This window comes from Strix uralensis, chromosome 8 (genome assembly GCF_047716275.1).
Source record: "Strix uralensis isolate ZFMK-TIS-50842 chromosome 8, bStrUra1, whole genome shotgun sequence".
Lineage (NCBI taxonomy): Eukaryota > Metazoa > Chordata > Aves > Strigiformes > Strigidae > Strix > Strix uralensis.
Window position 1 is genome coordinate 29,375,950 of NC_133979.1, and position 286,109 is coordinate 29,662,058.

The window sequence follows — 286,109 nt, forward strand, 5'->3', positions numbered from 1 at the left end:
ACCGGCCACGAGCCCTCCGGGGCAGCAATCCGGCTTTGGGTTTTTTTTTTCCCCCCTCCCAGCACTCATTTTCCTTAAATACTGCGGAGCAGGGGAGCGCATCCTGCCCCGGGGACCGGCTCGCCCCAAAACCTCCCGGCCTGGGCTTCTCCTGGAAGGGGGAAGCTGATTCCAGCCGGTTTCACTACCGGGAGAGCCGCGGTGGCGGGACACCACCCTCCACCCTTTCCCCCCCCCCCCCCGACCTCTCTTTTTTTGGCTCGCTTTCTAAGAAAAAAAGCCGCGGAGCGGAGCGCAGCCGGGGCTGCCCCAGCGCCCCGCGGGGCGGCCCGGCCGTGCCCCCCGGAGCCGGGAAGGGCCGCCGGCCCCTCGAGGCGTGGCGGGGCCGGTGCCTGCAGCCAGGCAGGAGAGCGGGGAGGAAACTTATTTCGAGTGGGGTGGAGAGGGGAGGGCAGGGCAGGGGGTGGGGGTCGGGCAGGGAGGTATCAGCTCCAGGAAATGTGCCTTGGCAGCAGTCGGACGGGCGCTTCCCCGCAGGTTGGTGCGCTCCGCTCCGGAGCCGTCCAGGGCGCCGCGGCTCGTTCCCCAGCCCGGGCAGCTCCGGCGGCGGGGAGGCCGGGGGAGGCCAGCCCGGAGAGGCCGGGGCCGCCGCCGGACCCCCCCGGAGCGGTGGCTGTGGCCGCCTCTCCCGCCGGCTCCCCGCGGGAAGGCACCGCCCGGGCCGCCCCAGGTAAGCGGCCGAGCCCCGCCGACGGCAGCCCCGCATCCTCCCGTCCCGCTACCGCGGGGGGGCCTGGGGAGGGCCGCCCCCCCCCCCCCCCCCGTCGGGGCCGCGGGGCTGGCGGGACGCTGCGAGCCCGCCCGGGGCAGCGGCTGCGAAGCCGGAGCGGGGTTTTGGGGGGTGGGGGGGTTCTCCCGTTCAGCGGCAGGGAGGGGAGGAGGGGAGCGGGGCGCCCCGGGAGCGGGCGGGCAGCCGGGGCGGGGAAGCCCCGGCCGGGGGCGGCGGGGCCGGCGGCTGGGCTGAGCACGGCGTGTCCGGGCTGTGTTGGCAGGCGGGCGGCGGCCCCTCGCCCGGCCCGGCTCCCCACCATGCTGGATGGGCTGAAGATGGAGGAGAGTTTGCAGAACGCCCTGGACCCCGCGGCCCCCTTCTCCTCCCTGCTGGGTAAGTCGGGGCACCCCGCTTGCCCTCCCGGGGACACCATCACACCCCCCCGCCCCCCAGGGTGGGGCACGGCCGGGCGGGCCCCGAGCGATGGGCACAGCGGGGTCGGGGGGGCCGGGGACAGCTCTCTCCCCAGCTCGTTGCTGCCCGGCGCCGCGCCGCTCCCTTCGCCCGGGGAGTGCCGCCGGCGTCCGCCTTCCCCGCTCCCCTTTCGTTCGGCGATTGCGTTAAATTGTGTGTGCCCCCCCTTTCCCCCGCCCCAGTGCAACGAAGGCCTTTCCTTCGTATCGAACAATAAATAATTTATTTTCTTTTTTTCCCCTCCGTTTTAATATCGGTTTCAAACAATCGCCCTCTCTCCGAGCTGCGGCTCCGCCGCCGCCTTTCCAAGAGGAACGAAATTGGGGGCCATGTCCCCCCCCCGGAGCTCCCGTAAGGCACAGGTCTCCCCCGGATCCCGGAGCAGCGCCCCGCACACCCCCCGGCCCCCCCCCGCCCCACCAACCTGCGCGGGGGAAGCGAGAGCAGCGGGATCCTCCGTCCATCCCTCGCCCGGTTCGTCTCTCCGTCCACCTCTCCCTCCACCCACCCCTGCCCCCGGCTCCTTCCCCGCAGGCAGAGCCGCGACCCCCAAGTCGGTGTGCGAAGGGTGCCAGCGAGTTATTTCGGACCGGTTCCTGCTGCGCCTCAACGACAGCCTGTGGCATGAGCAGTGCGTCCAGTGCGCGTCCTGCAAGGAGCCCCTGCAGACCACCTGCTTCTACCGCGATAAGAAGCTCTACTGCAAGCTGGACTACGAGAAGTAAGTGTCCCCCTGCCCCTCGGTGAGCCCCCGTCACTCTGCTCCCACCGCCTGCAAAACCCCAGTGACCCGCTAAAAATCGCGGGGAACCCGGGGCTCGATGTGTCGTGTCCCCCTACCCCAGCTCCCCACTTCCCTGTGTGTCCCGAGAGGCGTCAGCCCTACGGTGCTGCGTGGTGAGTTGTGCTTCTCCCCCGCAGCCTCATCGCACTCTGGTTCTCCCCTTTTTAGAGGGGTTTCGTTGTGCTCGGTTTGTGCCTTGGGAATTTAGGAGCCTTGTGTCGGGAGCCTGTGAGACCCCCAGTAACCCTGGGGCTGCAGAGGGATGGGGCCAAGTGTTTTCCCGTCTGCTCTGGCTTTATTTCCCTACTGTTCCCTGACCTGGTCCTGAACGGGGCTATATTCCTCATGTCCCCACAGGCAGGGCTATTGCTCCCCCTGGTTGGATGGGGAAACTGAGGCACTGGGCAGGGACCAGGAAAGGCCCCGCTGAGTTCTGAGTGTTTGCTATTGCACACCGGAGGCTTTGCCTGCACCTGGGGCTGTGATGGAGCAGGAAATTTGGATGTAGGTGGTTAAAGCTTCCAGCTCCAATGCTCCCCTTTGGCAAGTGTGGGGCTGGGGGGGAAAAGACAATGAGAAAATTGTTTTCCTTTAAAAAAAGAAAAATCTTTCCAGTGGGAATGGGGAGAAGGCTGTTGAGTCTTTCCTCTCCCGCAGCTGCTTTCATTTTTCCTGCTCATCCCACTCTTGCCGTCCCTGCCGGAACCCTACTCTCTGACCGGGTTTTGGAGCCGTTAAATTTGTGTTGCCTCCGGGCTGGTTGTTTCTTGAGGAGGGTGTAGATGGGGAGCCGGATCCCTCACTATGGCGATAGCACGGCTGCTGAAGCCCCACGATTTAATTCCCAGGTCGCCGTTATACGAGAAAACAGTCGTCAGCAATGCTCTTGTCCCTGGCCTTCGGTGGGTTGCCGAGTGTGCCGAGGGCTAGCCCTGCTCCAGGCCTTTTTAAAGTTTTTTTTCCTTTAAGTCCCGTATTGTGGGTCTGAGTTTAATCACTATGGATACAAGGCAAATTGAAAGCAGAATTTGTGCGCGTGACCTTGTTTTCAAATGTTTACGAAAGAGCGGAAGAATTAGCTGCCGCGAGAGTGGAAAGGAGAGAGCTGCGTTACGGGTTTTTATTTTTAGGGAAAAATTTGTTGAGATTGGGTGCGCTGCTTGTTTGTCTGTAGAAATTTGGCTACTGGTTCCCATACATTTCCAACGCAATTTAATTTGCATTTTGTGCTTTATCAGTGCCTCCGTTTGGAGCATAAAGGGGAAATTGGGGTGAATATTACTGCAGAAATGCCTCTCCAGCTTGCAGCATGTGTGGGTTTTACTCTCTGTGCATTTGACTGCAGCTTCAGAGCTCTGGAAGCCGGCTTCAACCTGAAACCCTCCTTCTATGTCTCTTGGCTGTGAAAGAAATCGGTGCCGCAGTTGGCTTCTTGCTGTGCCCATCTCACTGTCGGGATGGACGAGGATAATTGCGGGGAAAAAAACAAATGTCACAAATATTTCCTAGGCTCCAGTGGTGGCACCATTTATCCTGGTTATTTCCCAGTTGCGTTTGGGTTGGTGACTTTTGCCTGAGCCGGGGAGCAGGCTCTGCGGCAGGCGGTTTCACCGAGGTGTGATGGTTTTAGTCCTGAACCGCTGCTGGCCTGTTCCCCTCCTGCACCCTCCTGTGCCTTGCTATCATGTTGCTGTTACCTTGAATTTTATTTTATTTTTTTGGCATGCAGCTGCAGGTCCATGTCCTTGCTCCCTCCATTCCCCTGGTGGGGCTCACCGCTGTGACGGCGCTGTGACTCCTTACCTTGGGACAGCAAGGGGTCCCAAAGAGCTGTTCCCTTTGGGCTCTGCTGAGCTTTACATGTGACTCTGTATTTAACAAAAAACCCTCTTTCTTTGCCCAAACTACCTGTCCTGTCTTTGGGCTGAGCGTTTTCACCAGGTGCCTGCCTCGGCTGCGGTGCCGATGCCGATAACGGTGCGAAACACGCAGGGGAAGAGCCGCTGCTCTTGGACTGAGCTAATTATCTCGAGCCGATAGCTGGTTAATTATCACGGGTGACTGACACTCCTTGCACAGCGCAATGGTGTAAAGCGGCCGATCCTCCCCGCAGCACCGGCGGCCGCGCCAGCGGAGCCGGGCTCTGGGGGCCTCTTCGTCGGCACAGCCGGGTGGGAGGGCTGGAGTGTCTGCCTGTGTAATGCTGGTGCTGGAGGCGTCGGGGAAGAGGTCGGGATCCTACCTGCCAGTGTCGTGGTGTTAGTGGTTTTGGTTTGTTTTGTTAATTGAAATAAGGGATTTCTTTTCCAGATGGTGACTGTTGGGATGTTTTACCAGAGATGAGTAGGTGTAGTATTTTCTGACGTGTGCCTTCGCTCTCTGTTTGAGCTCCGTTTATAACGAGGCTGCAGAGGGTTAATGACAGAGCGTGAGACGGCAGAGTTATGCCTTTAGTTATAAATACACCCATGGAAAGTGTTACGGACGGTTTTAAGCAAGCATCTGACTTGCCGGACTCTAGAAATTGAGGAATCATTTATTAAAACACATGTTTTACATTTCTTTGTCTTTCATAAAGAGGAAGACCTTGGGAGAGGACCTGAAGAGGGATGTATTAAAGACCAGGGATGCTGGGCCAGGTCTCATCATCTCTTTGGGGTGCCCAGGGCCCGTGGGCAGTTCGGACAGCGATGCTGGCTGGGGACTTGGGGGGCCGGGGGTCACTCTTGGACCAGTTTCCCTGGCGTTGGCGGGGAGGGCTCCTGGGGAGGGACTGCTCAAGCTCGTGCCCCTGGGACGGTGTCTATTTGGGGCAGAGGACGTTCGTTACAGAACATCCTGAATCTCGCAGCAGCCCCCGGCGCTTGTCCAAACCTGATAAGTCTCAACTATGACAAGGTTCAGGCTCCGTCCTGGCCGGCTCCCTGACTGCAGAGTGGCCCCGGGGACGTGCCCCAGCTGCGGGGCCCCTGTGTTGGTGACCGAGGGATGGGCTTTTGTGGTGGCAGATTTGGGGGGGGAGCCATAAATGGGGAGGGGTGCTGGAAGTGATGGGAAGAGTAGGGCTGGCCCAGAGGCTTAAAATCCACAAGAGGATGAGAACAACTGAACCCCGCTTGCCCAGAGGCGTTTCACAGTGGGTTTGCATGGGCCAAGCAGAGCCAGAGCTGTAAGGAGGACCTGGAGCTGTGGGGACATCCACATCCCGAAGCCCTGCCACAGGCGATGCCGGTGGTGTGCGAAAACCCCGTCGACCGGTTCTGGGGGCCGGTAGCGCTGACAGCGGTGCGGTCGTGACGGGGGGCGCAGCTGGGGAGCGTGGCAACGGCGGGACAGCTTGGCACATCCCCAGCCACGGCGCAGAGCCCCGGCCCCAGCCCCGGCTGGCAGGAGCAGATGGCCAGCACATCTCTGAGCAGGCCTGGCATGTGGGCGCCGGCAGCGGAGGGGCGGCCGCAGCCCCCGAGCCGCCACCGCCGTGCCGGGCTCCCCGGCCGAGGAAGGCAGTTGTGTGATGCTCGCCCTGTCTTCGCACGGCTTGATGGCTCTGTGCCGTTGCCAGCTTTTACGCCGTCATCGCAAAGCTCCCCCTGTTTGGCTCTGAAATCCCCTGCTCCTGGAGTCATGGGGTTGCGTGGGTACCTCCACCTCCTCCTCCATGAATTAGGATGAGGAGGCACATCCGTCTGCGAAGGAAAAAAAAATAAATTCTTCCAACCTCTGAATGCTCACAAAAGAAAATGTGTGCAAAGAAACCCATCAGTGTTGGGTTTTAAAATCACACCCGTCATCTTCATATGGGGAGCGAGCTTGAATCTCCGGCAGCATGGTCCTGGCAGACCGTAGCTGGCTCTGCCTGGGGGGAAGGTGGGATCTGCCCGGCTCAGGGCAGCGCAGCCTCCTCTTGCCCGCTGGAGGCTCGTCTGGCAGCTGCCAGCATAGAGGAGACACAGGAAAGAGGTTTGAAGCATGGTGGCTGCTTATCTTGCTTAACGTGGGCAATGAACGTCATTGTGAGATTAACTGCGAACCGTGGTGTTGCTTCCCTGGTCCTGAAGGGTTGTGAGGGGGGTGATCCCAAATGGGTTGAATGAATAAGGTGACGCCAATTCTGAACCCTTTAGGGCAGCCTGGGCCCACTGGCTGGAGACTACCTATGGTCTGGGGGTTTTGTGCCAGCAATTCGCAGTCCTTCGCCTTCTTCAGCGTGGTAAAATGGGACTTTTTGCTCCTCTTGTGGCTGATGGGAGAGAACGGTCCCTCCAGAGAGCCACAGGTCAGCGCAGCTAATGTGTGATGTGCCCCCTGGAGGGCATTTTCCCTTTTTATAGGGCATCCTATGGAGAGGACAGTGCTAACTTGGGTTTCGCCAGCTGGCCAGGCACTGGGGGCAGCCAGGCTGGACTGGACGGGGTAACAGAGCATGTGGCAGCTCTGCGGCATGATGTCCCTCTTGCCAGTCTCGCTTTTCCTATCCCCCAACCTTCTCTTCTAGCACTGCCCATCCTTACCTTCTCTCCATCCCCACCCAGTACCTCATCTCCCCTAGAAAACCCCTCTCTGTCCTCACCCCCTTTCCCATGGCTCCCGGAGGAAATGTGCCGACTCTTTTGCAGGCTGGGGTAAGCGTAGCTCTGGGACAGCCGAATTTGGCCTCATCTCCACCAGGGATGCGGTGGTAGGTACTGCCAGGCTGGGACCAGGAGCTGGTCCTTTGTTTTTTGTTATTAAGTCGCCTTGTTATGCTGGTGGGAGGGAAGCAGCGGGATGCGGTGATGAGAGGGGCATTATGGAGGCTGCTTCAGGATCCAAGCTGAAAAAGCGAGGCAAGCAAAATATGCTTTGCCCCCAACTCCACTGCCCCCCATCCTCCTGTGTGCTGCTCATGGGGCTCCCTCTTTCCAAAGGGAGCGGAGAAGAGATTTGGCGTCTTGCCCCTTCCCCCTGCCCTTAATTAGATTTGTGTCTTACAATTAATGTTTCATAGAAAGGCCTGGAAGGGAGCGACGTTTGGCAGCTTGGGAGCGAGGCAGCTGAAAATACTCATCATCTGTCCCTCCGTGGTGGGGACAGGGGTGGCTTTGGGGTCACCCTTTCTCCTGCTCGTTGGCATTGATACCCTGGAGGCTGCGGGTTGGTGCCAGCAGAGCTGAGACCTGAGCATCCTTGGGACCCTCTGTGGTTTCTGCCATCTGATTTCAGACCTGCAATGATTTTTTTTTTTTCCCCTTTTTTTCTTTTTTTTTTCTCCCCCTGTGGCACAGCGCTCCCTGATCAGCCCCTGACGAGGTGCTTGGAGCTGGGGGAACTGCTTTGGATCTTTGCAATCCTGATGAAGGCGCTGAAAAGAAATCGGCTTGAGGGAAGAAAGGGGGGTTTGTTTCGTTTTGATGAGAATTTTGTCTCCACCAGCTGGAGAGACAGCTGGGGTCCTCTCCTGCCCCGGCTCGCCAGCCCTCGCCTCGCCGGTTCCTCACCTGCTCGCAGCCACCAGGCACAGGGAGGGATTTTCCAAGCCGTGGATTTAAGCAAGCCCACAATTTGGTTTCTTTCTCGGTCCTTCCTCAGGGAGCTTTCTGGCAGGGTCTAAACCCCATGCTGTTGTCACCCCCAGCTGTTCTCGGAGAGACCACCCTCTCCGAAGCCCACCACCGGTCTCGGGTGTTAGTTGTGCCGATGGCTGGCCAGCTTGCGAGCAGGGTTTGCTGGTGGCCGCACACACTGCCGGGGAGGCTGAACTCTGTCAGCTGCCCCTGTCCCCACTGGCAGCAGTGGGGTGGCCTCAACATACCCAAACCTGCAGCGGTTTCTGACTCTGATCCTGCACACTTGCCCCAAGGTGCGACCTGGGGGACCCCAAAGCACCCTCAGCCTTGGAGGGGGAGAAGGGGGCATTGGGGGTCAGGGTTGGTCTCCGCTTCTGCTCACAAGGGTGCAAGTCCTGCTTCTGGCTGAGGAGGGGGAAAACCCAGCAGTTTGAATTGGGTTTGGGTCTGGATTCACAGTTCCTCATTTCTGGTGAACCCAGCGGCTTGCAGCCTAGAAGGGGTACTCAATACATCCCATGTCCTGGATATTTTTCCTCTCAAGATACTCTTTGTCCCTTTGTGCTCCATTTTGTCTCTGGCTTGTGCCCTCTGCAGACACAAACGTGGCATGGGGACAGGGGGCCTGGACTGGAGGACTGTGCCTCTCCATGTGATTTAATAAAGCATCTCCTCTATAATAGGAGTAAAGAATAGCTTTACAGCAGGGAGAAAATATTTGGATTTTATTAGGGTGAAATACTGGGGTTGATCCAAAATAATATATTTTTTTTTCCAAAAAGTGTTTTCATGAGAAATTGGAATTTCTGTGTATTTGTAAGAGATTTCAGAAGGGAGAGGTGGGGGGGACTAACAGTGCTCCCTGACATGGCAAACACTGCGCAGACGTGTGTGAAACCCTATAGCCACACTTTCGCTAGCCTGTAACTTCAATTTTGTTCCTCAATACTTTTAACTTGAGAGGAATCCTGCCTGGGCAGAAGGAAGCCAGCGGGTCCCCAGGCATCTTTTCCTGGGGCTGTTGGTCCTCAGGGACAATAGATGCACCTGGGTTGTCTCCTGCATCTCTGTGAAACCTGCAGGCAGCTCATTGCAGCTCTGTTGAGGTTTGGGGGGGGGGGGGGGGTTGTTGTGGGTTGGTTTTTGGGGTGTTTTTGAGAGTATCTAACCTTGGTTGCCTAGGAGAGGGGTTCTGTAATCCCTGGCTTCCCACCCCAAATATTTATGGACAGCCAGATCCCGAAGCTTTAGTGAAAGGCATGGGGCAGGCTGAGCGGTGCCGTGCTGGGGCTATGCTGGCAGCAGGGGCACAGCGTCAGGCTGGTGGCACCGGTCTCTGTTTATTTGGGGGGTTTTCTGTCAGATGGCTCTATCTTCTTGCTTATCTGTTGTGCTGGGATCTTATTAACAAAAGACCAGTTTCTTCAGCTTGTCAGGGATCCATCAGGTGCTCCACATTTTGTAGGCTGGCTATCTGAAAATGGTGTTTTCTCCCTTTGAGTTTTCAGGAGGGGGTGGCATGTGCATTTCTCAAGACATGGGTGAAATAATGTTGTATTCAATGGAAAAAAAAATTTTTTCTCACATTGTACTGTGTGCTTGCATGCACCTACCTGTTTTCAGTAGAGCATTTCCCATGCCCATGAATATGATCCTGTTTTAGGTTCAGGTCTGCTGCATTGGTGCCTAATCCAGGTATGATGGGCCATGACTGCACACAGGAGAAAGAGCTGAGACTTGGCTCCTTCACCCATGAAACAGAGCTGGAAATATGAATCTAGCTAAAAAAGGCTTTATTTGTCATCAGAAGTGTTTTGAGCATCTTGCTGGGCAAGTTTGAACACTGGGCATGAATTCTCAGTCTCTCTCCAGATTTGCCTAATTTTTGTCACGCCTGCCTTTGTGTTTTCCACCTTGGGCTACCTGTGACCAAAGGCGACTGAGAGCTTGTGTTGCAGAGATACCAGCTTCTCCCAGGCACGAATCAGTAGGATAAAGGCATGAATTGATAGGAGAAGGCATGAATTGTTAGGAGAACCACTCTCCTCTGTGTCCCAGCACATCCCGGCAGGCAGCAATGCTTCCCCTCATTGGAGGGTCACTGGGGCTCTGCAGCCGCAGATGAAAGGTTTGTCCTGCACAGAGAAATCCTGCTCTTCCTCGGGGCAAATGCCTCGAAGGGCAGAACACACTGGAGGAGGCTTCCTCGGCCGGTACTTGTGCTTTGTGAGCCCATCAGGGATCGGCATTGATCCTTCCCAGCTTGTCCCCCTGTCACCGTCGTCTCTCACCGCTCCCTACCCCTCTCCTTCCCTCGTGGGCTTCATTTCCTAATGCTGCTCTTAAGGAGAGCTTTCTGTCCTTGACAGCGGAACAAATCCCTTTTCACGCGACCATCCCTCCTCGGCCCATTGTCCTCCACCCCCGCTGCCACCGTGCAAAATCTCCCTCCCCAGTACGTCTGTTCCTCTGGAATGATAACCACCATCGTGGTGGGGCAGCAAGCCCCCAAAATCCCTCTGGGCAAGGTCGCCAGCCCTGCAAGGGAGCAAAGTGGGATCTTAAAGTACAACAAGAGGCAAGGGCGATTCCTGGAGAATTTGCTGTTTGAATGTGATTCATCTCTTTGGGATGTGCATCCTCTCCTCTGGTTTTGTGCTGCAGAGCTCCTTGGATGAACCTGGAGCCCCTGTGTACCGAGGGCTCCTTCTTCCCTGCCTGGGGCCAGTGGGGCTGCATTATAAGCTGATTTTTCACTGCGTAGCACAGCCCAAGGTGGCTAAGCAGGAAGAGGGAGGCGGGAATTTTCTCTTTCCTATTGAAAGCTCAGGGAAGCATTTGGCAGGAAAAATTTGGAAAGGGGAGAGAAATAGGTTAAGGGACCTGAAGACAGTTCTCAGCTGCACCAATTTTTTTTATTCTAAAGAGTCAGTGTTGTAATTTCTTCCCTCCAACCCCCCGCTGTTGTAAAAACATAGGGATGCTTTCGTTGTCAAAATTTCTGCACAGCTTTTGCCAGCTCTATTAAGTCTTCATTCCTGGAAAACAGCATCTTAGCTCTGCAAAATGTTGCTAACCTCTGCAGTAATGTATCTAAACAGGAGGAGGGAAGTGCAACATGGGAAATGGCACATGTTCACGATTGCCTCCACAGGGGTGTTTTTGATGCCATCGGATGATAAATATAAATTCATGGGTGCTGATAGTGGAGGTGGACATTTGTCCTAAAACCACCCCAAAACTCTTGCCCAATGACTGCTGTGTTGAGCCCAGATTGGGACTGCCCTACAACACACTTCCGAGGCACCTTTTCCATTTCTGGTCTTAGAGACAACCATCCAGGCAACAGGAGAGGAGGGAAGGGCAGCTGTGCTGCGTGTGCATTGGGTGTGCAGGACCCCAGCCCTGCGCTGGATGTTGAGGGTGGGGTGACAGTTTCCTCTTTGCTTGCAGGCCACTTTCTGTGGGCTCCTGCAAGGGTTGAAGGGGAGGAAGAGTCTCCTCTGGAGCACACGGTTCAGCCAAGCCAAGGTCTGAGTTGCCCGATGGAGATGCTGAATGCCAGGTCTTGGCTGCAGGGAGAGCTGAGAGCACCTTGTCACCTGAAATGCGTCCGTGACCCAACCATCCTCTTGGCTTGGGCGCCTGCGGTCTCTGGTGTGGTGGGATGGCTCAGGCTCATGTGTCCTGAGTCTTGCTTGTGCCAAATGGGTGGCCCGCTGGGTTGGCGATGGGGAACTGAAACACTGAATTATGTATATTTCAACATCTCTGCTGCCAGGCAGAGCGCTGGAGTGGTATCGAGCAGAATCTTTTAAACAGCGCTGTGGACCTGGGAGCTTGGTTAGGAAAGCCATTAAGTGTTTGAATCTTCTTGATGCCTCCTCAGGTGAATGCTGCTCCTTCCTTCTGCATCCATAATTATGAAAGGCTGAAAGAGCAACCTCAATGGACTGGCTTAAAAGTTTAATGAAGCTTAAAGTCTTGTAGGTTGGGCTCTTGAGTCCAAGCTTGTTTCAGCTCTGGCCCTAGGAAGGAGGGTTAACCAGAAAGGAGGAGAGGCTTCCTGCATGCATTACCTTGAGGACATTAAAACCCACGTTGATGGGAGGTGCTGTTACAGAGATGGATTAGGAGAAAGTAATGGGAGAAGGCATCAGAGATGGGTGAGGGGCCCTGCATGGGGAAAGTAGGTCCAAGTGAGGCATTTATCCCTGGCAGGGGGAAAGCTGCCCATGGCAGGGATGAGATTTTCTGGCCCCTGCTGTGCAAGATGCATGTATGATGGATGCCCTCTGCTCTGCAGCTCCAGACCCGGGCAGCACTGATGGATGGGTGCCAGGGTACAGCAGGGTCTGGATGGCTCACCCGCTCTGTCCGGTGTAACACGCTTCTCGCAGTGCCCGCCAGAGACGCTCCAGGCAGGGGGAGGGTTGCCGGCATGCCCACACTGACAGTCTCCAGCTGGGTCCTAGCAAGAGCCACAGTGTCTGTGCCCTTGGCAAGGTCTTTACAGGAGTTTCCTCCATAGCACTAAACTCACCTTTGCACCTTTTTTTAGCCAGGTGAGATGTGGAACCGAGACCCTGAGCTGTTGCCTGGTGTGGGGCTGGGGGTGAAGTGCGCTCTTTCCAGATGTGCTGTGTTGTGAATCACTGCCAGATCCCATTTTTAGTTTCATGGTAAGAGTTTGCATCGGGAATGACCTCTAGCCGAGCTCGCTGGGCTCCTGCCTGCTGCCAGCGCTTCACCTTTCTCCTCCTCTTGCCTCGTGGTGAAACTGTAGCTCTTCATGGCTGGAGCGAAGATTGAACATGGTCAATGCTTTGATGCTGGAGTATGTATGGGGGCACAACTAGCTTCATGGGACTGCTTCTCTATGGCCAACCAAGTTCAGAGGCTCTGATGCCACTCATCCTTATCCAGGTAGAGTGACATGAAGTGATGAATCCACCCTGCTCTGCTGGGATGGCCCATCCCTGTCCTCCAGATAAAGTGCAGTTTCCCTGCCAATAATGTCTTTATGCTATTTCCAACTGCATAAAATAAATTCCAGGAACTCCCTGAATCCTTGGCTTTTAAAGTTAATATACTCCTGCCTTGAACTGATTTATTTTTGCCTGTTTTGGGCACTTCTGCCTCCAAGCATCAGCCTTGGTCCTTCCCTCCCCGGCCTGATGCCTGCAGAGCACCGTTCTCACACAGAGCAGCTGCTGGCCTCACCTCGGGGCAATGCTTTGCAGGTCTCCTTGGTCGACTGAGGAAGCGCCTTGGGATGTTGTGGGTAAAGGGTGCTAGTGAAATGAAAACCAAATCTGTGTCTTCCCCTTTAGTGCCTTCGTGCTGGAAAAGTGCAGCAAAAGTCAACCAACAATGCATCTTGTCGAAGCTGCCTTTTTTTTTTTCATAAGGATTAGTGGTTCAAGAGCGAGGATTTTCAAACTGACAAGACCTTGGCAGAGAAATAATTATAGGCTTTTTATGCTTTGTGTTTCCTAAGTAGTTCTAAATGACTTTTTCCCTTGAGGCATTTTTTTTAAGTCCACAAAAAGGGGGGGAAAAAAATGCGTATTTCCTCAGTGTCCTTGAAAATATGCAAGATGTTTGTGGAGACCATTCAAGTTTCAGCTATAAGATTTTTTGCGTGTGTGTGTTTGCTTTAATCATGTCCAATCAACCAAAGTTTCTTGGCTGGTGATGCTTCAGAAATGGATCTTAGAAATGGGAGATGGAGGGAGATAGATGTGATCACTTCTCGGACATCTCAGGAATGTGGGTTTTGCCTCTGCAGTGTATTCTCCAGGGTTTTTACCCCACTCTTTGCTGTAAGAGATTTCTGGGGCTAGCAGAGCTGGTTTTCCCTGTCAATATCCATTATTTGCTTGTGCCAAGTTGCTGTGCATCCCTCTGGGAAACCATGGCTGTGCCCCTTCCGTCAGCATCCCACTGCAATTCCTGGGGGCTGCAGAGCCTGGTGAGGCTTGCCCAGCCCTGTCCTCTGCTGGGTCCTCTCCTATTCTGCACCTCCATCCTGACTGCTTTGGCCAGTCTTTTTAATTCTAAAAAAGGCAGCGTGTTGTGAAAATGCCACCCTGGGGGCGGTTGAGGGCAGCTCTAAGGCACATGTGAGCTCAAGCCTTCTATCCCTATCAAAATTCACCCCCTATAAATTTCTATGCAAGCCCTTAAAGTGGTACCCTAATTTTCTGAGCACACTGGACATCTCCGTGTCGCAGCGTGTTTTACCATGGCTCAGTCTCAGCCCGGAACTCTTTCCTCCCTAGTTTTTTGCCTCCCTGGGAAGAGCCCTCCAGAGGATGCTGTCCTAAATCCCAGCTATCCTGTGCCTGACTGGGGTGGGGGTATCCATCCATCCCTGATATTAAACGCTGTTTGTGATGTAAGGGGGGACCTGGGAGAGGACCCTGATGGCATTTACACTCACAGCAATATAGAAGGGCAGTGCTGGGGCCCAGAGGAGCCGCATTATTGCATCCACTGCTGGAGCTCTCCCCCGAGATTACCAGGGCAATATTCCCACCGTCCGTAAGGAGGGGTGGGGGCAGGCTGCTGTTAATAACGGCGTTGCTCTACCTTGACTTTATTAAGTGAGGGAAGTCTCCATTCCTCACGCCACAGGTGTGTTGGTCTGGGCTTCACAGCGAGAGGGAGGCGGGTGGCAGCGGAGAGGGTGAGCGGTGGGGAGATAGTGTTTGAAGTAATTAGAGCTCTCAATGGAGAGGAGGGAATTTCTGAGAGGGGTGGCACTGGTACCTCGAAGGGGTGTCCTATCCCAACCTGCTGCAAAGCTCTCCCACGGGCTCTGCTGAACCCACCCAGCTCCTCTTGGCCCTTTATCTCCCTGGGGACTACAGCATTTAGCGAGCAGGGTGGTGAATGCCTTTCCCTATTCTCCCCTCTTCTGAAGACCCTCTTGGGGTAGCTACAGTCTAGTTGAGTTTGTGGGGAGGCCACAATGTAGCTCCAGGTCTTATAAAGTGCCTTGTGCCCTGCAGATTGGCAGGTGACACTGCAGAGGGACATGGTGTCAGGAGGGAACCTGCCTGTCCTGTCTCTCCTCTGCCCCAACCATCATTTCTCAGGGGAAGGGTTTTTTTTCTCATCTTCCCCTGTCCAGACGCTGTGAATCCCACTAAAACTTTTGACTGGAGCAGGGATTACATGCTCAGGTTTCAACCCTTGTCTGTGAGCGGTGTAAACTTTCTGCTGGAGCTCAAGTGACATTTTGTGGGAGATAGGAGAGTATTAAGTGTTGGTCCTTGCAGATAAAAATAGTCGCTGGCCCGACGATGTTTTCTGTCGTCTTGTCACTGGTCTGACCCAGCTCCATTGCCTCCACACTGGTGCTCCTGACCTGGTCTTTTCTTGGCATGGGGTGTTGGGGGCACCCGCAGCCCAACCCAGCACGGTCCCCTCTGAGCATCCTCACGTGCCTGTCACAGCAACACTCCGTTCCTCCGGTAAGCACTGCGGCTGGGACAGTGCTGGACTCTCGGTGCAGGCTGGAGGGCAAACCGGACTGGGAGCAGCGGGTCCTGGGTTTGTGTTCACAGGGGCTGGAAGGAACCACTGTCTGCTTGCCGTGAGACCGCCCTAACGAAGCGCAGCATCCCCCTTCCCTGAAATCAGAGCCTGCGGATCAAAGCAGGCCAAACTGCCCGTTACTACAAACCTTGTGGCTAATGTGGAGCTCTCCTGATTACAGGAGTCCTCATGTGTGCACACGTGTCCGCCTGTCTGTTTTTCCCGTTGCTGTGTTTCAGAGGCGATGTTTTCATCCTGAGGTTATAGCCAGAGCTGGCTCGGGGCCCCTCAGCAGCATCGGCTGAGCTGACTCTTGCTGCTCCAGAAACGCGGGGCTGGGGCCAGTCGAAAGGAAAGGGAAGGAGAAGAGGAGGAGGGAGCGGCAGGGTCTGGCTTGCTGCTGAGCTGGGGCCGGATCCGCTGCTGGGAGAGGCTTTCCCACCCTGGCTGCCCTGCGCCTTTCCTGGGCTCTGCTTCAGAGTAGCATCCGCCCGCTCCACCTCTGAAAATAGCCAGCGTGGCTCTGGAAGGGCTTGTGTACAGCCAGTAGAATGACAGCAGGGACAATTTCTCCTGGTGTTGAGCCTTTCTCATGGCTGGGCAGGGAAGTCCCCAGGCATTGGCCTCTGTGGACTGGGCATCCTTTGAGAATGACTCCATTCCATCTGCTTGTTCTTGTGATGTCCACCAGAGCATCATTCTCCCCAAGGATCTCTTCATACACCTCCTAGCTGCATAGTCAGGCTGCCTTCAATGCAACTTTTTAATTGAAGCCCTGAAATACCTTTCTCAAAACAAGTGAAGGCTTTTGGGAGCAGCATCTTTTGCAGATTCCCTTTTCTCTGTGCTTCAAGGCCCACCCGCTGCTGGGGGATTCATCATCTTCTGTGGTGTCATCCATCAGCTGAAGCGTCTCTCCCGTCAGTAGTAAGGAACGAGGTCCTCCTGTGTCTGGAGCCGAACCGATGCGATGGCACTTGGCCACTTACAGTAGTGGGCGATTACTGAGCCCCTGCCAGGAATTCTTCCAGTGGGATCGGGAACGCTCTCGGGTGTTAAATTTGTCCTGCGGCGTGTAACCTCTAAGTAGAGCCCATCGTGTTTTGTAACGGATCATATGATGCCGGTGATGGCAGCCACCCGCCCTGTGTTTCAAGGTCAGTGGTGAGCTCAGGGCTGGAGGGGCAGCTTCTGGCTGCAGCCTTGCCTGGCCACTGAGCCATGTTGCAGGGTCCTGCTCACTCCTGGGGTAAAGCCTTGCGTGCCTTGGGAGCTCAGGCTTGGAGATGCAGGCTGTTTTGCTCCTGGCTGGTGAGGCTGCAGCCCTCATCTCAAGATGTCCCCTTGCAGGGTGGTGTGCTCCTGAGATCAGTGTGGCTCTGGGATGCAAACCCTGCCCGTGTCTGTCCTGCAGCCCCGTGAGGGTTTGTTGTGTGCTGCTGACACACTGTCTCCGCATCTGGAAACCACTGTCCCTTAGCCAGAGCCTGTGCATCACGTGCAGCTCCATCTTATGAGAGTTTTACAGCATCATGCTAAGGACAAGAATTTTCAGCATACATATAGACAATATTCTCAGTCTCAGTGCCTGAAAATACCTCTTAGTAAGGACTTCATCTTGTATCCCTGAAGACAGGGGAACTGCTGTGCAGAGAAGGGTTTGCCGGCAGACGCGAGGAACGCGAGGTTCTTGTCTCGATGGACAACCAGCGCAGTGATGCTGCTGCCTGCTCTGTCCCTAGGCTTTGAGCACCTCGAAGGAAAGCATGGCCATTCCCATGGGAAGAGTCTCCCATGGTCTTTATCAATAAATAAATGTTTTAGGTCCATCACTGTATCAAGCAATTAGAAGGGATTTTTTCAAACAAGTTGTTAAATAAGAATTAGCAGAGTTTTAAAATATTAATAGGCAATTGGCCCTGGCCAGTTCTCTTGTTACACGAACATTTAATTTATAATTTGGACCCAAGCTGGGATGTGCTGAGAGATGGTCAGGCTGCAGCCTGCGCACGGGGGTTAACGTGGTGCTCTCTCCTGCCAGAAAATAATAAAAGCCAGGGACTGTCTAGGGATTGTGCGTGAAGGATTAGGAAGAGGATATGCACGGGCCTGTCTGCAGCTGGTTGAAGTCTAGTGCAGAAGGGTAAGCCTGGAAATCATTGCTTTCTGATGGCTGCGAGGGGGCCTATGTGGAAAGGGAGCTTGTCGTCTAAAACCTGGGGAGACAGCTGATGTTTTTAGTGGGAGGCAGTGGATCCTCTCTTCTGTCTGTGCTGGTTGGGAAGGAGGAAGCACCGTGGGGTGGATGATTCTGCCTCTGCTTTCCATGTGCTGCAGTTGTTCAGTGTGAGCAGAAGTTTCTGGGCTCTAGGGACTGGGGTTTTTGGTGTGAACGGAGGATGCTGGGCTCCAGGGACTGGGGTTTTCCACCTCTCTACAGGATGCATCATCAGATCTACAGATTCTGCTGAGAGTCTGGCTTCATCCACAGCATTATCTGTGTTTTTTTGGTTTTTAAAGCTCCACATCCCAGAGTCAGGGGATTCAGTGAAGTCCTCTACCTTTCAGTGGGGAGCACTTCTAGCTCTCTGGCTCTAGGGAAAGCTGGAAGATGCTCAGGTCTTGCGTTTGTTTAACTTCTTGACGTTGGCAGTGTTGTTCCCTGAAACGGTCACCTTGGGAAGTCAGAGTCACAGCTCTCTGGGTTAGTGAGTACATGAAGATTTCCTAGCATCAGTTATTCAGCATTAGGATTTACTTTGCACCCACCACAATCATGGAAGGTGTCTGCTGAGATGGAGGCATCTGAATTCCCCAAGGCGAGTCAGGGGTTTATGGCCCTCACCCAAGAGAAGCACATTGCTTTTGTGGCAACTATTAATTGCTTCCTGAATTTAAAAAGCATAAACAAACTTGCTTGCCAGGGAACGAGTTACCTGGCGCATAAATGCTTTGCCATTAATGCGTGGCTGACCCTGACAATGATGTGAGGACCAGAAGAGCTTTCAAAGACTTTACCAGAAACCATTTCAGGGGAGGTTGTGTGTTGTAAATCCTTAAGTAATGGGATGGAGGGAATTAGATTAGATAATAGTTTGCAGAAACCAGGCACGATTCCCCATTGAGAATCTTGAGATCATTAGAAACATAGTGTGGTGAGATGAGGCCCCTGTGTGTCCTTATCCCAGTGACCGGTGAGTGAGTTTACAACCTGGAAAACATGATTATCAAAGGGTTTGTTTTACACGCCACAATAATGAGTGACGTTAGGGAGTAAAACAGGGTCCTGTTACATCCAAAAGTACATTGTAAAGCTACAGCGGTTCTTGGAGGAACAGCCCGGGACAGGACTGTTTGCGCTGGGTAGAGGACGCCTGTTGCATCTGGTACCCATCTCAGGAGCACCAGGGCACCTTGCAGCCTTTGGCGTGGGTGTCTTGGATGGTTCTGTGCCTCTACTGAGCTCACCCCAGCTCAGGGAGCTGCTTCACAAGGACTTTTAGCTGCTATAGCAAGGGAGGTGGTGTCCTATTTTGCTTCCACAATCTGCCCCGACATATATGTCTGTCTCTCTGCTCCTGCCGTGAGCTGTCCTAAAGCTGTTTGCAGGTTTCTAGGGGGCCCCAGCCCCTCCTTGCCAACTCCCCAGCCCATGGATGGGACCACTGAACTATTTCACAGGGAGATGCTGGCACGTGAGGCTGTTTGATGCCTTCCCCCTTCAGCAATGCCTTTCATTTGCTTGCTACCTCCACTGCTTTGCTCTTCCTCAGGCTCTCCCCACACCAGAGGGATGGGACTGGGTGAGATTTAGGGATGCCTGTGGCTTTTGGTGACAGACCTGCTTTTACCATCGTGTTGAGTTTTCCTCAGATGTATGGAGATGGTGCCTGCCGCAAAGAGCTGAGGAGCTCAGCAAACAGTGTTAAACCACTCTCATTTGAAGGGGCTGGCATGGAAAAAAAATGTTTCGCCTGCAGCAAAAAAGTATTTCCCAAATCCAATATCTATGCAATGAGGGGTACTGCGGTGGGAATTGCGCATCCTTTTGTGGGGCAGTGCTTGTAGGGAAAGCAGTCAGCGGCCAGGCTGCCTCGAGCCCTCATAATAGTCTTGCTGACTGCCTGGGGCAAGGTGCTGGTGCTTAAAAGATCAAATCTAGTGGCTGGTATTTGGCTGCCTGTTAACGTCAGAGTAGCAGATCACGTCCGGCTTGTCCGTCTGTCGCAGGGCCGCCTGGCACATGCACGGGTCAGTGATGTTTTCAGGATGACAGTACTTGATACCTGGATGGTGTAAGTCTAGATTGGTGTTGGGGTGTGTCTTTTTGCATCTCCAGATTTCACTCTCTCCACCAGAAGGACAGAATTTAGAGGGGCTCTGGCCTTCCTGGAATAGGAAACGGCAGGATCCACCCCAGAGCTTTTTCTCCTTTTACCCAGAAGGGTCCCGCCCCAGCCGAGAAGCCCTAAATCTAGCTGGGTGTGGAAATGGGGGCGGAAAGGTCCATGAGAGGACTCTGCTTTATTCCTACCACTCCAGTGCTGGTCATTCCCCTTGAGCATGTGTGAGGTTGTGTTTGATCTGGGTCTGAGCTTGTGGTTTATCTTTATTCTCCTTCAGAAAGGGGGAAAAGAAATTCAGGAGGCCCTGGTCAGATAGGCTTGGAGCAGGGCGTCTCTTGCTCCACGGAGCAGGCACTGGCGTCCAATTTTCTGTCTCACTTTGTTTAATGGACCTGCAAACCCGTTGCAAAGCCAAGATTGCATAGGCGAACGCCCCATGGCCAGATTGCAGGGTCTTGCTTAACCCAGCGCTGCCGGGTTTCTCCCCAGTTTTCGTGTGAGGTCTCTGCTTCACCTTTTCACCAGTGAGAAATTCCCCAGAGCGGCACAGCCGACCCTGGCGGATGGGGTTTTCTTCTGGAGGTGAGTTTTACTCAGCCTAATAGATGCTTTCTGACGATCTGTAGGTAGAGGTGGGAGGTGGCCACAAGGCCACCTTGGGATGGCCACAAGGATGGAGAGGCTGTTTTGCACTGCAGTGAAATGAGTCCCCTGCTTTCTCCCTCTTAGGAGGTGGCTTGGAGGAACCTTTCCATGCTGGTGACACGCAGGTCACTCTTTGCCTTAACCACCCTGGGAGGTATCAGCTCAGAAGGTGTTCAACTGGTTGGCAGTTGACATCATTAGGCTTCAGTGGTAACACGCTGTGGAAGTAAGCAGAGAGAATCTCTCACCAGTTGGTTCCCTAACCAGTGGCTCTGTGTTGCTTTGTTTTGGACTCGGTGCTCAGATGGTTGTCCTCCTGATGCATACCTTCCCCACAGGTTTTCACAGTGGACTTGAGCAGACTCAGGCTCTCGGGCAGACTTTGGCTTTCTGCCTGCAAACGCGTGGCCTGAGGTGACATTACCGCTGTGTTTCAGCTTTGTGTGAGTCCTTTCCCACCTCTGCATCCTGCAGAGGACTTCCAGGGACAGAGGAGGCACCTGAAGGAGGGGAGATGCCGTAGAAATCAAGGCATGGTGGCCTGGTGTGCGATGTCCATCACCGTGTCCACCACCCCTGCCCGGTGGGTCACATACCTATCTGGATTTGAGAGCCACTGGTCCCAGAGGCAGGGAGCACCCAGTGTGGATTTTTTTTCTGGGAAATAGGGGTAGAGAAATACAACATCTGCGTTTGCAAGCCACCAGGGACGTCTCTGGAAGAGGAGGTGTGGAGGTGCTTGGGATGCAGCTTGCGGGGGGGGGGGGTGCGGTGAGTTTTGGAGGCTTGGGGTCCCCCTTGCACCAACGCTGCTGGGAGAGGCTGTTTTTATTTGGTGTTTGCCACCTCTCCGCTCAGCAGCGGAGGATGAAGGGTCCCCCCGCCTGCCCTGGCTGCCGGCAGGGCTGTGCAGGCAGGACGTGGGCAGGGGAGGAAAGGAGGAGAGGATAACGCCCCGGCCACGGGCCCTGGCCATTTCTGGATGAGTAGGTCATCTGGGTGTGGGCGGGGAGCCGGTGTCCAAGCCAGCCTGGAGAAGCTGAGGTTGGGTGTATGTGCGATTTGGGGGAAAGTGAGAAGGGATTTCTTAGGCGAGAGGAATGCAAGTTTCCTCCTTCGCATGTCTCCTGTTCTTCCAGTTTGCAACAAAAGTCATCAAATTGCCCAAGACCTGGCAGCAAGGACAGCCCGAGAACAGCCCACAAATCACGGGAAAGCATCTCCCCTCCTCCCTGCCTGCCTCCAGATACTCGTGCATCAGGAACCATTTTAATCCCCCTTTGGGCGATAAAACTCCTGCCCCTTCCTGATGCTGGGCAGCTGCACAGGCCAGACCCTCCAGAGCTCCTGCATGCTGTAGCGCTGGTCCTGGTGGGTTAGAAATCTGGGTTTCCCTTAAATTGGTTGCACTTTTAAACCCTCCAAAAGGTCCAGGGAAGGACTGGAGCGTTCAGACATCAGGGGTGAGAGCATCTATTTGGAGGAGACATGGTGACATGGCTGGTGTGACTTTCCTTGTCCCCAGGTGGTAGGAACAAGTGACTCAGATCCTGCTTGGTCCACCTGAATTATCAGGCACTGGGAGAGGAGACCGTGACTCCCATGGATGCCCTGCCGGGGAGCACCAGAGTTTGGGGATGTAGGGCTCCAGCTGAGAGGCTGAGGAGTAGTTGTGTCTCAGGATGAAGGGTGCTTTTAATAAGCCCAGCCCTTTCTTTGCAACCCTGCTGGCTGCTATTCTTTATTTGACAGAAAGAGCCGTTGGTGAAGCAGAGCTGCAGAAATCAGGCAAGTCTATCCGAGCTCTCCTGTTCACCCCGTACATCGATGGGGATGGGCACATCCCTCCTGCCATTGTAATTTTGAGGTTAGGATTGCTGCTGAAGGGGTGTTTCATGCTGCTTCATCTGTCTTGCTTGGGGCTCCTGGAGCTCCCCCCATGAGCGCTTGTATCCTGCCTGGTTTTGCAGCCACCTGCTTTGCACCAGGAGGTGCAGGTCCATTAGGATCCCTGTAAGAAAGGTACTAAGGTTACCCCATTTTGGTCACTTGAGTTGTTATAGGATTTTCTTACAAGAAAACAATTCTATCCATCTTATTATTAAGTGTAGACTAGCAGTGATACCAGGACTAAGACCGCCCTCAGGTGTCCCACCCTCAGGGTCTGCCCCTCGTCCCGTGTCCCACAAGACAGTGATGGTGCAGCTTTCACCCAGCAGTCTAGGGGCTCGTATGATGGAGGAGACGTGGGGGAGGATTCAGCATGGCCAGAGGGCGGGGGCATCCAGCACTTTGTGCTGGTCAATACACGGCGTGCAATGAGTGAAGGCGGCAGTTTGAGGCTCTGCAGAGGAGGAGGAATTACTTCTATGTACAACTGGGGAGTGGGGGTCTTCTCTTGTAGCATGAACACAGTCAGCTCTGTGTACTGACTACTGTCCCCCTGTCTTGCCCAGCTGGGGTGAAGGTCGCAGCCCTCTGCCACCTCTCTCCTTCCCGTATGTGGCCAATCTGCCTGGGAACCAGGCGCTCAGCTGCTGCTCAAAGACGAGATGTTCATGCAATAGGTCTTCCCAAGACCAGGCAGGGGGAAACGGCTCCAGATGAAGTTGAGTTGCATTTAACAGTTCTACTTGGGATATTATTTTTTCCTACAAGGCACTACCCGCCCCCCCAAGTAGGATGCCCTGCAGATCGCCAGTGTGCGGTGCTGGTCCTTCTTCAACTCTCCCGGTGAAACCTTGCAGACTGCCCTGCTCACCGAGCTGCTCCTGGGCAAGACCCCTGACTTGGCTTGCAGGGGAGCCAGTGGGCTGGCTTTCTTCACCTGCCCGATGCAGCTCCCGCGCCGAGCCGCTTTCCGCTTCCCTGCTCCTGCCTTCCTCTTCCTGCTGCAGCATCTGCTCTGGTTGTTTTTCCCCTGGACTGCAGAAGCTGTGTTTTTCCAAGCTGAATTTCCTTTGGTTTGTTTTTTGTAACTCTCCAGGGTCCCCTTCAGATAGTTTTGCTCTGTTCCATCCTCTCCAGTTTATCTCCTGCTAATATTATTTAACATGCTAATTAGTCCATAATTACAATTGCCAATGAAGATGTCAGATAGGGCTGATACTAACCCCGATCCTTCACATCACTCTTTTTCTCAGAATTCTGCAGATTAATCTGTACGTCTCCCATTGCCTTGATTATTTTATGTGGTTTGGCTTCACAGAGGGATGGTCACATCTGTGTGAGTGTGATTGTTCCCCTGGTAAAGAGTTGCTGAGATGCAGCATAGGGTGATTTCTGAACCCCCCCGGGCCAGGTTGACTATGGGTGTAGCTCTGAGAGGCATTTTCTGGCTGGTCCTAAGGTTTCATCTCAAAGGCAGGGTGTGTGTCTGACTCTCTGTGGCAGCCCCCTTGAGAGGCAGAAGGAAAAGAACTTTGGAAAGTTAAAAGAGCGGCATTTGACATCCCGCCTATACACTCAACCCTCTGGCTGCTCGGGCGTTGTGCAAAGGTCTCCATGACTATAAATAGGCAGAGAGGTAGGCAAAGAGATGGTGAGATGGGATGAGGACAGGCAGTGAGCCAGCCTTGGCCGGCATCTGGAGCTCTCATCGCCTTCGTGCGCAGAAGAGGTGCGGTTTGTTCCGGCCATGCTGCTCTCGTCAGGCAAAGTTTGCCCCCACAGAGCCTATTTTTGAACACAAAACCCCCCTGGTTACCTTTTGGAGGTGCCGCAAAGAACTGGGACTGGCTTACGGCGAGGTGCCCTGGCGCTGCTGTGGGACGTCGAGCCACGTGCTTCGAATAGCTCTGTGCAGACATGGACTACGGAGATGAAATGTGGCTCTTGACCGATTGCGAATAAATCAGGGTCAGGAGCTTGAATGCTGGCCAAGAAACCCAAAGGGATAAAATATAGCCTCTCTACAGACTGTTAGCAAACAGCACGTGGGCTGAGATCTGCTAGATAAATTTATGCGCTGTGAATTGTTCACCCAGCTGTAGTGGAGGGATGGACGGACCTGGAGAACTAATAACCATATGTGGTGGACATGCCTTCAGTGCTGACCTTTAGAGGGTTCAGTAAGGCTGGGAGGTGGCGTGATGACGTCTTCTTAGGGATGTCACTGGGTGGGAATGGATGCACATGTTGCTTGGTGCAAGGGAGGGGGATTCAGGCTGCCTCTGCCCTGCACGTCCAGGAGACAGGCTGGCAAAATAAATTAATGCTCCTGACCTTGGCTTTCCCATCATGTCATTTGACATGAATTAAGGGTAAATAGTGGGCTCTTTGCCTTTGCCTGCTTGTTTCCAAGTTCGTGGGACTTGCAGGCCCAAGAGGTCCCGTTCCTGATGTAGCCCAGGGAGATCAGTTTAAGATGGGAAGAGGTAATAGGGAAATAGCGAAAAGGTGGGATTCTCACCCAATCTCAGGCTGTGGGCACAGGGCCTCCATCACCTGTTGTCACCCATTTCAGGTGAAACACTGGGGGCTGGCAGAACTGCCCTGGCCATGGGGGCTGCCTCCTCTCACTCACCCCAAATCCCTTCATAGATGCAAAGAGAAACATCGACTTCATGTTGGGATGAAATGTCCTGGCGGCGGAACCAGCTCCAGGCAGACCGACTTAATGAGCCTTTGGGCTCGGTTCAACTGCTTTAAACTGGAGAGGTGGGCCTGAGCCCAAAACATGGAGCCAAACCCCCTCGTACTTGTCCAAGCTGCAGAGGAGCATGAGCGGTTCGTGGCTGGTCCCTGCTTTCTCTAACTAGGCATCTGCTTCCTGCCCTCCGCCCCGGGATGCTGGATGTGTGCATGCTGTCATCAGATGGGATCAGCTTATGTATCGACAGCTTATATGTCAACATCTTTTATGTCGACATCTCTGTCCTGGCTTTAGCTCAGCTTGCAGGGGGGACTGACACCCTCGTGTTACCAGAGCCTGCGCCCTGGGTCTGGCTGTGGGAGGGCGACTGCTCTGTTTTCTTGTCTCATTTTACCCCAGCGCTGCAGGGGGAACCTGAATTCTCCCAGCTGTGATTAAGAGAAATACGAGGAAAAAAACCATCCCACGTTTTGGGTTAAAAAGTATTTCTTCTGGATGCTGGGCCAGTCCTGCACTCCTGGGCTGGGCTGGGCACTCCTCCTTCCCCAGTCTGCACAGGATATCGAGGGGGGCTGTGGACTGTCTCTGCTTTCTGGGACTTGCAGCATCATTTTGAGGTTCAGAGCTGAAGAAAGAGGCTTTTCCCAGGTTGGGCATCCCTGGCAGCCTGGGATTCCTCTCCAGGGTGGACTGGCTGCTTGCTGTGCGCAGCATCTCTCCTGTGCTATTGCAACAGGGTAGTCCACGTCCCAGCCCCGGCAGGCTGCAGACGGGGACTCCGCCTCGGTGGCTAATCCAGCAGCCCCCCGCCTTGCCGCTCCCCCCTGCGCCTTTGCCTTGGGCTGTGACTTTTGACACGGGCAGGACATATTTAACAGTGTGCTCTGAATGCTTCGCCACTGGCAAGCCATGGGTTGCCGGGGACCCCTGTCTCAGCAGCAGCTGGGGGCAGATAAGAGCCACCAAAGGCTGTCACAGCTCTCCGTGTGCAGGGTGAAGAGGATCCCCACTGTGACTCGCACCGCCGTGCAATTCAGTGATCTCATTTGTTCTTTTAAAAGTTATTTAGACTGCATCGGAGCAAAACACAGCAAGTTTTTAATGCTGACTGATTTTTCCACCGAGACGTCTTTCCTTTCTCCCCGTGGCAGTGAGGATTTTGACAAAACCTCCCAAGGAAACCACAAATAAAACCCAGAGCAATGAAATCAGTGTGAAAAAGTGTGACGTGGTGCTTGGGTTGGACGTGCCCGTTGCTTTTGGTGAGGCAGCTCAGAAAAGCCCAGGACTGAACAGGCAAACCCTAAAGACATTTTGGGTGAAGAACTTACCTTTTCTTTTATTTTTTTATTTAAAGGATGTGATTTTGCCAGAAGATGTCATTGTGGTCCTTTGCTCTGTGGCCAAGCACCCCAGTGTGTAGTCCATCATCAGGGTGTAGTCCATCCCTTAAAAAAAGGCATCTGCCAGCTTTTCTGGAGAGCAAATGTTGTTGGGACACTCAGGAGAATTGTGTCTGTGCTGCTGCCCAAAGCCGCTTGCTTATCACACACCAGACAAAAGAGCAGAGCTAGAAGGAACTTCCCAATACCTGAATAACAGGAGGAGGGTGTCTTTCTTGCCCCAACCCTGCCCCAACGAGCTGGTGCATTTAGTGTTTTGGTGAAAAAAATGAGATGTCTGCTGGGGATGGGTGGCTTTGGGGATTACTGCATCTAACCTACCCCTGGATGCATTTGTTATTGCTGTTGGTGGCATTTGTGGTCTCCCTTGGTTGCAATCATTAGGTTCCAGAGTGAACAATAGGCACGGGGTAGTTTACGCTTGTCCCAGGTGTGAGGGGACACCTCAGCTTTAATACCATTCAAAGATGTTGCCTTCTAGCTGGAAGGATTAGCAGCATAATTTTTGCTGTTGTCTTCCAGAGGGTCCTGCTGGGGATTTGCAGAGCCCTGCCCTGACATTGCCGCTCTGCAGGCTCCTGTCCCACCAGTTCCGTCTACTAGCACATGTTTTGGGGCCAGGAGAGCCTTCTCCTGGCTGAAGGCGTTGAGCTGTCTTCCACGAGGGGTTCGCAGCTAATTGGTACAATCAATATTTGTTTTGCAAATGCAATTGGAGGGAAAGAGGGATTGAGAGCGCCAGAAATTCAATTGACCTGTAAAAACAGATACTGTGTAAAGGGAATCCTTTCCCTGCCAAGCAAATATTTAGAAAGGAGAAGCAATAAAATGAATAAGCAACAAAGTAATATCCTGCCTCCACGGCCGCCGGAGGCTGCTGGGAAGGGCTGCTGCCCCCAACGCTGCGATAACCCCGAGCAGACGAGCAGCAGGAACCTGTTTCCTAGAGAAAGCGTGTTTGCTTTTACTGTCTAATCCATCAGAAGCTCATCCTGGTGCCTCAGCAGTGCTGGGACCTGTCTTAGGTAGCCTGGCAAGCTGGGCACTCGCCCCACACCCCTGCAACCATGACCACAGCATGACCCCGGTGGTGGCTTGGGGGACAGGACTGTCCCTGCATCCTGGTCCCCCCTGGTAGGGGTCTCTGCTCTTTTCTCCCACATCCTCACTCAGCATTCTCCAGTGCTCTGGCCATGGGAGCACACTGGGAAGGGCTGTGGGGTGCGAGGGGTGCATGGGGCAAAGCGTTGACGGTTCTCATTTGGAAGGAAATTCCAGTGCATCAGTGCTCAGCTCAGCACGCCTTGGCTTGAAAACCAAAACGGTTAAGGAAAAAAAAAAAAAACCAAGATTTTTTTCAGATCAAAAAGCTCCAGAAAAATATTTTGGGTAGGGAGTGGTGAGATGGGGTCCAGCCAGCGCTTTTGCAAAGTGGAAGCAGAGTGCTGGGGTCCTTCTTTCCCAAGTTGCTCAGCATCCCTGGGCACAGCCCTTCGGTCCCCAAGTGACTTGAACCAGAGAGGTCCCTTTGGGCTCATGTCTGAATTGAAAGAACTCTGTGGAAAACAGACTTCTCAGAAAAAAACATATAACGTATGTACATACATGTGTGTATGTGTGTCTATGTCTGTGTGTATATATATATAATAGAGCAATTAGAAGGAAGGGAAATGATTTTATAGGAAAGCTCTAAACCAGCTTTGGTGCTGAGCACCTTTAGGCCAGTTTGGAGCCTTCTGAGCATCTTCCACCCATGATGAATACCGACCCCTCTAATTGATGTCGGGATCTGGGACTGCTTCTCATTTAGTGGCAACAATTAGAGCCTTTTCTGGGGGTGTTCATGGCTACCGAAGGCACCTTGAAATGCAGTCACTACACAGAAATCAAAAAGAGGTTTGTATGTGCATTGGTGTAATACTGAATTTTCAAGGGAGTGTTGGCTAAAAATGTAGACTTTCCTCCCAAACGTCCCCAGACTGAAGAGGAAAAAGATCCAGAGAAGCAAGTGAATTTTAAACACTTGATAATCAAATTTTCCTGAGATTTTATCCCTGTTTATTATGAGACTGAGCTCCTCTAGGATGCTCAGTACCTCTGGGGAGCTGATGCTCAGACCCACGAAAGGCAGAGGAGCTCTGCTTCTCCACGCACAAGATGTCATTTGGGATCACGGTCGGTGAGCTGCCCATTGCTGGGCTGCCTCTGCCGACGCGTCCCTGGGCCACCGATGGCATGAGAAACCCCCCACGTGCCGTCATCTGTTACTGCAGCCCTGGCTGGGGTGCCGCTGAGGTTGCAAAATGCGCCCCAAGCATGTGTTTCTCCCAAAGCCCCAGCCCAAGAGCGCACGCTAGAAGAGAGCTGCAACATGAGCTCAGCGGAGGAGGGGAAAAAAAAAAAAAGATGGCTTGAATTTAATGTCTTTTTGGATGAATATTTCCATTCATTCCAGAGCATATTCCTCTGGCATTTCCAGCGCGCTTGTTTAGCTGAGTAGTTAACAAACTTCATCGAAACACATGTTATAGTGCTCTCTAGTGCACGGAGCTATGAATGAAGGATGCCTCTTTTGAGATACCTCCATGTGCAGCGCAGCTTTTGCTTCGGAGCAGCCTGTTAACCACAACAGCTGCTTTCCATTGTGGAAATGCTATTGAAAAAAATAAAAACCCCATCCCAACAACTTGACAACACACGCTCATGATATTTATGCAAAACCCTGCGTGAGGGTGAGCTGGGCCACATGGAAATAAAAGATAAAGCAAGAAATAACCCAGCTGGGAGACTGATATCTCCCCGCCAGCAGCACCCGGTGTGCTCCCGCGGATCTCTGTTTGCTGAGCTGGTCTGAAGCAGCTGGTCTCTATGTCCGACTTGGTTTACTCTGTTTAGCTTTTATACAGCTGAGCGATTTTTATAGCTGCCAGAGTGCCGGGAAGCTCGACAGGATATTGGCCACCTCCTGATGAGAGTTTGCCACCTTGGCACGTTGGCATGAACGCCCTATGAATTTTAAACACCTGGGAAATGGCAGCTCCCATGGCCCAGTCCCTGGATGTTTGGAGAGCCCTTGAAGGGAACATGGAAAATGCAAGCCTTGATTGTAGCCTAGGAGACTCGAGAGTGGCCGGGAGCCCCAGTGTCAGAGCCGGATCCGATGCACGTCCACTTGCACTGCCCTCAGTGGTGATGCTCTGGGAAAGCCCCCCAAAAGCCAAGTGAGCCTGTGATGCCCTGGGCAGTTGGGGAATTGGGTTGTCCTGAGTGTGAGGTTGGACCTGTGGGACCAGGCTGGGTGTGAACTCAGTCCCCTGGATTTGCCTGATGCCTTTTTGAACCTGTTGGTACAAGGTGGATGTAAATTTATGGCATCACTGGAGGTCCCCAGCCCTTCCTTTCAAGCTGCTCAGGGCTGGGACCAGTCGAGTTCTGGGTATCCCCAAGAAAGGAGATATCACAACTTCTCCACTTGATCTGAATGCTCCTTCTTTTCCTTTTTTTTTTTTTTTTTTGTAGCCGTCCTTTTGAAATTCAGAATGGAAAATACAAATATTTTAAATTTTGTTTTTTTTTTCTATTTTCATTTTCCATCACAAAAGACTCAGAGGCAAATATAATGACTTGCAAGAGGGGGTACCCTAAGCTGGAACAGAACGAAAATTATTCCTTCCCCCATGGTGGTACAGCACGTTGAAAAACCAGCGAGTGTGTAAAATCCCCAGGGGGGTAGGAAAACCAGCCTGCAGGATTTTTCAGCCAGGATTTCTGTTTCTTCGAAAGTGAAAAAAAAAAAAAGGTTTCAAGAACATCCCATTTTTATCTGCAAAATGAATGACACAAACAGCATTTCCTTCTCTTCTAGTTATTCCTGCTCTGCTTACAAAGCCAGCCAAATCGGGGTGGTGGTGGCGATGGCACATCCTCTTGCTCCTGGTGACTTTGCTTTTCCATCATTTGCCTCCCCATTAATCTCAGTACAAACAAAGGCTCTGAAGAGACAAGCTGAAAAGCTCCTGGGGGTACGTTTAAATCAGTCCTTTCTAATAATGTCTGTCGACCTCTCTGTGGAAGCACTGCTCCCCAAGGAAAGGACACGGAGCCGCGGCAGCGTGCTGAAATATGGTGGGGTGTAATTAATTCTGACCTCTGGCTCCCGCTCACTCACTCTCAATATTAAATTTGACTAGTGATATTGTGGTTTTTCAATTATCCTTGTTTTCTGGGGGGCACGGGGCAGGGAGGGGGTCGCTGCTCGAAATTCAGCTTGGTGGGAGATGCATCGGCTGGGATGCAGAACTGCTGTGCTGGATGGGATCGATCCTTGGGTTGTCTCCATTGGGATGGTGTTTGGACTTGGATGCAGTGCCATCACCTTCCCAGCATGTTCCTCATCACTGGTGTCCTCTGCCATGGTACCAGGCTCCAGGAGGGATCGTGGGACCTGCTTAGATGCTTCTGTCAGAGCAGGAACTCGTTTAGGGATGCTCCTGCAGGACACCCATGAATGAACCCCCAGTTTAACACCTCCAAAGTCTCTGGGGTCCCTGGATGGGGCTGTCCCCCTCCTCCATGCCCTGGCCATCCCTGACAGCGGCTCTCCCTTTGAAAGCAAGCAGTGCTTGGCAGCAGCTGCCACTGTGACAGGCTCTCCGAGGCCGGGAAGTGTGCAGGGCTGGGATGCACAGCAGAGTGGGATGCTGGATGGGGAAGGACCACTGGGTTTGGACCCTGAGAGCTGGATTAGATGAAGAAAGGTGAAAAGCAGGGGTCTCAGGCTTCACCTCCCCTCATCACTTTCCCTGGCCTTTCGGACCACACAGCTACCAGCCAACTGCTCAGGGGTGGATTTGCAAGAGGCCAAGGGTTGGCTTTTTGGAATCACCATCCCCAGTTGCCAGCAGCAGCTTGGCTAGACCCTGGGGAGAGCTTGCACCCCGGGGCCATGGAGGCAAGCTCGCATCAGCCCCTGGGATGAAATAAGCCCATTTTAGCCTGGTTGCCATGTCCTCTCGAAGTGTCAGAAAACGCATTCAGGCAGCAGGAATGAGAAGGGCTCGAGCCAGGGGGGAGGGAGGAGAAGGGAAATTAAAAAAAAAAAAAAAAAGGAAAACGCCACTTGCTGCAAAGCGAGTGAATTCTCCAATAAACCCGAATCTGCTGAGAATACATTTTACAAACATGCAGCGAAGTTGGCCGCTTTTGTTTGGGCGTTTGTTAAGCATTAACTAAAGAATGCCATGGTCCAGCCTGCTCGGTGTGAAACCTAATTCTCCCCCTTTCTGGAGCCATGGCATGGAGTGCTCAATTTTTTTCTCTCTGTAGGACTGCAGTCTTCTGGTACTCCAGCCAAAAAACACTCATATTTTAGCAAGCTTAGCCCCGGCCCCGTTGCCAGGCAGTAAAGCGAACACTTGTCCGCCTCGGGGGGAGGGAGCTGGGAGACGGGGAAGGGTCAGGAGAACAGTGCTGGGGAAAACATCCCTCGTCTGTCCCACTAGAGAGCTTTCCGAGGGCTTGGGGTGTGCAGGGAGGGAAGGCGAGAGTGGCTGTGGGTGCTTTCCTCTGTCAGCCTGGGAGCTCGGAGACCCAGGGAGGGTTTGGAGGTCTCCAGGATCGGTGGTGCTGGGTTGCCCTCTCAATCGCTCTCCCCATCCCCAGGACATGCCAGCCTGCCTTCCGCAGCGCTGAGATGGACTCAGCCCTTTCGTAGTTGCTCCCACGGCCTCGGCACCTCTCCTGTTGGGATTGAGGGTCCAGGTGGTCCCCCCATGGCTGTGGCTGGGGGATGCCCTCACAGGCACCACGCGCAGGGGGTGCATCCATGACCCTTCCTTCCTGGCAGCGGCCCATGCTCCACAGGGGCCAGAGAAGGGGACAAGGTGACATGAGCCCAGCAGCAGCAGGACTCCTTCCCAAGCCATGGGTGCAGGGTTGGCATTTTTCCACTGCCAGCCCGTTGAGGACCCGGTGCTGCCGTCCCCTCTTCCAACGAGTGACAGTGAGTGAGAAGATGACTCAGAGCCAAGACAACTCAATCCGGCGTCCTCGCTCCCCACGGAGCCCTGTGGCTTGCCACCGGCACCCGCTGCCAGCCTCCTCCCACGCCCCTCACACTGTGCGTGGCCATCAGCTCATCCCCATGCCAAGGTCATGGCTCCGTGACAGCTTTGCTTTCCAGAGGTGTCGGTTGTGGATGGCTGTGAGCATGGCCAGGCTGGAGCTTCCTGCACCTCTGATGGGTCAGTCAGGGTCTGCTCAGTCTCCTCCTGGGCCATGGTGAGAGCAGGAGATGAGTTGGTCAGGTCTCTGCACCGGAGTGCTGGAAAACCCAGCATGCCTGTGGATGCATCTGCTATGGGCAGCCCTGGCAGGGAGGTGCCTGGCAGGGCAGCTGCCTGCACCACTTCATGGGGACCAGTGCCAATGGTGCCCACCCCAGCCCTCATCACTCAGGGGCTGCCCCTGCCCCTCTCACCACATCCCGCAGCCAGGCTGGCACGGGCAGGGAGAACATCCCTCTGCCCAGCAGAGCTGCCTTGCCTTACCTGCTGCCTGAACCAAGCCTCTGCGTGGCGTTTGAGATTTGTCCGTCAGTATTTAATATCGGCGTCCCTGACCCGCCGCCCCCCGGGGAAGCTCTGAAGGGCCGTGTTTGTATGCGGCGCACGCAGACAGACAGCAGCCGGGAAGCGCCCGTCAATCACGGCCCCTTTCAGGCTGTCACCTCAAAATAAAGGAAGAAAGAGGGGGTGGTGGCTCCGATGGGAAACTGGGGCTACCCGTGCCGCTCCCCCTCCATCGGTGCCCTGGGGACGGGGTGTGCTGCCCCAGAGGTGGCTTCGGCCACGTGTTGAAATTTCTAGGTTTCGGTGATGCTGCGCAGTTGGGAAACCCCAAAGCAGAGATCTGGGATGGCCTTCTCGAGGAAGAGGTATTGCGTGGAAAAGTGAGACCGTGTCCCAGGGGAAGGGGCGATGTCTCTAATGCTGCTAGCTCACTTGGGGGTCTTCCAGCAGAAATGTTGCACTTTTGGAAATGGCAAAATATTTTGTTCCAAGTTTTTCTTGAAGCACACCACCACCACCTTTCTGTTTCAAAACTGCAGATTCTCATTTCAAAAGGGACCTGAATTTTTTTTTTTTTAAAAGATTTTAATGCAGATTAATCAATACAGGAGCAGGGATGTTTTTAAGATCAGAAACAAAAAGTTATGTGTTGTGATAAAAATTGCTTGCATCACCATATTTTGGTCCAATTCTTCCTAAGTTGAGTGGGTTTGTTTTTATTTACAAATATTCACTGTCAGTGCTTTGATAAAGGTTTTACTGAGTCGCCCGTGGCAGGCTGGGTTTCCACCGAGCATCACAGGGCTGAGCGAGTGACCCTGTCTGGGTGCCCTGTGCCTGTTATCTTTGTATGTGGTTAAACAAACCCAAAGTCTGCCAGCCAGGCCTGATTTAGCTTTTGAAGCCGAGGCTATGGAGGGAAAAAAAAAATCTACTGAGAAGTAAAGCCCACAGAGTCCCTAGGATGGCAGAAATGAAGGCGCTCCTGTTGCAATTTAGGGGTTGGTAATTTGTTCTTGGTTTAAAACTAGTTGAAGTCCCTGGGCAGAGCCCGTCCTTCTCTTCTGTGCAGCCTCCTGTAGAGAAAAATGTAATTTCAGAGTCCCCTTTGCAACTGCAGGGAGGCCCAAAGAGGTAGAGAGGGGAGAAAAAAAATGGCATTTTCTCTGTAGCCTGCTACCTGCAGCAGGAGGGAGCTAGGTGCAGAGCTGAAGATCCCAGAGGTGGAGGACAACATCTCTGGATCCAGGCTAGTGTGTCTTGCTCAGGCAAAAAACGTTAAACTAATTGCTAGATCTGGTGCTGGAAGAAAATTTTCCTTCTGCCCCATCTTAGGCTGACCAGGGGTGTTTCAGTTGGGTAACCCATGCAGGGGTTAGCCGTGCTGGAGTTATCCTATGTGGGGTTATTCCTGCGTGGGATTATCCATGCAGGGGGTTATCCATGTGTGGGGTTATCTGGGGGGGGGGGGGGGGGGGGGGTTATCTGTGCATGCTCTTCCTCCCCAGGAAGAGGAGCTGGTACCGGTGAGGGCTTGTCCAGGGCTGTAGAGATCTGGGACACCAGTGATGCCCTTTGCTCTCTCCCCATTACTACCTGTGGTAGGCTGCAGTTTTTATGCCCATGACCTTTTAGTGCCTAAGATCTGGGTTTATTGTAGGTTTATAAGAAGCTTTTTACAGTGTCATACCGTGGAAGAGGTTTTATGGGGATTTCTCTGCATCTCACGTTGCCCAGGGAGGGGGGAGTCCTGCACTGGGCAGTGAAAGATGCCTGGTCTGTCTGGCATCCCTCAGTGGGAGCTGTTGGGGACTCAGCAGTTTGGAAATAAAGTCATTTATTCAGCCACCTAAGTACAGCTTTAAGTGTCTAATATTAGGCAGCCATTTACCTAAATCTCACACCTTCCTGTTTTGCAACACACTTCGGGCTTAGAAACATCTATCGCTCAGTTGGTGCTGCTGTGCCTAATTGGCAAAGGTTTATGGCTCTCTGATCAGTGCCCTGGAAATAGAGATTTTGGGCACATTCATTTGTGAAGATTAGATAGCAGTAACGTAATAGTTTATCAATATTTTATTACTGAGAGCAGTTAGTAATCCCCACAGGTAGGGCTTAAACTTAATTTAAACGGGATGAGAATGTGTTACCAGATGAATACAAATTGCCTCCACTTTTACATAAAAGAGACATAATTAAAGACAAAATTACTACAGAAATATTAACACAAGCCTCCGTTTCTCAGAGCTGGAACAAGAAAAAAAAATGAGCTTTCAGAAGGGATGCTTTCAAGGGAACATACATCCCACTTATCCCAGGACAGTCCCAGGGATGTTGGAAATACATACATCTTAGAGACAGACAGTTGTGTATAAACCTGGGAAATTAAAGTTGAATGTACAAAAATAAAAGCCACTAATGGCATTATCTAGAATTATAAACTCCCTAACCTCCACCTTTTGTTTGATGATTTTTCACTTTCTGTAGCAACAATAGTGTTTTATAAAAGCTTCATAACACCTCTTTCCTACTTCTTGTGGGATGCTACCATTTGCTGAGCATGCCCAGGATTTGTCTGGCATGGGGAGAGTGATGCACCCCATCCCTGGGCTTGCCGCCACCATTTTGGGAAAAGCTGGGAGGGAGCGGGCATAACCCACATGCTGGCATGAAGCATCCGTGAGAGGACCCCAAGGTGGGAGGGAGCCGATGCCAATAAAGCGGGGTACGTTTGGTGGCCCTGTTCCCAACCCTTTGAACCCTTGACACCCAGCACCAAAGGCTGGTGGGCACTGCTGGCAGCTGTTGCACACATCTGGTGGGCAGCTGTTTGCTCGGTGCTCACCAGCCGCGGCACGGGGCACTGGGAGGTGATGCTCTGTGGCTGACCCTGCCTGTCAGCGCAGGGAGGCAGGCACTATCTTCTGCTCCTGCAGATATCTGCCCCCCTCGCACCGGTGGGACACACTGCCTGGCCCAGGCTCGCTGGCTCCACGCAGGCAAGCTCTTGTCTCTGATGAGACAGGCACAGATGCGACCAGCTGCTGCCGACTCTCCTGGGCTCGCTGCCTGTGCGGCAGAGCCTGCCTGTGCCCCTCCGGCGGTTCGCACAGCTGACCGTCTTGTTTATCAGCTATTGGGCAGCTAAAGCAGTGAAATGAAAAAGTGAAATGAAGCCTGGCTGGGATTTCACGGGAGCAGAGGCTGCGCGTGGGCTGCAGCAAGATGCATGTCCCTTTGCTGCTGGGGAGCTTTTGTTCGGCAGCATCTCTGGCGTTACGGGTGCCTTCACCTTGGGAGCTACCTCTGAGGCACAAAGACACGTGTGTGCCTTGCTCTGCCCCCTTTCTCCTTGTTTTATGGGCTATCGAACTCATCACAAGAACATTTTTGAGTTATTCCCATTTTCTGATGGTATAGCTGTGAGGGTTTTGCCTGCATCTGATCCTCTCCTTGTTTGAATGGGACTGACTCAGCGCTTATCATTTCCTATGTGTTTTTTTTGTAAGAGCCAGAAAAGGAGAAAGGATTGAAAGGCTGAAGGGCTGCCCTTCCCCTCCCCAGCCAGCCATCACCAGCCCCACAGCCCTCCAGCCCCTCAGATCTCCCCCGGGGATGGCACCTCGGATGGGGACTGTGGAGGTGGGAGCTGTCTGTGGCCAGTGGAAGGCTGGATGCAGCGCTCCCCATGCGGCGGGTCCCTGGGGCATCCCCAGGCCAGGACACGGGCAATGCTCAGAGATAACCTCTGCAGGATGTGTGCTGACTTATGACTTCTCTTTCTGGGACAAAGTCATCAAGACAGGGGAATAATAATGTCCAGTTCCCACAGATATTTAGGACGAGGCTGGGTAAACAGTGGTTTTTTTTCTTTATGGGGCCCAAGCCAAAAAAACAGATATCTGGGGGTGGCGAAAAGGTTCTGTTTTGGTACCTTCAAACATCTCTGCTGTGGAAACATCCCTTTCACTTAAAACATCCAGCCCAGGGTTTAGCTCCAGGTCCCTCCAAGTCCTCTCAAGCCAACACTGATGCTGCCACCTCCACTCTGCTCACCTCAGTTTCCCCAACTGTAAATCGTTGATCATGCTACTGAGCTTCCCAATAAGGACATTTAAAGTCAGAGAAAGAAAATCTCTATTTCAACCCAAAGTGTTATGCTGTCATTATTATTATTGGCTTTTAAGTATAAAGCCAGTGTGTTGAAACCTGGGAACTGTACAATTAGGGATGTCTCAAACACTGTCACATCAATGTCAGGGAACAAGCTGAGCTTTTTCTTTTCCTTTTAACACATCAAGTCTTCAGTCTGTCACCAGCCTTAACTGAAAACTTGCTGCCATGGAGATTTTTATGATATATTAGACATTCCTGATGTGTTTGCAAGCAGGAACAGGGCTGTTCCAGTGACCCAGGCCAGAGAGACAGGGAGGTTTGTGGGTGACCGACAGCATGGATGCTTTCTGCAGGTGCTTGTTGAGAGGCACGGATGAGCTCACTGGCCCCATTGCCGTCTCTAGCATCTCCTTATGTCTAGGCGTAAGCTGGAGGCAGGTGGACATGTAGACTTGGCATGGTAAAACTCATGTAGAGGTGATGCATCCCACATCTTGTAGTGGTAGCTGGACTGTCGGGTTTGACACCTGTTTGCTTTTCCCTCGGAGCGTCTGGACATTGAGGTCTTCATCCTTTGACAGCATTCATGGTGAGCACCTGGTAACACGTCAACCAAAAATGCCAAAGTTGACCCAAAGACAGCATCCCCCATTGGCACATGCAGCACAGTGCTGTGTCACCGTGGGGTGCCAACACCATTGTGCCCAGCCCCTCAATGCAATCAAAGCACCAACGGGGTGACACAGCATTCCTGTACCAATGGCCACCCCCCCACCACTGTCCCTGTCCGTTGTTCCCAGCACTGTGCCACCTGCTGGGTGCAGCCGCTGTGTTGCTGGCCGTCCCAGCAGGATCTCCTCTTGCTCCCCCAGGCTCTTCGCGGTGAAGTGTGCCGGGTGCCTGGAGGCCATCGCGCCCAGCGAGCTGGTGATGCGCGCCCAGAAGAGCGTCTACCACCTGCGCTGCTTCTGCTGCTGCGTCTGCGAGCGGCGCCTGCAGAAGGGCGACGAGTTTGTGCTGAAGGAGGGGCAGCTCCTCTGTAAGGGCGACTACGAGAAGGAGCGGGAGCTGCTGAGCTTGGTGAGCCCGGCTCTGTCGGATTCTGGTAAGGGGCCGCCCGCGCCCGGCGTCTCCCTGGCTGGTTCCGCTCCGAGGCCCCTGTGAGCGCGGTGGGGTCTGGAGGCAAGGTTTGGGCTCGCTGCCCTGAACCTCTGCCCCATGGTCTGAAGGGAGAAGCTCTATAAGCACTGTTGTGTCCTTCAGCCGGACTCTCTCCCACCTCGGTGGCAAAGGTGTGAGCAGGGACCTCGGCAGCGGAGGGGTTGCAGGGCTGGAGGATGCTCTGGGGACTATCACATCTCATGAGGCTTGTTTCTGTAAGGGTTTGTGCTCCTGGCCTGTGCCAGGCACCAGCACCCCATCCCGAGGGGTATACAGCATCCCCAGGTGCGGGAAGGAGAGTCGTGCTGGCCGAAGGTGACATCTCCGACCTCCTCACCTGGAGAAATGGATGAGCTGCGCCTGGTATAAATGCACTGTAAATGAGAGTTTTCTTCCTAAAGAAAAATCACAGTCCCAAGCATCCCACTGATTTCCTTGGGGTAAACCTTCTGTGTCTCTCCCCTGTGCCTCACCATCCCTTCCCAGGAGTCTGGAAAGGCTGAGTGCAAGAAGTGAGCTGCTTCTGCTCTAGCCAGACTTTTTAATACTGAGGGGAAACTGAGGCACAGAGCTAAAACATGAGCTGGCAGCGGGGAGCCTGCAAATCTTGTGTTCCCAGTGGCTTCCCAGTCAGTCGATGGCTGGAGCCAGACTGCAGAGCCAGTGTGGTGACACTGCGGGGACACTGCAGAGCCAAGGGGGTCTGCAGGAGAAGTGGCACCGTGGCTGGAGGCGGGTAGGGCGCTGTCATCCTGCTCCAGCCAGGGTGTCACTGCCGGGTTAGGTTGCCCAGAGCATCAGATCAGCATTAAAGTATGTATCTACAGTCAATGCAAATCAAATCTGAATGTTTCCCAGGAAGACAAATTTAGTGAGAAAGCCCAGCAACAGGGGCCGGGGGGTTGGAAATGATCTGCTAGCAGGGATCCTCATATTAACACTGTCCCTGCAGAGCCCTGCTCCTTGTGAGTCTGCGTGTCCCCACACTGTGTGCCTGGGTTGCTTGGCTCCTCTTAAAAACCATCACTGGGGGAAAATCCTGCTTTGTGGAGGGAAGGATTTATCTTCGAAATGCCATGCTCCGGAAAGCACTGCTAGCAAGCTGGGGGGGAGCCTGTCTTTTCCCTTCTAGGGCAAAGCACTGGATTTAGAAAAATATAGAAATGAGCATTATGAGCCCGTTCAGGAGGGGGTTATTAAGGTGTGAAGCAGGGCAGGTCATGGACACAGCAAAGCCCCGTGCTCACCGCCAGGCATAGGCAACGCTGCAGCTGCGAGAAGGTGCGTGGGGGCACAGGGGTGGTTTTGGTGTGTATGGAGCAAAAATTGCCCAAAGCCTGTGTTTCTCTTTAATATCATGCTCCTCTGCAGCGAGAGCCCAGCTGCTTTGCAGCGTTGCCTGCAGCTGGCTCTGTTCAAGCTCTGCAACCCTGCTCTCTCGAAAGGAAAAAATCCTCCCCCCAAATAACGGTGATGGTGTTTAAAAAATAAAGAGTGAGGCCATGGGAGGAGGTGGCTGAAGGGAGCCGGTGAGTGATGGTCCAGCACTGGAGGAGCTGGAGAGGCAGGAAAGCAGCAGGATCTGGCATGCTGGCTCTGGCTCTTGCCTTAGCCCTGGGAAAGTCCTTAATTGATTGAAGAATTATTATTTTTTCCTTCTGGGATGTGCAAACTCTCAGTTAAAATAGGAACCAATGAGAAGACGTCATGCAGGAAAATAAGTGAATTGGCCACAACACTTTGGGTTTATTCCTAGTGGGGGAAAAGGGCAGTTTGGGAAAGGTTGGGGAGCTTTTCCTCCCCAGCGACTCATCGGCCTGTGGTCCAGCCCTGCTTCCAGGGGCCCCGGCCAAACCAAGAGCTTCAACTAGCAAAAACCTCCAGGGGAAATACTTATTTCAGTGGAAACTCCAGCTGAGATGCGAGAGATGCAAAGGGCCAGTGTGGAAGTCAGAAGAGCATGGCAACCCCTTGGCTGGTCGGAAACTCAAGCCGAAGCCCCCAGCATCCCCTGGCAGCCCCTGGCTGGGGGGTCCCGGCCCTTCCTGTCTCCCTGCAGACCCCATAGCTTAGCCCCATTGCCGTCCCTGCCTGGTTTTGGTGGCCACCATCAGTTTGTCTCAGGATGTGGTGTGGCTCTAGGGACTGTGGCACGGCAGGGGCCAGCCCAGGTGCACATCCCACCTGGATGTTCAGCATGACGTGGCTTTGCCCCCTCCTGCTGCATCCACCCCGGGGACCCCACTGCCACAATGGGGGATGCAGAGGGTTGTCCCTGCTCTGGCACCAGTCCCGGATGCCCTTCACCAGCAGCATGCGATGTGCTTGTCCAGCCTCTCCCCTGTCTCCCCCTTCACTGCTTTGAAGCCCCCTGCCCTCCCTTCCCCCAGCCGCTGTGCACCAAAGGCCACTTTATGAGAAAGCACAGATAAAAAGCGAGCCATATGTTGTCTGTAATCTCCCAAACCCTCGCTTCAATTACTGCCTCCCCCGAGCCTCCGCCGCCCAGCCTAAGTAAACAAGCCCCTCTGAAAGAGGACCCCACTTTCCAATTAAAAGCGTCCTAACATTTCTCCTCTCCCTAAATCCTCACGAGCGAGGAATGTCCTGGCCCCGGCGGCAGGATGCGGGCTCAGCGGGTCGGACCGAGGGCACGTCGCACAATATCTATTGCCTCAGCCCCTTCCCAGGTGACGTCAGGGGCAGCCCCAGACACTCATTAATTTCTCCCCCCTCTTCAGTGGGGAAAGGCTTGAAAGGGAGAGTTAATTAAAAGTAATACCCCGCCAAATCCGGCTTCGCTTTTCCTTCTTTCCCTTTGACACTGGAAGGGATTTGGGGAGCAGGTGTTGTGGGGGGAGGGCTCGGGGGGGCTACTCTGAGTGGGTTTTCCCCCTTGGCATGGGTTTTGAGCATCACTTGCTTGATGGAGTCCATGAGCCTCTGGCTCCCCCCCTGCCAGGTTCTGGACTGGAGGAGATTGGGGCGCTCAACTCGTGTTAGGGTGCAAAGGGGTTCAGGCACTGAAATGTCTCCATTGGTTGACATTCCTCCTCCCAATATTTGTAAGAATCCCTACCCTTCCATCAAAATTAAACTCCTTTAGGTTTCAGGAGAGCAGGCAGCTCGGCAGAGCAGAGACCTTGCTTGTGCTGGCTCTGAGAAGGAGGTAGCAGCCGGCTGCTGCTCAGCCCCATTAGCCATCAGAGACTCCACACCCTGGCAGTCCCCAGCACTGGGGCTCTCAGACCTACTGCATTACTACCTCCCTCACATTGGGACATTCAAGAAAACAGCAGTTTGTCTTTCCCGTTGCTGCTGCTGCCATGGGCATGCCATGGATGTGCCATGAGCAAGCAAGGCGCTTGCAGCAGCAGCAAGGCTCTGACTCCTGGGGGCCAGCACCCAGCTCTGGGCTCTTTGGGGACTGCCAGCATGAAGATCTCTCCCTGTCCCAGTCATTGCCACAGGGAAGGTCTCCATATTGACTGATGAGCCCAGGAGAGAGCCCAGCAGCATGGAAGGATGAGGTAACTGGTACTCAAGAGCATCCTCACTCCCCTGGGATCGTTGCCTCCCCTCTCCCCGGAGATCTGCTTCTCTCTTTCCTCATTCCCAACTGGGCTTCTGTTGGATTTACACTTTTCTGATGTGTGTGATCCATGATTAGCTCTTGCCATGGGATACGACCTGACCTGCTTTAGCCATGAACTCTGGGCCAAGCTCACAACCCCATCTCCTGGAGATGCGGCAGCCCCGGGACAGGACTTGAGCCAAGCACAGCCTTGTAACCTGTGTCTGTATCAGACCAACACCTCAGCTCTGTTATCGATTCCCAAACGGATGGTGGAGGAGCTTTCCGGAAGAGGCTGTAAGTGATTTACGGCTCGTGAGAGGGAAGGACCTGTGCTGTCAAACCTGCATTACAGCCCTCCCACACCGGCTGAGCCAGCGAGGTCATTGACACGGTGGCAATGCAGTAAATGAGGAGGGCTGGTAGGAGGGCTGGTAGGAGGCAGGGAAGCGCTGCCTGCTTTCCTGGAGTAGCTCGTGCCAAAGGCCCTGCGGCCCTGAGCAGTGGAGACCAGCGGAGAGATATACACCAGTGCCTGGGAACGCATCGGAGCAGCACATTGCAGCGAGTACCTGAGGGGTGAAGTTTGAAGCAGCCTGGGCTTCTGTCCAGGGAGATTTAAAACTCCATGGAAGGGGAGAAATATAGGCAAAGAGGTGCCCCTTATATTTGTGATTAAAAGTCTGTGCTCTAAATTGAGTTGACTTCCATGGTGGGGCAAATCAGGAGGGGTTTGTGATGTCTTGGCTAATGTGTTGCCCTCTCTGAGCATCTCTACTCACCCTGCACCTTGATCTCCCCCAGACTGGGCTGTCTAGGGAGAGGGACCAGATGCCTGGTCACCAGCTGGGCTGGGGGACAGTCCCAGGGGCACAGCAGTCCTCAATGGCTGCTGTCCCCTCTCATGGATGCAATCTGTGTGTCTCTGTCCAGATGTGTCCCCAGCTGTGGTCTGACAGAAAATCACTGTGGAGCAAGCAGGGATTTGGGTCTGATGTCCCAGGGTTTCACATTGCAGCTGCTCAGACTGTTGGGGAAGAGAAGAACCAGAAAACACATCTGCTGGCTGAGCAACCCCAAACTAGGAGCCACAGCAGCTCTCCCCCTCTCTGAGGTGCCATGGAGCAGCCAGCCCCAAACCTCAGTTCCTCTTGCACATTCACAAGAAGATCCCCACCAACACCAGCTTGTATTAAGTCCCCCAGATTATTTTGGACATGCTGGAAAATGATGTGCACTGCCCGCTGTCTGTAAAGGACCTGCTTTTTTTTTCCCCTCTTAGGCAAAAGTGATGATGAGGATAGCATCTGCAAAATGGGCCAAGCCTCGGGGAAGGGCGCTGAGGACGGGAAGGATCACAAGCGGCCCAAGAGACCCCGGACGATCCTGACCACACAGCAGCGGAGGGCGTTCAAGGCATCGTTTGAGGTCTCCTCCAAGCCCTGCAGGAAGGTATGGGGAGAAGGGCCCATGCACAGCCACCTCCAGCCCCCGGTAATGTCTTGGATGCTGGGCAAGGACTTGCCCCGGCTGCTCTGTCCCCTCCTAAAGTCCCCCTGAAAAGCTGAGTGGGCTGAGTTTCTGCTGTCATTCTTCTCTCCAAGGTGCGGGAGACGCTGGCGGCTGAGACGGGGCTGAGCGTCCGTGTGGTGCAGGTCTGGTTCCAGAACCAGCGAGCAAAGGTGGGTATGAGGGGTAGCTCCCCAACAGCAGCCAGTGCCGGGGCTGCCCTCCCTCCTCGCTTTGGCTGGAGGATAATTTCACCCCGTTTTTTCCCCTTCTTCTCACCCAGATGAAGAAGCTCGCCAGGAGGCAGCAGCAGCAGCAGCAGGATCAGCAAAACACACAGCGCCTGAGCTCAGGTACCCTGCTCGCACCCAGCTCTCCCTGCACTCAGGGTCCCCCTATTTCCCAGCCCTCTCTGGGCTTCCCAAAGGAGTTGGGCCCCCCAAAAAGCAGCAGCCCCACTGCGCCAATGACTTGCTCCTCTCTTCCAGCCCAGACAAATGGTGGTGGCAGTGCGGGGCTGGAGGGGATGCTGAACCCCTACACCACTCTGCCCCCACCCCAGCAGCTGCTGGGCATGGAGCAAAGCGTCTACGGCTCTGACCCCTTCCGGCAAGGGCTCACCCCACCGCAGATGCCCGGAGACCACATGCACCCCTATGGTAAGGCTCTGGGGTTTGCCTCTTGCCTTCTCTCCTTCGAAGAGATGCTGCGCTGTGGTGGGAGGCTGTGTGGTGGGGGCGTGTGTGGGGGGGTGCAGCTATTTCTGGGAAGGTGGCAGTCCCCTCACCCCTAAATCCTTACACTGCAAAGGCTGGGGGTACTGGGCACTGTCAAGATTTCAGAGGAGAAAGTAGTCTCTGAAACCCTTCTGCTGCTTCCCTGCTTCCAAAGGTGCTGAGCCCCTCTTCCACGACTTGGATAGCGATGATACCTCACTGAGCAACCTGGGTGACTGCTTCCTCGCCACAGCGGACGCGGGGCCGCTCCAGGCACGAGTGGGGAACCCCATCGACCACCTCTACTCCATGCAGAATTCTTACTTCACCTCCTGAGCAAGGCGTGGTCCCCGGCACAGGGCAGCCGATGCCGCCGCGCTGCCCCAGGAGGGGCTGCAGAGCCCCCGGGGTTGGGAGGGAGAGGGAAGCGACACTGCTGGGATGCTGTCAAACAATGTGTTGTAGCTTGGGTTTCCCAAGGAGCGAGTTAAGTTATGGGTTGCATAGTTTCATGTTTCTCTTAGGAGCCTAGGATTAGGTACAGGAGTGGTTTTTGCAGCTGGCTGGTGGATTTTCAAATTTCAAACGGGGAACCAAATTTCTCGTTTTGGCAGGGGGAAAGGCAGGGGGAGGAGGAAACCCTTCCCATGGGAGCATCCTGGTGCCATATCCCCTTAGCGCTGCCTTCGGCTGGGAGCAGCAGAAAGAGCAAATTGCTGATCTTCATAGAGGGAGCCCACAGCATCAGCCAGGCTTTGAAATTTGAAAAGCTGACAATGCTTTGGGGAAACACGGGGAAAATTTCACTGCGGGGTTTTCCCTCTGTTCCCTCAACCAGCTTGAGTGCTTGCTGTTTAAACACAGGGATTTTTAAGATAGATGTTCCCATGCAAATATAGAAAGCTAGAAACCCCTAACATCGTCCCCGAGGACGGGGCTGTGTGTGTGTATGTGTGTGTGTGGGCACGCACGTGTGTGTGTGCAGAGCCGTGTGGCTGTGGGTGATATACTGCACAGCCACACCTGCCAGATTGTATCAACAAAGTTTATTTCTAAGTCTATCAGAAATTTACTGTACAGCAAAAGTAACTTTATTTTCAGCGTGAACCATATTTAAGGAAATACTCAATGCACTTAAGTTATAAGATGAAATAATTTACTTTTTATAAACGTTATGTTTAGGTTGCAAAAGCCCAGTGGCAGGGAAGGAACATCAGTTCATTTCAGGCGATAGGTTTGGGTTTCGGGGTTGGTTATTTTTGGTGCTCTCAGGTTGCCCCACTGATTTTGAGGTGCAGTTGAAACCCAAAGCAGGGCTGGCTCCAGGGACCTGCTCCTCTGCCAGCAGATCGATGTGGGCAGCACGGTAGCCAGGTCCTGTCCCCACTGCTGGACATGTCCAGGAGCTTGGTGCAGGGTGGGCAACGCTGCTGGAGCTGGTGGACATCCCGGCCCATCGGAGCTCAGCCATGCTTCTCTGCATCACCTCTCTCCTTCCCATGGCAGGACCCAGCCTGCCAGCGACCCTGTCCTGTACCCTCAAATATGGGTGCTAGACCAGCGTGAACTGCTGTCCTGGCTCTGGAAAACACTGCAGCCCGTATCGCCACCCCTCGGGCAAAGGAGAAAGGAGGGAGAGCCCTGCATTTCCCACCCCGTGCTCGGGTTCATCCCTGCAGGAGCCGTGGGAACCTGGGGAAAGTTCTCCTTAGGGTCGAGCCTTCAGCTGACCCTCACCTCATCCCCACACTCTTGTTTTCATGCGTTGTGTCCTTTTGTGCTGCTGTTCACAAATGATGTAAACAACAACCTGTAAAGACATGCAAGTGACTGTGAGGCTGAAAACACTGGCTCATCGCCACCGTACGATCTGACACTGAATGTAGCGGGGTCTGGAGATGACTGACCTGGTGGGAGATGCTGACGTGCTGTCAGAAATCGCGTACCAAGATGAAATTAAAAAGACAAAAAAATCTCTGAAAAAAAAAAAAGCCTGGTCTTTTCTTGCATGGGGTGTCCCCTTGACTCGGAGAGGGAAAGGTTTGAATCATCTCCAAAGTCATCAAGGTGTTGGGTATAGTGAGACTGCAGGGGAAGCTTCTGCTCCTTGGGTTTTTGATATCAAATATTCTCTGGTCTGGGACTACAATGGCCCTTGAGGGTCCTCCGTGGCCAACGGACAGAGATTGGTGGATCTCTAAGGTGACACATCTATCTCTGGCTCCCACCTGAGGTGGCAGTGAGGGACTTGCTGGGGATCTGCAGGACTGGCTCAGCAGTGAACATCCAACTTATAGACATCTGTAGGCAGCAGAGATGATTCCCAGCCAAAATGACAAAAGAAAATAAAGAAAAAGGAAGGCCAGACATGAGGCAACCTTCTTTACAACAAGGAGGGATCTTGTAGAAAGGATGGGAAAAAAGAGAAAAAAGTATTTTGTATGTTTGCCAGCTCTCTGCATGGTCTCATGTATGTTTGTAGCACCAGAAAACTGCTTCATGTTTACAGCTGCCCACAGTGTTTCTATGCTCTTAGCATTGAAGGAGAACTGGAGAATCCAGGACAGCCAGGTTAGTAGCAAAACATTTTCCTGAACACACGAGCTCCTGGCTTAAGATGCCCTGCAGACCTCATTGGTACCTTCACATCCCTGGTTTCCACCTTGGCTCACTGAGCATGGCTGGGAGGCATTTGTCCTCCTCCAGGGCAGGAGGGCTGCAGGAGTGGGAAAGCATTTCTGCAGGCCAGGTTACCCCATAAATGCTCTCACCTGGACTGTCACTTCACCATGAACCCCAATCGTCCATTGCAGGGCCATGGGCAACTCCATGTTAGGACTGCCTGAAAGATATGGATGGGTATTTCCCAGTAGGAGTTGCTCTCATCGCAGCTCCCTGACATAGAGAAGTTCCTCAAATATGTGCTGATGCCATCAAATTGTGGATGGGGATCCACAACTCATTGTCTGAGATGTTCAAAACAAGGTGTTCTCTCTCCTTCCTGCCCTTCATCTGTCACTGCTCTTCTGTTCCTGTGCTATAAAATGTTTTCCAAGCCCAACCTGCAGAAAAAAAGATCCTAAAATGGTGTGCCTGTGTGAAGAAAACTTGTGATTTTTATTTTGCAAGTTGTAGAGTCCTAGAAACAGCCTGGATTTCTTGGATTAGTTTGGGGTTTTGCTCTATTTCAGGACAGCAGAGCACAGCACCTGACCCTATGAATGGCAACTGCTGCAAAACCCTCAGCAGCCCCAGCCAGGCAGTGTCCATTTTGTTTTGGTCACCCAGTCATGTCCTGGGACAAGGCGGTGGGCAGCCTGTCTGACCAAAACTGCTCAGGACCGTGTTCTTGGTCATCCTGCAGCTGGCAGTGTTTCCCCTCGCTCCCCAAAACAAAAGCTTATTTTTAACCACTGCACAAGCTCTATTTTCTCTCAACAATAACATTTTGATTGCAAACCATCTCTGAGCCCTTATCTGGCCTCTGTTGCAACAAACATGAGCTGAAAAAGCACAGAAAGAAGGCTAGAGAAATGTCTAACATGCAGGAGAAGGCTTTCCGTGGAGAATTAAATAAGCTGTATTGAGCTTCAAAGTCTTCTCTTCAGTAGAAGCATCTCATCTGTGCCTGCTTGCTCATTTGGGATGTAATAGTGAGTCATTAGGTAAAGGTGTTGCAGGAGGGAGGGTAAAACTCTATAAAAGCAGGATTCACAGGTTGCCTAGGTTTGGGAGGAGGTGGGAAGATGTGCCCTAGGAAGCTGCCTGGCCTGATTTGAGATGATCTTGTGAAGGACAGCAGGGTACGTGCTTGTATGCAAATTTTGCTGTGTTTCTAAAGCATTTGCTCTTTCTAAGGGAAATTATGTGTTGGGGAATTTCTTTGTAGAGACTGTGATATTTGTGTGTACTTTACTCTTGCAAAGCATAAGGGTGATACCTGTTACAAGTATTAGTATTTTTTAATGTTGGCTAAACATAATTTTTTAGCTGGCTGTCTCCAAACCCAACTTCTGAGTGGATGACGTGGAAAGGCAAAATCCTCTCTTGGTTTGGGGTTTTGGCACAGGAAGGCTCCACAGCGGTAGGGAAAAAGGTTGGACCTGTCCTGGTATGGACAGGTTGGCGAAATTATGGCTTGAGATTTCTCTGTCACTGGGCTCAGTGGTCTTGGAGAAATGCTGGCTGGGCCTAGTGGACCAGAGGGGATCTGGGCTGGGGTGAGGCTGATAGTCACTGGGGGATGGAGGTGGAGGTGTGTTTTGCTTGTGGAAAGGGCGCAGAGCTGAGGAAGGTGGAATATATGTGGTGTGGAGGAGCTGCTGTGACTTATGAAGCCAATATGAGTCTGATTTGTAGGATCCAGCTGTAGGTAATGACTGGGTTAACACCACTCAGACTTGCAATAGGAAAATGGATGTTTTCATTAATGGTTATTAAAATTGCCTTAAAGATTTCCCTCAATTGGATGCTTCTTAAAACACTGTGTTTAAAGGTTTGGGTTTTTTTAAATCTTTTAAAGATAAAAGGTTTGTCTTCCCCACCCACAGCTATCTCCCGTTTGAAAAACGTTCACCTACATCAGTCTGGCTTTCCATCAGCCTAACTACCAATTTACACTTACCAAATTACTTCCTCCAAAATAAAACCCCATAAACCCCATATCATACAGACTGGTTGCCTGCTTTTAAAAATCTTGCAGAAATGTGTTGACATGCTATAATAACAGTATCTCAAGGTATGTGTGTGTATATGTATAAAATTATTATATATAGTATATCATTTTGGAGAAGGATCTGTATTGTGGAAGGGCGCAGATCTTTGCCTAGTAAAATCAGCAGAATTCATGGTCTTAAACCTGTCCTCCTCCTGCAAGTTGGCCTGTGTGCCTGACGCAACCCAAACACAAGTCCAGCTTGCAATTGTGCAATGCAGTAGCAGATGCGGGTCCTCCTGTCATCTGGATTTCATATTCTGTTGTGCCTTATTTCAGGGTGTGAACGGATCCTGCCAAAACAAAACTGGCTGGGCTTTATCTTCTGCAGGTGATGGAGTCACTGCATGGCAGATGACTTCTTGTCAGGCCAGGTGGGTTGTTGGATGTTCCTGGGTGGGTGATGGGTTTGGTATGTTCAGGACTGGCCTCCCGGGATGTACATTCATGGTGCTGCTTTGCCATATTGTGCTCCATGTCTGAGCCTGCTCTCAGCCTGGGGAGTGACTCCCTAGGACAAATGATATCTCTTGTCAAAGCCAGGAAGAAAAGAACAAGGTCTGACATGAAAACAGGCCCTACCTTGCTCTCCAAGGCAAGGGCAATGCCAGGAAAAGGTTGGGAGCTGACCTTCGTGTGTCTAGTGACTCAAAACAAAGCCCCCTCTGTTCAGGCACTGCTCGGTGGCCAAGGAAAGATCAAGTCAGAGATTACTTTTCAGTTAAGGACACTGATTAGATGATACTGATAGCCAGGAACGAGCTAGCTCTGAGTGATATTATGTTAATTAACTTGCTCTTTGTGAATGGATGGTACAGGAGCTTGTGGCAAATGCAGACTGGAGTGAAACTCAAAATGGTATTGGCCAATACTGGCTGGGTTTGCAACTGGAGATTTAAATCTCGATGGTATTTTTAGGTGTTTATGGGAGACCTGTAGTGTGCAGACATAGGAACTGGAGCAAGCAACCTCCCTGGAAGCATGTCACCTTGATAGAAGATGCTGTCTAGGAAAACCACCTCCAGTTGAAGGGCTGGTTCCTTGCCTTGCTCAAAATGGCCTGGCTCGGTGTGTAACTGGGGTCAGTGGCTCCTGCCAGCTGAGATGTGGGCACTAAGAGACCCCAAAGTGGGCAGCTTCCTAGCAAAGAAGAGCTTGGTGCAGTGAGGGGGCCCGTGTGTGAATCCCAGTGCACGGCCACCTCCCCAGCCCCTTGCTGAGTAGGGTGTTTGCAGGCTGGCAGGGTGGGGGCTGCTTTCTTGAGTGATGTGGGCATGCACTTGTATACAAAAAGAGCCTGCAGGAGAGTTTATGTACACACATCAGTGGGTTGTTTCTCTGCACATCTGGGGTGGAAGCCACAGGCAGGGTCTTTCCCTGGAACTGGACATGGGAGGTAGTAAATGCTGCTTTTCTGGTGGGAAAAGACCAAAACTTCTGTCACCTTTCCAGAGTGGAAGCATTTGTGAGATGTCTATCTACACTGATGGTGTTCTGGGCACAAAATTACACCCATCATTAGAAAATGCTTGTGTTATGATACATGATAGGGCTCAAAACACTGAGGATGAGTGCCCTGGCCTTATGGTAGGTCTGAGCAAGATCCCAGGTAACACCATCTGTCCAAATCTGTGACTTGCATTTGCTAAGTCTGGTCATCATCTGCATGGAAAGTTCATTTTTAAAAAAAGCTTTATGACATGGTAAAGACTTGCAGCAGAAAGGCAGGAAAAGGATTAGAAGCTCTTCAGGTGTAAAAAGGTGAATAATAGCTTCTTACCTTGTTGGAGATCAGAACAAATTCTTGTCTCCATTCCACTGAGTGGCAATGTGTTGGTCATGAAAAGGTTATCTTGTCAGCTGTAGACCTCCTAGATACTGATGTGGAGGCTGACATGTGCTTGCCTGGTTGACACGTCTAAGTTCACAGGCTGAGGATGAGCGTATCCAACTGCAAACCATGTCAAAACACTCCAAGTGATCAAATACCAGCAGCACTTTTGGTGAGGAACAGCAGATTCCCACCGCCTCAGGCCCTCCAAGCTGCCGCTTCGGAGGGGAGATCAGATTTCTCCTCTGATGACCCCGAGAACAGGGAGCTCATTCAGAGGGATGTTTGGGTTGAATCATGGTCTCGGGCAGAGTAAATCCATGGCAGGAGGCAGGCAGACCCTGTGGCACAGAGATGGGAGCTGGTGGTGAACCCCAGCAAGCAGTGCCCTAGGGTCCTTCTCAATTTGGTGGCTTCAAGTGGGGTGAAGAGCTAATGACCCTTTTCTGACCAGTCTTATTTAGGACTCTTAGAGAGCCCAAACAGGATTAGTGCTCTGGAGAGCTGAGCTTTGGTATCACAGTTCAGCCCTCTGAAACTGGCTAGCCCCCAGCAGCTCTGGCTCTCCTCCTGCCTCTGTTTCTTGCGGTACTGATGCAATAATACCTGCTTTGGAGAGGAGGGGCTGTGAAGGGAGGTATCCATGGAGCCTCAGGCTTCTCTGCACTTTACAAAAGCATCTGTGAGGAAACAAGTCTGTGCTCAACACAAGCTCAAAATAATATGTGAGCACAGAGGGCCCTGAGGCTGCGCACAGAGTGAAGAGGAGATGGGAAACAGTGAGCAACCACCCATTTACTGAATGAGGCAGGGACCGTATGGAAAATATAGCATGAGATCATGGAACTAAGAGATGTAGCATAACGCCTGTGCCTTGGGTGGCTGATTATGTTGTCCTGACAACCCTGAGCTGGTGTCCCAGGGTTGGAGGGTTTGGCTCTGCAGCTGAGTGCATGTAGGTATTTGGGAAGTAACTGGAGAGCCCCTGAGGAGTTTGGGAAGAGGAGACTGGTGAAACTCTTCCAAAAGGATTAGCTGGAGCCTGCCAGAAGCTATAACAGACTGTTGGCTGTTCTGTTTCCTCCTGGAGTAGGCGGAGGAGTGAGGAAGGAGCGGTGACATCCCAGCGCTGCTAGCAGAAGACCTGGGGGCTGGGGCACATGAAGCCTTATCCCATGGGGCAAAGACTGCCTTTGCAGGGAGCTCTTCTAACAAAAGCTGGGATGGGAGAGCTGGAGACAGGGTGAGAAGCTCAGGCAGGACACAGTGGTCAAAGGACAGTAGCAAATGTGACAGAGAAGTTCATCTGAAAGACAGTGTTAGCTGCAGATGGAACCAGGGTGGTTGGGGAAGATTAGGCAGTTACTTCCCTGTTAAGACAAAAGGAGCAGCCCCACCTTGAGTGACCAGGAGGCCTAAGGAGAGGCACCATGAACCATCTGAAAGCCTGTTTTCATCCTCAAGTTTAAGGTATGAGAAATGGGACCAGTTGGCTGAGTGTGACCAGGCTTCTGCAGCCAGTGGGTGGCAGGGAAGGAGAACAGCATGGCCGGTGTTTGACCAGTGTCTTTTCCATGTCAGGCTGGAAATGTGAGATGGGGAAGGGACACTGAATCCAGAGAAAAGTATCAATGAATCTTTGGCAAGGAATTAGACCCATGAAGAAGCCCAAAGACAGATGTTATCCTCAAAGGCATTGCGATGTGTTGGGCAGCAGTGGTGGGACCCATAGCTCATGCTATGCCCCAGAAATAGTTGTACAAACTGAGCTGTTTTGCATCTTTCCCGGGCTTTGCAGTTACCATCAATTAGAGGCTAATCACCTCCTTCAGAAAGCTTTTAAGTGTAAGCAAGCTTATTCAACATGATGAAATTGCCTCCTAATTGATTATTCCTGCAGTTTAACAGCTGTTTCCCTGACTTGCTTATTTTTTCCTTTCCTCAAAATAAAAATCTGCTGTTGATATGCCCAGCTCACCTCCAGCCAGGAGCTCGTGAGGAGCTAACAAATGTTTGTGACAGTGCTGGCTTTTGTGAAAGCATTGACAGAAGTGCCTGGTGAAGAGTGTATTAACAGGGGCTGGAGCTGGCAGGGAAGAGCTTCCCCATGAAATATGAATAAGCAGAGGAGATGCTGCATTTTCAGTCCTCCCCATGATGGCCTCAAAGCTCTGGTGTGCTGGGGGAGGAGGAAGAGTCTTGTTTCATCCCACAGCCTTGGGCCACCCGAGCTTAGGTGCTGCCTGACCGTGTGCACCCGGCCAGCCCCTCCTGATAGCATCGGGGCGAATACAGTAGGCGCTTTGTGGCTGGGGGGGATCCGGTTACTTGGGAGCAACTCTGCTCATGGGGAAGATGATGACAACGTGCTGGGGGGAAGCGGGGCTTGGAAAAAAAATGACAATGCCAGTTTGTGAGTTCCTCTGGGATTGTTTCAAGGTGCTTCCTAAGGAAGAAGTCAGTGGGCTCCCTGCATGCAAGGGCTTTATAGCAGATTACCTGGTCTGTATCTACCCATTCTTGCTGAGATCCTTAATGCTGTGTTGAGTTTGCTGTGCTATATACCACAGCCCCCCTCTGCCCAGGATACATACTCCCTTTTCAGCTGCTATTACAGGTCCCACTCTGCATTCTCAGCAAGGCAGGTGGTGGTGGCTTTTCTTTCCAAGAGAATGTTTCTACCTTGCTTTTCTGCTCAGACAAGGCTTATGCAATTGCCTGGCCTGTCACCTCCTTGCCAAAATAATATTTAGGACTGTTGCCTAATTTCTGCCAATTTTGAAAAGTTATAGGTTTCTGTGTGTCTTGCATAAATGAATGCTGAAGAGATCTGTAAATCTGTCCACTACTTCTCTTTTCCCCATGGGGAAACTTGAGTATGAGTGCAGCCCTGTTGCCCACGTCACACCTGCAGCTGAGGTGTGAGGCAGGGATTGTGGCTGCTCACCAAAGGGATGCCCAAAGCCATGGGAGATCAGGCTTACCAGTAGCTGGGCTGCTACTGAGTCCTTCTGGCCAACAGCTTTATCTGTCTGAGGAATGCTATGAGTCTTGCTCAGCTGAGCTGAGATCCATGAGTACACACAGTGTGCTGGAGTTGTGGAGGAGACATATTGCTGCTACCGGGTCATTCTTTCCTTCTGTTGGGAGACCTGGCCAAAATAAGTCAGGGATATGCTGTTATTATCAGCTCCTGATCCAGGTGGCTGGTATCTTGACAGGGTCATAAGAGAAAGTCCTTTACTCTTCCTAGATAAAAGTCTTGTGCTCTACCCCTCTTCTGGCAGCAAGCTCTAGTGAGTGTGAGGCTGAAAAAGTCCTCTGGGGTCTCTCAGTGAGAGTTTAACTGTGGGTAAGCTTCTTTCTGTGTAGGTGACTTGAGTCACCCTAATGATAACTGTTCCTGGTGGGGCTTTCTGCTGCATGGGGTGCTTCAGTGAGGGAGCAGGACCCTGAGCTAGAAGGCAAGAGGCTTGGGAGGTCCATGGGAAATAGAGCAGTGAAATATAGAGGTGGTGATGAAACTTTGCCATCTGCTCAAGAGCTAGCTGACTGCAGGGAATATTCAGAGCAGTGCCAACAGACAGAAACTTGCTCCTGTGATGTGTTTGCAGTCCTGCTGGTGCAGGAACCCACTGGACATGGCATCTCAGCTGCTGGTCCCTAATAAAACCTACAGTGCACCTGGAAGCCTCACCTTTATGTCAGAGAGCAATGGGAAGCCCTTCAGTGCTGGACAGGTTACAATCCTATTATTCTGAGCAGTGCTGCATACTGGTGGGTAACTGGTGTGCCACTCATACAGCAGCGGGTCGGCTGTCCTGGGAGAGACCCCCTGAGCTGGTTTTCCCAGGATGGTGCACCTGGTTATCCTGTCTGTTAACATCCGTGGATTGGAGGACACAGAATACCACTCTCGACACACCACCTGCATGATGCAGCCCAGACTGAGGGCTCTGTGATAGCCAGTCGATAAAACTGTCCACAAAACCGCAGCGGCGCGCGGGCTTGGGCAAACTTCCCTTGCGGGGTGAATGGATCCAGTTTCAGAGCTAATGGGTTTCCCAGGATTTGCAGATGTGAATTATTTGCATTCTTGACTCCAAGGTGAGCGCAGGTGCATCAGATGGTCCCTGTGAGCACCCCTCCGGCGTGCTGTCCCCCACCTCCCGGGGTGCGGGCGGCTGGGCAAACACACAGAGCCGCTATTGTGCATCACTGCCTGTGCACCAGCTGCCTGCAGGACAGCCCAACGGGTGCTCAGGGTGTTGCTCGGTGCTGTCTGGGTGATGCTGCTTTCTAAAGGTGTCTCTCATTTTTCTCCTCCAGGAGAGAAGCTATTTAAGAGTCAAACCCTGAGCTGGCCCTTAGGCTTTTGGTCAGAGGTTCAAGGCAAACAGCCTTTGCTTTAAACCACCCTCCTTCCATTTGTTCTGCTTAAACACCAGGACTATTTAACACACTTCAGCTTCTTATAAAGTTTCTGTCAAGACGGATTAGCAGCAGGCTGACAGATTGCTATTACAGCCCCAGTGAACTTTTAATACCTGCCAGTAAGTTCTCCGAGTCCCTTAAATCCTCCCGTGGATGCTTGGGTTGTGGAGCAAAGGCTGCTGCTTACACGGCTGGCATCCAGGGTACCTCCAGCTCTCTGAGCTGTCAGCATTAAGAAATGACCTCTAGGAATTTTTGACATTATGTTCCCCAAGGCCTCAAAATGGCTTCCTTGATGCAAATTGCATCCCCTATCCCCATGGGGTGAGGTGTTTCACAGGGCTGGAGGGTACCCCAGCAGGCCTCAGGCAGAGGAGGGGGAGCAGCACATCTTGGTTCCTGCCTGTCCAGGTGAGGGTGTGGGGGTGTGAGCAGAAGCCAGGGTGCTGTTGGGGGACACTTGGGGGCTGCTGCCTGTGCAGTCTGATGGCTAGGATTTGAGCATCACTCAAGTGAGACAGGGTGTTAGCTGCCTTTCAGGCAGGCTTGGTTTGATCTAGAGGAGTCATGTCCTGCAGTCCAGGCACCCTAGTAAGGGTCAGCAGGCTGGTAGGTCTGGATTAGAAGTGATTTTTCTTCCTTATACTGAATTTTGTATCTTTTTATTTAAATTTTGATGCACCTTTTCCTCCTACTGTCACCAAAACTGAAACAACATCAGTGTAGAGGTGAGCTAAAGAATAGCCATCAAATGTCCATGTGGTGAAGTGGCTGCCATGTGTGGGGACGGTGCATGGCAGTGGATGTGCTGATGTGGGCAACTGTATGGTGGTGCAACTCAAACAGCTTCTCTCCAGGATCCATGGGCCCTTGCTGCCTGCCAGCACACCTCCCACAGCTTTTTTTACCTTCCAAATCCCCAGTTTCTGGAAGCATGGTGTGTGCAGGAGATATGTGCTACTCTGGATAGTTTCCAGTTGTGGAAAAAAGCTTGAAACTGCCTTTGCCAAAAACCAGAAGTCACCTACTACTTAATTGAGGGCACATGAGTTTTTGCATGCTTAGGACAAAAACTGGAAATGGCTTTTGGCTAGGATCTTTCTGACTGTATCTGAATACGTTCTGCTCTTTAGGTTTCACTTACTGGGATGCACGTTCTCCCAGTAGGCAACTTGCATCCAGAGTCTTATTAGCCTTTTGAAATGCCATCTTTCTCTTGTGCAGCATTGGACAAGTTTGTGTAGGTTGGCAGAGATACAGTTGTTCAACAAGAGGCTGCAGCTGAGCAAAATGTCTTGTCTTGGCATGATCAACACATGGTATTTTGGCCTCCTGCCTGCAGGACGTGCCTCAAGACACCCAGCAAGTGCTGTGGAGGTGGATGCTGTGTACCCTGCTGCCATGGGTATGCCAAAGTGGTGTTTGATATGGTTCAGGAGGGTTTTTACAGTTGCCCTAGAAGCTCTAGCCAAAACTGGACCTCTTCTTGGGGTTTCATGTGTGGCTGGCAGGAGCTAGGACACAGAGGTCCCCATAGCAAATGTACGATGGATGCAGATACAAGGGGGACCCTGTTGTCAATGGAGGAAGATTTTGAGTGCTGGGGGAGCCAGAATAGGTCCAGATTTGCTGCTGCTTGTGAGGGCTTGAGCATGAGAGAAGGAGAGACCTTGGTTTCCCAGTGGCTGTCCCAACCCTGCCCTGCTTGAACTGGGTTAACTTGGGCAGCTGTTTTTTAAGCATCTTTGATTTTTTTTTTTAGTTGTACAGCAAAATGCTTTTTGGAAAGCTGGGCTATTATCCCTCCAATAGCAAAATCCAAACCCAGAAGAGAGAAAGGGGCAAGGGGAGGGAGGGAGCACGAGAAGGGGGCCTTTGAAGTGAGCTGCCCAAATGAAACGTGTGACATCAGAGAGATGCCAGATAGCTGGCAGAACAAGGCTGCCTTTGAGCCCGCCTTGGGCCCGGCCAGCACGCACTTTACACCCCACCTCCTGAAGTCGGAGATGAAAGATGCCCCAGGCAGCCTGCCTGACCCCATTGCCTCTGCTATCTCCACTTGATTGCACAGTGTTTTGCTCCAAACAATTCTTTACTGTCTGGGCCGCACAGGTGAATCTCCCGGCTTGGCTCGTGAGCGGGGATGCCGTGCATAGCAGGGCTGCTTTTTTGCTGTCGCTCACCTGCTTGTGGTGGGGTGGTTTTCTTAGGACAGGCATTGTTCGGCAGCAGGGCACGGAGGAGGGGTGGAGAGGAAAGGATGGGGCAGGACCAGGCAGCCTGGGGATAGGGAAAGGTCTTGGGGGGATATAGAATCAGGAAGCATCCTTAGGCATGGATGCATGGGGGGATACAGAGTCAAGGATCATCCTCGGTCAGCAGATTAGTGAGTCCAGCAGCTTATGTTGGGTGTTTCAAGAAGGGATCCAGGCTGGATTTGAAAAAAATCTGCTTCTCCATTTGTTACTGGATTCAACCTGCTTGTGTGTCTAAAGCACTCTGGTTTCCCCACTTGGGGTCCTTGCTTTCAAAAAAGTGTGGTGGAGGGAGGACATCTGTGAGTGTGTCTATACTAAGAAGAAAATGCATATTTGAGAAGCTGTTCTGTCTTGAAGGAGGTATACGATGGATTTGTATAAAAAATGAGATGTGGGAAAATGGCTGCAAATAAGGTGCACACCTAACAGGCTAAGAGGGCAATGAGGCTCTGAGAAACTACACAGGGATTTGGGAAAGGAGACTGTGGTGGGTCATATGCTTGGGCTTGGGGATCTCCTAATAAGTCTCCATGCTGGGCTCATGAAAAGGAGGGTTTGAGAAATACAAGTCACAAGGACTCTGTGTGTGGGGAGAGTGCATCAGACATCAGAGTTGCCCTCAGAGGGGCTGTGTGGACCTTAGTTGTTTCTCTGTCCTCAGTTTCTCTGAAGCTGGGATGCACTTACTCGATGTGAACCATGAAACCAGAATTCATAGGCTGCTTTAACAGCATTTTACAGTGCCACCCTCTCACTGGACTTCGCTGGACTAAGTTTCTGCCTGGAGAAAAATCAGGCCAGATCCCAAACTGGAGGCATCAAACCATAAGCCAGGACACAACCAGTGTTGCCATAAGCAGGGCTCGAATAGACTGCTGACTAGTTCATTTCTGAGAATCTTCCAGCAGTGTAAAGGTCAGGTGAGCCCATGCATCCACTAACTGATTGTTCATGACTGGTCTCATGGGACCTGTGTCCTTCCAGTTGGGTTGGGATGGCAAGGGTAGATGGACATCTGGTAGTGAGAGCTGGTGGTGCAGTGTAAGGGCTACTACAGCAGGAACAAATCAGAGGGCTGGCCACCATCAGCCCCTTGTTAGGTCAAGATGGGAAAGGATTGAGCACTAGAGGCAGTCTTTAGAAGATCAACAGCCAGTGGAACTCAACCTCTACATGTGCTCCATAGATGGACAGGCTCAGGAAAGTTTTGAGCATTCAAATAGTACCACAGATGTGTCCATGTGACCACCTCAGTGGGTCCTTCCTCAGCAAATGCAATCAGAGGTAATTCCTAGATTCATGACAGTGGAGCAGACTTCAAAACCCTGAAGGGCATTTGAACAGTTGAGGTCCCATATGAAGATCTGAGCACCCTTTTGACCTTTACTGAAAAGATCAGAGCCAAGTTTTCCCTTGCATTCAGTGACTTGTAAAGACTGAATGCCCTAAAATCAATGTTACTAGTGGGAACATGGAAATTAATTGTGTCAATCTATCACTCAACTTGCCCTATTACATTCAGTGATTAGAACTTGGCCTCAAATACATGAACAAAGTGTCTTCTGTGACAGGTGACTGCTGCACAGGAGATGGCAGTGCATGGCTTAAAGTGGTCAAAAGCAGAGAACAAAAGAAAAGGTTGGGTCCAGCACTGTTTTTTCTAGTCCATTGCAATACTTTCCTTGCTTGGGTCTAGTCAGGTCAATATGACACCTTGGGAACAAAAGATTAAGTACAGAAGATTTAAGTTTGTAGAAGTCTGAGTTGCAAAGGAAGCAAAGTCTTCAGGACACATTCCCTTACTGTCTCTGCTGATGGACAATGAGTAACTTGCAGAAATTTGCTTAGTAAGGACTTGTGAAATGGTAAAGTCAGAAAAAAGTAAAATAGCAGAAAACTAGCAGTAGAGGGGGAAGTACACAGAGAAGGTATGCATTCTGTTGGGAACTGTCTGGGGCAGTGTTAAGGAGTAACACACCAGTTGACTGGTCATCTGTAAGTAGACCCTGGGGCCAAGGGAGATGACTGTGTATAGGCATTATGCAGTGACCTCCCAAAAACTGTTTAGGGCCAGCCTGTTTGAAGGTGTGAATGACACTAGTGCTGTGGGCATTTTTGCATCTCCAGCTACAATATCACCCTACCCAACACTGACCTTCAGGCCTTGGGGAGCAAATGGTGTTGATAGTGACGTCTCTGCCTCATCTTCATACACAGACAGCTTGGAGGCTGGGTGTAACGATCAGGTTGCAGTCATGGCTGTGAAACACAGCTGAGGTTCCTCATAGCTGGAAGGTGGATATAATTGAGCTAACTTCAAGAGAGCCTAGCTGGGTAGCAGCTAATAATAAACAGGTATGGCAGCACAGAACTCAGATTTGGGCTGAAATGACTCCACCTGGCTATAGTTTTAAGTTCAAGTCAAGCTTAGCTTTAAACTAGCTACTATGAAGAAATTACATCTTTTGCTGTGCAAGCAACATGCCTGAACAGCTTTCATTTTGCCACAGAGCCATGCCATTTTGTCAAAGTAAAAAGATGCTCCTCACACAAGATTACTGCTGAACTCTAGGCACCCCCAAGTCTTTTGGGCCTGGCGTGGTGAGATGCTGTTGGCCTGAAGAGCTGTCTGGAGGTGGCAGAGGGATGACAGCCCCCCTTCACCCTGTGCCACCGTTCCATGGGAAGGAAGTCATGCAGACCCACTGCATGTGGTTGGCCTTGTTCAGCAGCAGTTCATCTGTCCTCACCCATGGCAGTTGGAGGGTTACAGCTTGAGGCAGCAGGTTTAGCCTGGAAACTTGCTGATACCCCTAACACAGGGCTCTTTTCTCTAGTGTTTCTCAGACTAGTGCTGGTAGAAGAAAAGCCTTACTGTCCTATGGTAGCATCCCTGTGTGCTTCCTGTTGCCCTCCAGCACAGCCTGAATCCACAAAATAAAGCCAAATCGGAGGTGGGGGTGGGACAGGGAAACCAGCTATTCCAGACAGAAGCAGACCTGTGGGATCCATGTTGGTTAGGCTAAACAGGCTGATCACCTCATGCAAACACCTGGGCTTGCTGTACAACAAATACAGTCATGCTGTACCTCGGTTTTCTACCCATCAGTTTTCCAAGGGACACCTTGTCAAATCAACTAGGACAAGATCTCAAAGTCCATAAATCATGTAGGCTTTGAGGGTACTGGACACCTATACAGCTTTGTGGCTCCACATCTGAGCTTCATTCCTCGGCAAAAGGGGGAGAAGAGTGTTCCTCCTTCTCTGGGGTAGGGCTGTCCATCAGAGGGCACAAACATTGTTTGTTGCAGCTGAGCCTTTTGAAGGTTGTGGTGCTAATACCAAACACCCCTGTGCTTTTCTGCTTCTCCAACATCTGTGTTCACCAAAAGCTTTGCCAGGGACTGTGCCCAGGCACAGAGCTCAGCACTCCTCTGTAGCTGGTGGGAAGGGGACAGAGGATCCAGATTAGGAGCTCTTCCAGTGTCAGTGAAGAGTTATTAATTTGTGGTGTAGAAATTTGGAAGAGGTCCTCAATGGGGAAGAAGGGAAGAAATGACAGCTAGAACAGTCACCAGGGTCCTCCTACCCCATGCCATGATGCAAGGCAGGGTGGGGTCTCTGCTTGCCCCGCCTGCACTAAGCACCCTCCAGTAGTCAAGACTGTGATGCTCTCCTGGAGCTGTCATTTGGGAGCTTCCCCAAGCCTTTTTCTGTGCTCCCTTTCTCATTGTAGCAAGAAAAAGGAGGCAGGGAACAAAACCAAGGAGGAGAATCTGCTCCCTGCCAAGGAGGATGAACTGCAGAGGTGGGGGGTCCTGCCCTGTGCTCATCCCTTCTGGCTGTGGGGGTCCAGGAAGACATTTTCACCTCTTCACTGGGGCCCAGCTCTGGGGATGACCACGGGTTTACAGCACTGGTGAAGAACCCAGTGCTGAGCCATACCGTGGCCCTGGGCTGCTCCAGCCTTTCAATGCCCTTTCACCATGAGGACAGGACCGCAGCTGTTCCTCCCCGTGGGACCTCTGCCTCAGAGGTGGCTGTGGCAGCTCGGTACCCGTGTGTCCCCTTCCTCCCTCTCCTTCATTAAGGCGCCAATCTCTTCCCAATAACAAGGGGGCTTCTGTTCGACAAAACCTGCCAATTAGTCATTCTGCCTGGGTATAAACGTGGCACTTGAACAGCTGAGGGGACGGCGGGCAGTCCTGCCCCTTCTCGCGGCGTTGCCAAGCTTGCCATTAACACAATGTGACAACTAATCTCTCTATAGCATCTGACTGAGCAATTTTAATTAATAGCTCTGTACGCTTGCACACACACCCCTACCCCCTCCGCTTCGCACAGGTACCGCATGCCTTTAAAGCTCCTTTCCTTGCATCGCAGCCTGTGTGAACAAAAGGAGGAAAAAAAACCTCATTCTGCCCCAATTAGTGTGGAATTGCTGCTCGTTTGGGGCTCTGGCCCTTGGACTGAGCCAGGGCTTGCTGCCCCCTGTTCACCCTCCCCTCTGTGGGGTTGAGGACCTCAATAAACATGGTGGCTCTGGGGCGGAGGTGTTTTCTCAGCTCTGCTGGTGGTTGGGGCATCCCTGTTGTGGCCTGTGGGAGGTGAGGGGCTGGCAGGGCTGTGCCGGCTTTGCTGCCTGGATGTGGGAGAATTGGAGGGCACCAAGGGGGCATTTGTGATGTTCCTCCAAAAAAGGCTCCCTGGCTTTATCCAAGTGCACGATAACATCAGAAAAAAATCCCATTTCCATGGCCAGGTTCTCCCCTGATGTGAAGGGCCATGGGTCAGCAGAGGGCTGCTGTTGGGGCTGCTGCAGTTTTGGTGTGGAGGTGTCCCAGTTTGCTTTAGGACAACTGGGAGGGCTCATCTGTGGTGAGCTTGGATGCTGCTTTAGGGGAAGGTTTGCTTGAGGATGCCTGATCTGAAACACTGCTCTCAGCACTGCGTCCACCATCGTGATTGGAACAAGAGCAGGGCCAGGCCCTGGTGTGGCCGGGAGGGATGCAGGAGCCTGGAGAACCTGTGCTGGGCTGTGTGGGTCACTGCAGCAGGAGCTGCACACAAATTCCCCACAGAGAGGGAGAAATTGTCGTGGTTAGAAAGAGAGCTGGACCTTCCTGGTAAGGACTGGCAGAAAAACCTGGACACAGGAGAAGGTGGGAAGGCTGGCAGAGTGCAAGGGTATGGAGGGACCCCCCCCTATCCTCCCTTCAACACCTTAATTCAATATTTTGGTGCTTCTCATCCAGGTAGTGTTGGGTAGCCAAGACCAGTGATGGTATCTGGGTGCCTATATATCCTAGGCATGATAAAACTGCTCAGGCTTTGGGCCCTTGGATAAGAGGAATACATGGGATCATCTCTTCCCATGGTGACATGGCTCCACCATCACCCCCCTGCAGCTCCCTCCTGCCCAGGGGCTGCTCAGTGCTCTTACTTCAGATCACCAGAGCAGGTGAATCACCAGGTGGCAGTGAAGCACCATGGGATGCTTAGGCTTGGGCAGAACATCCATGCTCTCTGCAGGTTCTCATTTCCATGGCACATGGGTTTGGGGTCTTGCACTGTCACCTTGCCAGAACCACTGCAGTGGGTCACGACGTGGTGTTGGGAGTCCATAGCCTTGAACAGTGACCCTGTAGGAAGTGGGGAGCAGAAACCACCACAACTGGCCATGCTCCTGCCAGATCTGGCCTGCTGGAGATGCTTAAGCAATTTGATACTTAGGTAATAAATGGGGGGATGTCAAGAGAGGGGTTTACTGTTGTGATACTGTTGGATAACAGGTCTCTGTCTGGGAATATCCACCCAGCCTGGACGCGTTGCTCATTATGGACAAATGCAAGGGCTTGTACTTTGCTTTGTTCTTGTGGAAAGAAGAGGCTTGTGTCCCTAGGAGATGTGTGTGTCTTGCCCTGGAAAGATAGAAGGTGTGTGGAACACTGGGGTGGTGTGTAGGAGCCCCTTTCCTGGAAATGGCATCTGGGAGGAAATGACTAAATGGCCTCATATCCCTTTCCCTCTGCTTGTGCTCGTCCTTTCTTGCTTGGTCCTTGCTGGTGACTCCTGGGCTTGGGCTCATGTTTCTCTTGGTCCATCTCTTGCCTTTGGGACTGCCCAGGCTGTATCCCAGAGCTCTGGCTGCTGTTGCTGGAGGATGTCTCTGCCTTGCACTGGCAGGGAACTGCATGTGGTAGGGGTCAGGACAGCCCAATAGCACCCTCAGTCCCTAAGGTGACTTGTTGCTCTCAACGCCCTGGGCACCCGAAGCACAACACCAGGCTGTCTTGCAGGGGGATGTCCCCTTGTCCTAGGGCATGGGCCTGGCTGCCTTATGCTGGGTGAAGCTGCCCAGGCGCTTTGAGCATCTTGACCCTGCAAGGACCATCAAGGCCGTTGCATCGCACAGAGCCACGAGAGCTTCCTGCTTCCAGCTCGCCCTCCTGTCAGAGAGATGTCACGTCGGGATGCAGTGGAGTTGCCTTGGCCAGGCAGCTGGCGAACGCAGCCACCCATCTGCAACCTGGGAAGCATGATGTGGACCAGCCGTGCCCCTACCCAGCCCCGGGGAGAGCATCTCTGCCCTGCAGCGGAGACCAAGGGGCCGTGGCGGGGAGCGGTGCAGAAGCTGGTGCTCCCCGGCACGGCGGCGTCAGGCGGACGCGGGACCTGCCCCATCTGCCCGTGCGGCAGCGCGGCGGGGAGCTAATGAGAAGCAAGGTGAGAGGCAGGAGACGGGCTGACAACTTACTGGCTCCGCAAGCTGCCAGTGGCGTGCGGGCGGCAGAAGGACGGCATCTGCCCCCCCCCCCTCCCCAGCATCTCCAGCCTCATAATGAGGTTATTACTGGCCCGCTGCTTGATGGCCGGCACCAGCATCTCTCGCCTCTTGGTCGTCCCAATTCCCACTTGTGGCTACAGGAGCGGTGAGTCAGGGAGGAAGAGATCACCCTGCCCTTGCGCTTGGGTTTGGCCCAGGACTTTGGTGGGAGGGAGCTACAGTTTTGACCTTGCTTGCAGAGGAGACGGTGCTCCTGTGCTCATCGCCTGTCCATGCTCTTTATTATCTCTTGAAGGTTTCTGGCCCGTTGCAGTCTGGTTTGACAGGGGGAGAAGTCTCAGAGATAATTAAGTTCCTACAAGTTTTGCGAAAATAGGCAGGCAAAGGAGAGGCATGTGATGAGGGCTTCTGCGGTGGGGAGGGCTCCTGACGGGGGGGATGAGCCAGGGAATGGCAGCTGCCTTACTTGCGGAGCTTGTGGAAAGCCCGTCCTGAGACATAACTTGGGAAATTGGGGAGTGATGCTTAACCAGGGGTTTTCCCTCTTTGGATCTGCTGGAGGAAGGATGGGACTTCATGAGGTATGCCCAGGTGTGGTGAGATCCCAGAGCATCCCACAGAGGATCTCACATGGGGATAATGAAGGCAGGACTTGTCTCATCAGCTCCTTAAAAATTTCTTAAGGATAAAAAGACCTGTCTGTGTGTGTGCTAGTTGCTAGTACAGCCCGATGTGTGTCAGCCATCCCTCTCCCTCTGCCTGCAGAGCACTGGCTAAAGGGCTACAAACACTTTTCATCATCCCACCCCATCTAACAACAGCTGCAAACGGCTTCGCTGAGCCAATCACCCCCAGCACGCTATTAATGTTTGTATTAATCACTAATGCAGCGTGAGAAAATAGTGTGTTACCAAACTCCTCCGACATCCAAAGGTTTGCAAACTGGGTTGTGGAATCGCTGCTGCTCACCTGACTCTGCTCCCCTCCTGCCATGGCGTAAGCGACCTGCTGGGAGGGACACGTAAGTGTCACCGCTTGCTGCCCCTGACCCCACAGCTGACCATGGGAACCCAATTCTAGGCACCCACATAGCGCCACGGCAGGAGCTGCCCACGGTCGGGGTGCCGGGTAGGGACCGGCCGGCATTTTTGCGTCTCAGAGCAGCTGGTGTGGATGTCTCAGCCGATTACATCGGGGAAGGAGGTGAGCGGGAAAGCGGTGACACCTCGCTTATGGCGCCCTGCTGTCGAGGGGCAGATGTGGAGGCCGACACATGTTCACTGCCGCCGTGCCGCTAATTAATCACCTACACTCGCCATGGGGCCGTGACAGCACCCTGCCCCACGCAAAGGGTGCGGTGGCCCCGCCTGGGTGGCAATGGGTGTTTGTCCTCGCGCTGTCCCTTTGAGCCACACTGTCCCATCCGTGGAATGGTGGGATGATGGGTCACTCCACCAGCAAGCATTAATGCTGTTAGGTTTTGACTACTGCAAGAAAAAGGTTGGAAAGGCAGGGCGTTTCATTCTCCCCCCTCACACAGACATCACTATCCTATAAATCAATGGGATCCCTCCCCAGAACCAACCCAGCTTAAGCGCCCCTGGGAAATTGGGCACACCAAGACCGAGGCACCTTGCCTGCACCCCGGGGGATAAGGAGACTCAGTGTTTGCACTTGCAGCTGCAGGGGGTTCAGGCAGACAGGAAAGGGGATTCCCTTCCCCTTGGGAAGACCTGCAACTTCTAAATAATACAGAGAGCAGGTCCTTTTTTGCAGAAAACTGCTGATAAAAATGGGACTTTGGGGGTGTTCTCCTGTTTGCGCATGTGACAGAAGCTGGGTGCTGCTGCTCCAGTTCAGCTCACCAAAGGACCACAGGAATAGCAAGCACCCACCCAGACCACTCTTTCCCAATTTCCTTGCTAGCCAGCTGAAAAAACCCCGAGTGGAGAGTGTTACAATTTTGCTGAAACCTGATTTTTTTTTTGCTGGGAATATCTCACTGAAATTCCTGACAATTTTCCCCCAGCCAGGAGCATCTCGCAGGGGGTCAGCCACACCAGCCTGCTTTGCCTGCTCAGCCTATCCCCAGGCTCCCGAGGGGGACAGCAGTGCTGGGGAGGGGGGAAGAAGTGCCCTCCTATCTGTTTGCTCCATCTTTCCACCGAGTCAAACAACTAGATTTTGCAGCAAACCCCGGTGTTGGCCTGGCTTTGGGGGTGGAGAACGAGGATGCAGCGGTTTCCTTCGGGGATGCTCCGAGGCCAGGTCCCAAATCCATCCCCAAAGCACTGCAGTGCCCAGACAGCCCCGATGTGTCCCCAGGAGACGGGGGACAGTGGCTGGGGACCCCACAACTGCCTGGGGACTTCTCTGGGGCCTCTGCAGGGCTGCCCTTGTTCCTCTCTGCAAGCAGAAGCCTCCATCTCGTGGCCGAGCCCCGAACGACAGACGGGCTGCGGGACAAAAGGGACAGGGCCTGGGGCCATGTCTCTGCCTCGGGGGCTGTGGCAGGAGCCCCACCACCCCACTCCCCTTGTTTCATTGCTGACCACATAACTAGCTTTCTCCTGCTGCAAAGTCACTGAGTCCCCCCCCGCTATTGAACTGTGTATTTTTATTTATGACTCTTGATCTCTTCTGTGCATGCAGTCAGCATTCAAAAGTTTTCTAGCAGGTTTCAAAGTTGTTTTTTTTTTTCCCCTCACAATTTTTATTTCTGAAGCTGGGCTCAAGGCAACGAAGGAGACAGCAGGGTAAAATTAGGCAGTGGTGCATCCCTGCTCCTGGGGTACGTGGTCCGCGCCTGAGGGACAAGAGGGGACCTCCACCGGCCTGAAGCAACTTCTCCCTGTGCGGGGGTCCCCATCCCCTCAGGCTCTGCTGGCCCTTGCTGGGGGCATCAGGAACAGGGATGTGCCTGGGCAGGATCTGCTCGTCATGTTTAACAGCCAGGTCTCCTGCAACGTTTGCGTTCCTGCTCTCTCATCCCTCAGATGTGAATACGAGCAGGGTGTGGGATGCTAACCCTGGTTAGCCCAGGGAGAGGCAGGCCTGCCTGCCTCAGTTTCCCTATTTCACATGACCTTGTTTCACCTTTGCTTCTTTCCCAGCCTGACCCCTATTCCAACCCCATTAATTAATAGAGGGGTTAACTCTGCCTGACAGCATCCAGCAGGTTTTTCACCTGAAATCCTCAGCTTCCTTAACTAACAAGCTCTCTAGACTTTTTTTTTAAAGCAATGGAGCAGCTTTTATAGGGCAGCTCATTCCTGACTTGGTCACCTGTGCTGCGTGGCTCTCTCAGGGGTGATTTGTGCTCGCTGTGGGGTCCTGCAGCCTCAGTGGCTCTCAGGAAGGGTCACACCAATCAAGAGTGAGTGTGACCACACTTGCAGGGGAAGGAGATGGTGATGCTAACCTAACCACTCTCTAGCCTAATTCTCCCCTGTGATGGGTTTTGCATGGGATGCCTCCAGATTTGGCAAACCTGGTTATGTAGAGGACACCCCCATGGCTCAGTGGGCACCCACAGACAGAGGACCCTGTGCTAACCTCAGCTGTTGCCTTCTGCTGTCCCTCTTTTTTTAAGCTCAATACAGAAAACCAGGAAGGTGATCCAGGTTTCGTGGTGCTCTCGTGGAGAAGCACCATCTCCCGGTTCTCGCTTTACTCCATCTGTTATTGGTGGCGCAGGTACGGTGTGTCTGCCCCGGTGCTTCCAGGGCATCATTTCATTTAAACAATTCCCAACCGCAGCTCATCAGTTTACTCACTGTCATCTGGCAATGGCTGCCTGAGACAACGTTTGGCTGAGAAGTCTGTTTTGCACAGATCAAGGACAAGGTTTGACAAAAACCCAAAGAGACAAACGGCAGCGAAAAGCGAAGCCTGCCGACCAGGGCTGGGTGACTCTGCCACCCAGCAATCAAAATTGTGGTGTCCTGGGGGCTTGGGAATTAACCCTCCCATGGCCAGGGAGGACCATGGGGTGACTTGCAAAGGGCCAAGCACCACGCTGCGATGGGAAACCTCTTTCACGTGTCTTCATGGTCCGTACCCTACCCCGGAGTGGAGGTCCCACCAGCTGTCCCCCCCTCACCACTGCAGGGCTCCATCCAGCAGCGCCTGCCCCACACCTGGAGCTCCCCCTCACCGCATCTCCCCAGGCAAGTGTGCAAATGGAAGGCGTTTCCCTCCAACTTCTTAATTTTCTTGCTTTTCAAAAATTAAGACCTTATTTCAGCATCAGGGCAGGATTTTTTTCCCATTTCAGAAATTCCACAGGGAATTTCAAGAAAAATGGAAACATTTGCAACACGCCCCGGGACAGAGAATTGGGTTGTGAGCAGCTTTCATCTGGTGCAGGCTGCGCTTCCTGCCCTGTGGGATAAAAGTCACAGCAGAAGTGACAAAGACTCATAAATTCTGCAGAACAATTAGGTTCTTTCTGGAAAAAAATCTGGTTGTTCCCTGAAGTGGGACTGAGAGCTGGGTGTGATGCAGGGTAAAGAAAGTTTCTGCAAATGTCTGTCTCTTAATTAATATTAATACCTCTCCAGCTTTCTATCTCTGCTTTAAATAAAAGGAATCCAGCCATGGCAGAGTTCCCACCACATTAAGAAACTCATGAAAGCGGAGTGATGGATGCTTTGGAAGATGGCTCTCATTAATGTCTAATCCTTCCCATCAGCCCCACTTGTCCCTGGCACTTGGAGCTTGTTAACCATTTTTTGCAACAGTTTTCAGGGACTTCTGAAACTGGGGGGAGAGATGGAATTTCTTCCTCCCCTTGCATTTTGGGTGACAGTGCAAAGAAGAGCATGAAAAAATAGTTTCTGCCACTCTTTCCATCTGCCTGCCCCAGGTTTATTACAAGAGGTCCCTCCCAGGCAGACCCTGAGGCTGTGAGCTGCTGGAGGTACTGAAAAATGTTTCTGTTTCTTTATAGGCTATAGCCATAATTCTAAAGGCTGTGTGTACTTTACAGCAGTTGTTTCTGGGCGCAGGGCCGTGCGGTGTTAGGGAGTCAAGGAGCAGGGCCCCTGCTCATATTGTAGCTGCTGCCTCCTCTTGCTTTGCTGTTGTTAAGGGCAGTCAATCTGGGGACCTTCTGGAAAGCGCCAGCTCCTGGATTCATGTGAATTAGTAAGTATTTTTTCTTTCTTTTTTGAAAGGAAATTACTTCAGTGCATGTGAAAAATACAATAGGTTTTGAGGCTAGAAAGGAACAGTAATTGATTTTGGTCTCTTTGGGGTTACACCTAGAAAATTCAGTGAAGGGGTTTCTCCCCTGGGCACAGACATGCCACTGAAACACTTTGCTATCAGAGGAAAGCTTGTTGTGATCATCCCTTTTGTTTTTGACAGTTCTTTGCAACCATGCACCTTTGCAGCGACGATGTGCTTACTGCAATGGTGAAAGGGAAGGCTCCTCCACTGAACACCCTATTTCCTGATTTATATCCAGTTTGCAATGCTAATTGAGAACATGTCTCAGTGGCTGGTGATGGCACAGCATGCTTGAGGAGAAAGGTACCCATCCCTCTGCACCCAGCCTTGCTGGGTGTCCTTACAGGGAGGTCACAGAGCCCTGTCAGACCTCAGGAGACCAAGTCACCCTTGCTCCATAGCAGGAAAATGGGCCTCTGATTCTGCTTGTGGTCTTGCAAAACCCCCTGGTCACTCTGCTGAGGGGATGCTCGAGATGCTGGGGCTGTCAGAAGCAGCTCACTGAGGTCTTAAATAATGTGGAGCTTCTGCACGCAGCCCAAACATGCGGGAGATGCAGGTCCTGGCCTTTCTGGAAGAGAAAGGCCACCCAAAATCAAGACAATTGCTGGACTTAGTCACATGTTTGGGCTGAGAGTGACGGGTTGAAGTGTTTGTCGCAGCTAAATTTTGCAATAAGACTTCCAAGTAAATGGATGCAAAGCTCCTTGGAGTCTATCAAGCCCTTGATGTGGAAGTGCTGCAGCCGAGGGCGGCCGCTTCTATCTGCTTTCCACTAGAGGTAGCTGGAGCCACGCATAACCCGCCCAACAGCCCTGGGATTTCCACATCCCCAGCCCTAAATCAGCATTGATATAAGTGATTAGCCTGCCATTAAAGGCACATATTCCAACGCAGGAGGCTGTTCGTCTGCAGCTCTCCCTTCCCTGAGTGGCTGCTCTCCTCTGCCTGCATCCCTGCATCCCCCACTCCACGAGAGCTGCGGTGGCAAAGGCTGCGTCAGCGCTTTCCTGGTGTAAACCCTGTAGTTTGGGGGCTTTTTAAAAGCAGAGGCAAAAATCCCCTCTGCTGCTGGAATTCATCACGCAGCTTCTCAGCCTTGGGGACAGATGTCTGCGACAGTGGAGAAAAGTAAACCGCTTTTAGCTGTTTGTTCTGCAGAGGAGGAATAGAACAGAAGTTTAGTGGTTTAAGGCAATTTTATTTTGTCCTTATTTTTTTCCCCCCTCTTCTGTCCTTCTAGCAGGTTAAAGATGTATATTGCCAGCTGACTCTGTAGCTGCTGTTTACAGAGGGGTGAGGAATAACCACCCAGGCTGGATGGGTGATGGGGTGCTTGGGGGAGAGTTGGCTCTGGCCAACTTGTGGCTGAAGTGCTCCCAGGGTGCAAATGTCTTTTTTTTTTTTTTTTTTTTTTTGGAGGGGAAGGAATATGTCATGTAAAGCAGCTACTCCTGGGGAGTTGCAATAACCTTGCAAAGCAAGGAGGGAAAGAAGGTCGGAAGGAGCAGGGATTATCTGCCTTCCCCACTCCCAAAGGGATTTTAGCCCTGACTTTTAATAACAGCCAGGAAAGAGGCAGACTTCATGCTTACCCAGAGGAAAAGGCCCTAATAGCATAAAGGATCAACTAGAAAAAACCCTTTTTGTCTTGCTTTGCCATCCCCATGGAGACTGCTGTGCTGGGGGCTGCAGCCCCCACCCTGAGCCTGCTGTGGACCCTCTGCAGTGGATTGGGGTCCTGGCTGGCACAGGGGATGCTCATGCCACCAGTCCAGCTGTGATTAGCTGATGGTGACAGCGTGGCTTCCCCAGACAAGGTCACCAGCACAGCTCTGTGCAACATGAGGGGCTTGTGCATGGGATGAAGGGAGAGCCCTTGGGTCCCTCCCTGTGGCCACCACGTTGCCCAGTCCTTGCATGGGCTTAGCAAGTGTGTCTCAAAGCAAGCGAGGTCTCATGGAGCTGAAGGTATTGGGGAAGAATAAATTGGGGTTGCATGGCTGGGGCCATCTGCAGCTCCTCAAAGGTCTCCTAAGCCTGCAGGATGCCACATCAAGAAGGGCTCCTTGTTTTTTCCTGATGACACTTGGGAGATGGCTGCAGGTCCTTAGCTGCATTAGCTTCTTTGGTTGGGTCTTCTGGCCATCAAGTATCAGTCTCATTCATTCTGGCCAAAGCCAGCAGTCACCTTGGTTCTTGGTCAACCAGGCAGGAGGAGGCTAATGAGTAGAGAGAAATGAGCCTTTCTGAACGGGGGGGGCTGGCACCTTCTTGTGTTTCAGTCTAATCTCTAAGCCAGTGCTGGAAGATGATCTCAAAATCATCCTTGGTTTCTTTTCCAGAGGGTTTGCCTAGGGCTGGCAGGTGGCATCTGGGGACGGTGGAGCGCTTGCCCAGTGCTGTGGGACGAGGACAGGCATGCGCCAACGAGCTTTGACAGATGAAGGCTGTTAATATTGAACATATAATTACATTGGCCAAGGCCGAGAGTCCTTCCACAGCGATGTGTATGGAGGGCATCAATATTAAGGCGTGTTACTAAATGTATCTCAAAGGTGAACTGAAAGGCATTTTGGAGGTCCAGCGTTGAGTTTTGGGACTCTGCCGTGCTGCAGTCGGCACTGAGAAGGTTCTTGCTGGCAACGCAGCAGAGAAGAGAGCTGCTTTCCCTGAGCCTCTTGAGATGTCTTCGTGTTTGACAGTTAAAAGAGGAGACAGGCACAGTACCCCGTGCTGCCAAGCTCAGCCTTTCTGAAATCAGGGGATCAGCTTAAAATGGTTATTTTTAAAGACTACATGCTGTAAATGAATCAATCTAATTAAAATAAATCCTTGCAGGGTTGAGGCTTTTAGGGTGCTTGGCTTTCTTCTTCCACCAGAGAGCTGGAAACTTTGTCGTGGTTGATTTCTAATGCAAGTTATTCTCATCTTACCCCTTGATTCCTGGAGCTGGGGCTTTAAAAGGCACTTTGGGTGCCATGGGGTGAAGCTAGGGGACCTGGAAATTGTGCTGGGAGCTCCCAGCTCCCTAGTGAGAACTTTTTTATATTTATGGAGGAAAAGGAATAATTTCTCTCTATCAAAAATGAATGAAAACTTGAAAAATCTCTACCAGGTTTATTTATTGCCTCATCTATTAAAATAGCCACATATCTATTCAAGTGTGGGGGCTGTACTTTATCTTACCTTTTCCATGAGTCATAGAATACATTTTTTTTCAGGGAAAAGATATTGCTGAGTTTCTCACAAGGGGAAAATCTGCTGGAGGACGCCGAGTGCGTGACTTGTCATCACAGCAGCCAGGTAGCCCAGCCTTCCTCCTGCCACTGCCATCCTGTGGCCCCGCAAGTGCTTAGGCGACGCCAGCCTAACAGCCCATTCCCATCCCTGCTGGCCAGCCGAATCCAGGGTTTTCCCCTCCTCTAAACCAGGAGCCATCCACTGCTGGTGAGTGTCAGCTGGGTTAAGGAAGGCAGAGATGCTCCGGGATCTTGGAGACCTTACAGCACTAAACCTCTCAAGGGACTGACGTGCTGTTTCTAGTAGGTTTAGGGATTTGTGCCTGTGTTTCTGTACTGTGGCATGAAGGAGCCACACACACACACACGCACATATGACCTCCTGTACCTTTCTTGCTTTACATTCAGTGAAACTGCTCATATTAAGCATAGGCTCCAAGTTTCTGCTAAGCCAGCCCAGTGCAGGAGCTGATAGATTTGTGCTGGAAAGGACACACTTTGCTATTCGAATACCAGATGCCCCAAAATATGTTAATTCAAACCCCAGAACGGAAACTCCCTCTGTTTTTTTTCTCGCTTCATCTCACACTGAATTGCAAACTCACAGCAGGACAAGAAATTAAACCTGCTTCCCACAACTGTACCCCTGTGCGTGACTCTACCTAGGACTTAGCTGCACGCCTCTGCTGCAGCCTGGGGTTTCCCTCTGTCCCCAGGAGCCATCGCACCGAGCAGATGTTGTAGGCTTGCAGGTACCTGCTGAAAACAACCTGGCATGGGAGCTGCCTTCGAACCAGAAAACTGCTGGTGGCGTTTAACCAGTGGGACAAGGAGGGGCGGCCCCCAGGACCCCCACCGGGATGCTCTGCCCAGGTCTTGCCTTTCCATGCCTCACCGCAAATAGGCAGGGGTGCGGAGACGAGCAGATTTACTGGTGAATAAACTTTATTTAGAAGTTATTCATAACATCACAGATACTATTTGTGGGGCTTGATATTATGCACGGCCTTTTCTGCGTACAGCAAGTGCCAGTTTTGCTAGAGTTGAGGGCCCTGTGACATCACAGGGAGCCAGTCCCTTTTTCCATAACACGGGGCTGGTTTTAACTTTCCACAGTATTTTTTCTTAGCGTGAATCAAGCAGAGGATGGCTTCAGCCACAGGCATGGCTCAGGACCACTGGGGCCAGTGAACGAGTGGGGCTTTGATGGGGGTGGAGGAAAGCCAGGGCCCCACTGATGGAGACTTTATTCCTCGGGGAATGACAGGAGCGCAGGCGTGGAGGCAGAAGTCATCACTTCATTAGTATTTCTTGTAAGCACATCAGCCCGGGGTCAGCGAAGGGACCAGCTCAGCGGGATGGGCAGCACTTTCTCGTGCTGTGGGTATTTTCCCGTGGGAGCCCCACACGAGTCTCATGAGTCCCCACTCCCTCCACACCCTTCCTGCCCATTCCCTGCCATGGCTCAGAAAAAGCTTTATTTATACTCATTTAGCTGCTTGCCTCCTCCCTAATTGAAATCATTAACCTTCTCGCTTAATGAAGAAGAGGACTGGGGGGAGGTGGGGGGTGCTGGGGCCAGCAGACCCCCTCCCAGGCTGCTCTGCCAACTCCTTCGACTGGCTGAAAACATGATTTTGAATTTGGCCACGGGGAGCTAAAAAAAAGCACCCGAACAACTGTGCCTTGGTCAGGGGGCTGGCGGGGTACGGTTCCCTGTGCCCCCAAGGGCCGTGGCGGGGCTGACGCCGGCATTTCATCTCGGTGGAGAAGTCATTGGCTCTGACCACGGGGAGGGCTTTGCCCGCCAGGTCCCACTTTGCTCCCCTATATTTAGCCCATTATGAATATGGAAGAGGGTTGAAAATGATTCGCCCAGACATCCCTCTGTCCAGCTGAATAACGTCAAAGGCGGGAGTGGGGACGGGCGCCGCTCACCCTGACAGGGGCCCCGGCCCCCGCCTGGCCTCGTGGGTTGCAGAGTGGGGTCTCTGCAGCTGCGTGGGGGGAAAAGTCACACTCGTGGCTTCAGGGACCCCCATCACAGGTGTTTGGGGGCTGCTTTGGATGGGTACTGTGGGATGCTGGCTGGGGGAGCGCTCCCCCTGCCGCAGCATGCTGAGCAGTCGCCTGGGGTCTCAGCTGGCTTTGGAAGGGACGGTGGTGGGGACATGGCGTGGTGCCCAGCTGTGCGCCACGCTCTCCAAGGGCACAGCGGCCCCATCCCTCCCTCCTGCTGCCCGACACCGCCCTGGCACAGGGTTGCGCAGCCTGGGGTCCACAGCCTGGGAACCGCTGGCACTTGCTGCTTCCCGCTGAGCTCCCTCCTCGGCTCTCTGGCAGCAGGGAAGAGGGATTGCTGCAGTCCTGGCTGGGTTTGCCGATGCCCTGGTGTCCCCACTGCACTGTGCTCGGGCTCCGGCATCAAATGTGCTGAACGTCCCGGGTGTGTGACCCAACAGCACGTGGCTGCTCCTCCACCGCACTTTGCTGGGCTGCCCTGAGCATTAAAAACCTTTTCCTAAGGCAAGCTGCTCTACCACCCAAACCTGCCCCAAAAGCATTTGGGCATCCTCCTGCCCCACATCAGGGCACAGACATCCCTCCTTGGGCATCTGTCCCTTTTCACCCACTATTTTTGTCCCTTTTCATGGAACATCTTTCTGTGCTGGAAGCCAGGCACTGATGGGGAGAGGACACAGGAGGGAAACCCCCTCCCAGGAGAGCCCCCCCAGCTCTCCTGGGTTGGTTTGGGGTTTGAAGAGCACTTTGCACGAAAGATTACCATTGCTCTTGGCCATCACGGGAAAGAGGGAAAACAGCTTTATTCAAGCCGTTAATGAAATGTCATTTGCAATTCACTTCCACAGCCGTCACGTGGCGGATCTGCAGCACCCCCGGGTTGCACCAGCTCACATGGGAGGGGTGCTACTTCAGAGGGGGTTTTGGCAAGGGGGAAAAATGCACAAAAACATCGAAACACAACCACTCCATCCCCAGAGCTTGGGGGCTGTGTTTGCCATGGGTGCTATAGCTGGGTGAGGTGGCTCAGTCTTCCCTCCTGGCTCAGGGGACAAGGCGGGACTCAGCAGAGACCTGGCAGAGCAACATACCTTTTCTGTGGGGTCTGGCCCTAGAAATATCCCTGGATTTTATTTTTCCCCTCCTCTCATCACGCATCTATATCCCTCATGTTGCACATGGGGAGTCCCACTGCCTTCCCCCCCCCCCCCCCCTCCCCGGCAAGGTTCGGACCCCCCTTTTCCATCCTCCCTCCATTACCTGCCTCCTTCTCCCCTTCTCTGCCCCTTCCCAATTTCTGAGTGATCCTCCTCAGCCATGAGCAGGTTTAACTAATCTTTCTGTCAGTGGGGTACTTTATGGAAATTGAAAACTAATTAACGTTCATCTCAGCAGCTAATCACATAAAAACCCACTGCCTTGGCCTCCCTGGTCTTAAAATAATGACAGCATGTGAGCAGCGAAGATGTACATCAAGCACACCAGGATGGGATACTCCCCAGGACAGAGCTGGGATGTTCCCCAAAACCCTGTACCTGGGGATAAGTCACCTTCTGCTGGTGCCAGACATGGCTCCTGACCCACTGAATCCATTTTGCCCATCCTACAGCCCTTCCTTTTGGCTACTCGACCCAAGAGGTGGGGAAAAGGCATTTTGGGGCAGTTTGGGGAGAGGGGGTGGTGTGGGGCTGGGACTGGGAGGGCAGTGGAGATGTTTGGTCAAAGATGTTCTCGCCCGCAGTGACTCATTCGGTTTTAATTGCTCCCTGAAGTCACTGGCTGCTGACGGCACTGCATCAGAGATGTCACGTTATAGTCATGCGTGAAGAGCTAATGGTCAAGGGTGACACCACCAACAAAACATCCTCGGGGAAGCTGTCAGCAGCGGGGGGGATCAAAGGGCAGGGAGAGGGGCTGTTCTGCTGCCAAGGGTCGGGGCTGCTGCTGGAGATGCAGATGTCCAGCATAGGAGTGGTGGCAGTGCCCATGGGGCTTTGTGGCCAGAAAATTGTCCTGCCACATCAGGGACGGTGCAGGCAGCACCTGACCAGAGAGTGCTGGCCCCTCTCCAGATCCCCTGGAAAAGATTTCCTTTGACTTTGAAGCTTCATGCTGGCACAGGTTGGAAGGGCTCCTGCTGACAGTGTTGTTGGACCGCTATTAGCTGGTCTCTGCTGTCCCCTGTGCCGTATGAAGGTGGCCCAGGTATGATAAACCAGGACGTGAAGGTGGGTCTTAGGTGCACAGGTCCCACGACAGCCGCCGGGACACCAGTTCATCCCTTTGGGCACCTGTACCCTCCTGCGCACTGGCTGGGATGCTTCTGCACCCGGGCTGGTTGGCATCTACCAAAGGTCGAAGGGAAGACCTGGATGAGACCCCATCTCACTGATGCAAGATGTTAAGTGGTACAGCATGGTGGGATTGCTTTTTCAGATGCTGCCAACAGGACAGGCCCCAGCACACACATTTGCAGGCTGTGCTGCACTGAGAGCAGCATGATACAAGGTGCCCTTTCCTGATGCCCTTGTCCCCAGGAGCCACAGCAAGACACAGACTGCTCCTCTGCTTTGCAGCAGCACCACCATGGTCCTGGTTTTCGTTTGTCTCAGCACTCCTGTTTCCAGCTGCTTCCCACTGCTCTGCTGCTGGGTGCAGCAGCTCTCCCTCCACTGCCGCTCCGGTGGATGGGACAGCATCTCCCTGCCCACCATCAGCAGGAATGGCTTGGAGAAAGCCAGGCGAGACGGCCACGCTGCTGGGGCACACGGATCAGCCTGCTGGAGAAGCAGCTCTGGCCGCAGCCATCCCGCTGAGAAGCGCGGTGAGGGAGGAAGAGTTATTGCTGCAGTCACACACCAGCTATTACCTCCTAACAAAAGGCAGCGTCTGCACAGCCGGGAGAGAGCCCGAGGACAGGGACAGCCCTGATGACCTTCAGAGGATGTGCAGCAGACAGGCCGAAGCCCTGATCGCCCCAGACAGGTATGCCTGTGGGCACCCCTCCACCTGGCCTGGCTCAGCAGAGCCCTCCAGGATGCTCCCCACAAGCCTTCAGCCGTGATCAGCTTCAAAACCTTCTCACCAGCCCCTGGCCTGGGTGGTTTTTTTCCCTTCCAGTGCACATCAAGCTTTCAGGTTTCTGAAAGGAGGCAGAGATGATGCTGTTATCAGTGCTTAGCCACTGCGAGGTGCCAGTACCCAGTCCAATGATGGTGTTTGGATACATCCCTGCAAAACATCATTTTCCAGCCCCTGCCTGGCAGCTGGAGCTTAGCAAGGCACCTGCTTATGATAACCAGGGACCAAGGCTAAGGTGACAGCCCCAAACACCTGGGGCAGGGAGCTGGGGCTCTCGCCCTGAGGCCATGAGTCAGGCTCTGCCGGCTGTATCCCTGGAGCCTGACACACTGGCACAGTCAGAGCACAGCTCTGGGGCACCCGGGCCCAAAGCTGATGTCCTTGTGCTGCCTCTCCCCCCAGGAGCAAAGGTACTTGAGGGCACCCTCATGCCATGGTGAGAAACCACCTGTAGACAAGCAGAAATGACCAGAAAATGGGTTTCTGGTCTTTGCCTTTCTACTGGCCAAAATTCACCTTGGGGAGGTGTTGGGGTGTGTGTGCAAGAGCAGGGGAAGCACCATCATCCCCATATTCAGCTCCCCACAGAAAGCCGGAGAGGAGCAAGCAGTCAGGGATAAATGAAGGTGAGGAGAGCGGATTGTCAGTAAATGTCAAGAAACAAAAAACCAAGCTGGATTTCAGAGCCAATTAAGTTTGTATAATGTGAGAGAAGTGATGGTTAAAGGTATGGTAGTGGCTGAACTGTACATACATTTATTTAAATGCAGTTTTCCATGGGCGTGGAGTACATGCATATCATTGACACCAAATATCTCTAATAAGGCTGTCTCCCCTAATATGCCAAAAAGAGCTTAATGAACTTTGCTTTCCAGTGAGCCAGGGATGTTCCTCGACCGCCTTTTCCACTGATCAGGAGCAAAATGGATCTTGAGACATGGGTATAAGCGCGGGTGGGTGGGTAGGGATGGCATGGCCAGATCACCCCATGCATGGAAGTGCCACCGAATGGTGGGTGACCCTGGAGGGATCCACCTGGCCTCAATGTCTGACACCACTTAAACTGGTGGGGTGGAACTTCAAAAGCACATTGTGTGCCCGAGCTCCATCTGAAGCCTCAGAGGAGTGTTGTAATCATCCAGAGCGAGATGGCGGCTGCCTCCCTGGGACTGCCCTGCAGTGAGCACAAAGCCCCAGTGTCCTGCAAACTCCTCAGCCACCTCTTCTGCCTGTAATTAGAGGGATGGGGGGACTAGTCTGAGGTTTAAGCAGCTGAGGATCGTGTCTGTCTATCTGCGTTTCCTCCAGTGTGTGAGCCTTCCCAAGCCCACTGTCCTCCCATCAAATCCCTCATCTGGTGGCTGCAGTAGGGCTCGTGCCTGCTCTCCTCTGCACCGGGTTCATGGACTGCACAGCCAGCAGCGTGGCAGAGCACTGACGTTATTGTGACATGCACTGTGCAGGGGGGAGCCTGGCCCTGAGGGGTGACAGTGCCAGCGGGAAAGGCAGGGGAGCAGGGTGACTCCTGGTATGTCATCGCACCGCAGCACTGATGGCACTGGCCACATTTGGCCACAGCGGCTGTTGAAGCCGCTGCAGGACAGCTCTGTGCCCAGAGGAGCTCTGCGGTGGTGGCACCTCTGAGTTTGATGCAGTTCCCTCCTGTTTCTCCAAGCACGAAACACATGGCTTGGGCTCACCAGGATTACAAATCCCAGGGGGTTTGTAGGTCCTGGGATCTAGCACGCTACCAAGTCACTTCTACCTATATAGACACACACGTATGTATGTAAGCACATTATATTTATGTCTTCTATTCCATACAGAGGTCACAGCTGTGTAGCTGCCAGCCCTTTTGCACAGCAGACTTTTCCACAAGCTCAGCCGTGCTGGAAGCGGAGGCGATTTATTGGAGCCCCCTGCTCAGCACCGGGCAGCTGGCAGTGGCGGCGGCTGCGAGCTCTCCGTCCCAGCGCCAGCCTCGCGCTGGCTGGGCTCCAGGCAGTGCTCCCCGCTTCCCTCGCAAACCTCTTAGTCCCGGGTTAATTAATCGTCAGCAAATAACCTGTGTGGCCGCAGCTGGGATGGCAGCTTCACCTTCACTCCTGATCGTGCCTGCGACGCTGGGCTCTGTCCCCGTGGTGTTGCTGCCTTTCACTGGGCTGCCCGGGTGTGAGGGCTGAAACGCAGCCCCTGGAGAGGGGGGGTCTCACTAGGAGAGGGGGGGTCCCAACAGAAGAGGGGTCTGGATAAGAGCAGGGTCTCACTAGCACAGCCCCTTTGGTTTAGCTGGGAAAAGCACTATGTGCAATGGCCGTCCATGCCCCAAAGGACAAGTTTTGAGGCAGCTCGATGGGATTTACCCACTTAATGCCCCAATCAGGCTCTGGAAATGCTGCAAACCACGGACACAGACTTCAGGAGCTGAAATTCCCTGTATTTTGCAGCATCTTCTCATCGGCCCAGGGGCACTGGTGGGGACCCTCCATGGGGTGTCCCCTATAGCCGTGTGGTTTTGCTGCCGGGGGCTGCCTGGGCGAGGCTGGCGGGCAGGAGAAGGGCCGTACTGCCTGTGCCTGCCCGCACCAGGCCAGCCTCAACAGATGCTTCTGGGCTGTAATAAAAGGTTAAATATTTTAATAAGCATTAGCCACATGTTGAAGGTAAAACGAGCTGCTTGCTTTCACTCTTTATTTTTTTTTTTGTATGCAAATGAACTGGAAGCTTATTAACAAGATGAGAGGCTGAAGCCTAATTAGCAGCAGGACGAGGGAGCCGCGCTGGAGCTGAGTCAGCGAGTGGGAGAATCGCTGGCACGGCCCTCGGCAAACGCTGCAGCGGGCCCTGCCACTGCCTCCCACTGCTTCCAAATCACCCCAAAAACCAGGAGGATTGGGCAAAACCTGAGCGTTTCTGGAAGGAACAGAGGTGCCAGCTTCACGCAGGGTCTTGCTCTGGACATACCCTGCATGGGTCACCCCAAAGCCATCAGCCTTAGTTTCTTCTCCATGATGGATGCACTGCAGCTTGGATTTTACGGGTCAAGCTAGGGCAGTGTTTCCAAGCATATATTGAATATTTAGGGGCAAAACCATCAAGCTTCATAGTGATGGACGGAGCAGAATTGAGGCATTTGTGGTATGGGCTCAAGCGTGCTCAATGCCGCTGGCAGGGGACTAGTCCCTGTGTAATTTGTTTTAGTGAGTATGTGCTTCTGATTATGTTTCTTTTTTCATTTTGAAGAAATGTTTTCCCAGAAAGAGCTGAGAAGAAAACAAAAGAAAAAAATCAGGGATTTTTTTTTAAAAAAAATATTCATCTTATTTTCTCTCATCCTTTCTCCTACCGCCTTTTCCCTGCTCTGGAGGTTGCTTCAAGCAGAGGCAAGACAAAACCTCCTCCAGCTGCCGGGCAGCTGCAGCCATGCAGGCAGGGGCTACCTGTCCTGCGAGGGCAGTAGCCGCGGGGGGACAGGGACTCGCCTCCAAATAAGAAGCTGCCAATAAACCCCTCTTGTAATTTGCACCTTTGGAAGGCGACAGCAGCCGTGCGGCCCCACCGTTCATTTCCATTTTTAATTAGCTGGGCTCTCCCAGCACCTCTCAGCTGCCCGGCCCTGGGGCCAGCAATGGCTGCAAGCAAACGGGGTTGATTTTAGGGGTGAACAAAGCATTTTGGTGGCCTACAGGATGGGAGACCTGGCAATGAGGTGATGGCATTCATCTTTTTTTTTCTGTTTTTTGCTATGTATTTCTTCTGCTTGGAAGCCACAGCCGTGCCGAGCCAGCGCCCATCCATCCACCCCCTCCTCTGGGCTCCTTCCTCGTCATCCTCCTCCTCTCCTGGCACCAAGCACCCCTGTACCACTGTCCCTGGGTTCCCCCTTCCCACGCAGCCCCCGGAGCAGCACTGCTGCATCGGCACCTTGAACAGCCAGAGCGCAGAAGGCCGCTGCAATTCCCTTGAAAAGCTATTAAAACTCTACCTCATTAGCAATAATTAAAAGGTGTAGCACACATTCCCAATAGCTCATGCTCGTGGGCAGGGTAATTTTGATTTATTTTATTTTAGTTTGGTTTGGTTTGTTTAATTTAATTTAATTTTATTTTTTCTTATTTTTATTTTCTAGGCTCCTACACCCACCATGCCCAAAGGATGGGCAGCCTCCCCCTCCATGCCTTCCCCCCAGTGCCAGCAGAGGAGGGACATGGGGATGGCTACCACCCCCCTGCCCACTGAGTGGGGGAGCGGGGGGAGCTGCCTGCATCCAAGGCACAGTAAAATATTTTACTACAAAGCAGAATTACTCCAAAGACTGATGGGCTGACTTGCGAGACCCACTCACATTTATGGAGGTCGTAAGTTATAGACTCCCGGTGAACTGGAGAAAAACATAACCCTCGCCTTTTATAGGCGAAACTTCCTGCCATATATTAAACTCTCCAGCAAACGGACGGGGGCTTTACTGCAAACTATAACTTTAATGCCTCCCAACCCCTCGGTTAGTTTGGAAGGATTATTAATAACCAGGGTGTGCTTGGCCAGCCCTTGCAGGCCGGCAGTTTGCCCTGGTGATGTGGTGGTGGCTGGTGGTGGCTCTTGACTGGAGCTCCTGGCATGGGGACGGGTGGGAGTGGGTGGAGTGGGGGGGAATGACTCCCCAGCCTGGCAGGCAGGGGATGGGGAGATGCTGGCAGCTGCCTGCAGGGAGAAAAAGCTGCAAGCAGCACCTGTAGGACCTGGCACATCCTGGGGCATCGGCACATCATCGATCCACTGGTTTCTGCTCACCAAAAGCCTTTTGAAGCTTCTGCTGTGGGCACCTGTGGGGCCTGGTGCATGCCGTATCTTTTTTTCCACTTCTTGCCCTAAAATATTAAAATATGAAATGGAAAAAGTCAGGAGCCTGCTCTCGGGGTTTGCTCTCGCCCAGGGCTGAACTTTGTTGCCCAAATGTGGCAGGGGAAGAAGAAAAAGGTGTGGATGCAGAGAAGGGGGAGCAGGTGAAAGCAAGGAAAACACAAACAATCCAGTTTGGTTGAGGTGAATTTGGCTTCTCTCTTAGCCACAAGCAGCCAGCAAAGGAGGGGGATGCTGCACCCAGCGCAGCTCCTCCACCTGCCCCCTCACGCTCTGGGAGGCTGCGTGTGCCCTTTACCCACCTTAAAATCATCTTTCTTTTGCAGGGCTGGGGGGGGGTAAGACTTGAGCTGGGAGAGGTGCAACATGCTCAGACCCACCCTGGCACCCAAAGGATGTGTGTCAGGGCCCCCCCAGCCCAGAGAGCATCACGTCACCTCCTCTCAGCATCACCTCCCACCACTTGCCTTTTTGGGGCGATTTTCTCATCAGGGCCCAGTGAGACTTAGCATTTCTCTGTTTGGAGCCAGGATGAACATTTATTAGAATTAAACAGCTGGGAGCAAGATGATATTTAAACTGGTATTAGGAGAGCACCGGTGGAGGGAGATAATTCCTGGGGCGGTCTGGCAGCGCGGCGGCCGGGGGGCTCCTCGGGTCTCCTGCCGGAGAGCGATACAGTTAATTTGCAGCCGGAGCTGGAGGCTGGCCCGCGCTGATATTGCCGTGTTATTTAGAAGAGAAAGGTCAGGCTGGAGATTGAATAATCATTGACAAGAAATCCATGGGGGAGCAGGGCAGCAGCTCCAGGCAAGCTCCAGCATCCCTGCGCTGCCTCCTCAGGGGTTTCTTTCCCTTCGCTTTGGTCCCCGTGGGGTGTCGGAGGGGTTTGTGGCAGGGAGCCTGCCCGCCTTTCTCCAGGGTGGGAGCCGGGGAATCACAGCCACCATCCCCTGCCACCCCCTTTTTCATCTAATACCTCCATCTCCAGGGACGTGGCAGAGCTGTCCTGGATTTTGTCCCACACACAGACTCTTTTTTAAATTGCAAATTATTTTAAAATTTAAAATTACTTTTTGCTCAGAAACCCTTTCAAAATCTTTTTTTAAACTAAAAGCCCCAGGAAAACACAAGAAACCACCAACCCTTCCCTGGCTCCCCAGCCTTCTGACATCCCTGGGTATGATAAAGAAAATCCCCATTCTAGCATTTGGACTAAAAAGTCCAAAAAAGCAGTGAATGAGCAATGAAAATGAAATACTGAAAATGGTTTTTGCATGGACAAATCCATGTGCCCAGGAGCACCTGCGTCCCCCTGCCCAGGGAAACTGAGGCACAGGGAAGGCGCCGGGAACAGCGGGGATGCTGCGCTTTGGGCATCACCCCTGAACCGTATCCCTCCAGCCCCCAAGCTCCCACCACCACGAGCAGGACTGAGCATCAGGCTATTGCCTTTGCTCACCACCCCCCAACTGCACCCCAAACCCTTCCTGCCCCCTGCATCCCCATGGAGGAAACCCCCAGGGCATCTTGCTTTCCTCCTTTTCCTCCCCAAAAATACGCCAGGTTTGGTTTCAGGGTTGTTTTTTTTTTTTTTTTTTGCAACAAAAGAAACTATTTATTTGGAATATGCATTACCAGTACAAATCAGGAAACTGTAAAACCTACACCTTGTTAGTATCGTCATAGAACATAAAAGTCTCAATTGGGATCAGAAAGACAGAGGCCTTTTTTTTTCTTTACAGAAGCAGAAAAGCTTAAAGTTTCAAAACCAGGTCGGAACAGAGAGTCTTTTTTTTTTTTTAAGGGTTTTTCTTTTTTTTTTTAATATTTGGAATCCATTAGGGAGAGAAAAAAAAAAGGATGGGGGGAAAAAAATAGAAAAGAAAAAGCAACTCAGAACAACTGGATCATCTTTACAAGGGATAGAAAGGGCTTTGCAAGAACAAAAAAAGCAAACCGACAAAACCAACCCCCCAGGCAATGTCTGATTTACATCGTCTTAATAATAATAATAATAATAATAATAAAGGTGTATGAAAACAAAGGGACTCCAGGAAACCTTGGTATTAAAAATAACACCCCAAACCCTAAACCGTTCAGTGATGTGAAAAGCTCAGTTTTTTTGGGAGGAGGCGGGGGAGCAGAGAAACTATTTTAAGAGAAAACTAAAGCGATGCCAACCAGCGTCTTCCTCAGCGCTTCTCCTTGAACCCCACCCTGCAGCCACAGAGGTTTTGGGATATATTTGGGGGCTTTTTGGCTGTGTCCCACCATGGCTGGGGGGCTGCCATGTCCCGTCCCTTGTCCCTCATACTTCCTAGTGCCCCTGGCTTGGGGCCAGGCTGCGAGACCCCATCTGCAACAATGTCCACGGTGGAAATGAGGTTGGTACCTTTTGTGCGCCAAACCCCTCATTTTTGGGCCAAGAGCTGCGGTTGGCCTGATGGGTGCCTCCAAGCCAGGACTCTTGCAGTGAACCCTCGGGGCGAGGGTGCTGCTGGGATTCGGGGCAGACCATAAGGGTGTGGAAACCCACTGTCTACACATTTTGGGGAGGATTCATGCCCTTTCATCACTTTCACGCAGCTCAGCATCACCCCTCCAGGCACGAAGACCTGCAGGGGCTCTGCACCTGACTCCCTGTCACCCCTCAGCATCTCCTCCCCAAAACCCCTCGGGATCACGTCCCTCTCCGGAGAAGCAGTACTCTTGCTCAGCCCCAGAGCAGCCACCCAAGGATCTTCTAGGGCTGGGTGTCAAAAGGAGTGGTGACCCCCCCAGAGAAGAGAAACAAACACCACCACCACCACCACCCCCCCCCCAAACACACCATTGCTTTTCACATCACTTGGGTCACAGCTCAAAAGCGCAGGGGAAGCGGCAAGGCCGTCGTCTCAGACAGGTCAAAATAAACTCAGCATCATCAAAGCCCCCCTCCCCTCCCAAATAATGCCAAAAAAATAAAATAAAAGGTAATTTCTGGGTCTCAACGTTAAGAAACATAAAGTGTTAGACTGTACCTATTAATGCTCACTATTCCAACCATTTTTTTTTCTTTTTAAAGTTTTACAAAATGAATTACCGTCACTTTTTAAACATTGTGTAAGAAGAAATGAGTGTGCACAACTCTACACTTTTCTAGCATTCTTGAACTAATTCACAAATGCGAGAAAATGGAAAAAAAAAAAAACAAACCATGGGAAAAACAAACAAACAAAAAAAGAAGAAGATGAATGTAGGTAGTTTGATGTTATAAACTATACAGGAATGAAGCGCTTGTTGCCACAGAAAGAACAGGGACGGGACCTTCCCCCTGTTCAATTTTGCGTGCTAAGAGGGTCATTTTTTATTCTTTTATTATAAACACTATTAAATTCCGACTGCGTTTTTGGTTTTTTTTTTCTCCTTTATCTGAATATACAAGAACATTCATTATCAAATGTTCGTTATCATCAATACTACAAAGAACGAGACACAAATCGCAAGAAACAATGGAAAATGTTAATAAAGCTGAAAGAATCGTCGAGTTTTTTTTGTGGTTTTTTTTGTTTTTATTTTTTTTGAGTTTCTGCAGGTTTTTTTGTTTGTTTTTTGTTTTTTTGTTTTGTTTTGTTTTTTTGGTATCGAAGTCAGGTTTTTCTGGGCAGAAAAAAAGTTTAAAAAAAGAAGAAGAAAAAAACCCACAACACTCGGGGTCGGGGAGGTGGGGGGAAAGGGGAGGAGAAACAAAACCCAAAAATAAAGAAAAGCAAAGAAAAAGGCAAGCGAGCAGCTATGCCAACGCAAACCAGAGGGACCAACCAGGGAACCCAGGAGGTGATTTGCAAAGTACCGTGGAGGTCGAGTGCCCTGCCCAGGCAGGGGGTGCCACAGGCAGCGAGTGCAGGCAGGAGGGGCAGCAGCTGCAGGGCAGGGGAAGGCAGCCCCGGCCCAGGCTGGCTCCAGTCAGCAGGTGGTTTTGGCTTGTTCCCGGTTGGTTTCCAAGAGGTACCGTGGCATTCCCACAGGCACGGCACTGCTGCCGCTCCGGAGAACAGACCTGACCTGGCCCCACCACCCTGAAACGCTTCACCGGAACGTTTTCAGATAAAATAAGCTGGAAATGGTTAAAAGGCTGCACGGGGGGAGGAGGAGGAGAGCGGGAAAGTGCACTGCTCAGGAAGATGGGCAGCACCTCCCAACCATCCTCACAGAAACGACCTTCTCGTTGTTCTTAACATATTCCCAGCCGGGAGGCAGCCCTAGGTCTCGCAGGTCGCATCACGCTCTGCAGCACAGTCCCGTCCCCAGGCGTGGATGCAAAAGGAGGAGCAGAAAGTGTCTTGCCGCTGGAGACCTAAGAACTAAGCAAGGAGCAGCTTATGCTGTTTCTTGACTACCTTTCACATCCTACTCTGATCCCACCAGCTCAGAAAATCTACTGAAACTGGGGGGGAAGGTCACAAATTTCAGAGTGATGTTTTTGGAGCCTTCTGGGCTTGTTCCCCAGGGAAAGGCGGGCTTCACCTCCACTTCAGGCAAGTCACACTGCTGGCCTGGTGCTGGAAGGTGACAGCATGTTGGAGCCATGGGCACGTCCTTTTTCCAGCAAAAGGGTGGAAATTTTTCGGGCAGAGCTTTAAACAGTTCCTGCTTAATGCTGCTCTGTGCTGGCAGTTCCCATCTCAAGACAGCTGGCACCAGCACGGGCAGGGTGGGCATGGATGTGCAAGAGCATGCGATGTGGCCAAGAGGTATTCGGATCCATTAAAAGGCGCCAGCCATGCTGCACCCACACCGGTCCCCATGACACCCAGGGTCTTGCCTTGGGCCTGCTCAGTCTCCTCCCACCCCCTGGAAGAACCTGCGGCCAAAAGTACTGCCCCAGCACACAGATCAGCCTGGGGGCAAACTGGTGCCTCCTCACCCTGCTCTTCAACAAAAGCCAAGTCCTCCCAGCATCAGCTGCCTGAAGGGGTGGTTCAGCAGGATGAAGCCTCACTTACCACCCATCACCAGTTGTCCAAAGAGCAGACTGGAAAAGCTGGGCAGAAAATCCCATGAGTTCTCCCACGGCTTGGGATGCCACTGCCCAGAGTAACTCCCGAGATAAAATGAGCAGCTTCAGTAGAAAGACATTTCCAAGTGGGGCACCCACCCGCCCTACAGAGCTTCTTTCCCAAGCAAACCTGTCGTATTAACCGTTACCAAAAGCACCCGATACGCTCACCCCACCACACCCAGCCTCCAGGATCCTGCTGCCTGTCCCTTGCTGCCTGCCCGGCAGGCCTTCAGGAAATGCAGCGGGTGCCACCGACCTCTGTGGGTCCTGCCTGCACTGGGGAACCCCATCTCCTCCTCTTCCACAGCACAGCACACTCCCCAAAACCACAAGCCAACACCCCGCAACACTTTCCTCGCCAGAAAAGCTCCACTGCTGGCCTCCCTAGGTGCTGCAAGAAAGCTGCTGGGGTCCCATCAATTGTTAACGCCTGATCCCATACAACACCACAGAGGTGCTCAGTGCCTTCGTTATCAGCGATGGGCATTTCTTGCCCGAATCTGCCTCATTTTCTTCCCTCCTCTCCTTCCTTCCAACAGCAGGCAGGGAGGATGGTGGGGTTTCATGACTCATCCAGCTTCAGGATGTGCAATGGGGCAGTGCAGGGACCGGGAAGTGCCGGCGGTTTCCCTGGAGCTGGGAATGGGCCGGTACCTTTTGGAAGCACGTTGGCTCCTTCTCCTATGTGCACGGGGGGCTGCGTCCACCCACCCCGTCACCAGCAGTGCCCGAGGGACAGCTCACCGAGGCAGAGCTGGGCGCAGGGAGGTGATGCTGGCTGCGGCTGGGGCTGGCGGAGACGAGGCGGCAGCGGGGCTGGGGTGGCGGTTCCCTACAGAGAGGTAGCGTGAGAGACGGGGGTGGGCACGGGGGGCTGCCTGCTAGTAAGGGAGCAAGACGTGACTGAGGTACATTTGTGGCTCCTCAGAAAGATGCCCAGTGCGAGGCCATACACTGCTTTGGGGTTGTTTTGTGTGGCGGTGGTTGATTTTTGCTTTTCCTCCTTTAAATCCTTCTACCTGTCGACACATCCTTCGGTGGAAAGGGGTGAGGGGAAGGGAGTGGTGTTGTGGTGGTGGCAGGAGGGGGAGAGCGGCTTCTACCCAGAAAAGAAAGGGAAGAGAGTATAAAGAAGTGTCCAGATTGGCTGAAAAAAGCATCCCGACGAAGAGAAGAGAAGAGAAGGAGTCTTCTTGTGTGTGCTGATTGGGTTCACCTCCAGTCTGACTGCTGCGGTGTTAGGAGAGGCCCCCTCCCCTCCCGCCCCCGCCGGGGCTGGCTCAGCCAGGGATGCAATTTGCTGGGAGATCAGTTGGAGGTATCAGAGTGAACGCTGCCAGGGCCTTCTGTGGGGGAGGTCACCGATGACGGGGTAGTAGCGTCTTGCCAACCTCCATTAGCCTGCGGGAAGGAAGACACAGAGATAGATGTCAGTCACCCAACAGCAACCCAGCCCTACCCAAGCCACCCATCTGCCTCACACCCCGCTGCTTCTCCCTCGACAGCGGCCAATGTAGGAAGCAAAGATATCCCCTCTGGCTCCCCCATCCCACCGCAGACCACAGGGATCACCTATCAGTAGGATGAGGCCAGAAACAATTCTGTCAAAAACAGGAGTTTTGATAAATACCAAGTGCTCATGGAAATTCTAGCCCTTAAAAAAATACGCATTTCTGCAGAAACCCTGAGCTCTGGTTGTTTAGGTTTTTTTACCCCTAAATAGGACCCTTTTCCATATGGAAGGAGGAAAATAGCAAACACCTCACTCCAGAAACCCCATCCTGGGACATCATCTGGACCCAGGTGCTACGAACACATAGAACAAGCAATGGGTCCCAAGGGATGGCTGAGCCGTGCTGTGTCCTCCAGCACTGCTCCCTGTCCCCCCTCGCTGCCTTTCTGGGCACCCCTCCTGCTGCACGGTCCCTGTGCGGGGGAAGCCATCAGCACCAAGCCTTGTTGCAGGGAAGACACGTTGCACAAACACTCCTCCTGCCACTATAAAGGCTGCATTCGGGGATTTGGGCCACCTCTCTACTCCCAGTGCAAGAGCCTTCCTCTTCTCACTTTGCAGTAAACCCACAAATTTCTGCTGCCCTGCGGCTGGTCCTCCACACTCCCTGTCATCTCTCCTTGAAGGACCGCAGGCCACAGCACAACAGAGGTGCAACCTCCATATCCCATCCGAGGGTTTGTACAGCGAAGCATGGTGGACAACTTGTTTCTTCTCCTAAAAACAGACACAGAGCCAAATACTTCAGCCTCTGAAGAGCAGAACTACCAGAGGGCCCGGCTGCTGCAGGCAGGAGCCGGCAGCGCACAGAAGCTGCTCCTCCATGGCTGCCATCCCCTTCGGAGAGGAGCAGATGTTGCACCCAACCTCCTCTGCTCACTCTGACATTGATTCAGTGCTCAGCTAATTAATCCTTCCCAATCACTGCCCAAGCTCAAGTCGGTAGCAGTCGCAGTCCCGCTTTAGACGTGCCCGGGCTGCTTTGCCCTCTCTGGCTGCCTGTCCCGCTGCCTCCATCATTGGCCCCAACAGCCAGGACCCCGCGGACCCCTGAAGTGGGGTAAGGGTAGGAAAAGCCTCATTTTCCTGAGGTGCTCAGCAGCCACCTAGGACTCACCGGCAGGTTGTCCACGCTGCCGACCCGCTTCTGCCTGCCCCAGAGGCAGATGAGATGGGACCAAAGAGCTGACCATGGGTGACTTGTGGGAACCCACATTTTGAGGGATGAAACCACCTCGCAGCGGGACATGCACAAAGCAGAAAGGACAGAGGCGTGCACACACACAACAGGCTTGTGTGTTCTTCTATGCGCTTGTGTGTTTGCACGCTCCCTTGCAAAAGGGTTCAGGCAACAGCAGGGAAGACAGAACTCGCAACCTGAGCTTGCCAGCAGTTTAGCAAACCCTGCTCCACTTCACCTTGGGTGCAAGCATGAAACCAGACTATGGACAAACATTACCAGCCCTGCCATGCCCACCACTCCCACCAGCTTCCATCCACAGCCGGGCCTGACCCACCGTCCCTGCGCTCCCTGAGACGCAATAGCCACGCTTACATGTCTTGGACCGCTGCAAGAGGCAGCAATTACTGTAGATTATCAGCCCGACAATGACAGGCCGTGTAAAGAGAGACACAGAGCCAACTCCACCGCCCTGAGACTGGCATATTCAAGTACACTTAGGACATTAATAGCAATTTACGTGCCATCAGTGAGAGAGAACCACAATAGCTGTGCTGGCAGCCTCTTATTACCAAGCCTGTTATTTGTTGGAGTTACAAGCTATAATCACAACAGAAACTTTCAAAACCCTTATCTTCCGTGACGCACCAAATCTATTTCAGAGCCGTAATTGCTATGTCACTGGAGAGTTTGCTGCTTAATGCACTCAGATGCCATTTAGTGTTTGCAGGGTCATTACGGCGAGCAGGAGGGGGGAGAGTGGAGGGGGCCACGCGGAGCAGGGCTCTATCCCTATTGTGCTTAACTATTTTTAGCGAGGCTTTTGCATGTCAGCCATGGTTGGAAGGAGCGAGAGGGAGAGCATCTTGCAGACAGAAACTGTGGTGCCTCAATGTTTAGCACCCTGTCCCACAATGCTGGGGATCCCCATGGTACTCAAGACTGGGAATCAGCCTTCCTGTGTTGCAGGAGTTTGTGCTGCTGAGGACCACCTTGGTCAAATCCAGTGGGAAGCCAAGAGGCTGTTGGGGAGAGGCCGACCTGGATCAGGTCACCCTCTACAGACCCCAGACCCTTCTGCTTCCCCAGCCTGGGAAGGCCCCAAGTGATGGAAAGGAGGCCCCAAGGTTGGCCATGACTTTATCATCTTGATGCCATCCTTTGGTATGGACAAGCCCTCGGTGAGAAGGCCAGATCCTTCCCCAGGCAGAGGGCATGTGGGCACCATCCACACTCATCCCTCCATTCCTGGAGTTCACTTCATTGCTGCACAGGCCAAGCCATGTGCAGGATGCATCCAGTCCCACCCAGCCAGCCCTGCCTCTTTCCAAAGCAAGGAGATTCCTTGGGATCTGACTAGTAAATCCCTTGGCATCTCCCTCAAAGATAAGGGAGTCTTCTGAGGAGGCTGCTGCTCCTCGCAGACCCTCTGAGGAACCCCTGCACATAGCTGTGACTTCATCAGGAGAGGCGGAAGCCAAAAACAGAGCAATGGTCTCCAGGAAATCTCTTCATACGTCACCTTCTGGTGCCAGTACACAGGCAAGGCCTTGGTGACTGTCCAAGTGGTGAAGCCCTGGTGATGGATTGCTGAAACAACAGGTTTTGGTGCCCATTTCCACAGGTCTCACAGCATTTTTGTCACCTCCAGCAAGTCTGGTTGGCTCTCCGCCCAGGCCTCCTACATGGGGCTGGGAGATGACTCTCTGCCAATTTTTAAAGGCGCCTTCTGCTTCACACGGAGGCTGTCTCGATGTCCCACCTTCCATAACTAAATCCTTGTCCCACCATCGATGGGGCAGGGTGTCAGGTCAGCCTCCAAACACACCAGATACTGCCAAGTCTGGCAGATGGGTAGTACCTTCAAAGAGATTTCAGACCTCTTGAGCTTTTAAGAGCTTGTAGCAGGGTCTCCTTGCGATATGCACTGAAGTTCTTATTAGACACCAGAGAATCCAGCCTTATCTGGCCATCACTTTCCAAGGGTCACGGTGGCAGCCTTCAGGACACACCAAGGCACCCCTGATGGATGGAGCTTGGGCACTGAAGCCCTGCCAGACCAACTTCCATATCCCAGCTTGTGATCATGATTATGAATCGTAGCTTGATTGTGATGGTGAACCAGAGCTTGCTGAGGAACAGAGCAGCAACTTTCTTTTCAAGCCTCAAATTCTTAGAGAAAAGGGTCTCAGCACAAGCAAGCAGGTCTCACCTCCTACAGGTACTAGTGCCCAGTGCCCCTCACCAACAAGAGTGGATGCAAAACTCAACAGCACACCCTGCCACTGACCATTGACATCACAGTCACACACACTGCTCTGTGAATAGACACAGCTCTGGACAACAGCAGTTTTAAATAAAAACCTTGCACTCTCATGAACTTTAAAAATAGCCTCTCATTTTAGACTTTTAAATGATCTATAAATTAAATTAAACAAAGTCCAAAAAAGAAATTTCTGAAATGGTTTTTCTTTAAGATGACTACAGCTCATTCATTCATTAGCAGATGGGGGAACTAAAACACTTTGTGGATTTACGGCCACGGGGCAGCAGCAGAAAGGGTGATTTGGGTTGGGACCCTCCAGAGGATTATGGCAACAAAGATCCAACTTCTATTGGAACCCACCAGAAACTGGACATCTAAATGCTTTGAAACCCCTAGCCTCAGGGACCTCTGGCTAAGTACACATGTGGCTCCCCACAAACAAGCACTGTCCAAAGGAACTAAGACACTGAACACCTCTCACGTAATGGTGCAAAACCCCTCAACCTCAAAGCCTGCAAAAAGGGCTGGATCAGGCCCCAAACATCCCCTCCTTTCAGGTGGGGGGGTTCCTTCTTCCTCTCAGTGCTACCCAAAGACAAGTATCCTCAAGACGGCTCCTGCCTCTACCACCCTTCCATCAGCATGACCATCCCCGTCCCTTACTGGGACCAGTGCTGCCTAATGCTGTCTCCACCTGCGGAGGAGAAGGTGGCTGTTCTCGCTCTGCCTCAGCCATCACTGTGGGTTACAGAGATTGTGATGCCTGGGACATCGCCCATTATCCTGCTAACGATGCAGAACCAACTCCAGCCCTTTTCGCCTCACAGAGAGGACTGTCAGCCGTCGAGCAGCAGAGCCACGGGAGGGAATGGGGCTTTGGGTAGATTCTTGTCCTCAGCTGTCACGACTTAAGACGCATTTAAAAATTCATCCTCCATCAAGGAAAGCAAACCCCGAGCGTTGTCTCTCCTGCCAAGGTTTGCAGCTGTGGAGCTGGGCAACCTGCCGCTGACTTCCCAGCCCTGACGGGCTCTGGGGATGACTTAACCTCAGCCCTGTGCAGACATCGTTGTGACAGGGCTGTTGACTAGGTTTCGGCTCATCTCCTTCCAGCAGCTCATGGGGATGCTTGGGTGACACGGGGACGGCAGCCTTCTGTGCCACTAGCAGCTTTCCTCCACGTCCCACTGCCCTTCCTTGGCATTAAAGGGTTCAGGGGAGAGGCAGGGAAGCCCTGCATGCTATGAGCCAGGCACCCTGCCTGCACCGAGCAGCTCCCCAGGATCTTGCCCAGTGCTTCCCAGAGAGCAGCCACACTCCAGGAGTGGACAAACTGAGGTCCATCAAGGGACCTAGCTGGATGGGAAGACAGTAAGTAAAAGCTACAGGCAGGAGCATGCCCGGAATATGGGGGAAACAAAATATTTGGGGACAGGGAGGCAACCCAGAAGATTCCTAAACTATCCGCTCAGCTCTGGACTCCCTGCCTTGCTCCCCATGCCTACCACAGCTTTATGGGGAAATGAGGCATCACCCCCAAATGTGGGTGGTCCCTTTGCCCACTTGCCACCCTGCCCCTCTCTGAACAACATCCAATTTGGGCTCCTGCCCTCCCTGAACACCAGCCTGAGGAACCATGAGATGCCACCATGCCGGATCCCCGTCTGGGAAGTGCAGTGGGGACCACTGAGCCCCTGCCACTCTCAGCTCACCAATTCCCAGCGCTGCTTGTGTAACAATGGTTCTCCCATTACCACAGCCAGAAACACCAGCCCATTTCTCCTTGTCCTATTCAGTTTTTGAGTTTCCACTACCTCTTTCTTCTCCTCTCCCCCATCATCCCCTCTTTGCTTCGTAATCCCCAGCAGCAACCCTCCCCCCCAAATTTTGGCTTAACCCAGCCCACTGTTATTTTCCAAGGCAACCGCAACCATAATCAGCTCAGCCTCTTTCCTTGGGGGTATTTTAATTTATACAAAAGTATCATCTCTTATCATGATCAGCCTGCGATTCATTTACTCTCCAAGTATTAAAAAGCCAGAAAGGGAATAAATTCAGCGCACAGAGAAATTAATGCGGAACGATAGGCTCTTTCATGTGGCATTTCCAAGCGCCGTTTTTGCAACGGGCTTATGTAATGAGACATAATTATCTGCACATGTTCAATTACATTACTTCACAAATCCTCCCTGCCTCTGCCTCCTGACGTCAAGCCGCCCGCTAAGCCCCGGTGCCCGCAGGAGAGGGGAGCGCAGCCCCCCATCCCACTGCACCCATCTCCCTGCACCCTCTCCCTGTGCCGGCAATGGCTGCTCGCACACTGATGGCCCGAAGATGGTCACACGCAAGGTGACAAATGGCACAAGCCTTGGCTGGGAGGGTGATGGGACTGGACGGTGCACCCTGTTGGGGTCCTTGGTTGCAGGACCACCATCCCACCCAGAGGACCACCACCTTCCTGTCCAGACAGAGACCACCCCACCTCAACCTTCAGCCTCCTTGAGGGGACCGTGGCAGTCAGTCACATCCAGGGCCAGCTGCCCCCTCCTCCATGCCACCCCAGACGCCACCGCCACCACCCATTCAGTGCTCACAGCCTCCTTTTCCAGGCTGCCCTCTTCTCCCAGCTTGCTGTCACCACTGCTGAGATGGTGGACGATTGATCTGAGAAATGAAGTTGGATTGCTGTCCCGAATCTACACTGGGTTCTCCTTGTGTGTGTCTGATCGATTTCCCCCTGTGTGACACAGCTTGTCGCTACGAATTTTCATGCTAGTCAGAACCTGCCAGTGCACCCAAGAACAAGGAGAAGATGCTCTGGAGACCGCCCTCCCCCTCGCATCCTCCCCCAGTCTGGTTGGGTGAGGTTTTCTTGGGTTGATGTTAGTTGGCTTTGGTTTTTTTTTTCTCCTTTTATTTGCAATTGTTATTGCTGCCAACCCCATCACCACCGTGCTTTCAGATGCCGGCCAGGGATGGGTTATTTTTAGATGGTCGCTCCAGGATGGTGCCATTGGCCTTCGCGTGGAGCCATCTCTGGACCGGGGCATTCGCGGTGACATTCCCCACTGCGGTTACGCGAGGTGTCACCTGTTTAGCAGCTCCTCTCGGCCGAGTGCATGTGGCCGCAGGTGCCGGGCAAACGCTGATCGGCTCTGACAGTCCTAGACGCCAGCTGCCTGCACAAAGCCTGCCTGGTCGCCACTTTTTTTGTGGGCAAAGCTCTGCCGTTGGCGTGACCGATACAGAAGCAATAAACTAGGTGACCGTAAAAGCAAAGACAAGTCCTACTAAGTGGCATTCTGAGCCCTATGGCTTTGAAATAATTGGTAGTGAGAGAACAAAAATGAAAAAAAAAACCAAAAACAAGAACCCAAGCCTATTTTTTTTCTTACACTGATGCCCTGCGGACTATACATCTGACTTGCTGCGAGTCCGTCACTGTATCCTCCTGTCTGGCTGATAACATGGCGAAGGGTATCCACCTAAACAGACCAACGACAACAAAGACATAAATTAGAGTGAATAAAAGGTTAGTGGGAAAAGACACTTTGGTTCATCTTTGGCAAGATAAAAACAAACAAACAGTAATAATAATAATAATAATAATAAAGGTATATATTTAAAGAAGGGTAAAAGAGAACCATAGTTGGTCTTGTGGCAAGAGCTGAGCCAGCGGATTCCTCCTGCCTCCCTCACCACCCGCCACCTGCTCCAGCAGCCCCATCATGCTCTCTTTAGCCCCAAGTCTTTTGATAAAAAGAGCAGAGAGGGACAACAGCGTGGGAAGCATAGGGTGGGACCTCCTGGAGCACATCACTGCAGCCAGCTCCATCACTGACGCTCAAGGACCCATATTCCTACCCCTACCCCCTTCCACCCTTCGGCCCCAAGCACTGGGAGGCTCATGGCAGTGGAAAGAGATCCTCAGAGTCCGCCAAGCACCTTCATTTCAGAGGGCCCAGAAGGGAAATATACCTACCATGGCAAAGGCACCAGCAGCTCTCCTCCAGATGCCCCATTCCTCTCCCTCCACTCCCCCAGCCCAGCCCTGGCAGCGGCACGTGTGGCGAGCACATCTTGTTGCCCAAGGATGGCACGCTTGCTCTGCATCCAGCACGGCCAGGGGAGCAACTCAGCTTTAGAGAGCTCTCCTTGCCCGATGCAGAAGTGTCAGAATGGCTGTCGTCTCTCAACATAGTATGGAGCCTTAGATGCCAGAGAGTGGACTCATGGCACATCTGAACATTGGATGGGAGGTGGGAGACCTTAGTGAGTTCCTGGCTATTTTAAATTATTTCTTTTTGCCCCAAGCATGGGTTGACATTTCAGTGATGCTGCTAAAACTTCCTCGCTCTGTCTTGCTGGTGGTGTGAGCGTCTATGCTTTGGGGAGGTGGGGAGATGGTGAAGGGTGGCTTTTAATTTAAAAAAAATAAAATAAATATCTAGCTGTGTATTTGAACATTTCTTGACTTTCAGCAGACACCTGGTTTGGCATCAAAGGAGTAAGTGGAAGCCTTGTAAAACGAGACACCAGTCCAAACATCTGGCCCCTTCCCTTGGAAGAATAAAGCAAGCAGAACCTAAACCTCAGCTGCTTTCGTTTGAGTTGTGCCTGTTCTCCTAAACCTCCTCTCCTCCTAGTACGACTATCAAGCCAGAGCCAAATGCATTCACAAAGTGTGGGCAAGTCTCCTCAAGACCATGGTTGTTGGTTTGGTTGGGTGTTTGGTTTTGGTTTCTTTTGGATTGATTTTTTTTTGGTGGTTGTTGCTGTTGCTTTTTTTGGTTGGTTGGTTGGTTTTTCGGTTTAGTTTGCCTTTTTTTAAGTGTTGGTTGGTTTGTTTGTGCTGGTTGAGATTTGCTCTTTTCAGACGGGAGGGAGAAGTGCCAATACAATCAAAGGCTCCTCCAACACTAATGCATTCACTGGCAGTACATCGGATGGGTCCCTACCTGTGACTGCACGTTGGCTCCAACCTGGGCCCCTTGGTAAGAATCCCCATTGAGAGACTGCACGCTCATGAACAAATCTCCAGAGTTTGACATGTTAAAAGAACTGGAAGAACCTGGAAAGGAAAGAGTGAGGCACCTGAATCACAGAAAGGAAAAAGATCCACCCCATGACTCTCAGCCAAGAGGAAGGAACAACATGCAAAGCAACCACAAAAACAAAACACACAGTCAGGTTAGTAGTATGAAGAACAGAGCAAGCAAAAAAAGGATGCACTCTTGAGGTTATTCAAAGCCACATGTTGTTACAGCTCAATGCCAAGAACATTCTTCAACAGCTCCTCAGCTGGAGGAAGGATTTTTCATGCTTTCAATTGAGACAAACAAAAGCCAGCCTGGAAGACTCGGACAGCCCTCTCCCTTAATTTCAGGGCATCAAAATCCTTCAGGCAGCTTTAAAAATCTTGGTTGTTGGAGGTGTCCATCTGGCAGACTGCACTGGAGAACAGAATTACCCAGACAAGCCTTGCTATCAAGAGTGGAAGCCTTTTCAGCAGGGTTACTGCTGTTTCCAAGAAGCTCAGAGCAGGGTGGGTAAGTCTACACTGTGCTGCTCTCTGCAGGGTGAGCACCTCCAGACACCATCCTGTTCCACGGCCAGGGCTCCCGCTGAGCCACAGGGAGCTCTGCAAGGGAACAGTGCGTGGGGTTTGCCTGCAGGACATCAGGAACCCATCACTGGTGGGAACTGCAGCACACCAGGAGCGAAGGCTCGCAAAAATGTGAAGGCACCAGGGCTAGACTCCCAGTACCCACTATGTTGGCAAGTGTCTTTCATCGTGATGGGCCATGAGAGGATGCAAGGGTGTCACAGCCCTCCTGGGCCAGGTCCCCCAGAAGAACGAGCTCTGAAAGCAAATTCCCCACTGCATGCACCAGTCGCCAACGTTACACTAAAAAATGATAACGGTGAAGACAACTGGGTGGGATCAGGAGAAAAAAAAACACAAATGAAAAGAAAAAAAAATCCCGCCTTTGCAGAAACAAGGTTTTCTGCTTCCAGCTTTGAGATATCTGAGCACCTCCTCAACTACTGAACAGGAGAAATAAACCCATCATGTAACTGGAAGGCGGGGAAGGAGGGAAGGGGGTTAAAAATAAATAAAAAGGTTTTATGGGATTATTTCAGAACTTATCGTGCAGATCAGCGCGTTAAGTGTGAGACAGCTCAACGTGCAAGGTTTGGTTATATACATGACGTTAGCTTTGGAAAGGAGAGACTTCAGGGGCCCAGGTCAGCTACGCTTTCAGTTCCAACCCCAAATACGCTCTCATCATCTCCACTGCCACTTCCAACTTGGAAGACTGGCAACCACAGTCCTGGTGGAATTGCCCAACTATGGCTCATGCGTACGCTCTGAGAAACACCCAGCAATCCCCCCTCCCTTTGCTGGAGAAGGAAGAAACACTCGGGACAGACCCCAGCTCTTGCCCTGGAGGTGGACCAGGAAGGCTCCTCTGAAAGAAGCCACCTCCAAGAAAGGTCAGGGAGCAGGTGGGAGGTCTATGCTAGAGACTTCATGCTATCTAAACCCTCTGCTGTTTTCTTTGCAACTGGCTCTTTTGTCAGGTGCTGGCAATTCTCAGAATTGAAGGAAAGCAGAAACATCACTGCTAGATACAATGCCCAAGACAGTCAAGAGAAAGACTCATCTTGAGCACAGTGAGTCTTGCATCCGGACCCTCCCACTGGTGCCTGAAAAGAGCAGAGCCAGGAATAGCTCATTGTCTGTGCTCACTGTCAACCCTGCCCAACCTGTTCCAGAGAGCAATCCCCCAGCGCTCCGTAAAATAACCAGGACTAGTCAGAAGGCAGCTGTAAGCATCAGCTCCTCTGCTCAGCTGGCAAAGGGCTCCCGTCACTTCCCAACCTCTCAGGTTACTTGCTTTTTTAAAGACAAAAAACCTAGGGAAATGAGCTGACAGACTGAGGATAGCCCACCCTGACTCTGCTCAACTTTAAGCACGAAGATGGGCACTTTTCACATACACAAAGGTGCTTCCTAACCGGTTTTCTGAATGATCACTGTGACCACCAACATAAAAGCACAGGGCAGTAACGTGGCTTCATACTCCTGCAGTGGCTGAGAACCAAAGGACGTTGCAGCTACCACTCACAAGAGGAAGAGAATATTCTCCTGTTCTTTTAAGGTGAGCAGAAACCTTTGAGATCACACAAATAATCAGTGACAGAGCTGGGAAGAGGACTCGGGAATCCCTGAGCACCTGACAGGGCACTGCTATTGCTCTGCCCCCAGCAGAGCAACATTTCATCCTACCTTCCCCTACCAAAAGAAAATTATAAGAATAATAAGAAATAAAAATGCCATAAACTTAACTGATATTTTATTGAAACTTAACAAACCTGACCATAAAACTGAGACTGGGAGGGAGGAAATAAAAATAAACAAACAGCCACAACTGTAGTTCTGGAGTGCCGGTGTCTTGGAAATCATGAGGAGCGCTGGAGATGTCACTTACAAGATATACACTGCTATTGGCACAGGGTATTTTTACAATATATGTGCATATCTAAACGGTAAATATGTCATGCTGCTGATGTGGATGCAAAGATAAATATGCGCATACCAATGGCCCTGCATGTATGGATGCATTTGTATCAGAGCCGTAATTGCAGAGAGCCCTTTGCGCTGCTGCTCTGCTGCTTCAGCACTCCTCTGTCTACGTACTAGCCATGTATGAAAATTACGATGGCCCAAAGTCTCAGAGACACGGCTAAGAGGGGCTGATGCACTGGGGTGGGAGAAGAGGCACGAATGCAAAGAGCCCAGAAAATTAAGACTCTGGTATCCTCCATGGAGACAAGATCCGGGAATGCAAGTCAAATCCTTCCACTAGAGGAGGCTCCATCATAAATCTAATCTGTCCCTCTGAAAGGCTCCATTGTGAACACACCAAAGGTCTTCAGTGGTCATAATTTGATCTGGGGCTCCTCAAGAACTGAGAGGTAACAACCATCTTTGAGCTTGTGAACCCAGGAGGAAAGGGCTCTGACCATGGAAGTCCTGTGATGCTACTGTGTGTAGACCAAAAAAAAAACCACCAAAAAAAATAACACTTTTCATGACTTGCAGCAGTATGGAACAGTGGTTCGTCTTCAGCATCCAGACCTCTTACCAAACCCAAGACCTATCACCACTATTCCTTAGTGGTGAATTTCTATCAGGTCATCACCAGCTTCAGAAAGAGTGCTGGAAACGTTTAAACAAGCTATGGCAGTCAGATCTTGCCACTGGGTGAAAGCCTACATCAAAACAATGCCTGCAAAGAGATCTTTTCCACCCCTAACACTTCTGATGAGCAAAACCCACTTCAAGTTTGCCTCCAATTCAAAAATCTTCACAGCCTTGACTGCTGGTATTTCTTGCACCGCTTCTCCAGCTCTTCAGAGTGCTTCTTCTCCAGCCTCTCTGATGTCTTCTCTAATGTTTTGACAGTCTCAACTTCCACCTCAAATTTTCCAGGACCTCTAACAAGTCCTTTTCTCTCAAGTATGTGAGAATTCAAATGGCATCAAGAATACACAAATATGGTAATGATGTTCATTGGAGCTGAAAACAAGCCATCCTCGTCTGCTGCCTCATACCACCTACCACCTATGAGACAGAGATCCAGCACACTGAACCACTGAAGCCAACTTTGGTCATGTATACAAGACTCCTAGTTGAAGTCAATGGCAATGACATATATGCACCGAGAGCAGAGAATTTACCCCCCTTGTAACTTTTCATTGTGTTTCTACCATGGCCAAAGATGAGGGAAGAACTTAATGTAGCTCCTCAGCTGGACAAAGCCACTGAGTTTGACAGCAGGTCTAAAAGCCTGGGATGACCCAGCAGGACATTTGTTCTTTTTCACTTGTCAACCAATACTCAAGACAGTGAGACCATGACCAGAACAGCCTCTCTGCTGAAGCAGGGTCCTCTCCAGTGCTGCACTCTGGACAAGTGATTGCCACAAATGGAGGAAGGCAGAGAAGGTAACATACAGTAATCAGGTCTGTGCCTGATGAAGTACATTTCCAGACAGCATGATTCCCTCCATCAGCAGCTTTGCCAGAAGATTTTTACAAAACAAAAGGAAAGCAGAAGCAGGAGCAGGAAAACAACAATTCAGGACAATTTTGACTGCTCTGCATGGAAGATTTCACTGGATGTCATCACCTGTGTGTGGCCCTTGAGGACTCTGGTAGGCAAAAGGGTCTGCCCACACAAAATAGCTTTCATTTGCCATGTGGTTTTTGTGCTGAGATTGTCCAGGCAATCAAAGTGAGGATGGGGAGTTGTTAGCCCAAATGAGCCAGACATCTCAGCTTATTTGAACATCTGGCTGATAAAGCCCAACTGTGCGTATTCAGGATGAAAAGGTGTTTGACATTCAGGCCTGGGTGACTGAGGATGGGGGACCCTGCTTTGAACGTGCCAGATGGCTAGACAGATGCAATCCTTGCCCTTGTCAATGTGTGGCCAATCTCTTTGACTGACTGTAGCCATTCACCGATCTCCAGTAACATGGGCATCAATGCAGAGAACAGATGGGCCTGCGTAGCCACAGCAGAAATGAATTTAGTTCCTGTCCCAGGTCCCATTGCATCCAGTTCCACCTCCTCTTCCAACATCATGGCCCTCCAGGGACTATGTTGCTGGTCGCTTCTTTCTCATGACCCATCCTCCACCTACTCTCTTTCTTTCCACGTGCCCTACACTGTATTTAAACCAGAAGGTCCTACAAATTCCCAGCAAACCCCATCTTTGTTCAGGCTCTTTCCTTACCAAAGTCTCAGTGAACGATCTGAAAACAGAAAGAAGTCCATGGTGTAAAAGGAGAGGCATCATCCATCTTAGTCTTTCACCTCTTCATCCACTTCCATGTCCCTCCCAGGGCAATTCAGCACATCTGGAAGGCTCATGGCCCTTGACACCACCCTCCGACTCTTTCACAGACAGGTATTTCAGACCTAGCGTGTACAGCTGTGCTTCTTGCTGCTAGCACCTACAGGACAACCTGAAGCAGGGGAGGTCACACGACTCCAGATGTCCTTGGAATGTGCCTTTTCCCCACAGTGTGACAATGCAGAGATGCTTGACCGAGCTGTTACATCCATGTGGTTCAGCTGGGGAGATCTCAATCTGGGATGCCACTGTTGGAGGTAAAATCCTGAAGCCCCTCCAGCTGTCTTCTCACAAGAGGACTTACAAGGACATCCAAACTTGCAAGCTGGCCCAGACTACTGCAGTGCTGACAACTGCTGCAGTGTATAGGGAGGGTGGTGGGATCTGGGCCAGGTTAGAAACACTTTGCTTCTAGCAGAAGAAGGATCTCCATGGCCCCCTCTCACTGATGGTGCTGCTTTAGCACTGCTGCCACATTAGGCACGTGAAAAGAGGTCGACGTTTCTGGAGCACAGTCAACTGAGCCAGAAAGAGGACCCAGGAGCTCAAGTCTTACCCGTTAATAACAAGACTGTTTGTCCTTCCCTGAAAGTGTAGTGTTATCCAGGGATTATCTTAGCTGTTTACTGCAGGGTACCAGCCAATTTATCTTTGAAACAGCCATGTTACTGCCTGTGGGGAAGGCGAAGAAACAGCCTCGCACTGGAGCACTATTTAACTGGGCAGACACTGGGGAAAAGCCTATTCCACTACATGCAGGCCAGATCTAAACCCATTTAAGCAATTTGAAACTCTTCCCTTACTATTTCAGACCTTTGGATCTGACTCTGGTTGAAGAAAAGAGGAAAAGAAGGAAAGCTGTGTCTCTTTGGTCCAAGCTGATGTGGACTGCAGGACAGCATCACAGGCAGTAGGCATCTCCCTCAACCCACGCAATTCTGCTCTCTACCCTCCAGCTTTTTTTACAGAGGGGTGTTAACATCAAGAGACCCACCTGACCAGGTATTTTGAGTGAGCTGTTTGGAAAGGATGACAATTTTAAAACTGCAGCTAAATCTTCAGCAGTTCAAACAATGGAAGGAAAAGGGAAAAAAACCCACAACCAAACCAAACAGAAAAGAATCAAACAAAATTCCTGCAAACCATCTGTCCCTGCAAAACTCTGCTGCATCCACCTGAGCCCTCTGAGTACCTCAGCTGAGCCAGAGCAGGTGGCACAGCTCGCTCACAGGCAGCCCTGGGTGAGGAGGAGGTGCGAGAGATGTCTCCCAGCAGTATTTCAGACCTGCAACCAAAAGCTGCAACTTCTCTGCTCTAGGTGGCTCTAGGGGGGCTGACCCCTAGCAAGTAACATGTCCCCTGGAAATTAAAGGGTTGGGCTTCTCTCCACTGCTCAATGGAGTAAGTCTTCTACCACTTGTTTCTGTGCAAGCCATCCACATGAGTCTCTGCAAGGTGTGGACAAGCTCCCCAGCACAGAGCGATCAACCACCGCTTGCTACATTAGCTCGTGGGTAACGGACTGCCTTTGCCTTCCCACTGTGGGGCTGGTTTGGGAGATCAGCCAGAGACCCACGCCACTCGATTCTCCCCTTGTTTGATCCCTGGCTCTCCACTTTCCACTCAAATCCTCTAGATCTGGGGGTGCTTCTGGGGTGTGATTACTCTGATACCTGTCACAGGTAGGGTTACGCTCACTATAAAGCATGTCCTGATAGCAACCAGCATTTGCACGGTGTACCGCTGGTAGTCTACTTAACATCCAGCTTCTCCTGCTGTCCACCATCATCTTTGCTCCCCCACCATTTCCTTCCTCTTAGTAGCCTACCTGATAACAGCAAGCATTACGCCCTGGTGAAAGGGTACCATGAGCAGACACCGAGCTCAAAGGCACAGGAGTGCCACATTCCCACTCTCCCTCCCACCCCTAAAAAGAAAACAGGCACACAGATATTTGCATGGATAACAAAAGCAAATGGTACCCATGAAGTTCACTTTTTTCCCTCCTTTTAAACAAATCCCAATTTTCCAGCACTCTCAGGAGCAGAGCACAACCAGCTGACTGCAGCCCGGGATCATTTTTGGGTTGGCTGTCCTCGTGGCAAGCACCACACATGAACTAGGCATTGTTCTCTAGCCGAGGAGTTGAAATCTGGGCAAAGCGCTCTGTGCCTTTGACCCTCAAAACAAACAAATGGAAACCACAGCAAATGGGCAGGAAAGGGCGAAAGGGAAGGGAACGACCCATGGATTTCCCTGGATCGCGGTGACACAAAGGGAAAATAAAATTCACACAGAGCACACTCTTGCAGGTGATCCAGACACTGTCATGTAAGCAATCAAAGGTAACCACAACAGAAAGAAAATCAAAGGATAAAAATCTACCCAAAACAATCCCCAAAATGGCATGAGTTAGGACATCCCAGAAATGCTGGGTTTTATCCATTAGGGCCACTCATGCTTTCTGCCCCAGCGAAACAAAATCATTGTGCAATGACTTTTTAATTACTTTTTTTCTCCCCACAAAGTGCAAGCAATCCCAGCAACTTTTTTCAGATCATTTCTCTGGTTTTGTGTTTACCATCCATGCATATAACCCCCAATGCGGCACCGTCAGTCACAAGGTCTGATCACATTGTTTTTCCAACGAAAACCAGAACAGGGAAGGGGAAGAGAAAAAATAAGAGAAAAGAAAAAAGAGGGGGAAAAAAAGCAAAGAAAATAAAGTACCCCCCACAAAACAACCCCAAAAACCAAACCCATCTCTCTTTTAATTTTTTTTTAAAGAGACCACAAAAGTGAGCCATCCAAAACCAGAAAATAAAAATTGAAATAACCAAAAGGAGAAAACAAGAGAGACATTAGAGGGAGGGGGGAAAACAAACAGAAAAACGAACACTAATGACCCAAAATAAAAAAAAACAAAAACTAACCAGCTGAATTGGGAGTTGAGGGTGAGTTAGCCTGGCTTCCATGGGCTGACACATTGGTAGCCGTGACAGCCGTTTTGGCAGCATAAATATTGGCTTCCTCTTGAAATTTACCTATGTTCTTCTTGTACCGGATTCTCTTATTTCCAAACCAGTTTGATACCTAGAGCAAGTTTAAGAGAAGACAAAGACGTTAACGTTTCGGCTCTGGCGAGTGCGGCTGAGTGAGGAAGGTGGATTAGTTCAGGTTAAGCAGTGCATATTCTTTTCCCCAACCCCATTTTCCTAGCCTTGGAAGGAAGCACCTTCTACTCGCATGCGCCACACCAAGACCAGGAAAGGTTGTGGGACCCCCTTGAGAGCGCTGGGTTTGTATGGATAGATCTGGTTCCTCCATGGAACTGCTAGACCCACCCCACAAATATATTAGATGGCTTTAAAAACACCTGAGAAAGTCAAATAACCCTGAAATTGCACAACCTGAAAAAAGTGTATGTCATTTTGAGATTTTTTATTTGCCTCCTCCTCGCTATCCCTTTGACAGGGGCAGATGCTCTGATTCCCAGATGCCCGTGTGACTTTCAGAGAGAACACCCAATGAATTTACTTGGGCCTGGCTGACACACAAAATTGCTCTGATATCACTGAAGCTCTGCTTTCGATCCATCTGAGTGAAATCAGTGCAAAAGGCCAGAAGTGGATGCTCTTCATCCAGCTCAACTCAGCTTTGTATGGTTCAGCATGAACCACTACATAAACTGGGAGCTTCAGGAGGAGGCTGGAGAGGGAGTACAGGGCTTGCCATAAGACCTAACTTTGGTCCCAGGAAAGAAGTGTGTCCCTTGGAAAGGGGCAGGAAATGTTTCCATCATGTTTGCCCAGAGACCAGATGGGTCTGATGTGTCTAAGTGCCTAGAAGTGTGATGAATGGGGCTAGTGGATTTATTTAAAAAAAAGAAAGAAGCAGGATGAACTTCTTCACAACCCGTAGGTGTGGCTGAAAATAATGGGCCAGATCTGAAGGCAGAATGAGGTGGTGCAGCTCTGCTCATGCCAGTCCTGGCGAAAGCTGTTTCCCTGGGCCTGCAGCAGTGCAATGCACAATCCTCAGAAAGCCCCAAGGAGAGGTCCAAGCAGTGATCCTTGCAGACTGTCAGGGTGACATCCTGGGATCAGTAGTATGAATGCTTGACAGGAAGGTCACTTGGACAACCTGCCAGGTGTCTGGATAAATACCCCAAAGTTTGCATGTCAGAGGTTCAGCACAGTGACAGCATAACTCCGAAGTCTGTGAAACCAGGCTGTGGTGTCTGGCCAGAACTGCTTCCCAGAGAAAATGTCAGGGTACCTCCCTAACCACCATGAACTCAGCATTCCCAAGATCCCACTCAGTACCCTGCTGATAATAATCCTGTCCACCTGTGGGCACTATGTCGCATTGAACAATTTCAGGAATGTGGGAAATATTCAACCTACAGTTTGGGAAGCAGCTCTCAGCTTCCTTGACAGCACTGAACACAGAGAATCAGGGCAATATCTTCCTACATGCAGGTCTCTAAGCAGAAGACAACTTCCAGCTGCTATTGACCTTGTTTGAGAAAGCCCATCAGGATGAAGAGAACAGGCAAATGCCAAAGGATGCTGCAATTCTCCCAGAAGAGCTCCAACACTCCCAGGATTGCCTGGAGCTGCAATTTTGAGCTAGGAGATCAACCTCTTTGGTGGGACTCAAAGGACATTCTCCCTTTGCTTGCTGGTGAGCAAACACATCAGTGCTCCCCCTTCTAAATGGACTGTCCACGCACCAAGACACAGAAGACAATACTGGATGTTCATCCTGGGAAGCTCGTGATTTTTTACTCATCTTAGGGAAATTGTTTTGGCTTGGGTGTTGATAACTGAAACCTATAAGCTTTTATTCCTATGATGCTTTCTATCTGCAGTGCTCCTAGAGCATTCAGCAGCTTCTACACAGAAGTGGATTCATCCACCAATTTACCTGCTACTGAACTGCAGGTATCCAATCCTGTGCTGCTGCAGAGCAGGAAAAAGAAAATATAACCTGCCGAGACTCCTGGGAGGCAAAAGGTAGTAACTCAGATCAGCACCCAACACAGATCTGGGGGCGAACATTTCGATGGCACCAGGAGCAGGTGCTGTTTGCGAGGAGCTCCGTTCCACTTCGTGGTCCAGCTTTCTCATTAATGACAATGTGCTCCTGCGTGATCTTCCCACTTGGCCATCTCTCTCCAACAGCTCTTCTGACTTCAAATGCTGGAGCTGGTGGGTGAACTCTGAGCACCACAGGGAAGGAAGTCGGGATGAACGGCTACCACAGTCGATCTTCATCTTAAAACTTGCCTAGCCCAGTCAGCCTTTGAGTTCAGATCAACTCTGCTCATGACTTGCACAGATTCACGATGTCCCATCTTCCCACTTAGCCTCAGCAAAAACAGAAACCTGGATGTGTCTTTGTTTCTACCTTCTTCAGACAAAGAACGGAGGGAGATCCTGGAGCCAGCACGAAGCAGCCTTGATACAGCATGGTCAAAAAATATCCTAAGTGCAGCATTTCTCCTGGGCATTTTTTCTTTGTGAGGGAAAAGTTGTAAGTGTGAACAGATGAATTAAAAGTGAGAGGGGAAGCATCAGGACAGCTGTAGTTTTACTTAAGCCAATATGTGCTGTCTTTTGTAGATAACTGGGCAGAATCAATGTTTGGGTCTTCTGACCCAGGGGATGCAATCAGAGTCACTCAGCAGGCATTCAACGCGGTGATGACACCTACCCTTGGATGCTGTTGCTCCTGCTGAAGGCAGACATGCTCTCACAAGGACACCAGATGCTACGGCTGTCTTCAGTTTACTTAAGCAACAAACAGGCATGTGCCTGGGGCTGGGAAGCAGCCCAAGATGGGGAACGCAATAGGAGCCTAGAGGGAGTGCTAAGCTCACACGAGGACAAGACTACCAGAGGCCATATAGATCGGCTTTCAATCACACAGCTTGCTCCAAAGAGAGGAAATAAAGAAGGGCAGGCCTGAGCAATGTACAGCTGAACACTTCAAGGACTGACTGCACTCCTCACAAATCCCAGCAGCTCCCAGGTCAAAGCTACAGACTCCAGGAACTATGTGGCTGCCTTGAATGTATGGAAATAATTCAATTTGTCTTTATTGACCACCTTTCTTTGAGGGATAAGCAAGTCAGGGAGATGTCATGTCCTGCAGCACAAGAGTAATGACGGAGAGAAACGACCCTGAGAAAGCCCATCCTCCTTGAGCACAAACTACAACCATTAGCTTGTCTGATCCAACCCTTCCCACCAGGACCTTGTCCACTCCACCTTATCGAGCAAAATCTATGCAACTCTTCCTACTGCCTTCCAATCCCTTGGCTTGAAGAATGGACTCAAATAAGATCTTCTTGCAAGCCAGCTCAGCACTAATTCCTTGAGGAGAAGACTTTGTCTCTGTGGGTCACACCGCATCATTTCTGTGCTGTTAACACCTTGGCTGCACACACAGCCATCATTTCATGAAGCCTTCATCCCTTCTAAATCCTCTTCCCAACTCCCCTTTTCCACCCATGGCTTCAGTCTGCAAGTCTGCTGTCCACTCTCCCATTCACTTACACTAACTTGCACTAAACTCATTTAGTAATTAAATGCTCAACACTGAGACATGACTGACTTGCCTGAGGTCCGGAGTGCCCTTCACCACACTAAGGTTCCTTTGCTGTATTTCTGAGCTCACTCACCTGTGAGACTGTGATGCCACATTTCTTGGCTAGCTCTTCTTTGGCTTCCTCACTGGGGTAAGGGTTGCTGAGATGGGAATAGAAATACTCATTCAGGATTTCTGTAGCCTGCTTGTTGAAGTTTCGTCTCTTCCGCCTTAGTATGAAGAAAGAGGGGGGAAAAGGAAAGGAGATCAGTGCCAGGGATCCAGAAATAGGAATGCAGTTTTAGATACTCTGACTTTCCCTACTTCCCTCCCTCCTTCCCCTGCTCCTGGGAGCATGCAGTGGAATAGATTCATGGTGAGGAAGCTTCCCATCTGCACCTTGCTGGTGACTCCTCTCTCAACACCTTCCAAAGCAAGTAAGTCTCATCTCAAATTATCGCTGTGCCCTCCAGCTCACAGAATAGTCTTACTGGCACCCAGCTCCTACGCCTGGCAAAGTGACTCCTGACACCTGGCTGCCCCAGCCAAAGATATCACTGCTACTCCGCAAAGCTCTGTGCTGAGAAAGCACTGCTGGATATATCCTTGGGGAAGTCTGTTCCATTTACAGCTGGGCATTATCTGTCTGCTACCTCTTCCCTTGTACCCGCAGTATAGCTGCGTCTTCTCCCCATCCCAAGCTGCAGTCCAAGCCACAGCCTGCATGTAACCACCCTGGGGAGTGAAATAATTCTACAGCCAATCGAAAATCTGGGACAATGGAAACAGAAGGAAAAGCATAGGAGTCTAGAAGGGACAGGGTGGGCTGGAGGATTAGCTTTCATCCCTAACTGAAGTGCACATTTTCACCACAGAAGGTTGTTGGAATATATCACACAATTTCCTTCTGCCACAGCAAAACCAGGATGTGCAATTCTCAAGATACAATTGGGAGTCTCCCCAAGACAGATGCTGGATGTCTTGAATTGCTGTACCCTCCCTGCTGAGCCACAGGCAACTAAAGGAAGGTAAATAGCCTCTGCAGCTCAAGACCAAGAGACATGGCCCTTCAGAGAGACCTCAATTCACTCCAGAACCTCAAAACACCTCCCCCCGGCCTGAACAATACTGCACGGTGGGTGGGGAGAAAGGCTTGGTGGGGTGAACTCACCGTGCGTCCAGAAATCGGGAGCGCAAGATCATGACGGCTTCACACGTGCTTTGCTTCAATTGCATCTGGATGGAGCTGAACTTGCGGTGGATGATGCTCACCATCCGCTCTATCTCCTTCGGTGAGATAGGTCGGGTCCGGCTCTGCTCACGCAGCAGGTTCATCACGTGGGTGGTGAATTCATTGCATGCCTGGGATGGCAAGAAAAGCAAAAGAAACCCCAGGATCGGAAGGTCATTCGACGGCGTCAAGGACAGTACAGAGGCAACAATGCTAAGGACGGAGAGGCAAGTGGAGGCCTCAATGGCTGGGGCTTCATAGGGCAGACCCAGAACAAGAGTGTGCTGGCTCTTGGGAGAGAGATAAATTCCTCTCATCTGCCAAGCAGAGGGCATGAGAGACTCCCAACAAACATGCTGAGGGATCATGGATGGAGCTGGGGCAGGTGAAGCCCTAGGACTCATGTTAAGCATAAAGCAGTTCCAGTCACTGTTTTTCTGGATGGGACTGGAGGAGCTATAGATGTATTTGAGGACGACCATGAACCTTTTGACCCAGTGTCCCTCCTCCCGCTGCCCCAGATGGACCCAGCACCACGTGTCCTGCAGAGCCCCTCGTGCTTCAGAGGAGTGGTTCCCAGAGAGACACAGCCCTGTTCTGCACTCTTAGCACATCAGATAAGAAGTAAATAATGATGATAATTAAAGCTTGAGTGAGGCAGGAGCCCTGACAAGTAAGGGCAAGCAGGTAGCAATCCCAATTAGTTTGCTGCTGGCACAGCACTGTCTGGCTGCTCCCGCTGTCCCCATGCTGTGCTGTGAGGACAGGGCAGTGAGAGGAATAGGGGAGACAAGGGAAGGATTTTGAGGCCACTTCATTGCCCTTTACTCCATCCCCACAAGCACCTCACAGGCACAACAGGATCCTCTGATTCCCAGAACTGAGCCCCAAAAACCAGGCTGAGAGCAGCACTTGGACACCAATGGCTCGAGAAGCCTTCGGTGCTCCTGAGACACAGGCAGCTGCTCTGGGGACAGCATCCCCAGTTCCCACCCCGTGATGGGGAAAAAGGGGCTAGCAGGGGAAAGAAATACTGATTTTGTGGACTAGCAACATGGGCTTGACTTACTATCTCCCACCCCACCCTTTCAAGCTGAATCCCCATCCACAGCTCAGACCCAACAAGGAGACATCCCCAAGGCCAGCAGAGCCCCTCCAATTGCCCATCACCAGCTTCAGCTGACAGCTCCAATCTCCCGGTGTGAGTGCTGGCTACGAGAGCTCTCAGCCGGGTGCCTCTTTGCTCCCAGACGCCCGAGCAATTTCAGCTCGTCTCTTCTTGGCATGAAATAAGGAGCATTAAAGGCAAAATTGCCGGCGAGCACAGTGCTGTCACAGCAGCAGCCAGACACCGTGAGAAGCCAGGCACTGAGCTCCCCCAGCCACCAACAATGGGACTGGAGAGAGCGGGGTGCAGGTTGAGAAACCCTGAACCCTGGTTTTGCAGGACTGCGGGCAATGATACTGGAGATGTGGACCGGCACAGCCATTTGCAAAGCAACTCAGTGGCAAAACCAACCCCATCAGTGGGTTGTGAGGGGGAAAGACGTGGCCCATCTCACCCTATGGGACTAGGATAAAGGCTTCTCTCACCTGGGTGTCCCTTTGGGGAGCAAAAGCAATGCAGAAACAAAATCAGAAAAACAAACAAACAAAAATCCCACCTAAGGGGAGGAAGGAGCAAAAGGTCCTTCCCTGAAGCCTGTCCCTGGCTCTGCTCTCTGTGGGCCTGGGTGGCAGAGGACATGGGGTCTCTCTCTCCCTCTTCAGCCTGGGGGCTGAAAGATGAGCCCTGACGTGCTCTCCACTCCTACCCACATGAGATGGCTGAGGCTCCCTCATGCCGCACCACCCCATCTTTGTGCCTTGAAGGAGGGACAGTAAGGGCTGAGGACAGCCACCAAAGGTCATCCTTCCAACCTGCCCCCTGCCTGCTCCCTGGGCCCTGCCACCCCTTCTCCTCTAATGCTCTGCCAAAATATCTTTCATGGGGTGACCACACTCGGATTCTCCAACACCAGAGCCCTGCCTGGTCACCCTGACTCCAGCTCCAACCCAGGGGCACCTGTCTAAGGTAGCTCCACACCACCTCTGGGTGTAGGTCTAAAGATGCCAACCAGCATCCTCAGCTTGGGCAATGTGGCACCCGAAGGGGCGAGACATCCCCCAGCCCCACCAAGCACCCAGTTACCGGGTAAAACGGGGACTGGGTTGACTCGCCCCTACAGACCCCGGCACCAGCGGCCACTCACAGCCCCGCCGCATCAGCAGAGACGGTGTTAAACCAGAGACCTGAAACCCTGCCTGGCCCCTGGCCGCAGAGCCCATCGTGCACCCAAAAAGCAGGGATGCTTTCTTGCTCGCACTCCATAAACCACAACTTTGGGGTAGAAACCACATTCATCACAAGGCCAAGCCGCACAGAGGCAAAGAGAGGTCTGCAAAACATCTGGAAGCGTTTGAAAGAAACTGGTTTTGAGCGTTAGCCTGCGAAGCTTTTCATGCAATTGTCAGTGTTACCAATAGCTGCATTCATGACCCAAATACTTTTTCTTTTTCTTAAGAATCATTTTCCACAAGAAAAAAGACACTTTTTTTTTTTTTTTTTCTAGAAAAAGAACTTTTCAAGCAGCAAAAGTATTCAAGGAAGATTTTGATTCAAGCCTTGCTTGGAAAACTGCCTGCACTGAGGCCAGCACTTCAAAGAGGACTCCCCCTTCATAGGGCCAATTTTTGGCAAGATATTAGGGGAGGACTGAAAAGCAAAAATCAAAGGGGCAACCCATGCTGAGCCTATCCTCATGCCACATCCCAGCACAAAAACCCCAAAAAAGCACGTTTTCAGTCCAATACCAAGCAACAGTTTGCACTTGCCCGTACACTCCTAACAATAGATGTCAGTAGCGATCCAGGCTGTGCACATCCACGCCGCGGTGCCGGCACCTGATGGTGGCTCTCCCGGCTGGTCCCACTCCTGCTCCCACCATCCCATGACCACCACCCCTGGGCAGCCCTGCCCTCCGCCATGAAGGAGCCTGTTACCTGCTCGTACTTCTCCAGCTCTGTGTGGTAGATCTGCCGGATCTGGGAGAGTTTGGCTCTGTAGTCAGAGTGCTCCACCGAGTTGTCTGAGCCGGCTCCTCCTGATGCAGCGGCAGCAGCAGCAGCGGCGGCTGAGCCACCTCCTTTTTCAGGGCCTGCTACCCCCTCGGCCAGGAGCATGTTGTCTAACCGCATCAGCTGCGGGTCTGTGGGCTCCTCTTCCTGCGCTCCCCGGATGCTCAGCACTGCAGGAGACACAAAGGGGAGAGGAAAGCCTGAGTTGCGCTCGGGACTTAACTTGGGGGAGGGGATGCTCATCCCAGGTTGGACCAGCAGAACTCAATCCCCATCAACAAGGCTTTTCTTCCTTTCCCAAGGGTACCCTAACAGGCAGTCTGCATCCTGGTGCTCATCACTGAAGGCAGCTCCTCGGCTCTTCAGCCCAGCAGTAGTGACAGGGACAATCCAGCTCCCTGCTCCCCTCCCTGCCTCCTCCCCTCCTTCCCACAGGGAAGCAGAGAGCCCACCACAGAAATAACCCAGAAAGCCACACTTTGCGTTCAAGTACGCAGCAAAACTGCTAGCAACACCAACCAAAAAACCAATAAACGTACCCATTATTGCTGTCAGAAGTGATAGGGACTAGATCCCAACTCAAGCATGGGATGGGAAGCTGGGAGTCTCTAGCCCAGACCTCAGCTCACCTAGCGGCCCTCTCATGTCACCTAACACATCATTTACAGCCTGATCCTGCACCATTTGTATCGGCCATCAACCCCAGATGGCAGAAGAAGACACACAGAGCCCAGGACTGACCATGCCTCAGTCCCCCCATTTTTAAATACAGACGGAGAGGGCTTGCCAGGCCATGCTTTTAGCCACGGAGTGGAAAAACAAGCAAAAAAATGTATAAAATACATCTTATTTTTTGCAAAATGTCTTTTTTTTAGAATCCAGTTGTTCCAGTGAAGTCTAAACCATGCTAAGAAAAGGGGCAACAACAAATTAATTCTCCTGGAGCGACTTTCCAAGGAGAGAATTTTCCTCCCATTTGTACTTTCCACCTCAATTATTGCTTCGAGTGAAAGTCCTTCTCCTGCAAGGGCTTTCCTGCAAAAACCACATGGGAGCATCCCGACCGCTCAGGATGTCCCAGGTCTGAAGGATGGAGGTGCCCTACGTGCCCACCATGTGTCCCCCCAAGGTCTGTTTGAACACAGAAGCATAACCTGAGATTTTCACATGCATGCACGCACAGGTGTGTGCAGCTGCAAAATAAATAAAATAAAGAAAACAAATCCTTGATGCGTGAACAAAAAAGGCATTTCCTCAGAGAAATTAATTTTATTTCCCCATCTTGTCCTGCACAGGAGCTCAAAGCACTTTGTAAACACACATACCTTCCCCAAGCACACGCTCATGCACATCCAGAGCTGGGTAATGTTGCGTGGATTTTAATAAAGTCGTGCCCATTTATACCCAAAATGAATTTGACCCAGAATCTGCCGCACAAACAAGAGCAAGTGATTTTCCCCGTCATTTAAAAAAAAAAGTCTAAAATCAGTTGGCAATAAGAAGTAAAACCAGAACAGTTAAAATACCTGGGCAAAAACCTAGCATGGTCTTCCTCACTCTGAAGTAAGTTAAAAGATATAGCTATTATCAGTATAAAATGGAAGTAAAAGACTCTGTTGAGAGGCTTGGCTAACATTAAAAAGAACTTTTTTTAAAGCCTCAAACTCTACTAAAATAATTATTTTCAGGACTCTAGCATTTATGGGCATTTTTGTGATTAAAACATTCACTGTCAACAAAGGTGGGAAGGTCAGGGGGAAAGAAAAGATAGAAAAAACCCCAACAACAGTAAATTTGCCAATAAGATGAGCTAATAATAAATAATTTCACGCTAGGGAGAATCAGTTTCTATACAGAGGGATGGGGGCATAGTGCCAAATTTGGAGCTGGGTGCCAGTTGCCGAGCCCCAAGGAAACAGGACTGGCATTTCCCCCCACCGTGGGAGGCTTCCCATGGCACCGCCAGCACCCAGCCACGCGCTGCGCCGATGAATAAATCTGAGGGGAGAGGTCAGATTTCATCAAGAAAATGTTTTGGGGTCTGCTGTCCATAAACTGAAATTAGAGGTAAAGGTAGCTGAAAACCTTAAAAAGACAAGAGTAAAGTGGGGAGGTGACAGGCTATGGGTGAGAGACAAACTTGCTATGAAAAAAAAGAGATCAAATTCCTATTTTTCCAGGACAAAAAAAAAATCACTAAATTAAAGCACATCAAAAGCCCAAATACAAATGGAAAGCAACACAGGTAAAAAAAAAAAAATATAAAAATAACACCCCCCCAATAAACAAATCAAAAGCGGAGTTGCTAAAACAGGTGCATCTGGATTTCAAAAGGGAAATATTTTTAGATTAAAAATCTCAGGAATCATTGACCTGACAGGTAGGCACAAGTGATTAATTAGTTTATGTTTAGAGAGCTGCTTCCTGATGAAAAGCACTGTATAACCCCTGAGCTTCATTACCGTGCAACACGCACAGACCAGCACCCGCTGGGTGTGTGCCTCCCGAGCATCTGACGGACGCACGTACCCGCAGCAGAGAACCGAACCCAGCCGGGGACTGTGCGGAGATGGCCTGGGCTTGGCTTCCCACTTGGAATAAGGCTAGGGAGTAAATAAATGGAAAGGCCAATGTGTCTAAGCAGAACTGATGCTGCCTATTTATCCCTGGAAGGCTGCGCTCAGCCGAGGAGAAGACAAAATGATTATTTAAAAGCTCCTTTTTTATCTTCCCGGCACTGTCCCTGGCTCCAACGCACCTCCTGCCAGGATGCCTGGGGTGCTGGGTTCCTCAGCAGCTCCAACCCTCCAAAATGCCCCCCCCGTGCTGGGATGTGGCCCCTGCTCTGCCAGCTGGGGTGCTCGGGGTGAGCCAGTACAGGCAGCACCAGATCCGCAGTGCCTGGGCGGCCGATCGCAAAAGGCCCCCACTCTCCCCAGGCTGCTGGCTTTCCCACCAAATTAAAATAAAATAAATTAAGCAGAATGACCCTCGGCGGTCCAGCAGCAAGCTGGAGACGAAGGGCTGTGACTGTGCTCCCACCCGTGCCCTAGCATCCCCAGGACCCGCCATTTGCTGCTCTTGATTAAAGAGAAGAGAAAAAAAAAAAAAGGAAGAACAAAAAGAAAGATAGCGACTGGCAGCCGGGGGGAGGAAAATTCATGCAAGACTTTCTGTCCTTGGCCGCTTTCCTGCTGGCTCGGCAGCCCTGGAGCCGCGACAAATGCCACTAGAGGGTGCTCGGCCCTCGCCGAGGTCTCCCGCTGCCTCAAAATGCATTTTTATAGATATATATATATATATATGCACACATGCAAATATATATATATATATGTATATGGGTGCATTTTAATAGCACAGCGAAGTCATGTGCCTTGTCCCCGCTTGCACCGCTGCAAAGCACTGCCTGGCTGACCATGGAGGGCAACTGACGAGCACGGCTGTAGCAGGGTCACTGTCACCGATGCCAGCAGCGGGAGCAGCTGGGGATCGCCAAGCCACCAGCTTGAGGTCCGGTCACGGACGCCACCAGGGTCACAGAGACCCGTTCCAGCAGCTGGGAAATGGCTCCCGGCTCACACACTCGCTCCTTCTCCCTCTTGAGGAAGGTATCACAGCCACAGTGTGCAGGGGACATCATCCAAGTCCCAGTCCTGGGCTGGCTCGGTGGCATGGCTGCGGTGCGGGACACGGGGAGGCGGTGGCAGGTCTGGGCGCAGAGAATCAGGCGAGGAGACAAAGCCGAAAATAGCTCCCCGGCTCCTTGCCCGTCCCGCGATTCAGGGACAGGGGATGGAAACTGCATCGAGTTGCCAAAGCTTTCAGATGCTCCAAGATGTTTCCCGCCAACCTGGGCATCTCCGAGGAGCACCTGCAGAGCAGCCAGCTCCATGCTCACATGAGCCAGCAGCCAGCACCCCACGTGTCTGTGTCCCCACACCGCGGTACTTGTGCCTGGTGTCCCCGTGTGCTGGCGTGTCCCCACAGCCTGACGTACAGCCAGGGTGCGTGGCACAGGGCAGGAGAAACAGCCCTTGCCAGCCATGGTGGTGGTATATGCCTTCAAAACAGACTACAGCCTGGGGATGGCCTGGGGCTGTAAAGACACCCAAGAAATCCACAGAAGTGGGTACCAGGCTCTTCCTGGTTCTCCACGCCACCATCCCTTATTTACTCCATTTTCCCGGGAGCATTCTTCCAAAGGGACCTGAGAAGCCAGCTCAGCGCAGGAGCTGAGCACACAGCCACCTCTTTTCTCCAAGGCCATCCCAAAATGCTTCAGCTTAGCAACTCTTTGCTCTCCACCCCTTCCAAACCCCCCAGATCAGAGGTGTGTGGGCAACACAGGCAGAACAACATGATGAAGGCAATCAAACGTGATGGGGGTGATGGCAGCAGCTTAGCAGGAGACTGTGGCTCAGCAGTGACAACAGAAAAGGATGCTCAAACCTCCAAGCTCTACCTTTCTTGTAGAAAGGGCAATTTATCTTACTGTGGTCAGTGTCCTCAAGCGAGAAGCAGGAGACTGTCCCAGTCAGACTCCCAGCATGGGACATATTCACTCACAAGGGGATGTAGGCTGCAGCAGTACAGCATTCCCCACCATTTCTCATCCTTGTGTCTCCCCTTGGGTGCCGCTGCATGTGTGTACGCTCATCCCCTGTTAGGTGCTGGCCAGGACTTCTGGGATGGAAGCCGAAGACCAAGCAAAAGACACCAAAGGAGGCTAAGGCAAGGTAGAGCTGTGGGAACAGACTCTTCAGGGATGCAACAGGGACATCTTAGAAGAAGAAGACACAGTGAACGACACGAAGCCAACCCAGGTTGTGATGATGAAAGCAGAGGTCCCCCAGAGCCAGCGTGGCCGTTGGTTCCTCAACTGCTGACTTCAGCAGTCAAAACCGTGGTCCCGTGAAATCTGCTGTGACTGCCGCGTTAAGATCCCCTCCAAATACATGAGCTGGCAGCTCCTCTACAGCTCCGTTTGCTGACACCACCAGCCAAGGGCTGGTCCCAGCGGCTGGACGTTTAAACAAACCCACCCTAAAAAGAAACCTGCTGTGTGGTTTTAATGAGTACAGGAGGAATGCTTACCCTTCTGCCCGAGCTGGGCTGCTTCTGGACGGGTTTTCTTGTGGTTGTTTCTGCCCATTCCCAACTTGCTGAATTGCCTTTCCAGGGGGACATTTTAAAGGAGAAGGAGATTTCAAGTAAATGATTGCAACTTATCGAAAATAATGTGCTACTTAGCATTGGAGACAAGCATCCTGGCAGGCAGAAATGGGAAGCAGTGCTGGAGCAGATGGGAGTAATTAGGTTGTGATTTTCAGAAGGGTTTTCTTCCCTGCCTCCACTGTGCCGAAGATATACTGGGGGGGGAACAATCCACCCAAAAACAGAGTTTCAAGAGAGGAGGACAATTCTTCCACCGGGCTGTGAGCTGGCCTTTGGTGTGACCTTCCCGCAGGGAAACCAGAGATGCCAGGTGTGGCAGTGCCACTGGTGGAGCACTGCTGGCTGCTCTCGCTGTCCTCTCGCACAGCCGCAGGTGGGACGAGATGCCTCCTTCCCCACCAAGGCACTCATCTGACACTGAAGCATGAATGTCTTACTTGTGCATCAGATAGACAAGGCCTAGCCCAAATCCTTTCCTGGACCGGTGGGTGCCACTGAGGGGTGGTACGGACAACAAAGGCATGGCAGATCCTCCCCAGGTACCCCAAAACTCCTGCACAGACCCATGCAGCATGTAGCCGGGCTTTGAAACACACATTGAACATCATCTCTCTTCTGACCTTTTGCAATTTAATCACCATCTGCAATATTGACATGGGCTCATGGAGACCCAGCTTCAGGAGTCACAATAGCTCACCGTTTTTCTTTAAACATATGTTGTTACATCTTCAGGTCTAAAACAACAGCCAGCAAACAGAGGCACAGCCATGATGCCACCAGATGCCCCTGCTAACAAAACCAGTAACTAATCACCTTATTTTAAGCCAATCTCAATATTCCCTGGAGCCTGAGTCTACATTTGTGAACACTGAAGATCAATAGCACTGAACTTGGTACAAAAATACTCCCATTTGCCTCATATTTGAGGACAGTTACACATTAAGTGGCTTGCAGCTGGCTGTCTGCATGTAGTCACAACCAAGTCAGCAGAGTTGGGGTTTGCTTCCTCAGCTTATCCATGATGGCATGGGCTTGAGCTGCTCTTCCCAAACTTTTTTGTGCAGAAAAGCCCCCAGACCCCATGCACCTACGTAAACTCCTGTTCTTTTTCCTATGCAACTATATTTGCAGCCTACTTTCTTCTGCATCAGCAAACCCCAGACACAAAGGAAAACCCAGTGTCTTGGATCTTACCTTTAAACACAAAGTCACCTTCAAGACCCTGTGCTCAGAACGAATAAATAAACTCTCAGAGCTCTGTGGAGGATACTAAAGCACCTACAGCTGGGTCTGCACACTGCCAGTTCAAGGGTCCACGTGATAGACAGCAACGTAAATGTCTCCTCGGCAAAGTATATGGTGTCCACCTTAAATGGGTATCAACAGTCTCGGTAACCAAGGTGGAACACTTCAATATTAAGTAATCACAGGGAGTTTTAAACCTCAGTTGGATATTTTCACCATGTTTACATCAAGCCACTGAGAAAATCAACATCAAAACACAAATAGCTATTTCCAACATAAATGGAAGCTGGAATTTGCAAATACACTGACACACACCATTCCAGGAAGCGGGAAATAAGAGAAGTTGGGTTTTTTTCCTTACAATTGACATAAAAGTTCCCCTCCTTGCTCCAACCTTTCCAAAACTTACAAATGGATGAACAGATTTTTGCTCAGATTTTCCAAAACAGGCTGCCGTGAGATGAGGCATGGAAAATTTCAGCTGGCAAAATGGCTTTTTGTGCATCTACTTATTTATTTATTTCCCAGAAAAAGGAGGAACATTGTGAAACCAATGGGCCATTTCTGTCACCAATTTTCACTGTCTAAAGCCATAAAACAAACCAAAAATCCCAGCAACACATCAAGAGAGAAGCTAGTATTCACAAGCACTGCAAAGCCACCCCGGACCCTCACAAAGCCACCACCTCTCCCAACACAGGAGTGTCCACCAGGGCTGTTTGGAAACAAAGCACTTGAACTACTTTGTGAGAGATGCTTTTAAAGGTGGAAAAGTGTTCATTCAGTCCATAAAGCACACAAAATTGCGGTAAGATATGTACTCTCACGGAGATGGGACCAAATCACATCAGTTCAGAGTAATGGCCCACCTAGACCCAGAGGCCAACTCCAGCTGTGGCCAACAAGCCTTGTTGGAGAATCAACCAAGGCCGTGACCAACAGCAGAAGTATCAGATGCTCAAGGCAGCGGCATTCCCCCCCCCCAGCACCCTCCTACCCACCATCAGTTTTGGGAACTTGCATCGCAATCCAAATTCAGATCAATCAAAAATGTTTCCTGAACCAAAAATGAAATCTTCTCCTCCCATTTCATGTTATCCTTTTCCTCTCCCTCTTTCTTTTTTAATAAAAATTTAGGTCAATTTCAAAACAACCCAACTGCTTTAAAAAACAGTAACTTCCCATCTTTTTGGGATGGAAGAATCCAAATTCTTTGCTGAATCCAACCCAAATTTAAAAAAACCCTCTGAATTACCCTCAAACTGTACTTTTGGGGTGTGGGAAAAAGGAGAAGGGAATTTATCACATGCCAAAAAGTTTCTCAGCTCTCAGCAGCAGCTCTCCATCACTTCAGGAGGATGCAGCTTGCATGTGCCACGGAAGCTGCAGAAGAGAGACACGTATTTCAGAGCGCTGGCAAAGAGTCTGCACCAGTTTTTCTCCTAACCCCATCCCAAATGCCAAATGGGTTGCCATAGCGAGCGAGGATCTGGCAGCAAAATGATCAAAAGGTCTGGAAAATTATCACTAACACCCTCGGGTGGAAAAAAATCCCCCCCAAACTGGAAAATGATCTAAAATAGCCACAAAAATAAGGCACAATGTTGCAGAGATTATTGAAAACCAGATTCCCTGAGAAATGTGACTCCCCAGGAAGCTGAATGAACGCAGATGAGCTTGTCTTTCCCTGCATCCTGCTCCTGCCGACCAGTTTATCTCATGGCTAATAACTGAGCAAGGCATGGAAGCTTTTGACCCCATCCCCGCATGCCCAGTTATTGCTACGTTGTTGTCGAACAAAGCATTGCAGATCAAATTTAAGTATTTTCTGTTTTTCTCTTTACAGTCCTAACACCACAAGCTGTGTGTCTACTCAGGGATGCCTCACTGTAGGCTGGTGGTCAACTCCCACCAGCTTCGGCAGCGAAACTCCCAGCTGTAATTTTCACATCTGAAATCTGGGGGCATGTAGCACTCAGAAGCCAGAGCTGATTGAAGCTCTTGCACCATACGCAGATCGTCGAACAGAGGTGGTTTAGTGGCAGAAAGCAGTCTGGAAGTGCTCACAAACATTAAAAACAAGCCAACCAAAGCCAAATGCCCTGTCATGGACAAACCACCTCCTCCCCTCCCAGTTAGAGCAGATTCAAGCCCAACCTTGCCACATCTCACAAAGCAGCAAACCCTCACAACTCCACCTAATTAAGTAAATCAACTTCACCTCCCCCAGTAACCCTCTGCAAACAACCCATCACCTCAGAGCCAAACTCTGGGCACAGAGGGGTCAACCCTGTCCTATCGGCACTCTTCCCTTAGAAGAGCATGGATAAATTTTGCCTGCACACAGGTCTCCCCCACCATCCCATTGAGCACCCCACACATCCCCAGGCCAGGCTCATGATCTGGCCACGAAGCAGGCTGATGTGGGGGAGCGATGCTGAAGCAGGCTGGAGCAATTCTGTGCTCGGCTTATCTCACAAAGCAGTTTTCCCCTTCCTAAGCAGGGCAGGATTAGCAGGCTCCAGTTACAGCTGTGAAGTGTAATCAATCCCTTATCTGCATAGGCAAACCCAGCACGTCTCAAATTCTCCAGCCGTACCACACCGTAAGGGAGAGATTGTCCGCGGCCACCCAGCCTCCTCCATCTCACCCCAGCCCCTGCCACAGGCAGGGGACAGGGACCGGGACCGGGACCAACCTCCAGCTGCTCAGAGCAGCAGGCGCAGGAGATAAAGGAAAGCAGGGTGAGATTCAGCGCTGCTCTGCTGCTGGGCCAGATTTGAGCAGAAGATGTAACGCAGCTAATTGACCACAGGCTGGCCTGGCTCAGGGGAGCAGCATCTACCGCGGAGAAAAGCCAGCGGCTGGGATGGTAAATTGGCATTACAGGCAGCGGAGGGGAGGAGGATTATACAAACATGCACATGCGTCCCCCCTTCTCACACCTCTTGGAGCACTTCTGGGATTTTTTTCAACCCTAGATTGTGATATGGGGCAAAAGGATTTTGCTATTGTGATAAAGAGAACAGGCAGTTAAACACAGGGGTCTGTCCCGGTCCCTCCAAAGGCAGCACCTGCTGTGCCAGGACCTCATCTTCTCCTGGTGGAGTCTGGGTGATGGACCAGACTCCCCTCGGCAGCACCAAGAGAGCAGACTGTCACTGAGGGACAGAGCAACACATCCTCCCCAACCCAGGAGATGGATCCGACCCGGCGTTGCTCATGCAGAATCCAAGTCCCAGCCTGGAACGTGGAGTGGACCTGGGGCTCCCTAAGCCCTGCAGGAACAAATCAGCAAACAAAAGATGGGATTGCTCCCAGGACAGGTCCAGCCATAACCCCCCCTCCTCTGAACGCCAGTTGGGCTGGGATCTGTGAAGTGCTTTGCATATGAATTCTCCTGGCTGAAAAGAAATGGGTCCTTTGAATGAGCTGAATCTGCTAATGAGAAGCCGGGGCCTCCAGAGCCCCTCTGAGGACAAGGGTCCCATTTCGACAGCCCCAGGCCAAGCCCTGAAATCCGAGAACAAACAAAGAGAGGTTTTCCCCCAGAAGGAAGCTGCCTTTCCAGCCTGCTCCCCTCTTGGAAAGGTCATCTCCCCTGGACACCCAGTGCCTGCAAATGGCTGCTGGATGCACAAAGTAGCCAGGGTAAGAAAGTCATAGGTGAAAAGACTGGCGAGAGCCCAAGCTGAAAAGCTGCATTTCAGATTCCCTTCTCCTGCCATCCTTCAAAAAAGATAACATGTAAGACTCCATCCAAGGAAAGCTGGCTTGGAGCTCGTTAGATGGCAATGTCCCATTCAAGTCTTGGGTTTGCTAAAAAATTTGAAGGTACCCACTGCCCATCAGACGGCCAAGACTGCTGCTGCTCTGTTGTCGAGTTGATGGCCTTGTCATGGGCTAGATTTGGGATTTTCTGCAATACAGGAGAGATTTTCTGGGTCTCAGAGCCAAGACATCACAGCAAATACACTGTTTTTTTTTCCTCCCTTTCTCTCTCACAAAGCGGGCAGCACAGAACCACGACAGACATCTGTACCAAAAGCTGGGGACAGACATGTAACAGCCTCCCACTGCAGAGCGCCCTGGAGCCATGTCCTCTCCCTTCACTGCCAAGGGACCTCCCTGCCTCCTGCTTACTTCCCATTTCCAGCAGCAACCTTCTGATGCAACCCAAGAGCTAAGCATGGCCCTTGTCACTCTTCTGCTTATTTGAAGGCAGCCTCATTCCTCAGTGCTTGAAAAAGGTGTCTGCAGGAACAGTATATCCTTTTTTTTTACACGCAGACAAGAAGGAAGCAAAATAGAAGGAAGAAGCAACTATTAAGCGAGGACTCCACCCAGGATGAAACCTCAGGGATGGGTTTTTCAGTAGGAAACCTACTGCCCTGGAGATTGCAGCCACTGCCGAGTACGAGTGGATCAGAAATGCCTACCATCGGTGATTGTCTTCTCTAAGGTCAGTCATGGCCCAGGGTCTCTGCCTCATGGAGGCTGGACACTGCTCTTCCCTAAGAGACAGGGTCTCCTGATCCAGATGCATTAGAAACCATCCTTCCCCATGCCCACCTCTCCCCAGCCACAGTACCAGGCAATTCAAAGCCCTCTCCATGAAAAATTTGAAAGCTATATGCCTATGAGGATAGGTCAAGTCCAAAGCACAAGAAGCAACCATAACCAAAGGTATCGGAAATCCCACCCCAACTCCTGTATTGTAGCCACCATTTAGATGCAACACATCAGCCACTGGCCAACCTCAGGCACCTACTTTCGGTGCTGATCTGTACTAGGACAATATCAAGCCACTTCACAGTGTTATAGATGTCACCCAGATGACAGGACCAGAGCCAGTCTCCCTGGAGCCTGCATGCATATCACCCCTGTGTGTTTCTGAAGTACTACAGCTCTCCAGGACTAAATGTTCCTCTAACTCCTTGCTGACTTCCCTTTTTACACACATGGTCTTTCTCTCTATGCTATACATAGATCACACTAAAGCTTACCTGAATGTTCCTCTTCCATTTGCCTGGTTTCCAAGCTCGTCCCACTCACAGCACCACAGAGAGGTCAAGTCTGCCCAAGCGTAGACAGTCGTCCATTAAGCTCCCATGGCTAAGACACACTATCTTGAACCCAACTTTGCTGGGATTCAATAATTTTGGGCAAATAAATGAGCACATTTTTTGCACGATGCTCAGTCCATCACACCACTGTGCCGACCTGCTGAGCCTGGCGTCAAACCCGGTCCTCGAGCGCGCCAGACAAAGCCCAACTCTTTGAAAGGCAACAGCCGGTCGGCAGCGTTTTAAGGCCAGAAAACAGCTCTGAACGTTCAGTTCCTTCTTTAAATAGAGGCCCCTTCTGTAAACGATCTGTTTGGACAGGAGGGAGAGTGCTGCAAGAGTCCAAGCGCTTGTGAAATAGGATCGGCTGCCTTCGCTCCCGCTCCATTCAAAACATGTGGGGGGAAGAAAGAAACCCAAAACTGGCAAGGCAAGAGGGGAGGAGAGAGACCCCACACCTCCGCGCTGCTGGAAGGGTGCGAGACACCAGAGAAAATGGGGAAAATAATTAAAAAGGATCAATTAGTGGCATTTCTGTTTCGAGGCGCCTGCGTGTGTTTAATTATATTCCATGCAAGAGGTTGTTGACGCAGATTTCTGTGCTGCGGGGCAGTGGTGTAACAGGATCCAACTCTGCCTTCTACCCTGGACAACCCCGCTTGGGGCTTTACCACCAAGCTCACCCGTCCGCATGGTTCAGCAGCACCCTCAGGCAGAGGGGGGCTGACACCCAGCCCCACGGTGCACTGGCCAGACAGACGACGCGCAGCTCCCCCCTGCTCCTGTGAGAGAGGCCCCTGCCATAAACAGAAAGGAGATTAAAAAGGGAGAAAAAAAAAAAAATCTTTGCCCGACTCCGGCTGCGTCCTAGATCAAAGATCATCTCCAGCGAGGCCATCTGGTCCTTGTAAATGTAAAACCAAATTGAAAGCCCTGCCCTCACCTCCTCCGACTCCCTCGGCAATATTGCTTTTACTGGCCGGGGAAGGAGCTCGCAAAAGGCATCTGTATGTAATATAGAGTCTTCGTGCAGCTGGGCTATAGGTTTGCGACCCCCCTCTTTGTTACTCATGAAGCAGAGGTAAATGTTTTCTTTGGATCTCCAGAGGCCCTGTTATTCCCAGGGGCTTTGGGAAGACCCCGCAGCAGCAACCCTAGGATGGAGGAGGGCTGCTCTGCACCCCCGTCGCTTCTCTGCAGCTCAGGACCGGGTTGTCATCCCTGTCCTGTTTTAGAAAGGGACACACCAGGAGGGGAAAATGTTCCCACCATCCCAGCAGTGTCCCTGCCATCATGAAAGCCATGGAACACCCTCCTTCCCCAGCCCAAGCAGGTTTCTCCCACCACTGCTCCCTGCCTGGGATGCAAAAGGGGATGCAGAGGCCAGCAAATAAACAGAGAGAAAGAGGAGGACTGAACTGAGCACTTCCAAAAAGGGGATACAACGCATCTGAGCCAAAAATGACTTGTGAAAAACCCCACCATTGCCAACCCAAATACTCCACGCTCGACTTGAAAGGCAAGTGGGATCCGCTATCGAGAGGAGAAAGCTACACGGGAGACGTCGCAGGCAAAGAGGAGGCAGCTTGAGGAATTCCTACCCATCAAGCTTTATTGTGTTATTCCAACTAAGCAGAGACAAAAAGACAAATCTCAGCTCCCTACTTTCATTTATAATTGAACCCAGTCCAGAAGGATGGAGCAAGTACCATCTGTAATGCAGAGTGCATTAGCAGCCGGCAGAATGAAATATTCAAATTACTGTAGGCTACCTCGCATTTTAATGACAGGGTTACAAAAACCTGACTTGTAAGTGGAGATTGGACTGGAAGAACAGAAAGTTTGTTTTTCCAGTGCATGAATTAACCTAACAAAATGTTACTTTCAGGAAAAAAAAGCATTTGCATGGCTAATTCTGCAACATATCCCAACAGGCTCACGAGGAAAAAAAAAATATTATTCCATTTAGCTATCCTAATTGATATACTGTCCAGGGAGATGAAAAAACTCTGGGAAAAAAGGACAAGGCTTTTTCCTTTTGGCTGAAGATACTCAATAAATAGACATAGGTGTACACAAACTTTACCAACACGTACAGGCCCCGTACGCAAGGATGCGCGGCAGTACATATGTGCATCCATGGGGTGTGTTGGTGCAATGTTTGCACTAGTCGTAGCCTCTCGATGCCGTGTGCAATTTGAATATGTAAATCATCCCTTGATTTTTGTGCTTGTGCCTGCGCTGGGATCCATTCGTTTTGATATCGTTAATCAGGGCTGCCGAAAAGCCTGACACAGTAAGTGGCTGTAGCCCCTAGCAGTAGTCAAGATAGAGTGACAGGCTCCATTTAAGATGTCACAGCATATAATAAAGTGTAAAACTATACTTAAAATAAACGAGATAGAAACAATAAACTTGACTCCAGGTTTGAACTTTCTGGGAGAGTGGCAGAGAGATGCGAGCACACGCGTGTGCAAGCAGGCACGGGGCTGGGGTGGCTGGAGAGGACAGTCCCCACCAGCCTGCCACCCAGGTGAGAGCGAGGAGGGCTGCCTCCCACGCCCTCCGAAGCAGCCGAGCTTCTCAGCAACCCACGATAACAACCAGTTCGCATGTGGGACATCTCTGAAGCTTCTGGAGGTGGATGTTCAGAAGGAGAAGGAAGACAAAGAGCCGTAACTGGGATCTGCTGGGGACTGAGGGGATGGCCAGGCCACCACGGGCATTGCGATTCAGCTGAGGAGCCCACTAAAGGGGCTGAGCTTTGATTCCAGCAGCTCAGCAGACAAGAAACAATCTACCCACTGCAGGTGTCACTGCCAGGCACCTGAATGGAGGTTGGGACAGTCTGGTCCAAACCACACTTCCCAGGGAGCATCACCAGCTTCTGGCCACACTCCCGGGGTGTCCCCTCTCCTCCTCCCTAGACGGTAGTGCCAGGATGGGATGGAGAGGCAGCGATGTCCTCAGCATCTCCAGCCTGGGCTTGGCCACATGCCCCAGGACCAGGAGTCACAGCAGACACTGGAGCCCCTCCCTGGCAGGATGAGGATCACAATCAGAATCAGGCCCATGTGTGTGTGTGTGTGTGGGGGCCCATACTAACAAGTCCAAAAGCCGCATTTCACTCCCCAAATCACCTCTCCACACCCCAAAACCTTCTGCGTGCCCAACGGCAGCTCTCTGTGCTGAGACAAACCAGTCGCTCTCCCTCCTGCTAAGCAGTTAAATTAGAGAGTATTCAATTAATAACAGCTGAATATTCTGTCACATTTAGGAAGATGTATGGTAAGACAAGTGAGTTGTGATGTCTGTGACAGAAATGATAAAAGTTCTCCCGACACAGCCTGGCAGATACTTGGCTGGAGGAACTGCTTGCTCTCATGGACTCCAACGTCAGCGCAGACACCAGGCCCAGCGCTGCCTTCAAAGGAGAGACGCTCCAAATTGCACGGGAGAACCACTGCCAAAATTGTTTGCAGGCAGCTCCCTCCCGCCCTCCTTCTGGGATCCATCTGAGATGCAGGGACGAGACCCTGGAGAAGACCTTGGCCAAGAGAGGTCCAAGACAGCGCCTACCAGCCACCACATGACGAGCAGCACTCAGCAGAAGCTCAAACCCTCCCACGGCACCTAAAGGCTACCCCATGACACTCTTCCTGCCCAGGCTGCCTCAGTTCACCCATCTGCAAAAGGGATGGTGATCATATCCCAAGCAACCCACCCCAGGGGGGAGTGGGGCAGTGCTTGCATGGCACCACAACCATGGACAAGCTCCTGCCATCTGGTAAGACATTCTCCATCTAATTTACGGATGCAGCGTGGCCAGGGGACACACGGGAGCAGTGCTCTTGAGGCCGCCTCCTCTTCTTCTGGGGGGTTGTTTTTCACCGGTGTTGTTTGCGAACACAGTTTTGTTGCTAAGAAACTACCTTCATATTGCTCGGAGAGCAAAGACAAAGCAACCATCAAAATAACACCGTATTTTGACAGTAGCCAGATCGTAACCATAAATGATCCATTTTCCCCACTTTCCTGTATGCTCATTAACATGGGCTAAATACCATACTCCCATATACGACCCGCACCCTGTATGTACACACACACTGCACATGCAGGCACTAGGGACCTGTGCCCCGTGTGCGGGGGGCTCCATCACATCTGTTCATCCCCGAAGCTAAAGCTGAAGGAATCAAACCCATAAAGAGGAGGGGGCTCCCCGGGGAGGCGCCACGGCTCCCTTCTAGGCAGAAAGACGGCACAAGGTCTTTAAGCAAGAAATACATGAGAAATAACAGGGAAAAGGTTAAGACCTCTGCCCAAGTCCACAGCAGCTAGCTCTGCACGTCAGCCCTGGTCTGGGCAGAAATGTAATTATCTGTTGGCTATGGGTTTGTTGGGTGGGTTGGGGTTGCTTGTTGTGGGCGTTAAGTCCCGGGGGAGAAAAAGTGGGGGAAAAAATAAAACCCATTTGCTGCTCAGTTTCTGAAGTGCTCTGTGCCTCTTGCTGGGGAGATCCTGCCACATGGGGAAGATCAGAGCACCCCTTCACCATCACCTTGACACAGATATGTTCCCAAGCCAAGTCCCTAGGATCCTGAAAACCAGTCTGCCAATGCAACCACCCCCTAGGGTAGGAGAACATCGATGGATCCCAGAAAAGATGTGAAAAGCAATGCACCTACCCCCCCCCCCGAAAGGCAGGAAAGGGGCAAAAGCACCTCCAGGGCAGCAGCAGCTGTGGGAAGATGCTTCTTGTGCTGATCCAGGACCATTCAGGATGATGCATGAAGCTAAAAGGCTTGGTGGATACACTGCAGTGAGGTCGGCAGTGCCCTACTCGCACCAAAAGCAAATGGCCTGTTAGCAAATGTCCCATATGCCTAGAGGGCAGGGGGTAAAGGACAGGGGGAGAAAAGATGCCTGGGCTGTGCCCACTAACAACTGAGAATGAAAACTGTGTCACTGGAAAGCCTCGGCATCATGGGAAGCGCCCTGAGCAGAGGCAGCGTGTTGCAGTCAGGTGCCAGTGAGACAAGGGGAGCAGCAGGCAGCCACCACGCAGGCAGGGACACGGACCTCGGCACCTTGTACCCACCCTGCTGCAAAAGTCCCCCACGGGGCCATGGACCTGCTGACACTGATTTACAGGCAGAGAGAAAGGCAGGTGAAAGGCAAGGTTGAAACTGCAACCTGTAGCACCAAGGCAACCCAAAGGGTCTCACGCTTTTGCAAACCCCTGGTACATGAAAGGATGTCCAGAGTCAGAGCACAACCGCGGCGGCTCTCACCACCCCGGCAGGACAGCAAACTGGACCTGCCGACCTCGACCACGAATCACCTAGCTTGAGAGCCAACCAAGAGCACTGACTCACAGCCAGCAAGGGATTGCATCGGTCTGCTTTATAGCCCTCAGCATGCACTTGTGCAGACAGCAATGCCTGCAGGCAGGGACCAACGGGGCTTGGGAGAGCAGTGCCCTGCCTTGGATGCTTTTTAGGGCGAGTAAGAAGAAAATTGAAGCCGTGGGAAGTGGTCCTGCAATATTTGGGTTGTTTGACTCTTCCCCTAGGGCAGCTGGAGCGTGGCTCTGGCTGATGCCTTGCTCAAGCGCAAGGCACTCTTGCACGTACCCGAAACCCCAGCCCAGCACCGAACGGCCAGTCTCCTGTAGAGCAGCAGCTTGCCACGTGTGCTTTCCCTGCCAAAACCCCGGGCTCCGCCCCACAGTAGGAGAAAAAGGGAAGGGCGAGAAGAGCTCTGTCGAAACCCACCAAACCCCAAACAACATTTCTCCGCAGCAGAACAAAGCCCTTGGAAATCTCTTCTCCGCCTGGGTCCCCCGACCCACATGAAAGCAGCATTTTTCTGGGCTAATTACACAGGCTGCTCTGAGCCTCCTGGCAGAATACAAGCTGCAAAGGCAGACATCAAAGGGCTCCCAATTTTAAAATAAATAGAGAGCAAAGACAGCATGGTCCGTGGGAGATCTCTCCCCGCTGCCTGTGCTGGTCGCCTGGGTTGAATGTTGGGAGGTGACTCGGTTCACGAGACCCCCAGCAAGGAAATCCAGGGAAAGAGGGGGGCAGTTAGTTTTTATTTGCATGGCATGTTGCCAGCAGGCACAGGCAAGGAGGGAGGTTTGGTCCTTTCAGGACCAGCCATGGTCGCAGCAAAGCTTTCTGAGGGAGGGACCAACTATGGGGCCTGTCTGTCAGCTGGGGTGGGCAAGCAGTGCAGTGCTGGATGAAGCAGCCAAGTTCGGGTTGTGGGAGAGGATGGGACCCGAGTCACTGCCACACACCAGGCAATGGTGGCTGCCATCACAGCTGGTCTGAGCACCAGCCCCGGGCGCTGCACGCCTCAGTTTCCCCAGAGCTGAATGCACCCATTGCACCTGGAGCTCCTGAGATGGGACTTTCCAAACAGGTCCTTCACCCTAAAGAGCAAACCTTCTAGAGGAGGCCTTGGTCCTGCTCAAGCAGAGTCACAGCCTGCACCTGCAGCTCCTGATGGGCAAGAAACCCAAGCTCTATGCTTCCCATTCATTTCAGAGAGAGAAGATGCCTTTGCTGTGCCTTCCAGGAAAGGGGCACCAGCCCCAAACCACTGGCACCCCACAGCCATCCGTCCCGGCTCCTGGCCCAGAAAGCGGCAGGCCCTCCTGGCTTTCAGCAGGACACCCTGACATGCCGGGCACGATTTGCATTGGAGAATGACTGGGGAAGATGAAGCCATCCTACCAGCTTCTCCAGCCCCCACCTTTCACTCTCTCCTTTGGGCTTCGTAAGGCTTTGCAGCACAGCCAGTACATGCTCTGCAGAGCAACCAGCCCTCACTCCTCGCTGACGAGTGCACAGAGATGCCTCCAAAACAGCAAGGCATGACCAGAAATCCTATGGGCCTTCAGGCTGTGGTCCTTCCATGGGCAGCAATTACCCAGGAGTGCTGCCACGAGACATTTCTGCAGTGCCTTAGAAAAGGACAGGGGCAAGGAAATCCACAGGGGATGCTCCGATGTTCAGGAAGATCAGCGCACACAAAACTGTCACACAAGGGATGCCAGCAGCTCTCCTGAACCCCGACTGGTCCAGTCCTTGGTCTCCCCACTTCTCCCCCAGCCTTGGCTCCAGGGTCGCAGGGGCAAGGAGGAGGGCTGGACTGCACCTCACTTCCTCCTAGGGAGGAGAAGGAAGATGAAAGGAATGATGAGGCTGGGATGGCCGAGCGTGGGACACGAGGGGAAGGTGTCAATTAAAGCAATGAGGCCCTCCGCATCCTTGTGCCTGACAGCCAGGCTGAGCGGAGCTGACAGCCAGAGCGCCGGCTGGCTTCCCTGTCTCGCTCGCCGGAGCATGCTTCCCCCTGCACACCCCCAGCTCCAAACCGGCAAGGCCAGGGCACACGGACACCGGCAGCGGCGTGGTGTCCCTTCCCCTGCCCTCAGAGATGCTCCTAATAATGGGAATTATCATGATCTGGGGCTTAAACAGGCCACAGCCGGCCTGGAGGCGGATGGCAGTGAAGTGGTCAGGGCCGGGTGGGATGGCAGAGAGAGGCACCGGACTGTGCAGAAACTGTGCTGCAAGGTCTCAGCCCCTCTGCAGGATAGCATCAGCAGGGTGCTGGGATGTGGGGAAGGTGGCAATCCAGCAGACATCGGCTGGCAACTTACCCCCGAAGCCCCGCCTTGGGCAGTGAGCCTGCTTCCTCCTTTCCCCTCACCTCCCACCAGGAATCGCATCCAGGGAGCCCCTGCTTCAACCCCCTGCCTGCCCTCCCCGCAGGCTCAATCTGATTACTGCTGATACACATCTCCTCCTGGGCTCCAAAACACGCTCTTCCCAGCTGAAGGATTCGCAGGGACAAGGAAAACTTGTCCTGATTGCGGCGTTAATGGTCGTGTGGCCCATGTCATCACCGAAATGGCCTTAGGGGGAGAGCTGATGGGTCTCTGAAGTCATCAGGACTACCCCACCTCATCTTGCTCCCCTTATTAAAACCATTCATCCTGGGAGCTAAATGAATATGTTTCATCTTCAAATGCTGAGACACAACAGCAAGCAGGCAGAGATCTAATAGAACAATACCCATCTAATCATGCCGATTTTTCTCTCCCCATCCTGCCTTCATATTACACGTGCGGCCACGAGACCGAGCCAGAGCTGCGGGCAATGGGAGAGGACAGGGCATGGCACGCTCCTGGCTTTGCCCCCACCACTGCACCTCGTCCCCCCCATGCCAGGGTCTTTCTCCCTTTGCTGCAGTGGAAAAAGCCCCAGGACTTTTAAAACTAATAAGCCCAATAGATACCAAGCCTAACAAGTCTAAGAGAGCCAGGGAAGCAGGGCAAGCCCTCCGCCCCCGGCAGACCCCCGCTTCCCACGGGAATACTGCACACCGTACTGTCCATGAATCATTTTGGCGCTCCTTCCCGCACCCACCGCAGGTTTTCCGAGCTCCCGTTCCCTTAGATACAGGGTTGATTTTCTCCCTTTTTTGCTAAAGCACCTTTTTGCATGCATGACACCGAGGGAAGCATAACAATTTTGTGTCTCTCGCATATTAAGGGTCTCCAGCAAAGTCCCTGGCTGGGGACAGGGTGGTGGAGGACACAGCAGGTGGGAGCGTTGGGAAGGGCTGTGGATGGGCAAGGTGGTTAATCCATTGCATCTTTCAAGAGCCTGCCGGAGACGCTGCTGGCCTCCCCTTCCTAACCAGGGTTTGCACAGCAAATCCCCGCTCTATCTAATTATTAACGATAATAACGGTGGCTGGCTCGCTGGATGCCATCTGGAGCCCTGCCACGCGTGCCCACCAGCCCCGGGAGGGTCGGGAAAGGGGTGACCTGCAGGGCGAGGGCCAGGACCGGGGGCCGGCCGGGCGGTGGGTACCAGCTCAGGATCGCCCCGAGGACCCGGTGAGCCCACCCAAGCTGCCGTGCTTGTGTTCGCTGCTGTGGCAGGCTTCATAAGGCTCCGCTCTTTGACTGGCGTTGAGTTTATGTGAAAGTAATTAACAGTAATTAATCCTTAATTACAGTAATTAGCCAAGTCGCAGTAAATTAAACCACATCTGGAGCAGATGAGGGCTTCCGAATGGGAGGCTAGTGCAGGCGACAATCGGAGAGATGCTGAATTCATCTGACAGCATCTGATTAAGGCTACCTGTTGCAAGCGGCTCATTTGCATTGTGTTTTTGTTTGCATTTGGCAGTAACCCTTTCAGCCGGGCTCACACCCCTCTACCTCCACTCCCCCTGCCACCTTAGAGCTCCGTGGATCTGCAAGGAGGATGGAGCAGCTCCAATCCAAGAGCCAAGGGTCTCCTCATTGTCCCCCCTGACCAGCCCAGGCCACTCCAGGACAGTGGGGACGAGCCAGCACGGGGCCAGGGAGCTGCCAGGCTCCCTCGCACCCTCCAGAGAGCAGGAGCTGCTCAGGGTGTGGTATATAAACCACTCACCCTGCAGGCAGGCACGGGGCAGGGGATGACCAAGCAGGATGGAGGCAGAGGGATGGAGGCAGCCATCTTTGCTTCTCAGCTTCCCTGCATCCTGCGTCATAACAGCTACAATAATAATAATAATAATAATAATAATAATAATAATAATAATAATAATAATAAAAGGATCTGGACTCCAAAGGGAAGCACATTAGTGAAAAGGGGCAGGTTGTTATTAATACCACTCAGCATTTACCCAGTGCTGTGCAACCTTGGAGACCTTTGCTGATGTTTAGCCACGTTCACAGGGAGGGGGAAACTCTTCCCTTCCCTTTCTTCCTACAATGAAGAAACCACAAGACTGAGAGGTGAAACAGGGTACAAGAGGCTCAGATACGGCCTGTTATGTTTGAACACTGAAAGAAAGAGCTCAGGGAGTAAATTGCACTGTTCTGACTCAGTTTCATGCCTTCATCCCACACGGCCAGACGCATGGTTGGTTCTGAGCTATTAGAAAAATACTGGGGACAATTTGTAAAACTCTCTTACACTCTTCTGGTCCTCAAACTGTGCCACTCACAAGCACTCCAAACCCTGGGATGGGGACTTCCACCAGGGCAGGGAGATAACGGGATTTCAAGAGCAGAACTCCGACCATGATGGTCCAAAAGCAATTGCCTGATTTCAGTAGGTATCGCAAAAGCTTCAGGGCTTAATTGCACGCAATTAAAGAGCTTGAAAGTCCTGTGTATCTTGCCTTTTCATCATGCAGTACAGGGTAGATGGGTGGTGTACCTAGCCTCCCGAAGCCTAGGCAGGGAGTGTTAAAAAACCTTTTGATACTGAAATGTTGTCTCTCCTCTGGAACTTAAACCATTCAGGACTGCCAAAGCCAACAGCTGCAATAGGCCCTGGAAATGATCAGAAGAACCTCGTTTTGTGAAACATGGAAAAGAGCTATGTTTGTCCCTGATTGCAAAATAAAAACAACCTTTTGAAATTCCTGCACACATAAGAGCCCCACAGAAAAAAATGTGGTTTCCCCACCTCTGTTTTGACTCCACATCAGGCAGGATTCCCCTGTACCGCTGCAACACAGCTGAGCGCTGAAACAGCCACCAACCAGTAGATGTCCAACACCCGTCCAGCCCAGAAACACACTTTGTCATCTGTGTCTCGGTTGGAGAAAGGGGAATTCACAGCTTTCCTCCCCTCCCAAGGAGAAATGTGGTGTCCCTCGGCCCCCAGGGCCACCAGCCACCAAATGGAGCTGGAAAAATTAAGTAGACTGAAGTGATGCTCCACCAAATCTCACATTCCCGAGCTAGGCAGGTCTCTGAACACGGATGCTACCTTGAGATGGCTGCGCCTGGTGCAAGAACGTGTGTCCACCCACGGGGAAAGGATTTTGCAGTCAACTTAAAAGGGTGGGGAAGGTTCCTGATTCACACCCCCAAAATGAACTCACACTGTCCTTTCAGTGCAATTTTGCTTTCAATCAGTGGTTTTCTAAATAGATATTCCATCAGCTTTGTACTTGAGATACTTCACAGCCATGGTATTTACAGCAAATCACATTATCTTGCTGCAGCCAGATTTCTGGCTAAAAAAAAATGATTAAATTCATATGAATAAAAGATTCCCTCACAAATGTCTTCAAGAAATACACTCCCCAAATCCACAATGCCAACATTTTGCCATGCACAAAAATAACATAAATTGGGAAGCTGTAACCAAATAGGCAAAGCCTGTTCCAGCCAGGCAAAAGGCATGCAGGACATCACTCTACCACAGAAGCGGCAATGACCTCAGATGGTTTAATGGTAGGAGGCAGGAGAGCCTAGTTGGGCCTGCTGCTTCTCCTCAGGTATCTGCCAACAGCTATCCGTACAGACCATAGACACTAAAGATGTGGCCTTCAAAGCTGCAAAATATTCAACATCTCAACTTGGGTGAATAACCAAGTTTTCAGTGCATAGACAACTCTTGGGAAGACAGTCATTTCGGACCCAAGCAGATGCTTCATTTCAGCTTGTGCATGTCTTTGTGACCAAATCTCCTCCAATCTCACTTGGCTACAAAGCTTCATCTCTGCAAACACAAGGAAGCCCCTTCCCCATGCACTGAGTGGCTTAAGAGAAACAGCTCCCAAGACAACTCCCAGCTGTCCCACCCTGGATCAGGGCGTGATGACGCCCCTCTCCCCAGGAGACAGCGGGTGAAGTGGTGCAACCTCCTCTGCTCGCCTGCCCATTGCTCCTCTCAATGTTGGCAAAGATTTGCAGGACTATGAAGACTGGGTCAGTGCCTCCTACAAGATGGATCAGCAATGTTGCCATCGGGTCCAACTAGAGCCAAAGCTAAAAGCTCCCTAAACCTCTAGTGTTGCTCAGCCCAGTTGCCCTACCTTCTTGCAACCGGTACATCTCAAACTTTCAAGCCTATGTCCTTCATGGTAGCTCCGACCTGTCTAAGTAGCAACATGAGTTCCTTCAGCTTTTGCTTATGTGGTTGGGAACTCATGTCCCTTCTCTTTGCACTACAAATTACTGAGAAACCACCAAGGGAAACATCCCTCCCATGTCGCTGGGGTGACTGACCCTCTCCACCTTTCCAAGCCCAAATACCACCTTGGGACTTTTTGCTGCAGAAGTCCTTCAAAGAACAACGCAGTGGTTGCTCCATTTCCAGGGGTTTTGCACCAGGTCAAATGAGAAAACAAATACACAAATCACAGAAAAACTCGTGATGTCATGAAGGGGGGAGACACGTCATTTCTCCTCTCCAAGGAAAGGGAGACATGGCCATACCCAGTGACGTGGCCAGGCGGGCTTTCCCACCCATCAAATATTACCATTTTTGGACCAAACGCTAGTGTGGAGTTTTAACCTGAAAACAGAATATGTGCGTAGGGAAGTTGCCAAATAAAATCAACTAAAACTAAGTCTCTATGGTTTACGGTCCAGGAAGGACCTGGGACTGGGGGGGTGAGAGGCAGCAGATCTGCCCATCCCTACCTGGAACCTGACGTGGATGTGCCCGTTATTGCAGACGGACACGGGCACGCACGTTTTATGGACATGTGTGTGCTCCTTTCAGGCCGAAGACTCGGGTCCCTCCTCATCTGCACAGTTCGAATTAATTATACACTTTAATTTCATGAATTATTAATTTGATTCTGACTCGGCAGCTTACGATTATCCAGCGCTACAGACTATGCAATTCCAGCTTCATTAAAACATCACCAGCTGCCTGAGAGACAGACATTAAATAGCAGAGAGTAATAATAAAATTAAGCTCCCTGCGCATAGCAACAGAGTCTTCCCCAGCCGCACGCAGCAAGGGCCCAACTGGTAAATAGGTCCCTTCCAGGAGCTTTATTCCCTTCCGGAGGCTGGTCCCACCCTGCTCCTTCACCAGGAGGATGCTGCTCCTGGGATGTGTGGCAGCAGAGGACCGGGGAGGGGTCTGCAAGAGCATCCCTGGGATGGGGGGCATGGCTGGGCGATAAGGGCAAGCGGCATCCCCCTCCCAACACCCTCCTCAGTGCCCGCAGCAAGGACAGGGAAGGCTCCAGGGCTAACATTGCCTCCAAATAAATAAAGCCAGAGCGCTGCCTCCCAGCGTCTCCCTGGCAAAACAATTTATAGAGGGAAAATGTCGGAATTTAGACATTCCATTTAGCTGCTTCAGAAATCTAAGGACCCCAAACCTTGTGGGATTTGAGAAATCGATGGAATTAATTAAGGGAGATGTCCAGCGGTCTCCGCTAAGTAATCAGCAGGTACAGTAGACCTGAAATTCTATAAAGAAAAATGGGAAGGGATGACATTGAAGGAGGCAGTGGGGATTAAAAAATGAGCATCCGAGTGGTAAAGGCGCACACCCATTGATCGCTGCATTACGGATTAAGGCTTCAACGAGCAGCCAGAAGATTCTGTAGCAGAAAATGGTTACAGAGGATGAGCATGAGCAGAGCGGATATATATAACCTCTGACAGCCAGGAACAACTGAGACGGAGGACAGCTCTGTGGCGAACCCCAGAGCAAGAAAGTTTTGGGGAAGGGGAGGAAAGCGAAGCAGGCGAGAGCTCAGAGGGAGCCATTTTGTGCAAGGGAGACCTGCCCAGAAGGAGAGACCAGTGTCCCCTGCTCACCCCGGGGAGGAAGGTGACCGGAGGCTCCCAGAGCTGGTGCCAGAGAGGGGGACATGGGGGTGGGCAGAGAGGCAGGGCAGGGGCACTTGCGTGCTGGCCTGGCAGGCCACTCCATCAGCAAACAGTTAATGCCTGGGAAGGAGACGCAGCCCAAGCAGACACATATGCACAAACTAGACCTGCCTGCCTGCCTGCCTGTTTGTCACAAAGCTCTCCGGACCACGCTTCACCTCTTTGTCCTGCTGCGGGCTCTCAAGGAGACCACTGCCTTTAATCCTACACCACTTAATGGCCCTGTGCGTTGGTTTCCCAACCATCCCACCTCCCGTGGGATGACTGCATCCAAGACTGGAAAGGTACAGTCACTACTCGGACCATGTCCACGTGGCAGCAGCTTCCTGAGGTTGCTCTGTCCACAGCACAGCCCCAGGATGCGCAGCTACCTGCCCCCAAAAGCCAGGCTGGACCCTCCTGGCAAGGGCAGCTACGGGCAGCAGCAGGCAATGCTGCATTCAGGGGCAGGTCGCCAGTGAGCACCATCCACCCGCAGTAAGGAAACAACTAGGGCATGATCATGTCTTCAGGCACTCTGGGTATGTATGGGAGGGGGATAAAGCAAGATCACCCAGGAGGTGCCACCCTGAAACCCGCCAGCACACAGCCACCCACCCACACAGCACTAGCACCACACTTGTGCCACCATTTGGGACCAACCACAGACACGACGTGCTTCTCTAGAGGTCCCAAGCATCGCCCGGACCACAGTACCCGACGATGCTGCATGGCAGCCGGTTCAGACAAGACTTCAGCAATGTGGTGAACTCGATTTTCCATGCCTAAAACGATCCTCGCTGAGAACGTTACAGCTGCATCCAATGCCTTGTGCAAACAGAGCTCCTGCCTGGAGGAAAACCTTGGGAAGCAGCAGCACCCCACCCAGCCATCCTGCCTTCCTGGCCAGAACTGAATTGGGATTGTTGGAACACTTCAATGAGAAATTTCAAAAATAAAACCAAACCCCTTGGAGTCACATGTGGCAGCAGCTCTGTGTCTGCGGAGGTCATGGGGCCAGCCCCTCGCCACCCTCCTGCCCATTCCTCATACATATGCATCGCTGCAAGCCAGCGCGAGCTAAATGTCAGCGGTGCCAGCACGCGCATGCAGCCAGAGGGGACCCTCACTTCACAGGACAAAGGCAGGCACTTTGGGGTACAGGAGGCACGGACCAGCCGGGCACAGCGGGGAGAAGGACTCACCCCACGCAGGGATGTAGCCATGCGCATCCAGCTGCTTTGGGAGGTGGTTGCAAACTAGCGAGGCTGATGAGGCTGAAGCACGCTTCCAGCAAAGGGCTGTCTGCAGCTCCGTGGGTGTCTGGATGGGTCTGGCAGCCCCTGCGCCCCCACCCCAGCACTGCCACTCTCACACACAGAGGAGTATCTCCATCCACCACCCCTTAAATATTTTTCAAAAATCTGGTGGGGATCAAAAAAGCATGCCTGAAGCTCTTGGGCTTTTTAAGCCAAACCCAGTGAGAGCATCCTGCCTGGGGAAAGGTCTGCAAAAACATCTTCCCTCCCCAGTGTGAGCTTGGTCACCTTCCCAGTCCTGCAGGAAACGCACATCTGTGCTTGGATGGGCAACCTCCATGAAGCATCTGGGTCACCCCCCTTGTGTGGCTCTCGGAGACAGAGCAAGACACCAAGTAGACCTTGTTCCCTTCATCATTGAGAAAGACGGCATCACCTTCTTCACCGCTGGCTGAGAGACATGGAAACCCCGGTCTCTGTGCCAGGCAAACGCAGGGACCAGGGGACACAGGATGGGCAGTTGCCTGTTCAAGCTGAAGAGAGATGCTCCTGCATGCAGAAGGCTGAATGCTGTGTCCCCAGACCCAGCACAACAAGACACCAGCATACAGAGGCCGTGACCTCATGAGAAAGATGGGTCTAGCAGACATCGCAGCATAAACACAGCTCATCATTTCTCCCAGAAAGGCTTCCTCTGTGTCCAGACTGGACTTTGAAGGCTCTCTCTGCCCCCAAGTCTCTGCACATCCTTGGATCAAGCCCCTCCAGCTCCAGCCCCAGGTTCCCTCAAGCCAACCCTGACCTGTCCCCAGGCCAGAGCTGCCAATCCCAGAGCCTGAGCCAACAGCAACACCTTGAAATCACACTTGGGAGGCCTTACGGGTGCCCAGCGACAGGCCAGGCGGTGTGTTTTTTACAATCCATGTGTCGAAGAGCCCTGAGCAAAGGCTGTAGCAGATGCAGAGCGTTCAGCGGATTCCTTCCCCTGGCTGCATTACAGCGGGAGGCAGGGAGCAGCCCTGGCCCTCTGCCCCCCTCCTCCCCAGCCCCCAGCAGGCATTTGGCATCCAGCGCCACGAGCTCCCAGGGCAGGCGCGCTCGTCACCACAAACATCCTCCCTCAAAGCAGGACGCCTTCTCCCATGGGGCAAACATTAGTGGGACAACTGGAAACGTTCAACTTGATTATAATGCTTTAAGAAAAGGTCACGGTGAAATTTCAGTGCTTTACCTTGAGCTCTGTTTGTTCTCCGTGGGATGAGATGGGAAGAGTCAGCTTGCCCTGGCTCATGGCATCTGCGTAGCTCTGATTGCATTTCACGGGCCGGCAGCAGGCTGTTGAGCTTCAGCAAACCCCCCAGCCCTGGGGACTGAGATAAGTCACCACGGACACGCTTGTTGGGGCATGTACTGGACCACCACACCATAGGCGGACCATGTTTTCACTCCAAAAGTTGTCCAACCCTTAGCTTATTTTACACTGTGCTTGCACTTCTGCTGTTGAAACAGGTCAAATACACCAAAAAGCATAGAAACGCAGCCAGCAATTCCTAGATAGCATCTCCCTTGGAGTCGGGAAGGTTTTCCAGCATGCCATTCGGCTTCATCTTTTCGGGCCTCAAAGGGAGCCATGGCCAAAACCGCAATGAGGCAGCGGCACTGCAGGACTCTAGCATCACTCAAGCATTGCCCAGACCACAGATGACCCTTGGCCACCGTGCCAATCCTACCAGCACCTTCTCCCTGCTCCTAGAGAGGGAAAGCAAAGCAAGGGCTGCCAGTACTGAAGGGCCAGTTTTGGCCAGCACTATGAGCAGGACCAGGTCTCAGCCTGTGCAGAGCCACAGGAACCTCAGGAGCCTCTTGGCTCCCCGGCCCCCATCTTTGCACTCTGGCATGATTGCTTTGGGACTCATTAACAAGCCACTTTGCTCTCCAAGCTGAGATGCACAAGGCCAACCTGCTGAAAGGTCCACAATGGTACAGAAGGTGGCCAGCGCTCCCCAAAACACATGGGCACAGGAGAGGAGCAGCTGAGCAGCCCTCCTCTTCTGCACATCAGAGTGGGAGCAGCTCTGACCCGCAGCAAAGGGTTTGCTATCAGTTGGGCAAGAGGAAAACCAAGGTCAGTTCTGTTTGTGGCCAACTGAAGAATGCTCTGCCCCCAGCAACGTTCCTGCTGCAATAATTAAATCTGTCGTCCGACAATCTGCTGTCAGGGGAGTTCTCAAAAGGTCTCCAAGCAGAGCCAGGAGATGAGTGCTTAGTGGAGATGGAGCCCTCTGTACCCGCCAGGGTCCAGGCTGCCAGGTCCAGGTCCAGGCGGGTGAAGGAGGGAGGAAAAGCCACCGGGGACCTGCCTTTGCGAAAGGGCAGGCAGCAGAAGGTTTTTGGGGGTGATTTTAAAACAGCAGGTTCCAGCAAACCAGACCGAAAGCCCAAGGTGCTGAGTGCTCTTGCAGCACCTGGGTGGCTGGGAAGGGTTCAGCATCCTTCCCTGGAGGTGGCTGCACGATCCAGCCTGCAAAGCGTTCCGCAAAGGGGAAATGGTTTGAGATGCTACCGCAGCACAATTATTTCCTGATGCCTGCCGATGCAGCCAGAGCACGGGGCCAGTGTGACACTCCTCCATGAGGTAGGATGCAGCTGGTGGGTCCCCTCGGCAGCATCCTTCCACTGAAAGCCAACCTTGGCAAAGGTGACGTCTGCTTCAAAGCTGGAGAGGACAGAATCAATGCCTCGGCTTGTCGGTGGGGCCATGGCAGACCCAGGAGGCAGGCCGACCCTTGTCCCTACAGCACTTGCTCTCGCTTTTCCGGAGCACGCAGACGCACCTGCCCGCGGAGCTGGGATGCTGTATTCCCACCACTCCGGCACTGCCACTCGCAACAACTCCCAGCTGCTGCCAAAAGGTATTTTTAGCTGCATTATTTATTTGAACACCTGCCTGAGACTTCAAGGCAGAGTACGGAGCCTGAGCAGCGGAAGGAGGGAGGGAGGAGTGGCACCGGGAGATCTGGACCATTTCCACTGGAAGATTCGAGAGCGGAGACACAGGCGCGACGGAGCAAGACAGGCTACGCTGAGGAAGAGGATGGTGCAGTCAGGATCATGCACCTGCACCACAAATAGTACCAGGTTAAACCAGCTGCTGGCAAAGGCCGACTACCAGTGCAGACTGGGAAGATGCTCTAGCTACCCTCACTGAGAGGCTGCCTTCAGGGAAATTGGGCTCATTAGGTACCCAACTGCACATGATTTCAAGATGCTCTGGCCCAACGTGGTGTTTGCAGCAGGAACGCCCAGGTCTCACTGCTGTACATAATCTTTTTCTTGTAACCCCATTTTGGGGAGAAAACTCAGCAGAACTGCCCTCTTTCAAAATGCCTTTCCTCCACACAAAATCAATTCTACCCCCAAACCAGCCTGTTCCCCTTTCGGAGAGCCAGCCCCAGAGAAAAGAGGACGAAGCAAGAAGAAAGCGAGAGAAGGAAGGATGCTGCAAGGGAGGACAGACATATTTCACTCTTCTTCCCAAAGACAGTGATGCCCTCAGAGGTCTGGGGGGGCCATGGCATAATTAAGGAGCACACAGAAAGTGATACAACACCCCTGCATTATTCTTGCATGCCTTTCTTGCCACTCCATTTACTGATGTGAACAAAACCTGCCACCTCCCTCCCCTTCTGCTGAAATAATCCCACCTTCTCTCTGAAATCAGCCAGGAAAAGGAGAAAGAAAAGAAAAAAAAGGAAAAAAAAGAAAAGAGCATCTAAAAATAAAGGCCAGGCCAGAGTATGTGCCTCTTGGTTGGGCTCCTGTGCTCACAGATCTGCTTATTTTGGCCTATCTCTCCCCAGCGATAAGGCAGCTAACAGCCCGTTATCAGCCAGTCGGTGAAAATGTGCTCCAGCCTGATTAGGGCTCAGTCTTTGCCAAGGTTATAAACAGCCGTTATCGTTCTCCCAAACAGAATAATCCGGACAGTATCAGCTCAGAAACATATGGGCCACACAGCGAAGATAGCCGCTGACGGACACTTCATTTTAATTGTAACGAGTGGTTAGCAGCAGCCTCCAGACAACAGACACAACTGCCCAATTGGCAGTGGGTTCGCATCTCCTCCTGCATCCCTCCTCCCTCCTGCTCGCCGCCGGTTTTCTCCTCTCCCCGCTGCCCTCCTCCCCTTGACTTTGCAGACCCCTGGGTGAGCATCCCTGCAATGCTGGGAGAGCCCTGCCCAGTCCCCGTGGGGACGGGGGGGGGGGGGAGCAGGCAGGCGGCACCCTCCTTATCTCCACAGGTAGAAAACGGACACTCAGTAGTGGCGGCATGAGTGTGGCCATGTCACACCTGATGTGCTTATGGCCAGGCTGGCGTGAGCAGGGAGCAAGCGGGCGCACGAGGCCGCCGCCATGGTGGGGAGGGACCCGTGCCCACCCCTCCGCAGGGGATGGAGGCAGAGCAATGGGTCCCCGCCGGACAGCGCAGCACCCGTGCGCCTGGGTCCCCCCTCCATGCAGCATCCTGGCGTTCCCTCGCTGCCTGCCCGTGTGCCAGCTCGGCAGCAGGCAGGGCGTGGGAGGAGGGGCAGCACACCCTCATTTCACATTCTCCCGGTGTCCCTTCTGTGTCATACTTCTTTTTTTTTTTCCCCCTTTCCCCCCTCCCTCTTCCCAAAAGGGGTGGTTTAGCTCAGAGAGTCTTAAACACATTTGCATTCCCAAGACAAGCTTAGGCATAAATTCATCTCAGTGCAAGGGTCTTTTTATCTTTTTTTTTTTTTCATCCCCATCCTCCTTCTTTTCCTCCCTTCTCCTTTTCTCTCCAAACCCAAAATGAATTCAGCAAGAACCCTTGCAATTCCAGCACCGTCGCGCTGCGCAACGCGGGATTACAAGGGATCTGAGGGTTCTCCTTTTCTTCCGACTCACGGCGTGCAGTGTTGCTGCTTGGTTTTGTTATTAACAATACCCAGGGATAAGGCTCTTAGCCCCATTAGCTGCACTAACCTTCTTCCCACTTTCTTCTTCAGCCAGCCCTGGCTCCCAGAAATCGCACCTGAGCTCCACCCCCCCTGCAGGGAAAAAGCAGGAGAAAAAGGAAAAAAAAAAAAACAAAACCAACAGCAAAATGTTAATATGGGGACGCAAGCTAAAAACCTTATGAAGACCCAGGACCGAGCTTCAAGTCACGGACGCTTTCTCAGATAATCTGTATTCCTATCTCGGTGCCAGCGGAGCTGTGATCAGAATATCCAAGGTCTCATAAAAGATTCAGGGCTTATTGACTTCCTTGCCTTCACTGCCGGTTCATGGTGCTCCTGCCTGCTCCTGCTCAGCCTCCAAAGCACCTGCTGCCCCTTGCAAGTTGCCATCGCAGATGCCAAAGTTGAAGACATCTCCTTCTGCGGCTGTGCTGGACCAGCAGAGCGGAGCGGTGGAGGAAGGCTCTCCTCCCGAGCTGGGGGATGTATTCCCAGCCCCCAGCACTGGTGAGAGGTGCTTCAGGAGACCCTCTGCCCCAGTGGACATCCCCGCCCCAGAACAAACCCCCCTTAGATGTCCCCACGGCCACTCCGGCAACACTGGCTACTGCAGCGGGCAGGCGATGCTCCACGCGCAGTGGGCAGAAAAGCAAATTTAGGAGTTATTTTAATTGGAATCACACATTTAGGTAAAATCATCCCCAAGCTGGAAGAAGAAAACTTACAGCAGGGACCCCTCAAGAGCAGGTTTCCCCCCGGATCGTACGTGGGATGAGCTGTCTCCGAGGGCTGTCTCCGGCAGCATTGCAGCCCAGTTTTGCTGCATAAGCAGCTCCAAGCAAATGTGCCGACCAGAGAATTCGGTCCCTGCAAATTTATCATCAGTGTTACTCGGCCGCAGCCCTAAGGAGAAGGCAGGGGATGGGGACAGGCACCCAGCCTTTTGGAACACAGCATCCCACCATCACTCACATACTCACTGGTTTTAGGCACAAAATATCAGGCGAATGGCGAACATGGTATAAACTGCACAGTTTACATCCTGGAGGTCTTCATACACCACATACAAGTGATCATGATATAACCATCAAATCCAACCAGGCACCCTTTTAATTGTACTTCCGCATCACCTAAAAGCCTTATGTGCACACCGAGACTCCATTCTAGAAGGCACTGCACAATACAGGAAATAAATGCATATAAAAATAAAATACTGCATAGGAACACACAGATTTATATAGACATATATGCTCAAACACACACGCACGCTTGTTTGTTTACATATCGTATGTGCATACACCCTCATACAGCAGGTGCGTACACACCCCTGCAGGGCATACCCAGACACAAACATACATACGTATCTGCACACAGATATAGACTATTTATACATACACAAACTATACAAACGCTCTACGCACCCTGCTCAGTGACAGCTCAGATTTTCAGTAATATCATAATATTATTTTTTAGATCAGTTAAGGTATAAAATGTGCGCTCTCTCAGTCTTTAATATTAATAAGTCTTGTAACTAGCAGTTTCTCGTAGCTCCGAATTCTTGAGCACAACTAGAAAGGGCACTTATCCTGAAAAATCTAATAAATTTACAGTTTTATATACTTCCTTCAATTGTAAAAGTCTTGTTCAATAAACTTTAAAATGCCACTATAGAGCAATAACACAGACAGTATAAACCCAGCCCTGGGAAAGCTGTGCAACCAGAAATTGTTCCCCTTTCTGCTACAGCAATAAAGTTTTATATGTTTGAACTGACTGTAAAAAGGTTTGAATGTTGGCAACTGGGGAATAATCTGTCTTCTTTATAGTTATTATCATATTTCCCACAAGACCCTTTGGTCTGTGTCAATCCTTCTCGTATATGACACCTTTGTACTGTCAGCGAAAGCAAGAATACTTAACTTTTTGCGTGCGCGCACGGCTGTGACTGGAGGTCTCTTGCTCTGCTTTTCTTCAGATTACAGCACCCGGGAATAAATTACCTGTGACGTGCTGTGATGGAAGCCTTTTACCAAATCAAGCTGATTTGGAGTGCAAAACTCCAAAACAAAAAAAAATAAAAAAAGGTATTTGTGGACTGGTTCTCAAGGTGCCAGGGGTAGGAGTGGCTGCCATTGAAACAGGATGCTGCCATCCCTGTGGCTCTGCAGGACACTGCGGCTGCACCCCCGGGGCAGGCAGTGTCCCCCACTGGTGGCATCTCCCCATTGCTCTTTCATAAGAAAGAGATTTTGGGTTCGAGATTGGCTCCTTCTGCCTCTCCATCACTGTCTGAAGGCGAGGGCAGGTCCAGCATCAGCATCTCCAAGGTCAGCAATTGGAGCCAGAGCACCCAGATGCCTCCTAAAGTATTTTGGGGATTCTCACTGAATCCCAAAGAAATCTGACCCAGACGCCAAAGAAGCAGCAGGCAAATACAAGGAAGTTCCTCAAACTCATCCATTTCACAAACAGATGATGCTTTAATCAGTTGCAATTTTTAACTAGCTGGAGGCTCACAAACCAAGATGAGGATGCATTTTGTCATGAGACCTACAGCAAGCCCGGACCTTGGCATCATCCATGCAGGGCTCATCTCTGGAGGAGTTGCTGTGGCGGCAGCCGTGGGGTGCAAGGATGCAGGGGAACCTGGTGCTCAGCCTTCAGCAACCCAACACCATGCAATCCCCAACAGTGGGCCATCTTTCAGGTGACAAAGATGACGCTCAATCAGAGATTGAGATGTCAGAAGAAGCGATGTTAAAGCACGTTTGGAAAATGAAAAATGAGGAGTCACCAGGACCAGATAATACCTGCCTAAGAGTTCTGCAGGGACTCAGAAATAAAATGATTGCATATTTTCATTAGCAGCTCAATCTCTCATTACACTAGAGGACACAAAGTGTCATACCCTATTTTTAAAAAATGGAGTGAGATGAACCACAGATTCACCGACTTGTGAGTCTCACTTCAGTACCAGCTAAGATGATAAATAGATAGGATAAAGCCTCAAGATGGACACGATACCACCGAGATTAACTAGCAATACCCGTAAGGAAGAAGAAAACATACCTTGCTAATCTATTACAATTGCTGCGCACCCAGCAATAGAAGGCACAAAACACAGTTGGTGTCATTCAGAGTCCCCCAAAGTTTCATCAGCTGACAAAGGTAACTCTTCTCCCAGCAAAAGCAAACAAAAGCAAAACCAAAAAAAAAAAAAGGCTGGTTAAGATGTGGAAGAGAGTAGAAATAAATGGCTTTTTCAACAAGGCCATGGGTGTAGAAGGTTTGCCCTTTGCTGCTTTATAAGTTTATTGTCAGGAGAAAAGCATGAGCAGCAGTAGGTTTGAGGAGAACATGAGCAACAGAGGTTAGCAAGGACACATGAAAGCTGAGATGCTCCTCCAAGGATATGTGAATGAAGCTCCACGAGCTGGAGATAAGATGGTGGGTAAAAGTCAGTGAGGGTAAAACGCACACGGAAGTAATTTAATTACTCACACACACTGACTACGACAAACTTCGCGCAGTCAGGCTGGAGGCCTAGCGAAGCGTGAAGCGAAGGGGCGGTGAGAGCTGCCAGGGCTGCCCCCCGCCCTGAGGCTCCTCACCCCCTGCAAGCCCATCATCCTTGTAAGAAAGATGGCTTTTTACCAGGACCTGTAGGGCTAGGACAAGGGCTAATAGTTTTAAATTAACCAGGGTAGGTTTAGATCAGATATAAAGACAAAATGTTTTATGATGAGGGTGGTGAGACACTGGAAGAGGCTGCCCAGAGAAGTTGCGGATGTCCCATCATTAAAAGTGTTCAGGGTTAGGTTTGACGGGGCTTAGAGCAGCCTGATCTCATGAAAGGTGTCACTGCCCATGGCAGGGGGGTGGACTAGATGATCTTTGAAGGTCCCTTCTCCAATCCAAACCTCCCTGATTCTCAGGTCCTGCAGGCAGGAGATAATGACACCCATGGAGTCTCCTCATGGGGGAGCTACAGAGAGACTCTGTAAGGAGGAGGGATGGAAACGAGCACCAAACATTAGCCTTCAAAATACAATTTTATAGTTAAGCGGATAACTGGAAAAGCCATTGATGTGAACCAGAAGAGGTCAGAGATGCATGCAGCCTGCCCTCCCCAGGTGTAACCACAGAGCTGGAGGGCCACCAACTACCATGGCTTCTCCCCACCCAACCCATCCCTCCAGACATGAGAAATGATGTTTGAAACACAAACTGAGCACCATAACCATGGGGTTTCAGATCTGGACCCCAGCTCAGCACTTTGTGCAACCAGCCATGAATGAAGGTAAAGCTCCTCAGCTTCCCAGCACCTCTGCCACTGACAAAAGAGAAAGGCTGGGTCTAGAGCCACCTCTTCTCCTGCCCCGCTTTGGGCTTGTGCTCCTCACCTCGCTGGCTGAGCCCCCAAAGACCTCCACACCCACCCTCAGCAGGATCCCAAACCCGGAGCCACCCCAAGCGAGCCATCGGGCTGCTGCTTGCCAATGGCTTCATCCCCTTGCACCTCCCAAGCAGCACAAGTCCCTTTTCTAATGAGTGACGAATAAATGTCTTGGTGCTCACCATGAAGATGCTCCATCCCAGGCTTGTGGCAAGCCCAGCAAACACTGTTTTCCTGGGGGAGGGGGTCTGCAGGGACCTGGGCAGCACTCCCCTTGCTCCACGGGGACAACCCGGCTCTTCTCACTGGACCTCAGCATCCCAGCGCCCCAAGCCTGATGGATCTCAGGGCCACAGGCGAGTGGAGCACGTGCCCCCCATCCCACCCCATCCCGCCGGCGGAGTGGCGAGGGTTAAGTCCAGCCAGCAAGGCGCATCTCTGTTGCAAGAGTCCATTACCTCCCGCCACATTACCTCATTCATTTCTTATATGCGGATGGTTTATTCTCCCATGAGCACTCTCGCTGGCAGACATGGCTAGTGTAAAGTCCCCTCCCTCCCCTGTATTTCTCTATCCATCACATTTAACACTCTGACAGTAACAGTCTATAATGTTTCTATTCTACAAAACCGCTCTGTCAACTCCGGGCTTCCAGAGCAGCAACTGAGGAAAATAAATAACATCAACGCCAGGCCCGACAGTATCACAGCTTGCTTTCTGCTGGGGGTTTATTTCTTTTTTTTTTTTTTTTGAGGAAGGGAAAGGAAGGGAAAAAAAGGAGAGCAAGAGAGAAAGAGGGGAAAAAGTGCAGGTGTGTAACACGCAGAGAGAGACAGGCGGGAGTTTCCTTTCCACCCAAACTGGTGGGTGGAACGGCTGGGAGACCCTCGGAGCTGAGCATGGTGCTTCCAATGCAGAGGAAGGGGGAGCCTGATGCTCCTCACCCTGCGCCTGTATTCCCTGAGGACAGGGCGGCTTAGGGCAGGGGGAGGCTGCGGACCGTACCCTGGCTCCTCTTCAACGCCAGCTCTGCCTCCCCCAGCCAAAAGTGAGCATAGGCAGGCAGGCAGCTGCCCGCACCCAAGGGCAGGAATAGGCTGGGCAGTGCTTGCAGAGGCTATTTGGGGGAACAGAGGTCGGGCAGCGAGGGGCAGAGGGGCTGTAGCCCTTGGAGATGGAGAAGTCAACCCGCCATCACCCACCATAACCCCCACAGACCCTGCAGCAACAGCCAGCAAAACCCCACGTGCTTCACACCAGCCCCTGGTCAGAAATCACTAATCCACTTAAATAATCCACTTCGGCTTGTGGCCTCACGGTGTTTTCCATCTCTTTTCATTCCTGTGAAATTCCCTGGAGCTGAAATCAGGCATGCGGCTGCATCTCTGGGGTTTGCCTGCTCCCTTCCGCAGCTGCACGGGCCACCCCAGCACCCAGCAGGAAGGAGAGCAAAGGGGAACCGCATCCAAAAAAGTATTGCCAGCTATTACGTAATAACAGTAATAACAACAACAATAACAAACACCTTAAGAAATTGCGTAGCACTTTAGAAAGTGAAAATCAAGCAGAAAAAAATCCACTTTTTTCAGTATTTTTGCTTTACCTTGATAGGACCGTGCTGGTGTTTATTTTAAGTCACTGTCTGCAAGCTCATCTGCCTTCTGCACAGGCTTGACAGAGACTTGCTCAGGTGGTGTTTTTCATTGGGAAGAAAGAAAAAAAAACACACAAGAACTTTTCCAATCAATCGGAGAGAGACACAGCCCTTGACAGCCCTGCAGACTTGGGGGCTGTGCTCACCAGGCAGCTTACGGAAACCAGCAGGGATGCATCCACCCGCAGCAGAAAGATGAGGAGGAAACACATGCGCGGGCCAGAGGGGATGCTCAGACAAGAGAGAGGTTTGGAGGACTCAGAAAACAGGGGGAGCAGGTAACCATCCTCACAGCCTCCCAGTTGTTCACTTCGCCAGTCCCTTTGTGTCAAGCAGCTCTGAAATCAAGCTGACACTCTCCAGCATGACACCAGACAGAGCCATCATGAGCCCTGGATGGGGATGTGCATTGGGCTACATCACCCCGCATCTCAACGACTCCTCCAAGTAAAGAAAAAAAAGAAGAAAAAAAAGAAAGGAAAAAAAAAAAGAGCAAGCAGAAAACGGTTCCCTCTTTTGTTTACATACCTGCCAAGGGCTGATGCTGGCTGCTGTCAGTCATTTGTATGAGCTGACGGTTTTCTAGCCGAAAGCAACACATGCGATAGCAAGGCAAGCAATAAAGGGATGGATCCTGCTCTGAGAGCCCCATGCCACCCCCCCAGCTCACCCTGAGAACTCTGCTCTGGGAGGAAAATACACCAAGCAACCAGAAAGGCTTCAGGTTTGGAAAACAGGTTTGTGGCGTTCCTCAGGGGTGGGTGTTGGGATCGGTGCTGTTTAACATCTTTGTTGGCAACATGGACAGTGGGATCGAGGCACCCTCAGCAAGTTCACCAACGACACCAAGCTGTGTGGTATGGTCGACACACTGGAGGGAAGGGATGTGCCATCCAGAGGGACCTGGACAGGCTGGAGAGGTGGGTCCGTGCAAATCTCATGAAGTTCAACAAGGCCAAGTGCAAGGTCCTGCACATGGGTCGGGGCAATCTCAAGCACAAACACAGGCTGGGTGAGGAGTGGATTGAGAGCAGCCCTGCAGAGAAGGACTTGGGGGTAGTAGTGGATGGAAAACTGACTATGAGTCAGCAATGGGCACTCGCAGCCCAGAAAGCCAACTGTATTCTGGGCTGCATCAAGAGAAGTGTGGCCAGCAGGTCGAGGGAGGGGATTCTCCCCCTCTACTCTGCTCTCATGAGACCCCACCTGCAGTGCTGTGTCCAGCTCTGGGGCTCCCAACATCAGAAGGACACGGACCTGCTCGAGCGGGTCCAGAGGAGGCCACAAGGATGATCAGGGGCCTGGAGCACCTCCCCTGTGAGGACAGGCTAAGAGAGTTGGGGATGTTCAGCCTGGAGAAGAGAAGGGTCCAGGGAGATCTTAGAGCAGCCTTCCAGTACTTAAAGGGGGCTACAGGAAAGCTGGGGAGGGACTCTTGATCAGGGAGTGTAGGGATAGGACAAAGGGTAACTTTTAAACTGAAAGAGGGTGGATTTAGATTAGGTATAAGGAAGAAATTCTTTACTGTGAGGGTGGTGAGACACCGGCACAGGCTGCCCAGAGAAGCTGTGGCTGCCCCCTCCCTGGCAGTGTTCAAGGCCAGGTTGGACGGGGCTTTGAGCAACCTGGTCTAGTGGAAGGTGTCCCTGCCCATGGCAGGGGGGGTGGAACTAGATGAGCTTTAATGTCCCTTCCAACCCAAACCATCCTGTAATTCTATGATGAAAATGAACTGTGTGTTCTGACTCCTTACAAGCAAGAGCATCACCTCTGCAGGAGGGACCCCGAGCAGCACCAGCACCAAGCTCCGCCAAGCATCCGAAATTTGGAGAAAACTCGGCCAGAGATGGACATTTGCACTCAAGCATCCTCTTTGGGATTCCCCTGGAGAGGGGTGGCTCATGCAGCACACACCTCAGTTCAGGTTTGCTGGTCAGACTGTGCCTGTCTTCTGCATCACAAGCTGGGCTTTGCTGCAAAGCCCCTGGAGCTGCTCAGAAAACCCTGAGCCAGGAAGGACACTAATGGCATTTGGTCTACCGTCTGGAATGGGCTAAAGAATTAGGACTCCAGAAGCAACTATCTTTGCCTCAGACTCCTGGTTCTCTGCTGGGAAAGGCCTTTATTCCACTGCGAAAAGAAACTTCCCACTTGCAAAAGCAAGAATAAAGCTTCCTGCAGAGGTCTGACAGCATAATATGCATTCAGGCCCACGAGTACACACATACAGGCATGCTCGCAATGGGAACGTGCAAGAAAAACACAAAGAATTAAGGAGCAATGAAAGGTGCAAACCAAACTCTGAGCTTTGATGTGAAAAAATGCACAAATGCGTTTTTTTTGTGGAGCTGTATTATTTCCCATTCATAAATATCCCACTCAATAGCTATATACGTACCCAGATAAAATTTGTATTTAGCTAAGCTCTGTCACCAGGAAGTATGTTATTTGCTCTTTGATCACTGTCGCTATTCGATTTCTAAAAAGAACCTCCCTTTGCTCAATGTGAGAGGAGAAACCAGGCACTGGTACCGATCACAGTGGGACTGGAGAGCAGCCCTTGGAGAGAAACATTTGCAAACAGTTCATAGGCTGAGATTTGTTTCTGGAACCCAATCATGTTTATATAATTAATCCATTTCCTACTTACTTTTGCATCAGGATTTGCTGATAAACAGTTCACAAAGCTATAAAGTAAAAGTGGTGGGTTTGGGAGCAGGGGGGAGGGCTCACAACTTGTTTTATTTACTCCGCAGACTCTGAGGGGATGCAATGAATGCCCTGTGGATAGACACAGCAAGTTTGGCTGTTGCGTGGAATAGCAGGAGCAGCAGCATCTTCTGCTCGTGCCTGCAGCAGAGTCCTCCAACAGCCAGAAATGACGGAAGCAGCAGTGCATGGGGACAGGGAAATCCATCCTTTCTAGCTTCAAGAAACATAATACTTGGGCTGGATTTTGCAGGGCGTAAGGGAACTGAGGAAGCAGAAGATCCTCCAGCGATAGCCAAAGCAGCCCTCCCCAGCACTCCGGGCGGAGAGCCCCGGGGAGCAGCCGGTGTGCGCACCAGAGGGCAGCAGTGCCAAAGCCACCCGCCACCGCCCTGCGCCCTGCAGCCCCCAGCCACCCACCTCAGGGAAGAATGCCCAGTTCTCATCCAGATATTTCTCACCAGAAACTCACTTTACACGGGGAAAGAGGAGGCAAGAAACAAAATCACCGGCTATTTAATCCTTTTCCTTTACACAAAGCTTGGTGCTGCTTACCAGAGTCAGGAGCAGTCATCTACCAAACCAAACTTAAGCCCTTTTTGCTGCTGCTTTGAGGACATCCTCAAACACCGCGAGCTTCACCCAGGTGCTGATGGCTGTTTGCAAGGGTCTGCGCTGCCGCAGTGCTACCTGTCAAAGCATGCCTGGCTGGGACTCGGCCGATGGTCCCCTTGCTTGGACATTTCTGGGCTCTGAAAATCCCAGACACTGTGACTGAGGAAAGGTAAAGAGGGGTGTGATGGAAAGCCACAGGGGAGGCCCAGTGTGCAAGCAATGCATCACTGCGAGCATCCTTGCATCACTGCGAGCATCCCTCTTGCAGCCCGCCTGCAAGAGGCCATGGGGCCAGCTCAGCTGCGGGCAGAGCAACGGCACCCACAGGCCACGGCCTCATCCTGCATGCCCTCTTCTTGCCGTGTTCCTGCCTAAAGGAGATGATAACGGCTAATGAAACCCGCGGCCCGTCAATAACGGGAGATCAGGCAAAGCAGCGGTGGTGGCAGCAGCAGCCAGGCTGCCGAGCGGGCTGGGATGCATGTAATCAGAAGGGTTATCTAATGCTAGTTTCATTCTAATTGAGTCACTACCATATGTCACCCTGCAATAACAACGCAAGCAGCATGCAACTGAATACATATTTAATTCACATAATGGGTACAACAGTAGAAGTAATCAAGGCAGTTTGCCATAAGCCATAAAGAAGTGTAGCGTGTTCCTATCGAGGAGCAGCCTGCGCTCAGGGAGAAGGGGATGGCGGGGCATCGCGCCGCTGAGAAAGCTGCAAAGAAGGGGGGGGAACCCCCCCAAAACGCGCCCCAGCATGGATTGGAGGCGAGGCGGCCATTCGATGCGAATGGAAATCAATGGCGGAATATTGTCGACGGATCGTTAGCCCCTTCAATATAATTAACAGTAATGGATTTATTGGCGGAAACTTAATGATTTGAATGTTAAATACCGGCCTGGAATTGTGGTGCGCAGTCCAGTCGAGGGGCGGTCGCTTTGTTTCCAGTTTCTAAAAGGACCAAAAAACTGAAAAAAAATCAACCCGAGCCAGGAAAAGCTGCAACCCCGGAGGCAGGGTCAGGCGGCAGTGGCTGTCCCTGCTCCCGGCTCACCCTCCTCTTCCAGTGGCACCTGACGGCCCTGCTCGCTGCCTTCATTTCCTCCCGCAATGAGAAGATTAATACGATTGAGGACCACTCATCAATATCTTTGGACAGATCAACTGGAGTTTTCATTAAAGCCATATTAATGCTTTTGGATACACAGCTGCGGACGGGTTAGGCTTCAAAAATAAAGCCCAGAGAGGAAAGAAAAGAAGAGAGGAGCAGCGTCCGCTCCCAGATGGGAATTAACGGAGGGCCGGCCTGTTCCCTCGTTAGCAGCCTCTCCCACCAACATGTTTTGATGTATATTTCATGAGGATAAACAAACATTCATTTCACTTTGGGAAGGTGCTTGCTGTAATGTATTGGCAGCCTCACCAGCAATGAGGGGACATTAATTTCAATTCTGGTGTTTAAACACTTTGTTGAGTCCCAATCATTCATCCCTGGCTCAGCACAGCCCCGGCATGGGGAAACGATGGACAAGCAGAGCCTCAACCTCACTCTTCTGCAGAGCCTGCTGGAGTTTATTTACTATTTAAATGACTGAAGAAGGACCAGACTTTGGAGAGGCAGTTCTACCTGGCTGCTTGCCTTGGGGTGCAGCCTTCAGCCATCCCATGTATCATCAGAGAAAGGCTCCCAGCCTACGTCAGAAATACTGTCCCTGGAGAACAGGCTCCAATGAGTGCTTGCAGCTACAGTGAACCACAGGACACGCCAGAGACGGAAGGAGAACATCTGTGCTGGAAGACTCCTGGATCTTCCAGGACTCCTCAGCCCTCTCTGCTTGCGCTTCCACCTCTGTATCTCCCTTAAATGAGAGTAACAGCAGTACTTTTCCCAGGCAGGTGCTGCAGAGCAGTCTCTTCAAGATGGGAGATTGTCAGTGCAGTACCAAAAGCCAGACCTCGCTTAGCAAACAGCCTGCCCGGCCCATACGGCTTGCCGTGGAGGGACAGGAGCCCAGATGTGCTGGTGAGGACCCGCTGCCACGTACCTCCTTGCAAACCAAATGGTGCTCTAACACCTGCAGCCAGCTCCCACCTTCAACTGTTTGGGCAGATCTGCTCATCGGTAGCCTGCACCCCTCAACAGGGTTTTGGAGACGCACAGTCTATATGGTGAGAAAATGCCCACAGCATTCCCCAGGGAAATGCAGGTATGGATGCAGGCAGCTGTGTCTTCTCTCCATCCCTGGCCCTTGGCTCCTCACATGCACCACCAAATAAATAGAGCTGGCAGAAACCACACCACGGAGGGAGCAAGGGGGGCCAGGGCATGGAGAACGGGGACATCTGGAAATGGGAAAATGGGAAGCAAATATGGCCTGGAAAGGGACACGGGGTCCCGGTGCACAGCAGAGGAGAGCAGGACAGGCTGAAGAAAGAATGGATGGAAGGGCAACACTGTTTTTATTACTCTCACATGTCTAAGAGGCAACATTGCTTGCGGAAAGGCTTTTTACAAATAATCGGTGGGTTAAGATGCATGGAAACAGCAAAATAGGAAAATGATGGCTTTATGAAATAGTGACATGTTGTTTATGTGAATGCCAAGGGTTTTGCTTATCACACCCCTCCTTGAACACAGCCACCACCACCCAAAAGGAAGAGGGGAGCTCCAGCACAGTCCCCCCCTCCAAAACAGAGAGAGGTCCCATCACAAGACTAACAAATATTCACCTGAAGAGCCAAGGCAGGTGCACACCAGGACAGACAGAGCTGCCCCCTTGTTTTTCCTCCCACTTTATTCTCCTGCTTCTTCTTCTGATCACCAAATATGCAAGATACTCTACACACAAGGTAGACTTAAAAGAAGTTACAGTATCTGACAACACATCAACAGCTCTCAGGCAACACCACAGAGACACTGTGGTTGCTTTATATTATAAAGCACGCACAAAGAAACACAGACATACACACACGCTCCCATCTAGCTCCACATAAATGCAGGCAATACCATAAAAACATTTCTCCTTTCACTTTATTTTTGTATGATCTGCTTTGTGGGGATGTTTGTAGAGGCAGCAGCACTGTCTCCCTTCTTATCTACACATCTCCTTGTTTTTAAGGGTGAAAAGCTGCTTTAAGAAGAAAACACCTTAATGCCTAGAAAGGAGCTTACAACAGGAGAGCTGCCACAATCGGTGCCACAAGGCAGCCAAGCACTGAGGGACAGAAAACATCTGGTCACCAAACACCTTCTAGGGTATGATCCCAATGAAAGGGCTTTCATCAACACCAGGTGCTTCAGGAGGCAGGACTCTCCCTTGGTACTGAATGGCTAATCCACACCCATCAGAAGTCCCTTCATCAGAAGCTGATGAAGGTCTATGTCTCTCCCAAAAATTCCCCCCATGGCCCTGTCTGGACTTCTCCAAAGACAGATGTTTCCAGTAGCATTGCAATGGACATGACTGAGCTGGTGGCAGCCCCTTTGGAGATGCAGTCAGACTTCATGCTGTTGGTTGGATGAAATATACATTTCTTTGTTGGTAGCGTTAAAAACTGCCAGATTTCCAATTTCAGCTCCCCACAAAGAGCACATACTCTCAGGCATGGTCTCTACCCCAAAGAGCTCCTTGTCTAACCAAACTGGCCAGAGAGGCGACACGAGGCAAGGACTGGGTCAGACCTATGTGATCCTAACTGTCCCACTACAGCTCACCCATTGACATCCAGCAAAGCTGCTCCAACTCCTGAAGCTTCCCTGTCCTGCCAAGGCCATTGGAAAAGAAAGATCCATGGTCTGAAGTTGTATGGAAAATCCCAGAGCCTTCCCTCCCTCTGTCCGCTCCCCCTCTATGTTCAATAATCCTGTTAAACTGAACCCTGGCTGGATTAATCTCTTTCCTCAGACAAATGGGCGATTATTCAGGCGTCACATTGGGATTTTTAGGGTTTGTGTGCATTTCTACTGATCTTCTCTTGGCTTCTTTTGTAAATGGCTTTTACCGTTCCCCTGACAGCACGCACGATTCAATTCAGTCTCTCTATTAACATTTCAGATACAAATACCTGCTCCCCAGGGCTACCCACAACAAATATCAGCACAGCTTTGGGGAATCCTTCCCTACTTCACCACCAGTTTGGTGGCTAGAAAAACCTACAACTACTCATATTTGTCCTTAAAGTCCTCTCCTCTCTAAAGCTTGCTGAGACAAGCTCTGCAAATACTCAACCCACACAGCCTAAGGCCAGAGCATCCAGAAATCAACCTCCTAACTAAGCCTGGCAAATCCAACACATGCCTCGTGCAGCCTTGGATAAGGAAGATCCTACTGAAGTCAACTGAATTTGGCACCCAAACACCTGGGTGTAAACACGTAACCTGACCAGGAAACACTCAGGCAGGAACATCAGGTGGCTGATGTACTTCCTGCCCAGGAGAATAAATGAAGACCCACTAGGAAAAGCAGGAAGGAAAGCCGAAGTGACCCCAAAGATGGGTGCTTAAGTTCCTTGCTTGGATAACACAAGACAACCACTTGCAACACCAGGGAACTGGCCCTGGATCCCACATGGCCACATTTACAGCAAGACCCGTCTCCATTTTTTCAATAATCAAAGAAAGGATCTGGGATCAGGACACGTGGTCCCTACCTTGCATGAAGAAATGTAACCACAGGGCTCTTTTACTCCCTGGAGCACCTTTACAACAGAGCCTGCACCTACCAGGCCAGCAGCTCAGATTCCCATCATCCTATATTTGCATTCCTATCTATGTGATTACGGGTATGCATATACAGATATATGCATACACATATACATAAGTACGCATTTTTGTAAACAGCATGGAACTAGGCAGCATTGAAACACCTTTTTGTTCTTTCAGAAAATCTGCTTTTAAGGTTGTTCACTCCCAACCCCAAATAACACCATCACATAAAAGCCAACAAGCCCTTTTGCACTGCCCAGATGTTTTCCCTGTGTGTCCTCAGCTATATTTCTATACTTCAGTGACTACAATAAGTTGAAACTAATTTATACTCTGGCTAGCCCTGCCAAGGCAAGCCAGCTAGGAGGAGCCAGCTGGACTGTGGAGCTACAGGACTGTTTACCCAGCCCCAGCCTACGCTGCCTGTCCAAGCCCAGCAAAGGCACAGGTATGCAAAGGAGCATGCCGTAATCCTCTGGATGCCAGCATGACCACTCCGCTGCTAGCAAAGAGAAAGGGGAGAAAGAATAAGATATCTCAGCTCTGCAGCTGAAGGAAGAGCTCACGGGCACTCATAGTACTGCCAGCTTCCACTTCAGTGAGATACTCACATTTTTGGTCATTTTTCCCTCAAAGCATTCCTGCCTTGGGAGAGATGAGACAGAATTCCGTACTGGAAAAGAAAGCACAACACGGAGCAGTGCTGATCCCCAGGAAAGACCAAGCCTCAACAGCGAGGTTTCCCCCGCTGCTTAAGACATCCTTAGAAAACACAAATCAGTATTTCCAACTTCTCTGGGGTGTCTGGTTGGTGGCGTTGAGGACATACAAGATGCTTCTGGACACTACTAGGGACAGTGATGCTCTGCCAATTCCTGCCCAGATCGGGGACGACAGCAGAGGACGGGTGAGCTCAATGCTGAGCCAGAGGGGCAGTGATTCTCAGGAGAGACCTGGAGCACCGGAGGAGAGGGATGCTCTGCAAATCTCAAGAAATCCTTCCCATTCCCTTTGCAGCAAAGGACAGCCTGGGGCACCAAACGGACCAAAAAGCCACAAAATCCAGGCACCCCCAGCCCCTCTTCCCTAATCAGGATGGAGATAACCCAGGCAAAATTCCATTAACCAGCTAATGCATATAGCAGTGTTTCCCAGCCAGGGCTCCTCGTGGCTAAATAACAGTCTTTATCCCCCAATTTCCCTTCATCATTTGTCATCTTCTTTCAAATCAACTCAGTATTTCCTGAATCCTCAAGTACTAACAGGCTCAAAAAAAAAAAAAAAATCCCACCACCACCAAGGAGGAAAGCACTTATGACTCATTAGAAAACTGGTTAATGTTTTTCACCCCCCTCTCTTCTCTCAAACTTCCCCCTTTCCACCCTGGGCCTCGCCTCCAAACACTTCCCGGACAGCCACAGATCAGCTCAGACACATTGGCCTGGGGGAGTAAACCCGGCAAGCAAGAAGGCAGATGGATCACAGTGCTGGGAAGAAAGAAGCACAGAGCACCAGGATCTCTGGCAGATGCATTTCCCATTCCCCCATCCCACCCCGTATCAGTCCAGCATCCTTGGGACAAACACAGCCCTGCACCGAGCAGCGCTGGGACCTTTCCCAAAGGATAAGGGCAGGAATGCAGCTAGAGACCATGATGTTGGAGCATCCTCTGCAAGGACATGCAGCACACGCCCCCTCAAGCTGATGTGAACGGGCAGGGACATGAGTTTCTCCAGCAAAAATAGGTCTGCGAGGGCACAGAGGAAAGAGGGAGAGGCTGTGCTGAGGGCTTGGCAGGTGTATATAGAAACAGAGAGAAGAAAACAGAGCGCAGCAGCGTTTCACGCTCAGGGCAGTCTTCGCCCTCCACGTGCATCCATGGGCATGGTGGCAGGGGGGCCGGTGTGGGTGACCAGGGCATGGCCCCGCAGGGGGCTGAAGGTAACCCACCTCCACTGCCATGCTACACAACACCTCCATCGCAGATTGAGACCCCCAGCTCCTGCAGAAGGCACCCTGACCCAAGCCCTTGCCCAGACGCTGTGGTGTTGCTCGCCTCCCATGCAGGGCCCATCCTGCAGTCTCCAAAGCAAAACAGAAAGAAATGGGTAATTTTTTTACCCCTGCTTCAATGTTCCCCCCCAGCCCCCGCCAGGTTCCCCTCCCTCCCTTTGCTTTCTAACACACCGCCACATCCCCAGACAAATTGTGTAAGGGCAATTCAGAGGCAACCAGAAAGCAAAGCAGAATAGCTGTAGAGTAGGGAAACAACAAAAAATGAAATAAAAAATGAGGAGAGAGGGGTTTTAAAAAGAGACAGGACTAGGGAAAAAGCAACAGCAGCACAAGGTAAGGGGGTGGGGGGGGGGAATTCCTCTGGAAATCATTAATACTCCAGGAACCTTCAGGACTAAACCTGAATACAGACACTTAAGCTCTCAGCTCTGCCATTAACGCTAGGGCCTAAATTATTGATCTTTTGCCTTTATCAGCATAACAGTCACGTCCCGGTATCAAGATCTAACTACACTGCGGTCCCTGTGCTGCAGCCACTGAAATAATTAGGAGAAATTCTCATTAAAGGAGAGTGAAAGGTTCAGAGATGGAGACAGAGAAAAGGGTCTGGGAGGGTGTTTAATGTCTTCCACGGGGTCGAGAGAGTGCTCTGATCAAATCCCTGTGCAGGGCCGGGGGATGACAGCTTATCAAAAGGAGAAGTCCAAAGCCCAGGCAGGGCTGCGCCGTACCGGCGCCCGCCCGCAGACACTGCCATGCGCCGGTGAGAGGGGGAATAAAGGAAGGTATGGGGAAAATGCATGAAAAATAAATAAAAAGGGAAAAAAATTAATAATGGAAAGGCTGCTATGGGCTTGTTTGGAGTCTAAAAAATTCAGCCTGAGGAAAGAGAAGGGGTGCAGGGAGGGGAGGCGGGTATGAGAGAGAGACGGAGGAGGAAGGAGCCCAGCCTGCTCCCCAAGGCACACGGCCACGGCTCTCGCTATCGATTTCACTGCGGACTGCATCGCTCGGGACGCCGAAAGGAAACCGCAAAGCAAAAAGGGAGAGCGGCAAAACCGAAGTGAAACCCCAAGCGTGGCCGAGAGGACAGAGGGAAGAAGCCCAGCCTGGCAGCAGCACTGGTCCCAACCCAAAACGCTGTGGAAAACATTAAATAAAAAAAAACCTATAAAAAAAAGGGAAGAATGCACCCCCACCAGCCTGAAACCCCAGGAAACATTTCACAAAGCCCAGGGAAAAAAAAAATAAAAATCAATCCCAGTCTAGCGGGCAGCAGAAAGAAGTCACTGGAGATTTCGTCGTGACTGGGGAGGGGTTGATGGAAAGATAAGGCGAGTGATGGACGGGGAGGGAGAAGAACAGGGATGAATGTAAAAAGCCTGTCCCCTCCCCCTTGCGCACACAAAGTTTGCCTATATTTAATGTCAACGCGCTGTAATTTAAAAGAAAAATTCCATTTCACTCGGCTAATCAGAATGGTTAGAGAGACCATTACCACAAACACTGGGAACATCTGAAATTGATTATTTTTTACTTCGTGCAGTTAATGAAATCCTCCAAGCGACCGCGGGCGAGTGCGGCGGAGGGGTCCGCGCCCGGCGCCGGGGATGGGGAGGGGGATGCTGCGCCGCCGACCTTTCTGCCCAGGGCTGCGGGGGAGAGGCGTGGGGCTGCCGGAGCCGGGCTGGGCTCTCTGCCCACCATTTTGTGAAGGCTGGAGATATTTAGCATGGGCGGCACATCCCGTAAGGAGCACCACATCATTAAATGTCTTGGGCTGGTGCGGCGGGGAAGAGAAATGCAGGATGTCACTGCCTGATAGGGAGAAGACTCGGAGGTTATTTATTAGCGGACACTTACCACAAACTGCATTTTCTCCATTTGCATTCAATATGCTGCAGCCAGCTTAGCGCTGGGAAAAGGTGGGCGGGACAGAGGGACCAGCACCCTCACCCTTCCCCTGATCTCCCCTCCTGCCCCCCACCTATCTCAACCCCTCAAGAGCCCCCCCACTCATTGCCAGTCCCACCGGAGCCACTTGTCTATCTGCTTGGCACGACCCAGTCATGCCAACTTTCCCAAAGAAGCCGTGAGGCTCCCCATTGATGCTCTCCATCACTATGGTTCAAGCAGCCAACCTCTAGGGTCCAGCCAGCAAGCCCTGGGGTTTTGCCAAGGTCCCCAGAGCTCTACAGTAGCCCTTTGGCCACCAATGCAGGACACGTCCCTTCTGCAAGACCATCCGGAGCAACACATGAAAGAGCCTGCAGGACACCTGGACACTCAGCCTGTCGTAGATGCATACCAAATCCCTCCTGGGAACACGATGAGGGTACCCCATTGCATCCCTGCCTCGGATGCAGGCACATGCTGGGGAGCACTCTCCCCTCCATCCCGTGGCCGCAGCCTCTCCCCCACCTCCGAAAAGTGGCCGAGTGTAATTACGCAGAAAGCTCCTCTGGAGCTATATCAATAAGACAGACGTCTGTTGTATCATTCTCTCTCAGTAAGGCATTTCTTCTCCCCAATTGCTCATATAGAATCATAGCCTAATAGCATGCTATTAACATAATTGCCAACACAACTAGTGTTCCGTGTCTCACAGCCATTTGCTTATTTTGCCATAAAGAATATCAAAAAACAGCCCAAAAACCCGCAGCCTGGCTGTGTGGCGAAGGGGACTGGGCACTCAGCTCCACCAGTGGTTTCGGGACCCGGCCAGGAGAGGAGCAGCACCAGCGGCTGGCCCCAGCTGCAGACCACGGCACCGGCAGCGCACTCCGACCGGGCTCCCGAGCAGACGTATGCGAAGATCTAAACGGATTCTGCCAGGCGAAATGAAATTCCCATTATTTTTAATTAATCCTTAATTAAAATATATTACTCCGCAGATTCCGCAAATCTCTCTTAATATGCAAATGCAGCCCATTCAAGGATATTTACATATCATTAATTAAAACGGCACATTCTTTCAGTCTAACAAGCTGGGAGCCGTGGCTGTTGCCACACTGGCAAGAAAGCCCGGCCTGGCCCCGCCAAATTCATCCGCGAGAAAGATGTTAAGTGTCACGGCAGGGGTGGGAGACCGCAGGACAGGGCTGGAGAAAGGAGACGGCTCTTAGGGCTCTCACCCATCACCAAATGAGAAGACAAGTTTGGGAGATCCTGATCGCGGTAGAAGAGCATTCCAGAGCCTGGCTGGAGAGGTGGATGGGGAAGGCGGCCTTTCAGCAGAGCCAGGGGCACGGTCCAGGCTCTGATCGCAGGGTCAATGCTCACCCACAGGCGACGTTTGAGGTTAGCCAGTTCTCTATGGCCTTCATTGCTTCAAAACTATGAGACACATCATCTGCAAGAATCAACTTCCCAGCACCAAATTCTCTCTGGGCCGCTTCACGTTGAGCAAGACAAACTGCTCCATCAGAGAGGTCAGACCCTACGAGACAAGCCCGTGCTACAGCCTTTCAACAGGGTGAAAGCACGGAGGTGACATCGAGCTGGCTTGAGGGAAGAAAGCTTCCCGTCCCCCAGTAATTTCCTCCTCCATGGCTCTCCAAGACAAGTCTGCACCTCTTTCCCAAAGTCGAAAGGGACAGGCTCTTTGAGCAGCAACACAAACATGGACACCAGCGCCCAGCAAGCTCTGCACCCACAAATCCCACCTCCACTGCCTGTCCAGCAGAGCTGTGGACCCTGAGACATGTGTGAATCAAACCAGAGTGTGAGACAGCCAAGAGGTTAATCACTGCTCCAGCACGGGTCTAAGAGCTGCAGAGAAACTTACGTTTTAGTACTCTGGAGAGGCTTATCAGGTAACTGAGTCCAGGTACTAGTCAGGCACAAATCCATCACCGCAAAGAGCCATCAGTTTTGCACACGCAATGACAACTCCCTTTTACTGCCAAATGACCTGCATCTTAAGTTTCCCATGGGCTGGTGTGAACAGGAGTGTCAAAGTGCCCAAAACCCTGCTAGCAGCTCCTTCCCAGAAAAGGAAGGCCACCACCAACCAAATAGTGTCTGTGTGTTCATGGCTCCACCGGTGCCTGAAAGAAAAGGCTGGCCAGGCCTCCACAGCGACGCACCAGGACAGAGCCTTATCTCCCATCACAACCTGGATATACGGCTCCTATAAACCAGGAGGTTTTCAGCCTGCAGGACTGATTTCCATGAGAATGACAGCCCCGCTCTACTGTCTCAGTACTGTCACTATCTTCTCCTAGACAGAGCAGACAGCAGAAATTCAGCCAGCAGCTCCTCACATGGGACTGACAGATATTCTCAACAACAATTAATAAGCCTCTGTCCTTCTCCAGCACTTTTCATCAGAGGACTTCAAAGCGCTTGAATGAACTTGTCTCCACTGCACTCCAGAGTGGGAGCAAATGTGTAACAACCTCTCTGCCCAGACTGGGAAACCAAGGCATTGTGCAAGGAGACCTGTCCCCTGCCACACAAGAGGCTTTACACACCAAACAAAACAAACGTCACCCAGCTGGGTGAGGGAACTTGTGCTGAGCATCGCCGGGTCTATTGCTGCTTGATGGGGGGTTTGGGAGGGATACCAGCAAAGGGGCACTTTATTCTTGACTTGTCTGTTTCTGCTCCTTCCCTGGCAGCTGTCACCAGGCTTTGGCAATGAGGGCAGCCCGGCTGGGTGCACCTTCAGACTGGCCTGGCATAGCCACCCTGAAACACCCAGAGATACCCGCATCACACAGGTGCTTGCCACACAGTGTCTTCCTGCTTTCCCAATAAATGAGGCTGTTGAGGTCACACGAGTCTTCAATCTCCCAGGTCTTCAGAGGAGTCAGTCGCATTATTACTAGCCAACTGAGGACACGTTATGAACTGCTCAAAATCAAGATGACTTGGCTGCATTTCAATGGCTCCCGTGGTCAGGAAAAGCAGCAACATCTCCATGCACCAGGTTGATACTCACATTGACTCCATTTTAGGCCACACTTACACCTTTTTGCTGCACAGGGAGTCGTTCGCTCTTCTAGTGGGCAGAGTCTTTAACCAGGGAGGCTATCAGAGGGGATGCTTGCTTTTCTTTTCTCCTGCCTTTTTTCAGCACAGTGCAGGGAAAACATTTCTGCTTTATCGCAGACTGCCCCTTCAGCAAGTTTTCACATCACTGAACTCCTCTTCAGATCTTCAGTGCCATACTGGTCCAGGGAGCTCACCAAGGCCCATGCAAAACACAGCAGCTGGCAAGCCAGATGCTGCCAGAGAGGCTTGTCCTGCCTCTGCAGCATCGTTGGTCACAGGTACTTCTCAAGCAGCAAGCAGGATCAGGCAAGGGTGGGGTGTTTGGACTGGGCTTAAAACACCCATTCAACCCCTGTGCCAACCTGCCAAGGAAATGACTGATGCACCAGGAGCCACAAACAAAACCCACCAGGATTGTCTTCCTCACCTGCAGGCAGGCAGTTTTAGAGATCCATCCACTGATCCCCAGCACCACACCATGGCCTCTGGAGCCACCCAGGCCAGTGGCTTTCACCCAATTTCCAGAAAAGTCTCAAAGCTCCCCAAAATCCCCCCAGCCCAGAGCACCAGCACACTGCATGGACAGCACACCATGAGGTGCCAAATGGTTGACAAATTATGCCAATTAATACTCCCCTGGCATCTCTTGCAACAGAGAGGTGTTTGAACCTTGGTGGTCTTGGCCCAGGGCCAGCTGAGGTGATTAAATCATGCCTTCCTTTGCTCTTCCTTTGCAGTTCCAATTGCATGTGAAATTGCTCCTCACCCCTGGTGCACCCAGCTGTGTCCTGGCCGCCCTCACAGGGTTAAAAGCCACCGCCACAAGCCACAGTTCCAGGCCACGGGTCCACAGCCTGAGCCAATCTGCTCAAACCTGTGAGGAGGAGAGGACAGCCATGTCTGGCTTCCTCCTCTGTGTCTTCTTCCTTTCACCCAGAATTTGCTGGTGTGGGTGATAGAGCAGGTCTGGGGTCCCTGCTCCACTCTCCAGGCTGGGGGACCAAGACCCAAGTTCCCCAGGCAGGCAGTGACACTGCTCCATCCCGCACAGAGGCACAGGCGCCCGTCCCCCCTTCTCACCACATGTTCCCCTCCCAGCAAACGAGGCAAAGCAAAAAATCAATGCCACAGACCATTACGGCTTGATGCCAGTGAGGGCTGCAGGACAGGCAGTCACTGGAGGTACCCCAGGGCCACCGTGTCACCGAGACAGGTGCTCTCCAAGCCAAATCCTCCCAGCAGCACCCACCAGTGGCCCCGAGATGTCCAACCTGGGGTACAAAAGGGCCCTGGCTTCCCAGCATACTAGTAAGGCTGGTCCCCATCCCCCTTGGCTCCTGCTCTGCTCCTCTGTCCCCAACAGATACCAGGCACCTCTTGGGAGCTCGGCACAGCCTCCAGTCACCCAATTCGGGGGGTCAGAAGGAACAGTCACCAGTGGAGGAGGCTCGACCTCCCTCCCTCCCTCCCCACCGCCGACGCACGCTCCGCCATGGCACTAATCCCACATTAATATGCTCACCGCAGCTGAAGCAGCCGACGTAATGAAAAAGCCCATCCACGAGGAGATAATTATATTACAAAACTATTTCAAATCAATGAGAGTCAAGACAGATGGGGCGGGGGGGTGCTGAAGACAGGCTGCCATCACGCTGGGTGTCCTGCCACGGTCTGGCCAACTCCAAGGGCTGGGCTCCCTGGCTCCAGAAAGCAGGAGACCCCCAAGCCTCCTGTGCCAGGGGCTGGGCAAACTGGGGTGCGAGAAATACTAAAGAAAAGCAAAACATGGCCCAGAAGAACATGGCCTTGGATCTGGTGGGGGACTATCAGTGTGGCTTTTGTGGCCGAGCTCTCAGGACAGGCAGCACCTCACTTCAAATTCACCAGCTCCCAGTGATGGGGGATGGCAGCTTTTATTTAAAACCACTTGCAAAACTCATCCCAGCTTGAGGGCACAAGCCCAGAGGTGGACTAGGAGCTGAGAAACAGCCACCTGGTTTTCAAAATGACACTTTCATACCCACCATCATCTCCCACATGGCCACATAGCATGGACAAAACTGAGCAGAGGCAGAGGATGCCAAGATGTGCTCTGCAGCAGGGATAAGGAAGAGGACATCCCTCCTCCCACCCCAACAGAAGACAACCCACAGCCACGGGCAGTCACCACCTCTGGTGCAACAACATGTCCAGCCTCAAAGAGAAACCCCAGCTGCAAAGGAAACAGCTTAAAAGGAAAATTAGCTGGAAAAAGGGGAAACCCTAGAACCAAAGGAACCCCTACAACACACGCCCTTCCCCTCCCCTCCTCCTTTTGCGCCTTGTTCTCTCTCTCCTTTCCCCAGCCGGGTTTAATTTGACACCTTGAGCTTTGGTAACGAGGTGGGGAGAGAAGAGCCACAGCGGAATTCATTAGGCTGAGCACTGCAGGGCCCGCTCTCGGCACGCTAATGACATCGGAGGATAGGGAAACGAGACAGCCGCCACGCCGGATGAAATAAACATGAGCACTGTCAGCCCTGACAGCAAAAGGGACAAAATAAGGCAGGTAGAGACCTTTCCCCAGCCGCGCAATGCAAAGCGACAGCTTCCAAAGCCCGCTGCCCGCAGATCCCCTCTGCCCTCTGCTTGGGAAAGGGGAGGGTGGCTGGGAAGGTGATGGAAAAGAAAAGCAGCGACTAAACTACCCTTTCCAAGATTAAATCACCCTTCCCCAGGGACTCGCACTCCTTTGGTTCCTTCCACAGCAGGAGGAACTCATGGCACCTCCTTCCAGCCGGCCAGCGCGATCCCAAACTCCGCACAGCTGCTCCCAGAGTGGGGGTTTTGGGGACACTATCTTTGCCTGGGGTACACCTCTCCCCCAAACAGCACAGGGAAGTGGGGAGCAGGGCCAGACAAGCATTGCACAAATCCCCCAGGCTCATCACACCAGTGAACGAGCCGGAAAGGACTGAGCTCCAGTGCGCCATAGGGTTGATGTGCAGCACAGCAGCACGTGTGCAGGCACCAGCGGTGCTCCTGGCGTGCCATGGTGCTATACAAACGCAGCACCATGGTTCTGGCACAACTTCTGCCAACACTTACAGTCTTCTTAGATTCTGGAATACCCAGGCAGCCAGCAACACTTTGTTCACTTGCAAAACTTCATCCCAAGTCCATGAGTACCCAGGTACGTCGGCCCTACTGAGGGGGAGCAATGTTTAAAGGGCAATATGCCAGTTGCAAAGGGCAGGAAAACTGCAGGCTCTAGGAGAAAACTATCTATCTACATCAGCTCACCAGTTTTGGTGCTGGATTGAAGGGACACCAGGTCAGGATGGTCCCAGCCTCCTTCCCTCGCAGGATCTGGGCTTGCAGGACCATCAGGTGATGCTAAGGTCTTCCACTGTGTCTAAAACACAATGGGATGGTTGAAGGATCGCTGCCCACCAGCAAGGAGCCAGAGCCCGGCTTCCCAGATCAGTTCCAGCACAGTACAGCCTCTCCTCCACCTCCGAACACCACTTCCAGCACTCTCCTCACGCAGCTCCTAGTCGGCTCTCCTGAAGATGCTCTTCAGGAGAATGAGGCTCTTCGTTATTGTAGGGTTGCTCCAAGCTGCACATGTGACAGGAGGGCTGGAGAGGCAGGCATTACTTGCAGTGGATCAGGAAGAGCCACGTGGGCTTTGAGAAACCAGATTTCAAGGGAGGACAGGGCCACTGAACTGACCTGCCCAGCATTAATTCTGCCCGATGCTGGGCTGTCCTTCATGCCTCAGTCTGCCCACCGCTTCTCCAATTCATCAGCCAGCGCAACAGCCAGGTCAGACTTTCCTTCAATGACCCTGATGCTTTGCAAGGTGAAATACTTCTCAATCCAAGAGTGACTGGCATCACAAGCAGACTCCTCCTTTCCTCCAAAACACTGACCCGCCCCATCCCTCCACTATGGGAAGAGACTTCTTCCCACACAGAATTATCTAGGTTGGAAAAGACCTTGAAGATCATCCAGTCCGATCATCAACCCAACATTAACAGTTCCCAACTACACCATATCCCTCAGCGCTATGTCAACCCTACTCTTAAACACCTCCACAGATGGGGACTCCACCACTTCCCTGGGCAGCCCATTCCAACACCTAACAACCCGTTCTGTAAAGAAATACTTCCTAATATCCAGTCTAAACCTTCCCTGGCACAACTTGAGGCCATTACCTCTTGTCCTGTCACTTATTACTTGATTAAAGAGACTCATCCCCAGTTCTCTGCAACCTCCTTTCAGGTAGTTGTAGAGGGTGGTGAGGTCTGCCCTCAGCCTCCTCTTCTCCAGACTAAACACCCCCAGTCCCCTCAGCCGCTCCTCGTACGACATGTGCTCCAGACCCTTCACCAGCTTCATTGCCCTTCTTTGGACACACTCGAGTAATTCAATGTCCTTTTTGTAGTGAGGGGCCCACACGCAGCAACACACAGCACAAGAGCTCGTCTGCTTGATGCCAGGCACATCACTTGGGGTGATAGATGCTCTCTTCCCATCAGGAATCTGAATTTTCTGCTTGGGTTTGGGGGCAAGTTCTTCTGGCTGGGCAAAGTTTCCAGAAGGCTCTTTTACAGCTTCTTCACTCCAGCGCTTTTAGTGCTCCCAGTTGTTGGCTCTGCTCCCAGGACATAGGAGCATGCAGGAGGGAAGGGCACACGAGGGAAAAAAAAGCAAACTTCTGGAGCACAAAAGCCCTGAGCACTACTCCTGTATCAGCCCCTGGCCTGTACCAGATCTGAACAAGTCATATGTACACATCTGCCTCAGTTTCCCCACCTATTAAAATAGCCGAATCCTCATCTGGTCCTTTCTCTCCTCCTATTCTGAGCAAAAGATGGCATTCACTGACAGATGCACTGCTAGATTTGCTGCATCTTTACCACCCTGATTTTCGCTCCAGCAAAGAACCCCACACATTGATGGGAATATGGGACCCATCATATGGTTTAAATGACCCAGGGCTGTTTCCTGAAGTCCACTCAAAGGCCAGGAACATTTCCAGGCTCAGCCATTCACCCTCCGCTCCATCCTCTGCTTTTATTCCTTCTCCCCACTCCCCCAAGCATCCCTTGAAAGCGAATGGCAATTGAGTTTGTAAGTCCCTATTCATCAAGGAAATTAATTCCTTATGCATAATTCATTTCTTTTGTCAACTTTTTTTTTTCCCCCAAATGCTCCCGAATGCATCAGGAGTGGAAACGCAATGGGAGAATGGGAACACAAGAGACTGAGTGGGGGAAGAAACCACCTCACTATAAGCTGACCAGACTATGCCCTGCATCAGCCCAACACTCCAACCCCCTCTCAAAAGGTGTCCCATGAGATGTGAGGAGTGAGGCCATCACAAAGTTTGAGCTACCAATAAACAGTGAGTTTGTTGGTGGGACAGAGAAGACCTGTGGGCTAAAAGTTTGTGCTATGTCTACGTTGTTGCCTATGTTGGGAGATGGTCGAGCTGAGGATGATCTTGCTGTAGTTGAACGGCATCTCAGGTGATGACAGAGTTCAAAGAGTGGTGCAGGACTGGAATGGAGCAGGGGCTCCAGGGTACTCAGAAGACCAAAGATGGAGGGAGCTCTGAAGACATGAAATCACAGAGGTCTAGTCCCTGAATCAAAGGGGGTGTCAGCCTCCAGTCAGGCTTTCTGTCCTCCTCACAGCAGGTTATGCCAGCCTTGCACTGCGCTGGATGGTCGTGTCCTTCAACAGCTATCCTCTGCATGTCCAGAGCAAGCTATCCAGCCTTCACCATACATCTTGTCTGTAAGGAGGCACCTGCCCATCTGGGTTATTTACAGAGGAGAGCTCTGGAGCCGTGGCAGAGTCCTGCTGACTGCAGAGGCTTTGCAGATAGGTTTGCCTTGTTGCAAGCACAAGTCTGGAAGAAGGCCTGAAGGTAACACTCACACCTTGTCAGCTCTTGGAAGGACAATCCAGGAAGATAAACCCAGCTGCGAGAGGAAGAGTTGGCTGGAGATGAGCCATGCCTGCAGTTGGAGAGGAGTTTGAGCTCCCAGTTCCTCCCAATGTCAGGATGGGCCCATGCCATCAGCAGCTCCCAGTCTTATTTCCCTGCTGCTCTCATAGCATGGCAGGAACAGAGCGACTCTCCCTGCCAGCTTTACCTCGCTCCTTCCCAAGGGGAGAAGATCCCAGCTTACCCCGGCATTGGCACAGCCCAGCTCAGACACGGGGACACTGTTGCTGAAACTCACTGGGCCACGTGCAATGCCACAGCCCCGGCAGAACGCCGCCGGTCCCAGCAGGATCGGGTACAACAGCAGCTTGGGTTACAGGGCTCAGTTTACCGCTGACCTATCGACATTTACACTCACACACAGACGATAAACCGCCTTCAGATACCTGACCAAAAAAAGACTGTGGCACTTGGCCCATGCTGCTAATCCCCAAACTGGAGGAGAAGTTCACACGCAGCACTCACACCCACGTACCGTCACTTCCCACCCTGCAAGCTGGGAAACCCCATATAAATAAAGCTTAATTGCTGCTACTCCAACACAGCACACACAGGCAAAACACGCGGTAGCCAAACAAACAGCAAAGCCCTGGGATTTCCCAACTCCTCCGCTCCCCCACAGACCAGACCCTCCAGCTGATGTTCAACCAGTCAACAGGACCATCACCTTACCTGCACACCTGGCACCTTTCATGACCGAATTTCTCCCTCTGATAGCGAGGGGAAGACATTTGTATAGCGAACTTGAATTCATTTACTGCTTCTGCGCTCGTGACTCTTAGTGGCACTAAAGAAAAGGGGGAAATTAAGCGATGTGCTGAGATGCCACTACCATCTCCAACTCTCCGCAGAGGGGACACAGCCCTGGCTGCATCTCACCCCAGCCCACAGAGCAAAAGGCAGCAGTTCGTGCTGTTCCCTGTACTAAATTTGGACAGTAAGTAACGCCACCTTGTCACGGGGGTACAGAGAGCGTTTGCAACGCCCCATTTAACTGCACTGTACTCCTATCCACAGGCTTCATCAGCATATTTCAGCGGCGCCTTGATGGATGAAGATAGATGGGAGAACATCATCCTTGGTGAAATCACTGTTTTATCAAGGTTAAACCATCCTCATGCTGCACCACCTCCCTTTGTTGCTTCGTTTCCAATCACAAAATTAGCGGCAGACATAACGCGTGTTTGCACGAACTCCGTTCCTCCCTCCACAGCTCAGGTCTCCCTTCTGCTGGATGGGGGGGGAGGGAAAGCATGGGGACACCTTTCCCACCTCCATGCCTAAGCCCCTCCAGCTCTGTGGGCTCCGAGGATGCAACAAAACCCTAAATCCACATGGATTTCATGAAGTTGTCTCTGCAGCATGGAGGGCCAGTGAAAATACAGCTACATTGTTCATCAGGGCTCTCCAACAGCCCGTGCTAAAGCCAAAGGACCCCCAGGCCTTCTCCTTTCACCTTGGCCATCTGCTGGCACATTTCTATGGGCTGAGAGCTAAAGCCATGGCAAGCAGGGGATGAGGAAGGAAGGCAGGAGGCAGGTAGGCTTTTGGTGGAGCCAGATGGCCTCATGGTGAAGGAACCAAGGGGAACGGGATGCAGAAGCGCAGCAGCACAACAAATGACCTTCCTCCATTGTGAGCCTGGCTGGATGCAGGCAGGAAAGCCTGGGCAATTCAAGGAAAAGGGCACCAGAGCTGGGGCGGGGAGGAAAAGGCTTTTATCTCCAGGTCAGAAGTTCAACCCCAGCCCAGGTCAGCAGCGACAGAAAGTTGTTGCCTTCTGACACCTCTCCAGCAGCCAGCTGGGCAGGTTGATGGATGTCCCCATGGCTCCTGGCCCCAGCACTCCCCACCTGGCAGGCCAGGCATGTCTCCTTCCAGCTCCCCTCCAGACTCAGGGGACATGGCCCACAGCAGCTGTGCTGTGCCACTGGGCAGAGCCAGGTCCCCCTGCAAACCCCAAGCACACTTCGGGGCTCTATCACACCCCTTCCACAGAGCCCGTCTGACGAGGAAGGCTTGTCCCCCGTTCTCCTGTCCTACCAAAAAGGAGAAATATGTGGCGTTGAGCACCAACCCTGGTGGATCACCTTGAATCACCCTATTTTTCCGAGGTCAGACATTGTACACTTGTCATGGAGAAGACCTTGTGCAGGGTCAACAAGGCCCCAACATGTCTTAGGCACAATCATCGGATGAGGAGCCCTCGTGACTTAGAGTGCCCATCCTGTTGGAAACCTTAGATCGCAGGTGCCCAAATCACTTTGACCCAGATTTCGGAGATGTTTCAGGGCTGAGTGACCCCCTGCCCAGAGGTGAGACCCCTGCAGAGGAAGGCCCCTGTTAGCCCTGCGGCCTCGAGCCAGGCACTCACTGCAGGAGCATGATCTCAGTGCTTGGCAATATAGAAGGACAAACAACCAAGGTGGGCAGCATGCAGCTTTTAAACAGTCTGCAGGACCCCTCTCTGTAGCCCCGAGCTCCTAAATACCTTTTAAAAAAAATCTGTAACCCCTTTATAGCACTGTTTGTCTCCGCAGGGCGCTATTAAGTTACAATAATATCTCCGGGCCCAGGGCCAGCTGCCATGTTGTGTGGTCCCCATTAAATGCAGATGGGTCAAACCGCCTCCTGCGGGGAGACCTGCTCCAGCCGTGGCTTTGCATCCCCGTTGTCAAAAAGTCAGCCTTGGTGACTAGGCTTTCTGTCTAGCCCTTTGCTCGTTGCCTACATGTTGCATAGGCCCCCTTGGCACCTTTCAACCAAGGCTCAACAGTGTTTTGCACCAGAAAAAAGGGTGAGATGGCTTGCAAGATCATTGACTTTACAGTTGGGAAACTGAGGCACAACCCTGGGGGGCCAGCTCAGGCTCAGGAAATGCAGAACTGACCAGCCCGATTGCTGCGTAGCCACCCGCCTTCCTTCTCCGCTCCACCCTGGCTACTCCCGCACTGCCTCTGGACCAGCTCCAGGCACAGTCGACCCAGGGGGTCAGGTCCATGGGAGCCCTCCCCTCCTCCTCCTCCTCCAGTGGGATCCCTCCTTTGCTCTTTCACCAGCAGGGAAAAACATCCCTGATATGCAGCTGAGCAGCCAACTGACCCTGGCCGGCAGTGATCCAGGAGAAGGTCACTTAGAGTTCTACTGCACTATCTGCTGCCTCCAAAGTTACCCTGGCTGCCAGAGGGAGCTGACACCCTTGGGGTCCCTATGGGTAAGTGCACACACATAGACACCCACAAACTTTCTGGGAGAGGCAGCTGGTTTCACACCCCAGCTCCTTCAGGGCTGCTTCCCCATGCCAACAGCACCCAGCCGCCGGCAGGAGCGGGGCAAGCCCTGCCCTGGCTCCCTTCATCCCCTGGCCGGTGCAGGCAGCTCTCGAGTTTGCAGACACCATCACAACAAGCCTGCTGGAGAAGAAGCTTGGGACAAGACGCTCGCAGGGAAGTTTCCTCTGAGCTCAGTGTGCAGCGGTTGGCTCACACTCCAAAGCACCGCAGTTTATAGCCCTTATAAAAACATTTATATAGAAACTGCCTGTTCCTATGCATATAAGGCCAATGCTTTCAGACTTGGGCAGGCCCCAACGCCATATTCAGGCGCAGGGAATAACCCGGTTTCCCAGTGAGCCGAGCACATCCAAAGCTGGACAGAAACCAGCCAGCATCTCAGAAAACCTCTCCAAGAGCTATATATGGATTCTGGAGCCCAGTCTCAGTTCACCCTGGGAGACGAGGCCAGGAGGGCTATGCTGACCAGCACTCTTGAGACATGGCTACAGAAACACATTATCAGAAAACTAAAGAAAGGGTTTGTGGCAGTAAAAAACCAAAAAAGGTGGAGGTCTCCTTTGCTTCATCCCATCCCCTGTGCAGCAGGGTAAATGAGAGGACAGATTAAAAAGATGCAGCTAACACTAGATCCTCAAACAAAACAAAAGCAAGACTTTCTGCGGTATAAATATGTCATTAAAAAGCACAGCTCTCCTTAACAGTACTGCAGCAGCAGACGTTCACAACAGCCCAGATCTGTTGGAAAACAGATTGGTTGGAAAACAGGTTGGAAAACACTCAGCACCTGAAATGTTTTGGTTTTGCAGTGTCCCAAATCCATGCCCAGTAGATAGGAACAGTTTCCTTTCACCCATTTCATACTGATTGCTTCTGAATCAACTTGGGTGTCCCACCGGGGGGAGCAGAAACATCTCTCAGTTGCTACTTCATACACTATCACCAAAGAGATGCCTTCTTCCTCAGTTTCCCCAGGACCCAAACAAAGCACTCACTCCCATGGCCATCCTGGCCCGGCACAGAGCCATCCCCATGGCAAACTTGCCCCCTCCTCCCAGTAACAACCAGTTTGTTCCAGACCCATGCGGCTTTCATTAAGAGCTCACAGATCATACTTGCCCACACTTCTCCGCCAGCCCTGACCCTGACTGTCCTCTGCCACGGAGGTGGCAGCACCTCAACCACGGGGCAGGTTGGGCATCTGTCAAAGGCAAGGATGCTCTGCAAAGCTTTGCTGTCTCACAGGCACATCCACTTCCAAGACTCAGGGACATTTAGACTTCGGTTCCTGGAGACAATTAAGAGAAATAAATCTGGTTGCTTTAGCCCCAGCACTGGAGGGAGAACAATTTTCCCTAGCGCTAATGGAGGTGCTTTTCCTTACATATATATCAGCTGAGATGATGTCCAGGCAGAACATTAAATTAGCCAGCCTCTATTAATTACAGCACTTCTATAGCTCTTCCCATCTTCCAAGTGCTTTACAAACAGCATTAATTCCTGCGCATGTTATCTTCTTTCCAAAAACCTCCCCGAGGAGCTGGCAAAGCCCCGCAGCCTGGAGCGGCCTTGGAGCAAGCGGTCCCCACCCAGCCTGGTGGTCCCCTGCGCGCATCCAGGCTCCCACCATGCCTTTGCTCAAGACCATTGTTTGGAGCTGGAGTGGGAGCCCAGCTAATTTACAAGTCATCAAAAGGGCCAGGACTCCCCAGTGAGGTCTGTCCCCAGCCGATCTCCCATGGGCTGGGACTCACTGCTGTCCTCCCATCCCTGAGGGCTGCTGGCACTCCAACTTCAGCATCTCTGCCTCTCCCCAGCTGGAGAATTTCTCCCACCATTAAAATTAACGAGGTGAGTTTGCAGAGCCGAGCTCGCTACAGAGCCCCTCCTGTTCCTGGAGTTGGGGGTTGCTTTTAGATTGAGTTGCAGTCCTGTAAGTGCAAAGTTATACCAAGCGTCATTTACTTTACTGCTGAGCAATGAGGAGTGGGGAGGGAAGCAGGGCGCTTCCCTCCCGGCATGCCATAAAGCGCCCGGCGTGCGCAGGCACACAGACGCTGCCTGCAGTTCTCTGCTCTGGTCCGGCAGCGCTCCCCGTGCCAAGAGCTACAGCCTGGAAAATGGCACTTGTGCTAAAGTGCCCGCATTAATCAAATCTTCATTCACACCAGCAGAGAGAGAGAGAGAGAGAAAGGCAGAGAGAGATCCCACCAGCTCTCCAAGCTCAGCCTTCAGCCCACCTGGGCTAGGAAGAAGCGCACTCTAGTACTTCACCAGCCAGCAGCCAGTGTTCAATGTAACAGAGGCCACAATAGCAGAAAAGGGCAGAAAAAGCCTCTGTGTCACAGCTTTCACAGACCTAAGTGTTCCCAGGAAGGGAGAAATTACAACTTTCCAAACGAGATTTAGCAACATGGGCAAAAAGGACCCATGGCAGAAGAGGCTCATGGGATTCCCAGGAAAATCACCAAGCTGTGCTTTGACCCAAGAGACTGACCACAACTTTCTAACTGGCTCCCACCCCTGGGACCACCGATCTATCATCCACAGCATGCTACAGAGCCTAGCAATAGCAACGGGGACATCATGTGCTGGACCCCCAGGGGCACGGAACCGCTGAGAGCAATCACCAGACTCATCACCGGACTCAGGGCTACCCCAGCACCATCCAAATACAAGGCACCCTCAGCCTTTTAGCCACGATGGGCAGGCGCAGAATGGATGCTAACCACTGCAACACCAGCCTCATTCTGGCCCCACACACCCCATATCAGCAGCAGAAGGGGTGGGCAGAGACCCACGGACTGACCCCTTCTCCAACACTGGCACAAAAGCATCCTTGTCGGGTATTCTTCTAACCTGTTCTTGGACACCCATCACAAAGGTGAGTCTAACACCTCCCCAGATGGATTTACACTTGCACAGACAACCTGAAGAAGTTGCCTGAACATTGCGTTTGTTACCACTTCTCCCTTGGCTTTTGGTCTTACATTTACTCCTTCAGTCTGTGAAGCAAGAGTATGTTTGCTGCGCTGTTTGGACTAAGGAGAGCAAGAACCATCCTGATTTTAGTCTGCTCAAGAGCCTAACTCCTGTACACTCCCATCTAGGAGACCTCAGACAAAAGTCTTGTCCAATCATATGCAGCTATCTGTGGCACTGGAAAAAAGTCACATATAGATCACCTAAATCCCACTTGAGTGCTCTGCCAGATAAATCAGGGAAAAAAACATTGAACACAAAGTGCAAAAATGGGAAGGTGGAGGAGGGATTCCCCTCCTTCCCATTTTAATAATCCAAGGTTGCAAGGCAGGAAGAGCTCTTCAAACTACACTAAACTGGGCGCAGCAGCATCATGACCTTCACCGGTTTTCCGCTCATCGGAGAGGAAACAAACACAACATGCTCCAGTTTCTTCCACTCTTCTGCCTTTTTCTGTTCCCCACTGACCCTCCGGACAACCAGACAAGACAGATCTAATGCTCAAAGGGAAAGTCAGCCAGAGCACAGCCCCGCGAAGATCTTGGGAAATCTGCCAGGCAGACCTTAGATCAGATCTATCCCTTCCCTGCTGCGAAGGCACAGCAGGAACCAGTACCCTGGCCACCAGAAATGAACAGTAAATCTTAGCAAAACCCTGCCACCCTACATGTGCCAGACACTCATGGCTTCAGCATCCCTGCACAAGAAATGGGAAGATGCCCTACAGGTACGCTGAGACCTCATCCTCCCAACATCAATGGCTGGTTTCAATCCTTCTCCCCCCCCAGCCTATTACAGGCCCTCGGGCACAGGGCAGCACCACAGCGCAGGGCAAGGTGTCCTCCAGGCTCAGTTACAAAGCAGCCTGGCGTCCAACCCGCAGCAACAGCGGCTGGCGCTGCTCGACAGCCCGTCCCCTCTGAAACTGTCGCCTCCCAGCTCTGTGGCAAGCTAGTCAAGACAGCCACAGGCTTCCTGGAGCGAGGTGCACCTCAACACCTTCGCTCAGCACTCAGAGGCAAGAGGAGAGAGAAGGAGAGTCTATCCGAAGCCACGTTCCAACCAGCCTTAATAAGTTAATGCAGAAATCTTCCCAAAGAGCCTGGCTATAGGAGACACTGGTCTCCACTGAATCAAGATCTGTTATGTTGTAATATAATAGATGTAAATTAAAACAGAAAATCTATCATGCCTCTAATGTAGCCTGATAGCTGAGCGTGTGGATCCGTACAAGCAGAAGCACAGAGAGGAAGGGTGATATATGGCGAAGCTGGATGGAGGGTGAAAAGCGTGGCGAGACGAGCCGGAGAATGGCGCAGCCCGCTCTACGCTCCTCAGACCCAAGGGCAAGAGAGGAATAAATGTTGATTAGTGTTGATTTTGTCCGACGAACGCTTGTCGAGTGACAGTTGGACTAAGCTGCTCTGAAAGAGAAGCATTAATCTTGGTCTGGTTTAAGTAGAGTATATTAATTTGTGTCATTTTTACTAAGTCGTACTGAGAAAGGCTTCTTACTGCTTTGCATGTGACTGCTTTGGTGGTTTAGCCTACTTTATTTTTTTTTTCTCCTTCTTTCCCTCCTTCCCCCTTTTAAACAGATACGGCGGCAGCAGCAACATATTCAAATAGCTCAGCAGGAGAGCGGGGGACCAAACGCTTCACTCCTGGATTAAGAAAATAAACTCCCAGGGTGTTGGCATAGCAACAGCATTTCAGATGAACTGCTATATATTCCGTGATTAATAAATTAACATTTTTTTCATATGGTTGTTCCTCCTTTTCTTTCCCTCCTTCCGATGACAGGAAGGGGGGGGGGGGGGGGGGAAGCGGCCAGGGGAGGCCAGCACAGATGTCCCCACAAGCTGGGGATGGGGCTTTGACCAAGCAGACTGACAGGGTCTCCTTCCCTGTCCATGCGCCCAGCTGCAGCACGGAGCTTTCTGCACCCTACAGAGGCGCGGGAATATGACGGGGACAAGACACTCCGTGTGTTGGGGCCAAGGAGAAATGGGCCTCGGGTGGATGGGGACAGAGATGTGGCACAGCCAAGGAGGCAGGTGCAGGGGTAGGGTGCAGGCAGCCCCGCCATGGGCAGGGCTGGAGGTGCTGCCGGTGCTGGGACGAGGCCGGTTTCAACTCCCCTTTCAGGGCTGAATGGCCCCAGCTGGCCAAGGAGTGTGCACACACTCACCGTGGAGGAATGAAGCACTCCTACAGCGGCAGGCAGCAGCACGGGCAGGCGTTGCCTGCGCTGCCGGTCCTGGCTCAGTTATGCTCCATTCCTGCCCTCCGCGGGACCGAGGGCTTCACAAGCAGGTCTATGCCCCTTGCTGGTGGATCAGTTCTTTTGCAGCCGCTTTTTCCTCTCCACTGCCTGCCTTCTTTTTTTCTTTTACTTACTTTTATGGAAAAGGGACTAGAGGGAGAAGCTAGAGAAAATACCGTGAATTAAGAGCAAAAGACTGCGAAGTTCCCCAGAGCAAACTGCATGCGCAGAGTTAATTTTCCATGGCTGGAGCAGGTAACAAGAGCTCCCGAACAATTCACAAGCCTTTGAACATAACCAGGTGATCCCATTCTCCTACGAACAAGAAACCAGAGCCTCCCCAAGGAACACGGTGAGTGACTGACCCAAATTCAAACACTTTCTTCCTCCTGCCAATGCTGGCAAAGTGACCGGTACTGAACCATATCTGCCTTCAGGCCCTTGCTGCACTGCACTGCTAAGAGTCTGAACACAGGAGGGAGAAAACCAACAATTCAGGATTCATTATAGCCCCCCTAAAATAAAAAGGTCCAGGGATATGCTGAGCCAGGAGAGCTTTACCAGGACAGCAGGCACCCACTGAGGTAAAGGCTGGCAAAGGGGGCAAGCTGTGCCCCATTTTCAAACACATGCAGGTGGTCTGCATGCTATGGGATCACCATGCCAAGAAGGTTCAAGCTTGGTCTACATGCTGCTCCCACTGAATTCAAGAGATTTTGGGGGTTTTAAAAAAATATTACTGTAACACCTCTTGCATCTGCAAGCATGTCCTGAACATCCCCATGGCCCATGCTGCTCGCAGTCCCTTTAGCACTGTCACAATCCTTCCCCCAGCTCCACCACCCAAAGCTGCTCTGCTTCAGGCACCAACCAAAGTTGAAATGTTACCTCTTCTTATCAAAATCTGAATTTGTCTAAGCTTCGTGAAAGCATGAAATCATTTTGATGAGGACACCACAAGCTGCATGTGCACATAGGCACGCTGTAGGCACATGCTCTGCACACCTCTGAGAATGAAGATCCTGAAGAACCACCAACATTTTCAAAAGCATTTCAGTTGTTCGAGGCCCCAAGTCTGCTTTTCAAACCTGGCTAGGAATGAGGCTTCCCAGCTTCTCCCAAGAGCAAGACTTGGGCAATCCAGAAACGTTACCAAAGGGGTTTAAACACAGGCCAAACCCAGCCGTTCTGTGCTTGCTGCCCTGCATCGAAGCTGCAGGCACACAGCAGAAAAACAAGACGAGTTCCAGCTGGTATAAATGGGTAAAGCTCCTCCATCATCAGCAGGAATATCCTGCTTTAAGCCTGCTGCCGATCCTCCCCAGCATCTTTTGAGGTCTCAACAAACCCCCCACCTCCTTCACAGCATCGTCCCCCTGACTGTGCAAAGCCCTGGCCCAAGCTGTGCCATCGTGCCAGGTCCCTCTACGCTCTCTATACCATAGTAGCCTACAGCAGCATCTCCACTCGTGCTTCAAGAGCACCCTCTCATCCACGACACCTTCCCTCTGCTGCTGGCAATCATACAGAAATGGAAACCTTTAAAATCGGAGCCATCAGGGAGAGGGAAGCAGAGCACGGCCCCGCAGCACTTTCCTCTGCTCGTTACTGCTGCTGCTGGGGACAGCGGGCGAGCAGCACTGCGCCGTGTCCTCCCCTTAACGTTATCTTACACGCTGAAGCACAAAGGACTACTTAGAAAACCCTCGCTGGTGTAATGCTGTTTCTCAATGACTTTTCTTATAGATCCTGGAGGATAAGCCATATCAAAGCATTTCCACAGCTGCATACAGAGAGCTGGGGGTAACCTAAGCCTTTTATGTAAGCAACTGCCAGCCTCTAGCCCAGCACTGATAGTTTTTAGGGGGAAGGTGGAAGCAAGCAAGCGCCTGTGGTGACATGGGAGGCTTAGCACCAAACTTCAGAGTCATCTTTGGATATTGGCACATTCTTCATCTAGCCCTGTTTTGAAAACACATCCCAACTTGCAACATGTTTATTGAATACACCAACAATCAGTCTACAAGTAAGGACTGAGTCCCAAATCCAAAATATGCAGATCCTAGGATTTATTTACACACCTGAAGGTGGAAACATTCCTCATCCCTCCCAAACACTGCCCATGACAGCCCACGTGGAGTCACTGCAGCATCAACACTACCTGGTCCTTCACTAACGCCTTCCATCTAACCCAAGAAATTTTAGAATAAATCAATCCATCAAAACACTGTGTCCAAGTGTCAGCCCCCTCACTCATGAGGAAAGGGCAAGACCCCGGCAGGCAAAGTGCACTCACACATCACATTTTCTCATTTTCCCAGGGCTGAATTGAGGGAGCCAGGGTCAGTATGGGAAGAGGTGCAGCCTCTGCTTTTCAAGGTGTATGGGCCAGGAGGGAGAAAATGGGGCACTGCTTGGCCATAAAGGACCAGTGCCACGACAGAGGTGGTTTTCCAACAGCCTAAAATGGTACAGAAAAGATCCTGTTGGCCCTATCTTGTTATCTGAATGCTGCCTTGCACAGAGTCTGTGTCCCTCCAGCAAAAAGCCTTGCCCACTTCAGGCACTGTATCTCACTGGTCCTTTAGCAATTAGTCCTTAAATTTGTCTGCTGCACCAATGGTTCTCAGCATCCTCATCAAGGACAGCATCAAGTACGAGATCCCCTCTTAAAAATATAAGTGGGCAACCAGCCAAGAACGGGATGAGGAAACCCTCACAGAAACGTAAAACAAACCAAAACCAAACCAAAAACCAAACCAACAGAACAGCCTCCTGGAATTTGTCCATGAAGATCTGCACCAGGTTATTCTGCTTCCCCCGATTTCCCCAGTCTAAAATGAACCCTACAAAGAATCAGGAGCTCGAAACAGAAGAGGAGGTATGTAAAATAGTGCCAACCACACAGCGTGCTGCAAAGTATCCCCAGCCCCTTACAGCTTTTGCCCCCTGCAGTATAATCCCCAGCAATGCTATTTAGACCCTGTTTCTGACCTTATTTTTCAATTCATCCCTTGTCCATCCTGAATTTCACCACCCAGTTCCTAGTCCAGGGACAGCTCTGTGTTGCCCATTCAACAGTTCCTCCTGACACCTGCACTCATCAGTTCATCCAGGGAGAAGCAAAGTGGCAATACTTGCTCCCTGAACTTGGCAAGAATGAGCTTCTTTTTTGAAAAAAAAAAAATAAATCTTTAGCCACCTCCAAAAATCAAGGGTAAAGTCTGAATTCAAACTTGGATCAAGAATCCCAAATAGAAGACCAACCAGACAGTTAATCATTAATTCCATGCTGCTCAAAAATCCTGATCCAGAAGCTTAGCCCTGGATCATGCTCACCCACATTCCTGGTTTAGGGGTGCCTCTAATTTGCTGGGCTCACCGTCAAGCTAGCTGCATCGTGCTTGCGCAGCTCCATTAACACGCTCTCAGAGAGATCTGCTCACCATAATTTGCAGCCAAGACCGTAAGAGAGAAGCCTGTAAAAGGTCTTCTGCTGCTATTACTCTTTTGCTTTTACAAAAGACCCCACAAAACTCTAGGTCTGTGCAAAGAAGCAGTACAAATAGGTAAAATGCCATTCATCTAATGAGCTTCTACCCAGCATCCTGGAGACACTCATTCATTTATTTTCTTAAATTTCTCTCAATCCAGGTGTTTCCTACCATGTGCTGGCACCTAACATCCCCTTCAAGAGTGGCTGCTGGTGGGTCTCCTGGTCTGCCGTGGAAATTAATGAGGCTCCACCACAAAGGGAGAATTTCTCTCCTTAACTCCCTAGCTCTGATCCCATATATCTGGAGTTCCTGAAACTCCCTCTATTTCACCAGTATCGTTGCATTAATAAGATGTCTGGAGACACATGCCATACCCAGTTAGGAAAAGGAACTAAGATCTCTCCTGCTCTATCAAGTGTGGCCTCTGCAGCCCAGAAAGCCCACTGCTACCCTTTTTGCCAAACCACACTGCAAATAACACATCTAATTTGCTCTCCGCTGTGCTCCTTAGGTCTTTTGCAACATTACTGATTTCCAAGAGCTTCCCTCCTACTGAATCTTTCCGGTTTGGATGGTGAGGGTAGTATTTTGTAATTCCTTCCTCGCACATTCATGAAGTGTTGCTGTTTGCCACTAAAAAGCTGCTTGCTAGGCTCTACCCCAAAGGCAGCTGCGTTTCAATATTCAGGAAGCTAATAATATACATTACCATACTGGTAGCAGGGAGAGACAGGCACTGATGTTTGTATCTTCCCCACACAACCAATGCACAATGCAGGCAGGTTTTTTTGGAGGAGAATTTGGAGATGAGGGAACGCACGAGATGCTCACACCACGGGAGCGAGCGGCAGCGCGCCGCCAGCACCCTGGCTCCCAATCGATAGGCCATGTGTAATAGAAGATCAATCGCTTCCATTTTGCGAGGTGTTAAGTGTGACGGGGATTGAATTAAAGCCGAGACCATAAGAGCAGCTATAAGTTATGCCTTTTTCCTCCCCCCCCCCCCCTTTTTCCTTTTAAGAAACAAACCCATAAAATAGTACTTTTTTTCTTTCCTCTTCCCTGCCCCCTCTCTTTCCCCTCTAAGATTTTCAATTAAGTGAGTGGAAGGACGAATGGTGCAAATACATTTTGCTCAAGTTCTAAGTGCTTTCGAAACCCCCTGTCAAAGCGTTTAGTAACGCAAGATTTAAGATGCCCAATTAATTTTTTCCCCAACAAGGAGCCAAAAGTAGATGCAGGAGAAGGTTAAAAGCTAAGTGTTTAATTAATATTAAATTTATATGATTCTTTATCACTGAAAGCATTGTAAAATTGAAAAAGCAGTTAATTTTATGGTCACTGTGTATTCCTCTGCTTTGATCTTTGATCCGTAGAATGAAATCGCAGAGTGTAAAGATTCTCCTGCTTTATTATACCTGTCTCATCGCAGGGATGCTAGGCGAGGTGAGCTCATCTGAGCTCAAGCACAAACTAGACAGGGTGGTACCTGGGCACGAAGCCCACACACTGTCCAGGACTCGGGGGTGCACAGTTTGCAATCACCCTCCAAGGGGAACTTTGTGCCATTTGGCCAAGGACGGCACGAAACTCTTCTGTACGTCACCACTGCCTCGCCGCCGATTCCTGGCCTCCCCCGTGCCTATCTGCCAGCGAGACAAAGAGCTATTATGCAGAACGGATTGCACTGGAAAGAAAAAAAGGGGGGGAATAATTTCTGCAGGGTTTTTTATGTGGCTTTTTTTATATTTTTAAATCCCACTGGGAGCCTCATTATAATTTAGTTATTAGCAGGGGGGAAAAAAAACCAAATAAGTAAAAGAAATTTAACATCTTTAAAAAATATTTAAAGGGAGGAGAAAAATCAACAGGATGAAAGTTCTCCAAGCTTCGTAGCAGTTGCAATTTCCCCGATTCAAACATTTCAGGCAGCCCCAGTGGCAGTGAGCTGCCTTGGGGTCAGCTCCCCATCGCAGATCAGTGCCGCTCCTGGCCAGAACAGGCAGAGTCCCCCAGACCACAGATGCCCACGCAGCCCAGACACCTGGGACAGGGAGCTCATCTCCATGCTGAGCAGGACCATCTGATCCCAACTCCCCTCGCCCATCCCTCTGCTTAGAAACCCTTTGAAAGGCCACGCACATCTTCCCCTGTCCCTTCAATTCAGTGCCTCCTTCCCAGAGAGAGGAACTGTGTGTATATTCATATAATAAGAAAGTGAGAATTTAAATTGGAATTTAATCTATTAAAGTCTTGATTTTAGGGCACGTATGCAATTCATACATATGAAGAGGCACAAAGTAATGAAACAGTGTAGCTCTCAGGATACAGCTGGGAAAACTGGGAAGTCATTAAGGACAGACAAAAATTAGGCTTGATATCAAGAAATAAGATCTAATAATTGGCACTGCTTCATAAGCAATGGGAATTAATACTGTTAACCCTTTGTCACCACTCTTCAACTTATTTTTGGTTGCTGTCAGAGGACAGTCACCTTATCCCCACATGAGAGGGTCCAGCACAGCAGCAACACAAGTTGCCCCAGGTCATGCAGCAGTGATGGAGCACAGCCTGGAAGGGAAACCAGGTTTCTCCCCTCTCATGGGATGCCAGAAGAAGGCTCCTCTTCTACAGAATTACAGAATCATCTAGGTTGGAAAGGACCTTGAAGATCATCTAGTCCAACTGTTAACCTAGCACTGACAGATCCCAACTACACCATATCCCTAAGTGCTATGTCAACCCAACTCTTGAACACCTCCACGGATGGGGACTCCACCACCTCCCTGGGCAGCCCATTCCAATGCCTAACAACCCGTTCTGTAAAGAAATACTTCCTAATATCCAGTCTAAACCTTCCCTGGTGCAACTTGAGGCCATTACCTCTTGTCCTATCACTTATTACTTGATTAAAGAGACTCATCCCCAGCTCTCTGCAACCTCCTTTCAGGTAGTTGTAGGGGGCGATGAGGTCTCCCCTCAGCCTCCTCTTCTCCAGACTAAACACCCCCAGTTCCCTCAGCCGCTCCTCATACGACATGTGCTCCAGACCCTTCACCAGCTTTGTTGCCCTTCTCTGGACATGCTCAAGTCATTCAATGTCCTTTTTGTAGTGAGGGGCCCAAAACTGAACACAGTAATCGAGGTGCAGCCTCACCAGTGCCAAGTACAGGGGCAAGATCACTTCCCTGTCCCTGCTGGCCACGCTATTTCTGATACAAGCCAGGAATACTAAGCAGAAGAGATGCCAGACACACACAAAGAAGCAGTCTATAAGCTCAGAGAGTCCGAAATGGGATGGGTAACAACCACCCTGCTGTTGTTAACAGGTTGTCTCTTGTGCTTCCCATGTCATGGATAGGAGCAGACAGATTTGTGTTTTTCACATTCCCACTGGACAGGCCATGGAGTCCAATCATCATAGATGCTGGCCACCAAATCACACCCTCCAGCTGGCACTTCAAGCCCATATCCAGCCTGGTTTTTAAGGCTCAAACTACCCTTGGCCCAGCCAAGACAGCAGGTCAGACTTCCGAACACTCAGCCCTGGCCTTGAACCAGGCAACAGCTTTCAAGCCTTCTACAAAGCACATCAACCAAAAAAAACCTGAGAAGTATCTGCAATTGTCCATCTACAGCCAGACTGCTCTCTCTACTGTTCAGTGAAGAGAAAGAGGTACCAAGGAGCCCACCTTCTGCTAGTGTTCAGATCTAAGGTGGTGCTTTCAAGATCTGCGTGACAGAAGTCCTGCGTGACTTCTGGTCCTCTCCCACGGACCAGAAGTCGTGCATGCTCAAGCACGGCTGTATCTATCTTGGGAAGAACTGCCATTAAGCGAGATGTTCAGGGGACACATACAGCACACAAGAAACCTGGTGCTGCTCCGACAACTCCTCTGCCTCCTCCCAAGCAGTGGAGGACAGCAGGACCACCACAGCTCCAACCGTACAGAGCGCGGCCTCCCCGCACAGACTGACTGTATTTCATACGTATGCGTGCAGATATCGACAGATGGAGAGAGAAAATTACTGTGCCCATAAATTGAAGCTTTGGTCACGTCAGTTCAAGAAGCAGAATAGAAAATTTAGAGCCAAAAAACCAGCTTGTGTCAGTCAGGCTGATGAGCGCAGGCGCCAAAAAACACACCCCTTAGCATGGGGAGGCGAGACGCAAGCACACACACGCACGCAGAGACCCCGGTTCTCTTCATCTATTCTCAGCAACTGTTTGTCTGAGGCCACATGCAACTGGATTTGTCAAGCCCCCTTTTAACAACTTCTTGTCACAGTCCATTACCAAATTGCATATAGTTATATATTCCACTAATTAGGCTTCTAAAATATCATTAACATGTCTCTTGATCATTAGCATAACGTATGAGGCGTCCTCGTTAGGCACGATTCGAGTTTGTTAACGCGGTAATGAAAGGCACGGGGCTGGTACTGCAGGAGCCGTGCAGAGATAGGAGGCTGGGAACATCAAAAGCATCAGTGCCAAGCTTAAAAAAAAAATAACAACAGGATCAGCAAGAGGCAGAGGAAGCCAATCACCGGGAAATCAGGGTGATGTGGAAGGTGGAACAAGCACCTCCAGGCAGGCAGATGCTTCACATACACTGCGCGTCTTCCCCAGACTAAAATAACATTCCCATGATCTGGGTACAGCGCAGGTCAGGGATGAGTCAGGATTGCAGACCTGAACGCACTGTCAGCAGGGTCTGGATAAAACGGCAGTGATGGTCACAGTCCACGCAAGAGTTCAGCCCCGAACCCCACAGCACAGATCCGTGTCCCCTGTTGAACCCTTCCTGTCTGGCTGACCCTGCAACACCCAGTCCTGCTCCACCAGGACATCCTGCACCCCAAACTCAGTGCCAGACACACACACATGTTCCTCCCTCCTCTGAAACCAACACTGAGCACTCCCTCTCACCAGGCCCAAGGTAAAACTGGTCCTATGCAATGCCAGGCACCACCCTCACCCAGTCAGCTCAGACTATGCAACATTGAGCACCACCCCAGTTAAACCCATGATGAAAAACCACCACCCACCAGGCTTTACACAGCAGGAGATCAAGGGTGTTAGAGACAGCAGCCTGGGATGGTGCAATGACACAGGAACATAAGACAAGGTCAGGAACATAAGACAAAGGCCTGAAAGGTCTCTGGTACCCAAATGCGACCCCCAGACAGCAATATTTGTGTATGTGCTCCAACGCATCCAGTGCTGGGGGGTAAAGGATGTGAATTAATAGCCAAAGGTTCAACCAGGACAGATGCTTCCATGTCCAAGCCAGCTCATGTATCAGTGGTTACCACCGTTGCTATAAATAAGCAGGGACTTTTTTTTCTTCCTTTGAGCGAATAACTCAATAAGTCACCGCATGAAAGATATTGTAAATAGCTCCAGCAGAGTGCAAGTCAGGGCTGCTTCCAATTAGCTTTCACTTACGCTCCCCCCGCCTGCGCCAAGTTTGCAGAGTTTGTTCCCAACATGCTGCTCGCTGTCTGGGGAGAGGTGGGGAGCAAACCCCACTGCAATCCGGGCCACCGCTCCTCTACGTTAGAAATGATCTTCTCATTAAAGCTGTGAGGACGTCAAAGCAAGTGAAAACAGCCCACATATGCATTTATCTTTGTCCAGATGTTAGTGCAAAGGTGGGGGGGAGGAAACAACCAAGAGCTTTTCTCCAGCTGCTGAGAGCGAACACCACCACCACCGCAGCAACAGCTTGGAAATACGAAGCAGCACACAACTTTTTATTAGAACAAAGACATAAAACAAGCTTGGCGAAGGCAGCCCAGGGGCTTTTTAAACACATATCTGAAGAGACACCCCCCACTCCCCGTCCCGGGTAGGACACATCCTCGTGGGCAACACCATTGCCAAAACAGGGGGAAGATGGATGATTTTGAGACTCTTCATCAAAAAATTCCTCTTTCATGAGATAAAACGTGGTGTTAAGACTCTTTCCGAGTTTTTACTCATTCATACACACAATCTTTGTGTCCCGCACATGTGCATGCCTTCATGCAGCAGCTGGTCCTGATACCAGAGGAGCATCGCAGCCAGGAAACTATCACCAGGAAGATAAAATACAGGGCAGGAGAGTGCGGGATCAGTTGGAAGCCTACAGGAACAGGAATCCTGGGGAAGGGGCTTAATTCCCCATCACCCCCATCTGGGAAAGACTCTGGGAAAGACACTGGTGTCCGTACCCTGCCTTTTGCCATAAGGATGGTGTTACAGGTGCGTAACCTGTGCCAGGAGATGGAGGGGGACCAGGACATCAAGACCCGCTCATCACATCATCATTTTAGTCAAATCTCCCTTCTTAAGTCACCACACAACTAGGTGCCACCCTCACCCAGGCGTTTTGGAAGGAGGACCAAGAGGTCTCCCTAAACAAGCAGATGTATTCGTTCACACTCGAGCAGCTCCCTTCCCTGCCACCCCAACCATAACATTGCATTGAAATATGGACACTGGAAAGCATCCACTGTTTTGGGGAGAGGGGGTTATGGCAGTCAGCACAGCACATACAGCTTTTGTTTGCTTCCTGCCTTTCAAGCCAAACGCAACAATCACAAAAAAGAAAAGCCACTAACACTCGATAAAGCTTTTCGATTTGAAAGGGGTCAGGAAAAAGTTCCAGGAAAGGGAAGAGAAACAACCTTCTTTTAAACCCTTTAATGCGGTGAGAATTAGCTCTCTCAGGCTACAGGATTGTATTTTTCCCTGTAGTTTTTCAACCACCTTTACCCCCCCCTCCATCTTCTTCCCACTCCCTCCCGCACACCCAAATGGCGGCAGTGCTCTATTAAAAGTGGCCAGAGAGGAACCTCTCCCCTCCCCATTCAGGAGGGCGCTGACCTCTCCACATCTGGACATGTCTGCAACCTCCGGCTTTCCACAGCAAATGCTGGCAACACAGCGACTTTCCCGGAAACACGGTCCTTTGACCTCCCTTCTCCGACCCACCCATCTCCCATCCGTCTGCTGAACTCTGCCACCCTCCACCCCAGCTGGGCTGGGGACATGGCACTATCTCACAAGGGGTGCAAACTCCTCCAGACAGGGCCTTGACAGCTCTCAGGAGCCCAAATCCAGGGTTGGGAGATTGACGGGGGGTCAAACAGAAGGAGAATCCAGACTGCTAACTGGCCAGATTTAACCAAAACAAACAGCCTCAACAACAACAAATTCTTTCAAATCCTAGAGCCATTTCACTTTTGATCACCTGGAGAGTGCTTGCCCCACACACTGCCTTTATGCAGCGCATCTATCATGCAACCAGATAGGAGGGGTTAGAGACCCATCAACATCTCTATTGATATAGTGGAAAAGCCTTGGTGGATCCTCTTCCTTCCCGTGCTGTGTAAGTCCACCAGATCTCGCCAAGTTGAGTAATACACTACCTTCCGCAGCCAGTCCGGCACGAGGTGGTCCATGCTCTGGCTTTTCCAAGCCACACATGGGCCAAACCACGGCCACTGATAGCACATCCTGACTCCTCCCCATACAGGTCTAGCACTCCCTCCTGTACATGCCCCAGCTTTCTTGCAACTCACACAGCCACAGTTTTCCGTGGGAGCTGCCTCTCCCAAAATACCAACAATTTTAACACTTTGAGCCATTCCCGGAATACCACAGTGATGCTCCTGTGGAACAGGAGACCTCCTCCCAACAGTGCCCATAATCAACCACCCAATGCACTTGGGGTGGTTTTTCCAAAATCCTTCCACCCAGACTGCAGCCGCTCGAGGCAACCCAGAGATCCCCATGCCTTGGACCACCTCAGCTGGAAAGAGCACAACAGAAAGCAGAGCAGATGCTAATGGCTAAGATGCAAACTGTGTCTCGGGGCAGTCACAACACCAACAAGCAGAAGGGCTCACACCAGTGGCATCGCTCGCTCCCAGCCAGAGCTTTTCTTTGTAGGACACAAACAGCTCTTCCCATGCACATCACCACCACCAAACCCTACTTTTGCAGATCCCCCCAGAGCAAGCCTACTGATCTTTTGTCTTCCTTGCTGGGCAAGTGTGGAGACCCCATCCTCACCCCCCAACTACGTTGGAGTGGGAGGAATCACATCAATAAAGCTTCATGCATGCAGCAAGATGAGAGCCTCCCTGCTGCCTGAAATCAACTTCATTTGTTTATTTTCATTTGAGCAAAACTTTAGTTAGGCTGGGGGAAAGCTGGGAGGGGGACAAACCCCTGGAAAGCCGGGCTGTGCGTTGGTCTCCAAAGGGACTGAAACTGGGGATGGGAGGAGGGGCCAGCTCTCCTTTCCAAAGAGCTTTCAATAGGAAACAGATGTTGAGGGCCCGAGTACCAAAAGCAGGGTCTGCAGCGGGCTTCCCTGGCTCCACGCTCCCAGCAGAATCCATTTTAATTAAAATATTTCAGTTCGAGCACGAGGCAAGGGGTAGAGGGAGCAGGGAGAGGTCCCGGGGCAATGTGCTTGCTACGCTGCATGGGCAGTGGAGTTTGTGGCCTGACCGGACACAGTGCTGGGGAGTGTAGGGTCGGGTGGGAGACCCCATTCTGTACCCCCAGCCCAGGCTCGCTCCCTCCCTCCAGCAGGGCTCGACATAAATTCTGCTGACCTCAAGTGAAAAATTTCGGTACCGAAAAAATAACATTACATCATGTAGGCTGTGTCAGGTTCTATCAATGCCCCCTTCCCACCCACCCCCAAAGCGAGGGGGATGTAACCCAACACTATGAAAACACCAGCCTCGAGAAGAAAAGGGGCCTTTGTCATGGACCGTCAGCTCCCCGCTCCTGCCTGAGGTGAAGAAAGATCTCCAAAATGTTAGGCTGGGAGGTATAGACTCCAGACGTGTCCCCTCCAAGGCCCCTTTGCTTCCCCATCCCCACTTCCAAAACCCCTGCTTCTTCCTTACTTAAAAACTACAGCCATTACTAGGATCCAGAGCTCCCTTCTCCCCCAGATCCCTTGACAAAGGTCAGCCCCGTGGAAAAAAACGGGGTGGCAGGAAGCCTGAAAGCCCAGCCACAGGATCACTAAAGCCTGACTTTAAGCCTGGATGAGTCAACAGTGTCCTCCAGGTGAGATACATCCTGGCTTTCTTCCCAAGGGCACCCAACTCTCTCACAGGAGGGGATGTGGAGCAGAGGACACACAGACACCCACACTCAGCTCCAGGAAGGAGAAACAGAGGAAGACCAGGACACAAACAGCAAGGAGGGGAGCTGGCAGGAGCTCTGCCAAGCTGTGGCCACCCAAGCAAGCCTGTGTGCCGCACCAGAGCAGAGGCAGAGTGCCTGCCCACAGCGGCAGGCATGAGCCGATGAGGAGAGGGAAGGAAATCAGGACCTGCAGCATCTGAGAGCCACCTTAGGGTCCTTGAGGCTACGAGTTGAGCGGGGCCAGGCGCAGGCTGCGGGGCTCTCCTGCGGCCACTCAGGAGAGTTGTGCCGGGCAGATGGGAGACAGGCTGTGCCACTCACCCTGCATCCAGGGAACAGGTCCTAACCTGCTATATTTAGTCCTGGGGGCTGACGTGAAAGTAGGAATGAAGGGGGTACAAATGGAGCAAGCCCCCCTGGACCATGCACGGTGCAGGGCAGGGTAGGAGGTTGCTTTCTGCCTCTCTGCTGGGATCACGTTTTTCTCCACCACAAAATGGGGGAACAGAGGCATGCACCCCAGCAAAGCATGCCTTGCTTAAGCTGTGGTCACCAGCAGCACCCCAGCTCGCTGAGCAAACCCACAGCAGAGGCAAAAGTAGCTGCCGCTGCCCACAGGCAGCACAGCACCAGGCCATGCACGGGTCGAGGGGAGAGGGAGGAGAACACCCAGCTTGCCCCAGGCCCTCAGTTCTCAAATGTATTTTCTCATTAACGTGTAATACGGTTTTATTGTCTCAAACAATGTCTGTTTTCGATCAGTTCCTTTATCCCAGACACTGCCGCACGGAGAGACCGAGGAGACCAGATGGTTCGTGTTGCAGGAGTCTTCCCGCTCTTCCCCACCCGCCCCCTAATTCCTCACAAATTCCTGGAATGCCTGCGCCCCCGAAAACCAGCCCCAGGGAAGAGGCAGAAGCAAACATCGGCCTCCGGAGCAGGGGCTGGGGGCCCTCCCTGGCCTCCCCTCCTCACCGCCAGCAGCTTGTGCAGGGCAGGTCCCCGGCGGCGAGTGGCAGCTCCCGGCTGTCGTCTCCTCCACGGGGTCACCAGCAGGCGGTTTGCACCCGAAACCAGAGATCCATGGGTCCCCTCCTCCTTCTCTCATGGCAGAGGGATTTCCTCTGCTGAGGGAGGGATGCACAGACCCCAAAATTCCCCTTCCCAGCCCCAAAAGCATGGCCAGCACATGGGGTGCAGGCAGCGGGGAGGACGTCTGCCCATAATCCCCACCACGTGCCCAAGGCCACCAGGCCCCCGCCACACCGCACACAGCTCCAGCTTTCACCCACACCTCCCGGTGTTAATCCCTGCACCAGCAGCTGGACGCGGAGGTTCGCTGAGCGCTTCCCAAAATCCAGGGGCTGATCCGAGCCTTGGCCGAATCAAAGGCAAGGCTCCCGCTAACTTCAAGCGGCCTGCTTCCCACCCCACGCCAGCTATCCAGACAGGCAGCTTTGGCTGGCGGCTCCAGCCCACCCTGAAACACGTCCTGGAGGTCTGATAAGGCTCATGCTCCTCCTGCCATCCTCCCAGCACCCTTGCAAGCACCTTCCTTGGAGGAGGAGGGAGCCCACCAGTCCCAGGAAGGAGCCCTGCTGAGCATAACCCAGCAGCATGGGGGAAAAATAAGGGATGCCGAAAGCAATTGTTCATCAGCCTGGAAGAAGGCCAGGAGACGAGTGTTCACACCCTTAAATTCAGGAAAAGTGCCACAAGAGCACAGATAATCCCATCTGGAAAAAACCTGAGTCTGCTGAAAAAGATGGCACCTTCTCTGAGACACTCAAGCACCGCATGGTCCATCTGGGCCATGGGTCATCCTACACCAGTCACCGGCTGCGGGGTCCCACAGTCTCTCTGATCCTGCAAGACCTTGTCCTGTCTCCCAGGAACTTGGTACAAGCGGCGTTTTAATCTCGTTCCTGCTCTACAGCAGCTACTGCCCAGGAAGTCTCCACCAAGAAAGGGCCAGAAGTGATGCCCAGCCCTGCAGCACCCAGGGGCCAGCAGCCACTCTCCAGGGTTTGGCTGCCAAAATGTCACGCAGGCTCCTCAGAGGCCTGCTAAGCAGACTGGTATCTGCTCCCAATTCGACTGAATTTTCATGAGGATGACACAAGACAGCCCCACTGCCAAGTTTCCACAGCTCCTCCACAGAGGAGGGGTGCCAGAGCCTGAGAGGCACCTCCAAAATCTCACTCACACACAGTGAGGACAACGCCTTTTTTTCTGCATTGCTTTTCTTTGAGCTACTCAGCTCGTTTTAGCAAGCCCTACAGCGAACCTGCCTCCACCCGGAGAAACACCAGGGCACACAGTTAAAGCCCTGCCAAGTTCTGAGCAATGAAGAAAAAAAATAAGGGGGTGGGAGGTTTATAGCGGGGAGATTTATACCTGTAGGATCATGCTGTCTCCTCCAACACCCTTCCTACACCTTGCCCAAGCACTGTGATGGAAGAAGCTGTTCTTGCCATGTCATGGTCAGATGCTCAAGAGGCAAAGCAGCAGAAGCTGAAGGGGTCCAAGATGTTTGGTTTCCACCGAAGAAGCCGATGTGCAAAAGAAAAGCTGCTACAGGCCAGAACTGTGAGGGGTCCAGGGAGTCCTCAGAACCCAGGCCTGAAATAGCCAGGAAGGGGGACAAGCAGGGGATGTGCCCTTGGAACAGTGCAACAGGAGGGCTGGAAATAAGGGGGAGAGGGCAATGCAAGCATTTTGGTGATTTTGCACTCTGTAGCAGAGAAAATATCACCTGCCACCTTCTGGGATTCCCAGCGCTCAACTCTGGCTCCATCCAGCAAGAAAAAACACTGCAGGAAAGAGCGAACTGAAACCTGATCCCCTGAAAGGCCGGACTCGGTGTCTGGCTTTTCTTACCGGCTCGGCCGACCTGTACGTGCCAGCCTGGGAAGGCGTAATGGTTCCACCGACAGAACTTCATTAACTTTTTATACACTCGGCCGCTAATTTATAATCATTAGCGGACAAACAGCCAACAATTACACAAGCAGCACGTTAAGAAGAGAGGGAGAGAGCTTGAAGAAGCAGTGATGGAAGCGTGCTCATGGTCAGAAGCAGGGGTGGCACGTCCCCCCTCCCGGGGCTGGCATGTGACAGGGGCGACCTCTCGCAAGATTTACTGGCATGCCATTTAGTCAGCTGTAATTAAGGCATCGGGCAGCAGAAAGGCAAAAGGCGCAGGTGAGCGCGGGGAGGGGAAAAAAGTATCACAAGCCCTCATTTTCTACACAAAAAAATAAAAAGAAACAGGAAGAGGAGGAGCGTGCATGTTCCACGTTTCCAACTCCTGGGGCAGGCAAGGCCCCTGTTTGCAGAAAAATGGGAAACTGCATGCACAAACAGCACAAAATTCATCCTGATTTAATGAAGCCTTGAGACATAGGTCACATAACCCCAGTGGCCTTTCCACTCACCAGCTCTCCTTCTCCTGGAGGCAGCTCTGTGCAGGAGGTAGGAGATGGTGTTGCAAGGCATGGCCCTGGCACCCTGTGTGAGCAACGCCTGCAAATACCCAAATCCTCAGGATGGAGATGTGAAAGCAGGGAAAGGTTTCAAGCACCTCTGAGATCAGCAGTCTCTGTTCCCCAGAAGAAAGCTCAAAACTAACTCCACCAGTGCTCCTCTCCCTCCCAGTAAAGGTGTGTGACTCACTTCACCCAACCAGACCCTCGCTGCACAACGCGAGGCCACAGGCAGAGGACAACAGGCAGACTAGACTCCCTTCCCTGCAATAACCCAAGCTGCTTTAATCAATCAGAGTCGTAAGATCTGCAGATACAGATGTCCCTGCCACACAGGCAGGCCAGCAAGGCAGCAGGGTGACCTGACCAGCATCACTCAACAAGGCGTCGTGCCCAGAAACCAAACTTACACGTCTTTTGGCTCCCGCACAAGGGCTGAGCCTGCTCTCCTGCCCCACACCAGGCAGGCCAGCCAGTCCTTTTTCAAGACATAAGCTTCCTGCTAAACAAGTCTAATGAACACCGCATGCACCTTGCAAAGCCTCTGCTTGGGCATCTCAGCTCAAAGCACTCACTGCCTCTGATCACAGGAGAGGAGAACTCACTTCCAAAACTCCATGCAGCAGGAAGAAAGAGCAGCACCCAGCTCTGCAAAGCTGAGCAGCACCCCTTGAAAAAGGCAAATGAAGTGGGTGGCTGGCCGGGACCTACCCAGCTCCCCTCCAGAGCAGGAGGGGGAGGATGCACAAAGCCACACAGCCTGCACGCGGGACCCGCCGTGCCTTGCAAGCCACAGCTTGCCAAGCACGCAGAGGGCAGGTAGGCAGAGCCCCGTGCTCCGAGTGCACCATCCCAGGCATGCTCGCAGCTGGAAAAAGCAGTCACAGCCCTCCAGCTCCAGCCGCTCCCCCTCCTGCTCCCCACGGCAGAGGCTCACAAACTGCTTGTGCTTACAATGGGGCCTTTCCCCTTCTTCCCACCCTCGCACTTGCAAAAAGAAAAGTGCAGGTCCAACACATGCTGACTCTTATCAGATCAAGAGACCAAGCTGTTGAGGCCAGAAGGATGAATGCCTCAGATTACTGGGGACTAAACCTCAATTTCTCATGTGACAAGCTCCCTTCCCTCTACAGCAGCTTAATAACCATCCAGCATCCACATAGGAAAAAAAAAATTAAAAAAATCTCTCCACCTAGAAGTGCAGCTCTCATGGCAATTCAGGGGATCAAGCTGTAAAGCTAATTTAGATGCAAATTCGGACCACTCATCCTGCGTGGGATAGCCCTGCAACTGCACCCACCTGGATACAGCTGCAAGATCATGGTTGCCCACCTACACTGGGCAAGCTTTTCAGAAAGCCTCTTACCTGATCTGCTAAAAATACAGAGCATGTTGTTTAGATTATTTTCCTGTGGCTGTTCAGTATCTGTAGTGCCATGAAACCCTCAATCTGCGCATTTAAGAAAACCAGGGAGGGAAAAAACCTATGTATGATAAGCCATCACACAGTGTGTATAGGGTAACAACCACAGATTGAATGGTGGGATAGGCAGAGACAAAAAGTGGAGGTTGTTCCAGCAAACTTCACTTTGGCATTCCTGCCTTGGAGTAACTTTCAAATTTCAAATAGCCCAAATACCTGTTCTTTCAATACTTTTTTTTTTTTTCTTTTTAAACAGCATCACTTGAGAGCTGGATTTGTCATTAAGGTATTTGTAATATAAAACAGAAATCAAATTTCAGGGAAATACTTTTAATAAAAAAGGCAAAGGCTTAATTTCAAAAATGTAAATATGAGACATTTCCATCTTTATGCTTCCCAAAAGCAAAGCAAGAGTCTTCTTAACAGAAACATCTTGGGAAATTGAGCTGCACAAATTTGTACAACGTTTCTGTCAACCCAAATGCACATTATTATTATTTCTTTTCCTCCTCCAGACCTTTTAATTTGGAGGGGAAGAAAAAGACCTCGTCTTGCCTAAAGACACAAAGAAGATGCCAGTGCCTCTCAAGCCCATAAACAACAACTGGTCCATAGCCCAGTCCGCAGAGATGCGGCATGGCCTCCACAACGGGCAACAGGGCAGAGGGAGCATCTCTCACTAGACCCAGGTCAGCATCCAGTCCGGGGACTCTGCAGCGGCAGTATGGGCAGGACATGGGCACCAAACCTCGCACAGAAATTAAGGGTTGCCCTTACAAGCCCTCTGCCCCCCCCCGCCTTGCCCACACCACCCAAGTCACAGAAAAGCAGATGGAAGGCAGGAAGACCTCACAATGGGGTGGCATCGAGCTGGTCGGAAGTGCCAGCATCTGGGAACCCTTGCCACAGAGGGAATTAAAAGCAGCTGGGCTCCAAAGTGGAGGACAGAAGAGTTACTCTACAGCCACCTACTATATTCAAGTAGGCTCACAAGCAACAGACCCCAATATTTTCTGGGAGAAATGCAGGGATACTTGGACTCATCCAGCTTTAGGGATGCCTGCACAGGGTAGGAGGTGAGCACAGGGACCACCAATGCTCCTGGAGCAGGACCCTCACCACCCCAGGTGAGGAGAGGACAGCCTGTTAAAGTAAGGATGTGGTGAGCTGGGTGAAGGGAACCTGGCAGCATCCTTTGCATCGCTAAAGCATCAGCAGCATTGTGTTGTGCCTGGGGGGCTCTCCTGGCAGGATTTCACACAGAGCCAGGGCTGCTCCCCTCCCTGCACATTTGGGAATGCTCCTCTCCGGCTTTCAGCACTCCGTTATCCAAAGAATCCAAAGAGTCCAGCAAACGAGGCAAGACCAGCAGTGGCACAACTTGACGTCTCCCTGCGAAGGGCCCAGCCCGATCCACCTCTGGCTTCCCAGCGAGCCGCAGGAAGGGGGAAGGAGTAGGGGGGCCCGGCAGAGAGCACCCCCCTGCCATGGCCAGCCCCACACAAACCTCATCCAAAGCTTTCCCCAGGGAGGGGGACTGCACAGCCAGCACCCCTGTGTGCAACCCCCCTCCCCACTGCCCCCTTTCCCTCCCCCTAAACTCACTCTTGGGCCCCGTCTTCCCGAACAATCTCGCCGCGGGCTGCTTTTGTAAGTCTCCAGCCCCAAAAGAAAAATGATGGGTTTGAACTCTTAACCCCGCCCCAGAAAAAGGCTGGAATTAAAAGGGGTTTATGACTAAGTATGCAGATGGGAATACTGTAATAACAACAGGCGAAATGTTTGCCCAGCAGTTCTGGGCTGGTTTCAGAGGGAGGGAGGGAGGGAGGGAGGGAGAGTGGGGATGGGGCGGCTTCTGGCCGAAGAATGACGGCACAGAGAAAGAATTTGGCGGCTAGGAGGGAAGGGAGGTTGCTGATAAATGCTGGGGCAGAGGCAGGGAGGGGGGCCAGGACCCGACCGCCACATCGCTGGCACTTCAGGGAGGCTGGCTGCGGCGCTGCGGGTTTCTGGCTGGCTGACAAAAGGCACCGCTACAGAGTAGGCAAGCAGGGGTAGGGGGAGATGGCAGGAGAGCTCAGCACCGATCACACATCTTGTGGGACACTGTCACATTCACGAGGCTGGGACGCACAATAAGTAATGTATCAAGGCAGACGGCAACGCTCCCACACACCCTAAATCCCTTCTGAGGGGGGCACCCATGCACACAGACTCCTGCCAAGGGGGGAGCCCATAACTGCAAACAAGGGCTAAGTTTTACCAGCCCTGGGACTCCAGCTCTGCTAAGAGGGTGGTAAAACATCAGTGCCCTAAAGTCACCTCAGAGGGCATTTTCAGGACATTACCTTCCCCTTTTACAACAGGCTGCACCAAGGGCTCAAGGCCCCACAAGTGGGAGGCTCAGGCTAGGGGAGACCTAAACCTCAGTTGCCATCCCAGAGGAGTGCACCCCACCGCTGGCTTAACCCTTTTGCAAGAAGGGAGAGTGCTGCTGCTCCAGCACCCAGTCCTGCACAAGCCAGCTCCCACTCCTCAGGCACCCAGGGGCTCCCCTCTGGGGGGGACCAGGCAGGTGAGGCACCTCGACAGCTCCCTGTCACACAAGGAGCCACCCCAACACTGCTCAGCAGAGCCCAAAACACTTTCCTGCCACTGTCCCAAGGCAGGCTGGCTGTCCACAGGCACCCAGTCTGTAGGAGGAGGTTTGCTCCATGGCTCACTGGGGATGCAGGTCCCCAGTCGTACCAAACCAGCACCTTCCTGTTCTCTTGAGCTCTCCACAAGGTACCTGCAAACACGCCAGAAAGCTAACAAACACTTCAATCTTGCAAGTCACTAGGACCCACAGGAAAAAAAAATTTCACATGGCATGTGGAAACAAGCCACAAGAACACAGACCCTCCCCAAGCCCCCAGAGGAGCCACAACATCAAACTATTTCTGAGCGATGCTCCTGCCACAAGCATGAGGACCTTCCCCCACCATTTGCTGGGCACAGCCCATCCTGATGCAACAGCAGCCCTTTGCCAAACCAAGCACCTCACAGGGGTATGAGGTTCGGATGGGAACATGCCCCAGCTGCTTCCCTGCAGAGGTGAGGAGGTAAAGTCACATGCAAAAAATTCATGGCACGACTGGCAAGCCAGGAACTCCAGGAGACTTCCCAGCTTGCAACACGGGGGATTTCCAAGCACTGTCTCACACCTGCCTTTGCTCAACAGGGACCTGAGAGTTCGCAGAATCAGCGCGTGGAGTTTTGACTTGACTCTGGTCACCTCCTGCTGACCAGGGAGTGCTGGAAGGAGCCTGTGGATAGTAAAAGGTCTTTCTCATCACCACAGTCCTCCTCAGGTCCAACCTGTTGCATTTATGAAAAGAAACATGGCAGCCCTACAGCAACCAGGGGAGAGGTGAGTGGACCCCCCAGACTGCCTCCTACAGCACTGCTGCTACCAGCAACACAGCCCAAGGGACACAAAAACAAAGCCACCAAGCTTGCTCCTCTTAGCAAGCAAGGAGATATTTATTTTGCCTCTCAAACAGAGCAAGTGTCTCTGTAAAGATGTTTAGAGACCATCTGCAGGGTCAGGAAAGATGGTCGTCAGCAAAGTGAGCATGCATCGCAAAGGGTGACGGCGGGACCCAGTCTCCAGTCCCTTCCAGCACCACACGCTGCAGCAGCCTGCAGCAGACACAAGCTACACAAATGCACAGCTCCCTTCACAGCCGCAGCTCCACAATGGCACAGAGGTGAGAGCTGACGCGCCAGGAAGCACTCGGATCAGGTAATGGAGGGTGTAGGAGACTGGTGAGATGATTCTTGTGAGTCAGATGAGCTGGCCAGGGCCCAGATCAGCAAGCTCTGCAAAAATCAGCAAACAAAAGAGGGCAAAACCTGGACCTCCCCAGCCCCTTCCTGCTGCCTCCAAGATGACCCCTGCAAGTGGCCCCGGCAGCCAGCAGCGGGGCTTGATGAGAGTGGCCAGAGTCATGTGGAATGCTGCAGCCAGGGCTGCGGACAGAGACTCAACCTGCCATGCCTTGGGGTGAGCTGGTCACCCCAGCTCCCTGCTCAGTCCTGGGACTCACTGAGCAATCTGGTTTCTCCTCTGCCAACAGAGGAGACAACACTGCTCTTGCTCATGGCATTCTCTCTCCACATACAAACTGAACCAGAGAGATCCACCTCTCCCGCACAGTTTCCGGGGCACTTCCCAGGATTTAAGTCCCAAATGTAAACACTCCTTTGCAAATCCTTTTCTGACAGCAGTGTTTCCCCTCCCTGCCCAACCTCGACAGCCAGGCACAGAGCTGGTCTGCACAAGGGATATTCACATCTCCCTGCCAACAGGGTGGCCTGAAGCAGGTGAAGCCCCCAGCCCTGCCTCACACCACATCCCTGGAGCTTGCTCCAGAGGCTTTAACAGATAACAGGTTATGGGAGGCTGCAGCCACTTGTTTGCACCAGGAGGAGCTCCTTAGGAGACCAAGGGGAAGATCCTTGCTTTCCAGAGAAAGACACAAGGCTTTCGGTCACAAGAAAATCCAGGACTGAAGCAGAGCCCTGGCCCAGCACATCTCCGCAAGATCACAGCACCTCTTGAGGAGCAGCCCCAAGCAAAGACCCATACATTTCATGGAGACCTCCTCTCCCTGGAGGCTTGAGCTCCCTACCCTCCAGCCTCTGCCAAACTTGGTTCTACAGCCAATCCGGCTTCCATAACACTTCCACAAAATCCCTGCCATGAGGTGCTGCCATCCTTTCCTTGTCTGGGACTTCCAGATGTTCCAGTTGTCATTATTTTTCATTAAAGAAAGGAAAGAAGGTGAATGGTGGGGAGGACATCTGGAAGAGGGATAAATACCCATCAAGAGTCATCCCAATTCTGACAGCTGAATGAGTTAGACAAGTGCTAACGAACAAACAGGCTAAATTGCTCCTTTCCCTTCATGACAGGCTGAACCAAGTCTCCTGAGCACCCCGAACACCAGCACGGGAAACAGTCCCTTCCCAGCTTTTGGTAGTAGGGAGAAGCCCAACCTCGGCAGCTGCCCAGCTAAACCAGCCTGCACATGCACAGGGAAGCCTGCAACATTAAACCCCACCCCCTGCACCCTCAGTGGGATACCATCCACCACCCAGAGGGAAGCCCCGAAGCTGTGTGAGATGGAAAACCAAGCCAAGACCAGACCAAACAACCTTTCTTGGCAACATGGAAGACCAAGCCTGGGCAATGCAGCCTTTAGAAACAGATAGGGACTCAGACCATGCATCCCCTCTTCCTTACGGCAAAGCCTCCTGTTCCAGCAGAGAGGCGATGCAGGCAGACCAGCAGCCTCCATCCCTCCGATCTGTAACGGCCCATAGCCCCTTCCTTCCCCTGCCTGCGACGGGAGGCACACCCAGCACTAAACACTGAGGCTAACTCCATCCGGTCCTTCTTCCCTATGTCTATTGTCACTAAAAATTTATCCGGTTTCTGCCAAAAAAAAAAAAAAAAGATGCTGCACCTCCCCTCTGCCCTTTAAAGTAAAAGCAGCTCAGCTCTTTACCCAGGGAGGGGGAGAAGAGTTTAAACATGAGTTCCCCATCTACCAAGCACTGCTCCACTCCTCCTCCTAGGACTTTCACACAGCCCTGTCCCGTCAGCCTGTCTGTGGCATTTGATTCCTGTCTGTCACTAAGTGATGAGGACAAAGGGTGAGGAGTCAGGAAAAGGTCTGAGCTACTTTGTTCATCGTCTGGATACGAACTTTGGATGAACTCCATGGGGAAAGAGAAAAGCCGCATGGAGCGGGACGCACCAAGCATAGCGCTCTCTCTCCTCAGAAAAAAAAAAGAAAAAAAGAAAAGGGAGGCTTGAACAAGGGGACAGGGTGGGAGGGAAAGGGAGAGGAGAGGAGAGCATTCCCCATCCCCATGGCGGCAGGCAGTCCTGAGAGCTCCCTGCTCCGAGGAGACAGAAGGATATTCAAACCGCCTTCCCAGGAGGCATGTTCAATAAAGCAGGATGCCAACGCAGCCTTTTCTCAAACAAATCTGTTAGCGGCAGGCCAGGGGCCAGCCACAAGGGCTTGCTTTTTAAAGCAACCAAATGGGAATTTCCTAATAAAATAAAATTTTAAAAAAACCCCCACCGTGGCATGGTTAAAGGGAAGCTTGCTGGCAGCAACAAGAAGTATCTTATGCACAGACCTCTCTGGAACCACAGCAGGATGAACTACAGTGCAGGACGGGGAGCTCTGGGATGCATCCAGGGCCAGGGCAACGAAGCACCCATGTGCTCCCCTGGCACCCACCTGGACCAGCCAGAGGAGACAACAGCCCACAGCACAGTTACATACCAGGGTGAAGGTTTACAACCACAATTTCTGCCGCACTGAACAAGGGAGGAGGCTCACCCTGCGCTGCAACAGAAGCAATTTCCCTTGTGCCGACCTCAGGGACCTGGAAGAGTCACCGTAGGGCACGCTTGGCTCCTTTGCTTCACTCTGCTTTTCGGACCAAAGCCAAAACAGCTTGCAACTGGAAAGCCCTGTGGTAGTCTTGAAAACATTAATTAAATCAGCCCCTCCTGGGCAGCAAAGCCACCACAAACTTTCTCCCCAATGGCTCTTACAAAGCAGCTAAGATGCCTGCACTGGGATCAGACACAGCCTTCATCCAGGATTATCAGCAAAGCCTAGGCACAAGATGTGCCAAGCCACATAGGAAAATGATTGCAACTGCACGTGCAATTCCGCAGCGTTCACAAGAGACCTGCTGAGCGCCGGAGGTGAAGGGTGCCGCAGACAAACCATCCCACCACGCTGCACCAGCATCACCCACTGAACACAGGAGGGAACCCACAGCCCCATGGGCTGGCTGGGAACACAGTTCTGGCTCTGCCACCTTGAAAGTCTCTGCCTGAGGCACGAGCAGTTGGAAATCCAAGGGTCATGATGGAGGCTGTTCACCACCAGCCTTCCCAGCACATCCCAGCAGAGTGGGTGAACTTACTCTCCAGGATGGGGAATCCTACATAAAACAAAGATTAAATGGGTTACAAAACCCAGGAAAGCAGCTGAAAGCAATCCACTAGAAGATGCCAGAGGTCACCCTGGAGCCCTTGTCTCTTTACTAGCCACCAGTAAACAGAAAAACAACTCTGAGAAAGCTCTGCCTGGGACATGACCACAACAGCCCTGCATGTTGCAGCAGCCCAGATGCAGAAGGCATTGGTGAGACCTCCCCGACTGAGCACACAGCAGCAGGCAGGGCACACGTTTCCCTTCAAGGGGAAGAAGCCTCATCCCTTGCATGGTGCCCAGTACAGGACACCAAGAGCTGCAGAGATGGTCACGGGAACCACTAATCCCAGCTCCAGCCTGGCCTCTCTGCTTGGGAAGATGATTACTCACCACCAGGACTCATGGAAGTGAAAGGGATCAAAGGCTCAGCGCCACTGACCCACAGCTACATAGGGCCCCAGCCCTCCCAAGATCCACCTGCTGTCCACAAAGACAATGACCATGGAAAGGAGAAGGAAGGGGAAGGAAGCACATTTCTGCAGGGAAACCACCTGCCCATGGAGGCCAGGAAGGCAGGGTGCTCCCTTGCAGCCACCAGCCATCACCACATCCCAGAGGAGCATGTGTTAGGAGGTAACTCAAGCATCTCAGAGGCACTGTCCACAATCTCCGACAGAGAAACTTTGATCTCCTCCAAGCATGGCCAGCCCCGGGGGACTGCCTCTAAAGTATACAGCAGAGCATACCAGGACTAATCAACTCCACAGAGAAAACCTCAGCCCATTTGGAAGAGTTTGTTCCACACTCACTCCAAAAAGCTGCTCTGGCAGTGGGAGGGACCCGTCCCCAGCAGCTCAGACAAGGCAGCCTGGCTCAAGGCAACAAGCTCCCAACACGAAGAACCAGAGAGAGAAGGAGAAGGGGAAAAAAAAAGGGCAAGATGTCAGCTGGATTGGCCAGTAATCCCATTTGCAGAAAGTGGGAGCTCAGGGAGGAGATGTTAGTGCTGCTGGATTCAGGGCAGTTTTGAGAACAGCAAGAGAAACAGAGGGAAAGAGAGGGGGCTGGGGGAAGAGAAGGTAAAAGAAAACAAATCTGCCTGAAACCCAAGGAGACTGATTAAAGCAAACAACCCCCACCCCTTCTAAAGGGTTGTCTCGTCTGCTTCCTAAATCTGATTCCCATTTGTCTCTATATGGTTCTCATTTGTTCTTCATTTAGGTCTCCTCCACACTCCTCACTGAGCCTAACAGAGGCCTCCAAGAGCCGCAGGGACGGGCTTCCCCTGGGAGCCCACAAGGGCAATCGCTGATCACAGTCAGACCCAGCACCAGTGCTTGCATAAGAGGGAGGAGATGTGGCAAGAGGAAGGCAGCAGGCTGCTGACTAACAGGCAAGAGGCAGAGGAGATTCTTGGAAAGAGCTGCCTGAGGAAGGAGAACATCATTACTCAGGGGTGCTGATAGGAACCTGGCCACCTCTGGGGTAGGAGACCTAGCATCCCCGAAGGGTGAAGCAAAAGCAATAAAAAAAACCAAAAGGGACTGTGAAGAGGGGATGCAGCATAAACAGAGACCCACCACACAAGCAGTTTCCCTCTTCATCAGCAAACAGCCTGCTGATTAAACAGGAGCTTAAAAATTATCCTAATAGAGCTCCTTTCAAACACAAACTGCAGGGACCCCTGGTAACTGCACAGCTCCAGCTCCTTTCTCCATCGCAGCCTATGCAGGATGAAGCAGGTCCACCCGCCGCCCTTGCCTGCAGCCACGTGTCTCGGCACGCTCCACCACCCGTGCCCGCAGCTCCTGTTGTGCCCGCAGCTCCCGTCAGGGTCTTGGGGCTGGAAGCACCCTGCTGTCACGGCCCTCCAGGCACTCACCTTCTGCCTTGACCCCTGGCTGTTCATCCTCCAAACACCCAGCCAGCCAGGCACACTGCCTTTGCCAAAGGACATTTCCAAGGCCTAACCAAACATGGCAGAAAAAGGGAAATAAAAATCTGTCCTTCAACCCATGTGGACTTTGCCACCTGCCTCAGGAGCATGGAAAGACCTGGGATTTCCTGTACCACCACCCTTCGCTGTATCTTATCTCGTCCATATTGCTTGTGGGTTTTTCACTCTAAACAATCCCCGTTTGCCCTCGGGACAGTCTCCCTAAACCTCCAACCAAGACATCGTGCTGCTGCATGTGTCATCCTACCCCCAAGCACCCATGGGTCAGGACCCCACGGCTTTCTAGACCTGGATGGAGAAGAGCTATTTCTAAGTAGAAAACCCACCCCAGACCGCGCGCCTCCCTGGCGTGTGCTGCAAACCTATCTGAACGGAAATGCAGCACCCTTTGCCACAATAAAACACAACCAAGCACCCGCTGCCCAACCGACCCATCCACCACAAGAGGAAACCAAGCAGGATCTAAGCTCTCCATGGCCAGAGCCACCCTGCATCCACCCAGCATCAGAGCAGGGTCCAGATGGTTGCACAGGTACCACCATACTACATATCATTTCCCCCCTTCTGCTTGCTGCCTAGGTAGAGGACACAGTACCTGTCAGCTGCTCTCCCTGCTCCCTCCTGCCTGTAAGGAAAGCAGAGACCCCTGACCTTCTCTGCTGCATCCCCCCAGCCCCTCCGCAGCTTAAGCGGCCCAGGTGCGCAAATGTTACCCAATGCCCTCGCCAAGCTTAAAGTAAATTCCACCAAACAGGGGAAATGCCAGCGGCAGTCAGACCCCAGGATGTGCAAATAGCAGCCAGGGACCTTCGGGAGAGGAACAGCCTGGGCCCAGGCGCTCCTACCGATAATCCTTATCAGGACGCCCCTCCAGAAGCTCCTGTAGCAGAGGAAGGATGTTAATTTGACTATTTGAGGGAGTGGGAAAAAAAAAAGCTAAATTAAACGTTTGTTATTGCACTAAATGACCTTTTCAGCCGCTTGGGGACAGAATTGCACCGGGGCTTTGGAGCGAGCTACAGCGGGCGCTGCTCACTCACTGCTCCCATGCTCGATGCTTTGTGCCTCCGGATGCATTCAAGGGGTCCGTGCCGCCCTAGCCACCTCTGCCCACTCAGCAACAGAGCCGAGATACAGCCTCTTCAGAAAAATCTGCATGAAATAGGGAGGAAGAAGCAGTCTGCTAAGAGCTTGCTGAGCAAAGCGCTTCAGACGGCTTCATTTCACATCACCGAAAGCGTAAATCAGGGAATTGCTCCTCGGGTTTTTCTCCATTAGCAAAGTGTATTGCAACTCCCCACCACCGATACCGATCAACACTTCACATCTGCTGACCAGATCTAACAGCCAGAATTTTCTGGGGGAATAATACATTCGCCGAAAACACCATTCCTGCCACCTGCTCCCCCCAGACACGCAACTGCACCGGGAGCAGGGCCGCAGCAGGCTCCTCGCTCAGCAGGCACATGCACAGCACAACGCAGCAGCCAGAAGCTTCACAAATTCCTATCAGAAATAAATAGGTGACCCCTTGCAAAGCAAGGGTCATAAACCCTTCAGAACACTGCCTCCACCAGTGGAGCATGTCCCACTCACTGTCTGAGACTTTCCTACACAAGACCAAATGCCCTTCTGGAAAGCACAAGCTTCACACAAAACATAGCAGGTAGGCTGTGTCCTGTGCTATGGAGTCAGGATTGGTGGCTGCAACTCCATCCAACTCGTTTGTTTTACCCTGTGAACTGTGCCTTTTGTCTAGAGATTTGCAATAATCTTATTATCATATTATTACAATAACAATTTTGTATATAAACATCCTCCTCCCAAACAAAAAAAGACTAAGTTAAAACACTTGCAACCTTTTAAAATTAGAGTTAAAAGCCAAAGCTTAAATCCAGAGACCGATGCATCCAGAGGCTCCAGGTATTGTATCATTCTTAATGTTTCACCAGAGAATCACTGCACAGGGAAAAAAAAAGCATGTGTGTAAACAAGCAAACTTACACCCACCACCAGCTTGGGTTTTGAAACATTAATGTTGAAATTAGAAAGGCACATTTTGGAGACTTATGGGCAGATTCACTTTCATTTTGGCTCCAATCTTGTAAGTATCAAATATCAAAGGAAACAGTCACACTAAATTAGGAGAGAAAAATCTCTGTGCTGCAGAGACGTGTCCGACATCGGGACCGATGGAATTGGGAAAGGAGCAGCGACCAGCAACGAACACTTCACAACTGGAAGGGTATTTTTGCCGGTTAACCTGCCACTGCTAATTCTGCTAATCGACATCACTCTGGAGTTTGAAAATGTTATCCAACCAGGAGAGAAACTTGATTTTCCTCTTCTGATAACGAGGACAGGCAGGCCAGCCAGGCTGGGCCAAACATGGCGTTACAAAACGCTGCCTGTGAAACCGAAAATGGGACATGGAAATGATGAACTAGGTTTCTGAGCTTGCACTCAGGCGAGAAGCAAAAATCCAGCCACCAGCATTTAGACAGGCTGATCCCACTTGCAAAGGCAGCTCTGCTCGTTTTTCACTAAGGCTGAAGTAAAATGGCAAAGTTATCATTTTAGATTAGAGTGGCTCCTCACAGCACTGGCTATTCTGAGGGTTTTCAATTTATCAGTATATTTAATAAAAAAAAAAGAGAGGGTAGGAAACAGCCCATCAGCTTAGGACAAGCAAAAAGGCTATTTTGGGTAAGGCTTCTCCTATAAATAAATAGCTGGGCAGGGAGACGACAGCGACAACGTGCTGCTCACTCAAGGTGTCAGAGGGGATTTCTATTATCTGTGCTGGCGACCTCCCCAAAACACCAAGAAGCAGTGACAGCACATCGCTCCTCCACAGGCATGGCAGCCCAGCGAGGCGGCTTCCCCGGCAGCCATCCCCTCCATCGGGCTGCCGGTTCTCCTGTCTTTGCCACCAGGAAAAGGAGCCAGTAAAGGTGGCTTTCTGTTCTGGATTTTAAAAAAAAAAAAAAAAAAAAAAAAAGATGTATACAGGGGTAGGGCTCAAAAACACAAGGCCAGGAGATTTAATTCTTCAGTGCCTTTTTTAAAAAAAAAAAAAAAAAAATCGACACAGTTGCAAACCAATAATTCCAGCCCAACCCCAGCACCAGGAGAAAGCATCATCCGAGTCCCTCCCCAGCCCCACCGCCAGCCTGACAACACCACGCTTTAATGTATTCAGCCCACAGCCTCCTCAGGCCACGGCTTTCTGTAATTTATCCCTATACCGCCCGCCACCTTGTACTATTTAAGTCGCCGGGGGACGCAACACCTCCGAGGCAGTTTTCAGCAGAAGCTGCCAACTGCCCTGCCCACAAAACCATCATTTTCGGTTTCAAACGGGGTTCCCAGCAGATGCTCCCCAAGGGTGACATGGCAAGAGGAGGGATTTCATGGAAAACCCCCGATGTCCATGCCTCTGGAGCACGCTGGGGACGTGACAGTCTGCAAAGCAGCACCTACAGCCCTCCAGCACACCCAAAAAGCAGGAGTGCTCACGCAGCCCAGGCTTCTGGTGGAGGGCACAGCCTTGGCACCCGGTACCCGCTGGCAGCATTGGCGTGCCACGTATGACCCCAGGCTGGCAGTGCAGGGGTCAGGCACTGTACACAAACAGCTTCTCCCACCACGGGGAACACCTGCCAGTCCAAGCGGACCAGGATCATCTCTGGGTGGATGTTTGGGGAAAGCAAAGGACGCAGATTGGGGTTGGTTTATTAGATTATGGACAGCCCCATGCAAATAGGGCCATATTGATCCAGTCTGCAAACACCTGGCTGGGAATACAAGCAGCCCCTGAGTATACAGAAGCTGCTGGAGATTATTAACCAGATCCATTGCTGTAAATCACATTACCTCCTTGCAAACCCCAACCCAGCACCCCATCCTCCTGTGCTAGGCACAGTACAGCACACATTCTTGCAGCGCAAAGGAGCATCACTTCTCCCCACCCGGCACCCAAAAGCCCACAGATTCAGCCCAAAAGTGTGGAGCCCCGCAGGGGCATCCTGTTCCTGGGTCTGTGGAGCCAGGGCTGCGCAGCCCACCTCCCCCACAACAATTCCCAAAACAAAGCAAAGCACATGTTAACAGGAGGGTGAAACTCAGTGTCTAGGAAAACTGCCATGGAAATGCAAGGCAGGGATTAAAAAAAAATACAAAAAAATATAATCACATTTTCAGATGCAAACTCACCCCCTGATACCACTCGGTACCTGGTATTTTGCACCAGCTGCAAACTACGCCTCTAGTGCACAGAGCAAATAGGACAGGCTCTCCTGCCTCCCAAAGCACCCCAACTCCAAGTGCAGGAAGGAAAAAAAAAATAGTAGTAAAATACTTCACAGCAGATTTCCAGGAGATCACAAAACCCTTTGCAGAGCTTCATTAGCAGAGAAGGCAGCAGCTCCCAGATTAAAGGGGGAACCGGGGAATGAGGTGCTGAACCAAAGGCAGAGGAGGAATCCCATATTCCTCCCTTCTTGCCAAAATCCCTAGCTCTGATTCAGCAGAAGCACCAACAGCAGCATAGCCTAGTGTATCTCACTGCAAGTGAAACCATTTACGTTTAAACCACCACCCTACTCCCCTAAAGAATTGCTGCATGCAGTAATTTCCTTGTGACGGGGGAAAAAAAAAAAGCCATGATGAAATTGTCTCAGAGTTTCTCCGCGGTTTGTTTACAGCCACTGCCCTCAAACCCAGGGCCGGCACGCAGCGCGCAAGCCTGCTAACAGGAATAAATCTAGCATTTGAGATCGTTTAGAAAAGCTCTGCTCACAGACAGTCAGCGCTCCGAGGGGGAAATCCCTTTGCAGGTCTCAAATAAGGGAACTTGAACCATTTTTCCCCTGGAGAAATTTAGGCCTGAAAGATCTTCCGAGTTTCTCGTTTGGAACTACAAGGCCCGATAACAAGATCTCTTTCCCTGGACTCACCCACAACACTTTGCTGCCAAGACCACGCACAGGTGAGGGTAGATGGACTGGAGAGACACCCACGGCTGTGGGGAAGGCACCTAATGTTCACGTAAGAGGATGCTCTGGTTAGCTGCTATTTATGCATGCATCTGGTTAATATAGATATTTTTCCGGCACGTATTAATCAAACACGAAGATTCCTCCTCCTCTGCGCCTTGTCCAGTGCTGTCAGTAGGTAGCATCCAAAGAGCAGGCTGCTGGCACGGCACCTTCCTGGCACCCTCCATCCCTGGATACACACAACCCATGGCCACCACTACCTAAAACCTGGGGGGGCAGGTGCAAGCAAAGCCTGGGAAACTTGGGAACACGGGATCAAAGGCAGTAGGACAAGCTCATCCATCCCCCAGGAGCAAACAGATGGGGCAGGGAGCAATGGGACCCAGCAAACCCTCCAAGAGCATCCTTCCAGTCTGCAATCACAGCAAAGTTTACTCGACATCAGGCACCCACAAAAAAGCCCTGAAACAAAACCAAACAGGTTTGCTCCTGTACTCCCCAAATTGTGGAGAGTCCCTCAGGAGCAGTAAGGCTGTGCCGGAGCTGGGCCTGGTTTCTCTGCTTTGCTGGCAGGGCTGAGGGGGAGGAGGTGGGAGGAAGAGCCCGCTGACAGCCCCATGCTTCCCACCTCCTCCCCCCTGGAGAATTGCAGGAGGCCAATTTTGATTAAACTAATTAAGCCTGCTCCGTTCAAAGAGCTCCAACCACATGCTACCATGGGAGAGGAAGAAAATATAAAATTTAAAAGGAAAAAGAGTAATTTCCCTGCAAGCACGCTCCTACAAAGCTATCCATCCCCAGCAGATCCCTGATGGACAACACCATGCTGGAAGAGAAAAGCCCAGAAAAAGGACTTGCTGCAGCAACACAGGTCCAACCCTGAAGACCCTGCTTCTTCCAGGCACCAGGACCTACTAGGACACGTCCCCCTTCCCATCAGGATTACTGGTTTCAATCCCCTCCCAGCCAGTCTGCAGCAGCGGCTGCTCCTCTTGCAGTAATGTCTCCCTCCACCAAGCCCAGGTCTCCCAGACAGTGCCTTCCCTCCCAAACCATCCCTATCTTCCAGCCCCTTGCACACTCCCTTCCCTCCTTTCCCTTGAAGACATCAGGTTTCTGGAAACAATTTAGTTGTGAGCCACAAAACGGCTTCCTTGGGCAGTGCCAGCTGGCTGGAGGCCCTGCTCTCCCAAAATGTTTCCTGTCTCCCCAGGGCAGTCACACCAGGGACCCCGCAGACCCTGCCCCTACAGGGAGCCTGCTCAGCTGCAAGAGAGAAGCATCACTTTTGCATTCAAAGCCTTTGAACTGGAGGGGAAAAAAATAAAAGTAGTAAATATCAAAGAAAAGGCTTCCTCCCCTTCGGAGGGCAGGAGGGATAGTGGCTAGATGAGGGCTGGACCTGCTGAGAGCAGAGCAGGGACACGGATCCTCTGGGGCTGGAGCAAGAGCACTTTCATTATGAGCTTTTGCAGAAGCAGAATGAAGCCTTAGGTGCAAGAATTGCACTGGAATTCAAATCGGGGTGTTTAACTCTCCCCTGTTCCTTGGGAAACCTCGGTGGAAATGCAGGATAAGGAGGGCAGGGTTTGAAATCCTAGAGAAGTGCAGGCGAGGGGAAAGGAAAGCAAGCTGCCCCATCCTGCTCTGCGAAAAACTTCATCCGAGGGGCCTTGGGCTTGCCAGCCTACCCCAGGGCTTACAGCTCTGCCCCACACCCCAAAACCACCAGCACTACAGGCACCACAGCTGCCCCTCTTCTCCCTGTGCTGCTCTTGGTGGGGCTTTAGTCGGGAGGGAGGAAGAAAGAAAGAAACCCCATATCATAATTGCTATATTAAAGAGAAATAGCAGGCAAGAATAATAAGAGAGGTGTCAGAAGTGAAATACAGTAACAGACATTAAAAAAAAAGACTACAGTTCTGCGATGGGGGTGTTAATTGAACACAGAGCTGGAGAGAACAAAGGGGTGTTAAGGAAGAAAAGAAGGGGAAAAAAATCCTACCTCCTCCAAAGATCTGATTTGAGTTAAGTTTGGTGAAGATAATGCACAGGGAAAGGTAGCTAAGAGGCGCCTTATATAGCTATTATGTTCTAAAATTAAAAAAAAAAAAAGAAAAAACAAACCCATTATTCAACAACAATTGCACGGCTAATCAGTGCTGTCTATAAATATTCCACTTCGTAAATCCCCCAGTCAGTGGTATGTACATTTTTCTTTTAAACCTGAATTCCTTCAACACAGAAGGGTGAGGGGGGTAAGAAAATGAAAATCAGAGTATTTCAAATACAAAGTCAGGGTCTTTTTAAGAACTAGAATTTGCCTGATGCCCTCACCTCCCCCAAAAGAGCAGAGAAAGTGAAACGATGGGAAAAGCTCTTAAGGAGGAGGAATCAGATTAAATGGTCATATATCCTGCGCTCAGCCTCTCCCCGACGGTCCCCGCCGAACGAGATGGGAGTTGGGAAAGGCTCACAGCTGAAATAGATGCTGCTGCATTTTGACAGCAGATATTTTCCAGTTTGCCATCCAAGGACCCCACGTCTGCGTACGCCTTGCCTGATTCTTCTGCTTAGCTATTCTGCTCATGCAGAGAACAGCTTAAGAAAAAAAAAAAAACACAACATACCGAGAGAGGAAAAAAAACAAGGGGGGGAAAAAAAGCCATAAAGACAGAGCCCCTACTCCTGCCTTCAAACTTTTTATAAATCAGCAATGCAATTTCCGATTTCAATCCCTATTGACAGAGAAATCAATTGTATTTAGGACAACAATGCCTCCCATTTCCATAATTATTATTCCAAAAAGCCAGCCAGCCATTTGAAGGCAGTCCTGCCCCTTCCCTCACAACAAAGCGACCAACAGCAAGTGAAAACACACCAAATGAACACCGACAACTTATACGTATATTTAAGCAGCAATTTTTTTCCCCCCTGTGTGCTCCCGCCTGGATCAAACCTCTCAACTTTTGTTACTTTTGAACAGACATCACCCCAAAAGCAGCAATCTCCAGGTTGCAGACAAAAGACAACCCACCAAGCTTTTTTTTTATTATCAAAAGTGTTTATAAATGCTTTAAAATAACTGAAGAGCCCAAGTGCAAAAGGGAACTCTTCGGCCAATACAGACGACCTCTTTTTCTCAGAACTTTATGGACACTTTGGGTTTGCTCAAGACAATGTTAACGCTATGAAATATTAGCCATAATGTTGCGAGAGACGGTGGTAAAGTCTCCGTAAGGCTCTGGAGTCACTTAAATCAGGCAGCGGGGTAACTGAACGCACATTTCTGCACATCATAACGCCGGGGGGAAGATGTATGCACGCACTTTCAAACACCCACCAGTGACCACAAACAATCACCAGGATTTCAAACGCGACACGTGCAAAAATCTGGGAAGCAAAATGGAAAGCGGGAAGAGAGAAGTTGGCTCAACTTTCACGCTGCTGCCCACAAGGAAGGAATAAGCAACCAGAAGCAGGCAGTACCCTCAGCCCCAGAAAAAAACAAGGCTAACTTCCTCCTAGTGTTGGGCCCACAAAGCAATAATTAAAAAAAAATAAAAATAAAACAAAACCATCTGGCCGTTTGCTTCCTTACAAAGTGTGACTTTTGGGGATGCAGATGGGGGAGAGGGGAGGAGGTCTTTGAATTTGCAAAGTAAAATAATTCACCATAAACATATCTGAGGGTAGATAAACAACACTCCAAAAGCCGTCTGGATTCAACCTCTTCAGACACCTCTGTACAGCAGCCCCGTGGCCAAGTAACAGGCACAACAGCAACAAATAAAATTTAAAAAAAAAATGTAAGACAGCCCCAGTTCAGACCTGAATATCCTTTATTTCCAGCTGCATGCTTCGCCCTATACTATCTCTCCCAATTTTGCTTAGCAGACAGGAATTATCCCACTCAGTCACTGTGGGTATGTACAGCTCCCCATCCCTCCCCAGCATGCCAGGACCCCACAGCATCTCTAAGGTCACCTGGATTTTCCGCCAGGTTTGGTCCTAGCAGATTCCCCATCCCCTAACTTTGCGACTGCACCGATAGCAAAGCTGAGCTGGGATTAATCCCTTACTCCACCAAAAGGTACCCCGGCACAGGCAGCGTATGCAGCATCAAATACACGTGGAGAAAAGGCAGACAAACATTTTCTTTGGCTCACACAAAATAAAAGAGAAAAAGGGAAGAGGGAAAGGAACTCGGTGTCTCCTTTTTTTGGGGTGGCACACAGGGAAATGCTATAAAACCCCTAAAATTTATTTCTAGGCAGACTCCCTCACGTTACATCATACAAACTCTACAGAGGCTCCCACACTGAACCCACTGCCTGATACCCCGTAAGGACAGACTCCTCGGGAAGGTCAGACCCGGCCACGCAGCCGTGAGGACTCCAGAGAGCCGAATGCCATCGGTAGGTGCTTTGTCTGGGCTACACGCTGCACAAACAACATTTAACAAAGGGCCCCCTTAGTCATTTTATATATATTGCAAGAGTCAAGTAATTGTATTTTCAATCAACGGCTCACGCTAGGAGGTTTTATATATATTTAAGAAAGAAAAAAAAAATAAGACCCAGATTCAGGTTTCTGAAAGCTGTTCCCCTTTTATGTGTAACTATCAATGTATATCAACTGGGTGTGCAATCATATTTATTGTCACTTTCATTCATGTCATGCCCTTGCTTATATGGTTTAGATATGAATTATTGACTGTTACAGTCTTTGTTGTAACAGGGGAGGGGGGAAGAGAAGTCAAGTACTTTTCAGCGTGCTAAAACAAGGCAGCTAGATCGGCATGGAAAAGCCCGCCGATCAACTCTGGTCGGCTCAGAAAGCCAACAGCAGAGATGAACCCCACCCCCTCGCCGAATTTCCATCATTCCCCCCATTTTTTTAATTAAAAAAAAAAAGAGATTCCAACAAATACATAAATAAGTGGTGCATGTTGCTAAATGTCCTTCCCTGAGCATCTGTTGTTTAAGATCACCCTTGATTGATGACTGCTATTTTTTAATTGTTGCTTTTAAAATTTAAATGCCCCCCTGGGATGTGTTATAAGTGTGTTAGTACATGGTAGGAGGTCTGGAAAGTGGGAAACAGCAGAACCAACGCTCTCATGCCATTAGCTTCTTTAGAAGCCCGAGAACACCCCATGCCATAAAACAACAGTACCCTAAAGTAACTAACAATCTAATATATTGCTTTCACTAAAGGCAACTGACAACTCGCTCTTACATGAGCCAGCCTGCATGATTGGCAGACAAGAGCGTTTTAACCCTTTCTTTTTAAAAAAAGTAAGAACCCTTTATGTTTACCTGAATAGTAATAGCAGCAAAACTGCACAATTTCATTTTGTTGAGTTTTCCCCCCCACACTCTGTACCCAGATTTTATTATTTTTTTGTGCCGTGTCTTAAAGAAGAAACTAGAGCAAGAGAAAAATTGCAAGGGTTTTGATTTTTTCTTCTCCCCAGAAAAAGCAACAAATAAAGAAGCTATACAATAGAAATTAAACCACAATATTTTCCCTTCCAGACACAAACCACATCATGCAAGACCACTGCCAGAAGCATTAAATACCGGCGAGTTTCTCCCCACCTGAATACTTGCTACATGGGGGGGGGGCCACAAACTTGGTGGAATAAAACCCTCAAAAAGCAAAAAGAAAAATAATACAGAATCAACAGCATTGATTTCCTACCTGTCTTTTCTTTGATTTCACACAAGACATTAAAAAGGGCTGGCTTCATCCTGTGGCAGTTTAAAGCGTGTTTCCTGGAGAGAAAAGAAAAAGAGGAGAGAGTGAGGTTAGGATGTCACCACGAGGAACAACTTTTCAAATTCACGCCGGCTGGCATGTGCGTGACAGAGGCAGGGGGCACACATTTGAGCCCCCTTGGACCCGCCGCCATCCCTGCTAGGACTTGAGCAGTGCTGCAAACAGCCACCTACCTAACGCAGAAGAGATGAATTACGCCAATTTAGGAATGGCTTGAAGATCGCCTTTGCCACAGAGCGGCTCCCACCACCGGTGCGAGCCAGGCGATGCACCAAGCCGAAGCCAGCAGCTTTTGGGAGCCAAGCTCGGTTCAACTGTCTTAACTCAATACAGAGAGCGCACTGGGCTCTCTTTGTCCCCCACCTCCGATATTAAACCCAGCCATGTGCTTTATTAGGCTTGTCCTGCAAGGCAAAGGGGAAATAAACACCCCCCCTTGCCCCAGCGCTGGAAACATCCTCTGCTTAGAGCTGTCAATTCAGGAATTTCAGTGCCCAACTTGGAGTGCAGAGACACACGCGCACGTATGGACCGAGAAACCCATTCCTCTGCCTCCATGCTGCTTACATCCAGCTTATTTGCAGGTGTTAAAATTTAATTCTTTACAATTGGGACAGTAAACATTTAAAAACACAGCCGGCTGCTTCTGGGAAGGGGAGGGCATGCTATTCAACGCCTGTCTTTTCGGCTGCTGTTTTCCAGAGCTGACCGTTCTCCTGTGGGTTTTAAGAAAAGAGTTGGGGGGTGGGGGGTGTTTTTAATCATCTGGTTTTAAAACCCACCATGTGCCCACTGAGTAAAGAAACAGTATGATTTTATTTTTTCCTCTTAAGCCATACGATCATTTAGCCAAGGGTTAGTTGTATAAAGGGCTGTTGCTATCAGGCACCGGTTACGGGATTTCTATTTACCAACTGAAATTACACACGAAAGACGATGTGAACATCTGGCAAACATTCACACTACTTACCCCACCACCCACAACATGTTAAAAAAGATTTATATATCTGATGAAGTCTCTCAAAGGTATATACCCTCGCAGAACCACAGCGTCCCCTTATCAGCACACCCAGATGGGTGCAGACATTTGGGTAGACACAAATCACGTACATATGCTGTAGAGGGGCCCTTTTACAAATAATAGTGGCACTTTGCATCTTCCCCAAACTTCATTTTTAAAAAGAAAAAAAAAAGAGAAAGAGGCAGCAAAACAACCGTCGAATTGTAGGACGGATGGAGGAAATGCAAAGCCAAACATCAGTGATAAATACAGCATGTTTGGCAGCTCAGCATTAAAAACAATAAAAAGTACTGTGAGGAAAAAGCTGAAATAGTCCAGCAAGACAAACCCATAAAGCCTTCTCCTAGCTCTATTCTGCTTTGGTTTTATTGAGTTGATTAACTACACTGAATTATCCAGGCAGGAACACACACAATTCCTGCAACTTTCCAAAGGAAAATCCCCTCATTGCCCCGGGTCTGCCCGAGAAGAAAGTGCATGATTTCCTCCTCCTCCTAACAGCTACTCTGCCCCTGCAAGAACATAAGAAAATTAGTAAAATCAGCCCAGCAAGGAGCCTTTTCGGTAAGCGGGAGCTTTGTACAAGCTGGGGAGACAGGGTGGATGTAAGCTTAGGTTTGGGGTGTACTTTTATCCTTCTGGAAGTTCTTACTAAGCGAGTTTTGGGGCCGTGCTGTGCGTTTTTCCAGGAACAATGTATTCTAGCAATCTGCTCCAGCTCGGGGCATGAATGCCAGGGGGAAGGACACCACACCTAGCAGCTATGCAGCCCGAAAGAAATTTCAGGTGTACCCCGGGCAATTCGGGGCAACTTTTTTTTCTTTAGTTCTTTCAACTGTGCCTTCAATTTGTGTATTTTTTTTTTTCCTCCCCTAACTTTTCCTAGCGCCTTTGAAGATGCATATTAGGTTTGCACTCATTGAAGCCGAGGGCAATTCGGTTACCGGCTTTTACAGCCTTTTTTTTCTTTTTTAAATACCTCTGCAATTAAGAAGAAGAAAAAAAAAAATGAAAGCTTCTATGTGCATTCTCCGAGCGCAAAAACACGGCCTTAAGAATAACACCACTACAGGGCCCTAAAAAAGAACATTATTAACGCCCTTAGAAAAAAAAAAATGGAGCAGCACTTTGTGCCTCTTTCGGAGGAGCCCAAAGCAGAGCCCCCCGCACGCCCAGCCTGCTCCAACAACCATCTCTCTCCGCAATTAACCCCCACCCCAAAAAGGCTGGGAAAAGCCAGGCCGCCTCCCCAGCCGAGCCCGAGTTTGGGTCCCCCGGTGGGGAAGGGGCCGAGTGGAGGCGGGATTGGGGGGGGCGGGGGAACGCTGCGACCCCCAGAAACCGCCACGAAGTTGCTAGGGAAAAAAAAAAAAAAAAAAGGAAAAAAATTAACCGGTCCCCCTTTTATTTTTCCCTCCCCCCCGAATTTCTTCGCAGCAGGAGCCCCGTCCCCGCGCGATCGCGCTGCGCCCCGCAGCCGGACAACAAAGGCCGGGCCGGGGCGCGGGGGAAAGTTCCCCGGCACCTGCCCCCCACCCCACCCCCCCCCCCCCCCGCCCCGCCGCCGCTCTCACCTGGCCTGCGCTTCGTCCAAACTCTGGTCCGTGATGGTCATGATCTGCTGTAAGATGTCTCCGATGTCCTGCTTCCTGCCTGCCTCCCCCTCCGCCCCGCCTGGTCCATCCTGCATGTGCTGGGACAGGCCCGGGTGCCCCGGCATCCCCACCCCGCTGTGCGTGTGCATCAGCCGCGGCTGGTCATCCATCGCCGGCCCCCGGCCCCGCTCCGCCGCCGCCGCCTCCTGCCCTGGCTGCCGGGAGCGGCGCGGCTGGGCTGGCCGCCTGGCTCCTCGCTTTCTTTTCTTGCTCGCTTTCTTCTTCTTCTTTCCTCCCCCCCCTTCTCCTCCTCCTCCTCCTCCTCCTCCCCAGCCTCTTCCTCTTCGCTTTTTATTTATCCTTCACGCTGGCGCCCGGCTCCGCGGCGGGGAGGAAGAGGAGGAGGAGAAGGGAAAAAAAAAAACGGGAAAAAAAAAAAAAGCGAGAGAGAGAGAAAAGAAAGGGGAAAAAAATCCCTTTGGCTGCTGGAGGAGGAGGAGGAGGAGGGAGGGAGGGAGGAGGGAGGGAGGGAGGGAGGGAGGGAAGGAGGAGGGAGGGAGGGAGGGGGGGGGGTTCCGGGGAAGGGAGGGGAAACGGCGGCGAGTCCAAAAGCAGGGCAGCTCAGCCCCGCGCCCGGGGAGGCGGCGGGCGGGCCGGCGGCGGGCGGGCCGGCGGGGGCAGGGGCCGGCGGGGCAGGGGCTGCGCCCGAGGAGGCGGCGGCGGCAACAGCAGCAACGGCCGCAGCGGGGCGGAGCGGGGCGGCCGCCCGCGATGGCAGCGCCGGAGCTGCCGGGGCCGGAGCACGGCGGAGCCCCCCGCGCTCCGGGGGAGGGCTCGAAACTTTCCCCCCCTCCCCACACACACACACCCCTCTCCCCCGCAGCCGGGTTCGGGGCTGGCTGGCGGCCCGCACCGCTCCGCGGCCGGCAGCGGGCCCCCCCCCCCCCTCCGCCGGGCCTGCGCGCACCGCTCCCGGCCCTCGCCGCCTGCTTTTGTTCGGCTCCGGACTCCTCAAACTGGCACGGAGGAGCCCGGGGGGCGGGGGGAGGAAGGGGCAGCGGCGCCTCCCCGCCCCCCCGGCCCCATTGGCGGCGGCGGCGGGAAGGCCGGCCCCCGCGGGCCGCCCCGCCTCCTCCGCGGCCGCCCGTCAATCTCCGGGTTCAGAGGTGGGCCGGGGGCCGCGCCCCGCCCGCGCCTTAAAGCGGCCTCGGCCGCCGGCGGCGGGGGAAGGGGTGGCGCGGTGCGGCGGGCCTGCCTGGGCTCGGCCCCTCGGCGGCCGCGGGGCGACGCTCTGCGGGTCCCCGCTCGGCCCCCTCAGCGCTCTGCCCCTCAGCGCTCTGCCCCTCAGCGCTCTGCCCCTCAGCGCTCTGCCCCTCAGCGCTCTGCCCCTCAGCTTTCCCGCCGTCCCTCAGGCTGCCCCCAGCCCCCTCAGCGAGCCTCCCCTCAGCCCTGCTGTACCCCAGCTCCCCTCAGGCAGCCTCCGGGCCTCCCCGCTGCCTCTGGCTCCCCACGCTGTCCCCACGTCATCTCCACACCCCGGGTGGGAGCGGGGTCCCCCCTCCGCTGTAGCCCCCGGAGAGATCCTGCCGTCTCACCCCAGCCACTGGCATCTCCTCGCGGTGCTGCTTCTCTTGCTCTTCCCTGACCCAGGCGGTGCCACAAGCGGGGCCTGTCCGAGCACATCCCGCAGGCCGGCGGTGCCACATCCCACACCTGATGGTCCCATGCCCGCCAGGGGAAGCTGGCAGAGGTCCCACGGCCACCGAAACTGCCATTCAGACTTACGTGTCATGGACTCCTGAGGGGAAGGACTTCCCCAGCCTCCTTCTGCAGTCCCCAGGATCTGAGACTGCCCTGTGGCCAAAAAGACCTCTGCAGGCATCGGCTGGTGAGCAGCGATGGCCCTGGGACCAGGCTTGCCTGCAAATTTGTATTTAAAAAAGAACAAATAAACCAAAGTTACAGTGGTACAAGAATTTCCTGCGTGGGAGATGATTTCATCAGAATGTCCCTTTCTCAGTTCTGGGGGTTGCCAGCCCCAGGCCCCTCGTAACGCAAGGGATGACAGGCCCGGCCACAGTCCCTGACCTCAGCACGGGTTGGGGAAAGAGCCATCAGGTTGATCGCAAAGAGAAAAAAAATACAAGGCAATTGTTTTGCTTCCACTCTTCCTTTTTAATGAAACACTTTCCAGTGTTTTAAGCAAAACATGACTTTTCATTTTGAAATTTCCTTTCGAACCATTAAAATGTTTTAAAGTGGTTGAAGGCGAAGTGAGATGTTTTGATTTTTGTCGCTATGAAATGTTTCACTCAACACGTTCTTCGAGTTTCTTGATTTGCAAAAATTTTTTGAGGGTTTCTGCTTTCTCGCCCAAGACATCTCTATGTATTTTTTACTTTTTTGAAAAGGCAAAAAAGAGAAAGGGAGAAAAACATCCTTTATCTCCACAGCTCCCCAGGAAGCAGAACTTTATCCAAGAAACAAGGAGCCAAGGGACTCCTCTCCAAAGGTCCAAACTTTCAGACAGTTAGTCATCCCTTCACGCGCTTGCTCACACACCGAGTCTAGACACTGGCTGTCTCAAACTCTGGCAGGGACTCTCCCATCCCCAGAGGTCAGGCCAGGGTCTTTCGGGTTTGATTTTGAGCAGCTCCGAGGAGAGGCAGAGCAGCAGAGCTGAACGTGCACAGCAGAAAAGGGAGCAGTGGCTGCGGGGAGACAGACAGGGACGTTGGGGACCATGGGACGTGGTGGCCTGCTGACCTCGCAGACTCTTGTATTGTACATCCTTCCCCTGTTTCCCAACTCACAACACGATGCCTCAGCACACCAGGTAGGCACGAGAGAGGGGGAGCCAGAAGACCCCCCGGGGGAGCCGGCGTGGGTAGGGTACAAGGCACAGGTAGGGGTGAGTTGACTTGTCTGTGGGGTTGGTGAGCCCCAGACAGCCTCACGGCATCTCACGGGGAGAGGAGCAGAGCGATCCGAGCTGCTCCAAGAGAGGCATCCCAGCACGGGGCCTTGGAGGAGCCGTCGGGCCAGTGCAGAAATGGCCAGGACCCTGCCTCTGCCGTCTGCTGGAGTCTGTAAAATCCTTCCTGTCAGAGATAACTAATCCTGGGGCCTTTACAACGCCTCTCTTGAAAAGCACATTTCATTCCTCTGTCTCCTCCTGCCTTCCAAGTGCATGAGATTGCAATAGGTATTACCGAAAATATTCCCCATGGGAGCTGACACTGGACTCCCTTAAAACCCAAACACCATCACCCCTCCTTCCCCAAGACACAAGCGAGCGCTATCCTCTATTATCTCTACACCCACTAAATCTTCCTGAAATAAAGAATAAACATTTCCACCACACATAGTGTAAGTGTATGTGCCAAGCTACATCGCTTCCTCTCTGTGGTTGTTATAAAGTGGTTTTGTTTCAATGGTGAAGCAGATGGACAGATTCCAAGTCTGGCGTCCCCACTCCCTCCAAGTACGTCTAATGCTATCTTTGGTTTATCGCAGATTCCTGAAGAAAATGTTTACGGGAGCCCCTTGTTTAAAATCTTGGCTCCATCGCAGCATAATTCCTATTATTTATTAAATGAAAATCAAGCTGTTAATGCACCATTACTGTGGCAAAGTGAAGCTCTTGAAAGAGAAGGCTATTTCTCTGAGCACGAGGGAAGCATCTCCCCATCATCGTCGCTCAATGCTCACACCGCAATGGGATGAAAACCGGTCTCCTGGCCTGTGACTCCTTAAATATTTTCTTTTTGGTGAGGAGAGCCACAGATTCTTTTGCTTTGCTGTCCAAAACCTGACATCCTACAGTCTGCGTACAGATTGTACATAACACTCTCAGAGGGGCTTTACCTGAGACACCTCCGTGGCAATGCCCTTCTCTGTTCACCATGACCAAATTAATTTTTCTCCCTCTTCTGCAATTTTCCTCTAACATATTCCATGAAAAAAACAAAGCCCTTCCTATTTCCCAGCCAGCCGCAGGCCCCGTAACACAATGAGCTCCATACGGATTGTCTCTCTTGGGTTGAAGTGCAGCAGAGTTTACATTCCTAGATGGTTTTCAGAGATTCTTAAATTTTGCTGGAAACATTGTGTTGCTGCTTTGAACTGATTGTTTATTTGTCAATTTAGTCATTAACCTTCTTCCTTACTCCTTTGGCTTTTGATAAGACAGAAATGTCAAAGGGAAGGGAAATAGGCTCAGAATGATTTCCCCTGGTGAAGGATCCCAGTCCCCAGAAGCGAAGGGAGTTTTCTCATCAACTTTAGCAGAGACACAGCTTCACTCACCATGCCAGGTTAAATCAGCATTCAAGTTTTTTGCAGGGTTTGTGTGTTAGACTTTAGCAAAGTACCTGGGTCTTCTAGAGTGATTTTAATGTGTAGATCTCACAGCCCTTTCCAAAGGAGCTAAATACTGCTGATCCCAGTGAGAGGTGGGAAGAGCTGCCCAGGCAGGGGGAGAGCCAGAAATAGATTCCCACTCACCCCGTTCCCAGCCCCACATTCAACGCCCTGCATCACACCAACTTTACCATGGTCATGGCAAATGCATGGTAAATGCTCTTACGAAATGCATGTCTTAATTAACGTATTGCTTATTAATATGTCCTATTCACAAAATTATTACAAACAACCTGAATGTGGGTAAAATACTACAACCATGGGGGGGAGGGGGGGGGACACGACAAATTCTGTTCACGCAAAAATTTGTTGCATCTAAACTTGTTGTTTGTTGCTTATTCAAATGCAAGTAACAAAATTCTTACCATCAGAAGTTTACCAAAAAGGAAAACGGCTTTTCCCAATAGCTGACATAAACATGTAAGTGCTACCAAACATATTTACATGTTTGAAATAGATGGTATAATTACAATGAGTTATAGTCAATATTCAGTCTTTCCCCGGTTTAAATGCTACCTTCTGATACAGCACAACACATCCTTTAATTGTGATCACGTGCTCTTTCTTAGAGACTGCTGCAATTTTTTTCCCACAAAAACGTCTATAATTGAAAAGAAAATGGCATTGTTTAAAATAAATTCTCTGCCCTCCTGGAAATAAACAGGTGACTTCCCTTACAGAATGTCCTATTTCTGGGACTTCTACATCAGAGCAAACGATCTGCAAAATCATTTGGGACCTTTTTCCAGACCCCAAACTTGAATTTCAGCAAGGAAATGCAGTTTTGAAGACTGAAAAAAATCCAGCAAGGATTTTGAAAACAAGTCAGGTAAAAGCTATCAGAGGAAATATCAACAAAAGCAGTTGTAGAGTCCTCCAATAAAAGCAGGTCCATTCCAGACTCAACAAAAAAGGTCTTTTTCCCTCTTTCAGCCAATACTGATGTTCCTCAAAGGATACAAAATAGCCGTTAAATTCACTTCTATCTAGTGCGTCTCACATTCTGCACAGCTCTTTTAAAAAGAGAAAGCCACATTAGAGGGACAAGCACATGACTATATTCCACAGCTTCTCCATGAGATGTCACAAGTCAGGCCTCCAAATAAGAACTCCTCTCCACCACCAACAATATGGGCTCACTTTTGTAGTAAGCCTGTTTTCAGATGATTTACTAAGAAGGCATATCCCTAGCCTTCTTTTACAGATGGGGAAATGGAGGGACAAGTGCCTCACCTCTGCAAACCACTAGCGAGAGCCGAGGTTATGACTCAAAGGTGGATCACACAGTATCTACCTTGAGCAGACTGAAGGAAATCCCTGCTGCCTCATGTGAACTATAGGCATTTAGAATGACTTTCCTTGTGTCTCAGATGCAGACTCATGGTTTTGGGATGTTTTCCACCACGTCATCTACCTTCAAGTGGTCTTTATGGAGTTAATCTGCAGGCAGAAGTTGGTTTTCCTCTCCTGAGCTTTCCACAGATGTCCAAGGCTGAGAAGGCTGTGAAGGAAAAGGCTCAGCTACAGGTTTCTGATTTCACCTTCATAAAAGAGGGGTTTAAGGCTATCTCCAAAGACAATACCCACCAGCCCTGAATTAAGGGATAGGGCAAACGCCTTCTGCCCCTCCGCAGCAGTGAAGTTGTTGGGAAGTGCCCTTCCTGTGCAAAGGTCTGCCAAGAAGACCCTTGCTGCTCTCTGAGATAGAGCCCTACAATCCCATGCACCTCTCAAGCTGGCCATCACCACAAAGCAGTGAGCGAAGAGGTCACAGTGAGAGACTTGGGTTTCTATGGCGGTAAGCAAGCCAACAGCTCTAATTTGCTGACTCGCTTTTCAATAAAATCCACCCCCCTTGGCTTGTTCACAGATTCCTTCAGTCTCTCTCGCAGGGGTTTTGACCCAGTGTTCCTGCAGGCTTTCCTATTATCAGCCGTTGCATCCTTTCTACACAACTGCCGAAGTTGGACCTTAGCCTTTTATTTCATTTTCATTTGGCTTCTTCCCCAACTTCCCATATTTAAGCACTTTGCTTATTATCAGTCTGGTCCCTCCTGTACTTTGCTCAGCTCCATTCAACTAATTGGTTCGAGCATGGGCCCAGCATTCCCTAAAAGAGAGTCACTTCCCCTCGCACACAGTCACTGCCACGCATTCAACACCCTCCCCAGAATCCCAGAGCAGGAGCAATACTTCCTCTCCGAAAGGTGCTGGTGTCCTTGACTGAATGGGTCTGAGACAGTGATCGATATAATCACTGATATATGATTATGTCCCATATTGGTTCTTCACAGCCCAGGAAACACGTCCCCTGGCAGGCCCTGAAGGTTGTAGGACAGATAGGCTTTACAACCAGGCATTCATTTTCACTATTGCTGGTATCAAGAGCTTTCCCAGTAATATCCCTATATTGGACACCATCTTGGGAAGCACCAAATTTCAAATAGCCAGCAACCTAGGATGTTCACTTTAAGTCCTATGAATTGAAAATATTCGGATTCTCATATGGTCAGACGAACCAAAGATGCTTGCACCACCCTTGTTGATGACCTTGTCTTTTCAGAACACAAGTCACCACCACTTCCCTGTGGCTCCCAGGTCATAAAGAGGTGTCAAAACCACTTGCCTCTCACTTGTGAGTAAGGAGGCAGTGCTGCAGAGAGAATAACCACAAATCACAGCAGCAGCTCTCCTGCCCCCAAACCCAACCCAAGTTCACCAAGGACTTTACTTTCCCTGGTTGACTGGGCAGAAAACCTGCAAAGCTTAATGTCTTACCACGCTTTCCCAGGAGGAAAAAGTCTCACCTAGCATTGCTGTCAAGTCGCATATTGTATCTCACCCCAAAAAGACTTAGGCAGGTTAAGCCTGGAAGAAAGAGAAACTATCAAGGGCCGCTTGTTTGATAAGGGCACATCTATACTCCAGCAGCACCTGGTTACTGTGGGACATGTGGAGCTGGAAGCTGGGCTGGGGGAGCAGGTTGCCCTCCCTAGGCACTGTTCTCCAGAGGAGAAGCTAGAAAGGACAGGTTGTCACTAGTTCTGAATGAGAGCAAAGCCTGCAGAGCAAAAACTGTTCACATCTTGCAGTGAGCTCAAAGTCATCTAGCACTCGCATGCAAGGGGTGGCCCACAGACCCCATCAGCTCAGCACCCTCTAAGAAGGAAAAGCCTGAGAATTGAAAGTCAAGTTCACTGGGACTGTGGCTTTGGAGAGGGGTCCTGTTGAGCTGAAGGAGGTGGAGGTCTTGGACACTGCTCTGGAATGAGCCTGCAGCCTCCCACACTGGTGGCAGCTTCAGCCTTCCTGCCCTTCATTTAATACGTGCAAAAGTTAAGGTGTCCAAGGGGTGGGGATCTTTGGGAGAGGGCCAGAAGATGTTTGCCAGAGGGCTGGGAAAAGGATGAGGGCACCATGGTCGCGGCAATGGGGAAGACAAAAGGACATGTAAAACTCAAAAAGCTACCAACGACTCTAACATGCTGCTTTTCCCCCAGTCTCATACTGGGGGAGGTCCCCAAAGAATGTAAATTAATAAATCTTGTTTGAAGCAGTACCAATTTACTCACAGTAAAGACCTGGCTTTCAAATTTTAGAGGCCCCAAGTGGGTGTTGCACAGGAGCCTGAATTGCAAGGCCCAGGCTGGGAAGACTCCACTCAGTTCACATTGTCCTGGCCTCAAATAAAAGAGCTGAAACTCCTCCTGTGCTCCAGGCTGCTCAGCTCCTTCCTCCAGCTAATTGTTATTTCCCCAGTCGGATAGTCTATTTCTGGAGCAATACAAGAATTAGGACAGAGAGAAAGACACTGGCAGAGCCCAAGGAGGAGCAGGGAGGAGAAGTCGTCCCAGGTCCCCACTGTCTCCATGGAACAGGCAGTGTCGGGCTCTCAGCAGCCAGATGGGGATGGCGTGGGAGGAGAAAAGTGGGAGCAGTGTCCTGTGAGATACAGAGCGCCTTGGGCAGAGGGGAAAGGGAGGAGAGGCAAAGCAAGCCACAGACTTTTGGTTTTACAGGGAAGGGAACATGGATATTTTAACGTCATCAACCCCCTCTCTGACTGAAATACATAAGCTGTGACCAGCCCAGGGGTGGGCAGCAGATACAGAAGCAGCAAAGACATGTGTTCATCCAAAGGTGCCCTGTACCTTCTCCTCAGAGAACTGCCCCAAGCATGCAGAGCAGTATTTGGCATGTTAAACCAGCCCTAGGCCAGGCCTCATACCGCCTCTACTGCAAAGCCCTCAGCGCTGCCCACAGCGGCCAACAGGTCTGCTAACTCCCAGTTAACCCTATCTCCCAGCCCTGCTCAACACTGGGAGCTGGGAATGCAAACCATCCCACCAAGACATGCTCTCAACATCCAGCCTGTTCTATTTCCACTTCTTCCTGCCATTCAGTTGAGACAGAGCCCGGCTGAGAAGGGTCAGACTCACCACATGAACCCAAAGGCTCAAGGTAAACCAGGGAGAGCAGTTCCCAGGGCTTGGGCTGGAGAGTGGGGAAATGACAAGCACGTCTCCTGAAACCTCATCAGCTTGCCAGTCTTGTGACCTGAAATCAAGGCTGTCAGGGACTGCTCAGAGTTAATAGCAGTGGTTATTTGCATTTGAGCTAAGGGGTTGGCTCGGAAGCTTTAGGCAGTCACTGTTCCCGAGAACAAGGAAGGGGACCCCTTGCATGCACACTCTGGACACATCTGGCCAGCTGCTGCTCCTGGGCACTGCCATGTGGTTGAAGTCAAAGGCGTGAGTCTGGAGGAGGAGCAAAGGCAGAGATCTACAAGAAATAGCACATCCATTCCTTTCACAACAGCACCTCCGACTCTGCTGGTATAAGAGAGATGGACGCTTAGCCAGATCTGGAGCACAGGGCACACTGTTGCAGGTAGCACCCTGCTTTACTCCTTGACCAGAGAAGTGTTATTTACCAAAGTACATTCAGCTTATTTTCATAGCCTGCATAACGTAGCACTCTCCAATCCAGTGCTTGGAGATGGACTGCACATGGACTGGAGGCCTCAGTGCTGCTGTCAGCCCTGGAGGAACATCCTAGAAGAAAACCACTCCTGGGAGATTCCACCATCATAACCTGCTCTGGAAAAAGACAGACTCTGCCAGATCTTCACCACAGGCAGGACAGGGACCTTCGCTGCACAGTGCACTGTTTGCCTGTGAATGGATGGGCCCAAGCAACTGCTGGAGAGACCTTCACCAGGATCAAAGTTTGGTTAACAGCAGAGAACACGTAGTACCTGCATTTTGATGTCAAGTTATCAAAGTGAGTCATTTCAACGACAGAGCAAGCTAGAGCAACCTCTGCATAGACATGGTTAGGCTGACTCCGTTCAGTCGCAGGCCTTTCTCTACACCAGAAACCCAAGCGATACCAGTGATAATAGAATGGCATTGCACTAGATTTACTCTGTGGAGCTGGGACCAGACTCTAACTCTAGCTTTTACACAGCTTGCTTTATCATCTCCCCTCACCACCCCTTAACTCCAACTCCATGTGCTAGAATAACCAAATACCATCAATTAAATTGCCTCAGAGGAAACAAAATGTGCATTTTTACAGTCCTGAGCCAGAGCCCTGCTCTTATGCTACATGATGAAAGGAGTTCTTTAGGCTGCTCAAAACACTTGCATTAAAAGGCAAATATTACTGTTTCCTGCTTTTTTCTTTGAAACCCAGAGCAGATGAGAGAGAATTCATAATGTGGAATCAGAGATGCCCCTTAAAACAAGAAATCAATGTATCTAGTCCTCAGCCAATGTAGGACTGGATGGATCCATCATAAGGACAGAAGAATGGTCTTGGCTTGGTGCTGGAATTGCAGCAGGAAAAAATCTGTGGTGGGACACAAGAATCCTTTCATGATGGACTAAAGAAAAAAACAAAATCAAATTTCTGAATCTTCCCATTAGGCAAGTGTTTCTGCAGTGAGCATCTCTTCCCACTTACTCAAACACCCTTTCCCTGGCTAAAGAGGAGTGGTGGTGTTTGTTGCACACACATGCACACGCAAATCCCACACGTGCTCTTTCCATCCCATTTGAGGCACAGCTTCCCAGGCTGTATCAAGTGCAAAGTGAAATCACCTGAAGAGTGTCGCTTTAAAAGCCACGGAAGTGCAGAGAGCAGCACCAGCAGCAGTCAATAGCAATTTCCACCACCGGGTCGATACCATCTGATGGCTGTGTAGCTGTAAAGATTGTTTCACACACATATCAGGAGGTGGGCAGGGGCAGGAAAAGTGGAATTGGTTTTAATGATTGCAGGATTCAAAGTACTCCTGGCTCCCTTTCCCTCTTCTTCTCTCACAAGAAATACATGCACAAAGAGTCAGAAATCAAATTTCCAGCTCTGTCAGTTCCTATCACACCAGCTCCCCAGCTTGGACTCCTTCCCAGTTTGCCAGGGAAGCTGCTCCTAATCCACTGAGAAGTGCATTACCGGGAGATGGAGTTGCAGCCTGTGTCCAAACTTCCCTGCAGTTTCAGGTCATTAGCTCCACCGGTTTGGACACTACAGCAGAAGCACAGTGCTCAGGTTCAAACCCAAGGGTTTCCAGATGAGGGTAATTTGCACTGTTTTATCTCCCTAGACAAGATCAGCATCTCATTTTGCTAGATGCTGGATGGGCAGGGAATAGCAGGCAAGCACAAACAGCTAAGCACAAAAAAGAAAACGTGTAAATGACTATAGCCTAAAAAATAATAGCACATTGTGTTTCTGTTGCATGGTAAAGTGCTTTTCAGCCAGCAGCTCCAGGGGTAACACATGAACAAACGTGCCTTGGTCAATGTTTAGAGCATTACTGTGGGATGAAGGAGGCCAGTTCCATGGCCTGGGGTTCCCAGGGCTGGCCCCGCGGTCCCAGCTCTGCTCTTTGGCTCCTGTAAACACGCTGAAGTACCAGTCACTGCTTCGTTTCCCTTGTACTGTCTGTCTGCCTCCTGCCTGAGGCATGGACTCTTTCTTACAGGTTTTCACTAGCTGGAGCTCTGATCTCTGGTAGGAAAACCTCTCAATTGCTCCTGCAGAAAATGAAAGCCAAGACTGTGTCTGCTTTTCAGAAAATAAAGAACATTAGTTTGATCCTTCGTCTTCCAGTTCATTAATGCACTGACATCTAAAAACAAACTTCTCCCTCACCATCACATAAATAAGCAAGATAATTTTCCAAGGAGCTGAGCCCTCAGCAGTCTCTCTCGTGACCCTCAGCACATGGGTACCAGGGTGGGAGCAGAGCTGGGCATCTTCAGGCATCTCTCTTTGCAAAATGGGGCAAAGCAGCCTCTCCACGACTCATCAGGCTGTGCCAGATGGACACACCTACCTCCTCTGCTCCTGAGATTATTTCATAAACACAAGTCACCGCTGTCTTACATGCCCATCATAGAATATTCTATCGACACCCTCACTTAGGCCTCATATGATAACTGAGAAGCAAACACAATAACCATAAGAGTATGCTACCAACAGGTCTTTCTTTCACCTTGTAGGCTGTCACATGAACCTGTGCATGTGTGATACGTGTACACACACATCCTTCCCTCTTTTTCTCCCAGCCCCTAAGACACCAACCCCTATTTGCTGCAGCTCTTCATTTTATTTTTTTAATAAATACTCAAACATTGCAAGGCCTGATCGCCAGCTTGATTTTTTGTGGAAGGGATAACGCATACACACAATATCCACAATGGTTAGAAGCATGCTCCCCAACTCCCAGCCTCCAGAGTCCTTTTAGAAGCAGAAATGGCATGTAACAGTACCCAAATCTTGAAGCCTGGAAGTGGTGAGTGAGGTAGAGCTTCACTGCAAGAGTTGGAGACACTTAAGAGAGGCAGACTGCAATTAGTAGGGCTTGCTGAAGATTTAAATCAACAGAAAACCAGCTGGGGTTCAGCCACCAAGGCTACTATTGCTCTGGATCCAGCTTCACAAATAGCTTTTTTCCTGGGAAGAAATATGAAGAGAGGAATAAAGAAAGGGGAAACACGTAATTTCGGTATTTTTAAACAAGGTATCTCGCTGTTTCAGTTTGAAACACTTCTGGTTTATACTTGCCCCTTCCAGAGGACCTGCCAGCTTGCCCCAAGTGTGCTGCCACCACCATCTCTGACCCCTCCAGCCGTGCAGAGGTGGCCACTGCAGCACTCCATCCAGCAACACTGCCAGGAGATGGGGAGGGTGACCAACACGGTGGAAGACAAACAAAGCCCAAGCCGTGGCATTATGGAAGCTCGTTAACTCAGCAGAGGGAGGTTGACACAATGCAGCGGACCTCTGACCGTTGAAGGAAGCTGGAAAACAAACTCCTCTCCACGCCCATGACACTGATGGTGAGGCCACTTGCCCCCTTCAGCCTGGCCAGAAATGCAGAAGAACCTGCAGATGATGAAGACTTGAAATTCAGAGCTGTCGAGGTCAGACAGGCCACCCGCATTGACTAAAACTGCTCTGGTACTGTGCAGGTGGAGGAGCTGTGGGAATTTCAGGTCAATGTCTACCCTGCCTGCCAGAACCACACACGCACGCAAGGAGACACCCCCTGAGCCCCATGATGTCTCCTCAACAAGTTTGCAGCTTTGCTAATTAGTCACTAAGCCAGCACCCACCACCCCTTCTGCTCACAATAAATCAAAACATCACAAAACTCTTGCTGCATTAAAAAAAAAAAAAAAAACAAACACCAAAGTTATTATTTTTGTTTGTCTTTTGTGTCACGTCTTCCACTTTCTGTAAAAATAAAGTAGAAGGTCCTTGTAATGTGAGTCCAGACGCTGGGTCTTTAAATAAAATCCCATGCACTGGGAGATGCTCAAGGCAGTGGTGAGCACAGCTTCTGCTTTGCCTGTGCTCAACCCTGCAAAAGACTGAAAGGGCTCTGTCTGCTCAGCAGTCAAAGAAAATCTTCGTCGTGACTTGATCCCAGATACCCACAGAGTGAAAATAGCTGAGATTGGCATGTTCGTTAGGCTTGCAGGTAAAAGGCACAGTAAGCAGCAAAACCCAAAATAAATAGTGAGAGTTGACAACACTGAGTGAGGGAACCTTGAATGGGAAATAAAAGACAATTTTGAACAGTGAGGGTAGTTAATCACCAGGCCTGGTTACCAAGGGAAATGGCAAATTCATCATCAGTCAGAGGTCACGCATGGAGACTGGATGTCTTCCAAAAAGCAATGCTCTGGTTCAGGATCAAGTTTTTGGGTTCAAGAGCATCTCTCAGAGGAGAATAACACCCTCCGTCACTGCCCCCACGGGTGATGCTGGCCTGAGCTGCCAGGCGAGCGGGTGAGGGTCACAGTGCTGCAGAGACCCCGCCTCACAGGCCAGCCTCTCCCCCCAGCCTGGCTCCCCACACTCGCACCAAGGCTGGCTCGTGGGGCTCAGCCAAGCGCTGACACCCTGTGCTGACCATGGCTCTTCTCCAGACACCCCGCCTGAGCCAGGCTCCAAGTCCCAGCCTCCGTCACACTCAACCCCAGCGTGGTGCTTCTGGCCACAGTGGCAAGCTGTGCCACCGTGCTCCCTGCACCGGAGCACTGACTGCCCAGCGCAGCCAGGGAAGTGGAATAATGATCTCTTTTTTCCTTTACTCCTTTTAGTCTCTGCATCTGCTCCTTCCTTCCTTTAGCTGCCATGCAAAACCAGGCCCAAAACACACACTTTGGCTTCTGTTTACACTTTCAGGCGGTTTCGCTGATGCCCAAGATGCTGATTTGAACCAACCTCTCAATGCCACCTTACCACCCACTCAGCTCCCCAACCCTCCTGGGAAACAGAAACAAAATTCCAAGGGCGAAGCAAAGCAGCCTGGGCATCCCTGATGTGTTCCAGCATCTCAATCTTCCAAACATCACATGGGAGAAAAGCAAAACAGATCAGAGTCTGTCTTCTGCTTTGATTGTGGACACAGAGCAAAAAGCCAGCTAGTACGTCACAGCGCCACAGTCCCTGCATGGAAGTGTCTCCCCAGATCCCAAAGGGCAGAGCTGTGCTCTCTCCCCTCCTTCTGCACCAGTCAATATGGCCAATTTAAAGAGGTTTCAGAAGAAAGCAGGTGCCTGCAGCTCATGCTGTTTCCCTGACCCTTGTAAATCCAGTCTCTTGAGTGAATGGCTTGTTTGGAGAGAGCCCTCCATTTGTTTGTCTGGGCTCTAGTGATAATAGCTCTAATTTATCTCTGAGCTGGGCAGGCATGTCTAATGTGTTTGAGTATTTAGAAGCATTACGGAGGTTTCATTTGGTCAATTGTTTCTTGAAATCCTTTCCCACACACAGAACAGCCATGCAAAGGTGGAACCACTCCACCGCAGGCAACCCCAGGAGCCGCAGCCTGTGCTGCCAGCCTGGGAAGGGCACACATGCCGAGGCTGCTGGATGCATTGAAGAGGAGGCACAGTGATCCCAAAGACCTTAGCACCCAGTCTGGGGAATTAAAGACCAAACAGCTGACCTTTGAAAGGGACAATGACAAGACAGTCTGGAATGTGCCACCACGCCTCCTCCTGCTTAGACCTTCCAACCCTGTTAGCTTTATCATCTATCTCCTCCATCTCAGCTCAGACACACTTCATCTCAGCTCAGACTTGATTAGGCAGGGCTAGCTTGGCATCTGCACTGGGAAATACAGCACCGTTGGCCAACACATTGTACCTAATCTTAAATTAACCCTTCCTGCACGTCAGGGTCCATTCCAGCTATAACCAGACACCAGGCAAAGACCCTTTAAGCTGGCTCCCAGCAGAAGGGGTTAACTTGAGTCAGTGCTGGGGAATGGCGGGACCAGGTCACAGGTAGAACATTCGATCCAACCACAGAGTTACTTACAGCTCAAGTCTACACTGCTTAACATGCTACCGTGCATCACCTGCGCTGTGCTTGCAGGTCCATGCACGCTTCAGCCCATGACAAATGCAAGGTCACGTGCCTTGGCTTAAATCACTTTCGTGGAGGTTTCAGCAATTCTCTTCATGCCATTTCAGCTAATTTTAGCTGCGAGCTGAGAGGCCGTTACCGAGGTTCAGCTGACTGGTGGCAATTTATCAGGTCACCCTGTTGAGGTAGGGAGCCTGATCCAGCGCAGCTCTGCCCTCTCCACTCTCCCTTTCCCGAACACGGGAGCAGGAACATCGAGAACCAGACCTGTGGTACAGCACCTGTAGCCCCAGTGCAATTTAACGGAGCATTAGCATGAGCAAGTTCACACTGCTTGCCATGCCCGTCCTCCACGCCACCCTGCGCACTGAGATGCAACTGGTGCTGGAGGGGAGCGTGTCGGGCACCGCTCACCACTGCGCAGCCGGGAGGAAATGACGCTACAGCTCCCCGGCTGCGATCATGGGGCTAATTTATAGAGGCCGAATGTAATTACTTACCCTGGCACACAGCCAGGACACCAAGGTTAACACCCTCGCTCTCCGAAGAGTGCCAGGGGAACGTTAGAGGGATGCTGCCACGTCATTTTATATGCCTTGACTTCAGGTGTTGCACACAGCAAGCTTTTGCAAGGGCCAGTCAGCAGGAAAAGGGTCGTCATGGAATTTTTTAAAAAGCAAAATAAAAGAAGGGTTTGGCTTTCTGCTTGGCTGTTTGGGTTTATTAACTTAAACTTTACTGTGCTGCACCAGGGACCCAAATACAACAGCCCTGCAGAAAAGCGAGGGTTTGCAGATGCATCCTTTGGTTGCTTTGGAAAGTTTTGAGCCTCTCTTGGCTTTGCTAGAGAAATCATGCGAGGCCTTGAAAAAACATCGCTTCATCTCTGTCCCTGAGCTCCCTGTCCCTACAACGGCCTTGGCAGTGTCTGAGCTGTCATCTCCTGGAGCAGGGGCTGGCGCAGACACCGTGTCTGTGCTGTGCCGGCCGGAGTGAGTGCTTGGCTCGACAGACTCCTACAGCGCTGGCAAAAGTTTCTCATGGCTCTAAATTTTTTACATGGGCTTAAACCAGATTGAAATAGCCCTTGTTAAAAATAAAAGCCACCAAATTTAGCCTTCCTTCCCTCTTCCCCACCCCCGCCTCCCGTTTCCTGGAGTATTTGCAGCAGGCGGCTGGTTGGGAGGTTTTTCCCCAGGGGTTTTGTCTGTTATTTATAAAGCTTTGATGAAAAATGCAAAAGAAAGGGAAAGAAAAAAAAATAAATCAACTTCCAGGTGACCTCTCTCCTTCTGCAGCAGCTCTGCTCCCTGCAGCGACGAGGCATCACGGCAGCCACAGCTTCAGGGACTGCATCCAGCAACCTTTGGGGTCAATGCAAACCTGCCCTCTGCCTTCCCTGGAGTTTCTCTCCACCCCACTCTGTCCCCGAGGGATGTAGCAATGAGGGATACAGTTCCCTTCATTTTGGGTTTATTAGCTCAGCAAAAAATGACACAAAACCTGCACCTCTTAGCAGCGCCATATTACTGGCAGGTGTCCCTGGAGCTTAATGGTCTGGAGGACTTCCTAAAAACTGATAGCACAGGATCTTGGAGGAGCTGGGCTGCTGTCCCATCCTGGTTTTAGGGCAAAGCAAAGAAAAAAGTCTTACAAATACATCCCTCCTGACTGCCCCACTTCTGGGATGAGAGCAGGGCTAGTCCCAGAGCACCCAGAGCTGATGGGGGCATGTTGTGTCTGCTGATGAACCAAAAGACCCGAATAAGTGAAAAACTCTCTGGCCTTCACCTTAGGCCATAAACCCACACAGAAAAGGGCAAGGCAGAATGCCAGTCCCTTTACCCTCTGCGGGTCACCTTTCTGGCAGGAGAGTAAGGACAAGCATAGCAAGAACGGCAGCTGCGTGACAGCAATCCTCTTTGCAGGGCTGCGATGGCTGCACCCTCTGCTCAGCCCGACGCGGGACCAGGGACGATGCCCGGCACGGGAGCGTTACCCCGTGATCCCTACCTCTGCGGCTGGTGGGGGGAGCACTGCAGCGATGCGTATGCATGTACTTATCTATATATGCATGTGTGTATGTACTATGGCATGCATATGGTGCATGTTGAGACAAATAATATTTTGAGAACAAACATTTCATTTTAAAAGTCACTGTATGACAACAAGTTAATTATCTATCATATCATCTCTCAAACCCAAACATTTTGAAAGCTAGGAAATAACTAATTAAGATCATCATAAATCTTACTCTGTCTCACAATCTCATTTTCCTAAGAAATAGGAAGAAATACATATTTCATCACAGTGCAACATCCGTAACTCTGACCTATAAGATATTAATGACTAGTTCATGCGATTTCTCTATCTAAACACTATCTTGCAAAGGTTACCATAAGGTAGCACAGGATAATTATTTGGTAATGCTCTCCTGGCAACCTGACTTCCAATAAATGTATAGACAGAGATAGGAGGAAAAAAAAAAAAAAAGACAACATTGGGATCCTCTTGCCTAACACAAGCCACGTGACTTCCTCAGATCCATTTCGCTTTGAACCAGGACAAATCTTAAAGGGGAACATAATTAACTGCTCCCAGTTAAGGCTTTGCTGCCTCTTCCTCCTCCAGACAACTGCCCCCAACAGGGTCCTTACCCCCAAGCCTCTACCCACTCCTGGGGCTTTCCTCTGGAGCTTGTTTGGCCATAGCTTTGGCAAACAGCTGGCCATGTCTAGAAGACAACTTCAGATTGATCCTGGATAGATAAATCAAATTCACTAGAGAAGATGCACAAAGCTAGGCCAGAACTACAACACCATTAACATGCTCAACATGACTCAGGAGCTTAAGGACTTGAACATGGAGGAAATCTCAAATATTCTTTAGTTAGGGTGTGAAATGAAGGTGGGACAACCATTCAAGCAAGGCTTTGAGCCTGGACCCATGTTTAATAGGAAAGGGGTGTTCACATTTAGCATCAGGACTACAAAGGAAAAAAGATGAGGTGGGGGAGAGATCAGCAAAGGAAGACACATCTGGAAATCAAGAAATACAGGAACAAAATGAAACTTGGCAGGACTCAGGCAGTTAGACCTTGAAGGAGAGACAGAAACACAGCAAAAAGGGCTTTCATCATAAAAGGAGAGCAAGTGACAAAGTACTGCTGCTCCACACTCATGGTGGAGGTCTGTGTTAGGTAGCTTGGACATGGCCTCAGGAAGAATAAATCAATGCTTGGTGCCTGGTGAGGGCAAAAGCAAGGAAGGCACATGTAGAAGTGGCAACAATCCTTACCCAAGTGATGGTCCAGAGCAGAGGGAGGCAGATACTCCTTACAAGCCATCACTCAGAGAGCCAGCATCCAGAAGCTGCCTCCTGTAACTGCAGTGTAGGAGATGCAGCACCTCCTCTCAGCTTTGAAAAGCCAGTGAGTCTTCAAGGCCTCAAAACAAGTTTTGAAGCTGAGATCATTTGGGATTCAGAGCTCACTACATGGAAAATGAGCCAAAATCCAACATGGCTCTTGCAAATTTGGGTCTTAGTAGGCAAATCCCCAAACCAGCTTTCTAGATGAGACAGGAGGTTCAGCTGGGGAAGACTCACTGAATGGTGCCCCATGGGACACATCCCGTTGGGGTGGGAGGATGGGGATCGCAGAGAGGGGCAGAGCAGGGTTAAGCTGAAGGACTGCGGAAGGGACCTGCGAGACCATGGGCTTCCTTTGGGCACGAAGAGTTGCCTCCAGCCCAGCAGCTGCCAAACACTAATCCATCTCCATGTCCATCAGCCAGGGCCATGGCAGGAGCAGAAACCTCTGGCCTCGGGGCAGAGTGGACTTTGGTGCAGTCTAGGGAGGGAATTAAAATAGATCTAAACATAGTGCTACATACAAGGCGGCTCTTACACTGATGAAGCAGGCCCTGATTTTGTGAAGGACATTTGCAAGCAAATTTAAACTGAAGGAAAAAAGGCCCTTTTTATACTGGAATTAAAATGTCTAGACAGAGCCTTCCCGGTGTAACTGGACCTGCACATACTGATCGTGATACACCTGATAAAACTTCCCATGTAGACAGGGACTAAGAAATACTTTGGCAGAAATTCCAGCAGGAGCCATTTTAAAAGTATTTAATCTCGAGAATTACTTATGCTATGTAATGAAGTCTGCATTATGGCTGTTCATTACATGGACCCTAAACACTAGAAAGCAAAAGGATTTTCTTTGGCATTAGGACAGGAATCCACGGCATAGACAAGCCTGGCCCTCAGCGTGAGGTCATATCTCCCTCTAGCTGCTGGTCCTGGGGACTCAGCAGCCTTTGACCACCCAATGCCTGCACAAGCTCCCCTCTGACCTCTCCTACATGCCAGTGCTTCCAGTGCTGCAGGTCTTGGGGTCACTTCTTGCTGGCTGCAGTGCTCCTCCAAGGAGTGCAAAACAGCTCAGCTTTTGGAGAGGACACACTGCAGAAGGGAGGTAGAGAGGCTGAGAGTAAAAGCCACAAGGTCAATGGCTTCTTCAAAATAAGGCAGCATAGATTAGACGGTGTGGCACGCAGAGAGCATGGGACCCTCTGCAGAGGAGACATACTACAGCCAAGATACTCGTGGTTTATGCCCCATCTTAGCCCAGCTAAATCCACAAAAGACCTTCAAGTCAATTTTCTCCTTCCGGCATACAGCAGGATCCAAGCAGTGCTCAGCATCACACTGATGTTCTCAGAGACGCATTCCCCAGCCCAGTGGCCCCAGGTCTCCAACCTGCCATTATGATGTTGCTACATCACTCACATCTTCAGGGCTAGCACCAGAGCTTGCTATCAAAATGCCACCATCATCACCAAAATGTCCCAGCAAGAGCAATCCCAGAGGAGGAGCTCATCCCTGGGTCCTTGGAGATGGGCTACTTGAAGATCACTGGGTCTTCCTAGAGGGCAATGAGTAGGTAGGAGGGTCAAGGGGAGAAGGGAACTGGCTCCTCCAAAGTGTCCATCTGCAGTTCCTGGGGAAATGGCTGGAGGAGAGGGCCCCTTCCAGAGCCAGCCAGAAGGGAGACAGAGAGCTTCAGCCCCTCTGTAATGCCTCACAGGGTGGCAAAGGAAGCTGCTTTGTTGGGACGACACAAAGCTTTTTTTTTTTTTTTTTTTTTTTTTTTTTAAGAACTGGATGGGAGCCTTGATTTAGGGGGCTGGAGTCTGGTGGCTGAAAGATGTCTTTTGTCACACGAGTCACAGTTGGCCTGACTGGTCCCACCGGCATTTTCAAGTCAGCTTCTTCCTTACATGTTCAGATCTGAAGGGGAAATCCTGTGCAAATCCTAGCCTGATGATCCCTTCAGCCAGCCACTGTTTAGCAATGTTGGAGGGGGTGTGTGTGTGTGAAGGAGACATTTTTCCTCCTGCCACAAACCTGGTGGTAGCAACTTCTCCTGGCAGGTACCAACCAGGAATCCAAATCATCCTTAACAACAACAAAGAAACCACCCCAAAACCAAACCAAAAAGCCCTTTCCTTAACTGTGACTTATTTTCTTCAGATGCACCTGGACATATAAGTACTCTAGAAGTGCGAACAGGCTTTGAGGAGCAAGAAACAAAGAGCAGTAGGAAAAAGTCAACATTTCAACAACTAGAAAGGGTCCCACAAAAACACTCACAACTCACGAACTTTAAAAATTGTTCCTTAGGCACAGCAGGAACCTTATCAGCTCTGCACAGCACAAACACAGTTTCCAGCTCTGATCACTTTTCTAAGCCAAACCCACAAGAGAACTAAAATGGAACTTTATCATGCAGCCAAGCGCAACCCTGGGGCTCCTTCTCATCCCTCCAGTCAGGTGGGTTATATGTGCAGGAGCTGGCCTTGATGCTATTCCAGCACTGGTTGTAGTAGAGAGGCACCATGGGGCAAACATGACTTCAAGTCACCTTCCAGCCTAGGGCTGAGGAAAGTCTCAGACCCCTGATAAATTCAGATCCCTGTTAAATTCACCTTGCTTCTCCTGGGATCTGAAAGCAGAGTGTCCGTATGGCAAGGCAATGGCCACAGCTCTGCTCTTCCCCCTAAGCAAATCCTAGCTCTCCAGACACCCTCTGCAAGATCTGTAGAGATCTAAGAGAGCCTTCTTGTGTCACCTGAAGGTCCCTTTACATTGCCAGTGTAATACAGAGGGGCTCCAGGCTGAAGCCGACCGCAGAGCACATCTGTGACAGACCCCGCCAGGACCGGTGTGCCTGAATAGCCACATGCGTACATGCACAAACACATACACACACAGTGTCCACCTTGCAAAGTTTCCCCTGGATTTTTGTTACCATGTCATCTATTAATTACCTAATTACATCTTCTAATTATGGTATTCCTCCAGTATTTATACTCATTACATAAATGGCGGCAATTACACTAATTAGGTTAATGATACAGGATAACAGTCTACAAATTGCTTTAAAGGGACACTCTCAAGGCACATAGGCCAAGGATGCTCCCTGGCAGGTCAGCTGGTGGGTGGCACACAGACATGCTCCCTCACCCCACGTAGCTGCTGCCGCCGCCGCCGCCTCACGTGGCCTCTACCTGAGCACCAGGGCTGCCGCTACAGGGCCTCACCCTGCCTCAACAAACAGAGAGCGGCTGCAGAGAGAGCTACCGGGGAGATAAGGAAGCAATGCTCTGTTGCTTTGCTGCTAAATTGCTTCTGCTGAAACCTGTGGTCCACTCTTTAAGTGTGACCCCCTCTGGAAAGCTGGAGGAAAGGTTGCAAATATTTCTTTGCTGGCTGTATGGAGACCTGGGAGGAGGAAGGCAGAGTACCTGCATCCTTCCAGGCTCCCCAGCACTCCTTGCAAACGCACCCCAAGTCCTTGAGTCCCTCTCAGCTGGATGCAACCCAGACTCTTGCCTATAGACAGTTCCAAAGTGGCAGGTTTGCAGAGAGGAAATCCAGCTCCTCTGCTCCAGCAAGAACCCCTGGAGCTCCAGCAGCACTCTGCAAAGCCGAGCATGTCCTCGGGGTGAAAGGCGAGCCACGGGAGGCTGGAAGGACTCTTTTTTGCTGAGCGCCCTACTTACCCAGATTTGCTGGAGACTGAGCGGCACATGACAAGGTGCTCGCCCCTGTATCTCACCCAAAAGGATCCTAAAGCAGTGCCAAGCTCCATTACTCTCTGGAGTGGCCTCACGCACGGGGAGAAAACTTTCTCGCTTGGATTCGAATGCAGGCACTTCTGCAGTGGAACACGGGAGCCCTTTGCAGCACTTTGGAGCGTGATGAATGGCCCTTTGTCCTGCAGCCACTACAGAAAGAGAATGTAATTACCCAAACTGGAATTCGGCCAGGACGCAATTTTATGCTGAATGAATTTCCCCCCCCCCCCCCCCTTAAAGTGTTTGCAAATCCCCCTTTAAAGATAAAATCCCGGAATAAAATCCAGCGCTTGCTTCAAAATTGGCCCAATTCCATTATAAGTCAACTGAACAACTCCATTTTGCACCTTTAAGGCCATGGAGTTCTCTATGTTGCGCAAGAGATTTCATTATTGGCAAGGTTGAGGAATGCTGATTTCTGCTACTGAACTGCTGTCTTAGCCCTAAACTATATCCCTGTGTCAGCTGCCCAAAGACATGTGTAACCAGGTCCATTTTCTGAAAGATATACAGCTGCGTCCGGCTTTATAGCCTGTTCCAGCAGGACATGGCTGGCACTTCCAGTGGAGCAGGCTGACCGGTCTCCACTCTAACAGGCAGGGTCTATGGCTCCAGCGGGAGTCTTGCAGGAGCATATATCGATTGTAAATAATGTCTCAATATCCTATAGTAGGTCATAAATCAAAAAGGGGTTGAAATATCTTTTCTCCAAGGGACCTTTTTTTAAAAGGAGTCTATTTCTTGTTTAGCAGTTTTCTTTTTAGAGTTACTGCATTGACCTTTTACACCAAGTGCCAGGTTTGAATCGTGGCCAGCGATCCCTGCTTGACCTTCCCCAGGGACATACAGCAGCTCAGTGATGGGTCCAGGCCCCGGGTGTCCCGTGGGAGAATAGTCACATCTCCCACCTGGGCCAAACCCTTCACCCCAAGTGGTGCCCCTTGCCTTGCGTGTGCTTTGCTGAGCAAGACAAGCCCCGCAGCAGCCAATCTCCGTTGGTGACAGACTACGGCTTGGGGAAGAGTCTCACACCCTACAGCATTAGAGACACTCACCATGGAGATGGGCGTTTTGTAGGAGGTGCAGGAAGCAGAGATCCTCCCCTCTGGGTATGGAGCAACACCATCTTCAACTTCTCTGCAGCTTATTTGATTGATACCAACCCAGAAAATAAAAACAAGCTTTGAGCCAATGAAGACATCAGCCTTTCTCCTGTTCCACAAGCCAGGAGAGATCCCTCCAAAAGCCTAACCATCAACCCAAACCTCTCCTTTCCCTCTTTGGAAAAAAATGTTGTAATCAACACAGGACGTGGGACAGATGCAGCCTCTGATCCACCATGCACAGCCCTGCACCAGTCACCTCCTCCATGGTCATGACTTGCAGACCCATTTGACAATGATCAGGGCAGAGACCTTTTTTTGTCACATCTCTGTAGGGCCCTATAACAGGAGCCTTTTGTCTTGCAAAGTACCAGTTTCCCAGATTGCTGCATTATTCGGGGTGGGGGTGGGGGGAAATAAGAGAAAAAGAAAAAGCCTACTTCGGGTCATTTTTAGGGTTACTGAGCAGAGGGAACTGAATACCTGGCAGAAGGACAGAAAAAGACAATAGTTTGCTGTCTAGAAAGTCCTCTAAAATGATCTAAGCTAAGCTTCCCTGTTGCATGATGCTATGTGTCACCTGGGGACACCTCCAGTCCCTTTCCCAGCATCTCTTGTGTGCCACCAGCACCCTGCATGGGAGGGGAGACAGGCCACCCTGATGGCCACAGGCAGCAGGACACGGTCCTACTGCTCCCCCTCCAGCACTGCCTTGGTAGGACTAGGGCAATACTGATTTCTCCAAGTCCAAGAAGTATTTGAGCTTGACTGGCAATAAAATCAAGCCCAGAGAAAGGTGTGACAGGATCTCTTGGGACTGAATGAGAGCTACAATCTTTAAAGAAGCCAAGAGGGAATAAAAGGAAGGAAGGGTGGGAGGGGAATAGCATTTACCTGCACAAAAGCAAGAACATTGACAATAACCCAGCTCAGCTGTGGCTTGCACGGGAGACTTTGGAGAAGGGGGTGGGAGGCAAGGTGGGAAATTACCAGGAGCTTAAGAAAATATATATGTAAAAATTAAAAAAATAAAATAAAACTGTATCAGCATTGACTAATAATTTCCGGGCTCTGCGCAGATGTCATTAATGACCCTTTTTATTCATGCAGGAGTTCCCAAAGAGGAGCATAATGTTCCATTAGTAATAATTGAGAAAGTCTCCTGTCGGGATTATGTCAAAACCTAGAGATGCTGCTGCTGCCAAAACATTTTGGTGACAAACGTGTGAAGCGTTTGACAGAAGGTGCCACAGCAGGTTGAGGCGGCTTCAGGAGGGGAATCCTAGGAGGAGAGAAGAGGTGGGAGACAGCAGCAGGGTGAGAGCTGAGCACCAATTTACTCAGGGAACACAGCTCAGGGGATGAGCCCACCTACTGCAACAGCTTTGAGGTCATGATGGCACCTCAGAGATGCTGCTGGGGACTGCTCATGTTTTTGACTGGCCCATCTCCTCCCCCACTCCCAAGATTTTGAAACACATCTGCAATATATACTCTGACATGACTTAGCCGCTGGATCCTTTTGTCCAGAGACAACTGTGTCCTCAGCCATGGGGGAAAGACAGGGGTGTTGCAACACCCTGAATGTTTCTTGCTGCTTATCATGGTCCATGGACCAGCAAGGCCTGGGGACCACTGCAGTCTCTGGCACAAAGGGCAAACCTGGGACAAAGCTGCTGTGAGCAATTAACCCAGCATTTCCCATCTGAAGAGGAAGGAAAAAATTTCAGGTGACACAAGTGTAGTTTCCTCCCTCGCTTTTCAACCTACAGCAAGGCTGGGCAATGCCTTTTGAACTATGAAACACCAGTGAAATTTAGGCAAATAGGAAAAAGAATTCCTTCTAGCAAATCTTTCCCATTTACAGTTGGGATATCTCTTTTTTTATCCAGCAGACACAGAGCCCTGCTTGCCCACAGCTGGTGTCTAAGTATGGGTATTACACTGCTGCTGCACAGACATCACTAGAAAACACAGGAAGAGCAAGAGGTTTTCCAGGCTCGGTCCCTTTCTGAGAAAGGGTTAGTTAATGCCTTGCAAGAGCCAAAATAACACATTCCTTTCTCTGTCCTCATCTTCCTGTCGCAAGCCCCTCCTGGAACTGGAGTCCCCAGAATTACCTACCCTATATGCTGCTCTTCCAAACCAGAAACCGTCTACCACATCCCATGGCGCAGGGAGCCATGCTGCGAACTGGCACCGCCATGATCTGCCTGGACCTAGGTGTTGTGGTAGGCAGAGATCTGTGTTGCACTGCTGAGGCTGGCACAGCTCGGCTCCACGACATCCTCAGGCTCAACAGACACAAGGTATGGGGCTTGGGGAGTGGGCCAAGCTCAGGAGAAAAGCATCAGTGAGATACAGGAAGGTGCCCAGGCATCAGTGGGAATGGGGGATAAGCCAGGCAGACAGGCAATGCCGGGAGGGCTGGGGAAGCTGCCCTGGCTCCCCGTCCCTGGCAAGGGAGGCTTTTTCCCCCTTGAGCACAGCTCCTCATGCAACATAGCCTGGCACAGGGAAACACCCATGGGTCAAGCACCATGAGCCACACAGTCCCAACGCGCTGCACAAAACCAGACAGGTCACTTCGCCAAGTCAGCACTTGCTGCCAGAGGGGTGAAAAAAGGGATTTAAATGCAAGCACTGTCCTGGCTGCAGCGATGCAGCTGGGGAAGGACAAGCTGGGGCACCTCAAAGTCAGCATTATACAGAGCCATGGACAGAAAAAAAGTTTGTCACCATATTATTTGCCCTTTTAGAGTGGGGAGGTATTTGGAGCCAAAACATTGGTTCAGGCAGCATGTAAAGCCATGAGGTTTGAATTTGAATCCAGAGCTGGAGTCTAAAAGCCATCCCAGTTCGCAGGGGTTGGTTCAGGCTCATTTCTAGTCCCCAGACCAGAGCAGAAGGGCCTCTCTTCCCCGGGGCAGGAGCAGAGCAGCTGGTACTCTTCAGCCCAGTTAACAGACGAGGTCTGGCCACCGCAGCCGAGGGCTGCTCCAGATTTGTTTTCTAGCGGTTTATTCACTGAGAGGCTGCCAATGTGTTAGCAAAGAGAAATGCACACTGGCCTGATTCTCCCCACCCCAGCCCTGCCTTGCACCAGAGCAAATCTGCTGCAAGCTGGAGTGAAGACCCTGCCGAAGGAGAGCATGTGCTTGGCTCTCTGCTGTAACCGCCTCATTAGAGGACGGAGCCAGTGTACATCCCAAACGGCTCCAATTAGGACAACCCCCTTAGAGACAAGCCCGTGGGCCCCGTATGCCACTTTGTGTGCCCACCCCATGGAGTCCTGCCCAGAGGTCTGGTGTAGACGAATTAGCGGTGTCATCTCCCCCAACACCTGCGGGAAAGTTGCTACTTCTGGCCCCACCACGGTGGCCTTACAGAGTCAGAGGCAGAAGTGCCATTGAAAAGAGCGTGAAGGCTGATTGCTGTAATTGAGCCTACCAGGGGGATTTCAGTCTGTGGGAACACGCAGTACATCCCAGCCTGCACGAATGGGGGTGGAGAATATCCGAGCTGTTCCTTTCCAGGACTAATGATGATGGGTTTTTGCTAGGACTCAAGCTGGCATGGATGAGAGCTCCTGCAGAGCGCAGAGTCAGCCAAATTAAGCGCTGGTCCTCCCTTGGAGAAATCCAGTCTAGAAGATTTAGTCACAGGATGCTGCCAGCCTGGGTGCAGGCTATGCCGAGGAGCCAGCAGCAGGCGAGGAGCCCTGCATCATTGTTGGATATCTGCTGAGGATTCAGCTAACCATGGTCCTACACCTGTGTGCTATTTAGGTGGCAAGAGCCTGAGCAGCAATGGCAAGGCGATTCGGAAGACTCGGGCAAGATGATGCTCTGGTCACTTGGAGCCACAGGGCAGGTCTTGCATGGAATTACCAGTAGAAGAGGGAAAACACATAGCCCTGCACGTGCAATGCACACCTTTGTGTGTGCAAGCACATGTATGTATGCTCATAGGTACAGAGAACCTGCACTACAGTCAGTGCCCTTTTTACCATTTGGTCCCTATTTTGGGTTCTGCTGGGCTTATAAAATTTACTTCCCTGTGGATGTGTATAAGCTTACTCCAACATATGGTCAGATATGTGCTAATCATTTACTAACCATTTCTAACTGGCTGAGTGTAAAAGATTTAAATCCTGACTAAATGTGAGATGCAGGTCTCATCTCAGAGGCCTGAAAGGTGAACATGGCAGCTGCATTGCTTTCTTGCCTAGCTTGGAAAATTATTACTAAAAGATTTAACATGACTGTAAATAAATTTTTACCAAACTGATTCTTCATAGCTGAATCCGGAGAGAAGAAACACAAGGAACACATTGCTGGTACTTGTGCTTAATTGCTGCCTTTTCTTTTGGGTCTACTTGGTTTGAAATATTAAATGCAGAAGAAACCATCTATTTTTCCTCCATAGCCTGTCAACAGAGGAAGTGAAATATGTTGGGGTTTTTTTCTTTTTTTATAAACAAGGAGTATAAACTGTTTTATAGTAACTAGATAAAATTACACAGTATTTTACTCAGTGGGGAAAAATATGGATCTCTGCATGGCGGTATTTCTCCTATCTTTCTCACTGACTGTACGTTAACATGACGACTCCGCATAACTCAGCTTTGCAGAGTTGTCATGGACATCTTTGAGCTCAGACACAGTCTGGTCTGTCCCGTCATTGCCACCTCCAGGGCCACATGCCGGGAACAGTAGGGTTGTCCCAAGAGCAGGTGACATGCACTTTAAAAGAGCTCTGGGTTTTGACGTCCCTCCTCTACCATCCCAATAACTTGGGGAAAATTTGAGCTAGCAGTTACAGATTTAAGCCTGTATTTCATGTCCAGCCATCTGCCTGCTGTGGCCCACAATCAGCCTTTACCCTGCGAAGGAGCTCTGGTCCAGTGAGCACAGATTTAGCCCATGCTATCACATCGCCACTTAGAGGAAACAACTCTTGGAGGAGAACAACAATAGATCAGGAAAATGCACCAACATTTCAGTACCTAAAAACCTATAAACCAATACCTTCTTTGCTCTGAAGGACCAAACCTTCTGCCACCAACACCAACTGTTTTGCTTCAGCTTGCTGAGCCTCAGCTCCGCACTGCAAAGTGCTCGGACAGACCTTCTGCCCTCTGCAAACTCCAAATCTTCCAAAAAAGCAGGGAATTTTGAAGGTAAGCTTTCACAGCCACAACATTTCTCCCTTTGACCCTGAACTTGCTCTAAGGACATGCCAATATTTCAGAATCAAAATATCTCTATAGCATTTTATGTCCATTCTGATGGTGACTCTGAAATTTTGGCTTTTCATCACAATGCTAAGTAGAAGCATTTTGCAAACCTTTATATGGGATTAAAATTCAACATTTTCCATCACCACCTAGCAAACAGCTGCCCTAACAGAGTTCATGCTAGCACCTGGCATGGGAAATTCAATGTATTCTATATAAGTCTGTTAAATTTTGACTGAACAGCTAAAACTGGTGTGTCTGTAGGACAGCACACAGCTGGGAGCTGGGAGGCTGTCACCCCATGTTGCCCTATGTACTGTCCTGAGCAATGCTAGCAACATCTAGCTGCCACTGCTCAGCCCCTGCCTTGCCCTGGGAGATCAGCATCTGGTTTGGTTCAACCAAACTGAACATCTGGAGCCACCACAATTTTTGCCGGAGCTGCTTGCAATCAGTGAGGGAGAAGAGTCCTTACCTCTGGGCTCCATCCTGCCACCTCTGCTGCTTGGCGAGAGCTCTGGTGAAGGCAGAGACGCCAGTTCTCCACCACAGCTGTGGTGGGAAGGCAGATGGAGCTCACTGTCAGTGCCTTCAGCCCTTTAGCACATCCACAGCTGCAAACCCACCGGATAGAGCCCAAAGTGCAGAGGAGGGAAGTGTACAAATGGCTTTAGCTTTCCCCACCAGGCACCGGGTGCCCATCTCCTTTATGAACAGAAATTCAGAAGCGCTTTCTTAATTAAATAAGCTGGTTTGCAGCTTTTAGCTGTAAAAACACAAGATGAAAACTTTCATTTGGAGCTGAACACGTCCATCCCTTTGCACTGTGTTTGCACATCCCCTTGCACCCCACACCGATGCCATCCTTAGTGCTACCAGAGCATCCTGCTGCTTCGGGGGGGGGGGGGGGGGAGGGGGGGGAAAGGACTTTTCTGATTATTTTTTAATCCCTATTTATCCGGGGGATGGAAAAAAAAATAAATAAAAAAAAAAAAAAAGAAAGAGAAGATTTAATCTAAAAGTTTCCCAGTCTGGAAGTCTCAGCTGCTCCTGCAGTGTTAGTGCCCGCTGTGTGGGGCCGACCCACGGGATTCTGGCACAGGACGTGGCCGTGGCGTGGAGCTGGAGCAACGTTACCGCAGCATCGCCCGTAGAGGGAGCTTCCTCGGGGAGCTGGGCATGGTTGACATCTTTTCATCAAAAGTGTGGAGCTTTTGGAAAAAAAAAAAAAAAAAAAAATTTCTCAGACAATATAAAGTATTGATTTTAAAGTTCTTGTGGGTTTTGTTGTGGTTTTGTTGGTTTGTTTTCTTTTTTTTCCCCATCCCTCACAGCAAAACAGGTAGCTCCAGGTGAAACCTATTGGAAATGGATGTTTTGTGAGAGGGGCGAAAAAAGGAACTGGAAGAGAAATGCCTTGCCCAGCACTAAGTCTTTGCAGTCAGTTTTTAGTTGGATTGAATCAAGCATATTGCAGATGGTCACTTTTCTGTTTAATTTTGTTATAAAGTAGCGGGAAAAAAGCTAATATTTTAGCAAAAACAAGATTCTGCAGTCTGTAAGTGCTCAAGTGTTAAACAGCTTTTCAGACCTACTGGATACCACTCTGGGTTTGAAATGTGAAGCCCGAAGGCTGTTTTTCTACACATTTTTAGTTTAATTTCCTTGCAAACAGGCTCCAGTTACTTCTCCGTGAGATCCCCCCTACCCTTTGGGCACGGCCACAGGATTCCCACAGCTCCCAAGCCGGTGGGGGAACGTCCTTTTAATTCACTCTGTGGACGGCCCAATTAGCATCCCAGTAAATTATTACCTCGGGGAAAACTCCGGTCTCAGGACTCAGCAGCCAGCTGCGAAGGCAGCCGGCGCGCGCCCCGCTTCCCCGAGCGGCATGGGGAGAGCTGAGAAGATGGAGGGCATTTTCTCCGCGAGGCGATGGCATTCAGGTGGCCAGGCAGCACAATTAGACAGGGAGAATTGTAGATTATCTCTGGTTTATAGTTCCCTGATAGAAGGGAGGGGGAGAAGCGCAATAAAAACATGATCAAATCATTTGTTCTGCTGTTCAAACTTCTGGACAAGGCAAGAGGTAAGACACAGCTCCACCCCCCAGCTGCATTTGATCTATCAGTCTTCAAAACTAAATATTTTCCCTGCAACAGGCATAATTGTGTCCTGGTGAAAACTGCTTCTCCAGGCTCTCCTGTAACGTGAGGTTTGGGGCTCCCTCCACTCAGCACATTATGAAAGAAATGCCCAAGAAGCAGCTGAGACCGCTCTGGTTCAGGTGCACCACAAGCAAGGGATGGTCTTCACAGCTGGTCCTTTCCTGCCTGCAAGGCAGAGCCAAGAGCCCTTGTCTGCTTGGGCAAGGGGACTGAAAAACACCAAGGGCCCAGGCTGAGGCTGTGCAGGAGATCTGTGTCCCAGGAGGGACACAGCCCAGATGCCAGCACAGTCCACCATGAAGCTGTTCTTACACCTCAGTAACCCACTGCCACCTTCTTCTTCTTCTGGAGCTCCCTCACTCTATTCTCTAACTCCAAAATGCCTTTGTAATTCATGCGACTGAGGCACAAGCAAATAAAACCTCATTGAGTCTACACTACAGACAAAACTATCACCCTGTTGCATCCACTGTGAAAAACAGGAGGGGCAGTGGCAGATAAAGTAGCCATTTACTGGCTGAACCTGAAAAAAACTCCCTTTGCATGAATAAATTTGTATCCTCATTCGCCTCAGTGTGCCTCAGCTTCAGAAGGGCCAGGCGGATTTTCTCTCCTAATTTCAGCATTCCAAAGTTACACTTCCAAAAGTTTGCCAGCCTTGATATTGCAACAAACAGCTATTTTAATTAAATTATTTTCCAATCTGTTTTCAGCTGAGACAGTACCAGCACACAGACACCATCACCAGCACCTGATCAGGAATGTTTTGGCTTCATGAAACCTCTACAAGTTTTGGAGGATGGTGTAGCATTTATGAAGTGCAGTTTTTTAATAGCTTGGCATCTTGGGACACATCTCCTAGTCTCTCAATGTTTCTCATTGCTGGCTGTCAATGTTTCTGCAGGGGGACAGTCTCTCCTTTTACCAGCTCTGGATTTATGCTACAGTATCTCCATCAATTTTGACGGACCTACTCTTGCCAAGGTAACAATGGGAAAGGGGAGAATTCCATCCCTTAACCATGCACTGTATTTGCTTGTGTAACCATCAGAACTCCCCCTGCCCCAAGTTTTTGCAGCCTTAAGATAAAGTACAACCTGCTGTACTTCTGTATGACTTTGCAGTAAGTTTTCACAGCTCACGAGTACAAAATGTGAAGAACATTTCCTTGTATGAGCTGCAAATGTTTCACCATTTTTCCACAGTCCTTCCCAAAGGAGGAGAGAGCAGGTGGGATACCTGAGCCACCTTCCTTGTCCTGTTTGAGAACTGACCATATCCATTCTCACTTGCTCTTCTCTCCATGCAGCATCCTGTTTCTCTCTCAGCCAGCCTCCCTCTAGGAGGCCTTTATTTATTTTAGTCTGTTGTCTCATTCTGCTCACCTAGATGGAAGCAGCACCTATTCATCTGCACCTGCCAGACCAAGCCACCCACTAAGCTTATATGTAAAAGCCCCAAACAACACTTGCTCCACTCATGCCTTTTTCCCCAGACCCTGTCTTCAATTTATCTGAGTTATTTTGCATACCAGTCTTGTTCTCCCAACATACTGGCCCTCTCAGCTAGGCTGGTGTCATCTGGAAACAACCACAGCCCCATTCCACCATCCTGGGTCACTAATGAAAACACGGAGCATCACTGAATGCCAGAGCCACCCTGTGCATACTTACTCAGCAAATCCTTTCAGTGCAACAGCAAACCTCTGGTAGGTGCTCTCCGAGTCTGAATTTCTGGCCACTTCTGCAGCCTCTAGCATTTCATCTAGATGATTCTTCCTCACTTATGAGACCACCCTGTCAACCACACCTGGTAAACCCAGGATACTCAGCTTCTGCTGTGCCTTCCCTCCACAAGACCTGCTACTCAGTAACGCAAGGAGATCCTACCAGGCTGATATCATTTGCTTTGAAGCCACCTGTGTTACCTGTTCTTAAGCCCTTGTTTTCTCCTAGGTTTTCACAAACTTGACTACAGGACCCAGTGCCTTTTTCAGTTAGGCTGAAAGCTGCATAATTATCCCATTCTTCCTTTTCTCCCTTTTTAAAGACAGGTGTATTTTTCCCTAGTACTTAACTATGATCACAGCTGACCTTCTTAGGGGAAAACAAATGTGATGCCACTTCTTTGGCATCATCTGCTGAGTGCTTTCCCTGTCCCCAAGTACAAAACCAACACCTCTGTGGTCCTCCTGCAACTGCTGATGTACTGCTACAGCGATCTCTCGTTACACTTGATGTCCCCTGCTAATTGCATCTCACCATGTGCCTTGGCTTATCTGATCTTGTCTCTGCATGTGAATGCTGCACTTCTGTACTTGATCTTCATGGCCTGACCTACTTTTGATTTCTACCAACTTTCTTTCTCAGATCCGAGCTCTTTTCCTATGCTTCCTTTCTCCTGCAACACCATAGTCTGACCTGTGACCACAAGAAGTTGTGACTGGCTCTCATTAACAGCCTTTTCCTCCTCAACATCATTTTCCCAGGGAGCTTTACCGGTGCATGATCGACCGGTGCTGAAGTCCCCAGAACTGTACATAGACCCAGCACTCTCCTTCCTCCCTCCTGCTTCTCAGCACCAGTTCAGTCATTCCCAGCAACTGTAACAGGTCACCTTCCACATCCCTAGCTAGCTTCTCCCTCAGGAGTTACCATCAGAAACAGACTCTTCCCTGTTCTGCCACGCTTCATGATGGAGACAGTCACCCACACCCCCCCCCAAGACTCTCTGGGTCCTCTGCAGCTTCCTTTCCCAGGAACAGATATCCCACATTAACTAAATGATGCTGATGCTGCTGCCAGCTGCTCACTAAAGCTTCCTTTACCTGGTGTGCTCCTGTGGTAATTGTCCTGGTATTTTCCCTTCTAACCACCAGCTGGAGCAAGTATAATCCCCCCATTTTCTGGCCCTCCACACAAACATATGTACCCTTGACACATGAAACATACCCTCTCCCTGATGCCCCTGCCTTCCTTCCCTGCTCCAGCCTTATCCCTTTAATGTTGCAATTCCAGAATATGACTTCTCCTGCTAATTGAATCTTGTTGCTTTGTTGCAAGCCAAAGCCCCCAGCTCCCCCCACTCCTCTCCCATTCATCTTGCATTCAGCTATCGGGTGCCACAGCCTCCTCTGCTCTTTCTGGGCCCTCCTTTGATCTTGCTTTGAATAGAAGAGGTCAAGATACATGACCACAATTTCTTTCTTCCGTCCTTAAAGCCCGTGACTCCATTGGTGACGGCTGGCAGGCCGAGGGCCAGCGGACGATGCTTCCAGCGGCGGGTCAGGGCTCGTGCACCCCAGCAGGCTGCCGGGCTGCCTCCGCAGGGGAGTGCCCATCCCCGGCTATCTCCGACCTTAATAGGGCCCTGACACTTGGTGCTTTCCCTCTGCCCCAGCAGCACAATTCAAAGCCCATTGAAGGCCAGAGAAAGGCTCCCATTAGCTTCAGCAGGCTTCGGATCAGGGTCATGAACCACAGAGGACAGTATTTTTTACACTGAGGCTGCCAGATCAAGTTAGTAAATTGTCCTCAGCAGTCAGGTGCCTGCTGGGTCCTCTGATAGCATGGCTCTGAGCTGTGTGTCCTGGTGCAGAAAGCAACGGATCTGGGAGTTTTACTCTGCTCCGGGTTTGCTCCACAAGAGAAATCCTTGCTAACTCCACCAGCACCTGCAAGGGCAACATCTAAACCAAGAGGCAGGGAAAAGAGAAGGGAGAATTACCCTCATTTTAAATCCACTCAGCTGCTCATACCAAAAAGATTTACCTTCTGAGACAGGATCCTGACAGCACTCAGAGCTGAATCCCCAGCCTAAAGTGTATGAGGTTTAATTACTGCAGCTTTGTTAAATCAGTTCCGTTAAGCCCCTGTGTAATTGCTTTCTTCTAGGCCCAGCAGTGGTTTATTTGAGGACAGCTCAGGCTTATTTTCAGATGACTCGAAGCTGTTCCTGTGCTGTTTACATCACCTCATTTAAATCAGTTTAAACCCACACCTCCTGAGCAAGCGCCTTCAAAGAGGTGAGGGCTCAGCCTTTGATCTGGTTTGTGCTGGGAGAAAACAAAATGCTTATTTTTTGCTTTAAATACACAAAATCCAATTTCACCCAGTGTTAATGGTGTGCCCTAGGCAGCACATGGTACCATCACTCTCCAGAAGGATGCGTAAGGCACCCCAAAGAAGAAAAATAGCACCTGGTGATGGGGCCAGGACACAAGGCTGGGGGGCCAGGGTTCCTGCCTGGAGAAAGTCGTGCACCGTGGAGCCCGCAGGAGCCACATCCCAAATCCCGTTGTGCTTCCCATACAGCCTCACCCAGCTGGGGAGAAGCCCAGGACACATGGCGCCCTGGTGATCCTCTGCTCCATCCCTGCATCCTGCATCTGTGCTGGTTGCTACGGTTACGGGCAAATCCATGCGTTTTGCAGGGTGGGAGGGGGTGGCGGACAGGACCGGGTGACGGGGGCTGTAAATGAAACGGCTTTTGCAGGAGGGAGGACCCTCGCCCAGTACTCGGCAGCCCTGCGCCGCAGAGCCGACCCATGCCGGCTGCAGGCGCCTTGCAAATTTGCATGGAGCTGACAAGATGACAAGGTGCAAATACGCCAGGCTGCTCGGGAGTAATTTTTACGGCAGCTCTGCCTTGTGCACGTTTTTATTGCAAAGAGGGTAATCGGGCCTCTTCATTATTGAAAACATATTTACTACCCCTCGGCCGCTCTCTCCCATTTTTGCCAGCCCCTTCCTTCCCCCCTTAACTACCCTGTCCTCCACAAGATATGATCTCATAAATTTACAGCGTACTTGCTGTCTGCAAAGTGGATGTTCAGTTTCATTTTTATTGGACTTTATGATACAGGCGGATTGTGTTTTATTTGTTGCACCGCTACCAGAAGGCCTGAAACAGTAGGTAAGTGCTGGCTGCAACAGGGATTTGGCCTGAGAAAGAGCTGCGGGATGGAGCTCTGCAGACCCTGGGAGAGCTGCTGGTGTGGGACACACCGGCTGCAAGCAGGACAGCTGCAGGAGAAGATAGTGTTTTGGAGGAAGGCTGCATCCTCCTCTGCTGGAGGAGATGCTGCTCTGTCCGCTCCGTGGTCCTGCCGGCTCCTCGCGAGAGGGATTGGGATCGATGCGGGAGCCGTGCCTCTCTCCCCGGCAGCCAGCATGATTGACAAGAGGTGCACAGCAGGAACACGGCAGCAGTTTCTTATCACTCACCACCCTTTTTGTGGTTGGTACCCTTCCCAAAAATGCCCTTCCCAAGGCTTGCTCTCAGGCTAGACAGGCTTGTCCAAACCCTCCTGTCCAGCACTGCCCTTAGCTTGACACTAAAACTAAACAAAATTGCCAGAAATGGCAGGGAATGGATAGCAATGCGCGTGACACCAAGGAGGTCAGCATCTATGAAAACATCTACTGCAGTCAGTGCATTGCTCCAGATTTACCCTACTGTAACAGCAAGCAGAGAATAACCTCATCCCCTTAACTCCAAACCCCTTGGACGGCTCCTACTTAGCCCTGCACACGGGCAGATATCCCCCGATGCCGACGGAGTGCTGCCTGGAGCCCTGCCTGGCAGGTGGGGGCAGAGGGAAGCCCATGCCTCTGCTCCCACAGACTTCGGCTCCAGGCTGACCGCCGAGCCAGCCACCCCCGGCAGGACTGGTGGAATCACTTGCTAGTTCATTATTAAAAAGACATCTTGCTCCTGCACAAGGAATTTGTTAGCCGCGTGCCCTCTCAGCATCGGGTGGGTGGGGTGGCACCACATCTTGCGGCAGAGATGCTTTCTTCTCCAGGGAAAAGGGCTTTGCAACCTTTTCAACAACTGCCCAGTGGTCCAGCAGCATTAGAAGCCAAACGTATTTTGTATCCACCTCATCTTGGTGCAGCACAGTGGAAATAATCAACTTGTGTCATTTCAATCCAAAAAAAGGGAAGAATTTTTTTTTTTCTTTTCCAAGGTAACGGGGAGAGGCCAAGCAAAGCACCGCAAAGCAACATAAATGATTTAGCACCCAACAATTTTGCCAGGGAAACGCTAAAGACGGAGTCTAATCCTTTCATCTAACCCTGGTCCTTCTAAAAGCTTTAAGCTAGGAGTTGACTCAGCATGTCAGTGCCAAAAAGATCCATTGACCTCGAGTTCAGTGCTGAGAAATTGAGAAATGTTCTTTTTAATGTCTATTCAATAAATACAGCATCACCCTCTCCGTGGGCTGAACAATCCACTTCAAATCCATTACAGCACGTTCTCACAGACTGACAAGTTGTCCTGAGACAATAGTGGCTGCCAGATGAGGTTAACCCTTGCCGAGGGGGTGTAAATCTTTGTAGCCACAAGCCTTTTGCTCTCAGAAGTCCTTGAGAAGAGGGGAGGGGGATATCTGAATTGATGACAAGTGGCTGCTGTGTGCTCTCCTTGCTGGACCAAGGTGATCTACATTGGTAAAAAATATGTCCAGTCAACACAGCTGGGCTTCTGACCATCTTGATGGGAAGGAGGCGAGTGCTGCTGCCCTCTGCTCCCTGGTGGGTTGGTGATGCTCCCAGCTCCTGCCAGCCAACACATCCTGTTGCATTGGCAGCTGGACAGAAGCTGCTGAACCAAGGCTTTGTTGGGAAGCACCATGCTGCAGCACTACCATCCCTCGAGCAGCTCTGCCAACGGCCAAAAGTGACCCCTGGAGCTTGTGGTGCCCAGGAAAATTTGGAACTGGCTTGGAGACCTTTGGTGCTGGCACACTGAGTGTGAGCTCCGTGCTTGGCTCCCCTGGGGACACCTCCCAGGCTGCATGGCCGTGCTCTGGGCAGTACCAAGCTGGCCGGATTAAATACACAGTCAAGGATGACGACAGCACAACTCACAAAGCAACTCAGCCCACCTATGTGCAACCACTCCTGGCAGCAGGCTGGGGCCTCCGCTTCCCCCAGAAAACACGTCTTAACAGAGTGGCTTCACCAGGGACAGCCTGGGGCTAGCAGCAGCACAGACCCCTGCACAGGACATTGTACCTGCAGGCTAGGCTTTCTGTCCAACAGCATGTCCATGCAAGGAGTGACAGCAGTGTGACACCACTTTACCCAACACCACATATTTATAACTCTATCCAAGGCTAGCAAATGCAGGGACATGCTTTTCACTAGCTCCTGGTTCCCAAGTGCCCCATCTGGTGGGTGCCTCATGGCTGTCTATAGATATTTCAACATTGGCTGCCCCAGTCATCTCTGATTCACCCATGGTTGGTGGAGTCTGACCCAACCAGAGGGCTGCCTGTCCTAAGATCTGAGTCCAGATCACTGGGATAAGCAGACTTAAAGGAGTGCTGGTCTCCCTCTGCAGAGGGTAGAAGGCACCTACTTGGCCAGTTTAGTCCATCAGAACTCAAACACTGCCCCAGGGGGGACCCTGCAGCCAGCTAGACCTTCTTTCTGATGAAAAGTCCTGGACTGCTACAGCTTCCAGCAGTAAGTTGTTAATGAAAATTATCACCTCAGTAATGGTAATAATACAATAATTCCAAAAGGTAAAGCTACGGGTGCACAGTCAATCTGCAAGAAATTGGAGCGGAGGCAGCAGGGGAGCCCTACGTCTTCAGTTTTATATTCTGTTACAGGTATTTTACGGTGCCCCCTTCCTCCTCCCTGGTTTCAAGCTGCTGAGCTTTGGCTCAGTGACACACAACCACACTGGAGGCTGTGGCAGTTCTGGGGGGATGATGGGGTGCTGCACAGCCACTCAGCCTTTGCAGGCTTCTCCAACATGCCTGGGTGGGAAAGGTTGCGTGAGCCGGTGTTTGAGGCTCTCTGCTGACTCAAGGAAGCCATCCTGCGTCGTGTTTATCTGGGTCACATTTACAAATTCTCTTTTTGGTTTTGGAGGCTGGAAGTTTCTATATTTTCCCTCTCTCCCCTTGTTTGTGTGTGCCGGCTGAAGGCAGCTTTGCTTAGATCTGCAGCGTATAGAAAGCTCGGCTGTGGGGTTGTATTGGTAATTACTGTTTGCCCGTTAACTAGATCATGAACACTAGCAAATGTTTATCTTCAATTAGACTGCAAAATCTTCAAAATGGTGTTCCTTATTCAGAGTCTTTAAAGATACAGAATTCTGCTAGAAACCAGCAAAAAGCTTTTGTTCATAGAAATAAAGCTTATATATGAACTCATATAGCTGCTGAGAAAAACATGGGAAGGCCAAATGCCTGCACCCAAAGGTTAAAGTCTGCAAAGGCACAAAACAACCCCTGGATTTTTCTCCAGTGTGCCTGAATTGAATTAAATTGAAAATGTCATAATTTCTTGGGGAAGAGTAGGCACACTGGGGGCTTTTGCACAGGTGGGGCTGGTAATACTGGGAGCATCTTCTAGTCCTCACTGAGGGACTTTTAGGCAGTTAGTCACTTAGACTATGTTAGTAAATATTTCTATACTAGTAAATAAATTGTGCTCAGCACTCTTCTCCATCACTGCTTAGTTTAATTGCATAGGTGTAGCCTTAAATAATTCCAAAGAGCCAGACCAAAGTCCATTGTACAGGAGGGCAGAGCACACAGTGCTTGAACACTGCCCCAGCAGTATCACCCCTGTCCACACCGCCACCAAGACCTGCTCCAGAAAGTATGCCCATGTCACATCCTCAACACTATATGCTGGTTGGATGCTCTGGCTCTGACTTTTTTGGTCCCCCAGGCACTCTGTGGGGACCCCTACCCAATAAAAGCACAGCCGTCATATAGGGGAGATGCAGCTGCTTTGAGATAGGTAGGGGGATTCCCAAATGTCTCTGAAAGGTGCCTAAAGGTCCTCAGGGCAAGGACCACCATCGTTAGAGATACTGCTGGCTAAAAGACCAACAATGAGCAATGATATTTCAGACCCTTCCCTTTCTCACTCCTGCCACACTAGCGAAATAGGCCATATGAGAGAGATGCTAACACAAGAATTTCCCTCCTGTTGTTTTAAATTCCCCATGTGCATAACAATACACCATAAGTACCAATCAACAGTGAAAGTCCTCTAGACTTCAAGAGAGCCTGGGTCTTGCCTTCAAAGCCCATGGCAGCAAAGCCCTGCAGCCCAGCAGCCACCTGCACCTCCCATGAGAAGCCATGTGCAAGGCCAGATCCAGGTCCTCTGCTTAGAGCTTAAATGCCCCACGTGCCCCCCTGCAGGGTGCTCGGGTGTGCAGTGTATGTACTGACCTATAACATCCACGTAGGCTGTAAGATTTGCTTTGACCATACTCACAACCTTGCACTGGGATGGAGGATGTGCTAATTAAGACGCTACACCCATAGCTGCATTCGAGCGGTCTCACCAGAGATCTCCTGGACACACTTCTTGCAAGGTAGGAGGCCTTCAGTTCACTCCTGGATTAATTTCACTGGGAGAGGCGGAACTGAAAAATCAGGTATTTGGGCAACGACTTCCAAGCACGAGGTCTGCACGCAGCTCTGTTACAGGAGTGCTTCCAGAGGTTGGCCAGGGTGAAAGAAAACGGGCAGGCAAATTGTGAACATCACCATCAAAAGAAAACCATGCAGGAGGAGACACAAGAAGGGTAGGGGGACACCACTCTGCTGCTGTACAAGACACAGCCAATTCATTCGAAGACAGGTTGCAATGCCAGCTTGTCACCCTGTCATCAATACTCCCTGCTTGGGTCACCAGCACAAGCCGATTTTGGTGCTCCATAAACCCATGGCCCATTGGGCCACCTTCTGCTGAGGAGAGACAGGATGTCTCTCCTCCACACAGGGAGAGGAGACAATACCAGGATGGTGGAAGAACTGGTGGTGGACCATCTCCGTGATGCTGCCGAGATGTAGAACAGGACCAGGACAGCAGTGCCCAACGCACTGATCTCTGCTGCCACCCTGACCCACGCACACCGCAGCGGCTGCCTAGACACAGGGCTCCTTTTCTGGGACCCAGACTTTAGGAGTCTCCTCCAAGACATCTGCTGACACCGCTAATTACAGGCCGGGCTGACAGTGCCTTGGTGCACCGCAAGAATTTCCTGATTGCTTTTTTAGGGAGGGACAGGAGCTTTCCTTCTCCCTTTGTCTCCCCGGTGAAGGATGTGCTCTCAGGCTGAAGTCCTGACAATCCAAGCTGCTGAAATGAATCCTCTTCAGTCTATTTACTTGATATTTACCAAAGTCTGCGATCAACAAGAAAACACATCTCAGCAGCTCACTTGGCAAGAGAACGAATTGAGGCAGCACTGCAGCTGTCATATTTATTTCAGTGGCAAAGCAGGTCAGGAAAATTGATAAAATTAATCATACAAACTAGCAAACACCGGGAGTGAAGGAGAGGGAGAACGAAGGGGAGAGAATGAGAGTGAAGGAGTGTTTGCAGCACCAGGCTGCACCTGCTTTTATTTCTTTTAATGGATTTTTTTTTTTTTTATGCAATGTCACAGATAAAATTGGTGCAGGGTACATTATTTTATAAGTAGGTTTGGGGAGGGGTGTTGAGATTACTACAAGCAGATGCCTATTACACCAGGGCTGAGCCCTAGCCACAGGGTTTGCAAGGAAATAGGAATTCAAGGACAGAAGTGATTTTTCAGACAGTCCCCGTAGACCAGGTGGGAAGGTCCTTGAAAGCAGTATCGAGAGGTGCTCTGACCGGGCTGGGATTTGGGCCAGGGCTCCAGGTGGCTCCTCAAGGTGCTCCCAAGGTTGTCCTGGGGGCCATGTCCCTATCGCCTCTGCCACCTGGGCGCAGATGTGCCTGTGCTTGTGGCAGCTGCATCCAGCAAAGTGCAGAAGCATCTCCCCAGCCATGGCTTTCCTTGCCCCTGCAAGCGAGCGGCTCTAGGGACATCTCACCAAATGCATCCCCCCTAGTTTCTGGACCTTGATCCCGAGAAGCATGGATGAGGCACAGCTCCAGTGAGCCCCCGTGCTCCCTAGACAGCAAGGTCTCCATTTCTGTGACTACCCATGCTGGGTTAATGCAGCTGCCTAATGAGGATTAACACTGAGTTTGCTCCCAGAGCAACTTACGGGTCCATCTGGAGAAGGAAGCTCGCAGAAACCAAGACATTTTTGCTATGGGCTCCTCTGAGCAGGCACCTGCCTGATTTCAAACTAGGGCTAGGCAAGCCAAAAAGAGTCAATTGACTCTAAGGAAACCTTTGGGGAAGGTTTCAAACACCAAGGTTCAAGCATCAGGCCCAGTCCCCGTCCATCCGTTCCCCCCCCCCCCGCCCCTTTTTTTTCTTAAAAGAGTTTTTAGACCAAGATTTAAATTTTAAAATTTGCCATTTCAGAATGAAAAGTGGAAGAGTGCATTTCAAGGATGTTACCAAATGGCATTTTGGCATTTCTACTCCCTAGTTTTCTGTCATAAAAATAGCATTCATAAAACTCAACCCAAATTCAAAAATAACATTTGTCCCTCTGAAACATTTCCTTCTCTTCACTCCTCTTTTCTCTTCTTTTCCTCCTCTCTTTTCTCATTGTCCCTCTCACAGACTAAAGATTCACTGAAAAATGTCTCTGCTCTAATTTTGAGTCCTTTTTCTCTGGCTTTCCACCCTCCTCTCCCACACCTCTCCAGGACTTCACTGCACATCCCCATTCCTATCGTGAATTACTGTTCTCATTGCTCCAAGCACATTAAAAGTGAAACTAATTAACCAGCAGAACAATTTGCCTAACGACGTGGTAGATTCTCCATCACTTGCAGCCTTCAAGTCAAGCCTGAACATCTCTCCGACAGAGCTCTAGCAGGGTGAGGAAATTTGGGGGCGAGGGTCTCAGACCCATGTGGGGGCTGCAGGACACATGAGGTCACCTTAGAGACTTTGGGACCCTAAAACAGGGGGTCCCACCTGCCCTTGGGGAGGAGGGCATCCATCAGCTCCAACTTGCTCAACTTCAGCCTCACACCTCTGCCCTCACCAGGGATGAGGCTGCCAAAGGTGGTGATGGTGACTGTTGAGGATGGTGACAGTGACAGCCGAGGGTCGTGACGAGGGTGGTCTTCACCAAGCCGTGGCTGAGCAGGGATGGTGGAAGGGGACCCGAGGAAGTGAACCCAGGGGGATGGTGACAAACCAGCAAGAGGCCACCAGAAACACTGAGGCTGCCATGGAAATCACAAGAGTTAATGAGCATTTTAGGAACTAAATCCCTCTATAAGATCTTGCTGACAAGTGCTATTAAATATTCATTCTATAGACTGCGGAGACATCATTAGACACATACGTTCAGGTTCTCCATATTCCCGGCTCTGGCATTTGTTTTACGCTGTGCTGATGAGCTGAGGGGACCTGGCAGGGCTGGTGCCAGCCCCCATTAGCAGAGCTGGGGTCCACAGGTGCAAGTGTGGCTTGTGAGGGAAAACCTGTCCTGGAAGCCCCGATACCACCCATATGAGGGAGGCAGGAGTAGGAGGGTTTGGGAGATACTGATGTTTAAGGCACATTATCTTACCCATGGAAGGGCAGCAGCAGAGGTGGGATGGACAACCGTGCCCTGGGAAGTCATGCTGATCCCCAGGAGCCATGGTCCCACCACCACCATCCCCACAGACATCTCACATGGACACAAGGGTGAGGACTGTCTTGCCTTCACCCCCTGCCCTGCACACACATCCTGGCACAGGCAGCACTCCCTACCCTGCAAACCCCTCTCCAGCTGGTCACCCCCACCAGGGGCAGAGGAGGGGTCCTATGGGCACCCCAGGAGATGCCACAGCCCTGCCATCAGCCACCTCGGCAGCCTCACCAGATGGGTGCTGCCTGCCACAGGTCTCCTTCCCAGCTCGGAGACACCTCTCCTGTACCACAGGAAAACCCACATGCTTGCCCTGGCCAAAGCTGGCTCTGCCCATGGGAGACGGGGCTTGCACACATGCATATAAATATATATATATATATATTTTTGCATACATTTGTGGTGATAGTACCATTTATTTTTTTTTAAACAATCCATCCATAAATGTCACCAAAAATCCCAGTCTCCTTTTATTAAACCTGAAAAATGCGTATAAATGTAAATAACAAATGACTGATACAGGGAGAGGAACCAGAGCGTCTGCTGGCGTCACCCTCCCTCCCTCTCTCCCTCCCTCGCGCTCTTTCCTCCTCGTGTAATTTGCATTAATAAAGAGGCTGTTCCTTGTCGGAATGTGTTTCATCCGGTTTAAAATCCCAGGGCGATCCACCAGGAACAGCTCTGGGAGAATCCGACTGTCAGAGCCGACAAGACAAATGAATCCCGGTGTCAGGAGCGTGTGGTTCAACGATGACAGATTGAGAAGAACTGTCCCCCTCTCGACAGGCGGGCTTCATTTTCAAATTAATAAATCTGAATAAAATATTTTCCCTTTCATTACGAGCCGAGCCCGGATGACAGTTCCCGTGACAGGAGGGAGTCGCAGTGTTGATGAGGAGACTTTGCATGAATTCCACCTGGGCTTCTTCAGCTTTATTTTTACCTGCAATTTCATCCCTGTTTACTTCTCTCCCCTTCCCTCCTCCCCTTGCCCTCTCTCTCACGCTCCCCCTCCCTCCTTCCTTCCTCCTCTTCCTTCACCCGCTCTCAGCCCCTCTCCCGTTCCTCCTCCACTCCTCCCTTCCCCACCGTCCCCCTGTGATTTGGGAGGCGAGCCCTGGACGTCACTCCTGCAACACACGCACCAGCTGTCTCGCACCTCGAATGCGTACATGTATGAGATGCACCAAGGTCTCATGTTTTCACTGCGTGCGTGCTGTTTTATTTCCACACATGCAAAGGTGCCTCGACCCCACTCAAAAACCACAGCCCATGCACCAAAAGAGAACCCCCCCCGGGGTTTCATTCTCTTTACACAGAGGTGGGGTTTGGCTTGAGGACCAGCTGTTGATGGCCGCTCCCAAGGGGGATGGAGGCAGAGCCGTGCCACAGCCTGGTTCCAGGGCACTGGCAGCTGGGGCACTGAGGGCTGGGCACGTCCGGCAGCGTGGTCAGCCCCAGCTAAAACATACAGCTCCTGCCCTATCGCTATCCTGACTGTCCCACCACCCAGCTCCCAAGGTGGAAGGCTTTTGCAGACATGGGTTAATGATAACCTTTTCCTGGCCTGCTGCCTCGGGTACGTTTGTAAGTCTCCCAAGCATCTTTCTTTGAGACAGCAGCCTGCCAGCCACGGTTGCACACTGCGTTCACACAGCAGCACTACCCAAATTGGTATCCAGCTTTGCCTCAGTGCAGGAGCACGTTTCCCCTCCAATGCCAGCAGCCATCCCCGGGGATGTGCAGTCTGCAGCAGCACTGCGACGTCCTTCTGATCTGCCCCTCGGTAGCAGGCTCCCCTATTTTCTGTGACTGCCACAATACCCAAACCAGTCCTTGCTCCAGAACATGTCTTTGGATGCTGAGGACAGGCAAACAGCAAATAGTCACACCACAGCCAAGCACTGCTGACACTCAAGTCTCCGTTCCGCCTTCCGATCCCACTGTGACCCATAAACATGGCTGGAGAGCCCATAAACATCTTTACTGCCGCGTAGCCTCCAAGGCAGCAATGTGTCCCACTTCCCAAGGATGCCGTGGAGATTATTCAGTGATGCCTCCCCTGCAACCTCAGCACAGCAAGTGCTAGCCTAGGATGAGGGCTGGAGAGCCTCTTTCCATCCATGAAGGACGTCCTGGTTTAGGTAAACCTCCCAGCCCTTCTGCACAAGAGTTGGTCTTTAGTTCGGACGATCCTCTGGATCACCCCAACCAAGATGTGGCACCCATGGAAGATCAGGCAAACCCAACCCAAAGTTTGGACTGAGCTGGCAGTGACATGAAGAAAGCAGAAGTAGGGGAGACCACAGAAAGAAACAGAGTGTCTGAGCTGGCTTGGGAATTTCTGTGACTCCAGGGCACGTTACAGAGAAAGCCAACAGAAATGGAGGCACAAGCTGATTCTTTGCAAGCCCAATATCCCCCTCCAAAGAAATTAGAAACATTCCAACAGCTATAGCTGTGCCTGACAGTAAATTTGATTAACTTGCCCGTGGAGTTAATGATATAGAGGGCCGTGTGGATTTTGTTGTAAAGAACACAGAAAAGACAGATGAGAAAATGAGAAAACAAGAAAGTAAATTTAAGCAGCTGGAAGCTTTAACAACTGGCATGATAAATCCAATAAAGAACTGCTCGATAAAACCCAACCACTGGAAAGCCAAACATGGGTTGGGGAGGGAGTGGATGTGGATGCGCTTCGGATTCACAACCGAAGCAGGAGCGTGATTCACTCATGGTGGGAAGATGCTCCCTGGTCACCAGCTGGGTGGTGGGGATCGAGCAGGCTGCAGCCCTCCTTGGCCATCCTACACTGGCAAGGCAAAGCCAGGGACCTGCTGCCCAGGCTCACTCCCCATCCCTTTTCCACTCTTGTTCCAGTTTGCTTTGCAGTTCTTTCAGGACCAGGATGAATCTGCCGAGGCTGACGAGAGCCTGGGGGGATTCACACCTACCAAGCCAAACCACACTATCTCTGGAAGGCAACACAGCATCACAGACATGCTTGCCAACCAAATGCAGACCAGGTATTGCCAAGAAGCCTGAAGTAAAACCCAACATTTGGACATCCATATTCTTAAATTCTATCTTCTTTAAAATTTAATTCTGCTGAACCCTGCTGGAAGTCACAGCCAAGAGGAAAACCTCTGAGAAAACAACTGATGAGGACACATCTCTGCTTAACGCAGTCACAAGAGCTGTGGAGCAGCATCCCATAGCACCCTATTATCCAACACAGAGGCAGACTAGGAGCATCACTATATCACAGAAGACACTGCAGGATCCTTGCTGTCTGCACAATGAAGCAGTTTTCACATCCCCATACTGAGCTCATTGGTGTTCCCCATCCTGTTGACTGTGCCACGTAATTCCAGAGGTGAGCCACCACTGCCAGCCTGATCCAGCCACACCACTGTACTCATGCAGGGGGAAAGCGGAGACACCCTCTGTGTGGATGGAAGAATCAGGAGTGCAGGGAAACGGGGACCAGGGCCACCCATGCAGTACCAGATGCAGCTGGAAACAGTCCAGCCACTGTGTTAGCTCTGGCACAGCTTCCCCAGGGCTCTGCGTTGTGGGAGGGGGTGTTAGCTGGGCACAGTCTGACTGCACAGAGCTGGCCTTGAGCCCAAAACAACCAGCCCTGCTGGGACTAGCCCAGCAGCATTTAGACTGGGTCCATGCAGGACCACCCAAGTATCTTGGCCTGGCACTTCCCACCATCCATATCCTCTGCACCTTAATTTTTCCAGCCCTCCATGGCCCTGGGCAGCAGAGAACCTCTCTGTTCGCAACCACAACATTCAAGCTGGCCTACAGACTCAGATCTGAATTTGATACTTGGACTTTGCAGACCAATATCTACATTGCTGTACCAACTACATCCAACTTTGAAAGGTCACAGTCAATCAGAAGATATTAGTTACAAGCACCAATGGAGAACAACAGCTCCAGATGTTCTCCGTACATTCCCTAATGGGGCAAAGGTACAGATGGAGCCCAGTTCCCCAGAGTCCTAGTTTGCTGCCATAACCCTAATTCCCAATAATATTTCCCAGGTCTTGCTTCAAATTTGGAACTGGACTCCCAATGGGGGAAAGGCATCATCATGAACTGGAGACCTGCTGTAGCCAGAGGCTTTCCGGGCTCTCTCAAGCAACCTTTGGTGACCAAGGAGAGCCAAGCAACCCTTTGGAGCCATCTCCCCCATCTCCTGCCACTTTCCTGTAGCTCAGCCGCCTGCAAGACCAAGTGGCTGGAAATGTGCAGAGTGCTCTGAATTGAGCTGTAAAGAATGAAGGTGAAGTTTTAAGCCGCTAGATTCATGGCTGGGATTTTTATACACACATAAAATATGAATCTCAGTTGTATACAAAGCTGAGCCCATCGTGCCAAAAGGATCCCAGTCAAGCAGGCCTGTAAAATGAAATCCTCTCGGACTAATTTAAGGAGACCTGAGCAATATAAATTCTGGCCTGCTCAAATGCAGGAAATAAAAAAAAAATCTGACTTGAATACAGGCTTCTCTCGCAATGCGCTTGGCAGCCTCAGTGTGTGAACAACAGGAACAAAAAAACAGAGCAAGAAATTAGCTCTGGGGTTGCGAAAAAACACTGTTCCAGCTCCCTGTTTATACCAGTCTTGTGGGCCTAATGAAACCCTCTTCAGCTAAAATTTAATGCAGAGATAAACTTTCCAATAAATAAGGGGTGCTTGTATTTGCTGACTCCTGATGACTTGCCTGACCTGCACAGTCACTTCCACTGAGCTGTTATGCATGGAGAAAAAGCTCATAAAGATGCTTCTTATAAAAGAAAATATTAACTTATATGCCAGCTAGCGAATCTAGACTTCCACACCTTTACCTCCTCAGAGCTCCTCCAGTTTTAGTGGAGAAAGAGTCTCCTTCGACAAGCCACCTCCCTGGAGGCTGGAGAAGGGCTTGCTTGCCCGGCCTCTGCTGATGAGTGCAGCTGGAGGAAGGTCACAGGGCTGGAGGAGCTTGCTCTGAGCCATTGGCCACCACGGTTCAGGTGCATCGGACAGTTTACGGCCAGGCCTGGGGAAACCATGGGTCAGCCAGGCGGGACAAGGAGTGGGTGAAATAAAGCATCCACATTCGCTTTTCTTTTCTGAAGGGCAGGGCACTGGGGTGAGAGGAGCTGAACTGACCTTGCCCAAAGTCAGAGAAGCAGCCTGAGGTCTGGAAAACGCACCCAGATCTCCCTGCAAGGGCCAGAGATAACATCATCCTTCCCAGCAAGATAAAAACATCTAATTACAGGATTAGAAATGCCTTAGCTGAAAATGCTGTCTCCTTTTTCTAGAGAATGTGTGTGGCTGCTTTTTGGAGGGTGGGGAGGAGATACATCACTCAGATTTGCCTTGAATTATCTGCCAGCTCGCTGGGACCAGAGCACAGTTGTTTGGGCATGTGCCGCCAGCCTCATGGCAGCTCCCTCCCAAGCAAAATAGCCTGAGGACAGCTTGAGTGAGGCAAGTACGGCTGTGCTGCAGTTGCTGTCAGCCCCTCAGCACCTCTGGAGCTCACATGTCCCATGTTCTCATTGCTCCACCACCATCATCACCTCTCCTGCTACAGGAGCCATTACCTCCCTCCCGTGCCCAGGGTCCTCCGTGCTCTGCCAACCCCACCTCCACATGCCACAGAGGCCTGAAGCGGCTCTGAACATCAGGAGCCCTTCTGTAGCTGATCAACAGCACGAGACATCCAGCAAAGCTGTACAGTGATGCAGGGGACATCCTCTAGTGGCAGGATGATACGGTAGCAAGTTTTCTGGGGCTATTTTTACAAGCTTTCTCCATTAAAAAAAAAAACCAAACACAAAGCACAAAAACAAACCCAAGTACTAGCCAGGAAAAACCTCCCTAATGAACGCATCAGCTTCAGCTCCAAAGCTGAAGGCGACTTCCAGCCCAACCCATCTTTGCTCCTTGGGGCCTTGGAGAAAGATCTCCTCTTGGGCAGCCAAGTAGCAATTGGGTCACAGTGCAGGATTATCTGCTAGTAACAAGCCACAAATGTGCTCTGGGACCAGTGATTCATTAATGCACTTCATGGTGACATATGAACCAGAACCCGAGGGAGCCTTTATTTCTGCCCTCTCTATCCATTCAGTTGAAAGACAGGGAAAAAGGTTCCAGCACCGCACTGATTTCTAACGCTGATCAAATTAGCGCTACCCTACAACCAAGACAACTAATCAAGGACATCAGGGAGAAGGTGTAGTTTGGAGTGCAGCAAAACCCTGGGTCTCTGAGTAATGTTGCAAGACAAATCCTCACTGTTAATAGTGACTAGAAGGAGAGAGGACTGAAAAGGCAGGGAGAGAGGCTTTGCAAGATGATAGTGCTGCAGGGAACCTGTTGTGGACCCTCATGGCCATGGCTACAGGGTGCCAGCACCTCCCTCCATCCTTGCGCAGGTCTCTTCCATCCTCCCCCAAAATCCTCCCCATAGGCCCCGAGGTTGCCCGTGGTCCTTGGGAACTGGAAGCACAGACACTCTTCTGGAGGAGTGCTGTCCCCCCAGAGACACATCACCCGCCTGCACCATGTACCACCACCCTGCTGATTTGTTGTAAAAATTGAGATTGAGAAGCAAAGACTATCCTGACAGCAGGAAAACTAATACCCACTGCCCACCTTTGGCTGCACAGGTTGAGTGTGTTGGAGGCACACTGACCATGCCAAAATGTTTTTCTTTTAATGGCAGCTGCCAAAATATTTCTAAGGTAGCACACATGCACCCTTTCACACCAAACCTTGGGGGATTTTCAGGAAAAGGCCCTTCCCTGAAGCCAGGACTTCTCCAAAATGCACCAGCAATGTGCACCTGAGCTTCAGCAAGAAACCCAAAAGCCAGTGTCTCCACAGAAAGCCCAGAGGGCAGCCCCAGCTCCCAGCTCTGCAGAGAAAACACAGAGCTACTCCAGCTTTACGCCAGTGTGGGAAGCAGCAAGGTTTACCCCAGGTACTGCCCATCACACAGATGAAAGGAGCAGCACCAACATCCAGGGAAAACAGGGCCAGTGCTATGTAAGTACAGTCTTCACCGATTTAACGTTCCTGTAGGAGCTTTAAATGTTTTATTTCCTGACTTTTACGCAATTTGGTTCTTAACCATAATGCTTCATTGACTTTTTATCCTTTTTTTTTCCTCTCCACACTGCCTATATCTCCAGGTTATTAGAGCACTGCGCCACAGTGGATTCACAGCTGGTGAGACCCAGCACCACCTTGCCAAAATCCATAGGGGCTGCTGACCTGGACCATGGTTCAGAGCTATCCCAGAGGTTTTGGCACCAGTGGAGCTCTCCCACCACTGCCCCGGTGCCTGACTTTTGTGCATATTGCACTGCCCTTTCCAACGTGGGACCTACACGGAGTAAAAGCTGCTAGCAACTTCCCATCCCCTCCTGGTCTGGCAGAGGCTGCTCTCCCATTACATGGTGTCACCCTGAGTTAGGCTGCCGCGGGAGATGGGACAGCCACCTCGTGGACACAATCCTGAGCCATGCAGGTGACCGCAAGCCCAAGGAGGAGGTGGGTGGCAGCAGGTCTGCAGGGCTGAACCATGCTGCTCCTCTACCCCAACTGACCATGGCGGGATGCACACCCTATCAATACAGTGAAAAGGTTAATGGGATCACCTCCTTCCAACTCTATCACAGTAAATGTGGGATTTATAGCGATGCTAAAATACTGACCTCTATCTGTTTTATGCTGATCATTAACTAAGATTATCTCACACCAGAGATTTGCTATACCAAAGAGCACTGACATCACTAACTGCTATTAAGTGTATTATACTTAAACTCCATAAAGGGGAGCAAAAAAACCATTGTCAGCAGCATAGGGAAAAGGCACATTATCAGGCACGCTCAGATTATATATATATATAAAAAAAAAAAAGAGCAGTTGCCTGCAGCTTTCTGTGTGTGTCTGGCATTTTGTAATATTGAGAAAAATCCTTGAAAACGTTTTCAGACTCAGAAACCCTCCATCCACAGACACCCAGACAAACACCCTGTAGCTAACAGATGCTGGTAGGGATAGTTCACGGTGCGTGAGGTCCCCAGAGCCTCATCGCAATAGGCGCTATACATATGGGGCATAGAAATGGTGCCCGCTCTGGGAGCAGTGGGTGAAGGCACCCCGTGTCCCCAGATGGCTCGGGCTGTCTCCTCCACAGCCCATCACCCACGCTGGCTCTGCTCGCCACCCTCCTCGGCTCTCACAGCCACATGGCTGTTTCTGGGCAGTGGCATATTTGTTGACTTGCTCTTTTGGTGACATCTTCTTTTAATAAGGAAATCTGTCTCTTAGCAGCTTCTTGCCTAAGGCTGTGCTTAGTTAAAGTGTAAAATGTCAAACTTTAGCAAGGATGACAATAACCCTGCTGGGCGAAGAAGAGCCAACCACTATATTATTAGCTACTCAAGGGAGAGGGGAGGAATATTGACCCATTCCACAGAGGAAAAACACTAAAATCACCCAGTCTACCCACCCACCCCCTCCCACATGGAGACCAGCCTCAAATCCACTTCCACATGATCTTTCCAGCAGCCAAAGCTCATAACTAAAGCTGAACAGTAAACAGCACACCCTTCCTATTTGATCAAATACACGTACATATGCAACTATAATAGGTCAAAGTGTCCTGGCTGTGCCTTTCATCTCCCAAAATTCCCCAAAGGCAGATCAGGATGCAGGCACAATGCTGGGATAACACATGATGGAGCAAAGTCGTGCTGTCACTGAAAAGCCTAAGGCTGAAAGTTGAGCAAAGCCCACTGGGTCCCCCAACAGCCAGGGACTTAGGCAGAGGAAGGAAAAGCCAGTGGGCACCGTTGCAGGCAATAACCGAGGGCAGCTGCACAAAGAGGGAGGTCTGCCAAGGGCTTGCAAAAGCAGCCATTTGCAGAGCAAAGGAATGCTTTATCAGGCTTATGGGTCTTCAGGCAACACTTCTGTGCTGCTGAAGGACTCCTTGGTACTGCATTTACCTTCACACACACACACACTGTAATGTAGGTGCAACCTTTTCATCTAGAGCACACGTGATTGGTACTAACATAATTTTCTGACTAGTTCTTCCTTGAGCTGCAGCAGAGCGGAGCCATAAATTCACATCCCTAAACTTAGGAAGGGAGAAGGCTTCTATTTTTAGGATCTGAGACTGGACAATGTTCACCATTAGACCCTACTCTTCTTCCAGTGGGCTGTACTGAGACCCTGACACACAAGTTATGACAGGCTTCAGAAACAGAGTCCACTTCTGGATCCAAACCTGGATCCCAGCTATGCAAGAGCAGATCTGCTAGTGGCTTTGTGCAGAAAAGGTGACCTTCAGATGCGCAGAAGGAAATGGGTGAAGTTTTCACTACTCCAGCACGTCCCAGCAGGCGCTAGCTCTTGCACCCCTTCCTGCGAGCACAGGACCTCTTGCAATGTTCTCCCCATCGGGGCCACCAAAACCAAGTCAGGTTGGAAACACCACCCTGGCCAGTCACAGGATCATTCTTGCTCCTTCAAGCCTCCAGTCCCTGATCTACAACAGGGCTACCACTGGGGTGCTCCTCCACCCCTCGGATCCACAGGAAGGTCCCACCAGTGCCGGGGCTGGCAGGGAGCCCCAGCACAGCCCTGCCCCATCCTTTTTACTTGTATTCTTTTGCAAAACATTATTTTAGGGAAACAAAACCATGCAGTGCATCACAGCACCATCACCTATCCAGACAAACGTGGTACCACAAGGTTGTATTTCTGGCTTGGGTTGGAGACTGACCACAAGCCAGTGGTAGCCTGAGACTCATACCCCAGGTGTTGCCAGAAATTCAAGTCACCCCTGCTCCAACCTGCAGCAGAGCTACAGGGCCCTCCAGAGCTGATGGCGCAGGCTGGATGATACAAGGCGTTTCCAGCAAGCCCCATTCTTTGGAGACATCTCATCAGTCTCCGGGAGAGGAAGCAATCTATTTCCTCCTCCTCCTCTCCATCTCAGGATGGAGGTGACCCAGGGGACTGCCTACGTGGTTCTTCGGCAGAGCCACCACTTGCAGCTCTCGCCTCTGCTTCCTAAAAGCAACCTTCACAGCCCATCTCCCTCTACATTGCGTAACGGTCCCAGCAAGTAAAGAAATATATATATATATGTATGCGTGTGTGTGGTGCACACACGGGTGTGTTGTGTTTTCCCAGCTAACACATGTCAGGATCTGTTTAAGCCTCGCTTTATGCTCAAATGTCACCCTGCCAGAATTCATTACGTCCCATTTATTAATTAATTAAAATATATTTATACAGAACAGGCTTTATGAGACAGAGATAAAAATAACGTTTTGAGAGCTGTCCCCTGGACGGAGCAAGTGCTCTCTGATGGCAGCAGCAAGGACAGTAGCCACAGCCTTCCCTGTCAAGTGCTGACTCGCAGGGAATTGATGATATGGAAATTCGGTAATTAAGGCTGGGGAAAAAAAAAAAAAATAATCAGAGGCAGGCTCCAGAGTTGGTGCTGGCCATGTGGCAGCTCCACAGCCCCGTCCCCTCCTCGCGCAGGGGACCCCAGTGCGTAGAGCAAGAAGGGGCAGGCAGCAGCTTGCTCTGATGCCTGTGCCACCCATCCCTGTACCCTGGGGCCTTGAAAAGGTGAGGGGATGCAAAAACTTCAGCAGCCCCCTTCTCCTGGTCCACCGGGTACCCGTGCTGGAGCCTGCAGGTCCCCTCTCCCTCCCTGCTCATGACAGCAGGGCCCCAGGACTGGAGAGGAGTTTGCAGCTGGAGGAGGCAGCAGCCTGGCCAGCAAGCAGGGGAGGGACACTGGCATGGTCACAGCCAAGGGTGATGGCTAACTTGGCCACACTTTGTATGGGGGTAAGGCTGGTCTTTCCTAGCCTGGCATGGTCCAACTGGTGTTGACAAATGTGGGATTTCCCCTCTGCTCTCCCACCTCCCCAGGAGGTGCCACAACATCCTGGGGACTCAGCTGCGATGGAGCCAGAATGGACTGCGCCCCTGGGAAGAGAGCACAGAGGAGCGCTGGGAAAACAGGGAAGGAGAGGGAGGAAAAGGGAATACAAGGCTGGGGCAGTGATAGCTGGAGGGGACTGACCCTGACCAAGCCCCTTCCCCAGGGCTGGGCAAAGGGGGAGCCGCAGCTCAGTGAGCCTGCCCTCCCCGACACAGCAGCAGCCACTTTGACACATGCGCATTGGCTCCGTTATCCTTTTGACAGAACCACAGTGACATTTCTACTTAAAACTCTCCATGACCTTTCCCTGTGAGACTCTCGTGCTTCACTTGTTCTGGCGGCTCCTGCCTGCCGCACCCTGAGAGCGCCTCGCTCTCACCCCAGGGAGAAGGAGAGGCACAGGCTCCATCCACCAAGGCCAACCCTGGCTTTTCAGAGTCCACCTTTGCCTGGTGGCTCCTGGCAGCTGGGGGAGGATGATCCAACCTCCCTGATGCAAAACTGCATCATGGTACCTTCCTCCGCCCGGCACCAGGGCTGCAGTGCAGCTGCAGGCATGGGGCCAAGCAGCAGACCACCAGTCTGCCCTGCTTCCCCGGCTCAGCCCGAGCCCAGCCAGCATCACCCAGCCATTCCTGGCCAACGGCCAGCCCACCCTGGCACCCTCGTTTGCACGCAGAGGGGTGGTCGAGGCCAGTGGGAAGGACACCTGCCTCTTCCCAGGTGCCAGCGCTGTTAGCTGCCTAATGATGCCCTGCAGCTCCCCCAGCCGAGGGATCCCTGGACTTGTCAGTGCACATTAGTTGATGCTCTCACCTGGGGCCCCGACAGCCATGCACACAGCATCCATGGGCACCCCAAGAGAGCCAACCTGCAGCAGCTTCCGCAAACCAGCGCCCTCGCTGGGAAACACGGGGCCAAGCAAGGCAGAGGTTTGGGTCTCAGAAGGTAAATCAGCTCCCCTGGTGTTGTGACAGCTGCAGAGACAGTGCAGGTTTCCCTGAGCTCTGTGTGTTGCCGAAACAGGGGGAATATCAGCTCGGAGTCACACGGCAGGGACAGCACTGCCGCTGGGGAAACCCTCCTGTGCTGGGCATTGGTGTGCAGAGGGAACATGAGAGCTTTGGAGCTGTTGTGCCCTGGGAGTAGGTGGCCAGATCTGCCCACCCACCAGCCTCAGCTGGCACCTCTCTCACCTTGTTTGTTCAGCAAGGAATGAGAATAATCACCTCCCTCCAAAAGCCTTGAGATGGTAACAGAAAACATCATGTCCTGCAGATCAAACAGCACTCCTCTGGCTGTGCTCAACCCTGCTCCTCCACTGGGCATTGCCTTCAGCAGAGCTGTCAGCTTGCTGGAGGTATGGGAGGAAAGATGGTCTTCAGGTACCTATCGCCTCAGGGCGAAGGTGGGTGCTGGATCCAGGGGTTGAAGGGAAGAGATGGGAACAGGGAAGAGCTTGTCCTCAGCACCACCATCCTGTGCTCCCCAAAGACCACCTTGATTTAGTCAAAGAGCAAAACAGAGTATCAAAAGACAGTGGTGCTGCCAGCAGCTGACCCATCTCCCACACCACCCAGGACAGACAGAAGAGCTCTTGGGAGGTGCCAGTCTCTCCCTGTTGAATGAGGAGTGGTGGTCCTCCATCAGCAGGTGCAGACCCCACCTGTGGCTGAGATAACATGTCCCACATCTCCCAGGACAGAGGCATGTCCCAAACACTCTGTGAACAGGTCCACCTTCCTTTCCATCCTCACCCTACACAGCTACTGCACTGCTATTTCTTGGAAGGACCAGGTCCTCTCCTCTGGATGTCAGCCAACACAGCTCTGATGACCTTGGAGGAACTCTGCCAGCTTACCCTGGCTGAGGACATAACCATCTATTATTTAGATAAGGAAATACACCTGCAGGTATAAATGGAAGTAAATCCGCCCTACTTTTTTAATGTAGGTAAATATATCTCAGCAGATCCTTACTGGATACTGTCCAGAGATGGTAGCAGCAAGGAAGGAGAGCCCTGACCCTGCAGTTCTCTTGACCTCCCTTAGAGAAACCAAGAGACAGAGCGAGAAAAGCAATGATGGGACAAGAAACTCTCACCCACAGCAGCAGCACAGGCTGATGACTGCATGGACATCAGCTGAGGACAGTGCCTCCAGCTCAGCTGCCATCCCTCTGTCCCACACTGTGGGCTCAGCGACTCTCCTGGGGGATTTCGGCAAGCGGTGCAGCCCTGAGCCCAGCTGTGCCAACACCTCGGGGTGTGCAGGAACCAACCTGCAAGGCTCCCTCTTGCTTCTGAGCATCCTCCATCACCCGATGAGGTATCGCACCCCAGGCAAGCATGCACCACCCCCTTCACATGGCCCAAATTCAACACAGCCCAACGGCATGCAGCTCTGCTCCCAGCCCTTACTTGTACCCAGCACAACCTGCCCTATCTCAACCAAACAGCCCTTTTTCACTGCACAGGGATGGCTGTGAACCATTCGTCATCCCTCGGGCTGGCAAGGAAACCACACGCACGAGGGAAGAGCTTCCCTGACTCAAATGATTCTCATTTTTTGAAGGGCAAATTTCCTTAGTCTGCCCACTCAGTCTTGACAAGGACAGCAGGAGACCCACCACATGAATACTAATGGCACCAGCAGCGGGACACGTGGGGACGGGAGCGCTGGGGCTGGGCACTGCTGGTGGAGCAGCGGGGAGATGAGGAGCAAGAGGCATCCGAGATGCTTCAGTGCGGGGTGCAGGACACCTGGACCCCCAGAGCAACACACATGGGATGCCCAGACCCAGAGGGCAAGGGATGAAGGCAGACCTCCACCAGCAGCCAGGAGGTCATCGAGATGCATTCGGTGTGCTGGATCAGGTCACCCTGGGGGCATCACAAGATGGAGGGTACAAAAGGGTTACGCTCTCCCCAACACCGTCTTTGGCCTTGACCCCTTCTACCCCCCCAAGCCACTGCGATATCCCTTGTGCTGAATTCTTATTCAACTTCAAACTGACAAACTGTTTTTAATCTTTTCCTTCCATCCAGCTTGGAGATTGGGAAGCAAAAATCAATACGGGCTGGCAGGTGATCAAGTTGCTTGACAGTGGCGCTGAGGAGAGAAACAGAGAGAGAGGGAGCGGAGGGGGTGTGAGGACAGGCAGGAGGACAGGGGTGACCGAACACCCTATATTACAGGCCCTGGCTGGGAGGGTCCTGCTTGTCCCCATCACCAGTAGAGCTCCTCGATAAAACAGCTGGGTGTTGGGCTCCCACATGCAGATGGTGGGGTGGACGGAGAAGGCACTGCAATCACACCTTGCTCCCACTCCTCTGTACTCCCCAGCATTGGCTGCCTGCTGCCCCATGGTGCACTACCTGGCCACTCCAGCTGGCTCCTGGCCAGAGTCCCCACCAGGGAGCCTCCCATACCACTACCCCCCCATCCAAACCATTGCAACCCAGTGGCAGCAGCAGCTCGGGGAGCCTCTTGGCACCTTTAAACATGGAACTTGAAGCCCTACTCCAAGATGCCTCAGGCATCAGGAGAGTGGCACGTGTTTCCCAAGCCTACTTTTAGCAGAGGGTTGTTCAAGCTGGGAGGGGGGCGATCACAACAAAAAGCAAGTTTTGGAAAAAAATTCAGCCACTGTCGCTCCTGTAGCCTCTGCTGCTGCCGTGTCCTGACCTGGTCCCCACCACCCTCCTCCCTTCAGTCCCCAGGGGACAACCCAGAACTGAGAAGGGTGAGGAAGGCCAGAGCTCCCAAGCAAGGAGCTGCTGCTGGACTGCAAAAAGGATGCAGAAAGACGCAGCACCCCCAGAGGCACCCAGTGGCCCCCCAAGGAGGTGAGTGGCAGCACCAGCACTGGGTCAAGGACAAAACCCCATGGGGCCACCCAGAAGGAACTCTCCAGTCCTGGGGGAACAAGTAGGACCAAGCTGGACTATTCCATCCACACGCTTCCACCTTGACTGCCTCCCAGCATTTCCGTAAGCCACAGTCTCACTCCCAGAGTCACCAGAGCCCCCAAGAGCGGAGCTGACATTTGAAAATGATCAGTTTAGGAACTTCCCCCCACCATTTTCCTTCGCGTTCCCCTTCCTATTGTTACTGTTCCTCCGAGCTTTCATCATCTAACTCGGTAAATCTCCGGGAAATACGGCTGTGTTTCTGTTGTCACTTCTGATCAGAGGGATGCCAGCGGGGTGGGGGAAGTGGGGGGGGGAAGAGGAGGGGGAAGGGAGAGGAGAAAAAAGATTGCCTGGGGCCCCACACAGAGCCAGCATGCAAATGAGTGCCAGCTCCATAAAAATAGCCCCAGCAGTCACATTTTATTACAACCGAATTATTGGACCTGGGTTACTGGGAACTGGCACTGGGGAAGGCCAGAGAGGGAAGGGAAAAGAGGGGGAAGGGGTCAGGTGTCATTTATTCTAAATATTTGAACTTTGAGAGCACCGAGGGGTATGCACCCCCTCCGATACACACATGCACCTGAAACTGCTGGGGTGCTGGATGCGCCACAGCCTCCCTCAGCTCTGGCACACTCTCCCACCCTGCGCAGCACCAGCAAAACACGTCCAGGGGCTTTCAACCCTGCTGGATTTTCCACCCTCCCTTCCAGACTGGTGCCATTTTGCAGCAGGAACACTCACTGCAGGTGTTGCCACCATCCCCAGAGGTGCCCGTGCTGGGGAGCCCGCTGCCCACCCCCCACCGTGGGCTGGGAAATAAGGGTGGTATGAAGCACTGACTCTGCCCCCCAGTTTCTGCAGCACCTCTCAGCCACTGCTGGTGTTCAAGGGGAGGCTAAGGGTATTGCATGAGACAGAGGGGGCTGGAGGTGGTGGCCATGTGGGTTTGGAGGTGGCAAGGGGATGGCCAGCGGACATTGGAGACCCTGGCACAAGGAGGTGCTGGATTATGTGCTGCTCCTACCCACACCACAATGGCAGTAGCGGTGAGACACCCCCATTACTGCCCTTCCCAGGGGTCTGGTCACCTCTTGCAACCCACCTGCCCTGCAAGCACCTGCTTAGTCAGCATTTCCCAAGCAGGAACACAGCACATGAGGACTCACTTTGTCACCATCATGACCAGCCTCCCTGGCACTGAATGGTGGTGATATGACAAGCCAGGGCTCAGTTTTCCCTCCAAAGGAGCTCACAGGAGGGCTGAGAGGAAAAAAAAAAAAGATGATGGGGACAAACTACAGACTTTGGAAAGAGCCCCCTGCACCTGCATGCACTTGAGTCCCAGATGTTTCAAACCAGAGCAACCCAAAAAAACCTTATCATTGCTTTTCTGTGCCCTCCTCCCCCTTCAATGGTGGTATTTTTGGTTAGATTTCTTGCAAGAACAGTCCAGCCCTCCCAGAGCCAAGGCCAGGCTGGGAGAGGCAATGCCCTCCTCAGGACAGACAAATTCTTGCAGTGTTTTCTTGAGCCAGGAGGCAGTTCAGACTGGCAGAGCAGCGCAGTGAAGCTTGGCAGGGGCACAGTGCTCCTTAAACACATTGTTTCTGAGTGCTCCAGAGAAAACTGGGTCAAGATTTTCTAAAGACAGGAGCTTGATGCATGCCTCCCCATCACAGCCAGCAGCATCCTAGCAGAGCAGAAGGTGAGCAGGAACAGTGGGACTCTGTGCACAGAAAGGCTGGACATGATGGAGCAGTCAAAGGGACTGTGACTTCCTCCTCCTCTCTGCAGCCAGAGGTGCTCCAAGGATGGCTGGTGCTTCCAGGAGAGCCACTACCTACCCAGCAATTTCCACCAACATGCACGCCTTTGAAAGAGAGGCTGAGTCACTATTTGAGCATCACCTAGAAGATTTGCTCTGTTCCTTGCTCCACCCCAAGCACCTTATGGGACCCAGCAAAGTCCTGCATCACTGCGCACCATGCCGGGCAGGACAAGAGTGTAAACATGTGCTGAGGCGCTTACTGTGACAAGCCACAGAGAGATCCTCAGAGGCCTAGTTTAGATATGCTGAATTTTTGGCCCCCAAAGAAAGGCATCTCTCACAGCCCGACTCAGCCCCAAATCACCCCCTGCCCCATGGCTGCAAGCTAATTTGGGCAGCTTCTGCCTTTGCAACTCCCCTGAGCACTCTCTCTGCTGTGCAAGTGGGAGCAGTGTGGGTTTGACACAACTGTCAGACAGCAACTCCTTACACCCCCAAGCATGGACCATGAGCTTTTCCCTGCATCACTGCCCAGCTGCTCTCATGGCAGGATCTGGCCCCCTCACCCCAGGCAGGCTGCAGGAGCAGGAGGGATGCACACGCTCCCTTCTGCGCAGCTCTGCAGGCCGGCACACATCATAACCCCTTTTGCCTTTTTTTTTTTTTTTTTTTTAAATTTAAAAAAAAAAAAAAAAAAAACAACAAACCACCACCAAACATTAGGAAACTCAGAGCCTGTGCTCAGGATTCACCTCTGCTCTCCCACTCCAGGTGGTGCCACCAGCTCCATCCCTTCAGGACTGTAGCAGTCAGCAGTTGCGTGTGATGGCACAGGGCAGGGCTATGGGGTATAGAAAAAGGATCTGCCATCCTGTGAACATTTCTACAGTTTCTTTCTTTGTCTTCTCTCTCATTTTCCTCCTCTCTCAGGCCCCAACCCACTAGTTTTGCAGATGTCCCAAGACATCTTTAGATTTTGACAAGAAAGAACTTGTCACCAGCAAATCCCTGTCCAGGATGCCAAGATCTTCATTCCTGAGTACATGTGTTTGGCGGAAAACTCAATTTTAGAAAAGTTCCTTTCCTGCAAAGCTCAAAGACCTTCAGAGGAATTAAAGAGAGGAGAGCAGAGCTCCACCCTAGGCCTTACTGTTGAAAAGCTGGTTTTGGAGCTAATTTGGGAAAGGCCTGACTCACTCTTCTGAAATGCCCAGGACTCATCTTCCTGCTGATGCTGCAGGAGCAGAAGAGATGCCAGCCAGCTCCTGTTATCACCTCTGTGGGACTGGCTTGCGATTAAAGGCATCTGAGTTGCAAAGCACGGAGGGAACAACATATGGACAGGAGCAAGGGACTGCTTTCCCAGCCTCTCTTTTTCAGACCGTAACTGCATTTGCAAGTGGATCCCAGAGCCGCAGTGCAGTTCTTATTCAGTGCTATTAAACTTCATTAACTGATATATCGTTTCGTGTTGACTCAACAACTCTTAAACCCTCTTCCGAGGGACTTCCTCAAACACGCTGTAAATTGCCAGTAACTGCCTTCCATCGGGAGCAAACTGCTCCAGCCCCAGCACGGTCCCACTCCCCCACCCTGGGATGGAGCAGCACTGTGGGCAATGATGCTCCCCACACTCAGGAGCCTAGGAGTTCCTGTATTTATCCTCCTGCAAGCCAGGGAAGGTGACCAGAGGGGCAAGGACTGCAAAAAAGCTGCTCTCTTGACTCTGCTCCAAATGCGGAGGAAATCTCCCCAGCAAGTTCTAGATCCTCAGCGGAGGAAAACTCAAAAAAATTCCTCTCCCAGTGATCAAAGAGCTTCTTTGCCACAGAATTGACAGCTCTGCTTCCAGCTGAATGCTTTCAAGGTTCGCATTGTCTTATGTAAACTATAATCCAGAATGATCTTAAATCCAAAAAAAGCCCTCACAATTCAAGCTTTTGGACCTAAAACCAAATGGGTTATTTTGGCAGCATGTGATTCTGATTTTTAGTGTTTCTTACACCACCACCCCCCTCTCCTAAATTCAAATATTAGCAAGACCGACCTCCTTTTAGAGAGCTCTTTGACTTTGATGCTGTGGCATACACAGATGGAATATATTTCTGCATATTCCAAGACACTCTGGGATAGCTTCGCTCATGTAATTATTCAGATAAACTAACCTGAAAGCGAGAGCGTGTGCTGCTCGTTTGCCAAATTTGAGTGACTTTGTTTTCAAAGCATCGGTAGGCGCTTCCCTCATCACAGGTGACAGCTGCCAGGCTATGGTCCCTGAGCTGTCCCTGGCGGGAGCCCTAGGGGAGACAAGAAAGGAGGGGGCAGCTCATAACCCAGGGTTTGGCCCCCCAGCCTCAGCCATGCTTTCAATTTGGGGAGGAACAGCACATGCATGGAGGGATGCTGGGGCTGAGGCATTAACGAGAGGGCCAGATGCCTTCATGAAGAAGGTTGGGTTGAACATGGTGGCAAGTCAGAGCTACGGGTTTGACATGGGTGGGTGAGGCAGATGAGAGGATAATCTCTGCTATGGGGCCTCCTCCGCCACTGCAAACCCAGCCGTTGACACAGCCTGGGGGGCAGCAACTGCCTGTGGGGCACCCTGCACCTCCGCCACAAACCAGAGCGCTCATTCCCCTCCCCACCCTTTAAAACCAAGTGCACTTTAGGAGCAATTTCTAAACAACTCTGAGGTCGCGAGAGGATGGCTTTAGTTTTAACAGCAAGGCAGGACCGGAGAAGCATCAGGCAGGATAATGGCAGGGCTGTGTGAGTGGCAGGTGGGCCACCACGCCGTCCATTTACCACTCGCCTCAGCCAAGCGCCGTGTGTAATTATCTCAGGCCACCATATCATCATAAAGCGCCTTTCTGCTGAAATTATAATGTGTCGCCTTTAATTATGCTAATTGTTAATAGGGATTCTAATTTTGGGTTCATTTTTCACTGTTAAAAAAATAATAGGCGAGGCAGCCCAGGCTTTTCTGCCTTCCCTGGGATTTCTCCCGCCAGCACTAATTGAAACGTCCCCCCGATCCGTGCCGCTCTGCGCTGACAGTGGTTTTGCCCCTTGTCATAAAATCAATGGTCTTCCCCTGCCCACCCCGTGCCGGCTTCTCTCCGGCTGCCGGGGCTCCATTTCCCACTCACCAGCTCCCTCGGATCATCAGGGTTAAATGATCTTTTCATACCGCCCGGCCGGACTGTCAGGAGGCATTGAGTGACTTTTGAAAATGAACCATGTTAAGTGGACTTGATGGGGGTTACAACCGCCATTATTGCTATCACCACCGTGATAAAATGGAGCCGTAATGACGGAGGAAGGTACTTATCACTGTCTTTTGTAGATCACTTAAGATGGTTTGGGTCTGAAGCTTCTCACCGAAGATAAATGGAATGTACCGAAGACAAATGGGACCGGGACAGAGTCTCCCGCAGGACACGAGACAGAAGCGACCCAGCTGTGGCGGCCACATAAAATGATTAAACATCCAAAAAACACATTGCCTTTTCCTGCAGGAGCCATCAGAGGAGGTGCCTGAAGCCACCTGGGCGACAAGGTTTGCCCAGGTGGCTGCCAGCAGCCGGGTGCAGAGAACCAGGATGGGAAAGAAATGGGAAACCAGCTCTTTGCTTGCAGCCTGCCTGCGGGAATCAACAGGAATGCTATCTGAGAGCTGACCTGGCAAACCAGGAGGTCCTTCCTGGCTGTCTGCTTCCCCTGACCAAGCTGTGGTGGGACACCAAGAAGTCCTTCCCATCTCTCCACTGGGGTCCTCCCCATCCACCCTGCCCCAGGCTGGACCCAGGGTCAGCGTCCAGCCCCTGCGGCACCCTCCGTCCTTTCTCTTACCCCCATCCCCAAAACGGCTGATTTTTGCTTCAGCAGAAGGAGCGCAAGCAAAGAACGTGCTTCAGCACTCGTCTGGATCTGCAGCACAAGAGTCCCAGAAAAGACATTTGTGTGACACAAAATATGATGTGAGCTCACGTTAAAGGATTTCTCATGTGGCATTGCTAGAGAGGGATGCAATAGGAGAAAACCGTTTCTGTGTTTATTACTGTTGGTCCTACTGCACATCAGACAAATCCAAACCTGAGCTGTCCCAGAACTCTCACACAAGCTGCAGCCTGTCTAGCACAGGCAGAGGAACCAGCTCCTGCCTACGCCGGGTGCAGAGGAAAGGCTGGCAGGAGCCCACACAGGAGCTGAGCACACTGCAGGATACCAGAGAGCTCAAAGAGGGTCTCAAAAAGCACCAGCAAAACAAGTGCAAAGCAGCTCCTATCAGCCCAGCCCAGGTGGGACAGTGTCAGCAAGGAGGGCTCACACCCCACTCACAACCAGAGAAACCCAAACAATACCAAATCCTCTTCCACGTGGAGCAGGGAATCCAGCAGTTTAAAACAGGCAAGGAAAATATCACACACTTGGAAAACACTAGGTGAATAACAAGCAGTATCACCATGCACTGTGCAGCACCCCCAAAACACTCTCCTCCCAAACCAAGTAGTACCCCACAGCAAAGCCCCCACTCCCCACAATGCCCCACTCACAGTTTGTGACCTACAAGCAGGAGAGTCATCCTCATGGGGCTCAAGGGCTCTGCTCCCACAGGTCTCCAACACTGCACAGAGAAGGGTCCCAGGACACCAAGCACCCTCAGGGCACCCCTCAGAGCCCCAGGGAAGAGGATGAGGAGACAAAGAAAAATAGGGAGCCCCTGAGAACTCCTTATATCACCCTCTCATCTCCTTCCTTCCAGCCACACCAAGCTGAGCTGTATTATATCACTTCAGTATCCCTTAATTGAGATACAGGTGATGCTCTTCCCTCCCTGGCCACCTGGCAGCCCAGGCTGCTTTCTGCCTGCCCTGAAAGCATGGGAGAAGACACCACCGAGGCCAGGTCACCCCAAAAGTACCACCTTCAGTGAGAGCCCTAGCTGCTATTGCAAGGGAAAGGAGAGGGTGGTGGGAGAAGCAGGGATGGGGAGCAAGACAGCATCTCCTACACGAGTGGACAGAGCAGATCCCCCCCCAGGCCACCCTGCTCCCCACTAGCAGCAGCATTTTTTGAACGTGGAGGTTTTCTCTGCAAAGAGGCAAGACATAAAAAGGACCCCCTCTGCAAAGTAGCTGAGTCGCCAGGAGGAGCCTTCAGGCAGGGAGAGGATAGAGAAGGGCTGAGGAAGGATGAATAAAAGGAAGAATCTGTCTGGGAAAGTTGGGAAGGGGAAAGAGCTGAAGCAAAAGACATTTTCTGGGAGTTGCAAGAACGCCATCGACTCGAGTCTCATCACGCCGGACGTGTCAGCTCCGGTTGGGCACGAGGCTGAGACGCTGGTCCCGGGGTGCCTGGTTTCTCCAGCCCCCCACCGACCCCCCTTTCCTTGTCATGGCGATGGTAGCGCCGCCGGCAATATTGACAGCCAGAAGGATTGCTCATTTCCCACAGCCCCACAAGGTAAATTAAAAAAAGGAAAAGTCAAAGCTATCTCTGGCTGCTCGCACTTGGGGAGTCCCAACTCAATACATCTTGGTTACTCAGAAAAGATGCTTATTAATAAGCTAGAAAGGCAAAGTTATTTCTGCAGGCTGTGGGGTCGCCAGTTAGGGGATTGCTTGCTTTGCAAAGACTTTGCGGGGTCGGGTGCCTGGACAAAAACAGAGGCTCCAGCTAAGGCTGCCTCTGCAAACTCTTGCCCACGTCAGTATTTTGTCTTGCCACATGTAAATCTCTCAAGATTAACCAGTATTTGCTTCATCCAGCTACGTAAATCCAATTGTATGAACACCACCTTCCAAGCTAGTGCAAATATGGCAAAAACTTAGCTTTAGCTGCAAACCAGGCATGAGAAAAGCTGCAGTCAGAAACCATGGAAAGTC

General features: G+C 51.4%; 2 protein-coding genes across 5 annotated transcripts; one reads left to right on the top strand and one right to left on the bottom strand.

Moving 5' to 3' along the window:
- Nucleotides 1-1,057: 1,057 nt before the first annotated feature.
- Nucleotides 1,058-45,714, top strand: LMX1A (LIM homeobox transcription factor 1 alpha). 2 transcript variants are annotated; one of them, XM_074877257.1, is made up of 8 exons: nt 1,058-1,165; nt 1,781-1,967; nt 37,667-37,899; nt 42,812-42,981; nt 43,134-43,211; nt 43,322-43,391; nt 43,527-43,697; nt 43,930-45,714. In XM_074877257.1, the coding sequence occupies exons 1-8, from the start codon at nt 1,090-1,092 to the stop codon at nt 44,088-44,090; spliced, it is 1,146 nt and encodes a 381-aa protein (XP_074733358.1). In that variant the 5' UTR covers nt 1,058-1,089; the 3' UTR covers nt 44,091-45,714. The 2 variants fall into 2 exon arrangements, with proteins under 2 accessions (XP_074733358.1, XP_074733357.1); XM_074877256.1 differs by having other exon boundaries at nt 1,090-1,169; nt 1,785-1,967.
- Nucleotides 45,715-83,795: 38,081 nt separating this feature from the next.
- On the bottom strand, nt 83,796-220,642 carry PBX1 (PBX homeobox 1). 3 transcript variants are annotated; one of them, XM_074876912.1, is made up of 9 exons: nt 220,034-220,642; nt 217,361-217,434; nt 113,014-113,258; nt 109,912-110,102; nt 108,835-108,970; nt 105,080-105,239; nt 97,177-97,289; nt 95,614-95,703; nt 83,796-88,660 (listed from the first exon to the last, which is right to left on the bottom strand). In XM_074876912.1, the coding sequence occupies exons 1-9, from the start codon at nt 220,222-220,224 to the stop codon at nt 88,568-88,570; spliced, it is 1,293 nt and encodes a 430-aa protein (XP_074733013.1). In that variant the 5' UTR covers nt 220,225-220,642; the 3' UTR covers nt 83,796-88,567. The 3 variants fall into 3 exon arrangements, with proteins under 3 accessions (XP_074733013.1, XP_074733014.1, XP_074733015.1); XM_074876913.1 differs by lacking the exon at nt 220,034-220,642 and adding an exon at nt 118,183-118,259; XM_074876914.1 differs by lacking the exon at nt 97,177-97,289 and having other exon boundaries at nt 220,034-220,640.
- Nucleotides 220,643-286,109: the final 65,467 nt, after the last annotated feature.

Coding starts and splice junctions, on each gene's coding strand:
- LMX1A (XM_074877257.1), top strand. CDS start 1,090: ATGCTGGATGGGCTGAAGATGGAGGAGAGTTTGCAGAACGCCCTGGAC. Junction 1,968..37,666: donor TGCAAGCTGGACTACGAGAA/GTAAGTGTCCCC, acceptor TTGCTCCCCCAG/GCTCTTCGCGGTGAAGTGTG. Junction 42,982..43,133: donor CCTCCAAGCCCTGCAGGAAG/GTATGGGGAGAA, acceptor CTTCTCTCCAAG/GTGCGGGAGACGCTGGCGGC.
- PBX1 (XM_074876912.1), bottom strand. CDS start 220,224: ATGGATGACCAGCCGCGGCTGATGCACACGCACAGCGGGGTGGGGATG. Junction 217,435..220,033: donor TTGGACGAAGCGCAGGCCAG/GTGAGAGCGGCG, acceptor TTTTCTCTCCAG/GAAACACGCTTTAAACTGCC. Junction 110,103..113,013: donor AGCTGGAGAAGTACGAGCAG/GTAACAGGCTCC, acceptor TTGCCATCCCAG/GCATGCAATGAATTCACCAC.